General features: G+C 50.1%; 8 protein-coding genes and 4 pseudogenes across 23 annotated transcripts in view; 7 read left to right on the top strand and 5 right to left on the bottom strand.

Annotated features, from left to right (window-relative positions):
- Positions 1 to 225: 225 nt before the first annotated feature.
- LOC140845805 (ral-GDS-related protein-like) lies at positions 226 to 6738 on the bottom strand. Its single transcript, XM_073220894.1, has 12 exons — positions 6550 to 6738; positions 6336 to 6425; positions 5844 to 5998; positions 5181 to 5704; positions 4200 to 4415; positions 3780 to 3883; positions 3227 to 3296; positions 2717 to 2782; positions 2306 to 2374; positions 1308 to 1429; positions 1094 to 1200; positions 226 to 727 (listed from the first exon to the last, which is right to left on the bottom strand). Exons 4-11 carry the CDS (start codon positions 5691 to 5693, stop codon positions 1113 to 1115), a joined length of 1248 nt encoding a protein of 415 aa, XP_073076995.1. The 5' UTR covers positions 5694 to 5704; positions 5844 to 5998; positions 6336 to 6425; positions 6550 to 6738; the 3' UTR covers positions 226 to 727; positions 1094 to 1112.
- LOC140843068 (uncharacterized) lies at positions 6732 to 187529 on the bottom strand. Of its 15 annotated transcripts, none has more exons than XM_073220866.1 (6): positions 146177 to 146312; positions 134923 to 134983; positions 81591 to 81717; positions 81355 to 81415; positions 79374 to 80953; positions 77613 to 78582 (listed from the first exon to the last, which is right to left on the bottom strand). In XM_073220866.1, exons 3-6 carry the CDS (start codon positions 81709 to 81711, stop codon positions 78473 to 78475), a joined length of 1872 nt encoding a protein of 623 aa, XP_073076967.1. In that variant the 5' UTR covers positions 81712 to 81717; positions 134923 to 134983; positions 146177 to 146312; the 3' UTR covers positions 77613 to 78472. The 15 variants fall into 15 exon arrangements, with proteins under 15 accessions (XP_073076971.1, XP_073076967.1, XP_073076964.1 ...); XM_073220863.1 differs by lacking the exon at positions 134923 to 134983 and adding an exon at positions 87569 to 87690 and having other exon boundaries at positions 146177 to 146276; XM_073220862.1 differs by lacking the exons at positions 134923 to 134983; positions 146177 to 146312 and adding exons at positions 87569 to 87690; positions 109440 to 109991.
- On the bottom strand, positions 21602 to 31293 carry LOC140845641 (uncharacterized). The gene is made up of 15 exons (XM_073220300.1): positions 30073 to 31293; positions 29181 to 29371; positions 28514 to 28603; positions 28022 to 28188; positions 27669 to 27882; positions 27280 to 27434; positions 26617 to 27140; positions 25650 to 25865; positions 25236 to 25339; positions 24680 to 24749; positions 23882 to 23947; positions 23471 to 23539; positions 22487 to 22608; positions 22272 to 22378; positions 21602 to 22049 (listed from the first exon to the last, which is right to left on the bottom strand). The coding sequence occupies exons 1-14, from the start codon at positions 30208 to 30210 to the stop codon at positions 22291 to 22293; spliced, it is 2214 nt and encodes a 737-aa protein (XP_073076401.1). The 5' UTR covers positions 30211 to 31293; the 3' UTR covers positions 21602 to 22049; positions 22272 to 22290.
- LOC140845804 (deoxyhypusine synthase-like) lies at positions 44937 to 49467 on the top strand (annotated as a pseudogene).
- On the bottom strand, positions 49355 to 52845 carry LOC140845810 (WD repeat domain-containing protein 83). Its single transcript, XM_073220897.1, has 9 exons — positions 52640 to 52845; positions 52436 to 52556; positions 52249 to 52354; positions 51922 to 51970; positions 51712 to 51838; positions 50774 to 50841; positions 50579 to 50687; positions 50384 to 50498; positions 49355 to 49652 (listed from the first exon to the last, which is right to left on the bottom strand). The coding sequence occupies exons 1-9, from the start codon at positions 52740 to 52742 to the stop codon at positions 49503 to 49505; spliced, it is 948 nt and encodes a 315-aa protein (XP_073076998.1). The 5' UTR covers positions 52743 to 52845; the 3' UTR covers positions 49355 to 49502.
- LOC140845818 (PAT complex subunit Asterix) lies at positions 52979 to 54490 on the top strand. 2 transcript variants are annotated; one of them, XM_073220905.1, is made up of 4 exons: positions 52979 to 53171; positions 53292 to 53397; positions 53902 to 53999; positions 54211 to 54490. In XM_073220905.1, the coding sequence occupies exons 1-4, from the start codon at positions 53122 to 53124 to the stop codon at positions 54269 to 54271; spliced, it is 315 nt and encodes a 104-aa protein (XP_073077006.1). In that variant the 5' UTR covers positions 52979 to 53121; the 3' UTR covers positions 54272 to 54490. The 2 variants fall into 2 exon arrangements, with proteins under 2 accessions (XP_073077006.1, XP_073077005.1); XM_073220904.1 differs by having other exon boundaries at positions 54093 to 54490.
- LOC140845772 (lysosomal alpha-mannosidase-like) lies at positions 55169 to 67983 on the top strand. Its single transcript, XM_073220761.1, has 24 exons — positions 55169 to 55349; positions 56046 to 56148; positions 56307 to 56480; positions 56798 to 56999; positions 58294 to 58364; positions 58646 to 58791; positions 59239 to 59355; positions 60391 to 60476; positions 60560 to 60680; positions 60764 to 60842; positions 61012 to 61121; positions 61312 to 61419; positions 61717 to 61833; positions 62468 to 62641; positions 63810 to 63907; positions 63996 to 64113; positions 65278 to 65396; positions 65486 to 65587; positions 65769 to 65856; positions 66035 to 66115; positions 66495 to 66722; positions 67028 to 67183; positions 67277 to 67379; positions 67769 to 67983. Exons 1-24 carry the CDS (start codon positions 55197 to 55199, stop codon positions 67882 to 67884), a joined length of 2970 nt encoding a protein of 989 aa, XP_073076862.1. The 5' UTR covers positions 55169 to 55196; the 3' UTR covers positions 67885 to 67983.
- Positions 83899 to 84722, top strand: LOC108395891 (eukaryotic translation initiation factor 1 pseudogene; annotated as a pseudogene).
- Positions 137324 to 139369, top strand: LOC140845808 (tartrate-resistant acid phosphatase type 5-like; annotated as a pseudogene).
- A 4607-nt stretch (positions 187530 to 192136) lies between the features above and the next one.
- Positions 192137 to 202372, top strand: LOC140845427 (uncharacterized). The gene is made up of 13 exons (XM_073219502.1): positions 192137 to 192293; positions 193745 to 193749; positions 196547 to 196744; positions 196861 to 197051; positions 197325 to 197503; positions 198351 to 198564; positions 198799 to 198953; positions 199093 to 199616; positions 200369 to 200584; positions 200849 to 200952; positions 201437 to 201506; positions 202236 to 202301; positions 202367 to 202372. The coding sequence occupies exons 1-13, from the start codon at positions 192137 to 192139 to the stop codon at positions 202370 to 202372; spliced, it is 2085 nt and encodes a 694-aa protein (XP_073075603.1).
- A 27731-nt stretch (positions 202373 to 230103) lies between these two features.
- On the bottom strand, positions 230104 to 233811 carry LOC140845813 (olfactory receptor 1F1-like; annotated as a pseudogene).
- Positions 233812 to 240935: 7124 nt separating this feature from the next.
- LOC140845809 (uncharacterized) overlaps positions 240936 to 243793 on the top strand; it is a 3344-nt gene continuing 486 nt past the window's right edge. Inside the window, exons 1-6 of the mRNA XM_073220896.1 lie at positions 240936 to 241140; positions 241891 to 242063; positions 242628 to 242714; positions 243049 to 243203; positions 243343 to 243520; positions 243754 to 243793. The exon at positions 243754 to 243793 is cut by the window's right edge and continues 486 nt beyond it. Coding sequence (XP_073076997.1) covers positions 241003 to 241140; positions 241891 to 242063; positions 242628 to 242714; positions 243049 to 243203; positions 243343 to 243520; positions 243754 to 243793 — 771 coding nt within the window. The 5' untranslated portion in view covers positions 240936 to 241002. The remainder of the gene's footprint in view (positions 241141 to 241890; positions 242064 to 242627; positions 242715 to 243048; positions 243204 to 243342; positions 243521 to 243753) is intronic.

Here is a 243793-nt window from a genome sequence, read left to right as displayed (position 1 = left end):
CACGTCTGTGACCTGCCTTTTGCCCAGAGGCTCCCCTCTCCCGGTGTGGTGTCCCTGTTCCCGTGGGCGCTATTCTGTTACTCTGGCCTGAAGCGAGTTAGCAGCCAGCTGAGCTGCACCAGTTACATCGCCTCTGGGCAGCTGACAAGAGTGTAGTGACATGTTAAAGCATGTTTACTGTGCAGACGAACGGGAATGGCACTAGGACCCTGTGCGTGTGGCGGCTTAAACACTGGGATTTTCCCCTTCCACCTTCCATCAGCTGGTAGCTGTTGGATTTTACGGTTACTCATTAAGGCTACAAATAGAGTAATAGTATTTTTGTTTGGCCAAATGGGGTGTGACCTTTGACATGGTGCTTGGCTGTGCCTGGGGATTTGAATCCTTCAGTTTAGGTGGAATTCCCTGATTTCCTTCTCTCTGATAGGGGAATACGCACTTTGGCTCTTTCCACTAGAGGTGGAGGACGACAGGAAAAGTAAAACTGGAACACACAGAGGGTATTCATTATTTTACTGGGTGTGATTCAGTTGGCAGGCTTTTCATGGGAGTGTGAGCCTCCTGCAGTAGTTAGTGCCAGCAGAGGCTCCGGATGAGCAGCGGGAGGAGGAGGAGCAGCAAGCAGACAGGGGTCCTGGGGCGCCAGGTGCCGCCTGCCCGAAGGGGAAGAAGCTCTCCTCCACATGCAGCCAGGACACCAGCAGGGCCGAGGGCCCGATGACAGCAGCTACAGGGCCACGCGGGTGAGCAGAAGAGACTGCTTATCCCGGGTTCCCCCCATTATCCTGCTTCCACCCCGTCCCCACTGCCCTCTGGGCTCCGGGCCCTGTGCGGAGGGTCCTGTCAATCACCAGCACCTGGGAGTCCCTGTCACAGAAAGGCTTCTGAGCGTCACCTACTCACAGAGGACGAAACTGGGTCCCACAGGGGGCGGGGAACCACCCTTCAGTCTGGCACAACCGATCGGCAGTGGAGCAGGATTGCAGCCGCACCGGTCTTTAGGACGCTCCCACACCCTCCCTGCATGGCGCAAAGCTTCCTTGACACTGGGAACAGCCCACCCCCTGCTGAACACCCCAGCCCAGAAACTCACCTGGCCCTGGCCCATAAGTTTAAATCTTGCGGGACCTGAAGAACTGTAACAGTCCTTTTCTGCCTGCCCTCTGACCTGGGGGCTCCAGATGGTAGGACAGGCCGTAGCTGCAGGACAGAGGGACACCTGTGAGCCCTGGAGCCACATGGCAGGGGGCCCTTCCCCCAGAGCCTGCCGGCAGCTACAGCCCACACCCCACTGCTGGCAGCCTCACCTCTGCTCTTCACCCAGGAGCTCCACTGTGTGGAAAAAGAACAGGAAGTGCTCCTTGGGCTCCAGGTCATACTGCCTGGCCAGGAACTTGTATGTGAGGAGCTCCTCTAGGAAGTCAGTGGCCTGGGGCAGAGGAAGGACAGGATGCAGATGAGGAGGGGGTGAGGAGTGGGGCACTGGGATGGTCCCGGATCTTTGCTCATGGAAACCCGCCTTCCTTCCAATGCCATCCAGCCCAGCCTGTTCCCACTGTTGGGTCTCCAGCTCCTCCTCCAGGAAGGCGGCCTTGATGCCATCCCATCCCCCACCTGACAAAGCCTTTAGTGTCCTGAGCTCTGTGTGTCTTAACTCTCTCAACACACGTTAGACCCAGGGGATGGCCCGGACTAGGTCCTGCCCAGGGTGTCTTGACTACATCCCTCACCTTTCATGGCTGGGCACTCAACTCTCTCTATTTTATACCATCACCCTGGAAGGCAGCAAGGCGGCCAAAGTACATCGGAAACAGCCCCCTGAGCCCAGATCGAGGCCGAAACGTCCCCACCCTTTCTCAAGGTGGAGGACCGCCAGGGCCCTCCAAGGGGCAGGCCTGCCCAGAAACAGCACCCGGGCCTGGCCCGGGCTCGGGGCTACCAAGAAGCGGGGACTGCTCTGGGGAGCTGAGGCATCAGGCGGGAAGGCACTGCCAGCCCGCCCCCCCCCTCATGTGCTTCCTGCCCTGAAGGAGCAGCACCCCTCCCACTGGGCAGGGCCTGAGGGAGAGACCAGTCCTGCCCAGAATGTGTCCCCTGGAGCCCTCAGCCCCACCTGCCCTGGGGCCAGGACCGGGGCTTAGGTGGGTCCTTCTGGCAGTCCTCTCCAAGAAGCCCAGGTCCTGGGGTGGAGGGGAGACGCTCAGGAATGGGGGTGGCCCGGTGCTGAGAGGTCCGGGCTCACTGGGGGATCTCCCCTCCCTAAAGATCACCATCCTGCCCCCCTGAGCCCTGCTGGGTCACTCACGTCCTCATGATGTTCCTGTTGTTTCTCTAAGGCGTCGTACAGAATCAGTCCAAGGAATGGGACCATGCCCTGTGCCACCGGGGTGGGGAGGTGATGAGTCCCCACCTGCCTTAGGGGCACCCACAGAGCCTCCCCTGAACCCCACACCCGCAGCCCCCAGCTCCCTTGGACCACCCTGTGCGGCCTCCCCCCCTCCCTTCGCCCTGCTCTCCCCTCCTGGTCCCTCCCAGGGCTGGCTTTCGGCCATTCCCAGGACCTGTGGGCCCTGCACCTGTCCTCCTACTTCCCCCTGTACCCAGCTGCTCTCGCCCTCCTTCTGGTCACACCGGAGCTGGCAGTTCAGAGCTGGTGGGACCAGGAGCAGGTGCAGGGTCACCCCCACCGCCCTGACCCTGGCCGCGCCACTCTCACCTGCTTCTTCATATCCTGGGATGCCCCGGGGGACTGTGGCCATTTCCTCACCATGGCCCTCGCCTCCTGCAAGGTGCACGACACTCAGGTGCTCATGCTCCCCTCCCACGTGCCTCCCACAGCCAGACCGTGGTGGATGGATGCCTTGCCCGAGCCCCCTGGCACCTACGCTGTCCCCACCTCCACAGAGGGACTGTGACAGGCTCAGGGGACCCAGGGGAGAAGCCGACCTTGCTCAGCCACAGGCCCCAACCCTGCTGCAACCCCATGCCATCCCCAGCCCTGACTGGGGGTCTGTCCCCTGCGTCCTCAGTGGATGCCAGGCCCCCAGTCAAGTGGAGCCAGGGAGGGAGACAGACGAGGACCTCATGGGCCTGGGGGACCCTACTTTCCCCATCAGCTTGCCCGGCTCACCCCGCACTCCTCGAGTCTTCCCCAAATCTGTGCCACAGCGCAGCAGAGGACTTGCCCCAAGGACCCCTCCCTTCCTGACCTCCAGCCCCCATTTACCTCGAGGAGCTGCTTCCTTTTAAGCCCCTTGTCCCTCTTTTTAAGTTTTCTGTAGATCCAGGAGCTCTTCCTATGGGGAGGGGAGAGGAGGAGGGACACATGCGGCCAGCAGGCGGAGAGTCTCGGGGCCGACCCCTTTTCCCGGGGATCCTAGAAGGCCCACTAGCCCGCAGGAGGCTTCCCACCACGGCCCTGAGCCCTGGGAATCCGTGGCCTGGGGAGGGGCTGCGTGTTTCCACCTGGGGCCTCCATTCCCTGCTCTCCCGGGCGCGTATCTGCTTTGGGCCAGGTCGCTGTCCTTGGGGCAGAGACCTCCTGCTGCAGAGCACAAGCTCCAGATCTCCAATGGGCTTCACCCCACACCTGACATTGCAGGGAACTGATTCCTGCAGGGGTACCCGTGGCCTAACCCACAGGGGGCCCCAAGAGCCCGCCATCCCTGCCCCTAGACTCTGCCGCCTCCCAGGAAGTCCCAGCCCACTGAGGGACACTGCCAGACGTAGGGTGTCCCTGTCCACTCAGGTGGCCTGGTCCCGGAGACAGGACTACCCACCAGGAAACTTGTCCCCAGGTTCTCTCCAGACGACGTAGACCAGGGAACTCCAGGGCGTACATAATGGTACGGAAGGACTCGAAATTTCTGAGAGCCAGACACTCCTGGGAGGGAAGACAGAGCTGAGAGCGTGGCCTGCTTCTCTGCTCTATTCCCCCATGAACTCCTGTCCTTAAGGAGACAGACACCCAGGGAGCCTAGCACACCTGGTAACTGCTGAGCGGCCCTCCTGGGTGGAGGACTGTGGCTCAACCCAAGGAAGGGGCCCGGGATGGCTGTTCCCCCCCCCCCCCCGGGGCCTGCGAGTCCAGATCCACACGCCCCTGGCAGGAGGGCCCAGGGACCATGCAGGGTAGACCGCAGGCACCCATCCTGAGAGCTGGCGAAGGAGGGGACCCTGGGGAACGTCCCATGACACACCTTGGCCACGTGTATCCAGAACTCCACCACTCGGGCCCTGTCCTGGGCCGTCGTGCTCGGGCCCCCGAGGCAGGAGGAGATGACCAAATAAAACGTGGCAGCACACTGCTTGATGACGTTAAGGATGTTGGGGGCCAGGAGCACAATGTCTTCCATCAGTGGGTGTCTCTCTACGTAGGCCTTGCATTCTCCATGTTCAACCCTACTGTACAGCTCCTGGGGATGACAAGAGGTGTCATCCAGCTGTGCCCCTGGTGCCCCTGTTCCCAGGCAGGGTCACTGATCAGAGCTGGGTCCCAGGCAGCTGGGGACGTGCTGTGAGCCTTGTGGCCGTCTGGACTTCAGACCCCGTCCACTGAGGCGCCCAGGACCGCATGCACAGGACCCCACAGTAATGGGGCACAGAGGGGCTTTGCTCACAGGCCCCCTCACTCACGTCCTCCCTGAGGCACTAGGCAGCTCTCGCCGGCCCAGCCTGGGGCATCTGCCTCCCATGCTGCCACCCCGTGGATCCCGCTCCCCACTCAGGTGCAGTTTCCCCTTAAACAACTCCACCAGGACCTTTGATGGTGTCTATGTCTCCCACGCAGTCAGATCTATGGCAGGGGCCTCTGAAGTGCAGAGGCCATAGGAGCCTGCCAGGCCAATGGCCCGAGGACCTAAGGCCCTGGCAGCACCTCCCTGAGCACGAGCACCCCTCCCCTGCCCTGCCCCTCCCAGCCCGGCCAGGCCCTGCCCACCTTCCCTGTGCTCCATCCTCCTCATTGGTCTGCAAGGATCCCTAAGGGCCGGCCCTACTGTCCCCATGTGGACATTGAGGGCTTGGGGGTGAGGAGATTCTCTCAGGGCACATGGTGAGTCCGTGGGGAAGCTGGGATGTGGGCCCACATCACAGGAGTCCACGTCAGGGGAGGGCAGGTGTGGGGTAGCCCGTGACACAGGGAAGGCCCACCCCCAACCCCGAGAGCCCGCTCCGCTCACCGCACACATCAGGGTCAGCTGCTTGGCCACCAGGCGGGGAAGAAACGCCAGGATGGTCTGCTCCTCCTCCCTCGGCAAATCCCGGGTGCTCATGGAACAGGGGGTGGTGGGCTCCAGGGCCACCTCTGGCTCTTCCAGGCCCTGTGCCATTCCTGCAGGTGCCACGGGCCCCGCACCCGAGGACTCATGGGGCTCCAGCTCGGGGCCTGATACCAGTCCTGGGATGTCCCAGGGGCTCGCAGCACAGGGGTTTGTGGGCTCTGGACCTGGACCTGGCTCTGCCACGCCTGGTGCCATTCCAGCAAGTGCCCTGGGCCCCAGGCCCGAAGGCTCATGGGGCTCCAGCTCAGGGCCTGGCCCCTGGGCTGAGGCCACTGCTGGGACATCTTTCAGCTCTGCAGCGGCTGAAGCAGGTGACACCGGCCGTAGCTCCAGCACAGGGTTCTCAGGGAGCTCCTGGACGGGCTCTAGGCACGAAGGTGGCGCTCCGCGTGTCCCTGGAGCCAGCTGCATCTGCCGTGGGTCTGGAGCAGGACACAGAGAAAGGGTCACCCTGGGCCTGATTCCCCGCGCCTTACAATCACAGAAAAGCCCTCACTGCCTTGAAGGGAACCCCAGTCCGGGAAGCCCACCCTACTTGGTTCCCTGGCTGCAGCCCCTCACCTTCCAGCTCTGCCACCGTGGGCCCCCGTTGTTCCTCCTGGACCAAGTGGTGGAGTTCTTGGCCCACCACGGTGGGTGAAAGCTGGCTCGCGTTGATGATGCTGGGTACATGCTCGGGCTCCCAGGCAAGGCGCCTAGCCCATCCAATTCTGGGACTGGGGGAAGGCCAGAGGGTGGCAGAGTGAGAAGCCTGGTCTTACCCGCCACACTGCCCTCGCGGCCCACCCTTGTGTGGGCCTGTCCGCTGTGCACTCCCCTGCCTGTCCAGGCACCTGCCCGTCCTCCTTCCTGACCCTGCGTCTCTCTCCTGGGACCCCATCCTCTCCCATCCTCCCGAATAGGAAGTCCCCATTCGTCAGCCCGCCCGTGGGATCCCGAAGATGAGTGACCTGCTGGGCTCTGCTGTGCGCCCCCTGCCCCAAGGCCTACACGCCTCCTCCACCCACTTTGTGCACACAGGCAGTGCCCCCTCCTGGCCCAGTGAACGCTCACTTTCTCAGATTCTCCTCTGGCCCCTCTTCATGCCCCCCATTACATGAGGAGACGCTGAGGGTATCGCCCGTGATGCTTCCTGGCTGTGACCTGCGGATGACGCCTGAAGTGACTGCCCGACTCCACACGGGCCAGGGTCCCAGTAGTGTGTCCGCTTCCTTCACTGTTACGCTAAGTTTCTCCAAAGGGTCTGCACAAAGTGGGTGCTGCATACCTATTGTGGCTGAAGGAAGTCCTACCCGAACCTTCCCAGGTACCGCTCCTCTGCTGTCCCCAGATGTCCCCCCATGTGGCCACGGTGGGGACAAGGTCCCGGCACAGCCACAGGGAATTGCGAGCCTCCGTTCCAAAGGCTGCTTCCCATGTGCTTTTCCAAATGAACCAGGCTCCAGGCCACTGACAGGTGAGGCCAAAGGCTTTTCATCGGGTACAGAGAAGTGAGCCCCAAAGTGGCCCATTGGCTGGCAGTCCTTTCTCCACTGCGGGGCGCCAGGGGAGTCCCTCTAAGGCCTCTTCCGTGTTTCCCATGGGCACTCAACAGGCTGATCGCCAGTCACCCTGCCTGTCAGAGGAGCACACTGAGGCTCAGACACATGTGGGGACACTCAGGATACACCACGGGCTGTGGGCAGAGGCCCGTCTGGGCCGAGGAGGGGCTGGATGCTCACCGGGGGAGCCGCTGGCCCGTGGCTGGCTGGTCAGCATCCTTTGCAGAGAGTAGGGGCCAAGAAGCATTCCGGCTGAGGGTTGCCCCTGAAGATGACCTTGCCGTGAACAGTCCCTGCTTCTCTTTCACACGTGTGGGCTGGTCAGCGTCCTGGGGAGGGAGTTTGGCCTCAGGATTGCTCCGGCTGGTGTTCGGAGCTGGTTCCACTCGTCCTGTGCGCTTTCTCCCCTTCCTCCTCACGCCTGTCCAGGGAGCCCTGCGCCTGGGGACCTCAGTCCCATGGACAGATGGCTCAGGTTCACGCTGAGGGGGGCAGCAGGGAGATAGTCAGTGGGAAACCCAGGAACCACCAGGACAAGGGAGGTTTGCAGCTCACCCGAGAGCCCCCAGCCCTCTGGGATGCAAGCAAGGAGCGGCACGGGGTGCCCCCGGGAGCGAGGTTCCAGGCCCTCTGGAGTGGGTCTGTTGACCAATCTCGTGGGGCAGCCCTGGGAGGGCCCTGGCAGGTTACCAGGCTTGGAATGGGGTCCTGGGGTGTAGGCAGCCTGCCCCAGGTCCAGGGAGATGGAGTAGGTAAATCCACCCATCAGCTCCTCCATGCTCCCCAGAGTGGAGCTCTGCAAAGCCAGAGCCTGGTAGCAGGTGAGGAGGCACCCGGGGCTGCGTGGACCTCCCCGCAGGGGGTAATGTGGAACCCAACCCCTGTCCCCGAGATCAGGCACACAGGGCCATCTGCCTAGATATCCAGTCCTGGGGGAAGGAGAGGACACCCCCCGGGCTCAGGATTAACATGTGGGTGGAAGTACCTGGTCCCAACACTCACCTCCACTACTGAGTGATGAGACCAGAGCTGTGACACTGACTGCCCCCCTGCTCCCCGGCCTTCAGTCCCCGCATGCCCCACGCCCACTGCACACACACAAGGAGCCGGGGGAAAGGTCAGCCCGGGATGGGTCACACAGTGGCCTGGTCCTGGAGGGGCCCGCTCTGGGCTGCCCTGTGTTACCTCGGGGCTCCTCGGGAGACACGGACAGAGGCGTTGGAAGTGTTCTCTCAGCCAGCGCCCACAGCGAGCAGGAAGACTCTCCGTCTCGGCTTCCCTGACTCCCACGCCTTCAGAAGGCTCCACACAACAAGACCGCATGTTGCTCTGTCGAGCGCCTCGGCTCAAGTGAGCAGGACTGGGGTCTGCGACCAGGAGCTGGGTTCCGTCCGGGTCACAATTCAGGTTCTACTGGGCGTGTCTTCAGTGACATCACTTCTTCAAGGGTCCATTTCCTGGGCCGCTCTGTGAACTCAGACACGCCCACATGCCCGTCTGGGCTCCTGACTGCCCACCCTCCTGGCCCTTGCCATGCATGAGTACACAGATCTCCACCAGATCCCTCCCCTCGCTCTTTGGCAATGACACTAGGGTCCCAGCTCCGAGGAGACAAGAGCTGAGCTCAGGCCACTTTTTGTCACCAGTTCCCTGTCCTGCTGAAGCCATAGCACCTCCCCGGAGCTGCCCAATGTCCCAGCCTGCACAGGGAGGGTCATGCCAGACATTCCTCCCTAGGGACATCCCCAGGGATACATGAATGACCCCTCCAGCTTCTGGGGGCTGGTGTCACGTGTGTGCGACGAACAGACTCAGAGATGGAGGAATGCCGACCAGGCTTGGCACGGAGCGTGGAACAGCACGCAAGTCAGGCTGGGGACTGGGCCTTGTGATCTTGGCAGGCCAGTCCCCCGCTAGGCCATGTTCAGGTGTGCACCTGGAAGGGGCAGCAAGGAGAGGGGATCCAGGTGTTGTCATCTACTGGCATCCACCTTCCAAAGGTCCAGGCTGCTCTCAAACTAGGTGCTTTTCAGACCAATCAGTAAATGGGTCAGAGTAGCACACTGGAAATGAGGTCTATGCTCTGAAATGCGAGGTGGTCTACCAGGCTGCTGTGCCCTTTGTGTGTGGGGGGTGGAGGAGGGTCCAGGTACAGCACCTCGTTCATCACCTTAGGAGAGCTTGGCATGCCCACACGATAGAATTCTCGAATCTTCTCAAAGACGAAAGGCCCCTGAATTTTTGTTGGATTTATTTCCCACCTTCTGACCCGTGACTGCTCTATCAATGTGCTTAGACAGGTTGTACTTCCTGATCACTGTGCCCAATCGGCGTAGTGCCATCAATGGGATGGGCCAGTGTGACGGCTTCTGGAAGGAAAAGGAGATGAAGGTTCCTTCTGACTAAGTGACAGCCTAAGTCAGGAGGTCTGATATGCCTCTGAGATAGTTTTGTCTCCTTGCCGGCTGAAAGCTGACTGCCCTGCTGGTCTTTACTCACAGGAAGAGAACAAAGAGCATTTTCGTGACCAATAATTACACACTGGGTGCTTGGGGACCAAGTGATGAAGCCCCATGTGCAGCAATAACTGCAATCTGAGACACTCCGATCACGGTGACCATCATGCACTGTCATCTCCAAGAATTGTCCGTTTTCTGAGTAGGCCACGTGGGTGACTTCAATAAGGGTCTGTGGAAATCACCACCCCGACATCTTCCAAGTCCTTGGTGGTCACTCCAGTCTGTAACCTCTCCTGGAAGGCAGTACTGCTTTCAATATGTACTTTGGAGGGAGTTCTAGAGGCTTGTGCTTGACCCGCCACACAGCAGGCACTCCTGGCCGGCACAGTCCCCTGTGGCTAGCAAGGAGGAAGCCGGGAGCTCTGCGTCCCTGACAGCTCGGCCCTGTGGCCTCTGACACTGAGGGAGCGGCCCTGCGGGCACTTGGTCGGGGTGAGGGGGTGCTGCTCCTGATGCCAAGACCCGGTCCTCGTCCCTGAGGTGAAATCACAAAACACAGTGACAAGCTTTTGAGGAAAGGAAAGAATAGTTTGTTGACTTGCTAGTAAATGAGGGAGTGGCAGGCTCCTGCCTTAGAGAACCACCGTCCTCCTGACACGCGAGCGGTCAGGGCTTTTCGAGGGGAAATCGTGGTAGAGAGGCTGGGGTGCAGACACATGAAGTAGCAGCCTGCAAGGGTCCAAGCAGATATTCCTGTGCTGATTCACTAGCGTTTTGTTTTTCTTTTCTGCTCCGCCTCAGTCCCCTGGGACAGAATGGTCTTTGAGTCCCTTTCTTAGTGAACTTTACTGGCCTTAATTCTCTCTCATCCCGCTCATATCTATTTTTCTGCCTAACACTCTCCCAAGGACTCACCAGCCTCTCTGTAAACATCCCATACACGTGCTAACAGGCCCTTCAGGTCTACAGTGTGTGACACCCAGGCAGGAATCCTGGCTATAATTTCCAGTTTCTTCACACGATCTTGCTCCTTTCAACAAAAAGATGGAGGTCCTGGGTCAGCCCTTCGTAAACATAGCTACTTGACCCGGTGGTGGCAGGAAGAATTTCTTCCATCCCTGAGGTTCCCCTAGCTGGAGTAAGAAACAGATTGACATGAAACAGATTAACAGGAGAAAAAGTAACAAAATTTAATTAAGTACATACAGGGGAAGCCATAGACATCTGTTCCACAGACAGGGTGTGTGGTAAAATTGCAATATTTGCAGAATCTCTTGGCCTGGCTTTAGTGCATGTCGGTTATCAACAGGGGTTTCCCAAGGGGTGGAGAGAAGTAGTCTGTCTCCATCAGTGGGTGATTACGTGGGCGAGCGAGGGCTTATCTGGACCAGAGAGCTTGGTGGGAGTATTGGCTCTCTTCTACTGCAACCAGGAGAGAGAGAGGAGAGAGAGAGAGAGAGAGAGAGAGACAGAGAGAGAGAGAGAGAGAGAGAGACACACACACACACACAGGGCGACTCCTTGTATGCAATAAACGGCCTTTGAACATCATTTCTCCCTTTGCCTGATTTCACTTTCAAAGGTGTTTTGCCCTGGGATCTCCCCTCCCTGGAGTTACGCAGGGAGAATGAGGTCTGTGTGTCATCTTGAACCAAGGAGAAGGGGTGAGGGTCTGCGACTTCAAGGGAAAGGGAAGTAATTCACAGGAATATAAAACAGGAAACGTCTGATAAAATACTTGATGGGACACAGAAACAATGCGGGGGCAGAATGGGGAATTTTAACAGACCAAAATGATACCGGGGTTCTTGTTCCCATAGTCAAAGAATGAACTTCGCAACATGATCAAGGTAGGAAAGAAAGCCAGGGAGGCTTTTATTTAGAGAGAAAGTAGGAGAAAAGAGCTCCTGGGGCATGCGGGGGGTGGGGGGACAAGAGAGTTCGCGGCCGCCTGCCCCTCCCGCCCGCTCACCGCGGGTGCCCCCCCTCGCCCAGCCCCTTCCCTGCCCCACCGTGACCACCTGCGGATGCCGGGCCTCGTCCCCCACCCCCCCACACGCGGTCCGGGGGCTGGGGGTGGCGGTGGGCACACCCGCCTTCAGCCTGGCATCCCCGCCCAGAGGCAGGGCCAACCCGCGGGCAGGCCGGCGGGTCCCACACCCCGCAGGCAGGCCTTGGGCTCCCTGCGCAGCGCGGAAGCCCCTAAGCCCTGCGCTCCGATCGCCTCCACTCGCCCTCACCCGCCGGCCAGCGCCGGCCTTAGACCCCCCGTCCCCGGGCCCGGGCTGCGCTCCCGGAGGCAGCGCTTTTCCCCTCCTGGCCACGGTAGGGAGGTAGGGCAGGCCCGGCCCCACAGGAGGGGACCACCGTCCGTGGGCCCGTGGTCGCGCCCGTCTTTCGAGGGTGGTGTCCGTGGCCTCGAGCCCCGCCCCCCACCCGGGCACGGAGCGGGCCGAACGCCCCAGGCCACCGGCGGCCCTGGGCACCCTGCTGCCGCGCGTCCCGCGCTGCTCTCCCGCAACAGCAGGTGCGCTCTGCATGTGCCGGGGCGCCCGCGCGGAAGACACGCAGAGGCAGAGGAACCGGGCCGCGCGCTCACACCCTTCTCCATGCATAATGATGAAAGTATAAAGTCACCAAGAAGATATATTAAAGCACCTACTAAAAGCACCCCAAAATGCTAACAGAAAGAAAAGAAAAACTAATATAACTAAAGGGAAAGCACAGACAAGTCCATCAATCTACTTGGATATGTCAACACTTTTTTTCTCAGTAACTGACAGAACGAGTAGATAATAAACTCAGCAAAGATGCAGAAAAACTGAATGGTATCCACCAACTAGATCTAGTTAACACTAATAGAACATTCCACTCCACAACAACAGAATTTTCAGGAGCATTAACATACTGATCACATAGATCACAAAACTGAACTAAATTTCAAAGAATTAAAATCATACAAAATATGTTTGTTCTCTGACCGTAGTGCATTAAATTACAAATCAGTAATACAAAGATATGTAGAAAATCCCCAATCCCTTGAAAATTAAATAACTTAATAACAGGTGAGTTATTTACAATAGCCAAGAAATGGAAGCAACCTAAGTGTCCCTCAGTAGATGAATGGATAAAGAAGATGTGGTGCATATACACAATGGAATATTATTCAGCCATAGGAAAAAAACGAATCCTACCATTTGCAACAACATGGACGGAGCTAGAGGGTATTACGCTCAGTGAAATAAGCCAGGCGGAGAAAGACAAGCACCGAATGATTTCACTCGTGTGGAGCATAAGAACAAAGCAAAAACTGAAGGAACAGAACAGCCGCAGACGCACAGAACCCAAGAATGGACTGACAGTTACCAAAGGGAAAGGGACTCGGGAGGGTGGATGGGGAGGGAGGGAGGGACAAGGGGAATGAGGGGCATCAGGGTCAGCACACATAAGGCAGGGAGGGCGCGGGGAGGGCGGTACAACACGGAGACAAGTAGTGACTCTACAGCGTCTCACTACGCGGATCGTCAGTGACTGTAATGGGGTGTGGGGGGGTATTGCATAATGGGAGGAGTCTAGTAACCACATTGTTGCTCATGTGATTGTGGATTAAGGACACCTAAATAAATTAATTGATTAATTTTTTAAAAAACTAACGCGTCGGTCATCTCGTGAAAAATCAGTATATCGAAGAAAGTGACAGCCCGCGCCTGACGGCCCTCGCGGCCAATGAGCGCGCAGGTCGCCCGCAGGCCCGCCTCCGACTGACGGCACTCGTGGCCAGTAAGCAAGGCGGCGCCGCGGAGCAGGCAGCCATTGGGCGAGCGCGCGGAACCAGTGAGCCCGGCGGCTGCTGAGTAGCTGCAGGCGCCGCCGCCGCCACATTCAAGAGTCGGTGGCCTCGCGAGCGCCGTAGGCAGAGGCAGCTCCCGCGGCTCCGTCCATGCTCCGGGCCGCCGTCCCGTCCGCGCAGCGGGCCCCGCGGAGACCGCGTGAGGGTGGTGGACCCGCGCTGTGCTCGGCTGCGCCTTCCTCCCGGCGGACCTGCGGCCGAGCGTCCCGGGCGGGCCCCGCTTCAGGGGTGAAGGCGACAGCGACGGCTCTGCGGGCCGGAAGGTAGGTGGCCGCGGGGCGCGGCGGGGCCCGGACGGGGCGCGGGGACCTGTGCCTCGGCCTGCGGGCGCGGGGGAGCCGGTGAGGGTGCGGCCGTGCGAGGGCTCGGCGGGCGGCGCGGGTGGTGGGTCCTCGCTGGGCCCGGCCGGGGGCCGCGCCGCCGCCCTGCCGCCGCCGCCCGGGACGGGGGTCCGGGGGCCGCGCAGGCGGGAGGCCGGAGGGCGTCCTGCCGCGTGTGGAGGTTCTCGGCGGCGGCCTCGAGGGCGAGGGCCGGGCGAGCTGAGGCGCCCGGCGGGACCCGCGGCGGGGCGGCGGGGGTCGGGCGGCCGGGGGCCGCGCCTTCGGAATTAGAAGTGTTTCCCGAGGTGCCTGTCGTCCTTGCTTTGCCGTCGGGGATTCCCGGGTCAGTGTCCCTGCCGGTCCCTGGTGTGTTCAGGTTTTGTTTCTTCCTGGCTCAGCCGTGGGAGGTTGCGTTTTTCTCGAAAGTTGACCATTTCTCGAAAGTTATCCAGTTTCTTTCCATACAATTTTTCAGAGTATTCTCTCATAATTCTTCATATTTCTGTGGTGTCTGTCAGTTCTGATTTTTCCTTTCTCATTTCTGATTCTGTTCATGTGCGTTGACTCTCTTTTTTTCTTGGTAAGTCTGGCTAGGGGTTTACTATTTTGTTTATTTTCTCGAAGAACCAGCTCCTGCTTTCATTGATTCTAAATAGTTTTATTCTTCTCTATTTTATTTATTTCTGCTCTACTCTTTATTATGTCCCTCCCTCTACTGACTTTGGGCCTCAAGTTTTCTTCTTTGTCTAGTTTGGTTAATTGTGAGTTTAGAGTGTTCATATGGGATTGTCCTTCTTTCCTGAGGTAGGCCTGTGGTGCAGTATACTTCCCTCTCAGCGGTGTCTTTGCTGCATCCCACAGATTTTGCGTTGTTGAATTATTGTTGTCATTTCTCGCCATCTATTGCTTGATCTCTGTTTTTATTTGGTCATTGAGCCAGTGGTTATTTAGGAGCATGTTGTTAAGCCTCTACGTGATTGTAGGCTTTTCCGTCGTCTGTGTGTAATTTAATTCTAGTTTCATACCCTTGTGGTCTGAGAAGCTGGTTCATACATTTTCAGTCCTTTTGAATTTACTGAGGCTCTTTTTGTGGCCTCGTATATGATCTGTTCTTGAAAATGTGCCATGTGCCCTTGAGAAGAATGTGTATCCTTCTGCTTTTGAGTGGAGAGTTCTGTAGATGTCTGTCGGGTCCATCTGTTCCAATGTGTTGTTCAGTGCCTCTGTCTCCTTACTTATTTTCTGTCTGGTTGATCTGTTCTTTGGAGTGAGTGGAGTGTTGAAGTCTGCTAAAATGAATGCATTGATTCTGTTTTCCCTTTTAATTCTGTTTGTATTTGTTTCACATATGTAGGTGCTCCTGTGTTGGGTGCATAGATATTTATAATGCTTATATCCTCTTGTTGGATTGACCCCTTTATCATTATGTGGTGTCTGTCTTTGTCTCTTGTGACTTTCTTTGTTTTAAAGTCTATTTTGTCTAATACAAGTAGTGCAACACCTGCTTTTTCCTCCCTATTAGTTGCATGAAATATCTTTTTCCATCCCTTGACTTTTAGTCTTTGTACGTCCTTGGGTTTGAAGTGAGTCGTCTCTTGTAGGCAGCATATAGATGGGTCTTGTTTTTTCATCCATTCAGTGCCTCTGTGTCTTTTGATTGGTGCATTCAGACCATTTACACTTAGGGTGATGATCAATAGGTATGTCTTTATTGCCACTGCAGGCTTTAGGTTCGTGGTGACCAAAGGTTCAAGGGTGCCTTATCTTCCTTACTATCTAAGAATCTAACTTAACTCAGTTAAGTATGCTATTACAAACAATCTAAAGGAGGCTGTTTTTTTAATTTTCCCTCCTCATTCTTTATATATTAGGTGTCATATTCTGTACTCTTTGTCTATCCCCTTTTGTTACTTCTGGTGACAGCTATTTAATGTTAGGAACACTTCCATCTGTAGCAGTCCCTCGAAAATACACTGTAGAGATGGTTGGTGGGAGCTAAATTCTCTCAGCTTTTGCTTATCTAGAAATTGTTTAATCCCTCCTTCAAATTTAAATGATAATCTTTTTTTCCCAATTTTTTATTAAGTTGTTATTATGATTATTTTTTGGTATCAAGCTTCAGTTACATGAGCAACATTATGTTTACTAGACTCCCCCCATCACCAAGTCCCCCCCACATACCCAATTACAGTCAGTGTCCATCAGCGTAGTAAGATGCTATAGAATCCCTACTTGTCTTCTCTGTGTTGTACAGTACAGCCCTCCCTGTGGCCCCCCTATGTTATGTCTGCTAATAGTAATGCCCCTTTTCTTCCACTGATCCCTCCCTTCCCACCCATCCTCCCCAGTCCCTTTCCCTTTGGTAACTGTTAGTCCATTCTTGGGTTCTGCGAGTCTGCTGCTGTTTTGTTCCTTCATTTTTTTGCTTTGTGCTTATGCTCCACACGAGTGAAATCATTTGGTACTTGTCTTTCTCTGCCTGGCTTATTTCACTGAGCATAATACCCTCTAGCTCCGTGTATGTTGTTGCAAATGGTAGGATTTTCTTCTTCTTCTGGCTGTATAATATTCCATTGCGTATATGTACCACATCTTCTTTATCCATTCATCTACTGAGGGACACTTAGGTTGCTTCCATTCCTTGGCTATTGTAAATTGTGCTGCGATAAACAAGGGTGCATATGTCTTGTTCAAAGTGGGCTGCTGCATTCTTAGGGTAAATTCCTAGGAGTGGAATTCCGGGGTCAATGGTATTTCTATTTGGAGATTTTTGAGGAACCTCCATACTGCTTTCCACAGTGGTTGAACTAATTTACATTCCCACCAGCAGTGTAAGACGGTTTCCCTTTCTGCACATCCTCGCCAACATTTGTTGTTTGTCTTTTGGATGGTGGTCATCCTTACTGGTATGAGGTGATGTATCATTGTGGTTTTAATTTGCATTTCTCTGATGATTAGCGATGCGGAGCATCTTTTCATGTGCCTGTAGGCCGTCTGAATTTCTTCTTTGGAGAAGTGTCTGTTCTAATCCTGTGCCCATTTTCTAAATGGATTACTTGCTTTTTGTCTGTTGAGGTTCGTGTGGTCTTTATATATTTTGGATGTCAACCCTTTATCGGATATGTCATGTATGAACATATTGTCCCATACAGTTGGATGTCTTTTTGTTCTGTTGATGGTGTCCTTTGCTGTACAGAAGCTTTTCAGCTTGATATAGTCCCACTTGTTCATTTTTGCTTTTGTTTCCCTTGCCTGGGGAGATATGTTCATGAAGAAGTTGCTCCTGTTTCTGTCCAGGAGATTTTTTCCTATGTTTCTTTCTAAGAGTTTTATGGTTTCATGACCTACATTCAGGTCTTTGACCCATTTTGACTTTCCTTTTGTGTGTGGTATTAGACAGTGATCCAGTTTCCTTCTCTTACATGTAGCTGTCCAGTTTTGCCAACACCAGCTGTTGAAGAGGCTGTCATTTCCCCATTATAAATCCATGGCTCCTTTATCGTCTATTAGTTGACCGTATATGTTTGGGTTAATATCTGGAATCTCTATTGTGTTCCACTGGTCTGTGGGTCTGTTCTTGTGCCAGTACCAAATTGTCTTGATTGCTGTGTCTTTGTAGTAGATCTTGACTTTTTATGCAGATCTAGTAAGATTTGAAATTTTGGAAGTGACATGCCCCCGGCTTTATTCTTCCTTCTCAGGACTGCTTTGGCTATTCGGGGTCTTTTGTGGTTCCCTATAAAGTTTAGAACGATTGGTTCTGGTTCGTTGAAGAATGCTGTTGGTATTTTGATAGGGTTTGCATTTGAATCTGTAGATTGCCTTAGGTAGGATTACCATTTTGACAATATTAATTCTTCCTAGGTTACTCACAAGTATCCCAAACCTAAAGTCTTCCAAACTTAGTCCATTATCTTCCTCTGCCCACAGCTTTCTTACCGGTATCGGTACCTGTCCTCCAGCCATCCCAGGAAGAAACCCGGGAGACGGCTTCGCCTTCCATCCTGCGCATAGCGAGTCAGGCCTGGTTCCGCAGACTTTGCTCTTTCTCACGTCTGTGTCTCCTCTCAGTTCTCACCACCGCACTGGATTTCCAAGCCCTCACCGTCTCTCCCCTAAGCTGTGCAGTGGCCTCCTACTTGACCCCCAATCCTTCAGTGCCTCCCACTTAAATTCTTTCCCCTCACTACTGCTAGATGACCTACCTATAAGAAAGTGATCATATTTCGCTGCTCAAAATCCTTCTCTGACCCTGTATTGCCTACGAAATAGAGTCTGCACTTCTTAATAAGGTGCACGGGGCTCTTTGGCACCTTCTGCTTGTCCCTTCCCTAGGGTAAAAATAGCAAACTAAGAATATAGGCATTCTTCAGTGAGATCAGTTAAAGTTGCAGAAGCCAGGAGTAACTGGCCTGGAATGCTTGGGTATTCCCCAGACAAAGGAAGGTCTCTCGGCATACCCTTGTCTTTATTGTGTTTAGTAAATCGTGTCCTGGTAAGACTCACTTAGCCTGCTTAAAGGCCCAGCTTATTTTTTTACCTTTACCTATATGCTGTTTCTCCTCCTCCTCCATCCCCACATCAAGTAATTTGTGGACTGGACAGTTCACTTAGCAAGCTAGCTCAGCCATCACAGCACAGTAAGACAGGAAAGATTCGATCTTAAAGCTAAGATTGCATTTCAAAACCCAGGAAGTGAAGAAGTAAGATTTTTAATGTCCTGCCAATGGGTTTCAACCCTGGGCAAGTTCGCTATGGATTCAATGTGACCAAAGAAATGACAGTAAAACATTATGGGGGTGAAAGGGCTATACCCAACTTTATTTCCACAGTGGCAGGTCAATCCCTAACATCCCGTCCAATCAGAGCGAGTCTGCATGCAGCAGGCAGGTCTCTGCCTCTGGGCCTCCCTGCCTACACAGCCATCCCACACAGCCATCCTCTGGGCCTCTGACCTCAGCACTGCCACCACTCCAGCCTCTGCTCTGCTCTCCTGCAGCATCACTGCCGTGACACTGTGTCACCCAGAGCACTGGGTGGGAGCTCTTTCTATAGAGTCAATAGCAACCTATTGCCCACATGAGTGGTGAGCTAGCCGACTAGGCCCAGGTGAAAATCCTGGCCACAGAAAGTTTCATTTTATCCACTCTTAACACAGTCTTTAGCGAACATACAGTAACTCAGCCCACCATGGAGGCAGGGAGGGCAGTCTTAACTGATATGCTGCCCAGCCAGGAAGCTGCTCTGCTGGAGGGAATCCGAGCAGGGGGAGGACTGATAAGAAACTTCATGTCTCATCTTGAGACCACTTCACAGGTCCACACCCCTAGCCCTTTGTCACATTCCTGAGAAATCCTTCCAAGGGGGAGCTCCCACCCTTTCAGTGCGCCTCCCTCTCTGAGGTAGCCCACACTCCCCTCTCTCTGAGTGTGCACTTTCTCTCCGTAAATAAAACCTTTACTCTACTTGACTGCTGCGTCTCTGCCTCTCAGTTCTTTGCTGCGGCAGGGACAAGAACCGAGGAGAATGCACAACGCCCTCCTAACAGGAGTCCCAGCCCAGGGGAGGGGTGGGGGAAGGAGAAGGCTGGGAGGGCGGGGGGAGAGGGGTGCGAGCATGGGAGCAGAGAGCTTGGGGAGTGTGGAAGGGAAGCCTGGAGGAGGAACTAGGAGGGAATGGCAGCTGGGGAGGAAAGCCGCGGAGCCTCGGTGCTGGTGAGGCAGGGACCGTGGGCGCAGACAGAGCAGGGTGAGGGCCTCCGGAATAAAACCCCTACTGAAACTCCATATTAAACAAGGAAGCAAAGTCAGTCACATTCATTCTCTAAAGTAATATAAGCATTCTTGTGTGAGATTAATTAAAACCAAACATCCAGGAGTAACTTGGCCTGAAATGTTTGAATATCCCCCACATAAGAAAAGACCGCAGCATAGCCCATGTCTTCACTGTGTCAATTAAATGAGGTTATTGTAAAATGTACCGTAGCCTGATAAAAGGCCCGACTTATTTTCTTTATCTTTACCCAGATGCTGCTTTTCTTCCTCTAGCCCTAATCAAATGATATGCAATGTAGGCAAGTAATAATGGCAAGTATGCAAAATAATCCGGAAGACTGATAAGAAACTTAGTGTCTCTTCAAAGATAAGCATTTGGGGACCATTTAGCAGGTCTGCATCCCTGGCCCTTTGTCTCTCACCTGCCTATAAATTCCCTAGACTGTGCATCACCCCAGGGCTATCTTGTCCCCTCCGGGCAGGGGCAAGCCAGGAGCTGTGTCCTCTGCTTTATCTCTAAATGAAAGCCTCGCACATGCTCTCCTACCTTGAGTGTTTGCAAAGTTCATTCTCTGAGCCTGTGAACAAGAACTCCATCATCAGCTTCTCTGAAGAGCCCGAAGACAGGGAGCCCCCAGAGCCCGTGCCTGGGTGCGGAGTAGCGCACCAGGGGCCAGAGGGCCCTGCCACCTCCCCAGCACATGCCGGGTGGGGAAGGTGCGCTGCAGCCCACAGCCGTGTGAGCCTGGTGTCCCAGCACCAGCAGCCCAGGCCGTGTTGCGCTTGGGGCCCCTGCACACACCATTTGAGGACGGACCGCTGGCCCAGTGACCACCCAGCAGGCCCAGGGCTGCTGCTTTGTTTTGGGGCCCAGAAGCTCTTCTGTGTCAGGTTGAGGCTGGTGGGCCATGCGGATGACAGGTCTGACCTGTGCCACAGCCCTGCCAGGGGCCCGCCTGCCCTCCTCCTGCCCAAACCTACCTCCCTTTGTGGCCGGGGAGCCTGAGGTCATACCTGGGACCACCGTGTAGGCAGATGGCTCTGAGCGTGCTGTGGGAAAGTCCAGGGGAAGGAGGGTGGCCTGGGTGTCCCGATTTTACCTCCTGTCTCCTGGTCACCTGAGGCTGTCAGGAGGGCCCACGTCTGCTTCCCCAGTCCCAATCTGGGGCTCCACCTGCAGCATAAGGCCTGGAGACTCTCTCCATCCTGGAACCCCCCAAGGGGGTGTTTGTGCTGATCCTGGAGCTCCCCTCCAGGCCAGGCCTCCCCTCCTGGGAGGGTGAACACATCCTGAGAGTCCTGGGGGAGCGTGTGGGGAGAATCAGAGCCAAGTGCCTCCGCTTAGCCTCCCCAGCCTTTTGTCGCAGACATCAGGCCGCTCAGCCAGGACCCAGGAGCGGGACACCAGGGGACTCACACCAGCCTGGCCTGGGGATGGGCGGCTGAGGGGCCCCATGGGGGAGGACTGGGAACCCGGGAGCTTTGGGGGGTGCTCTGAGGTGTGAAGCGTGGAGAAAGTGGGCTCAGACAAAGCCCCCCAGTGGAAGGCGTGCACCCCTTGGAGGTGCTTTGAGAGACCAAGAAGTTTTTCGCAAAGGTATTTTCTGGAATGTGTGGAGCAGCTCTGTCTCATTAAGTGGGACAGTGCTAGACTGGCACCCTGCAGCCCTGGGATCTACTCGAGTACACAAGTTTCCGTGTCTGATCATAATCTATAGGTGACAGGAAGTAAGGTTCAGTTTCTGTTTGAGCAGCCCTCCCCAGTGTTGCCGAGGTGTCCCACCCTGGGGCTTGGAGCACCATGCTCCTCCTCAGCACCTTACGGGGGGAGGACAGAGGATGGAGGACAACCTGGCAGAGGTCAGGGCCCCCCTGCATCAGAGAGTTTGAGGCTGGGGTGGGGTGGGCTGGGGCACACGATGTCCGCAGGAGGGGCAGAGCTTTGAGAAGAAAGAGCAGTGTGGTGGCAATCCGTTCAGCATTTATTACATTCTGCACAGGGATGACCCCAACCCCCAGGAACCATAAACCTCAGAGACAACACCCAGAGCACACTGCGCCTGGGGGGGCTATTTCTCAGGGATGAGGGGAGGAAGTTGTACAGGGGGCTCCCCTGTAAGCAAGTCCCGGTACCCTGTGACAGTCGGCCACCCCTGCATCCTCCGATGCCTCCGCTGGGTACCAGGAGGCTGTGGTCCCTCGCAGCACTGCGCCATGTCTATGTCCATCCCGGGAAAGGCCGGGCCTGGTGAGGACAGCCCCCACCTATTCCTGGAACCCTGTGGCTACGACTCGGTGGCTGACGGCGCCCAGGCAGGAGTTGGTGTCACGGTGGGAGGCCACCTGCACGAAGGGGAACATCCTCCACACGGTGGGGCGGCTCGCCTCTGTCCAACGGGCCACAAGCAGAGGGGACGACACAGCACGAAGGTGGCCAGGTGCACCGCAGCTACATACGGGTCCTTGAGGATACAGTGGCAGCCTGGGGAGCTGCCCGAGTCGGCCGAAGGAGGAGGTGCCAGAGCAGCTGCCCCGGCAGAGGCTCCGGATGAGCAGCGGGAGGAGGAGGAGCAGCAGGCAGACTGGGGCCCTGGGGCGCCGGGTGCCGCCTGCCCGAAGGGGAAGAAGGTCTCCTCCACATGCAGCCAGGACACCAGCAGGGCCGAGCGCCCGATGACAGTAGCTACAGGGCCACGCGGGTGAGCAGAAGAGACTGCTTATCCCGGGTTCCCCCCATTATCCTGCTTCCACCCCGTCCCCACTGCCCTCGGGGCTCCGGGCCCTGTGCGGAGGGTCCTGTCAATCACGAGCACCTGGGAGTCCCTGTCAAAGAAAGGCTTCTGAGCGTCACCTACTCACAGAGGAGGAAACTGAGTCCCACAGGGGGCGGGGAACCACCCTTCAGTCTGGCACAACCGATCGGCAGTGGAGCGGGATTGCAGCCGCACCAGTCTTTAGGACGCCCCACACCCTGCATGGCGCAAAGTTTCCTTGACGCTGGGGAACAGCCCACCCCCTGCTGAACACCCCAGCCCAGAAACTCACCTGGCCCTGGCCCATAAGTTTAAATCTTGCGGGACCTGAAGAACTGTAACAGTCCTTTTCTGCCTGCCCTCTGACCTGGGGGCTCCAGATGGTAGGACAGGCCGTAGCTGCAGGACAGAGGGACACCTGTGAGCCCCTGGAGCCACATGGCAGGGGACCCTTCTCCCAGAGCCTGCCGGCAGCTACAGCCCACACTCCACTTCTGGCAGCCTCACCACTGGTCCTCTCGCAGGATCTTCACTCTCCGGAAAAAGGACAAAAAGTGCTCCTTGGGCTCCAGGTCATACTGCCTGGCCAGGAACTTGTATGTGAGGAGCTCCACTATGAAGTCAGTGGCCTGGGGCAGAGGAAGGACAGGATGCAGACAAGGAGGGGGTGAGGAGTGGGGCACTGGGATGATCCCGGATCTCTGCTCACGGAAACCCTCCTTCCTTCCAATGCCATCTAGCCCAGCCTGTTCCCACTGTTGGGTCTCCAGCTCCTCCTCCAGGAAGGTGACCTTGATGCCACCTCATCCCCCACCTTACAAAGCCTTTAGTGTCCTGAGCTCTGTGTGTCTTAACTCTCAACACACGTTAGACCCAGGGGATGGCCAGGACAAGGTCCTGCCCAGGGGGTCTTGACTACATCCCTCACCTTTCATGGCTGGGCAATCAACTTTCTGTTTTATACCATCACCCTGGAAGGCAGCAAGGCGGCCAAACTACATCGGAAACAGCCCCTTAAGCCCAGAACGAGGCCAGAACGTTCCCACCCTTTCTCAAGGTGCAGGACCGCTAGTGCCCTCCAAGGGGCAGGCCTGCCCACAAAGAGCACCCGGCCCTGTCCCGGGCTCGGGGCTACCGAGAAGCAGGGACTTCACTGGGGAACTGAGGCCTCAGGTGGGAAGGCACTGCCAGCCCCCCGATGTGCTTCCTGCACTGAAGGAGCAGCATCCCTCCCCTAGGGCAGGGCCTGACGGGGAGACCAGTCCTGCCCAGATGCTGCCCCCTGGAGCCCTCAGCCCCGCCTGCCCTGGGGCCAGGATCGGGCTTTAGGTGGGCCCTTCTGGCAGTCCTCTCCAAGAAGCCCAGGTCCTGGGGTGGGGGTGGGGGCCTCACGAGAGGGGTGGCTGGTGCTGAGAGGTCCGGGCTCACTGGGGACTCTCTCCTCGCTAAACCCCACCATTCTGCCCTCCTGAGCCCTACTGGGTCACTCACGTCCACATGATGTTCCTGTTGTTTCTGTAAGGCGTCGTACAGGATCAGTGCGAGCGGCGGGACCATGCCCTGTGCCACCGGGGTGGGGAGGTGATGAGTCCCCGCCTGCCTCAGGGGCGCCCACTGAGCCTCTCCTGAACCCCATACCCGCCACCCCCAGCTCCCTTGGATCACCCTGTGCGGCCTCCCCCCTTCCCTTCGCCCTGCTCTCCCCTCCTGGTCCCTCCCAGGGCTGGCTTTTGGCCATTCCCAGGCCCTGTGGGCCCTGCACCTGTCCTCCAACTTCCCCCTGTACCCAGCTGCTCTCGCCCTCCTTCTGGTCACACCAGAACTGGCAGTTCAGAGCTGGTGGGACCAGGAGCAGGTGCAGGGTCACCCCCACCGCCCTGACCCTGGCCACGCCACTCTCACCTGCTTGTTCATATGCTGTAATGCCCTGGGGGACTGCTGCCATTTCCTCACCATGGCCCTCGCCTCCTGCAAGGTGCACGACACTCAGGTGCTCCTGCTCCCCTCCCACGTGCCTCCCACAGCCAGACCGTGGTGGATGGATGCCCTGCCCGAGCCCCCTGGCACCTACGCTGTCCCCACCTCCAGCAGGCTCTCAGCCCAGAGCGACCCCGGCTCCAGCACACACTCATACTCATGTGGGTCCTTGGGCCATGGCCACCGCCCTGAGAGGGTCAGGGGAGGTCCCTCTGCCTTCCAGGGTGCCCTGAGCACTCACTGTCACCCGGCTATCAGCACGGCTCCCCTCACATGACCAGGTGGGGTAGGCACAAAGCTGAAGCCCATCTTGTGCTCCCTGGACCCTGCTCACCTGGGAGGCCTGCCCCCCAGGCTGATGGCAACCCTCCATGTGCACATGAGGAGCCTGAGGGTACAGAGGGGCCGTGACAGGCTCAGGGGACCCAGGGGAGAAGCCGACCTTGCTCAGACACACGCCCCAACCCTGCTGCAAATGCCACACCAGCCCCAGCCCTGACCGGGGGTCTGTCCCCTGGGTCCTCACTGGATGCCAGGCCCGCAGTGAAGTAGAGCCAGGGAGGGAGACAGACGAGGCCCTTATGGGCCTGGGGGACCCTACTTTCCCCGTCACCTTCCCCTGCTCACCCTACACTCCTCGAGTCTTTCCCAAAGCTGTGCCACAGCGCGGCAGAGGACTTGCCCAAAGGACCCCTCCCTTCCAGACTTCCAGCCCCCATTTACCTTGATGAGCTGTTTCCTTTTAAGCCTGTTGTTCCTCTTTCTAAGTTTTTTGTAGATCCAGGAGCTCTTCCTATGGGGAGGTGAGAGGAGGAGGGATACATGCGGCCAGCAGGCGGAGAGTCTCGGGGCCGACCCCTTTTCCCGGGGATCCTAGAAGGCCCACTAGCCCACAGGAGGCTTTCCACCATGGCCCTGAGCCCTGGGAATCCGTGGCCTGGGGAGGGGGCTGCGTGTTTCCACCCAGGGCCTCCATTCCCTTCTCTCCCAGGGGCGAATCTGCTTTGGGCAAGGTCGCTGTCCTTGGGGCAGAGACCTCCTGCTGCAGAGCACAAGCTCCAGATCTCCAATGGGCTTCACCCCACAGCTGACATTGGAGGAAACTGATTCCTGCAGGGGTACCCATGGCCTAACCCACAGGGGGCCCCAAGAGCCCACCATCCCCGCCCTTATGGCTCTTCTGCCTCCCAGGAAGTCCCAGCCCACTGAGGGACACTGCAAGATGTAGGGGTATCCCTGTCTACTCAGGTGCCCTGGTCCCAGGGACAGGACTACCCACCAGGACACATGTCCCCAGGTGCTCTCCAGGCGACGTACAGGAGGGTGCTGCAGGGCAAAGTTGATGGCACGGAAGGACTCAAAGTTTCTGAGAGCCAGACACTTCTGGGAGGGAAGACAGAGCTGAGAGCTTGTCCTGCTTCTCTGCTCTATCCCCCCATGAACTCCTGTCCTTAAGGAGACAGACACCCGGGGAGCCCAGCACACCTGGTACCTGCTGAGCAGCCCTCCTGGGTGGAGGACTGTGCCTCAACCCAAGGAAGGGTCCAGGGATGGCTGTCCCACCCCCGGGGCCTGCGAGTCCAGGTCCGCACGCCCCTGGCAGGAGGGCCCAGGGACCATGCAGGGTAGACCGCAGGCACCCATCCTGAGAGCTGGCCAAGGAGGGGACCCCGGGGGCCGTCCCATGACAGACCTTGGCCACCTGTATCCAGAACTCCACCACTCGGGCCCTGTCCTGGGCCCTCGTGCTCGGGCCCCCGAGGCAGGAGGAGATGACCAAATGAAATGTTGTACCAAAGTGCTTGAGGACGTTAACAATGTTGGGGGCCAGGAGCACAATGGCTTCCCTCCGTGGTTGTCTCTCTACGTAGACCTTGCATTCTTCATATTCAACCCTACTGTACAGCTCCTGGGGATGACAAGAGGTGTCATCCAGCTGTGCCCCTGGTGCCCCTGTTCCCAGGCAGGGTCACTGGTCAGAGCTGGGTCCCAGGCAGCTGGGGACGTGCTGTGAGCCTTGTGGCCGTCTGGACTTCAGACCCCGTCCACTGAGGCGCCCAGGACCGCATGCACAGGACCCCACAGTAATGGGGCACAGAGGGGTTTGCTCACAGGCCCCCTCACTCACATCCTCCCTGAGGCACAAGGCAGCTCACGCCTGCCCGGCCTGGGGCATCTGCCTCCCATTCTGCCATCCCCTGGATCCCGCTGCCCACTCAGGTGCAGTTTCCCCTTAAACAACTCCACCAGGACCTTTGTTGGTGTCTGTGTCTCCCACGCAGTCAGATCCATGGCAGGGGCCTCTGAAGTGCGGTAGCCATAGGAGCCTGCCAGGCCAATGGCCCGAGGACCTAAGGCCCTGGCAGCACCTCCCTGAGCACCCCTCCCCTGCCCTGCCCCTCCCAGCCCGGCCAGGCCCTGCCCACCTTCCCTCTGCTCCTCATTGGTCTGCAGGGATCCCTAAGGGCCGGCCCTACTGTCCCCATGTGGACATTGAGGGCTTGGGGGTGAGGAGAGTCTCTCAGGGAACATGGTGAGTCCGTGGGGAAGCTGGGATGTGGGCCCACATCACAGGAGTCCACGTCATGGGAGGGCAGGTGTGGGGTAGCCCGTGACACAGGGAAGGCCCACCCCCGACCCCGAGAGCCCGCTCCGCTCACCGCACACATCAGGGTCAGCTGCTCGGCCACCAGGCGTGGGGCAAACGCCAGGATGGTCAGCTCCCCCTCCCTCGGCAAATCCCGGGTGCTCATGGTACAGGGGCTGGTGGGCTCCAGGACCACCTGTGGCTCTGCCCGGCCCTGTGCCATTCCTGCAGGTGCCATGGGCCCCGTGCCCAAGGACTCATGGGGCTCCAGTTCGGGGTCTGAGACCACTCCTGTAATGTCCCAGGGGCTCGCAGCACTGGGGCTGGTGGGCTCTGGATCTGGACCTGGCTCTGCCACGCCTGGTGCCATTCTAGCGAGTGCCCTGGGCCCCAGGCCCGAAGGCTCATGGGGCTCCCGTTCAGGGCCTGGCCCCTGGGCTGAGGCCTCTGCTGGGACATCCTCAAGCTCTGCAGGGGCTGAAGTAGGTGACACTGGCCGTCGTTCCAGCACAGGGGTCTCAGGGAGCTCCTGGACGGGCTCTAGCCATGAAGTCGGCCCTCCCCGTGTCTCTGGAGCCAGGTGCATCTGATGTAGGTCTGGAGCAGGACACAGAGAAATGGTCACCCTGGGCCTGATTTTCCGCGCCTTATAATCACAGAAGAACCCACACTGCCTTGAAGGGAACCCCAGTCCGGGAAGCCCACCCTACATGGTCCTCTGGCTGCAGCCCCTCACCTTCCAACTCTGCCACCATGGGCCCCACGTGCTCCTCCTGGACCAAGTGGTGGAGGACTTGACCCACCAGGGTGGATGAAAGCTGGCTTGCATCGATGGCGCAGGGCACATGCTCGGGCTCCCAGGCAAGGCGCCTAGCCCATCCAATCCTGGGGCTGGGGTAAGGCCGGGGGGTGGCAGAGTGAGAAGCCTGCTCCTTCCATCCACACTGCCCTCCGGGTCCACCCTTGTGTGGGCCTGGCAACTGTGCCCTCCCCTGCCTGTCCAGGCACCTGCCCGTCCTCCTTCCTGACCCTGCACGTCTGTCCTGGGACCCCATCCTCTCCCATCCTCCCGAATAGGAAGTCCCCAGTTGTCAGGCCGCCCATGGGATTCCAAAGATGACTGACCTGCTAGGCTCTGCTGTGGGCTCCTGGGGCTCCAGCTCAGGTCCTGCCATGGGGGCTGAGGCCACTGCTGGGACATCCTCTGGCTCTGCAGGGGCTGATGCAGGTGACACCATCCGTCGCTCCAGCACAGGGGTCTCAGGGAGCTCCTGGACGGGCTCTAGCCACCATGCCGGCCCTCCCTGTGTCTGTGGAGCCAGCTGCATCTGCTGTGGGTCTGAAGTAGGACACAGAGAGAGGGTCACCCTGGGCCTGATTCCCCGTGCCTTACAGTGACAGAAGATCCCACACTGCCTTGAAGGGAACCCCAGTCCGGAAAGCCCACCCTACATGGTCCTCTGGCTGCAGCCCCTCACCTTTCAGCTCTGCCACCGTGGGCCCCAGGTGTTCCTCCTGGACCAAGTGGTGGAGGAGTTGGCCCTCCAGGGTGGATGAAAGCTGGCTGGCATCTATGATGCTGGGCACACGCTCGGGCTCCCAGGCAAGGCGCCTAGCCTGTCCCATCCTGCAGCTGGGGTAAGGCCTGGGGGTGGCAGAGTGAGAAGCCTGGTCCTTCCAGCCACACTGCCCTCCGGGTCCGCCCTTGTGTGGGCCTGGCCGCTGTGCACTCCCCTGCCTGTCCAGGCACCTGCCCCTCCCCCTTCCTGACCCTGCGCGTCTGTCCTGGGACCCCATCCTCTCCCATCCTCCCAAATAGGAAGTCTCCAGTCGTCAGCCCGCCCATGGGATCCCGAAGATGAGTGACCTGCTGGGCTCTGCTGTGCGCCCCCTGCCCCAAGGCCTACACGCCTCCTCCACCCATTTTGTGCACACAGGCAGTGCCCCCTCCTGGCCCAGTGAACGCTCACTTTCTCAGATCCTCCTCTGGCCCCTCGTCATGCCCCCCATTACATGAGGAGGCGGTGAGGGTATCGCCCGTGATGCTTCCTGGCTGTGACCTGCGGATGACGCCTGAAGTGACTGCCTGACTCCACACGGGACGGGGTCCCAGTACTGTGTCTGTTTCCTTCACTCAGTTATGCTAAGTGTCCCCAAAGGGTCTGCACAAAGTGGGTGCTGCATACCTATTGTGGCTGAAGGAAGTCCTACCCGAACCTTCCCAGGTACCCCTCTGCTGTCCCCAGAGGTCCCTCTTGTGGCCATGATGAGGACAAGGACCGGGCACAGCCACAGGGAATCGTGAGCCTCCATTCCAAAAGGCTGCTTCCCATGTGCTTTTCCACATGAGCCAGGCTCCAGGCCACTGATGGGTGAGGCCTTAGGCTTTTCATCCGGTAAAGAGAAGTAAGCTCCGAAGTGGCCTGGCTTGGTCGGCTGTCCTTTCTGCACTGCCAGACACCAGGGGAGCCCCTCTAAGCTCCTCCCGTGTTCCCTATGGGCACCCTAACAGGCTGATCGCCAACCACCCTGCCTGTCAGAGGAGCATGCTGAGGCTCAGACACGTGGGGACACTCAAGACACACCGCGGGCTGTGGTCAGAGGCCCGACGGTGCCGAAGAGCGGGTAGGTGCTCACCACGGGAGCCGTTGGCCCGTGGGTGGCTTGTCAGCGTCCTCAGGAGGGAGGGTGGCCTCAGGAGCGCTCCGGCTGGTGTTTGGAGCTGGTTCCACTCGTCCCGTGAGCTTTCTCCCCTTCCTCCTCATTCCTGTCCAGGGAGCCCTGCGCTTGGGGACCTCAGTCCCATGGACAGATGGCTCAGGTTCACGCTGAGGGGAGCAGCAGAGAGATAGTCAGTGGGAAACCCAGGAACCACCAGGACAATGGAGGTTTGCAGCTCACCCGGGAGCCCCCAGCCCCATGGGATGCAAGCAAGGAGAGGCATGGGGTGTCCCCGGGAGCGAGGTTCCAGGCTCTCTGGAGTGGGTCTGTTGACCAATCTCATGGGGCAGCCCTGTGAGGGCCCTGGCAGATTACCAGGCTTGTAATGGGGTCCTGGGGTGTAGGCAGCCTGCCCCAGGTCCAGGGAGATGGAGTAGGTAAATCCACCCATCAGCTCCTCCATGCTCCCCAGGGTGGAGCTCTGCATAGCCAGAGCCTGGTAGCGGGTGAGGAGGCACCCGGGGCTGCGTGGACCTCCCTGCAGGGGGCAGTGTGGAACCCAAACCCTGCCCCCGAGATCAGGCACACAGGGCCATCTGCTTAGACATCCAGTCCCTGAGGGAAGAATAGGACACCACCCGGTCTCAGGATTAACATGTGGGTGGAAGTACCTGGTCCCAGCACTCACCTCCAGTACTGAGTGATGAGACCAGAGCTGTGACACTGACTGACCCTCCTCCCCAGCCTGCAGTCCCCCCATGCCCCACACCCACCGCACACACACAAGGAGCCGGGGAAAGGTCAGCCCGGGATGGGTCACACAGTGGCCTGGTCCTGGAGGGGCCCGCTCTGGGCTGCCCTGTGTTACCTCGGGGCTCCTCGGGAGACACAGACAGAGGCGTTGGAAGTGTTCTCTCAGCCAACGCCCACAGCGAGCAGGAAGACTCTCCGTCTCGGCTTCCCTGACTCCCACGCCTTCAGAAGGCTCCACACAACAAGACCGCATGTTGCTCTGTCGAGCGCCTCCGGTCAAGTGAGCAGGACTGGGGTCTGCGACCAGGAGCTGGGTTCTGTCCGGGTCACAATTCAGGTTCTACTGGGCGTGTCTTCAGTGACATCACTTCTTCAAGGGTGCATTTCCTGGGCTGCTCCCTGAATTCAGACTCGCCCACATGCCCGTCTGGGCTTCTGACTGCCCACCCTCCTGGCCCTTGCCATGCATGAGTACACAGATCTACACCAGAGCCCTCCGTTTGCTGTTTGACAATGACACCAAGGTCCCAGCTCTGAGGAGACAAGAGCTGAGCTCAGGCCGCTTTTTTCACCAGTTCCCTGTCCTGCTGAAGCCACAGCACCTCCCAGGAGCTGCCCAATGTCCCAACCTGCACAGGGAGGGTCATGCCAGATATTCCTCCCTAGGGACATCCCCAGGGATACATGGATGACACCTCCAGCTCCTGGGGGCTGCTATCATGTGTGTCTGATGCACAGACTCAGAGATGGAGGAATGCCAGCGAGGCTTGGCATGGAGTGTGGAACAGCACACAAGTCAGGCCGGGTCCGGGCCTTGTGATCTTGGGAAGTCAGTCTCATGCTAGGTCGTTTTCAGGTTTGCACCTTGAAGGGGCAGCAATGAGAGGAGATCCAGGTGTTGCCATCTACTGGCATCCACCTTCCACAGTTCCAGGCTGCTCATAAACTAGGTGCTTTTCACACCAATCAGTAAATGGGTCAGAGTAGCACACTGGAAATGAAGTCTATGCTGCCTGTGAAATCTGAGGTTGTCCACCAGGCTGCTGTGCACTTTGTGTGTGTGGAGGGGAGGAGGGCTCAGATACAGCACCTTATTCATCACCTTAGGAGAGCTTGGCATGCCCACACGATAGACTTCTAGAAACTTCTCTAAGATGAAAGGTCCCTGAATTTTTGTTGGATTTATTTCCCACCTTCTGACACGTGACTGTGCTGTCAATATGCCTAGATGAGCTGTACTTCCCGATCACTGGGTCCAGTCAGCAGAGTGCCATCAATGGGATGGGCCAGTGTGACATCTTCTGGAAGGAAAAGGAGATGAAGGTTCCTTCTGACTAAATGACAACCTAAGTCTGGAGGTCTGATATACCTCTGAGATAGTTTTCTCTCCTTGACGGCTGAAAGCTAACTGCCCTGCTGGTCTTTACTCACAGGAAGAGAACGGAGAGCATTTTCCTGACCAATACTTACACAATGGGTGCCTGGGGATCAAGTGATGAAGCCCCATGTGCAGCAGTAGCTGCAATTTGAGACACTCCGATTATGGTGACAATCATGCACTGTCATCTCCAAGAATTGTCCGTTTTCTGAGTAGGCCACGTGGGTGACTTCAATAAGGGTCTGTGGAAATCACCACCCCGACATCTTCCAAGTCCTTGGTGGTCACTCCAGTCTGTAAGCTCTCCTGGAAGGCAGTACTGCTTTCAATGTATACTTTACAGGGAGTTCTAGAGGCTTGTGCTTGACCCGCCACACAGCAGGCACTCCTGGCCGGCACAGTCCCCTGTGGCTAGCAAGGAGGAAGCCGGGAGCTCTGCGTCCCTGGCAGCTCGGCCCTGTGGCCTCTGACACTGAAGGAGCCGCACTGCGGGCACTTGGTCGGGGGGTCGGGGGTGCTGCTCCTGATGCCAAGACCCGCTCCTCGTCCCTGAGGTCAAATCACAAAACACAGTGACAAGGTTTTGAGGAAAGAAAAGAATAGTTTATTTACTTGCTAGCAAACGAGGGAGTGGCAGGCTCCTGCCTTAGAGAACCGCCGTCCTCCTGACACACAAGCGGTCAGGGCTTTTCCAGGGGAAATTGTGGGAGAGAGGCTGGGGTGCAGACACATGAAGTAGCTGCTTGCAGGGGTCCACGCAGACATTCCTTCACCGATTCACTAGCTTTTTGTTTTTATTTTCTGCTTCTCCTCAGTCCCCAGGGACTGGACGCTTGGGGTTGAACAAAATCAGCTTTCAGCTTTAACTCTGACCCTCAGATGCAGAAAATCTGGAGAATAAGAAAAAACTGCCACCCCACCACACCCCCACCCATTAGTGGACAAAGTTTCTGGGGCTGTTTGAGTTCACTTCCCAGTAAATGTTAGTGTTCAGTTTTGAACAAAGATTTGATTCCCCTTTTCTTCTATTACAAATTCATTTCTACTGCATTCCCTTAAGAGCAGTCCCACACAGATCATGAAATGCCTTGAGAGAGAGTTTCTGACTTTATTCCCCGAAGATAGCCACAAGTTGAAAAGCACAGCTCTAAGCGTTTCTTGGAATATCAGTGCTGGCTGACAAGACAGGAACTGCCACCTGCCGTGCAGATTTCCAGGGGCACTTGGCTTATGTGTTCAAATACTGCAACTGTTGCTGTTAGAATCAGCAAGGGAGTGTCTCCTTGCACCTGCCTGGAGCTGGCAGCCTTGCATTTAATACTCGCATGCAGAATTTTCTCAAGAGCCCCTCCCCGACTTCTAGCACGTGAACAAGTTGGGGAAATGAGAAGATGGGACCCACAGAGGCCTTTATGTCCAGACCTACTGCCCCACTCTGTCCACAGAGGCCTCAGGAGCTGAGGGGACAGTGCTTGCAAGCCCAGGGCCTCCACCTTGCCTTCCAAGGCTGCTCCCCCTGCTGCAGCTGCTGCTGCTGGGGCTGCTACATTTGTTACCACTTTCAGAAATCTACAAGAAAAACACAAAGGCAACTTGGGCTTCACTGAAGTTTCGGTTTAGTAAACAGGTGAGGCCTTGGATGCTAGGAGTCCGCCTTTACTGGCCGTGGCCCTGACAGTCCTTCAGTGCATTCTGTAGTTTGAATATCAGAGCTCACCCTTCCTGCTGGGAACCTGTTAGTGGATGCTGTTGCCAAGTGCCTATTGCCTTGTGCAGCCAGCCTGTATGCAGCTGGCTGTGTATGGATCCCACCATGCTGCCCCCTCTCCACACAATACCCTGAGACTCTGATACCTCCTTCATGTCTTTTCTCATTCAGGTTTTTAATTCTAGCCATTCTATGCTTTTTTTCCTATCGATTACCATGTCACTCTGTGAATAGACCACAGGGATCTGCCTAATGCAGACGCACAGGGACTCATGCAAAACTTAAAAGAGGATGAAGTAGGAAGGAGAGGGATTATAGCCACTGCTGGGTTTACCTGAGGCTCTGGTTGTGAGCTTCTTTCTAATGGCTGTGTGTCCCACCCATCACAGACCCATAGGCATGAACTTCCCTGAGGCAGAGAGCTCTTCTATCCACTCTTCCAAGTGGTATTTCTTCTATATTATTCTCAGTCACTGGCCAGCTTTTATTATTGCTAAGTGTTTAAGTAAATGATCCGAGCTACAGAAAAAGCAATAGTACCAAACATCAAAAACAGTATGAGTTTTTATTAATTTTTTTTCTATTAAAAATGTATTTCAAGATATCCCTTTTGGACCTATATAAATTCAGTCTGGAGTTTTATCAGATTATTTTAAACTACCTTTTACTGGTTTGGAATTACTATTCACTTATCCAAGATATCAGACATCATTCATTGGAAGCTGCAAGTTAGGAGATCTGAATTTGAATATCAGCTGTGCCAGCAACTTGCCATAAGTCTTTGTGTAAGTTACTCCCATCTTCCCAGGCTTTTCTCTTCTCGGGGGACAATTGAAAGGATTAGACTAGAATGAACATGAAGGTTCTATTCTGACATTTTATACTAAGTTTCTGACCTTTGACATGTTTTAACTCTTATTAATAACATTCATACACTTGCATACTGCTTTATAGTTCACAAAGTACTTTCACATATATGCTCCCTTTTAAGTCTCTGCAGTGTCTGCGAGTTAAGCACATTTCAGAGAAGTGTGAAGAAGCTCAGAGAAGTCATAATTTATCCCAGATCACAGAATTTCTTATAGCAGAGCTGGATGGACTAATCTTTCTACAAGTAAAGTGATACCGTGTAAGTCACAAAGTCATGCAGTATCATTATTTAAAACCCCTCTGGATTTAAAGTCAGAGAACTAGGTTTCACTGACAGTTCTGACGCTATGACTTGGGGAAGTCACTTGACCTCCCTGTGCCTCAGTTTCCTCACCTGTAAAAAAAAGGGTTTGGACTAGCTGACTTTTGGATGGACTTCTTAAAATTCTATTTTTTTTCTTAATGGCTTTGACTGTTTCTAGGTTGATATTTTGATAGATTAATTGGAAAATGAAACTTTCCTTTAGACTGGAAGATGTTTAAAAAAGTGCACTAAGAGATCCCTCCTATTGGCTATTATTTATTATTCGTGCTTTTGGGCCACAGGCACATCAAAAGCCTTGGACTAATATTAGTGAACACCACTTCCCAACAAAACTAGTTAACTTCAGATTTCACAGAGAGGTAAATTATTTTGGTTGAGTTATGTAAAAATGTATATAGTTGCATTTTCTTAGAGGTTTTGACTTGGCAGACAACCTTACTTGGGAACCAGTGAGAGAAAACCTAATTGACCTGGAGAGGATGTTTTTGGCTCTCTCTGCAGCATGCTGAATGGTGTCTCTGCCTCTCTGATCTAGTATCTTTTTGTCCTGCATATTCCTTGCCCCGAAGTTTATAACTAGTAGGCATTTAGTTTTAAGATAAGGAAAAACCACTTGAAAATAGTGGAGGATATGATGGCGAGTGTTGGAGCAGTTAGAGGCCAAGAACAGTTTTGAATCTGTTGGTCCTTTGCCTGCCTCCCCCTCTGAGGAGAACATTGTAACTTTTGAAGCTAACAAAGCTTCAAAACATAACCAGCTTGCTGAGCTGGTGACTTAATGCACAATCGTGCTTTGTTGGGACTTTATTTGTAATAGTGCTGTTACAGCATGGGATACTGTTCAGCTCCAAACCACATTCCATTTAATAACTAGGAGTTAGTTCGCCCACTGAGTCAGCGCCACCACTAACTGATAAGCATCGCCCTTTTCCTTGGACTCTTTGGCTCTTCTGCCCCGCAAAGCATGGCACTGGCATGCTTCTTGAGAAGATTGGAGGAAGGGCAGATGGAACGATGATGACCGTCTATCTAGTTGCAGAAATGGAACTTCACCCCTAGTCTTTGTCTTTTGCTTTCCTTAAACACAAACTTACATACTTCCCAAGAGCACTGTAAGTACCATTGAAAACAAAATATTAAAAAGAAAACACATTCCCCCACCAACTACTACATCTCTTAGACACCAAGGTGATGAAAATCTATGGAGAGGTGTACAAAAGATGAGGATAAGAATGTTCACAGCAGCATTGTTTGTAATAATCAAAACTACTGAAGACAGCTCAATGTCCATTAGGAGCAGGGTAGCTTATGGTATATGCATACAATAGAAATTCAAGAAACTCCTGCTACACTGGACAACACGAAAGTCTCACAAACAGTGCTGAAAGAAGCCAGACGCAAGAGTGTGTAATGTACAAATTCACCTAACATAAACGCAAAAACTTAGAAAAATTAATCTCTAGTATTAGAAGTCAGGATAATGGTTACCTTTGGGGAGGAGTAAGGGTAAGAGATTTAGGAGAGCAAGTGGGGGACTTCTGAGGACTTTATTATTTACAGTGAGCTTTATCAAAAAATTATTTTCTTGACCTCAGTGAATAAATGGGTGTGTTCACTTTTTATAAAATTCATTCACATTTTATGTCCTCTGAATAAATTTTATACTTTGATGAAAAGTTTATTTAGAAATCATGTTAGAAATGAGAAACGGCTGTAGTTAGACTAGGTCTGAGCCCCCTAAAGGCATCTATCAATATAGTCTCACCAGCAGCCATCAAGGGCCAGTTTTATTTACCCATTAATACACGACATTGTTATTTTTTTTTTATTTTGGTATCATTAATACACGATTACATGAGCAACATTGTGGTTACTGAATTCCCCCCATTATCAAGTTCCCACCACATACCCCATTACAGTCACAGTCTATCAGAGTACACTACAGTATTTATAATCCACTTTTGATTTTAGAATAGACTGAGATTTACTGAAAAATTGCAGTGATGGTATAGAGGGTTTCCTGGATACCACTCACCCATTTTCCCCTTTTTAACACCTTATAATACAGTCATGCAGTTGTTACAATTAGGAAACCAACATTGCTACATTACGATGAACTATATTTCCACTCTTCATTCCTATTTCACTACTTTTCCCAGAAATAACCCTCTCATGTTCCAGGATCCCATTCAAAATACCATATTACACTTAGTAGTCTTGTCTCCTAAGTTCCTGTCTGGTCTGTGACAATTGTTCAATTTTTCCTTTTTTTTTTTTTTTTTAAATTAACTTGACAGTTTGTTCAGGTATTTTCTAGAATACCCGGGTTTTCTAAGTTGTCTCAAGGTTAGCCTGGATTCACGGGTTTTTCAGGAAGAATATCAGAAATGAAGGGCCCTTCCCCTGACATCAGGGTGCGCGCTATAAACAAGGTTGATCACGGGCGGTATTAACATTCATCAGGCTCAGGCAGGCAGTATTCACCCCGCGGGCCGGGGGCCGACGGGTCGCGGGAACGAACAGCCCAGCCCGCGCACCCACCGGCCCACGCTCTCTGAGGGGCCGCGGGTGGAGCCGAAAGGGGGCGACCCAGTGGAACCCCGCGCCGTCCCGGCCGCGCACAGAGGTCGGGCCAGGCGGAGCGGCGGTCTCCCCCGCTCCCCGAGCGCTCCGCCCCGCGCCTCAGTAGTAGGCAAAGTGCCGCCGCCGCCTTCACTCGAGTCCTCGGCCGGCAGTCACAGTGCCGCGCGGTCGAGAGGCTCAGAGCCCGGAGAGCAGGAGCGGTTCCGAGGCGCCGAACCGGAGTGTGAAGGAAAAAAACACGGCCCCGCGCGGCCGCTGTCCCCACCCAGCCTCGCTCCCATTGGCTGACTGCTCAGTCAGGGGCGGGCCGGAGCCGCGGCGAAGGCAACCATTGGGCGCTCGCGCAGAGCACGGAAGTCCGGCGGCATATTCAAGAGTTAGTAGTGTCACGGACGTCGGCGCGAGAGGGAGCTCCTGCGGCACCTTCTGCGCTCCGGTCGGCCGGCCCTGTCCGCAGGAGCGGCCAGAGGAGCCGCCCCTTCTGCGCAGCGAACCGGCGGAGACCAGATGTTGATGGGCCCGCCGAGTTCTGGGCCCTCGCTGTGCTTGGCTGCGCCTTCCTCCAGGTGCGCCGGCGGCACCGACCGCGCCCCCTCAGCCTCGGATCGCCGCGCTCTCCCCTTCTCGGCTCTCCTGCGGCGGGCGGCGGCCACCATGGCCGAAGCCCTCCAGGTGGTGGAGATCCACCCGGACTTCAAGCCGCTCTCCCGGCCTGACTTCAGCCAGTCGAGGTCTGCCACCTGCAAGCCGGCGCCGTCGGGCGACGCTACCGGGAACCCCGACGTCCCCGCGGGCCTGCCTGCGGCCTCGGCGGCGGCTGAGGAGCAGCCTCGCAGCGCGTGGGGCAAGCTGTACCCCGCCGACCGCGTCGCCAAGACCATCGATGTCGAGAGCTCGGCCGAGGAGCGGCTCACGCTGCCGCAGATCTGCGGTGGATGGTCAAGAGCGGGCCTTGCTTGAAGGATGAAGGCGACAGCGACAGCTCTGCGGGGTAGATGGTCTCGGGGCGCGGCCGGACCCCGGGCGGGACGCGGGCACCCCTGGCTCCGCCTGAGGTCGCGTTGGAGCCGGTGAGGGCGCGACCGTGCAAGTTGCTCGGCGGGCAATGGGTCGCCCGTGTGGCCGGGAAGCGGCCGACGCGGGTGGTGGGCTCGTGGGCCCGGCCGGGGGTCGGGAGTCGGCGCGCCCCGCCGGAGGGGCTGCCCGGGGAGGAGGGAGGTGGAGCAAGTGCGCCGAGAGCGGCCGCCCGCGCCGCCGGCGAAGTTCGCCGGGGCAGGGGGCGCGGGGCTCACTGGATTCGCAGCTCCTCCGACCGGGACCGGGCGGTGAGGGCGGCTGCTCTTCGCCAGGCCTGGGGCCGCGCCGCCGTCCTGCCACCGCCGCTTGGGTCGCGGCCGCAGGCGGAGGGGCCGGGCCGGGCCGCGCAGACGGGGAGGCCGGTGGGCGTCTTGCTGTGTGTGGATTCTTTCGGCGGGGCGGCGGGGGAGACGCCGCCCGGAGGCAGCGCCTTTAGAATTAAAACTTTTTTCATGAGTTACCTCTCGTATTTTTTATTTGGGAATGAAGTTTCTTTACTTTGGTCTGGGAATAGCCAGTGCGTTTTCTTGTATTTAAAAAGCCCTATATTTCCGTCATAGAGGTTTGTAGCCTGCAGCTGAGTAATTTGTAACTAGCCGCAGAGATTCTGAGACAGGGACGGTGGGTGTAGTCAGCGTAGCGTGAGGGCCTCTGGGAAAAGACGCCGGCCAAAACTCCGTATTCCACACTTGAGCGCAGTCAGAGTCACGTTACTTCTCTCAATACCAAACTACTAGGAGTATAAGCGTTGTTCAGTGAGGATGAGTTAAAACTGAAAAGCCAGGAGTAACTCGGCCTGGAATGTGTGAACATCCCCCAGATAAGAAAATACCTCAGCATGGCCCATGTCTTCATTGTGTCAACTAAATGAGGCTGTTGTAAAGTTTACTTTACCCGCTAAAAGGCCCGGCTTATCTTTAACTTTGCCCGGATGCTGCTTTTCCTCCTGGAGCCCCTAATCAAGTAATGTATAACCCGGGCAATTAATACGGCAAGTAAGCCCAGTCACATAGTAAAAGGCAGGAAGGATCCCATCTTAAAGATAAGATTGCATTTTAACACCCAGGAAGTTAGTAAGATTCTTTTTTCTATTGGTATTAAGGTATTACTGATATACACCCCAATGAAGGTTTCACATGAAAAACCAATGTGGTTACTACATTCACCCATATTATCGAGTCGTCCCCCCCATACCCCATTCCAGCTGCTGTCCATCACTGTAGTAATATGCCACAGATTTACTTTTTGCCAAGAAGTAAGAGTTTTTTCTTTCATTTATTTATTTTATTAAGGTATTATTGATACATACTCATGAAGGTTTCACATGAAAAAACAATGTGGTTACTACATTCACCCTGTTATCGTGTCCTCCCCATATCCCATTTCAGTCACTGACCATCAGTGTGTAAGATGCCACAGAGTCAACTGTTTGTCTTCTCTGTGCTACACTGTCTTCCCCCTGATCCCCTCCCCCACCCCTCCCCTTTGGTAACCGCTAGTCCCTTCTTGGAGTCTGTGAGTCTGCTGCTGGTTTGTTCCTTCAGTTTTGCTAAGTTGTTATCCTCCACAAATGAGGGAAATCATTTGGCACTTGTCTTTCTCCGCCTGGCTTATTTCACTGAGCATAATACCCTCCAGCTCCATCCATGTGGTTGCAAATGGTAGGATTTGTTTTCTTCTTATGGCTGAGTAGTATTCCATTGTGTATATGTACCACCTCTTCTTTATCCACTCATCTACCGATGGACACTTAGATTGCTTCCATATCTTAGCTATCTTAAGTAGTGCTGCAATAAACATATGGGTGCATATGTGTTTTTGAATCTGAGAAATTATATTCTTTTAGTAAATTCCTACAAGTGGGATTTCCAGGTCAAATGGTATTTTTATTTTTAGTTTTTTGAGGAACCTCCATATAGCTTTCCACAATGGTTGAAGTAGCTTACATTCCCACCAGCAGTGTAGGAGGGTTCCCCTTTCTCCACATCCTTGCCAGCATTTGTTGCTTAGTCTTTTTTATATTGGCCATCCTATCTGGTGTGAGGTGATATCTCATTGTGGTTTTTCTTTGCATTTCCCTGATAATCAGTGATGTGGAGCATCTTTTCATGTGCCTGTTGGTCATCTGAATTTCTTCTTTGGAGAATTTTATGTCATATCCTCCACCCATTTTTTAATTGGGTTATTCGCTTTTTGGGTGTTGAGGCATGTGAGTTCTTTGTACATTTTGGATGTTAACCTCTTGTCGGATATGTCATTTACAATATATTCTCCCACAATGTAGGATGCCTTTTTGTTCTGCTGATGGTGTCCTTTGCTGTACAGAAGCTTTTAAGTTTGATGTAGTCCCATGTGTTCATTTTTGCTTTTGTTTCCCTTGCTCGAGGAGATGCATTCAGAAACAAGTTGCTCATGTTTATATTCAGGAGATTTTTGCCTATGTTTTCTTCTAAGAGTTTTATAGTGTCATGACTTACATTCAGGTCTTTGATCCATTTTGAGTTTACTTTTGTGTATGGGGATAGACAATAATCCAGTTTCATTCTCTTGCATGGAGCTGTCCAGTTTTGCCAACACCAGTTGTTGAAGAGGCTGTCATTTCCCCCATTGTATGTCCATGGCTCCTTTATCGTATATTAATTGACCCTATATACTTGGTTTTATATCTGGGCTCTCTAGTCTGTTCCATTGGTCTATGGGTCTGTTCTTGGGCCAGTACTAAATTGTCTTGATTACTGTGGCTTTGTAGTAGAGCTTAAAGTTGGGAAGCAAGGTCCCCCCTGCTTTATTCTTACTTCTAAGAATTGCTTTGGCTATTTGGGGTCTTTTGTGGTTCCATATGAATTTTAGAACTATTTTCTCTAGGTCGTTGAAGAATGCTCTTGGTATTTTGATAGGGATTGCATTGAATCTGTAGATTACTTTAGGCAGGATGGCCATTTTGACAATATTAATTCTTCCCATCCATGAGCACAGAAGGTGATTCCATTTATTTAATTTCTCTCATAAGTGTCTTGTAGTTTTCAGGGTATAGGTATTTCACTTCCTTGGTTAGGCTTATTCCTAGGTATTTTATTCTTTTTGATGCAATTGTGAATGAAATTGTTTTCCTGATTTCCCTTTCTGTTAGTTCATCATTAGTGTATAGGAGTGCAGCAGATTTCTGTGTATTAATTTTGTATCCTGCAACATTGCTGGATTCAGATATTAGACCTAGTAGTTCTGGAGTGGAGTCTTTAGTGTTTTTTATGTACAATATCATGTCATATGCAAACAGTGACAGTTTGACTTCTTCTTTACCAATCTGGATGCTTTTTATTTCTTTGTGTTGTCTGATTGCCGTGGTGAGGACCTCCAGAACTATGTGGAATAAAAGTGGAGAGAGTGGGCATCCCTGTCTTGGTCCCAATCTTAAAGGAAAGGCTTTCAGCTTCTCGCTGTTTAAGTATGATGTTGGCTGTGGATTTGTCGTATGTGGCCTTTATTATGTTGAGGTACTTGCCCTCTATACCCATTTTGTTGGGAGTTCTTATCATGAATGGATGTTGAATTTTGTCGAATGCTTTTTCGGCATCTATGGAGATGATCGTGTGGTTTTTGTCCTTTTTATTGAAGTGGTGGATGATGTTGATGGATTTTCGAATGTTGTACCATCCTTGAATCCCTGGAATAAATCCTAATTGATCATGGTAGATGATCTTTTTGATACGTTCATCCATTGTGTCCATGGTGTGACATATTTAGGGAGCAAATTTCATGGTTAAGATTATAGAATAGGGAGTTACCAGCTGACTTTCAACTTCCAGGTTTAACCACTTAGTAGGAATGTGACCATGGGTGAGTCACCTAGCTTTTCAGTAAGCACGTCCATTTCTCCCCCTGTCAATTGGCCATCATCACAGGATCTCAATTACATAAGGTCACAGACTGTGGAAGGAGTTATCCTGGGAAGAAGGCTTGGAATACCTGGCACATCACAAGTGCTTCGTGTAGTTGGTATAAATCTATTGTATACATTCCTCTAACCTGTCTGTAAGCTCCAGAGGGCACAGAGGTAAGGGCTCATTGGCAGAATTTCCAGTACCTCCCATGTAGCCTTAGTCATTTACAAATCAATGATTATAATCAATGCAGAGCCTTGCAGCCTCTTGGACAAGGGGTGGAGAGAAAATGGCCATTCTCTCCTCCGCTTCATTCCTGGTATGTAATTGGTCTGGCATCTGCCAGGCGTCAAGGACCTACCCTTGGAGTTCCTTCTAGAAGGGGTGGGTAGAGGAAGCAGAGCACCAGCCATGGCTGGAGGAGACAGATGGTGCAGAGCCTGGCTAGCAACTAAGAAATAAAAGCCTTTCTTCCTCCCTATCCTTTGCCTTGACTGTTTTTGGTTTTGCAGTCTCATAAGGGGACTCGCCCTGGCCTGGAACATTGTTCCCCCTGGGGCTACATCTGGTGTAGTTGGCAAGATCCGGTGAACCTGAAATCGGTCCTCATGGGTGCAGTGTTTTGGGTGGGCTGCTCCTATAGATAGATGATGGGGAGATACTCTTAGACCCCTAGAGGTGCTGAGGACTCACCTGGGGATTCCCCTGTAGATGGCAAGGATTCATCCGAAGATCCCCCCGTGAGGATGGTATCTGGAGCAAAGTGCCTTCTAGAGGAATGGGCCCCTCCCCAGAATTCGGAAAAAATGGGGATGCTGGAGGTAGTAGAGTTTGCCCTTTGTAAAATTGGGGACTCAGGAACTGATTGGCCATGAGGTGGCAGTAAAAGTGGGCTGGTTGTTTCTTGCAGCTTTGGAAAGTGTTACTAATGACAGAAATGCCCTCCAGTGACAGATGTCCAGGAAGATAAGCTGTGGGATGGTCTGAAAGGGAACAAAAGCTATTGAAAACTGAGGTCACACTGCTGAGAGATATGCTAGTGGCACAGGAGGGGGCAGCAGAAAAATGGGAGATGCAAGAAGCTGTGCACAATGTAGGTTTGTGTTCCAAAGTAGATCTCCAGGGCTGGGTGTTCAGTTCTATTTTGGAATAAACTCACCCTCCTTACTACAGCCCAAAGGGCCCTGCCTTGTCTGCCCCTTCTGCCTGCTCTGACTTCATTTCTTATCAACCTCTCCTTTCTTCACCCCTCACTGATCATGCTGACACCCATATGTGCCCGGCACTTTTCAGAGTAGGACGAACAGCAGACACCCAGCAAAATCCTGCCCTCATGCAGCTGCCGGTTGTAGTCAGGGAGGGATGGACAAACAAAGTGTATTAAGTGATGTGAATGACATCAAAAGGAAGGTAAGGGTGAGGTGGGTGGTCAGGTGGGCTTCTTGGAGGAGGCAACGTTTGATCTGAGGCTCAGAAGAGAAGGAGGAGATGGGGAAGTGGCTGTTCAGGCAGAGCGCAGCAGATGCATCGTCCCTTGGTCAGAAAAGAGCTAAATGGGCTCTAGAACAGCAAAGAGGGCAAGTTCTAGAATGAGTTGCAGGCAAGTGGTGGGAGATGAGGGAAAAAAAGTCAGCAGGGGCCCTTGCAGGCCATGGGGAAAAGCCTGGTTTTACTCCTTGGAAGGAGCCACTGTGAGAGGGTTTAACAAGGAATGATGAATCTGGGTCTGTTTAACGGGCTCTCTGTGCACAGCTGGGAGATGGACAGAAAGGGAGGCAGCCCAGTGTGGAAGCCATGGGCATGAAGACAAGCCCCTGGATACAAACACTGAGTCGTTCTGTACACCTGAAATTCATATAATGTGTCAGTTATATCTAAAAAAAATCAAAGCAAGACAAGAAAGCACCTGGATTTGGGACCTGTTTTGTAGGCAGGACTTGGCAGTTATGCTGATGGATGGATGGTGGGGTATGACAGAAGCGGAGCCATTAAGTTCAGTTTTGAGCCTAGCAGACAAGCCAAGGCGTGGTGCTTTTGCTGAGATGTGGAAACTTTGAGGAAAATCAGGGTTAGGAGGGGTGTGGTGGTGAGTTTGAGATCCAAGCAAGGGCTGTCAAGAATGTCATGGAGAAAAGAAAAACAAAAAGAAAAAGAAGAATTAAAAAGAAAAGAATGTCATGGAGGGTGTTTTTGTTTCTCCAGTTAAGTAGGCTCCTCTTTGGCAGCAAGACCTATGCACTGGCTGTTCTCTCTTGCTGTGGCGGCTGGAGGACGGTAGGGAAATGTCCTCCCCCAGATCTTCACATACGGGGCCCTTTGTAGCCTTCTGGTCTTGACTCAAATGTCATCTTTGTAGTGTTCTTCCCCAACTACCTGTCCCTCCAAATAAGGCCACCAATCCCTCCCTCCACTCCACTCCAAATAGTCCCCCATCATCCCGTTTAATTCCTGAATAGCGTTTATCAGAGTTGTTACCTTTCTAGCTCCCCGAACGGTGGGCTCCAGGAGGGCAGGGGCTGTGTCTTGTTCACTGATAAATCTGCAGCGCCCAGCACAGAGCCCATCGTAGACTAGACTCCACAGTGAGTGATTAAAGGAGGCCCTTTTGGACCAGACTTTGCGCACGGCTAGGAGGACCCATGAGATACAGACATCCCCCCCTCCTCGAGGGCCTCAGTCTTGCTGGAGGCAAAGAGATGTCAGCCCTGGATCCCAGAGGGAGGTCCCTTGCCCAGGGAAGGTGACGGAAGGCTTCCCGGAGGAGGTGATAGCTGCAGCTACCGAAGGAAGGAAGACAGGTTTATGTACCATGTGGAGGAGGCTTTGGGGACTGGCGAGGCACGAACAGGGATCACTCTCCCGGTTGACTGGAGACGCTCAGAGGCAGAAACTGTCTGACACTTCCTGATGACTCGCATCTTGTCCAAGGGAGACGTCTAAGAAGCCATCCTCCTTCCGCAAGGGGACAGAAATGAACGGGCAAGCGCCACGCAGCAGTCTCCACGCGCGGTAGTCCAAGCTGCGGTCTCCAGTAGGCGGCAGTAAAAGGAATCTTCATTCATCTGAGTTTGCGAAGACGCGAATCAGGGACTACAGGGTCCTTGCGGCTTCCGTACGACAACACATGCGCAGATAGCTGCCCCCAACTACCGGCGTTAAGCGGGGTCATGTGACTAACGTCCGGTTCTTCCCCGTCGTTTTTTCCGAGTATAACTTCCTGCATTCTACAGAGACGCGTACCGGGGCTTAGCGCGTTTCGAGGTCGCTGGAGGCCTGGCTTGCGGCGGCTCTGATCTGACAGTGCGACTGGAAGAGCATGGAGGGGCCCCGGGAAAGGGAGGCGCCCGCGGCGGCGCTGGCCGCTGTGCTAAAGCACAGCTTGGCGCTGCCATCCGAGAGCACCCAGGTCCGGGGCTATGACTTCAACCGCGGCGTGGACTACCGCGCGCTGCTGGAGGCCTTCGGCACCACTGGTTTCCAGGCCACCAACTTCGGGCGCGCTGTGCAGCAAGTCAACGCGATGGTGAGGCCTGGGGCGGGACTTCCAGTACCAATGCCGGACGCGGAGGGGCGGGAATTCCTCAGGCAAGGATGCGGGTCCCTCGTTGCGGGGTCTAATTGTTGGCGGGAGGTGCGGTCCACCGGGGTGGGAGACTATGTGCTGGGAAGGGAATGTTGCCCTGCAGCCGCGATATCCTTGCACAGGATGGGGCTGGGGCTGGTTTTTAGGTGGGGGGCGGGTTGTAGGTGTCAGCTGAAATCAACACGACTCTTAACGTCTTCAGAAAGAGTTTATTCGTAGTCCTGAGGACCATGGCCCAAGAGCAGCCCATCAGTGTTCTGATAAACTGCTCTAAAGCCCTTTCCTTTGGAGACATCTTACTAAATACCTTCTCTACAGCAGACCATACCTGTAGGAAGGGTACATTATTAATACATCTAGGGGTGTGGTATGGATGTTTTCAAAAATACCATTCCATAGATATTCCGATGCTGTGTGTGAGGGGAGGTAAGGATAAGGGCTGTTAAACATTTTCCTAAGAATTCTCCCAAGGACAAGAGAACCAGACCAGTTTATCTTCCCTGGGTATTAGTAGTCGTTCGTTCTTTCTTGTCGTGGTTGTGACAGTCTCATGACATAGCCGAGAAATGCTGCAGGGCATCTTTACAGCACAATATGGCTGCCCTGGGACCTGTATACAACTGGCACAGCTTTGTTTGTAGGGCCACCATGGAGAACTTCGTTATATTTCCGCATACGCAGTGTGTGAAAGTGTCCTGGAATGGGCAGAGCCTGGGACAAGACCCTGTGGTTGAGGGAGGAATTGGAGCCTAAATCGGGGCGGGGCTTTGAGCTTGCACTTGCTCTTCCCAGTGGAAGGGGAACCGGGCCTACCAAGGCAGTGCTCTCCGATTTCTGAGCTTGTGCCCTGAGATGCAGGCTGTGAACGGGGCGGAGCCTGGACCGGGGTGCGGGTTGGGGCGGAGGGGGGCGAGAGGTGGGAGTCGCGGGGGTTTTCGTTCCCTGGTTCCAGGGAGAAGTTGCCCCTTGTCTCCGAGTGGGCAGAGCTTGGGGGTGGAGTCTGCCTCAGAAAGTCTTCTGGAGCCCGTGGCCGCACGCAGACTGGGGCGGTAGGTTCACCCTATCCTGCTGTTGCGCCTAGATAGAGAAGAAGCTGGAGCCGCTGTCACCAGATGAAGACCAGCATGCAGACCTGACCCAGAGCCGCCGCCCACTCACCGGCTGCACCATTTTTCTGGGATACACATCCAACCTCATTAGTTCAGGCATCCGTGAGACCGTCCGTTACCTTGTGCAGCACAACATGGTGGGGACCTGGTGGGGTTGTGGCCTTGGCCTTTCAGGGTCCTAATGGGCAATAAGATCACTGATCGTTTAAAAAACATAGGGAGATATGGGTTGGTGTTTTAAATTGAGGTATTCACAAATCTTAGTGTACAGCTTGATGAATTTGGCATGCATATGTTGTGTAACATGTAACAGCTCATGTAACCATCACCCAGGGCAAGATATAAGTCTAATTTTTTCCCCCATTTTTCCTATTTCACCTATCCCCCCACCCATTAGAGGTCATTTTTAAGCAGAGGAACAGCAGCAGAGCTTCCCCAAGGGTCACTGAATTGAGGTGGGGAGTTAGAGGAGTCCTGCTCTTTTTTCCTAGAGGGTAGAGCTCTTTTTCCTAGGCCAACCTCAGTGACCCCTGACTGCAGGTGGATGTCTTGGTGACCACAGCTGGAGGCGTGGAAGAGGATCTCATCAAGTGCCTGGCGCCCACATATCTGGGCGAGTTCAGCCTCCGGGGAAAGGAGCTGCGGGAGAACGGGATCAACAGGTGGTGGGCCTGAGTGGAGATGGGCAGGGGAGCTGGGCAGAGGGCTCCGAGGTCTCATACCTACATGCCTTCTGTCCCCAGGATTGGAAACCTGCTGGTGCCCAACGACAATTACTGCAAGTTTGAGGACTGGCTAATGCCCATTCTGGACCAGATGGTGCTAGAGCAGAACACGGAGGTGGGGCTGGTGCATCCTGAGGGGCCACTGTGGTGGGAGCTGGGGAGTCACTGCTGGCTGAAGTACATGCTCTCTCCTAGGGCGTGAAGTGGACTCCTTCCAAGATGATCGCTGGGCAAGGAGATCAACAACCCAGAGTCGGTGTATTACTGGGCCCAGAAGGTGAGGGGCCGGGTGGGAGCAAAGACAGCAGGCTGTGGCAGGTGTTACCTTGTCTGAGCAGCCACTGGGGAAACAGTATTATACTCATCCCCACTAGGCAATCTGAGGTCACGCACCCATTGAGTGTGTGGTCCTGTGATTCTGGGTCTACTCTTGGAACACCTGGCGCGTTGGGCAGTGCTTAGCAACCCCCCGGGACGTAGCAGAGTCCCACACTCTTCAGAGACTGAGGTCCAGCAGTTGGAAAAATAACAAGAGCTGTCATTCTTAACACACTTGGTCTTAAGTGTTTTTTGTGAGTTTTCCCATATATACTATGTGCTATTACTGTTCCCATTTTACAGTCAAGGAAACTGAGGCCCAAAGAACTTAAGTACCCTGCTCAGAATCAGGCAGAGGGGAGGCGATTCCACTGGGAGGACTGGGCTTCCCTCCCTGGGCTCTGAGCTCCAGCCATTCTCCTGTCCTGTCCTCCCCCAGCACCACATCCCTGTGCTGAGCCCAGCGCTCACAGATGGCTCACTGGGGGACATGATCTTCTTCCATTCCTATAAGAACCCGGGCCTGGTCCTGGACATTGTTGAGGGTGAGGCGCTGGGGCCACAGAGGAGCAGGGGAGGAGGGCTGGCTGGGCCCACAGTCTGACCGCAGCCTTCCTCCCCAGACCTGAGGCTCATCAATACACAGGCTATCTTCGCCAAGCGCTCTGGCATGATCATCCTGGGCGGGGGTGTGGTTAAGCACCACATTGCCAATGCCAATCTCATGGTGAGTGGGGACAGCATGCCTGGTCCACAGCGGGGTGGCACTCGGGCCTGCCGTGGAGACATGCGTGTACTAGGCCTGTGCTAGAGGCCGGGGAGACCGCTGCACACTAAACAGGCCAGGACCCCTGCTCTCCAGTTGGGAAGACAGACAGCAAACAAGTGACAAGCGTATCAGGTGACAGTACCTACTATGGGCAAAACAGGAATGACAAGATGGCAAGAGACAGAGGTCGTTTCCAGAAAGGGGAAGTTCTGGGAAATGTGACCTGTAAGCAGAGGTTTTGGGGAAGTACATTGTGGTTGCCTCGAGAAGAGTTCCCAGCAGAGGGAAGAGCTGGCGCAAAGGCTCTGAGGGGCCTGAAGTAATGAAGAGCGGAGGGCCAGTGAGGCAGGACAGGAGGGGGGAAGAGGCAGGGAGGAGGCAGGCAGTCAGCAGGGCCTTGAGGGCTGTGACTCGGGTGCTCACAGATGCCCTCTGGTTGCTTTTGGGGGAACAAAAGGCAGGGTTCCCTAGAGCTACGATGGGGCCAGGACCACGGTGGCGGCCATGGGGGTTGGCGGGGAGGCGGTTTGTGGTCAGTGGCAGTTCCTGCTGAGCAGATGCACAGGGCCGATCCTACCTAGGTGCGTCTGGTGCAGTTCTGCCCAGCAAGCCCTGGACCCCTCAGCGCAGGCAGTGACGTGGGGCTAGTGCAACAGGGCTTCCTTCATCGGGGACACGCTCCTCGGCCTCTCTGGCTACAGGGTCCAGCCTGTGTGTCTGTCTACTGCAACTGGCTGACTAGCCCGCCCTGTCCCTGCCCACAGCGGAATGGGGCCGACTATGCTGTCTACATCAACACGGCCCAGGAGTTTGATGGCTCCGACTCGGGTGCCCGGCCAGATGAAGCTGTCTCCTGGGGCAAGATCCGCGTGGACGCACAGCCTGTCAAGGTGAGGGCTGGCCACCCGATGGGCGCAGGGCCCCCAGGCTGGTCCACGGCTCCTGTGGCTCACCTGGGTCCCCTCTGCAGGTCTATGCTGATGCCTCCCTGGTCTTTCCCCTGCTTGTGGCTGAAACCTTTGCCCAGAAGGCAGATGCTTTCATGCCTGAGAAGAATGAAGACTGAATGGCTGTGGCCCCAAGGAGGCCTCCCGACCCCTCTATTTATTAGCTTGCAGCCCAGCCCCTGCCCCTCCTTGATCAGCATGTCCAGAATAAATGGTCTCAGGGGACCTCTGAGTCTGTGTCCGTGTCCCGAGTGATGGTGGGTCCCCTGGCTTCAGCCTGCGCCGCCTTCAGCCTCGTAAGCCTCTTGTCGCCAGCACTGCACACTGCCCCCCATGGCGGTCAACAGGCAGGGCTCCGTGGGGTGGTAGGCCAGCGACTGCACCACACTGGGACCCACAGCCAGGGCCAGCGCCAGGGCACCCTGTGGAGCGAAGGGGTGGGGGCAGCTACCAGCGCTTCTTCAGCATCTGCCCCTAACTGCTTCCCTCACACTGCAAACCGAATCGGCTCCAGACTGAACCCCTCAGCTGCACCGTCCTTCACGTGCCCTCCCCTTCTGGGTGACTTCCAGGCTACCGTGTCCTCACGAGGTGGGCAGATCATTTCTTAGTTGCCAGAGTGAGAGCTGGCTCCCGGGCCTCAAGGCCCCTCCTCCCCATCCTCTTAGGGGACTTATGTCCCCTGCCAAGCCCCAGCTCTGACCCCACTCAGTCAGAACAATCCCTCAGCCTGACCGCCCCCACCAGGCTGAGACATGTCAGGACAGGGCTCAGAGACTGGGCCTAGAAGCCCCGGGGCTGCTCAGAGGTAGCTCAGGTTTCCTCAACTATAGTCCTGTCTCACCTGGGATCAGATGCTACCACTGGCTCCTCTGCCTCAGTGGCTCAGGTTGGCGTTGGCAGCCCTGCCTGACCCAGATCCTGCTGCAACCACTGCCGTCACAAAATGCTGTTTCCTGACTGTGCCGTACCTCTAAGCCTTAGCACATGCTGTTCCCTTTGCCAGGAATACCCTTCCTGCCTGGTCCTCTCACTCTGCCTTCTAGCCCCCAGCTCTAATAGCTCCCTCTTTCCGGCGTGGGAGTAACTGAGGTAAGGGCTGGGCGATGGCAGGGCAGGCAGCCCTGTGCGGAGCGGAGGTGGGGAGGCTCACCTCCACCAGGTCCCAGAAGAACACCTTCCCGTTCTCAGAGCAGCTGACCACATGGGTATCACGCTCAGTCAGGCAACAGTCCAGCTTGTATTCCTGGTTCTTATGGCCTGTGTACCTGGGGTTGGGAAGAGTGGGATCAGGGGTGTTGGGCCTCACCAGGGGTGGGAAACAGGCCCCAGGACTTCGAGGACTCACTCGCCCAGCAGCTCTCCCGTGTCCTTGTCAAGAAGCCGCAGTGTGGAGTCCAGGCTGGACACCAGGGTGCACTGCCCATCCCGGCTGAAGCAGATGCAGGTGATGGGGCCTGGGGGTGGGGCAGGTGGGTGAGGTTGGGGCTACTTTTGCTGCCCCCACCTTCCCGGCCTGCCCCACAGCCCTAGCCACACTCACTGCCTACGTAGTCTGAGAAGAGCTGCCCCATCCTCAGGTCATAGCGCCTCACCCTGCCGTCCACAGAGCTGCAAGAGGGGGTGGGTCCAGCAGAGTGCCCACTGGGGCCAATGGGTCCACAGGTCCAGGCAACCTCCATGTCCCTGAGTCCTACCACCCAGCCAGGGCCTGAGAGCAAGGCGGGGCCTGCCCTTCTTGTCACCTTCAGCCTCCTCCGGACTGGCCATGGAAAACACGCAGTGAAATGAATTCCAAAGTGGAATTCCAACGTACTGCCCTTGAGGCTCAGACCCAGGGTCAACTAGGAGCCACTCCATCTGCTTCTGATATGTACCAACTGTCCTCCCTTGGCCAGACCCTGGGGCGCGGGACAGCTGTGACCAAGCCAGGAGCACTTTCTACCAACAAGGAGCCTCATGGACTGAAGGCAGTCTAGGAGGGCCTCCCCAAGGAGGTGACATCCAACCTGGGACTGGAAATGTGAGCAGGAGCCAACCCACAGGCTGGGTCCCAAACTCCACCCATGGCGGGAATGGCACGCCCTTGCATCGTGGCCAACTAGGGCAGTCGTGCGTGGGAACTTTTTAAGTTGTCCCCTCCAAGTAGAATATCTATCCTATGTGGGCAAGACTTTTCCCTATTTTGCACATTGCTATATGCTCAGTAACTAAAAAAGTGGCACACAGAAAGTGCTCAGATACACTCTGAACAAGCAGAAGGGCACTGTGAGCAGAGGAAGAAGCACTGCAAAGGTCCTGGGCAAGAAGCATGCTTGGCAGATTTCAACGAAATGAGGCTGGGAATGAATAAATCTGGGAGGTCAGCAGGCACCAGACTTCCGGGCCTTGTGAGCTGAGGAGGGCAGATTTAATCTAAGCACAGAGGGCAGCTAAGGTCCCCCGTGGCACCTGGGAGGAGTGAGTTCCTGTCCCACTCACCCCGCCAGGACTTCATGGTCTGACACCTTCACGCTGGATACACCATCCCTGGCTTCGTCCAGTATCTGCACTGGCTCAGGCTTCCGAGAGCGGCAGTCCCAGCACCGGATGCTGGAATCAATAGAGCCTGTGAGGCCAGCATAAGGGTGAGCTCAGGTCGTGGAGTCAGAGGCAGTATCCTGGGTCCCCATGCCTAGGCCCCAGACTCACCAGACAGGATGACCGTGGCCTCTTCATTAAACTGCACCGTGTTCACCTTCTGAGAAACAGGAACTGCCACTCAGAGGAGGCTGGACTTTGGTGGTTTGGGATAAAGGCAGGGTTCCCAGTGCAGGTTAAAACATGGGCAAAGGCTAGGGATAGGGGAGCTGAAAAGTTCCGGGAGAACTGCAAGGACGTGACTTGGTGAACACCGGGCCTTGGGGGAGGGATCCTTGCACTGTAATGGGTGAGGGGGTTGTCCCTGTCACCATCTACCCGCTAATGCGGGTCCCCTCCTTTATCCACGCTCTAAGGAGGCTTGTTGTTTGCACTCACCCCCGCGTGGCCCCGGAACTTCCGCACGACCTGCCCCGATGCCACATCCCACAGCACCACGGCCTTGTCTCCACCGCCGGAGCAGAGGCTGCTGTTGTCAAAGGAGCTAGAGGGCAAAGGAGGGAAATTCAGCGCCGACCTCTGAGTCCGGCCTCGGCGTCCGGCTCCCGGCGTGGCCCCGGCTCACCCGGCCGCGTCCAGCACCTCGTAGCCGTGGCCACTGTACGTCCGCAGCAGCGTCCCCCGCAGCGGGTTCCACAGCTTCAGGGTCTTGTCGCTGCCGCACGTCAGGCAGTAATTGCCATCCACTGGGGAACAGCACGGAGGGATTACTGGGGAGGGGATCTCGGGAGGCGGGAGGAGGACGCCTTATGAAGGCCAAGGTGCTCACCGTTAAACCGCACGGCTCGCACCGCTCCCTGCCCGCAGTCCAGCGTCTTCACCCGTTTCTGTGGCAGGTCCGGGCCGCGCGGCTTGGGCTCAGGGAAAGCCATTGCTGCGGGGCCCCTTCCTGGCCTCCTTTTATCCTTCCGTACACAGGCTCAGCACCCACGGAACCTACGCGTGGGTGTAACCTTATCGTTGTCCCCCACAGTCTACTTCCTCTTTCTCAGTTCCGGTTCAACATCACGGCTTGTCGGAGGTAGCCGTGGAAATACTGAAACCTGCTTCTGCATCGTGGTTACTTTTCTGTTTTCAAGGATCATTTTTTGGCTTTTTCTAGTTCTCTGTCCACTCGCTGGAGGGAGTCCTGGTCGCTCCCGCTAGGAACAGAAGCGCGAGGGCTGCGGGTGTTACTCTAAAAGCCACCCTCGCGTTCCATGTCGGAAGCTGCAACTCCAGTAGTGGAAGAGGCACCACGTCCCACTCGCTATGTCCGCCAACAGTATGTCGGACCCACGGCGGCCGAACAAAGTGTTCAGGTGATGACCCCAGCATCATGGGAACAGGGCTTGGGTGTTGGGCAAGGGACCAGGGAAGCGCTTGTCCATCCCAGGGGCGGAGCGGAACTTGAGCACCTCTGACTCTCGAGTCGGCCGCAGGTACAAGCCCCCGCCGAGCGAGTGTAACCCGGCCCTGGACGACCCGACGCCGGACTACATGAACCTGCTGGGCATGATCTTCAGCATGTGCGGCCTCATGCTCAAGGTGGGCGGGGCCGAGTTTCCTTTGTCGTAGTTCCGCCTGTCAACGAGGCTTGGGAGCGGATTCGGAATGTCACTGAGCCAGCGCCCAGGGGGCTGGGCCTGAGCTTGCGCGGAGGAGGGGTTGGGGAAACGGTAGGCGTAGAAAGCCACAGCCTTGGGGAAGTCGAGGGTCTGGGTCAGGCGGGATATCAGTCTGAGGGTGGGGCCAGGCTATAAAGCAACTTGGAGGGGCTTCGTGGAGGAAGGGTGAGGTCCTTAAGTATGATGGTGGATGTCAAAGGCCAGTTTTCTTAACCTTGAGGGTCCCTGGTGGGGTCAGAGACGCAGGACAGGCAGTAGAACCAGAAACTGGGTACCTGGACTAGACTATGGGGATGGAACTCAGGGATTCCTTGGGTGCAAGGTCCAAGCTGCACCAGGAATCAGGTGCCTGGGAATGTTCTTGTAGGAGCTCATTGGTGTGCCTCTCACTGACCTAACCCACCATCCCTGTGTCTTTCGCCAGCTGAAGTGGTGCGCTTGGGTCGCCGTTTATTGCTCCTTCATCAGCTTCGCCAACTCCCGGAGCTCTGAGGACACTAAACAGATGATGAGTAGTTTCATGTGAGCCTGGGCGTGGAGAAGGCGGGACTCCTGAATGAGCGCAGGGGGACCCATGCCTGCCCATCCGGGACTGCCACCACTCTTCTGTTCCAGGCTGTCCATCTCTGCAGTGGTGATGTCATATCTGCAGAACCCTCAGCCCATGACGCCCCCCTGGTGATGTCAGCCTAGAGGAGTTACATCTTAAACCCCTCTGTCCACCGTCCTCCAGGCCTGGGCCTTGGCTGTTCAGCATATTGCACTCAGCTCCTGTCCTGGGCTTCCCTGGGTGAAGGAGTCTCAGGACCTCATTTCGTGGATGAAGGGAACCTGGTCCTTTCCCTGGGATCCCACTCCTGCTGGGCCGGAGAGGGGCATATCCAGGCCTACCCCTCCTGCCTTCCCTCCCCACCCTGCCTGCTGCTGGGGGAGATGCCGTCCATGTTTCTAGGTGTATCCACTCGTTTTCTTGTTGAAATCAGTTCTTAATAAAGTTTCGCCTTTTGGCTGTACCCTGGGACCTCTTCTGTGCATTGCACATGCTCTTTCTGGTCGGGAAAGGGTTCCAGTTCCTCCTTTCAGTAAGGCCTCGGGTAGGGCCCCCAGTCCGGAGCCTTCTGGTGGGTCACTGGCTTGTCTACAAGCCTCGTGCCCTAAGTCAGCTGTCAGAGACAGGACAGTTATCCCTGGCGTCAGGCAACCCAGCAGATGGCCCTGCTGATTTATCAAGAGAAGTGGGGTAAAGGCAGGAAAGACTGAGTCATCCCCCGCCTGCTCACTCCTCACTGAGGACGCCTGTATCTCCAAGCTAGAGGCCTCCCATTCTTAGCATTCCAAGGGCATTTCCTTTATCCAAAGTCTTTGTCCCCGTAGCACAGAACAGGACCCCCATCAGCCACCGCTCCTAGCCAAGCGAACACTCCAGCTCGTAGGCTGACCCAGCGCTTGTAGGAAAATCTGAGACCTCTGCGCGCAAGGGAACAAAGGGGCACTAGGAAGTCACACGGTGAGGCTAAAGGCATCTCTGACCCAACCGCGCCCCCAAGGTTAAGCCTCCCTGCACACCTGTGCCTCCGCTACTTCCCCTGAGCTACGGCCGCTGTCCCGTGACGCCCCCGGCTGCGCCCTAGCCACGCCCGTGTCAGCGCCCATTGGCCAGGCCGAGTTATGGGGCGGAGCGTTCTGCCAGGCGGAAGCTCCTGGGTGTGTGAAGGAGCAATGAGGGCCCAAGCGCGGCCTGGTGGCGTCCGCCGCGGGGGCGCGGCGGGGCTCAGGATGATCTTCTGCGCGCTGCGGCCACCGCTCCCTCCTCTCTTTTTCCTTATTTTGTTGTTGCTGGCGGCGCCCGGCGCACGGGCCGCGGGATACAAGGTGAGCATGGCCGGTAAGCGGAAGCGGGAATGTACACGAGCCAGAGCGAATCCCCGAGTAGTGTCCGGAGGGTCTGTTCTGCGGGTGCCTAGTGAATTGTTGCTAATATGACAGTGTGGTCTGAATGTGTGCTTTATGTCGTTGAGAGGTCTGACTGTGTGCGTCCGAGAATGGTAACGTCGGGACCTGCCTCAGCTTCTGGGGGTCAGCCTACCTGGACTTTGCGTGCATTTAACTGTGTAATGGGGCGTGTGTGTGTGTGGGGGGAGCAGTTGTGTGTGTGTTGGGAGACTGGTTGGGAGCTAAGACTCGAGTCGGCCCGCCTCGAGTTGCAGTCTGGCTGGGTGACCTTGGGTACGTCACTGTGCCTCTCTGATCCTCACTGCTCTCCTCTGAAGATTGGAGATAAGTTTGCCCACCCTCCCCAGGTGGCTGTTTGGTATTTACAGATGCTTAATAAACATCAGGTACTATTATCTCTCTGGAATGCGAATGAGAGCTGCCCTGAGGGGTTGTGCCAAGTGGGAGTTGCATCTGTGAGCACAACTGTCTGAGTGTCCTCCGTGGGATGGCCTGGCCCCATCCCTGAGTCACTCACCCCTAGATCAAGATTTATCTTGTGCCCCCACCCCAGCCTGCCTTTTAACTTTGGGACAAGTAACAGGGTGTGTGAATGTGTGTTTGGGGTCCTTGCAGACATGCCCCACCGTGCAGCCGGATATGCTCAACGTGCACCTGGTAGCTCACACACATGATGATGTGGGCTGGCTCAAGACTGTGGACCAGTACTTTTATGGCAGTGAGTAAAGGATGCAGACTGCTGTGGCCCCTCTGAGTCCTGCAAATCCTTTCCGGGTTCTGGACATTAGGGTGGGGGCAATGCCCAGCTGTGGCCCATGCCTAGGAATGTTCCCCTTGGCTCGTTACTTCCTGATTGCTTGACCCCTGTGCCCGCAGTCCATAATGACGTCCAGCACGCCGGTGTGCAGTACATCTTAGACTCAATCATCTCTGCCCTTCTGGAGGAGCCCACCCGCCGTTTCATCTACGTGGAGATTGCCTTCTTCTCCCGTTGGTGGCAGCGGCAGACAAACGCAACACAGGAAGCTGTGAGAGATCTGGTGCGCCAGGGTGAGCCTGCCTGGAAGAAGTGAAAGAGGAAGCCCAGGTCAGCTGCATGTGCAGACGGTTTGTGCATGTGGCTCCGCCTGCCTGGAATTTCCCTTAATTTGGGGAACTCCTAGGCATCCTTCAAGGTCCCACATCCTGTAGATCCTCAGGGGAGCCTGCCATGCAAGGGGCCCTGTGTACCATACCTGGCTACATTGGCCTGGGAGTGAGGCCTCTTTCCTAGGTGTGCAGGCAGGTCTTCTCATTGTCTGCATTGCCAACCCCGCCCCCACTCCTGGCTCTGACAACTGACCCGGCCTTTGCCCCTCCCGGCACAGGGCGCCTGGAGTTTGCAAATGGAGGCTGGGTGATGAATGATGAGGCAGCCACCCACTACGGAGCCATCATAGACCAGATGACACTTGGGCTGAACTTCCTGGAAAATACATTTGGCAATGACGGGAGCCCCCGCACGGCCTGGCACATTGACCCCTTTGGACACTCTCGCGAGCAGGCCTCGCTGTTCGCACAGGTGCTTTTCTGACACCTCTGGGACCCTCCATTTGCTCCAGCTCCTACCCCAGCCACTCAAGCCCCGCCCTCCCCTGCAAGCTCACGTAGATCGGGCCGGGTGCCCCGGCCTGCTGGCCCCCTGAGATACTATCCGTTGAGTGCGCTGTGAATCTCACTCCTTTTCTCCTCTGGCCTTGGCCCTGCTTTGAGCTGACTGACCGCGCTGCAGCTGGCTTCTCCCACTTCCCTGGCCCCATCCCTTTTGCTATGATCTGGGCTCCTCCCCAGGCTTGGTGGCAAGTGGCAAGCCTGCCCTGCTTTTCAGCTGGCTTCATGACTTGTGCCAAGCCCGTCACCTTTCCATGCTCTGAACCCCTTCCACCCTCAGGCTGCAGAAGAGGGAAGGCCTCCTTGAATCAGGCCCCCTTTCTGTGCAGGGGAAGGTGGAGGTGGGTAGTAGCGTGGGTTTCCCCCGTCCCCCACGCTGGGAAATGGGCTGCGGCCTCACATGTTTTAGAACTGTCTCTTCTACCTGTGCTCTCCCGTCTGTTTTTCCGGCAAGGTGAATCTGATGAGATAGGGTTGATTTTCAGGTGCCAGGAATATCAACCCTCTGATTCCTTTCGGTTTCTGTTTGAAAATCTGAGAAAAAACAAAAAGCGGCCGCTGTGTGTCTAATCTGTGTGTGTCTCTGTTTTTTGTGTCTTTCATGTGCCTAATAATTGTTATACTGACAAGGGGACAGACTCAGACAACCCCCTAAGTGTGTAAATGAATATATCTTTCTACCTCCGGATGGTATTAATGAAATTGATTTAAAGACAAGCGCTTGTGAAAATTGAGTGTTCTAAAACTTCCAGAAAACCTGGTAAAAAAGTGTTAAGCATTAATGCTAATTTGAGTTTGCCTGAGGCGGGCATGTCCTGGTAGTTGTCCGCTGCCTGAGTTTACCTAGAGTCATTTGAGTCATGTTATCTGCTAAATCTTTTAAGAATAGAATGCTTAGAAGCTTGGCTTTGTCTAGTGTTCAGTGGGGGTCTTGTGAGTAGGCTAGCATAGTTGTTGCAGGTAGGTGAACTGGATAAGTGTGGCAAGTGAACACCTTTTAAATTGTGTGTTGCAGTGTGTATGCCTACCTGCAGCCTGAGAATCTTTGTAGTAACTTAAAGCCTTAGAGTTTTGTTAAGTTGAGAAGATGTGCTCTGTGTTTGCTGGGAGATTGTGCTGTGAAGCTCATGGTTGCAGAAATTGTAGAATGTGTTCGTGAGTTTGTTGGTCTAGAAAATGTTAGTTTGACAGTTTGCAGTGTCCTGCTTCTCAGTGTTCTGGAGATGGAGCAGGTGTGGCGGGCCAGCGCCAGCCTGAAGCCCCCTGCCGCAGACCTCTTTACCAGTAAGGGGGTGGGGTAGGGGCAGGGCGGGTCCCAAGGGCACGTGACCTGTGCAGCCACACAGGGCCCCAGGCTCAGGAGGGGCCTGGGCTTCCTACCATACTCTGCCCGCTTTGTCTTGAAATTTTTAGTAACTTGTAAACAAGGGTCTAGCATTTGCATGTTGCACTGGGGCCCCCGGAGTTCTGAAGTCCTTCCCGAGGGAGGGGCATGGCTGACTTTGACCCCAGGCACGGGTCTGGGGCCCTAGGCCACTCCCTGAGCCTGCTGCGGCCCCCCGCAGGTGTGCTTCCCAACGTTTACAACCCACCTGATAACCTGTGCTGGGACACCCTGTGCTCTGACAAGCCCTTCGTGGACGACCCGCACAGCCCTGAGTATAACGCCAAGGATCTGGTTGCTTACTTCCTGCCGTTGGCCGCTGCCCAGGTAACCCTGCTGTCCAGAATCTGCCAGACTGGTGTACATAATGCAGCGGCGGCGTGGGGGGGGGGGCTTCCCATGGCTCGGACATTCCCTAACACCTCCTCATAACCCTCAGAGGAAGGCAGTGTTCCATTCACTGTCACCACGCCCCCTGGGTTTGGGTGCATTCCTAATTAGAGAATGTAGGCCCCTGGGCTGCTGCACACCCTCGCCACGGTCATGAGAAAGTATGGCGCAGTGGTTGCACCAGACCCCACAGGGCATACTTTCAGCTGCCCAAGAGAAGTGGTTGGCCCAAGAGAATTACTCAACAGCTTGTGGGGTCCCTTGTGACACCCCCTCATGCCTCTACATCCATGCACACTCTTGGCCATATATGAACCGAGATACAGCTGTACGCGAGGTGGCCCAGGGCACTCTGACCGGAGGAATCATCCGTCCTGCCTGCAGGGCCAGCATTACCGCACTAACCACACTGTGATGACCATGGGCTCGGACTTCCAATACGAGAATGCCAACATGTGGTTCAAGAACCTCGACAAGCTCATCCAGCTGGTCAATGCCGAGGTTAAGTGTGCTCACCCCATGTGCATGTGTGTGTGTGTGTGTGTGTGTGTGTGTTCCTAGGCCTTTGGTCATGTGCATAGCTCTGGGTACTGTCTTGAGTTTTTGACTGCCACTGTAACAAATTACCATAAACCTAGTGGCTTAAAATGACAGAAATAATATTATCTTACAGTTGAGGTCAGAAGTCCATCACAGATCTCACTGGGCTGAAATCAAGGTGTCAGCGGGGCTGCCTTCTGGAAACTCTCAGGGAAAGCTTCGTTGCCTTGTTCAGCTTCTGGAGGCAGCCCACATCCCTTGGCTCATAGCTCCGTTCTGCCATCTTTAAAGCTGGCAATGTAGCATGTCTCTGACTCTGCTTCCGCAGGAAGGAAGACTGCCACATCTTTTACTCTCGCGCTTCTTCCACCTTTAAAGACCCTTGCGATCACATTGGGCCTGCCAGATAATCCCAGATAATCTGTTTTAGGATCAGCTGATTAGCAACTTGAATTCCCTCTGCAATTTTGATTTCTGTTTGCCATGTAACATAATGTCACAGGTTCCAGGAATCAGGACAGGGACGTCTGTGGATAGCCATTATTCTGCCTGGCGTGAATGTGTTGGTAGGGCTGCTTAGAGGGACTTCACCTGTGGCTGTGTAGGCAGGCAATCACTCTCACATCAGCACAGAACCTTGTATCTCCTCTCCCATCTAAGAGACCCCTTCCCATAAAGTCCATCCTCAGAGTCATCTCTGGGCAAAATCTCTACGTCCTCACCTTCCACTTGCTTCCAACACTGCTGTTTCACTAGAAACAGCTCTCAGCTTATTCTTGCATCCCTCAAATTGTTTCCAGGCTGGTAATACTTAGTTTTGGCCGACATTGATTTCACACCTTGGCCATTGGTTTGTACTCAAAATATGTATTAAGAGAATCTGAACCAACCGGATGCATGAATATGTGCACGTGTGTGAGTATGTGTGTGCTCACCTGTGGGCCGTCCAGGAAGGTGCTGACTCCCATGGGCTCACAGGTGCACACTTCCCCACAGCAGCAGGCCAACGGGAGCCGCGTAAACGTTCTCTACTCCACACCTGCCTGTTACCTCTGGGAGCTGTACAAGGCCAACCTCACCTGGTATTTGGGGGTGCTGGGGAGCTTTGGGCTATTGGCATGCCCTGTGAGTCACGACCCTGCCCTTAGTGTCTCTGCTGCTGCAGGCCCGTGAAAGACGATGATTTCTTCCCCTATGCCGACGGCCCCCACCAGTTCTGGACGGGCTACTTTTCCAGCCGGCCAGCCCTCAAACGCTATGAGCGTCTCAGTTATAACTTCCTGCAGGTAGTTTGACGCCGGGCTCCAGTGGGAGGAGACTCAAGAGATCCTGGTAGGCCTGGTGCCCCAACATACACCCTGTTCCCTAGGTGTGCAATCAACTGGAGGCGCTAGTGGGCCCAGCGGCCAACTTGGGACCGTATGGTTCGGGAGACAGTGAACCCCTCAGTAGGTATCAGTCCAGTGAGGGTTGGAGCTGGACACCTGACCTTCGCTGCCCCCTCGAGTACCTTCCTAAAGCCTCAAAGAACCCTGCCCGCCCGCACATGACCTTTCGCATCTCTTTGGGGTCGGGCCAAGAATCCTGAGGAGACCCCACTCGGCTCACTGCTTGCAGATGAGGCGATGGCCGTACTCCAGCACCACGACGCGGTCACCGGCACCTCCCGGCAGCACGTGGCCAACGACTACGCGCGCCAGCTTGCGGCTGGCTGGGGACCCTGCGAGGTGCGCGGGGCGGACCTGGGAGGGGCGGGGCCTGTAAGGGGCGTGGCAGAAGGCGGTGGGATGGAGTCTAGAAGGGCTGGTGGGAAGAGGGGCAGAGTCAGGGGCGGGGACAAGAAAGGGGCGGGGCCATGGATGGGAAGAGAACAGCGTGGGTGTCCGCGCGAGCGCCTCTCTCTGTGCTCCTGCCCAGGTTCTCGTGAGCAACGCGCTGGCGCGGCTCAGCGGCTCTAAGGAGGACTTCGCGTTTTGCCGCGAGCTCAACATCAGTGTCTGTCCGCTCAGCCAGACTGCGAAGAGCGTGAGCCGGCCCGCGGCGGCGGCGGCGGGGGCGGGGCCCGGAGCGCCGGAGCCCGCGGGCCTGGGGGCGGAGCTCGGAGTGACAGAGCGCGTGGGGGTGGCGCCGCCTGCGGAACTGAGTTTGGAGCGTCGCTCCCGGGCAAGGTCCCCGCGACAAGATCCCCGCGACACAGCGAAGCTGGAGCTGGGCCCGGGCACCACGTGGGGGTTTGGATCGCCAAGGGGCGTGCCGTGCGTGGTGGGTGCATTTGGAGAAGGCCTGCTGTGACCAGTGCCCTGTCTGACTCGCCCTCCCCAGTTCCAGGTGGCCATTTATAACCCGCTGGGTCGACAAGTGAAGTGGATGGTGAGGCTGCCGGTCAGCAACCATGTTTTCGTCGTGAGAGACCCCAGTGGCACAATTGTGCCCAGCAATGTGAGCCGAACTGACGCATATTCTTCCCATGAATCACCCACTCCCCCCACCCCCCAAAACTCTCCACAGTGACTTACCCCCGCCCTTGGAAGGGTTTCTGCCTTCTCCCCCATGGCCTGGCCGCCTTCCTCCCTTAGGTAACCCACCGGCACACATACCTCCCCACGCCGTGAACGCTTCCTTACAGGGACTTTCTCTTTCCCCTCTGAATGTTCCCCCTCTGTGCCCCTTATCACACCCTCTTGGCAAACCTATCCCCCCACCCCGTACTTTCCCATGACATTTTTTCCTATTTATGAATATTCTCTTAATCCTGAAAGGTCTCTTCCCATGAACCTCTTGCTTTCCTAAGAATCTACCTTTCCCACACTCCCCTGCCTCAAGGGTCTCTTCCCCCACTTAACCCCTCTCGTCTCCCCCGTCCCACAGTCCCTCCACTGACCCAGTGGGTTATTTCCTCCTTTCTCTGTCTTTAACAGAATTTCTGACACCCCCCACCCCTGCCCAACACCTAAATTTCTTCTCCCTATACCTGGACTCCTTCCCTTCCTGGAGTTCGGCTGCTTCCTGGCTGGCTGGCTCTGTATGTGTACTCACAGCCTACTGACTCGGTTTCCCTCCTGCCTTCCCTGAGGTGGTGATAATTCCCAGCTCAGACGGTCGGGAGCTGCTTTTCTCAGCCTCCGTGCCTGCCCTGGGCTTCAGCATCTACTCAGTAACCCAGGTGCCCGGCCAGAGGCCTCAGGCTCACAAGCTCCAGCCCAGAGCCCAGAAGCCCAAGCTCCGTGTCTTGGTCATCCAAAATGAGGTGAGACTCCATTCAGATCCCCTTCCTGCTCCCATAATAAATTTGAGGTGTCACGGTGTGCTGCATGGACTCTGGGGTCAGCGGGTCTCGGGCCCATGGTCTGGCATTACCAGGCCCCCATTCTGTGTCCTCACAAAGGACCACCTGCCTGTGAGCCTCAGTGTCCTTTCCTGAGGCTGTTCTGAGGGCCCAGTGTGATCATGGGTGACATTGCACAGATATGCCAGATATTTAAGGAAGAGACCGGTTTGCAGATGAAGTGAGGTATTTCAGAGACTTGAGGGAGGGAGGTGCATAGCCATGTGGTGGCAGAAGGGCCCTGGCGGGAAGGGAACAGCAGGCATAAAAGCCCTTGGGCTGGGAGGTGTTGGGTGTTCTAGGAACGCAGTGTGGCTGAAGCGGGAGGGGGAGGGGGTGCGGGTGCGGGCAGGTGACGGGTGGGGCCATGTCGGCCTTAAGGGTTGAGGGGAGGACTTTGGCTTCTACTGTGATGGAGCCCCAGGGCTGCATTAAGACTGTCGTGGGCCCTAGCACTTCTGCCTTTGTGGGGCTGTTCTTCCATAAAAAAAAGTGTGAAAAGTTACACTGCATGAGGGTGTGGTTGTAAAGAGGAATATTAACCAGACAGGCTTTATTATAATATATTAGGATGACATTCAAATTTTCTTCTGATTCTGAAATTATTTTAAAGAATAAAATATAATATTAATTTTTATTAAAAATATACATTTAAAAATTTATTGATAAAACTATCAGTTATTCATTGTTATTTCCGTGGGCCCCTCAAGGTCTGGGTCGTGGCACCCTCGAGTTCCTCTACACAGGGCAGCCCAATTTGTATCTGAGCCCCTAGGACCAGACTTAGGGTGTCACAGGCGTCCTCTGGTGGCTGCGAGGGGAACAGACCGGGGGTGAGCACAGAAGCCAGAGACTAGGAAGGGGGTCGCCGCACTAGTCCCAGTAGGCGACAGAGGTGGGAAGGAGTCAGACTGAGAAGAAGGTAGAATGTAGAGCTGATGGGATTTGCTAATAGGGCCAAGTGTGAAGAGTGTGACCGGGAGAGAAGCAAAGGGCGGACTTCAGGGTGTTCTCCTAAGAGCCAGGAAGGATGAAGCTACCACCGGCTGAATGGATGGTCATTAATGTATGTCTACCCTTTTCTGCCCAGTACATCCGGGCTAAGTTTGACCCTGACACGGGGTTCTTGATGGAGATGGAGAACCTGGAGCAGAATCTCCTTCTGCCTGTTCGCCAAGCCTTCTACTGGTGAGGGGGGACCTCCAGGCCTGGGGGGGCGGGGGAGTGGAAACAGAAATGGGGTCCCCTACCTGACTCTCACCTGCTCTGGCCCCAGGTACAACGCCAGTACAGGCAACAACCTAAGCAGCCAGGTCTCAGGTGCCTACATCTTCAGACCCAGCCAACAGGAGCCACTGCCTGTGAGCCACTGGGCTCAGACCCACCTGGTCAAGGTCCGAGGCCAGGAATGATGAATGGGCTCTTGGGGACGGGTCGTGGGTGTGTGTGTACTGGGTGAGCGTGGGGGAGGACGTACACCTCCATCAGATAAGAGGGTTAAGACCTAATTGAGGATTCCCCCACAGGGCTGATATTTATGGCTGGTTGTGACAGTCATGCTGTGGAAGCACATGCAAAGGCACTCACTGTGGTTGTTGGCGGCATGATCATACTTAGCTTTTGAAACTGCAGGTGGGGTGACCCCACTTGGCCCACGATTAGGGAGAGCCAAGTGAAGTGGAAGAGCTCACCAAATACCTGGGGTGGATATCTGAGGGTTCACACTTGGACAGGGCCTGGGTGGTTCTCGTTTAGGATGTATATCTGAGGGTGCATCTGGCTGGGAACAAAGGCTCGTGCTTGTGGGGTTTCCTGGGGTCTCTCATTGACATCTTCTCACGGTGGAAGTGGGGCAGGTAATGGCAAAACTCATATTTGACGCTATTCCCTTGAGGTGAACTTCTGCCTACTTGAGTGACTGTATTAGGACATAGTTTTGCCTGTAGTAACAGTTACCAAAACTAAGTGTGTTTAAAACAAATTAGAAGGATCTTTCCATCTAACAAAGCCTGCTGGGCCATCCAGGGCAGGTGGGGTGGCTCCACAGTCACCCAGTCCCCTTCTGTCTCATTGCTCTGCCTTACTCTACCCTCAGCTTCTACCCCATGGCTCAAGGTGGTTTCTGAAACTCCAGCCATCATAGTTGCATTTTGAGCCAGTGGGACAGGGGAAGGGGCAAGGAGTGTAGTTCACACCACTTTGATCACTTTCCACCGGGCAGCCCACGGTCACATAGCTACCAATAACCTCAGGAAAGACTGGACTACAATAGTCTTTATTCTAGGTAGTCACGTACCAAGTTAGAATCCTGCTCTAAGAAGGGGAAATGGGGTAATGGTGGGCAGTAAACATATGCCACACCTAAGAATTATGTGGCAACAACTGAGGTGGGAAGTGTGGGCATCACACCTCTGTAGGTGGGGGAGGTTCCCAATCTATTAGTGGGGTTGACTTGGATGCAGGCCTTTGTTTTGTTCACAGCAGGGGTGGGTGTTTGCAGGGCTCCCTTCTGCTCAGGTGCAGGTTCACACCTGCCTTCCACCCCCATGTGCCTGCAGACAGCCTTGGTGCAGGAGGTGCACCAGAACTTCTCGGCCTGGTGTTCCCAGGTGGTTCGCCTGTACCCAGGACAGCGGTACCTGGAGCTGGAGTGGACAGTGGGGCCAATACCTGTGGGGTGAGTGGCAGAGGCTGGGATGTGGGGGGCGGGCAAGGGGAGAGTGGAGATAGGCAAGACTCACAATCTTGCAATCCTATTGGCTGTAGTGACAACTGGGGCAAGGAGATCATCAGTCGCTTTGACACTGGAATGGACACAAAAGGGCTCTTCTACACAGACAGCAACGGCAGGGAGGTCCTGGAGAGGAGGTGGGGGTGCCTGGGGGCACTGGGCGCGGTCTGTGGTGTGTTGGGGCTTGTGCTGTGCAGGGGAAGGGGGCATTGGCTGATCCTATGAGTGGGGAAGGGAGAGGGGGAAGGGGAGTGAGGAAACGCTGAGCCAGGGAAGGGGAGCTGAACCCTGGCCTGACTGAACCCCAACCCTCCTCAGGCGGGATTATCGGCTCACGTGGGAGCTGAAACAGACTGAGCCCGTGGCAGGAAACTATTATCCAGTCAACAGCCGCATTTACATCACGGTAGCCCTTCCCGCAGCCTGCTCCCCGCCTCTTCCCGGCACCCCTCCATAGAGTTGGGGTCACCCCTCATTCTGGGCGTCTCCCACCTGTCCCTCGGCATCTCTGCCATCCCCCGCAGGGCCTGCCTGGGGCCAGGGCAGGCGGGCCTTGTCGCCGCTCACTGCCCCTCATCCCTCAGGATGGGAACGTGCAGCTGACTGTGCTCACCGACCGCTCCCAGGGGGGCAGCAGCCTGAGGGATGGCGCCCTGGAGCTCATGGTGCGTGCCGGGGCCGTCCAGCCCAGGCCCCTCCCACTGGACCCCGCCCTGGCCCCCCGCGGACCCTGGGGCAGGTTTCTCCCTAGGCGCCCCACCCCCACCACCCATTTGTGGTCCCCACTAAGCTGAGACCTCCATTTCTGTGTGAGATGTTCGCGCCACGTTTTTCCCCAGCCAGTGCCCAGTGGCCCCTCCAGGCCCCGGCTTGCCCTGGCGATGGCCCGTTTGATCCTTGCCCCCCTGGCCCTCGTCCCTTGCCTGGTCGAGAACCCACATCTGCTGGGGACCCCTTCCCCCACTCCTAACTTCCCTTGAGACCCCCACCCTAGCCCTTACCCAGTTCCTGGCCCACCCCGTCCCTTGGCCGCGCTCTCCGCAGGTGCACCGAAGGCTGCTGAAGGACGACGGACGTGGCGTCGGGGAGCCGCTGCGCGAGGACAGCTCGGGGCTGTGGGTGCGAGGGCGCCACCTCGTGCTGCTCGACAGCGCCCGGACCGCGGCCGCCGGGCACCGGCTGCAGGCGGAGAGGGCGGTGCTGGCCCCGCAGGTGGTGCTGGCCCCGGGCGGCGGCGCCCCCTACCGGCTCGAGGCGGCCCCGCGGAAGCAGGTGAGGGGCTGGGCCCGGCGGAAGGAGAAGACCCCGTTGAGGCCCGCGGCCGGCGGTATCCTAAGCTGGGCGGGGACCCGCCTCCGTCGCCCCGAAGTCCTGGGGAGGCCGCGAACGGCACCCAGCGCCGGGGCGCTCCTGCATCCCGCCGCGACGGTCCTGGCGCAGCCTCACCTCTCACCCCGCCCCTCCGCGCTTCATTCCTCGCCCCCCGAGCCTGGCACCACCCTGCGCCCGGCTAAGCCCCGCCCCTCACCGTGCGAGCCCCGCCTCCCGGCCGCCGCTAAGCCCCGTGTCCATCGCAGTTCTCCGGGCTGCGCCGCGAGCTGCCGCCATCGGTGCGCCTGCTCACGCTGGCCCGCTGGGGCCCGGAAACGCTGTTGCTGCGCCTGGAGCACCAGTTCGCGATGGGAGAGGACCCGGTCGGCAACCTGAGCTCCCCGGTGGCCTTGGACTTGAGGGTGAGGAGGCGCAGGAGACAAGAGGGAGGCTAGAGAAGGGAGAGGGAAAGTTCGCTCCGTCCCCACTCAGCCCGGCCCCTCCACTCCCCGCAGGACCTGTTCTCCGCCTTCACCATCACCTCCCTGCAGGAGACCACGTTGGCGGCCAACCGGCTCCGGGCCAGCGCCTCCAGGCTCCAGTGGACACCGAGCAGGGGTGGGGGGCCTGGGTGGGAATGTGGGCCAGGACCCACTGTAGGGCTCAAGGGTTTGGGGATCTGATAGTCAGATCCAGGTTAGGGGTTTAAGGGTCTGAAGTGGGTCCAGCAAACCAGCGGTGGGTCTTGAGGGCTTGATGATGGAGTTCAGGGCTGCAAACAAGACTTCAGCCTCATCAAATTCTATTTCGGGGGTGGAGGGGGGTGACCTGGGGTTGGCTTGAGGGTGTGAAGGAAGTGGTCAATCAGTGAAGAGCGCTTTGGGAATCTGGGCCTGGTGTCTGGTCCTGGGGACAGATTGGGGGTGGGTGGCTCAGGGGAGCAAGCACAAGGAGGGGCTGAGGCAGGGGAAGTGTGTGCCCCTCACTCCTCCCTTCTGTCTCCCCAGGCCCCGTTCCCACACACCGCCCCTCTCCCCACCGGCTGGACCTTGCCACCATCACGCTGCAGCCCATGGAGATCCGCACCTTCCTGGCCTCGGTCCAGTGGAACGAGGATGGCTAGACCCTCTGCAGGCAGGGCGCTCTCTTCCGAGCCCCTCCTCTCGCTGCTGCTGCCACTAACAATTAAAATGCCACTACTGGGACTCAGGTCAAAATGTGACTGAGTGTGGTTTCTGTTTTTGTTTTCTGAGGTGGATGGAATTTGACAAAGGCCAGCCAACCCTAGCTGACCCTTGACACAAGGCTTTGCAGGAAAGTCACTTGCTGGCCTGAATCCCCATACCAGACTACACTGCTCATAGCGTGCTGTCCTCCGTTCCTGTTTAGCTGCTCCATCCACTCAGGCTGTGGCACAACTATCTCAAGAAGACACTGAGGGCAGGCCTGTGGCAGACCTGGGTGCAGAGAACCAGATACAAGCCAGGGCCTCCCAGACCGCCTTTGGGGAGCTGCGCCCTGAGGGCAAGGAATCTGGAAGGTCCTGGTGGAGGAGGTGGAACCAGAGGCTGGTCCCCAAACGAGGACTTGAACAGGAGGGCTGGAGCTGCGGGCCTCCTAGGAGGCAGGCAGAGAGCCTGGCATGCCCTGGTGTGCTCTGGGGTCCATTACAGAGGAAGGAGACTTGGGGATAAAGGAAGTGGAAATTACTTACCCTCCAACCGTTACCTTCTTGTGCAGGTTCCTGAAGTTGCATGGATGTTGGGGAAGACATCCCAGGCCCGTGTGGACACCAGTGCTGAGGTGCATGCGCCCCTGACTGTTGGATGCACCTCCAGAGAGTATTTCTGCTTCCCTCAGTGGAGAAGGCATGAGCTTGGGCCACCTAGGAACCCCTGGGGAGGGCACCATAGACCTACATGCCAGACGTGCCTCTTGAAAATTTTTCTGTCTCCCCTAAGAAGATGTACCAGAGAGGCCCAAGGAGGGTACCCCAGTCTAATTGCCACCATGCATGGGGTCCATTTGCTGGATGCATGTTCAAAACTTCCAAAGGCAGGCATCGTCCTGGACTGGCCAAGGAGAGTGACTGGTGGGGGTTGCCCTGTGACCTCCCTCAGTCCTGCATGGGCCTGATGGCTGGTTGTACCCCTGTAAACCTCTCTAGCCATCCTTTGGTGATGGGGACTGGGCGCAGGCTAGAAGGAGACTCGGGGTGGCACCCAGGCCAGGCTGTGGTTCTGCATGGGGGGCCTGATATTGGATCCTCCTGGTGGCGCCTCCTGCAGATATCTGTGTTCCCATCCGAATGGGAGGCCCTGGCCCTGGCTGGACAAGTAAATCAATGGAGGGTGCCTTGGGCTCAGCTGCTATCACTTTTGGGTCCCAGTCATGGGAGCACCTTCTGAAAAGCTTCTATGACCTTTTGAGGAGGCTAGGACTGAACTCCAGTTGCTGGATGCACTCCCCACTCCACTCCCCATCTTTTTCTGTTTCCCTCTGGAGGCAGCAACCAGCTGCAGGCATCCAGGGAGGCCGAGGGAGTGTGTTCTGGGCCCAGCCGCAGTCATATGTGGGACCTATTCATTATACATGCCTTTGAAAGCCTTTTCAACTCCCTGTCTAGAGGGAGGCAACAGCCACGTGGGCTGGGGGCCAACGTGGAAGGTGTCCTGGGCCTGAGCACAGTTCCATGTAGAGCTGGGTTGCCAAACGTGCTCCTGAAAACCATTCTTACGCCCTCATGGGAGGGAGAGACTGGGATGGCCAGGGAGGCCCCGGAAGGGTGCCCCTGGCTTGGCTACAGTCCCACACGTCACTGGGGTTGCCTACTGCAAAACGTCTAAGTTGTACTTTGGAGTGTGACTCTGAGATCAGCTCCAGGACATTCAGGGAGTTCCGTCGATGGTGCCTGGGACCAGCAGCAGGCTACCTCTAGCTGCTGTGGGGCCCGTCCTGGGCCAAACAGAGGGGTCCAGGGCTGGGCACGGTGGACCTGGTCGTGGTCCCGTCAGCACTGGGTCATCTGAAGCACCTCCTGGAGATGTAGGTTCCAATTCTTCCTAGGGTGAGCGTGGGGGCGTTGGCCCTGGCCAGTCAGAGAGCTCTGACCAGAGAGGGCCTTCCAGAGGTTTCTGTCTCCCTTAGGAGGCTCGATCCTCAGGGGGCTGCAAATAAGGCCTGAGCAGTCTGGCAGGCAAGCATATGTCCTCGGTGAGATCCAGTCCTCGCCTGAACCTCCTAAAAATACTTCCTGAGGGAGGAAGGCCCCACGTCCGCTCCCTCGCTCCCTACACCAGAAGGGTTGCTGTCCCATGTGGGACCTGTTCGCTGGGTGTGCCTCCTGAAAAATTTTCTAAGTCTCTGTAGCAACAAGCCAGCCAGAGGCCTCCCAACTGCTGTGGGAGGGTCCCCTGGCCCTGCCACAGCCTGGATTGGGCCTCGTAGTTGAAAACACCCCCCAAAGACATTTCCAAGTCCCTCTATACAGGCTACGACTAACCCAGGGTCTGGCTGGCCCTGAGACTGGTGAGAATGATCCTACTGCAGTTGTGATATGTGGTTCTGGTTGTTATAGTCATCCCTTGAAAATGTTTCCAGGTTCCCCTCAAGAAGGGCTTAGTAGTGTGGGCTTGTGAGGGCCACCTCCGGCTGTCGTCACAGGTGCAGCCTATTGGATGAATGCACCTCGCCAGTATCCTTCCGGGGGTGTAGGGACCAGCCAGTCAGAAATAGACTGAAGAAAGGCACCCCAACCAAAATGTGGGTGTGCTTTCCGGAAGTTTTGCCAAGTGTTCCTCTGGAAGGGGGAGCCCCGAGTCCCCCAGCCTTCATGGTCACAGAGAACCAGCTTGTCGGGTACCAGTGATGACGGGGAGGCACACGGGTTTGGCCATCGTGTTCCAGTGGGTTACATAGGTGTTCCAATGGTAGCACATGCACCTCCCAGACATGTTTCCAAACCTCCCTCCAGGGAGGGAGGCACTGCCCTGGGCCAATTGGGGACACATTGTGAGGGCACCCCAGACATGGCTGTGATTAAGGGCTTATTGGAGGTGCCCCTCAAATGTCTGCAAATCCCCATCAGTGGGGATGTTGGTCTGTGTTGGCCCTAGTCACCTGATTCAGCTCATAAAGACATTTCCAATTCCTGGTCAGTCTGCTAGGCTTGCAGAGGGCACCCTGGGCCAGGCCTCAGTCCACCATGGGTCAGGAGGGTCACAGAGAGTGCCTCCCAAAAGTATTCTGAGTCCCTCTTTTGGAGGCTGTAACTGTCCCGGGTTGGACAGGGAAGCCCACGATGTGGACCCCAACCCATGTGCGGTCCCACGTGGGGCCCACTTTTAGGATGTTTCAAATTTTTCTAAGTCCCCTTCAGCAGCCTGGGCCTGCTGGGGATACCCTGGGAGAACTCACTGGGCCAAGCTGCTATCCTGCATGAAGCTTGGTCATCTGAGGAGCTTCCTGAAAACTTTTCTAAATTGCCTTTGTGGCTGGGGCACAGGCCAAGTCTGGCCAGGAAGGCCTGGGAGGATGCCCTAGATGGGGTCTTCGTCCCACATGAGTTAACATTCGTTTGAAGCATCTTGCAAAATATTTTCTAAATACCCTGTGGAGGGCATCTGGAGCCAGGACGCAGTCCTGTGAGTTCTCTATTAGTTTGCTCGGGCCGCTGTGACAGAATACTCCAAGCTGGGCCACCCAAACAGAAATCTGTCTTATGGTTCTGGAGTTTAGAAGTCCGAGCTCATGGGGTGAGCAGGGTTTGTTTTTTTTTCTGGGTCTTTCAGGGAGAATCTGTCCCATGTCTCTCTTCTGAGGCTTCTGGTGGCTTGCTGGCAATCTTGGGTGTGTCCTGACTTATAGAAACATCACCCTGACTTTTGCCTTCTTTATATGGCATTCTCCTTGTGTTGAGTCTGTGCCCAAATTTCCCCATTTTACACCACCATCAATCATGATGGATGAGGGCTGACTCCAATGACTTCATTAACTAATTACATCTGCCGTGCCCCTATTTCCAAATAAGATCATGTTCTCAGATACTGACCGTTAGAACTTCAGTATGTAAATTTTAGGGGTGATACAACTCAACCCAAAACAGGTTCCAAGCAATGGAAGTGCCACCTGTAAATTTTCATCTGCCAGAAGTTGAGACTGGCTTGGGCCAGACAGGGAGGCTTGTTAACCCTCTCCAACCCTACATCTTGATGGCTCCACATTTAGGATGTGCCTTCCCCAAAGGAGTTTCTCCCCTAAGGGGTGGACTACTCCAGGCCGAGTGGGAGGCCCAAGGAGGGCACCCCAGACCGGATGTGGTACTGACTGGGGCTCAGCTGTAGAAGGCACCCCCCTTCACCCCCTGCCACATGTTTCTAACTCTCCTGGTGTTTCTAACTGCCAGGCCCTACATGAGACTATGGCTGAGGTCACAGCACCCTCCCCCAAACTCTCTGGCCACTGGGTGTGCCTGCAGATTTATCTCAGCCCCTTCCTCTACATGTCTGTCTGAATGCCAACACCACACTGTTTTGATTACTGGAGTTTTGAGTAAGTTTTGACATCAAGAAGTGTGAGACCTCCAACCTTTTCTGTTTAAACACTGTTTTGGCTATTTGAGGTACCTGGAAATTCCATGTGAATTTCAGAATGTGTTTTGCCTATTTCTGCATTAAAAACATTGTTGGACCACACTGAATCTGTAGATTTGGGTAGTACTGACATCTTGTCTCCCAATTCACAAACGTAGGATGTCTTTCCATTTAATGGTTCAACTTCTTCCATTTCTTTCAGTAACATTTGTAACTGCAGTGTACAATCTCTTGCCAACTTGCTTCGTTTTATTTCTAAGTATTTTACCTTTCTTGTGCCATCATAAATGAAATAGTTTCAACTTCCCTTTTGAATTGTTCATTGTTGATCTATGGAAACACAACTGATTTCTGTATGTTGATTCTGTATTCTGCACATCTCCTGAATTTTTAAGTTCTAACTTGTGTATGTGTGGACTAGTTTTTGAAATATGAGATTTATAGTTTTAAATAGTTTTAGATATAAGGTTTATAGTTTTAAATTTATCGTTTTAAATACAAAGGAAAAATGATCTAAAACCAATAATCTAAGTTTCAACTTCAAAAAACTAGAAAGAGAAAAGTGTATCCAAATCAAACATTAAAAAAAAATTGGAAGCAGAAATCAATGAAATAAAAAATGAGAAAACCAAAGAGAAAATAAACAGAAACAAATGCTGGTTCTTTGACAAGATCAAGAAAGTTGATAAAACCAAAGTAGGACTAAGAAAAAATGAAGACAGAAATTAACAAGAGAAAAAAACAAACCAACCAAAAACCCAAACAGACCCTTCCCCCAAAAGGACTACAAACATACCTGAGATTTGAAAAGCTACAAGGGAATCGTATCAACTACTTATGCCAACAGATTAAATAACTTATCTGAAACGGAAAACTCCTAGCAATACACACCTGCCAAGCTAGACTCAAGAAGAAACAAAGAGAAAATCTGAATAGGCCTCTATCAAGTAAAGAAATTGAAGCAGTAAAAATACTCCCATAAGAAGAGTCATCGGCTCAGACAGCTTCACTGCTGGAATTGTAACATATACTTAAAGAAGCAGTGACACCAATGAGAGGAGGAACTACATTACAAATAACTTCACCAAGGTTAGACAAAGACATCATGAAAAAATATGGTGTGAAAACGTTCACATTGTATACTTGTGTCAAGATGCAGTGATGTACACTTTAACTATCTTACACTTCAAAAAAACTGTAAAGAAAAAACCCTGGAGAAGCAGGTTTGGGTGGACTATGAGGGAAAAAACAAGCAAACCAACAACCAACAAATGAATGACCCTCACAGACATAAAATCTTAAAAAACATTGATCGGTGATACAGCAATGCATAAGAAGTGTAGTCTGTACACTACAAGGACCTGGAACTTGTCCAAGGAGGCAGGAGAGGATGTAACATTTGAAAATCAATGTTAAGACATATTAAAAGGCTAAAGGACCACAGAATGATCACCAGATAGAAAACAAAATGTGAGGGAAATCCAACATGCGTTCTTGGTATTTCTCATTAAATTAAATCGAGAAGGAAACAATTTCAAAGCCTATAGGTAATATCCAACTTTGCGGTATAAGAAGACTGAATGCATTCTCCTGAGGAAGGGAAATAAGGGCGTGCCCTTCCAGTACTGCTATGCCAAACTGTCCTGGAATACCTAACAGGTGCAAAGCCAGAAATAAAGTTAAAGGAACAAAGATTACAGAGAAAGAGGATACCTGTATTTATGTATACTATGGTCTTGTTTGTAGAAATTCTTAAAAAGTGTTAAGGGAAAAAAACTACTAGAACTAATAGCAAGATCAGAAGATACAAGATCAATATATAAGAACTAGCTATATTGTTATATACTAGCAATGAAAAACCTGAAACTGAAATTAAGAAAACTATTCACCCCAGCATCAAAAGAAAAACACCATTTTGGAATTAAACCTCTGTGGACCCTCTCGCAGAATAATGAAAAAAATAAAAAATTTTAAATCTAATTATTTAAAGGCTCTGGAAAGCCCTTAGGACATATAGCAAATGAAGAGCCATTCAATAATATCTACTCAATAAGAACAGTTGAGTCTCTGGCATTTGAACCACAATTCGCTTTGGCCCTCCAGATGAGTGTGATAGAAACGCCACCCAGGAAGGGGCAGCCAAGAACCTAAGAATTCCTCCACCCCGTGGTTCTGTCAAGGCTGTTTTCTAGAAAAAGCAGACACTAGCATTTCTTATCCCCTCCCAGCTACCTTATTACAGAAGCTCACTCCAGGTGATCAAAGCGAGGAATTCAGGGACTCATTTTCTCCAGTGGCTTGTCATCAACAGGGTGGAGACCCCACCTCAGGCATGGCACAGCAGGAATACCAGAGCCCCAGGTACCCTTGCCGAAGCTCACTGATAGGGTGTTAAGTTCTACACCATGAGAGTCAAGCCAACAAGACCAGAGGCTTCCACCCACACCTGGTGTCCTTTCAAAGCAGGGGTTACGAAGAAGCAGGCCAATGTCTCCACCCACAGCCAAAGAGCTGTGGCTCAAATATTTTGCTTAGAGGCAAAAGCAATCGCAGTCTCTAAGAACAGACCGCTCCAAAACTTTCTACAAAGGAGCTGACTTTGTTTGAAACAAATGTGTGGAAATTCAAGACTAAGGGAACTCTCAGAAACAATGGAGGTTTTGGTTAAGCTATGAAGAGAAGGCTCGCGGCTGCATGAGAGCAAACAAAACAAGTAGGCCAGCCGGTCTACCAACCAGGGAGAGAGAAGGAAAGCCATGCTGGGATCAGAACAAACCTCAAACCCTGTGCTCGAAAACTATGTCTACAAAGGAGCAGGAATTCAACTGGGTCAGACTCTGGAGCAATTTATGTCCTAGAGCACTGTCAAAATCAACAGTGCAGGGCTTTCTTGTCCCCTCCTGGTGTGAGTCAGGAGCTCTTTCCTCTCACCTTATTACTAAATAAAAGCCTGTTCCTTGCTCTCCTAAAAAAAAACAACCAAAAACAGCAGTGCAATACAGTGGAGTATTATTCAGCCATAAGAAGGAAAAAAATCCCACCATTTGGAACAACATGGATGGAGCTACAGGGTATTATGCTCAGTGAAATAAGCCAGGTGGAGAAAGACAAGTATCACATGATTTCACTCATCTGTGGAGCATAAGAACAAAGCAAAACTGAAGGAACAAAACAGCAGCAGAATCACAGAACCCAAGAATGGACTGACAGTTGCCAAAGGGAAAGGGACTGGTGGAGGGGGGGAGGGGGGGGAAGAGGGGGAGAAGGGGAAAAAGGGGCATTATGAATAGCACGTATAATGTAGCGGGGGGTGCACAGAGAAGACAAGTAGTGACTCTATAGCATTTTACTACGCTGATGGACAGTGGCTGTAACGGGGTATGTGGTGGGGACTTGACAGTGGGGGGAATCTAGTAACCATAATGTTGCTCATGTAATTGTACATTAATGATACAAAAAAAAAAAAAAGAACATCGACACTACCTCAAACCATAGAAAAAAATACTTTGATACAGATTATAGACTAAATATGAGAAACTGTTAGGAACCTAGGAGAAAATCTTTGTGATGGTGGGTTAAGCAATGATTTCTTAAACAAGAGAACAAAGGCATAAGTGATGAAAAAAAAAAGATGTCTTAATAAAAAAAAACAAAACCAAACAACAGTGCAATCAGCCTGCAGTAACAGTCTGACCAGCTGATGACAGACTGTCAGAAACGGCCATCCAGTGTGACGGGAAGCACACCCACGGCTGCGCCCTGGAAGATCAGAGGTCCGCACGTGGGTAAAACAGACATCACTGTCAGTCACCGAACGAACCAGCAGCTCTGGAAAGTAGATGATCTAGAGTGTCAAACTTTCAACTGAAACTTTATGACACATGCAAAGACACAGAAAGGAGTGACCTAAAAACAAAAAAAAGCAAACAGAAACTGCCTGTGAGAGCATCTAGACAATGGATTTGACAAAGATTTCAAAGCAGCCATTATCAAAATGCTCAAAGAACTAAGGGAAACCATGTTTAAAGAAGCATGATGGTAATGTCATGCCAAGAATATCAACAAAGAGAAGATACAGATGAGTAGAGATTATGCAATCGGAAAACAGGCAAAGCAATGAAGGAAAATGAAAGGAGCCTTTGGAAAATGTGGAACACTAAGTACGTTAACAAATGTCTAATCAGAGTACCAGCAGGAACAGACAAAAGAACAGAAAAAAACCTATTATTTCTTCAAATAAATTCTCTGCTCCTTTCCCTATTCTCCTTCTGGGACTCGCAAAATGTGCATATTGTTTGGCTTAACGGTTGTCCCCTAAATTCCTTGATCTGTTCACTTTCCTTTATTTTTTCTGCTCTTCAGACTTATTTCAAATGACCTGTTTTCAAGTCCACTGATTTTTTTTTCCTGCCTGTTCAAGTCTACTATTGATCCCTCCAGTGAATTTCTCAATTCAGTTCTTGTATGTCTCAGCTCCAGAATCTGGTTATTTTAAAAATAATTTCCTTCATAATTCCTTGTTCATATGTTGTTTTCCTGGCTTACTTTAGTTCTGTTTTACTCTTCAGCTCTTTAAGACTACTGTTTAAGTCTTTAAAATAAGTCTTGAGGAGCTCCCTAAAGAAATGGCTTTCAGAATTAATAGACAAAGTCCACTTTTAAGCTTGTTTCTTTAGAGATGTTTTCTGGAGATTTAGAATTTATTTTATTCCTTTAAGTGGACCATTTTGTTTCCTTAAGTTTCCCATTTTCTTTGTATGCTTTGTGATCTGTTGCTGAAAACTGGGCATTTGAAAAAACAGGCATATCCCCTACTCTTTGCAGATGGCTCCATGCATGGGAAGACCTACACTATGAGCCTGGCGGGAAGCCTTAAGGTTTCCTTAGGCTTCTTCAGGGTGTGGGTCTTCTCTGGGTCTGTGGGTGTGCTTGTTTCCAATTTCCCTGTATACATGGCTGTTTTAAAATGTATAAAAGAGAATAAACGTCTATTACTCTTACAAGTCCAAATTCTGAAAAGGAAGACCTTCTGAACAGACTGGTACACTGTCATTTATGGTTTGGGGTCATCCTCATTACTACAGTTCATCACATCCCTCTACTACAGACGTCAACCTGGCAGTCTCTGGCAAAAAGACACTGACAAAACCATGATATAAGTTTTTGGTAATGGTAAAAAGTTACTTTGGTGACAAACACTGTATTAACAGAATAAAAGATTAAAGTTTGTGGAAAAAAAATTTGAACTTGTATGCACAGGTGATTATTAACTCAGAATTTATATTGACTGATGTGATAAAATCATAAGTTGATCTGAAAATCCACAATTACAATGTGATATTTTAATATACCTTATCAGGAAATGCAAAAATTAACATTTGTTAGTATACAGTATCTGGAACAGCTAATAAAACATATCTAGCAACATCTACATAAGCATTTGACAAAAATATGAACTTTTTAATCACATAGAACATAATTGAAAGTGTACTGAGGAATTTTTAGCTTTGATGAAATCATAAATACCCACAATCTGCTTGATATGAAGAAGGTGCTTATTCTCACATGGAAGCCTGGGTCACAGACGTCACAGCAAAGAAGAGGAACAAGCTACACCATGGTTCCTTTTGACTGCAGCATTGTAGCTATGCTGGTGGGGTCAGGAACACACTCACTAGCAATATTAACAGAACAAGGTATTTACTACACAAATTACATCTTATATGAATACAACCTAGAGATGTGGGGTTCACCGCTTCAGAGAACATTAGCAGTCATATGTGTTGCCTGATGGACACATGATGGCCTGCAGGAAAATCCAAACTGTGTTGCATCTTTGCTGTGGGACTTGAGGAGGTATCTGTGGAAACTTACAACTCTTGAGAAAGTGGAAGTCAAGTAGTTGGTAGTGGTACTGATGATATTCTTGACTGGCAGGGCAAAGAATCAGGAAAATGGGCTGGAAGAAGGATATATGTGAAACTCCTGTGCATTTATCTCTGTACCATGCTTCCAAAAATTAAGGCCTTCTTTGCTTTTGCCTGCCAAACTCATGCAGGTGAGGCTCCTGGTGAGTTTGAAAATGGAACTATAAAGAGAATAGGCTCTAGAAAATGTTGGTCACATTACCCATACTGACGTAACGCATTCCAGGACAGCCATCTCCAATTTTTCTTTTCTTTTTTTTTTTTTTGTCTGATTACAGGTCTCTTCTGTTAAAGTCTTATTATCTAAATCACAGTCAGAGGGAATGACAAAGAGTGAAGGGAAAAGATGTAAATAACAATTCAAATGAGATTATATTCTGTGATAAACATTTTGTAGTTACAAATTTATGAGAACTATTTATTAGCAAGGAAAGTGGAATAAAATTCTTCTGATAAAAGAAAAACTTTTTCTTACAAGAAAGGAAGAATATATATAAATGGGTAAGGAATATCCAGTACCTGCCACATGAGGCCAATAGGAAAATCCCAACAAATACCAAATTGTCAATATTCTATGGCCCATTAACTTACAGGACAATTAAAAAGCTGTATAAAAATCAATCCTACTTGCATATTAGAAATAGACTTCAATTTACCCACAGATCTTAACAGACAATTTTGTAAGCTGATTTAAGGAAAAATGCTATCTACTAAGGTTAAATACAGCTGCCTAAAGAGTACTTACAGAATTGTCTCAACTCAATGTTCATTTGAAAAGTAGCAAGCAGAACCCACGGTCCAGTGATTAAGTTTCAGAACCAACCACCGACTAAGACAGTATGTTTTTAACTTTTTAATACATTTATTTCATGAGAATTTTCTGGAATACTACATGTGAATTGGTTTGCATCAGATTTTCCTGTATTACTTACATTTATAGCACTTCTCTCTAGTTGTGTTTTCACATGACTATATTTGCTAAGACTGACAATTTCCCTGTATTTCTGAGTTATAATTTGTCTATCGAGGGTGCATTCTCATCACATGTTTATGTAAGGATGTGGGCCAATTGAAGGCTTTTCCACAATGCTTACATTCAAGAAGTTTCTCTCCAGTGTGAATTCTTTCATGGCTTCTAAATGAACTGGGTCGACTAAAGGCTTTCCCACAATCTTTACATTTATAGGGCTTCTCTCCAGTGTGCATTCTCATGTGTCCTCGAAAGGTTGTGCGATAAATGAAGGCTTTCCCACACTCCTTACATTCATAGGGTTTCTCCCCAGTATGAGTTCTTTCATGTACTTGAACATAACTGGAACAACTGAAGGCTTTACCACATATTTTACATTCATAGGGTTTCTCCCCTGTATGAGTTCTTTCATGTATTCGAAATGCACTGGGACAATTAAATGCTTTCCCACATTCCTTACATTTATAAGGTCCATATCCAGTGTGTGTCATCATGTGTCTTCGGAAACTGGTGAGAGAAACGAATGCTTTCCCACATTCCTCACATTTGTAGGGTTTCTCTCCAGTATGAGTTCTTCCATGTATTTGCAAACCTAGGGGAGAACTGAAGGTTTTCCCACACTGTTTACATTCATAGGGTTTCTCAGCAGTGTGAGTTCTTTCATGTCTTCGAAAAGAAGTGGGACAACTGAGGGCTTTACCACACTGCTTGCATATATAGGGTTTCTCTCCAGTGTGAGTTCGCACATGGACTTGAAAAGTAGTGAGCCAATGGAAGGCTTTTCCACATTCCTTACATTGGTAGGGTTTTTCTCCAGTGTGAGTTCTTTCATGTGTTCGAAAGGAACTGGAACAACTGAAGGCTCTACCACATTGCTTACATTCATAGGGTTTTTCTCCAGTGTGAGATCTTTCATGTATTCGATATGAACTGGGACAATTGAATGCTTTCCCACATTCCTTACATTTATAAGGTCCAACTCCAGTGTGCGTTATCATATGTCTTTGAAAACTTCCGAGAGAAATGAAGGCTTTCCCACATTCTTTACAGTCATAGGGTTTCTCTCCAGTATGAGTTCTTTCATGTTTTCGAAGAGAACTGGGGCAACTGAAGGCTTTACTGCACTTTTTACACTCGTACGGTTTTTCTCCAGTGTGAGTTCTTTCATGACTTCGAAAGGAACTGGGACAACTGAGGGCTTTACCACAGAGCTTACACTCATAGGGCTTCTCTCCTGTGTGAGTTCTTTCATGTGTTTGAAAAGTTTGATGATATCTAAAGGCTTTTCCACATTGTTTACACTGATAGGGTTTCTCTCCAGTGTGAGTCCTTTCATGTTTTCTAACAGATTGGCGATACCTAAAAGATTTCCCACATTCCTTACATTTGTAGGATTTCTCTATACTGTGATTTCTTTCATGTTTTTGAAAAGGCTGGAGATAACTGAAGGCTTTTCCACATTCCTTACATTTATAAGGCTTCTTTCCATATTCCTGATACTTGTATGGTTTGGGCAGAGTGTGAGATCTTTTGTGCCTATTAAGGGATGAATGCCGCATGAAGGCTTTTCCACACATATTGCACTCCCATGGTTTTACTACTTCAGAAGTTTTCTTGTTTAAATTATGATTTGGAATCTGGCTGAAGTTTTCTCCATGTTGACTACTTTCTTTATTTTCACAGAGTCTCTCTACTATACGACTTCTGTAAAAAATAAAATCAGCAGCACATTTTTTATTTAATAGCTTTATATTTCTTAGTAAAAACTAAAATTACATTCTTACCATAGCAGGCAAAGTATAGGTTTTTTGCCCTGAGTTGTTTGAAAATGAAGATACTGAATGTTCTGCAAGAGGGGCACAACCATAAGCTATTATCAAGGCATTGATATTTATATATTAATTTCTGAATACTATTTCTAAGTGAACTATTTGGCAAATGATGAACATGTCACATTTAAGAAAACATTTTTGATGAAGATTTTCTGGAAAAAAAAACATTTGAAGCTGAAGCTGGGATGCCTTTTGTCTTCTTGATTTAAAAATTTTTATGACATAGAAAGCTACCCTTGTAAGATACTTCTTTCTGCTGTGAGTGCAACTCACCTTAGATTTCTTCCCTGCTCTTTGTACTGATCTTCAATGTTACAGTCTTCCCATTTTTTCCCTAAAATGTAGACCCAGAAAAATCACTAAATTATAGAATTATTACGTTAAAGGTCCATGATGAGCTCTGACCATGCCTGAATTTTTCCCCAAAGAAATCCCTTTCCCCATTTCAAATTATAAATCATATCAGGCAAGAAACACAATCTAATTAAGTGAAGTAATAGCATCCTTACCTACTGAGGCCAGGTTCCTCAATGTTTCCCGCATCACATCTCTGTAAAGTTTCTTCTGAGAAGGATCCAGCAGTGCCCACTCCTCCAGGCTGAAGTTTATAGCTACATCTTCAAAACTCATTGAATCCTAAAACATCCACATATGCATACAAGAAGATGGGTGAAACAGATACTAGGAATCTATAGTCAATTCATAGTAAGTTCATGTATGGCTCTGTGATTGCAAAATATTCTATGACTTGGTTATCAGAATTCTTTCTATACATAATCACTTCCTCATAATTTTAACAGCATCATGAACACATAAAATTACTTGTACATTTTTACTATGTTCACTTCAAGTCTTACTATTCTCTGTAGGGTCCAAAAAAATGAGAGAAATGCTATACAAATGAAAGATATACTTCCATTTTAAGACTTTCCATTACCTATGAAAGAAACATTTTCATTCCCAAACAGGAGAGGCCAGGAGGCCTGTGGAAATCTGACTTGTGACTAGGAAGCTGGGCATATTGTCCTGAAGTACTCCAGACCCTCAGAAATAGTTAGACGCAGGTGGAATGAAAATGTTCTGGTGGAGAAGTATTAATTTTGACTTGTCTTTAAAAATACTTGTCAGATACTTGGTTATTCCTTTCTATCTGTCCCATTTAATGGGACATTAGAGCTCAGAAGCTAGAGCTCAGAAGAAAGACAAGTTAGACCTCCACAAAATCCTTATGCTTATGAGCCTCAGAGCTGCTTCTCACCAGTTTTTAGCACATATACACACATTTACTGAGATAAGATTCTAGAAGAGCTCTTTCTGACAGAACCATACAGTGAACCCTTGGCCTTGCTGAGCTTGAAGAACCAAACAATGTAACAATTTGCAAGGGAGTTCTTTGAAAGCCACGACAGAAGTGAATGTGTATAACACACATGAAGTGTTCAGTAGTGAATTACTCTAAAACAGCACAAAAAACTTCCTTTCTTCAATTTCAGGAGGTAGTGGAGAATCACTTCTAGAGGCTGTTCTCTCACTTCCCTCATTTCTGTGCCCTCACGTGGGTCACAGGAACATGACAGCCCAACCTCTAGGCATTGAAATCTCTTAGCCATATAATCCCCTTACACATTGGTGTCTGAAAAAGATTATTAATGTGCTATGTGCAAGAGACAGAGAAAGGGCTCCCACATCATAATTCTAGTGGTAGAATTTACACATTTGGTTAAGGAACAGAGTAGGAAATCACTTCTTGGTGGGCCCAAGGGGTAAAATGAGCTCTACTTACTCTTTCTAAAGTGGATCTGTAGTGCCTGCTCATAACAATGTCCTATCATCTACCGTGAAGAAGAACGTTAACATTAGCAGGCCTAGCTTGCTCACAATGTTTGTCCCCCGTTGGTATCTAGGAACCAGGATTTATGAGGGTGGGCGCCCTCTAACCTAACTGATAAGAGTGACTTTATGTAAAAAAGTTACATATCCCGAACTCTTGTTTTTGTTCTGAGAGTCTGAGCATGTGCTCTGTCCCCCCAAATCACTCTGGGCACTGTGTCTCCAATGAGCTTCCTGAGAAGATAAAAATTTACATGTGTTGTCACAACTTTGTGCTTAGGGAATTGAGTCCACCTGATGTAATGTACACTAGGAAAGAACATCTGGAAGCTTGCAAGACAAATTCAGATACGAAACAGGACTAATGAATGATATTTAATGATCCTAATGGAAAAAATTTAAAAGTTTAACCGAATAACACCAAAGGAGAATGAAGTTAAGTGAAAACTGGCACATGGTCTTGTTCAGTGTTCATGTTTCCTCTCCCAACATGTATCTTTGTCCTCTCCCAGGGTTTATCTTTATGAAATTCTATTAAGTCACAAAGCAGACTTTTTAGGAGTTAAGAAAAACCTTATAGTAGGAAAGAATGTCAAAAAATGGTCAAAGTCTTCCAAAGAAGTGGAGGATTGCCTCTGTATGTCAAGGATTTTCAAACTATAGTATTTCAGAAAATATAGTCTTAATGGAAAAACAAACAGACCAAGGCAAAAATGTCTTCCACGGACCAACATTTAATACGGAAAGTTAGTCACAGGTAGACCAGGCATTATAGAGCAGCGGCGGGTATCATGAACACTAATACATGGGCAGGGACAAACTGTTATCTGGGAAATGCTTTGTATCCCCTCTATTCCATCCATAACAGCCAATTCATTGCTAAAGATAAAACTAGGACACTTTCAGGACTCACAGGTAAATGCTTCATGAACCAAAAATAGGGAGAATTTTCTCATATAAGAAAAACAATAAGCCCTAAATCAAAGCATGGAGAGTAACTGAAGAATCAAGACCGAGGACACATACGGTGCATAAGGGAGATGAGTTGGGTGGGAAGATCAGAAGAATCTACCTACCACTCAAGATCCATTTACAAAGCTTGATTACAAAGATGTTTGCATTATTATTATTATTAAATTTCCAGCAAAACCTGTTGTACATTGTTCCCTGAATGTATTTACTTGATAAACATTTAATTAGTTAAGTGCAGAGAAGGCAATTTTACTGTTTGTCCCACAATGTGGCAATCTTTTGAGTTTTAATTCACAGACTTTGGCTGCAAAAACTGCTAAGAAGTTTCTATTTTAAAAGAATTGTCCACAGGCCCCAGTGGCTGAGCCACTGTCGAGGACTCAGCAGCCTTTCCCTTTAGCCCCCTCACTTCCCGATGCTCCTCCCTTCTCCTGCCACGGCCTTCCAAGACCGTTCCCACTGAGGAAAAGGAATTGCACTGTGTGTCTGCTGTCCAGAAGCTCCACTCTTTCCACCTCTTTGCTGATGGAAGTAAATGTGATGATCTGCTTCTTGCTGGCACTAAGCATTATATCTACGTAAGAATTCAAAAGAGAAATGTCAGGGAGACTCTTACTACTGTCCAGAGGATCGCTGATGGTTACAATAAAAAGAAACTAGTGAAGGCATTTAAGAAACTTGCCTGCGACGGTACTGTAATTGAGCAGCCAGAATATGGAGAAGTAATTCAGCTACCAGGTGACCAGTGCAAGAACATATGCCAGTTTCTGGTGGATACTGGACTGGCTAAGGACCACCAGCTCAAACTTCATGGGTTTTCAGTGCTTTGGGCTCCCTGAAACTTTAGTGAGGATTTCCTTGCGATGGAAATATCCCTTGCCGCAAGTTTAAAAACATTACAGCTTGCATAATGTAACCATTGGGGGTCTGCTTTTAACTTGGACTAATGTAACTCCTTCATACAGTAAACTGAAAAGAGCTAAAACAAAACAAAACTGGCTGCATAATCTTACCATATTTACTTTTAAAAAATGGGTGACATGTCCTCATGTGGAAAGATGTGGAAGATCATCAATAGAATAATTAAGCAATTATAATAACACACCGTGCTACCTTTCTATAACTCCTATAGTCACCTGCAGAGGGGGACCCCACCTGAAATATGGTTCAAAAAGTCTAAGCTGGTGACACTACATCCATGCCCACAGGGCATCAAAGGGTCTGACTTCCATAACAGAAGTGCTGGGGAAGGCAAGGCAGCCTCTTGAGCCCTGGAAATGCTTGGCAAAGTCAAGGAAAGGAGCCTGCCTAGGTTTTTCCTGAGGTTGGGGGTGGGCTTGGGTGAGAGTCTGTGCACACGGGTGGGGGACTCTGCGGAAGGAATCTCTTCCAGAGCCAAAGGAGTGAGCAACAAGGCCTTATCACCACCAGGCACAAGGGGGAATGAGAAGGGATGAAAGTTTAAATGAGCATCTTGTTTTGTTACAGGAGTAGGCTCCTAACCCCACCCAAGGGCAGGGGCTGTTTGCCAAGACAAACATCAAACATCAAAAAACAGAGCTTGTCTGGCAGGTAGGGACCCTAAGTGTCAGCACAAAGAAAAATTCCTGTCCTCACAAGGAAAAAACCTGACTCAAAATCAAGAACCCTTCTTAGATCCATCACAGAACTGAGGTCACAGGGAAACTGCTGTCCCCAAAATCAGACAAAAAGTAGCCATTTAAAAATACATGCTGAATATTCTGTTCTTAACAAGGCCTGTCCTCAAAATTATCGATTTTACAAGAGCACAAGTGACTTGGATTTTCCTGGAGCCTAAGTGACCTGAGCGGGTAGAAATCCCCAAGTTGAGTCTCATCTAGCCTCCCGGCTCACCAAAGGCAGGGGAGGGGTGGAGCAGCACTTGTGACATTGGTAGTTTTTTTTTTCCCTCCTGACATCAAATACGTGGCTTTCCTCTAACACCACTGCCTCAACTCCATGTCACCAATTATGTGTCTTAATAATTCAGTTCAATACAGTATTACCTGGGCTTAGAATCAGAGTCACAGATTAAGCACTCACTCCAGCAAGACTGCCCCCACTTCAGATGCCAGCTATAAATGGGGTGCCTTGGCTACCAACATTTCCACCCAGCCATCTACAAATCCATGGATTCCCTTGACACCTCCCTGTTTTGGCAATTTGCTAGAACAATTCTGAGAACTCAGGAAAGCATTTGACTATTAATATATTTCACATACATATTTGGTCTTCTCCCATAGTTTCTAGCTCACAAGCTCCCCAAATCCTTGGAATTTCGTAAGTGTTGGGAGTGATAAAAGTGTCACTAGTTGTGTTACTGAGGTGACTTCTGGAAGGCACCTGAGGGTGGGGGCTTGCAGTCCACCCACTGACCTTAAGGGGAGGGGAGAGGGGCTGGAGGCTGAGTCAGTCACCAATGGCCAAGGATTTAATCAGTCATGCCTGTGTAATGAAGTCTCTATAAAGAACCAAAAGGGCAGGGTTCAGAGAGCTTCCGGGTCAGTGCACAGGGAGAGGTGGGAATTGGCCTGCCTGGAGAGGACATATCTTGTCGTATCACATTTCTTTCATCAGCCTGTTACTGAATTATATTCTTTCATAGTAAACAGATAATCTAGACCTTAAAAGTATATTATGGAAAGATGATGTGAGATGTGAGACAGAGGCCTCCTCTGAAAACCACATATAATACAAAAATATAGTTAATACAACTAATTGTGAAAGAGCAATAGGAAGGAAGGCTGCACCAGACTGCACACACCCAGAGGAAAGAACAGACCTCAGGAACAGGGCAACATACCAAAGCCATGATCTGACAGAACCCAAGTCCATCCCCGACCCCAGCTCACCAGCAGGAGGAAGATAAACACAGCGGGGAGGGGATGGAGGTCCAGGACTGCAGAACACCCAGCCCTGGAGATCTGATCTGGGAGCACAAACCTCCATTGCGTGGTGCACTGGAGATTAGTGGGGTTGGAAAGCTAAGACAAGCAGAATACTTGGAGAAACTGAGATTCCAGCCCCTTGTGGAAAACAAGAGATCCACATCCGGGTGCTCTGGGACAAAAGAAAGGCAGGCAGTCTGAGAGACTTCCTAACAGCGAGAGGGCTGCTAAAGGGGCAGATACAGCACAGAGCTTGCTGCTCAGGAGAGAGGGACAGGTGGACAGAATTGTCTAGGCACACTGTGCCCAGCATGTTGGGAGCTTTCAGGAGCTTCAGGTGCTCCATCCCCCTGGATGGCTGTGCAGCTCCAAGGACCCCACTGTGATATGCAGCCTGCTGTGTCTTCCTCCTGGCTAGCCTGTACCTGGCTCACAAACCCGCAGCCACTGCTCTGGCATTAGGCCAGCCAGAGGGAAGCCCTGCATAAGCTACAAATGCAAAGCATAGAGGCATACACCTGCGTGCTCAGCCCACTGGTTCTGGCAGTGGAGACAGGCACAGCAGCCAGGAAGCAGGAAACAGCTCTTTCCTACCCCCAGGCACAAGCGCCGCTCCTCTGTGACCCCAGACATTGCTCCAGGGGCTGAGCAGCTCCAGAGAGTAGAGCTTCTGGGCACTACAGGGCACCACATACAAGTATGAAACATCAAAGGAACCTGGTTCAAACCAAAATCCCACAAACACCAGAAAAATGGACAAGTGAAACTGAACTCACCAATCTTCCTGAAAGAGATTTCAAAATAAAATTCATAAATATGCTCCTGGAGGTTCATAAAAATATTCAAGAACTCAGGGACGAATTCAGGACTGAGATTCAATCATTAAGGAATTCAGTATCTGAAATGAAACATACAATGGAGGGATTTAAAAGCAGATTAGATGTAGTAGAGGAGACAGTAAATGGAACAGAAATTAGAGAAGCTGAGGCACAGAGAGAAAAAATGATCTCTAAGAATTAAAGAATAGTAAGAGACCTGTGTGACCAATCCAAATGGAACAATATTGACATTATAGGAGTACCAGAAGAAGAGAGACAAAGGGATAGAAAGTGTCTTGGAGGAGGTAATTGGTGAAAACGTCCCCAATCTGGGGAAAGAGATAGTCTCTCAGGCCATGGAAGTGCACAGATCTCCCAACACAAGGGACTGAAGGAAGGCAACACCAAGACATATAATCATTAAAATGCCAAAGATCAAGGATAAAGACAGACTATTAAAAGCAGCCAGAGAGAGAAAAAAGATCGCATACAAAGGAAAACCCATCAGGCTATCATCAGACTTCTCAACAGAAACATTACAGAACAGAAGGGAATGGCATGATATATTTAATGCAATGAAGCAGAAGGGCCTGAAACAAGAATATTTTATCTGGCAAGATTATCATGTAAATTTGAAGGAGGGATTAAACAATTTCCAGATTAGCTAAAGCTGAGAGAATTTACCTCACACAAACTGTCTCTATACTGTATTTTGGAGGGACTGCTCTAGATGGAAGTGTTCCTAAGGCTAAATAACTGTCACCAGAGGAAATAAAACCATAGTAAAGAAAGTAGAATAATTAATTACTAAGCAGATGCAAAATCAAATCAACTAGCCCCAAAGTCAGTCAAGGGACAGACAAAGAATACAGAATACGATACCTAATATATAAATAATGGAGGAGGAGAAAAAATCAAGAACCTTTAGATTGTGTTTGCAATAGCATACTAAGTGAGTTAAATTCGACTATTAGATAGTAAGGACGTTACCCTTGAACCTTTGGTAACCAGGAATCTAAAAGCCTGCAATAGCAATAAGTACATACCTACCGATAATCACCCTAAATGTAATGGTCTCAATACCAATCAAAAGACATAGAGTCACCTGAATAAAAAAACAAGACCCATCTATATGCTGCCTACAAGAGACTCACTTCAAACCCAAAGACATATACACAAGACTAAAAGTGAAGGGCTGGAAAAAGATATTTCATGCAATTAATAGGGAGAAAAAAGCAGGTGTTGCAGTACTTGTATTGAGCAAAATAGACTTCAAAACAAAGAAAGTCATAAGAGACAAGGATGGGCATTACATAATGATAAAGGGCTCAGTCCAACAAGAGGATATAACCATTATAAATATGTATGCACTCAACACAGGAGCACTTACATATGTGAGACAAATACTAACAGAATTAAAAAGGGAAATAGAATGCAATGCATTCATTCTAGGAGACTTCAACACTCCACTCACTCCAAAGGACAGATCAACCAGACAGAAAATAAAGAGACAGAGGCATTGAACAACACATTAGAACAGATGGACCTAATGGACATCTACAGAACTCTCTACCCAAAAGCAGCAGGATACACATTCTTCTCAAGTGCACATGGAACATTTTAAAGAATAGATCATATACTAGGCCACAAAAAGAGCCTCAGTAAATTCAAAAAGATTGAAATTCTACCAACCAGCTTCTCAGACCACAAGGGTATGAAACTAGAAGTAAATTATGAAAAGAAAATGGAAAAGCCTACAAACACATGGAGACTTAACAACATGCTCCTAAATAACCAATGGATCAATGACCAAATAAAAACAGAGATCAAGCAATATATGGAGACAAATGACAACAATAATTCAACACCACAAAAATCTGTGGGACGCAGCGAAGGCCGTGCTAAGAGGAAAGTATACTGCAATATAGGCCTACCTCAGGAAAGAAGAACAATCCCATATGAACAGTCTAAACTCACAATTAATAAAACTAGAAAAAGAACAAATGAAGCCCAAAGTCAGTAAAATGAGGGACATAATAAAGATCAGAGCATAAATAAATAAAATCGAGAAGAACAAAACAATACAAAGAATCAATGAAAGCAGAAGCTGGTTCTTTGAGAAAATAAACAAACAAGATAACCACCCAGCCAGACTTATCAAGAAAAAAAGATAATCTACACACATAAACAGAATAAAGAATCAGAAATGAGAATGGAAAAATCACTATGGACACAACAGAAATACAAAGAATTATTAGAGAATACTATGAAAAATTATATGCTAACAAACTAGAGAACCTAGAAGAAATGGACAACTTTCTAGAAAAATGCAACCTTCCAAGGCCGACCCAGAAAGAAACAGAAAATCTGAACAGACCAATTACCAGCACGAAATTGAACTGGTAATCAAAAACTACCTAAGAACAAAACTTCTGGACCACATGGCTTCACCAATGAATTTTATCAAACATTTAGTGAAGACCTAATACCCATTCTCTTTGAAGTTTTCCAAAAAGTAGAATAGAAGGAAATACTTCCAAAGTTATTCTATGAGGCCAGCATCACTCTAATACCAAAACCAGGCAAAGACACCACAAAAAAAGAAAATTACAGACCAATATCCCTGATGAACATAGATCCAAAAATACTCAACAAAGTATTAGCAAACTGAATTCAAAAATACATCAAAAGATCATCCATCATGACCAAGTGGGATTCATCCCAGGGATGCAAGGATGGTACAACATTCAAACATCCATCATCATCATCCAGCACATCAACAAAAAGAACAAAAACCACACGATCATCTCCATAAATGCTGAAAAAGCATTTGACGAAATTCAACATCGATTCATGATAAAAACTCTCAACAAAATGGGTATAGAGGGCAAGTACGTCAACATAATCAAGGCCATACATGACAAACCCACAGCCAACAACATACATAACAGTGAGAAGCTGAAAGCTTTTCCTTTAAGATCGGGAACAAGACAAGGACGCCCTCTCTTCCCACTTTTATTCAACATAGTTCTGGAGGTCCTAGGAATGGCAATCAGATAACACAAAGAAATAAAAGGCATCCAGATTGGTAAGGAAGAAGTTAAACTGTCACTGTTTGCAGATGACATGATATTGTACATAAAAAAACCTAAAGAATCCACTCCAAAACTACAAGATCTAATATCTGAATTCAGCAAAGTTGCAGGATACAAAAGTAATACACAGAAATCTGTTGCATTCCTATCCTATATACTAACAATGAACTAGCAGAAAGAGAAATCAGGAAAACAATTCCATTCAAAATTGCATCAAAAAGAATAAAATACCTAGGAATAAACCTAATGAAGGAAGTGAAAGATCTATACTCTGAAAACTATAAGACACTCATGAGAGAAATTAAAGATACCAATAAATGGAAATAAGCCTGTGCTCAGGGATAGGAGAATTAATATTGTCAAAATGGCCATCCTGCCCAAAGCAATCTACAGATTCAATGCAATCCCTATCAAAATACCAATAGCATTCTTCAATGGACTAGAGAAAACAGTTCTAAAATTCATATGGAACCACAAAAGACCCTGAATAGCCAAAGCAATACTGAGAAGGAGAATAAAGCTGGGGGGATTACTCTCCCAAACTTCAAGCTCTACCTCAAAGCTACAGTATTCAAAACAATTTGGTACTGGCACAAGAACAGACCCATACACCAATGGAACAGACTAGAGAGCCCAGATATAAACCCAAGCATATATGGTCAATTAGTATACAATAAAGGAGCCACGGGCTTACAATGGAGAAATGACAGCCTCTTCAACAGCTGGTGTTGGCAAAACTGGACAGCTACATGTAGGAGAATGAAACTGGATTACTGTCTAACCCCATACACAAAAGTAAACTCAAAATGGATCAAAGACCTGAATGTAAGTCATGAAAGCATAAAGGTCTTAGAAGAAAACATAGGCAAAAATCTCTTGAATATAAACATGAGCAACTTCTTGCAGAATGCATCTCCTCGGGCAAGAGAAACAAAAGCATAAATGAACAAATGGGACTACATCAAACTAAAAAGCTTCTGTACAGCAAAGGACACCATCAGCAGAACAAAAAGGCATCCTACAATATGGGAGAATATATTTGTAAATGACATATCAACAAGGGATAAACATCCAAAATATATAAAGAACTCACACACCTAAACACCCAAAAAACAAATAACCTTATTAAAAAATGGGCGGAGGATATAAACAGGCAATTCTCCAAAGAAGAAATTCAGATGACCAACAGACACATGAAAAGATGCTCCACATCATTAACTATCAGTGAAATGCAAATTAAAACCACAATGAGATATCATCTCACATCGGTTAGAATGGCCAACATTGCAAAGGCTAGAAACAACAAACGCTGGCAAGGCTGCGGAGAAAGGGGCACCCTCCTACACTGATGGTGGGAATGTAAACTAGTTCAACCATCGTGGAAAGCAATATGGAGGTTCCTCAAAAAACTAAAAATAGAAATACCATTTGACCTGGGAATTCCACTCCTAGAATTTACCCAATGAAAACAAGTTATCAGATTCAAAAAGACATACGCACTCCTATCTTTACTGAAGCACTATTTACAATAGCCAAGATCTGGAAGCAACCTAAGTGTCTATCAGTAGATAAATGAATAAAGATATGGTACATATACACAATGGAATACTATTCAGCCATAAGAAAGAAACAAATCCTACCATTTGCAACAACATGGATGGAGCTAGGGGGTGTTATGCTCAGTGAAATAAGTTAGGCAGAGAAAGACAAATACCAAATGATTTCCCTCATTTGTGGAGTATAACAATGAAGCAAAACTGAATGAACAAACCAACAGGAGACTCACAAATTCCAAGAAGGGATTATCGGTTATCAAAGGGAGGGGTGGGGAAGGGCAGGTGGGGAGGAGGGAGGGAGGGAGAAGGGGATTGAGGGGTATTATGATTAGTACACATGATGTGGGGGTATCATGGGGAAGACAATGTAGTACAGAGAAGGCAAACAGTGAATATGTGGCATCTTACTACACTGATGGCCAGTGACTACAATGGGGTATGGGGGGGTACTCGATAATATAGGTGAATGTAGTAACCACATTATTTTTCATGTGAAACCTTCATAAGAGTGTATGTCAATGCTAACTTAATAAAAGATAGATAGATAGATAGATAGATAGATAGATAGATAGATAGATAGATGGATAATCTACAAGTTTTTCTCTGAGTTCTGTGATCCCTTTAGCAAATCACGGTTGACTCACACAACACAGGTTTGAACTGCACAGGTCCACTTGTACAGAGATTTTTTTTTAAGACATATATAGGAAAATACTTTGGAGATTTGTGACAACTTGAGAAAACCTTTCAGTACCTTACTTTATTATAAGAATACAGAATACATCTAACATACAAAATATTTGTTGAGTTTACATTATCAGTAAGGCTTCCGGTCAAACAGCTGGCTATTAACTAAGCTGTTAGGGAGTCGAAGTTATATGACAATTTTTGACTGCACACTGTCAGCACCTGTGATGTGATGATTTATATGGAATATATATTTGGTCATTCACTTACCAAAATATACTCTTCAGATATATTTGGTGTGTCTTCAGAGCCATAAAAGAGAAATGGGTGTCTTGTTTTGTAAATGGCTGTTTTTTTGGCAAGGGCTGGTTGTCAGGAGGGCCAACCTTGTGATTAGAGGGTGGAAACTGTCAGCTCCCATCTCCAACCTCGAGGGAGGGGAGAAGGCAGAGGAGCTGGAGGTTGAGTCAGCCAACGGCCAATGACTAAATCAATCATGACTATGCAACGGAGCCCTGACAAAAACCCAAGGGTATTTACCCCTTTTTAATCCTGTCTCTCTGTCCTGGGAGCATGCACACTTGGGGAACGAGGATGCTAACATGCCACCGAACGAGGCCCCCAAGCTCCATGAGGACAGAAGTTCCTTTATTCAGGACCTTGCCCTATGTCTCTCTTCATCTGGCTATTGACTTCTATCCTTTATTAAGCTGGTAAAGTAAGTGCTTCCCTGAGTTCTGTGAGCCACTCTAGCAAATTAAACTTCAGGAGGTCATTGCAATCTCCAACCTGTAGCCACTCAGTCAGAAACACCAGGGCTTGAGACTGGTGTCTGGAGTGGGAGGGGTGGAGGGCAGTGCTGTGGGACTGAGCCCTTAATCTGTGGGATCAGATGCTGGGCAGACAGTGTCAGGATTGAGTTGAATTCTCAAACATCCTGGTGGTATCTGAAAATTGCTTTGTGTTGTTGCATGAGGGACCCCTCCAAAACACACAATTTGAATTGGGTCCAGGACCCTAAGCAGTGTCCTAACCCCTGAGTTGTTATTAAACCCACTCTCTCTGATTTATCACCAGTAGGTAAGAAGTACAGCCTGATGACCCTCTGGGCTTGTGACTGGAGTCCGATGTGGGGGAGGGGTCAGTCTTGTAAGACAGACAGTGTCAGAGGATACCCAGCTGGTATCTGAGAATTGTTGGAGGTTTGTGGATCCCCCCACACACATTGAGATAGGGTCCAGGAATGTAACTTAAAGCTAGAACACATTCTGGGACATAAAACACACTTTAACAAATTTGAAGGAATAGAAATCACAGAAAATATACTCTCAGAGCACAGAGCATTAATGTAGAAATTAGTAACAGAAACATATTGGAAAAACTGTGAGATACTTGGAGATTAAACAGCACACTTCTAAATAACTCATGGATCAAAGAAGTCTCAAGATAATTAAAAATTACTTTTAAGTAAATGAAAATGAAAATACAAGTTACTGAAATCTGTGGGATCCTGCAAAAACAGTTTCCAGAGGGAAATTTACAGCACTGAAGGCAAACACTTGAAAAACTTGATCAGTAATCAGCGAACTAAGCCCCTATCTTACAAAACCAGAAGAGTAAATTAAACCCAAAGTAGGCACAAGAAGAGAAATAATAATAATTAGGGAAGAAATAAACAAAATTATGGGAAATCAATTGGAAAAAAAACAAATCAAAAGATGGTTCTTTGGGAAAAAAATAGAGTTGAGAAACTTTACAAGGTAAGAAAAAAGAAAAGGCAGAAATTAGTTATATCAGGAATTAAAAAGGAAAAAATGAAAATGTAAAAGCCTTTGACAAAATCCATTGATGATAGCAAACTAGGAATACAGAACTCCTTTTTCTAGAGAAAGAACCATCTACTAGAAACCTGCAACTAACATCAACTTAATGTTGAGAAACCAGATGCATTCCCAGTAAGATTAAAAAGAAAGCAACGATAAGCCTGCTAACCAGTCTTAGTCAACACAGAACTGGCAGTCAAGGCTAATACAATAAGAGAAGAAAAGGAAATAAAAGGTATACAGAATGGGAAGTAAAATATAAAACTGCTTTTGTTGCCTATGACATGATTATCAATGAAGCAAATCTCAAGGAATCCACAGTAACAAAGAAAACTCCTTGAATTAATATGAGTAAAGTAAGGTTAAAGGATAAATGGTTAATATACAAAAGATAATGCTTCCCTATAGATTCAGATACTGTCAATTCACCTTTGACAAAAGACCAGAAGCAATTCAATGGAGAAAACATAAGTTTTTTCAACAAACAGTGACAAGAAAAGTAGACATCCACGTTGGAAAAAAAGAATCTAAACACATCTTACACCTTTCACAGAAATTAACACAAAACGGATCATAGATTGTACGTAAAATGCAAAACTACAAAACTCTTAGAGGGTAACATATGAGCAAATCTAGATTACCTTGGGGTTTGGTGATTATTTTTTTTTAGATATATCAGCAAAATCAAGATCCATAAAAGAAAAATATGTTTGATGCCATTAAAACAAAAACTTGCTCTGTGAAAGACAATGTTGAGAATGAAAACACAAACCACAGACTGGGAGAAAATCTTTGCAAAACACTAATCTGATAAAGAACTGGTATTCTAAATGTCCAAAGAACTCTTAAAACTCAACAATAAAAAGACAGCAACACAATTAAAAATTAGAAGATCTGAACACGCCTCACCAATGAAGTTGTACTGATGGTAAATAAACATATGAAAAGATGCTCAACATCATGTGCTACTAGAAATCGCAAATAAAAGGACCTATGACTAGACACTTAATACAATGAATGATTAAAATTCAAAACACTGAGAACACCAAATGGTGGCAAAGATGTGTAGTAACAGGAACCCTCATTCACAGCTGGTGGGAACGGAAAATTCCACCGTGTGCCTACTTTGGAAGATGGCAGTTTCTTAAAACACTAAAGCTATTCTTATCATACTACCCAGCAATCACAACCCTTCAGATTTCCCCAACTGAGTTGAAAACTTACCTCCACAAAAAAAAAAACCCTGCATTTGAGCCTTACTCATGATTGCCAAGACTTACAGGTAACCAAGATATCCAGATAGGTGAATAGAAAAATAATTATAGTATCCATATGATGAAATATTGTCCAGTGGTAAAAAGAAAAGAGGAGTCAAGCCAGAAAGAGAACTCTTAAAATCATATTGCTAAGTGAAAACACCCAATATGACTAGGCTGCACATGGTATGATTCCAAGCAGAGTTCTGGGAAGCCAAGGTCTGGAAATGACAAAACTATGAGATAGCAAAAAATATTTGGTGCCAGGGGTTTGCGGGTGGGAAGGAGCAATGAATGAACAGGTGGAGCACACGATATGTTTAGAGCAGTGAAAGTGTTCTTCACATTACAGAAATGACAGAAGTCGTTTTTCATAACCAAAGCCCAGGGTCTGCACAACCCATAGTGTCAACACTAATGTCATCTGTGGACTTAAATGCGTATATACTGGTTCGTCAAATGTCATAAATGCACCAGAGTAATACAAAATAGGGCCAATGATGTGGAGACAAAGAGGTTAGTGGGAACTAAAGTTTTCTGTGACCCTAAAACTGCTGTAAAGAAAAATCCACAGGAACAAAAAAAGACAGTAAAGACAGACACATTAATAGTCACACCCGGTGACTGACTGATGATAGACACAGAGCATCTTCCATTTCAGTAAACTGAACTTAGTTCAATAAGCTGTGAGGGTGCTCTATATTGCCTACGCCAACTCTGGGGAGAGAGGACAATCTTCCACTGAATGCTTGTGAAGATCCCAGCACTGTCTATTCTGAGAGGTGAAATGGGTGTCTAGGTTCCTATCAGCAGAGAGTGGAACTCCATGTGGATAAGGTGTTTTCTGCCGAGCTCTCACATTGCAGGCTTACTCTCTGTAGTAACAGGCGTTAACATGATCTCTACTGTGGGTCACTGGGGCACAGGAGTCACAGAATTGTTTTACCACAAAGGGTAAATCCTCCAAGTAGCACAACTGATGGGGCCACTGCTGGTCAGCACTGAGATGACGGCCTGATGTCTGCTTGGATGTGTGGACCTTGGAGTCCCATCCCATACCAGGATGTCCCGGGTAAGGGATGAAAAGCAGCAACTCTGCCTGAGCGCCGGGATGCCGGGATGTGCACGATGTCGTCCCTCCCGTCCACAAACTCCCACTGCTTTTCACTCAGGTAATACCAGAAGCTCCCCACGGAGCTGGGGTCTGGGAAAGCGGGGCCTCTTCCAGCACTATGGCTCCTGGCAATGGACTAAGAGGGGAGGCCACCCGTCCTGCACAGAGGATATGCCAGAGAGCCACGGTTTACCTGTGTCTTGCCTCAAGGGGTCTCCACAGCTGCACTGAGCTCTTGGGGCACCGTTTCCAGGTACCACAGCATAATGGCTGCTGGATATAGAGCCGCCTGCTGAGGACTGTCTATTGTTAGGACAGCTGTGTGAGCGGAGCCCACTGCAGCTCTCACAGCTAACACTTTGGGGTCTAGGGCAGATTCTTGCATCAGAAGCACCTAGACAATGTAAGGCCATCATGGTAACTCCAGGGGACATGAGAGGAGGTCACTGCAGCCTCTACTATGAAGCAGTGCCTGAGGCCAGAACAGGAAGGCCGGTTGGACAGCGATTTGACCAAGTCCAGAGCCTGTATGTTTTGCTGTCAGGGATCCTTCTCAAGGTGGGCCAGGTGGCAAGTAACAGCACAGGTGGGCTCAAGTGAACTTGTAAACAAGGAGTATGTTGCCTCCAGAAGAGCATTAGTCTAGCAAAGGTTGTGGGTCCTGAGAGGGACAATAGTTATTTTCTCACTGTGTCAAGAGGGAGCAGGACCCAGATTCCCAAAGCATTTTTAGGGATTGAAACAATGTGCCAGAACTAACTTGGGGAGGGCCCCAATTCCACACTCCTCCTGAACAAGGGCTTAACATGTAGACTTGAGGCTTCATAGGGTCACCAGCATGACACAGGGCAGCACAGGTCATAGCACAAGCCCCCCAGCACCCAGGAGCCCACAGTCCATGCCACCATCAGGCAGCACAGCAGGTGAGCCAGTCAGAGCAGGTCAGAGCACCCCACAGGTGGCGGTCACGACAGCACATGCTGCTCACGGTGTCACCTGCTATGGTCACCTGCAGAGGTGTGGCTCCCCGCCGAGACTGGTAACAATGTGGTGTGTGTGTCCACACAAAGATACACACATAGATCCCAACACAGAAGGTAGGAAATGGTTTAGGACTCACACAGCGGATCTCAGGAGAGGGAAGGCCAGCTTCCCCCGCAGCTTTGACCTGGGTTCGGAGAGCAGGGACAGAGCTGGGCTGGCTGCTCATTGTGGCAGGGGGCTGAGCTGAGGTGAGAATTCTTGCCCAAGGGCAGGGGCTTTTGTGATTTGATCTGCTATCTCCAGAAGAGAAAACATTCAGACTTCCTCACCAGCTAGGCTAGGTTTGGGGCACAAGGAGGAGGGGAAGTTCAAGCAGTGAGCTAGCAGACATCAAAAACTGTGGGGTCTCACTGCTCATTATAAGGATAAACAGGGTAAGAAAAATGTGCATCCCTAACTGCTTGATTTTATATAAAGAAACGCTAACACAAGGCTCAGGAAATGATCAACACTAGGTTTTTGGGGGTGCCTGAAGCAAGAGCACTGGAGGGAACCAAAATCTTCTGGCAGTGCACTGCTTTAGACCTTATCTTACACATATTTTAGTTATATAAACCACATTTTTATTTTTAATATCCTTTATTTTCCTCTTTCAAATTTAATTTTTACTTTTTTATATGAAACCATTCTAAGATTCAACCTTTTGAACACTAATGCTTATAAAAGTTTAAGCCATACAATATGAAAAATTACAACTTTCTAAAATAACAAGAGGTATCATAAAGTCTCCTTATATCTCCTTGCTGGGGGAAGCTGGCCTTCCCTCTCCTGAGATCCGCTGTGTGAGTCCTAAACCATTTCCTACCTTCTGTGTTGGGATCTATGTGTGTATTTTTGTGTGTACACACACACCACACTGTTACCAGTCTTGGTGGGGAGCCACACCTCTGCAGGTGACCACAGGTGACACCGTGAGCAGCATGTGCAGTCGTGACTGCCACCTGTGGGGTGCTCTGACTTGCTGGAGGGTTATTACAGGAATAAGTAACATATTGCAATGCATTAGGGTTTGGGTCTAACCCATTCACTGTATTAAGGATTTTCAAAGATTTATATATATTTTGAATAGTTTTCCCACTAACAATTAAAATAGGAATTCATTTGCCTTATGCCTTACCAATACTATACCATTTAAATTTTGAAAATGCTCTTAAGAACATGCACATACAAAAACTGACCTGAAACGTAAAATCTACCTGGAAGCGCAAATAACCCATCTCATATCTGGAGGCTCTCTTGCCTAAAAGGAAAAAATACTCTGGTTGGTTCCGGAATTTCTTGCCTTACTCCCACTTTATCTTTCAATCAACTTACATTTTCAAAACCCAAAAACTAAAACTCTCATATGCTCAAACAGGAAATAACACCAAAGTCTAAGGGAAACTACATAGAGCAAATAACTCCAACATGCAGTGTGTAAACACACGAGGAAAGAAATGCAAACACTGGAGCCGGCAAACACTGGAGCCGGGTGAATCAGCAGCCTGCTTCCCCGCAGTTCAGAAGGAAAACCCACTTGCCCAAGCTTGCGGTAGACTCCCCCTGATGGGATACAATCCTTGGAGTCAGTCCCTTGGTGGGTGGGGGGACAGCTGAGCAGCCACAGGAAAGGACTCTGGGAGCTCCACAGACCCTGCTCTCAGGATATAATGTAAACACTGCTTCCTTCAGCCTTCCATCCTCATCCAAAGTCAATGTAAGGTTCTGACCCAAAAGAACTCCGAAATTCAAAAATCCTTTTGTCCACAAAACAGAACACCTGATCTTCCAGACTTCCATAACATGCAGATTGCTCCGAGTGCATCAATACGGTGGATGCAAGGCTGAAAGCTCTGTCTAGGAACAGGGCCAAAGAAACCAGTTACAAACCTCCGAAAGGACAAAACCGCCTCATCTTCCCCCGCTCCACGTTCACAGGCCTCTGCCCCTTTCCAGGGCTCTGCAGCTTCTTTCAGTAGAAAAGCTCCTTCCCTGGTGGGTGGGAGTAGCTAAGACACCCAGGGGGAGGCTCCCCAGGGAAAAATCAACTGGGCCTTTAAGTACTTCCCTTAGAAGGCTCAAGGGGCCCTAGGGTTAGAGCCATTGTCCTCAGACTTCTATTCCCCACCCAGGTCCTCTGAACCACCACTGGTATTTTAAAAGTGATAAACCCAGTGTTTGAACATCCAGCAAAATCACTCAAATCCAGAGTTTATGTGTAAAGGATGGAAGAAAACCATAAGGCATTTTTTTCTAGTTCAACAAGAAAACACAAAATACCTATTCCTTTCAGAAAACAAGTATGGCCAGTTTATTATTTCTGTGGTAAAAAATCGTTTGGGAAACAATCACAATTGAACACACCTCTAGGTCTTACAAGTCTTAAGTTCTGAGACTGCATTTGAAAACATCCAAATAGAAAGGATGGCTACAGAAATGTTACTACACCCACTCCTGGGAAGAAAAAAAGGAAACAAATATTTTACTACATGGAATGAAATAATAGAATATTTACTTTTTCTGAAGTTCACTTTTTTTTAATGTTTTGTTTTTTATTAAGGTATTATTGATATATACTCTTATAAAGGTTTCACATGAAAAAAAACAATGTGGTTACTACCATTTACCCATATTATCAAGTTCCCACCGATAACCCAATGCAGTCCCTGTCCATCAGTGCAGCAAGATGCCACAGATTCACTGTGTGCCTTCTCTGTACTACACTGTTTTCCCGTGACCCCCCACACCTTGTATACTAAACATAATACCCCTGAATCCCCTTCTCCCTCCCTCCCCACCTGCCCCCCCATACCCCACCTCTTTGGTAACCACTAGTTCATTCTTGGAATCTCTGAGTCTGCTGCTATTTTGTTCCTTCAGTTTTGCTTCGTTGTTATACTCCACAAATGAGGGAAATCATTTGGCACAAAATTCACTTTTTTTTAACCTCTCTTTCAAGATCTATTGATTAAATACATTTTACATTTGTTGAAAAGTGGAGACTTAAAGAAAGTGAATAAAGTCACAATCTCAGGGGCAGTGCTAACAGAATAGGTCACCCAGAAAAGTCTCCAAAGAGGAACCTCCACCCACAGGACTTTCCATAGGATGCCTGTGCTGGGGACACTTCCTGGAGGGAGAGGCACAGGGATTTCATGCAGTGTAATTCCGAGTGGTTTTTCTCTGCTTCTCTCTCGGTAAAATAACCACAGACAAAAATTAATCTCTAAAAAGAATTCTGTGGAGAAATTATAAAAAAAAATTAAAATACCGCACAGTTTGAAATGCACCATGGAGGACAAAGAGTTAATAATGATGCTGGAAATTGGAGAAGGGAAAATGGCGTTTCAGAATGCAGGGAATGATCTGGAAATCTGGGATTTACTGCCAGTCCTAGGAAGACCTAGGCTGGGGGGCAGGGTCGTGGATTTGAGAACCTGTTCCCCAAACATTTGGAAAACTTCAGAGAATACGACTTTCCCTGGGAGAGAGAAGGGGTTGGGGACCCCACAAATCACAACTCGTCCCATGCACGAACCCCTGAGGCCGAGTCAGGACTGTCTCCTGAGGACACTCTCCGTGGTCACTGCAAAACGTGGGGATGACCCAGCCCCATACAGTGATGGGACTGGACACCCGGGTCCCTACTGCTGCCTGAGACCATGCCGCGTGCCAGAGGGTACCTAGGTCTGAGCGGTGCTGCAGGCGGACTCAGGTCCACCGGTTTCAGAGCTGCCCACGGGGCGCCCGGTCCCGCCACGATCGAGTCTAGCTGCTCCCCGCGGCCCCATTCCCGACACATGGCCCTGCACACTCACCATTTTTTGGGTTCTGTGGCACCGGGTTTGTTCACCCGACGACTGCCGCGCTAATGCCAGTCACTGTGACACAGGCCTTGGTGTGGCTACCTGAAGCTTTTCTGGACACTGAGAGACGATCTGGGCCAGAAAGAACCAGGAGCGACAACCCTGCAGCCCACAGCCCACGCCGCCCACGGCGTCACAGGGCAGCAGCACCACACGCACGGGAGCGGCGACTCCCATGATTGGACAGGCTGCAAGGCCCCGCCCCCTTGTGCCTGAGTGGCAGCAGGCCGGAGGTCGCGACTTTGAGCCGACCTTGCCTGGGCAGCGCGGGAACCTGCTCCCGATCAGGGACGCCACACGGAACCGTAACGCCGCCAGGCCACGGGACTGTGAACCTCCGGCACAAACGCAGACACCTGTCATCTCACCGCACGTAATGGGTCTGGCTCCACTTGATCTTTGACCAGTTGTGGCGAGAGTGATGACTACCCTGTCCGCCCCGCCCCCGCCCCCTCGGGGCTTTACAGAATCCTGTAGCACCCCTGAACGCTTGGCTCTGATGGTGGATCGGAACCCCACACCTTGGAGCAGGCCTGATGCCTCGGATCCTCACGTGTATGAAACACATTGAAGCAAAGAAGCCATCAGAAAACCTTTTCAGCGCAATTCCATGAACACTCATCTGTTTAAAGCTCAGAGAAGGAAAAACTGCTTAGTTTTCAGAACACTGCTTAGTGAAAAATAGATGGCAAAGGTATTAAGACTAATGAGGGTCTGGGCAGCAGTCTCCTTAAGGGGCAGGAGTCATGGAGGGGAACGTCAGGGCACTGCCACCACTGCCCACAGATGGATGAATCTCGATGACGGTTCCAAGGATGTTTATGTTCTAACTAAATCTTAGCATAGAGAACGTTTTGTACATTCTTTTCTAAATATATTTGATGATAAAAATTTTATGAAGTAATTAAGATTGGAAACGAACACAATTTGTATGCGTTTGTCCTGTGGCAATCTGAGTTTCATTCTCGGTTTTGGCAGCAAAAATTGGTAACAAGTGACCTATCTATTTAGAGAGAACGGATTACATAAACTCATCATCATATGTACTTTTTAAAATAAAAGTACTGACGTGAAAAGATCTGTAGGATTTACCAGTGGACCAAATAAGCTCCTTGTATTGCAATATACATACTGTGTTACTTGCTTCATGACCTATAGAAATGACCTGAGGTGGTTCCAACCCCAACACAAGGTTTGGTTGAGTAGTGTAACGAAAACATATCTGCCAGGAACCTATGAAAGGGATTATGACTTTAATTATGAAGCATCCAGGGAGGGCAGGGCAGGTGGGAGATGCCTTGAGAGAGAAGGAATGGAGTCTGGCCCGGTTACTTTACTGAGGTTAGGGGCTGGGCTTGGATGAGAGTTTGTGATCAAGGGCAGCAGCTCTGGAACTGAATCTCTTGCCAGCGCCAAAGCAGTGAGCAGCCAGGCTTTCTTATCACCTTGTACAGATGAGGGACAAAGGGGAAAGATGGAGGTATAAGACTTTAAAAAGTTGTCAGCTATCAGATACTAGAAAATATATATATTGACCTCTGCCCCAGTTGCTGGTACCAAGTTCCAAAACCTTGTAAATTCCTGAGGGATAAGAACACTAGGAGCAAGTCTTGTTCTAGTATATGATCTTTGACCCTGTCCCTGACACAAGGGTCCTGAAACCATGTAAATTCCTGAGTGACAAAATCTCTAGGAGCTTCTTTGGTTCTAAGAGGTGACGCTGGGTAGGCTCCTGGATCTTTCCTGGAATGGAGCTGGTCACTAGAAAGCCCAAGCCATGACTAGGAGCTTGGAATCAGCTCAACTACCTATCCTCGAGGGGCTGGAGACGGAGTTCATACCTGATCGTGCCTACATGAGGACACCACCACAAAACCCCATTAATATGAAGACTTTTCCAGGTTGGTGAACACATCCACATTCCAGGAGGGACATGTACCCCAACTCCATGGGACCCTCCCAGATTCACCTTTGTCCGGCAAATGGTAAGCATAAGCGTGTTTCCCTGAGTTCTGTAAGCTGCTCTAGCGAAGCTGAGTCCTAACCCAAGGGAAAGGCTGTGGGACTCTCTGATTGGTAGCAAGTCAGACAGAATTTGTGGGTCACCTGGGGACCTACTCCTTGAGACTGGCATCATAAGTGAGGGGGGTACAGTCTTGTGCGACTGAGTCCTTAACCCATGGGATTTGACACTTAACTCCATGTAGACTGAGTTAAATTGTAGGACACCTGGCTGGAAAATTGCTTGTTGTGTGGACAAACGTATTTGAGAACCAGAAGTATCAGAAGTGAAGTGTTCTGGGTAAAGGAGACACATCAGAGGGAAAAATTTGATTTGCTCTACTCAGGAAGAAATCTGGGCTTTGCCAACACATCAGTAAACATTTAAAAGTGGAGTCAGAGACTTCTGCTTTCTGGTCTGGCATGTGAGGAGCTTAAAAAGTAATATTCCCATTTTCACCAGAAAAAAGCAAACTTAAAACCAATCACTCTAAGGAAAAACTGAAGGAGCAAAACACCAGAAGACTCACAGAACCCAAGAATGGACTAACGGTTACCAAAGGGAAAGGGACTGGGGTGGATGGGTGGGAAGGGAGGGATAAGGGTGGGGGAAGAAAGGGGGCATTATGATTAGCATGTATAATGTGGGGGGGGGCACAGGGAGGGCTGTACAACACAGAGAAGACAAGTAGTGATTCTACAACATCTTACTATGCTGATGGACAGTGACTGCAATGGGGAATGTGGGGGGAACTTGGTGATGGGGGGAGTCTAGTAAACATAATGTTCCTCCTGTAAATGTAGAGTAATGATACCAAAAAAAAAAAAAATCACTCTTCCTACATCTATCAAAGAATTGAGGTTCCAGGGCAAGCTACTATCTCCAAAATTGGAAAGAGAGACGGAACAGCTATTTGGAAATAGACCCACAATGTACTGTTCCTAACAAGGCCTGTTCTCAAAAGACTGTTTCATCAGAGCCTAATTGACTAGTTGGGAGGGAAATAGCTAATTTGAGTCCCTCGGACCTAAGTTGAGGGTGGGTGGTGGGTGGAGAATTAGAAACAACTTTTCCCCAAAGCAAACGTGTGGTATGTTTTCCAAAACCACTTCCCCAACTCTCTGACACTAACTGGGTGGCCAACAATTCAGTTCCAACCCTAACCAACCAGAGTTAAAGGCCCACAAGATTCTCCCATGTCATGTGACAGCCACAAAATGCAGGCCCAGGCCACATACATTTCTGCATGGTTTTGCATGGCTGGCTGCAAATTTAGAGGTTCCCTGGACAACCCCTCAGGTTTTCTAATTTTTTAGAATGATTATTAGAATTGAAAGCTTGACTTATCATCAGTTTATTGTAAAGGATATAATTCAAGAACACCCAAATGGAGAGGACGCAGAGGACAAAGAGGGAGGTGGGAGCAGAAAGCTTCCATGCTCTCTCCAGACACGACATTCTCCCAATACACCAATGTGTTCATCATCTTGAAATTTCTATGGATACTGTGGGTTTTGATGAAGTTTTCTTCATGGTTGACTAAATCATTGGTGATTGATGATCACCTCAATCTCCAGCTCCTTCCCCTCCCCACAGGTTGGGGACTAGGCTGAAAGTTATAAACCTTAAATCATAGTCTCCCCGGTGACCAATCCCTATCTTGAAGCCATCTAGGTGCCAGCAAACAGTGGCCTGCTTAGAACATAAGATGTTTAAAAACCACCTTATCACTTAGAAAAGTCCAAGGGCTTTATGAGGCCCTTGCTGGGAACCATGGACAAAGACCAAACATTTTTCTTACACCAAAGAAGGTCAGAGCCCAGGGACATGGCTCATTAAATCTGAGACCAAATCCTAGGAGTATAGAACATGTCCTCTCCACCCACACCACACCATTATATCAGGGAGACTGCTCCTTAGTAACAGTGCAATATACTCAAAGAAATGCACGTTTCAGAGCTTATTGAGACGCCTCTGTGAGAACCCTAGAGACAAGTGGGTGACAAAAGCAAGGACCCCTGAGGATCTGTAGCCTCTGACAGCTGCCGCGAATAGTAAACACAGCACAACCCTGGGCAGATAAACACAGAGCCTCAGATACTAATGGCCCACTTCCCTCAGTTCGCTTTTCACAATACATCATGCCCAGCATTCAGCAGAAGACCAAAAGGCTGCTAAAAGGCTTAAAACCACAGTCTGAAGAGACAGGACAAGCAAAAGAACCTGATTCAGATGTGGCAGACAGGCTGCAATCATCAGACCAGAAATGTAAAGTCACCATGATTAATAATACTAAGGGCTCTGATGCAAATAGTGGATAACATGCAAAATCAGGTGCATAACGTAAGCAGATGTAGAAATTGATACAAAAGAAAAAATACAAGAAATAACAAAGCAAGAAGGGAAACAAAGAATTCCTTTGTGGGGGGGTCATTGGTACAGTGGAAATGTGTGAGGAGAATCAGTGAGCTTTAGAAAATGTTAATAAAATGTCAGTAAAACCTCCCAAAACTGAAATGTAAAGAGAACAAAAAAGCAGAAATTAAGAACTTTGGGACAATAAAAAAGGTGTAATATATACAGATGGAAATACAAGAAGAAAATGACAAAGTAACAGAAGAAACAAATGAAACAATGGAGACTGAGATATTCCAAAATTAATGGTAGACACCAAACTACAGGTCCAAGAAGCCCAGAGATCACCAAACAAGATAACCTAAAAATGCACACTTAGAAATACCATATTTAAATTTGAGAAAAGAGAAAGAAAAATCTTGAAACAAGCTACGGGGAGAGAACCTTAGCTATAGAGATACAAAGATAAGAATTAAATCAGACTTCTTTTCAGAAACTATGCAAACCGGAACAGAGTTTTGTGAAATCAACCATGTGTTGAAAGGGAAAACACCCTAACTACAATCCTGTGCCAACGAAATTATCCTTCAAAAGTGAGAGAGAAATGAAGACTTTCTGGGAGAAAAATTGAGAGAATCTGTCACCAGTAAAACTTGCTTCATAAGAACTGTTAAAAGAAATTCATCAGGAAGGAAAGAGGTAATAATGAAGTGCCAGGGAAGGAATAAATGAAGGTAAGATATATATATTTTTTGTCATTATTATTTCATCTCACAGATAACACTTTGTTCAAAACCATAAGAGCAACAGCTTTTATAGCTTACAGATGATGAAAGGAATGACAGAAATGTGCAAGGGACAGGGAGGGAGGAATTGAGATTTCTCTGTTATAACCGAAATCAGGCAAAGGGAGAAATAAAGTTTAAAACCCATTTATTGCTTACAAACTGCAGTCCAGCGCTGTCTCTCTGCCTCTTGAAGCAGCAAGCCAGCCCCTCCCGCTAACCTCTCAGGTTCAGACACGCCCTCGGTTGCCCAAGTAATTACCCCTTGATATGGAGATGAACTTCTCTCCACCCCTGAGGATATGCAAATGCACCAAAGCCTGGCGAGATATTCTGGAAATATTACAATTTTACCCACAACATACCTCTGTTATGAGGTACCTGCACATAGTATTGTTTCACTATGGTGTAGTAGTATCGTGATTGGACAGTGAATGGTATAGTGTTACTTCAGAGAAGGCTTAGATGAATTGTAAATGTACAGTGCACACTCAGCCCAACTACCAAAAAAAAATGTTTAATTATATGGTAAGAGAACAGATGGAATCAGGTAAAATGCTCAATAAAAGACAGAGAAGGCAGAAAGAAGGTAGAATAGAGAAGACGCACAAAGAACTAGAAAACAGAAAAAGATATTGCAGATACTAATCCAACTCTATCAATAATGACTTTAAACATCAGTGTTCTAAATACAAAAAGGGGAAGACAAAAGCTGGCGCAGCAGATAAGACGGCAGTTGTATGTTGTGAAGAATCACAAATAGACACAGATTAAAAGTTAAGAACAGAGAAAAATACCATGGCATGCCAACACTAAACAAAGCTGGCACAGCTATGTTAGTTTGAATCACGCCGACTTCAGGGCAAGAGCAACACAACTGCGCCATCAAGGACTTTCCTTTGCAGGCTCAAGTGAGGAGGCAGAAGCTTAGCTTGGGGTAGCCGCCCACAGGTTTCTGCTCCCAGTCACACTGTTAGGATCACACTGATAGTTTAAGTGGCACAACGCCAGTGTTTGAAGAATCACGCAAAACTACACAAACCCCAATGTTTATGTGTAAAGAGGGGAAGACAATTGGAAGGCATTATTCTAGTTGGAAAATCCACAACTATTGATCATTTTCAGAATATTTCCACAGCAGTAATTATTCTATAAACAATAGTACTTGAACACTTCTGGTGTGAAATTCCATTAGAAGTCACCCCTTCCAGACCCAAAAAGAACCAGACCTCAGAATATTATACATCTGCTCAGGGGAGGAAAAATAAGAAAAAAGAAATTTTAACAATGTAAACCTAATACTGGATTTTTCTGAGATTCACTTCTCTCTTGCCTCTTGGGAAATGCTTTATACTATTTCCAGATCTATTAATAAAATATATTTTACATTTGTTGAAAAAGAGACATAAATAAGTGAATAAATCTTTTCAAGGCGACAAATCCAGGTAAGGACTGTGCTAACAGGATTGATCACCCAGGAAAGGTTCCAAAGAGGAACCTCCACCCACAGGACTTCTCATAGGATGTCTGTGCACAGGACACATCTGGCGGAAAAGGCCCAAAGATTTCAAGCAACATAGTTCCAGGTGGTTATTCTCTGCTTCCCTCTTACGTAAAACATACATACACACAGAAAGCATTTTAAAAGCAGCCATCCCTTGACTGTGGGAAACTAATTAAAATACTGCATCTGTTTCAAATGCACCCCGGAGCACAAATAGCTGGTAACTTTGCTGCGAATCGGAGACGAGAGGCTGGCATTTCAGAAGGCTGGAGGGATGTGGGTTTGGGATTTACTACCAGTCCTGTAAGAGGATGGGGGGCGGGTGGGGCCGGGTCGTGGATTTGAGACCCTGCTCCCCAAACATTCAGGAAACTCAGGAGAAAACGGTTCCCCCAGTGGAGAAAAAATGGACGGGGACCCCACAGAGCGCATCTCCTCCCACGCATGAGGCCCGGAGGCCGAGTCAAGACTGTCCCTGAGGCCCTTCCCTTCGTCACCACACAACCTGGGGAGACGCCGGGCTGCGGACGCAGAGCCGCCCAGAGAGGTTCCGGGGCCGCGCGCTGTAACCGGACAGGAAGCCCAGGCCCGGCTGCCTGCCCAGCCCCCATGCCGAGGACCGCAGGGGCCCGAAGTCCGAGCGGCGCCCCCGGAGGACTCGGGTCCGAACCCCAGAGAAGGCCGCGGGAAGGCCGGGTCCAGCCACGGCCGGATCCTATTGGCCTCTCCGCCCGGTCCCGGGACACCGGGCCCGCACACCCACCGCTGGCCGGCTGCTGGGTCCCCCGGCGTCGTCCCTGCGGCTCCCGGAAGGTGCAGCTCACAGAGCGGCTGACGCAGCAACTGAGGTACCTGCACCGTTCAGCGCGGGTGAGACGCGACCGCGCTCGTGGAAGAGTCCGCGCGGCGGAGAGCGTCGCCCCGCCCACCCGCCAGGCTGCGCCCCTGATTGGACAGCTCTCAAGGACCCCTCCCCTTTTCCCTGACTGACAGCGGGGCAGGAGGTCACTTGGCGCAGCTGAGCCCGTTTTCCCCGGCGCTGGGCGGGGCCCTGTCGCCTCCAGGGAGGTTTGCCTTTACAGGAAACCTCCCATCCGGAGCAGCAGTGGTGTCTTCCTGCAGCTCCTTCTGAACGCGGGGACGCAGGTGCGCGCCGGGAATGCTAGAATCAGCTCCCCGGTGGAGCGACGCCCTTGTTCTGAGCAAATGGGGCGCCCGGGCCAGGCCAGGTTAGACAAGAGGTTGTCAGATCCTCTGCGGGTCAGGGGCTGATACCAGGCTGCGAGGCCACACACGGTGCTGTGACCCTTGATACACTTGAAATGACGTCAGTAATGTCATAATCTGCCTTTTTAGATCTTTGACAGTTTGAGGCTTCCACCCACCCCTTCTCCACCTCCATACACGTGGTGCTTCAGCTAAAGAATTCCAAGGCCTCCCAAGCACTTGGTTCCAATGGGAAGTTTGAACCCAGCAGCCCGATCCCCAGCGCACGGACCCTTCTGCCCCACCATAAGAATGCTGGTCAATAAAAACTCTCAGGAGTACATTTTACAACAATTTTTTTGTGTGTTCTTATAGATTTTGAAACGTTAAAGGTCATGATATTCCTAAGGCAACTTAATTCCTATTTTCACCAATATAAGAAAAAACAATAAAAGGTAGTGTAAATACATGTTGTACTTGAAAACTCAATATAGTTACTATGGCTCAAGACTCTTAATGCATTTATTTGAATAGTTTTACTGAGAAATAATACATCTACCATCCAATGCATCCCTTTAATGTTTACAATTCAGTGGTTTTCAGTATATTCACAGATACATGCAAATATCACCACAATTTCTGAACATTTCCTGTGGCCTCAGAAAGAAACCACGGTACCCTTTAGCTATCACTTCCCCATCTTTCCAGCTTCCTCCTCCAAACCACAGTCCTAGGCGACCTCTGATCTATATTTCCCTATTTTGGATTTGCATATAAACGGATTCATAGAATATGCTGTCTTTGTAACTGACTTCAGTCACTTAGCTTAAGTTTTTCAAGGAACGTCCATGTTCTAGCATGTATGGATACTTCATTCATTTTTATGGCTGAACTATATTCCATTGTATGGATAAAACCTATTTTGTAATATCTGTTCATCTGTTAATAGACATTTGGTTTGTTTCCACTTTTGGACTATTAAGAATCACATTGCAATAAACATTCCATAAATATTTTGAGTGGACATTTTCATTTCCCTTGGGCATATACCTAGGAATGAACTGGGTCTTATGATAATTCTAGGCTTATTTTTTGAGGAACAATCAGACTGTTTTCCCAAGTGGATGGACCATTTCATATCTCTCCAGCAGTGGATGAGGGTTCCAATTTCTCCATATCCCTGACAAAACTTTTCATTCTAGCCATTCTAGTGGCTGTGAAGTTGTATCACATTGGGGTTTTGATCTGCATTTCCTTGATGACTAATGATGTTCAGCATCTTTTCAAGTGCTCTTGCCCATTTGTACATCTTCTTTGGAAAAAACGTCGATTTACATTCATTGACATTTTAAAACTGGGTTATTTGACTTTTCATTATTGACTTGTTAGAGTTCTTTATATTTATTTTGATATAACTCCATTCTCAGATATGTGATTTACAAAATTTTGTTAAAATTTCCTGTGGATGATATTTCTGTGGGTTGTGGTTTCAGTCTCTTGCTTTAAAATTGTTACTTTTAATTGTGGTAATATACACATAATATAAAATTTACATCTGAAAATATATAATTCAGTTGCAAGAAGTACATTGACATCGGGACACCCATATAAGAACTGTTTTCATCTTCCAAAACTGAAAATCATACACATTAATAGTATCTCCCTCCTTCCCCTACCCCCAGGCTCTGGCAACCACCGTTCTATTTCTGTGTCTATGAATTTCATTATACTAGGTACCTCATACAAGTGTCTTCATACAGTGTCTGTCCTTTTGTGTCTGGCTTATTTCACTTAACATAACATCCTCAACGTTTATCTACGTTGTAGCAGGGTCAGAATTTCCTTCCTAGAATTCTAAATCTGAATATTTTCTTGTATGTCTATACTAAATTTTGTTGATCCATTACATCAGTTGCTTCCATCTTTTGGGCTCATAGGTAATACGCCTATGAAATAGGTGTAGAAATATCTATTTGAGTCCCTGCATTCAGTTCTTTTGGGTATATATCCAGGAGTAGTATTCCTGGATCACATGGTAATTCTGTATTCAGTTTTTCCTTCAGTTATGAAAAATAATTTTGTTGCCTTTAAAGCACTAAATATAGTTACAGGAACTGGTTAGTCCCCTTGATAGAATATCAGAAAGCCAAAATCCAGGCACAGATGGACAAGAGTGGATTCAAATCACATCATCATTCAAATGTGGTCACTACAGACCTTGAATTTCTCATTCAAGGGAAACAGATCTCTACCATGGGCTCATAATACTCCAGAGACAGATGGACATCAGTCACCATGTGTGCCAGGGAGTTGTCTTCATAGAAAATATATCAAACATCAGCTGTCTGCAACATGTATTTTGAGTGTTTGGGACATTTCCTGGTTGACATTAATGATGCGTTTGTTAGATAACATCACATGTGACATTGATGGTGTGTTTGTTGAGTGACATCATGTGCGTCTAGGTCAGCAGCAGTGCTCCAAAACGATTAGCATGTGAGAGAAACTGGTGAGAAAATGTGTTGGAGGGGCTGGAGGGGTTTTGAATGGCATCCAAAATGAAATACTGACACACACAGACTATAGGTGATGTTAGGAAGGAGACCCAGGATGGGGGGATCAGAGTGGTGCCACGGTCATTATCCCAACAAAGCAAAGGCCCAAAGAAGTGACCATTGCAACAGAAAGGTCTAGTGTAGAAAGGCTGTACCCTAAGGTGCCAGTAAGTCTGATGAGAACAGAGTAACAGAACCTAAGACTGGGGATTGAAGCTATGCCTCCAAGAGCGCAGAGACCTAGTAAAAACAAAGCAAGGTGTGGCCTCTTAAACTATTAGGCCACCCTGTGCCGATGGTAGCCTGAAAATGTGAGAGGATACCAGGACTATTTAATACTTTTTTCAGTAGTCTAGTGTTTTGTATTTTGAGAAATGAGTTAAAATGATTACCAGGAGGTTGATTGTGGAATGGCTCAGATCTTGTCTTTTTGAAAAAAGAATAGCAAGTTAAAGCCTCAGGAGGCTTTTATTTAGCACACCTGAATGGTGGGAGTAGCAATTCCAAGTCAGGCACTGAATATGCTGCAGGTTGAGTTTGTTCTTGGGTCTTGTCCCCGCTAAACAAAGAATTCAAAGGCAGATACACAACAACAGAGCAGAGCTAAAGTTTTATTTTAATATATTCCAAGGGAGGAGAGGGCCAGAGTTAAGGTAGACAAAGGCCCCAGACTTTTAGGGGAGAGTCTCATTATCATGTCCTAGCTGGAAGGTGCCTCTTTGATTGACAGGGAGGTCATTTGATTGACAGTGCTAATTACACACCCACTCCTCTTGGTGTGCATATCTCTCCCCAGAATGCACACAGAAAAATCTATGGGGGAGGGGGCAAAACCATAATTTTATTTTAATGAGATTATGATGAGGGTGGTTTGAGCAGTTCTCAGTTTTGACTGTGCCTGTGTTGGGACCTGGTTGGGACTGGTTTGGGAGGGAGTAATCTCCCTGCAAAGGCTGTGTTGTCTTTAAGTGGGACGCTCTAACTGGGTGGTTTTTTTTCCTTGAACTTCATCTTCCCCCTCCCTGGCTGCTGATGTCTATCATTTTACCTAAAAAAACCACTCATTTCCAGAGAGTTGGTGTATCATTGCATTTTGGCTTCACAACGCTGAGTAGTAATTTGTATGGAGCACAAGGGACATTTACAGCAGCGAAGTATCCATGATACAGAAATGACAGACCCAAGTGATTTTACATTTTCGATGCCCAAGGACTGCATAACCCAAAAGTCAACACAAACAGAAAGTGTGGACTTTAATGCATCAATATTTCTTGATGAAGTGTAAGACATGAGCCAAGTAATACATAATGTAATCAATAGAACAAACTCTGGAGGCACAGGGAATATGTGAACCCCTGTACTTTGTGATTAATTTTTCTTTAGACCTAAAACTGCTGTAAAAAGTAGTCTATTAAGAAAAAGATGAGGTAACACAGCAGCATTTATATTCATTCCTGACGATTGATAACTGTAGCACACCATCATTCATTTTGTTAAACTGAATTTATTGCAATAAGCCATTATGGCACCTATGAGGCCTTCTCCTTCGAAAAGAGAAGTTCCCACTGAATGCCTCCTCGAACTCAGCACTGCATGTTCATAGAAGCGAACCGACTGTCTTGGTTTCTATCAGTAGTGACTGGAAAATGAGCATCTTGGCGAGGCCTGGATCTGTGGCCTTACTCTATGTAGCGACAAGTGTTAGTTAATTTCTACTGTGGATGCCTGCAAGGCAAGAGAGTCCTAGAAATACTTTGCCACTATAATATAATGAATTATAAGAAATATATATTTGGTCATCCAGCTCTCCGATATAACTGGTCTTCATCTGTGGTTCCTGAAAATGCTTCAGAGCCTTAATGGGGAAACGGGTGCCTTGTTATATTAATGGAGAGGATTTTGGACCCCACCCAAGGTTAAGGGCTGGCTCCCAGGGGAACCAACGCTGTGACTAGAGGATGGGAACTCTCTGTCGCCAGCCACCAAACCAGGGGAGGAGAGAGGGCAGAGGAGCTAGAGGTTGAATCAGCCAATGGCCAGTGATTGAGTTAATCATGACTGTACAATGAAGCCCTCACAAAAACCTCTGAGAAGGGCATTTATCTATTTTATCCTGTTTCTTTGTCCTGAGAGTGCTTGGGAAACCAGAAAGCTTCCACTTGCCACTAGCCACATCCAAGCTCCCGAGGACAGAAGCACCTTTATTTGGTAACCTCACCCTGTGTATCTCTTCATTTGGCTGTTAACTTACATCCTTTATTAAACTGGTAAATGATAACTGTTTTCCTGAGTTCTGAGCCACTCTAGCAAATTAATGGAACCTAAGAGGGAGGTCGTAGGAACTTCCAATCTGTACCCAGTTGGTCAGAAGCAGAAGGAACAGCCTGGGACTCATGATGGCCTCTGGAGTGGGGAGTGGAGGGCAGCCTTGTGGGACAGAACTCTTCACCTTGGGAAATCTGGTGCTGTTTCCAGGCAGATAAAACTCAGAATTGAGTTGGGTTTTCAGACATGAAATTTGAGGACTGCTTGGTGTCGTGTGTGGGGAGAACCCTTCCCACATACACACACACACACACTGGAATCAGGTCCGGGAACCTGAAAGGAGTAGATGTGGAACACAGCCACAAAGAGGGCAACTGTAAGACAACCATTTAAGTGTCTGTAGCACAGCTGATGGGGCCATTGAGGGTCAGCACTAAGATGATGGCCTGATATCTGGTCAGCTGTGTGGACCTTGCAGTCCCAGCCCATATCAGGATGTCCCGGTTAAGGGATGAAAAGCAGCAGCTCTGCCCTAGTGCCGTGACATAGGGATGTTATGATGTCATCCCTCCAGTCTGTGAAGGTCTCCTTGTATTCCATTTGGGTGATACTAGTGTTACTAAGGCAGGAGGTAGTTGGTGAGGTAGGTAGACCTGGACATGTTGCCTCGGTAGAGATTGGCTAGGTGGGACACTGACACCAGGCATTGTGGTTAACCGGCCAAGCGGGACATGTAAGAAGCCACTCCCTAGAATGGGCAGCCTGAGAAACAAGGGGGTTTTCTGATCCCCCAGCCTGGCCCTAGCAACAGGTCCTAGGCACCCATGTGGACCTCCCAGCCCGGCCCTAGCAACAGGTCCTAGGCAACCATGTGGACTTCCCAGCCCGGCCCTAGCAACAGGTCCTAGGCAACCATGTGGACTTCCCAGCCCGGCCCTAGCAACAGGTCCTAGGCAACCATGTGGACTTCCCAGCCCGGCCCTAGCAACAGGTCCTAGGCAACCATGTGGACTTCCCAGCCTGGCCCTAGCAACAGGTCCTAGGCAACAAGGAGGACTTCCTCCCTGATGGGCTCATAAACCCTAGCCACTGCAGCCCTGACTGCATTCTCTCTTGGAGCCCCTCCTGATTAGCAGGATCCCTTTTCTTCTCACTCCTTATTAGAAGCTTTGCTAGTTGCTCTGTACTCTTGCCTGTTGGCTTCATTCTTCATTGCCTCCCAGACACAATCCTGGGAAAAACAGCATCTTGGCCAGTAACATCTTTTGGGGGCTCCTCCAGGATTTGACTTCAAAGGAGGAGTACTGGTTATAAATAGCACCTTTCTTTTACTTTCCTTTTAAGAAACCATGCCAACTGCTGTGCACAGGCTCAGGCACCCATCAGCCATCCAAGAGGGATTAGCCTGGCTGCCAATCTTAAGACTCAGGTGAGAGGGTCCTGTGATTTCTCCTCAGTTGATCCCTGTCTCCCTCAGGATTCGGGGATGTCAGCTGCATGAGGGTCAGAATTCTTTTTTGAGGCTCTCCTTGGATGTGAGGGACTGAGGAAAACAGACAGACAACTGCGAGGTCCCAGCTGTGGCCAGTCCCTGGTGGGCTCTCTAAGGCCTCCTTTTGAAACTCAGACCCCGATTGCCCAATTGGGTATCCATAGGAGTTGCCTCCCCTTTTCGGTCTTGCTCTCCTCGGAGGTGTGGGGGAAGTTGCAAGGAGGCCTCCCTAGGTATCCTCTCTTCAGAGAGTGACTGGGGCGACCCCCTCCGGCCCCCTGTGAAAAGCTGCCCCTGTGTGGATTGAGCATTTCTGGGGTCTCTATCTTCTCATCCCCGTGAAAGCCCCTTATGTGGATTGAGCGATTCTTTCTTTACCCTCTATTGCAAAATGGACTTCTCTAGCCCCTCTTTATTCCAGGCTCTCCTTGCTCAGGATTTAGGAGAATCAGGCACCTATCAATTTAGTTGAGTTTTTGCACAATGATTCTTCCTACTTGTCCTTGGTGTCCTTCAAAAGATATAGGAAAAGGTGTTGATTTTCCTTGGATGGCCCCTCTCAAGAAAAAGCAAATTATTCCCTGGATCCCAGTCCTGGCCATAAGGCACCAAGTGGGTAGACAGGTTCATCCTCTAGGCTATGGGAAAGGAATGACTTTCTTATGTCACCACCAACTGAGGTGTTAGTGGGGTGCAGGAGCGGAAGACTGGGTTGTGTTTGAGTACAATCCGATCATCATGACCTCCTGGCTGTGACTTCTGAGGAAGCCAGAGAGGTTACAGCAGATCCCTCTGCCTGTTCAAGCTGAAAGACTTTCTCCATCCCACCTGCAGGGTTAAATGGGGTCTCCGCACCTGGTAGGTCAGGTGTCCCTCCCTAGTAGAAGACACCTTGATTCACCTCCTATAGGGGTGGTTTCATTTGGCATGGGAGGTTCACTGGACTCTATATTTTAGGCTGAGATTTGAAACAATGCAGATCATACTGAGAGGGCCCAGATTCTGTCCCCAGGCAGCTCGCTGTAGACACCCCAGCAATTAACTCTGCTGTAGTTTAGTTTCTGCTTAAAGCTTGATTTATAACCAAGACTAATCTAAGAGAAAAGTACAATATGTGTACTGCCTAAGTTTGATTCATAGCCGAAACCAATCTAATGGAAAGAACAAAGTGTTAATTCCTGGAGTCTGGTGTGAGTCATGAACAGTGCGCAACAGGAGCTGCCAACGGTTCCTATGATCCTTCTGCAGCAAACCCGGACAAGGAACGTGCTGTGAAACTCACGAACCAGATGACTTGACACAATAGGAATACAAAAAACATATCTAGTTCGCAGTTGGTTGATTCATTGAGAAAGCACATTCAATAATTATTAAATAATGATTGTTTTACTGCTTGCTGTAACCTATTAAAGACACAGGGACACTCAAGCTCACTGCGTAGTCTCCAAGGAAGTCTAAGCCCTCTGGACTATACCTCATTCTGACTTGGTTTCTCATTTTCACAGTCCCCGACTGCAACAGCTCACCAGCACCACAGTGCAACTATGCCAGCAGGTGCAGGAACTGACCCTCTCCTGCTGCTGTCATGAGTGTGGGAGGGGGCATAGTCTTACAGGCTTCCATACAAAAGGGAAGGAGCAGGCCAAGGGATGCCAGAAATAGAAAAGGGGATGCCCTTCTCTTCCCTTTCAGATGGGCAACTGGGAATCTAAGACCACCCTGGTTACTACCCCTTTGGGACGCATCCTTAAAAATTGGAATACCTTTGACCCCCAAACCCTGAGGAAGAAGCATATGATCTTTTTTTGCACCCACGCCTGGCCCAACTATCAGCTGGGAGGTAAGGAAAAATGGCCACCTGAGGGAAGTATTAATTACGATACTATTTACAACTGACCTCTTCTGTAGGAGGGAAGGGAAGTGATCAGAAATCCCCTGTGCAAGTCTTCTTTGCCCTGAGGAATAAGCTGGAATTGTGTCAAAAATGTCAAATAGACCCAAGAGTCCTAGTCATGATTATCACCAAGCCTGATTCCCCCACTGAGAACAAGTCAACTTTGAGGCCATTCCTGAACAGAGACGAGTCCCTCCAGGAGGAGGGGAAGACTCCCCATTGTCCCCCTGAACAGCCACTACCCAGTCTTATACCGACTACCCCACCATCTCTGGCCCTGCTGCCTTCCCCCAAAACTTCCCCCTACCCCATTCCCCTCTTCCCCGGGTGCCACCCCCACTGATGGGCCCCTTGCAAGACATGCCAGGAGGATAATTTGGCCCTACTAAGGTGCAGGTCCCCTTTTCATTACAACATCTCAGGCAGATTAAAGTGGACTAAGAAGGATCTCAGATGACCCAGAAGAACTCTTTCAAAATCTGACCCATGTCTTTGATGTGTCTTGGAAGGATCTAATGTTGATTCTGAACCAGACATTGACAGGTAATGAAGTTAGAGCTTCCCTAGAGTGAGCTGAAAAATTCAGAGATGAAATGTTCCCTTCCTATCAAAATTCCAATGCAGGCCCAAGAGAGGGAGACATATGCCCCACGGGCCACCAAGCAGTCCCTTGGGACGACCAGAGTGGGACCCAAGCGACCTGTGGGTGACCTGGTGGTGTAGGCGTTTCCAGGTATGTCTCTTAGCAGGGCTTTGGAGGAGCAGAGTCAAGCCTCTAAATTACTCTAAGATTTCCTCGATCATTCAGGGGGCAGAGGAGAATCCCTCGGCCTTCCTGGGGAGGTTGAGGGGAGCCCTGGCCAAGCACACTTATCTGTCCCCAGATTCAGCAGAAGGGAATCTGATTCTCAAGGATAAATTTATAACTCAGCCTGCCTCAGATATTAGAAGAAAGCTACAGAAGCTAGCCTTGGGGCCCGAGAGCACTCTAGACCACCTCCTAAAGGTGGCTACAGTGGTCTTTTACAATCAGGACCAGGAGGAGGCTAAGGAAAGGAACTGGGGAGAAAGAAGGCAGCCCTGTAGGTGGCTGCAGCCTGAACCAACCCCTGGAAGACTCCTTTATGGCTCCATCGGGCCGATGCTACAGTTGTGGGTGTGCAGGACACTTCAAGAGGGAGTGTCCCAATAAGGCCAGAGGGCCTCCTCCTGGGCCCTGTCCTATTTGCCAAGAAGGACATTGGACGGTGGACTGTGTGTTCCCAGGAGTGAATGTCCTGGGGGGCAGGATGACCTACGTTTATGGTCCAGCAGGATTGAAGGGGCCTGGGGTCTCCCCACGTGGCTCATGTCACATGAGCCATCACCCTCCAGGAGTCCCGGGTGATCCTCATGGTGGACGGAAAGGAGACTGATTGTCTCCTAGATACAGGGGCCTCCCTTTCGGTCCTCCGGTTCAGTCCTGGCCTTCTGTCTCCCGTGAGTACAACCGTAACGAGTCGCTGGGAAAGACCTGACTCGACATTTCTCAAGCCTTTAAGTTGTAGCTGGGGGATCTATTGTTTTCTGACACCTTTCTGAGAGGCCCTGAAAGCTCTACCCCATTTGTAGGTCAAGACATCCTATCCAAACTGAGAACCACTGTACTAGTAGCTCCTGGGCAGGCCCTCCTCCTACCCTTTGTGAAAACGGAGACAGACCCCAGTGTGTGGGCCACCAGGGGCAGACAGGCTGAGCTCCAACTGCTCAGCTAGTAGAAATTAGATTGAAAGACTCAGCTACCTTCCCCAACCAAAAGCTTGAGGCTTGTAAGGGTTTGGGGGACATTATCACTAACCTGAAGTCCTAGGGTCTCCTGGTCTCCTAGGCAACACTGGATTCCACAAATTGTGCATTCCTGGATTTGGAGACATAGCTTATATTATCCCTTATATCAGCTGGTCAAGGACACAAAGGCCAGTAATACACAAGTTTTAACATGGGATCCAGAGGCCGGATAAGCATCTGAGAAGCTGAAGAAGGCTCTATTCCAGGCCCCTGCCTCCCAACAGGAAAGAGTTTCAACCTGTATGTGACAGAATGGAAGGGGACAGCCCTGGGGCTCCTGCCTCAGACTCAAGGCCCGGCCCGACAACCTGCTGTGTACTTAAGGAACTGGACGTGCTGGCTAACAGGTGGCCAGCTTGTTTGTGGGCCACTGCCGTGGTAGCCCTCTTAATCCCCAAGGCCCTGAAGCTGACTTTGGGGAATGACCGTGCTCTCTCCTCATAATGTGACAGGACGACTGTCATCCAAGGGAAGCCTTTGGCTATCCAACAGCTGCCTCCTAAAATACCAGGCTATGTTTTTTTTTTTCAGGCTATATTATTAGAGGGATGCCTCCCCTCAATCCAGCTGCTTTCCTCGCCCGTGAACAAGGGGAAGTAGAACATGATGGTGAATAGGTAATTCTTCACACTTATGCAGCACGGGAGGATCTGAGGGAGACTCTTCTAGAAAACCCAAATCTGATTCTTTTTACACATGGAAGTTCATTTGTGGAATTGGGAACCCGGAGGGCAGGCTATGCAGTGGTATCTCTCACTGAGACTGTTGGGAGTTCTCCCCTTCCTCCAGGAACCAGTGTCCAGTTGGCAGAATTCACAGCTCTAACTAGGGCTCTGGAAGTGAGTAAAGGGACGGAGGGTTAACCTATACACTGACTCGAAATATGCCTTCCTAGTCCCCATGCTCATGCCGTTCTGGAAAGAAAGAAAATGACCTCACTGAAAATGGATCCCTATTAAATATCATCATGAAAGTGACTGGCTACCCTGCACTGTCTTCCTCCCCAAGGATGTGGCTGCTATGCATTGCCAAGGGCATGAGAAAGGAGCAGACACGGTATCAGAAGGGAATCCATGGGCCGACTGTGCAGCCCAGGAGGCAGCCTGAGCAAGTCAGTCTACCATCACGATAGCCCCCCTGTTTGGGGAGCCTTCCCTAAATCAAATCAAGCCCCAGTATTCCGAAAAAGAGGCGGATATGGTCCTCCAAGAGGGGTTAATCTTGCAGCCCTTGGGGGTGGTTTCAAAATGAAGAAAGGAAGCTTCTTTTACCATCAGCCAACAGGTGCAAGCTGTTAAAGACTCTCCATCAGTCCTTGCATCTAGGGAGGGATGGGGCCACCCAGCTGGTCAATAGATTTTTCCTGGGGACAGGATTTCAGGATACTAGAAGACAAATAACCAGCACCTGTGAAGTACATCAGAACAATCTTCTCAGCCGTCGAGTAGCCTGGACAGGTGTCCAAAGGACTGGAACATTCCCAGGGGAGGATGGGCAAATTGATTTCACCCATACATCCAAGGTTAAGGGAGTTCAGTATCTACTTGTACGGGTGGACACATCCCGCGGGTGGATAGAGGCCTTCCCCTGCAGGGCTGCAAAAGCAACAAAGGTTGCCGGGACCACGGTAAATGAGACCATTTCCTGGTTTGGGTTGCCCAGGAGCCTGCAGAGTGATAATGGGCCAGCCTTTGAAGCTACAGTGACCCAGGGAGTCTCCTCAGCTCTGGGAGTACAGTATGACTTTCAATGTTCTTGGAGGCCCCAATCCTCAGGTAAAGTAGAAAGAGCAAATGGAATCACAAAATGACACCTAAAGAAACTGACTCAGGAAATGGGGCTCTCTTGGGTTGCCCTTCTTCCCACTGTGCGCCTATGGGTCAGAAATACCCCATAGCGAGCAGGCCTTAGGCTCCTTGAGTGGCTGTGTGATGGGCCTTTCTTGACCAATGACTTCCTCCTTGACACAGAGACAGCTGCACAAGAGAAGCAGGTCCCCTCTATCTTGCCAATGGGTTTCAGACCTGGGCAAGTTCGCTATGGATTCAGACTGTCCAAAGAAAATGACCTTTGGGGTGAAAGGTTTATTAGCCAGCTTGTTTTCTCAAGCACTAGCGTCTCTGCCTCCACCCACAGCACTGGGCCGAGCTCTCTATACGGCGGCGCAATAAATAGCTTATTGCCTAAAGGTGTGGAAACGGTAGCCTAGCAACAGGCCAGTTACATCATCAGGTGGTTTAAGTTCAGTGAGGATCCTGGTCATAGGAACCCCAACTTCCCCACACCGTCCCTGGCCCAATTCCAATGAACCCTTTAGAAACTGGAAGAAGCTCAACAGAGAAGGGAAAGAAAGCCTCTATTTGACCCAGGAATATTGGTCCTGATCAGGACAGTGTCTCCTACTTCCCCTTCCCTATCACCTATTTGGGAGGGACCACACACTGTAATTCTTTCCACTCCCACCACGGCAAAGGTCAAGAGCCTTGGGATCCATCACGCTCCACCCACTGCAGCACTGGATGTCTGAAAAAGCAAGCCCCGCTCTGGACAAGGAGGACCCTCTGCCTCACTATTCCTGTGAACCCGTAGACGACCTGAAGTATCTTTTTAACAACAGACACCTAAGATAAGTACTCCATGCCTCCAGAGATCTAGGTCTTTCTGGGCAGTGTTGGAGTGGGCCTTGCCATTCTCCTTACTGTCCTGGGTTATTGTGATCCCCCGCCCATTGGCCAACAGTATTTCTGCCCCTACTGGGTTTAAAGTACAAGCAGTGGCCTTAAACCTGCCATTATTACTATTATTGACCCCCACCTTACTGGCTTCCCTCTTGGAAGCAGTACACCCCTTGTGGCTCTTAGGTTGGTTAGGAGCTGCAGGCTCAGTATCATACACTAGACACCTGTTAAAGATCATTGAGCTATCCTACCAAGTTCTCAATAAAACTCATCCAGACCTGGCCAGCAATTGCTGGCTATGTTCAAACCTGAACCCAAACCAGTATCCGGCCATTCTGGCTCTGGAGTCACGGTAAACCACTGAAGAGTTGTTCCCCTATCCCCAAGCCAACAGCAGTCCCCCTGGCCCTTTTGCCAATGCACACCTTCAAGCTGCCTGGCAGGAACATATCACTAATCTTACTAAAGTAGACAATTAGACAGGACATACCCCAGTATGGGGACAATTATCCATAATCACCTTGGTACATCAAGCCCCCCTCTGCATCCATAGAGAAATGCAGACTTACGGCCAGCCCATAGGATCCCTCCCCAGGAATAAGTGTAACTATACAATTGGGCTCTCTGCCCCCAGTGACTTCCGGAGCAGGGACCACCAAGAGTTCAGATCACAGGTTCAGACTAACTACAGGCCCCTTATTAATTCCACAGGCTCCGTTAATAAAAACTCAGGGTCTTGTCAAGACAGGCTCTGCTCCTGTAACAGACCTTTCCCGTGGGGCAGGTAGAACAAGACATGCTGACTTGGTAGGTATCGGCCAAGTGGGATGCTGACACGAGGCACTGTGGTCAGCCAGCCAAGCGGGACGCATAAGAAACCACTCCCAAGAATGGTCAGCCTGAGAAACGAGGGGGTTTTCTGATTCCCCAGTCGGGCCCTAGCAACAAGTCCAGGCAACTTCCCAGCCTGGCCCTAGGAACAGGTCCTAGGTAACCAGGGGGCCTTCTCCTCAATGTGCTTGTAAACCCTAGCCACTGCAGCCCTAACAGTATCCTCCCTTGGAGGCCCTGCTGATTAGCAGGATCCCTTTTCTTTTTACTCCTCATTAAAAGTTTTGCTGGTTGCTCCATACTTGTCTGTTGGCTTCATTCTTCATCGCCTCCAAGACACGGTCCCGGGAAAAACAGCATCTCAGCCAGTAACGTTATCAGGCTGAGTCTGTTCCCCTCAGTTCTTGTCCCCACCGCCATAACAAAGAATTGAAAGGCAAAGACACAACAGCAAGGCAAAGCAAAACTTTTATTTGAATACACTGCAAGGGAGGAATGGGCCACAGTTAAAGTAGACAAATCCATTGGCAGAAGGCCTATTATTGCACTCTGGCTTGGAGATGCCTCTTTGACAAGGTGGGGTTATCTATATAGCCCACCCTCTCGGTGCGCATGTCCTTTCCCAAGATGAAGTGTAGTTTGGGCAGTTCTTAGTTTTGTTTGATGGTGTCCACACTGGGATCTGGTTGGGAATGGTTTGGCCTGGTCCCAACAGGCAGGAAATTATCTCCCCGCAAAGCCTTTGTTGTCTTCACTTGGGATCTCCTCCCTGGGCAGAGTTTGGGCAGTTTTCTATTTGAACCTTATCTTCCCCTTCCCCAGCTGCTCATGTCTAACAGTCCCAACCCAAGGAGAAAGGGGGACCTCCCTCAGTATTACGGTACCTGACAAGGGACTGAGAAGAGGGGGAGGCCTGCACAGGGGATATGCTAGAGGATGAAGATTTATGTCTTTTATCAAGGGTCCTTAGTAACTGCACTGGGCTCTTCAGGGTCATTTGTAGGCACCACAGCATAATGGCTCCTGGATATGGAGCCACCCACCTGGGACTGTCTATTGTTAGGATAGCTCTGTAAGGTGAGGGCACTGTAGCTCACGAGTCTGGGGCGTAGAGCAGGTTCTTGCCCCAGAAACGTATGCACAATGTTAAGGCCACCATGTTAACTCCAGGGGGCGTGAGTCGTCCCCGCAGCCTCTACAATGAAGCAGTGCCTGAGGCCTGACCAGGAGGGGTTGCCCTATGGCAGTTTAACCAAAGCCCAGAGCTTATGTTTTATTGTTAGGGTGCCTGTTCAGGGTGGGCCAATTTGCAAGTAACAGTACAAATGAGCTCAAGCAAAGCTTGTAGACAAGGAAGATGTTGACTAATAAGAGTCTAGACAATGCTACATGTGCTGAGAGGGGCACTAGTTTGTAGTCATAAATATGTGCCTGCCGTTGACCTGTAGCTGGACCTGGGCAATCCAAAGCTCCTCATCCCTTCCCCAGTGCTTGGAATATGGGTTCTGCCTGCTGCCCACCTTCCATGAGGCAGCCTCAAGGACACAGCCTTGGGATTGTAATGTGGTTCTAGGGCCATTTGCACTGTTTAAGTGACTGGACCCAGTGAAAGATTCTATTAAATATTTTAAGATTTGAAGGGCAGGTGCAGATAGCCTTGTCTGGGGATGACCCTCTGCTGATTTAACTGTCCACCTGCTGGTCTGGAGTGGCCTCCCTCTTCTTTGGTCTCTGCCTGTCCTCTCGAGTAGCATCGCAGGTTTCAGAATACACCTAGAAAGCTTTGGAGGGGCTTGCAGACTTGACATGATTATTTCTTCATCAAGTCATAGAGGGCGCATGGTACAGGAATTTAAGCAACGTGCAAGGGATTCATGTTCACATCATGACAATGGCCTGGCCCATTTTCATGGGCTCTTTTTATCAGTATTTTCAGGTTTTCAATGTCCTCAGCGGAGGATGTGATTGGTGTGATGCGTGACTGCTCTTGAGCAGGCCCTGCCTGCAGAGACCGCCCTGGCAATGGGTGTGCAGTTCCCTGAGGGCGACCAGGTAAGGGTGCAGCCCTGAGAAACAGGGAACACCCCCAGTCTTCCAAACAGCAGGCAGGTGCCTACTCTCCTATGGAAGGATGGCGTCAGTACCCACTGCAGTAGAGAATCAAAATCCCATGTCATCCCTCTGGAATGTGCCACTGTGGACGTCATAGTGAAACCAGGAAAAGTCAGTGTAGTACACAACAGTGTGAGTGTGCAAACTGCACATTACAAAGATATCATCTAGGGAACAGGGGAATCAGAGAACACTCCCAAGCACAAAAGTCTGAATTGGTATCTTGGGGAACCTAAGAGGCCTTGAACAGAATGCAAACTCCACTTTTTCTTTGATGTGGATCCAGTGAGGATGTCAGCAGAGACTTACATCTCAAGAAAATGGAAATCAACCAGTGGGCGTTGGTTTTAAGGATACTCTTGATGAGGAGGGGCAGAGTCTAGAAAGTGTCCTTGAAACTTCTACATTTCCTTCTTCTTTTCTCGTTGTTCCAAAAATAAGAATAAGGCCTTCCCTTCAGCCTTCAAAATGTCATTCAAATGAGGCTTTGGTAGATCTCTAACATGGAGCCAGGAGGATGGATTCTGAAAGATCTAGTTCCTAACATCACCTATGGATGGATTCCTTCAACTCGATGCTACTTGTCCTATCACAGGGCTCTTTTCCTAAGTCAAATTCTATTCATTAAATACCAGAGAGCAAAGACATAAATGTGAAAGTAGTAATTCACATGAAACTGTAGCTTCTAGTAAACTCGTAATGTATAAAATTTTATTCTGCTTATTACTGGTGTCTAAAATGTTAAGGCTCTTCTACCATCACCCCAAAACAGTGGCCTGTTAGTAAGGAACACGCAGTTCACCTGCAAAGTACGTAGGAGTTAGAGGCACTGATTCCTGCACAGTCAAAAATCCATGTACACCTCTGACTGCCTAAAATTTAAGAATTAAAAGACTATTTTGCAGTAGGCTTGGCTTGAAGTTTTACTGACAGTTGAGTAAAACATACTTTTTTTTGATACATTTTATACTGTATTCTTACAATAAGCCTATGAACATTTTTCAAATTGTTTCAAATTTCAAAAAAAAATTTAATATACTTATTGAAAAAACTCTGCATAGAAGTGGATCCCACACAATTTAAACTGGAGTTATTCAAGCACCAACTATATCTAATGGCCCAAGGATATCCAGCAACCAGGACAGGTTAGAAGAAAAATACCAGCACATACCAACCTGTGATTATTTTTAAATTGAAGAACAGTTGATATACAGTATTACATTGGCCTAATGTATACAAAACAGTGATTTGACAGTAATATACACTATTAAGTACTCTCCCCAACTAGTGTGGTTACTGTCAATATAGAAAGATGTTATAGAATTATTGGCTATATTACTTATGTTGTACTTTCACCCCCATGACTAATTTTCATTATGATTAATATTTTGTGCCTCTTTATCCTCTTCACCTATTACATGCACCCACCCCAACCCCTCCCCCACGGTAACCACCAGTCACTTCTCATTGTTTATAACTCTACTGCTGTTTTGCAATCTGTGATATTTCAGTGGTCTTTTCACAGTAAAATGAAACAGTATAAAAAATTAAACCTAAAAGTATATTAGGAATGCACTTCAGTTTACCCATGGATACAACAAATTTCAAAACAGAAAAAGAAGATATTTTAATTAAAGGAAAGCCACTATGTATTAATCTTCTGTATTATTCCTCAAAGGCAACTTGCAGAATTATTTCAACTCAATATTCATTTCTGAAAACAATTAGTGCAATTCCACATTTCAATGATGTACATTCAGAAAGAGGCTTGATAAACATACTTAAAACTATAATAAAACTCATGCTGGTGCAAGAGAATGAAACTGGATCACTGTTTAACCACATACACAAAAGTAAACTCAAAATGGATCAAAGACCTGAATGTAAGTCATGAAACTCTTAGAAGACAACATAGGCAAACATCTCCTGAATATAAGCATGAGCAGCTTCTTCCTGAACGCATCTCCTCGGGCAAGGGAAACAAAAGCAAAAATGAACTCTTGGGACTACATCAAACTAAAAAGTTTCTGTACGGCAAAGGACACCATCAACAGAACAAAAAGGCATCCTACAGTATGGGGGAATATATTTCTAAATGACATAACTGACAAGGGGTTAACATCCAAAATATATAAAGAACTTCCACGCCTCAATACTCAAAAAGCAAATAACCTGATTAACAAATGGGCAGAGGATATGAAGAGACAGTTCTTCAAAGAAGAAATTCAGATGGACAACAGACACATGAAAAGATGCTCCACATCGCTAATCATCAGGGAAATGCAAATTAAAACCACAAGGGGACATCACCTCACACCAGTAAGGATGGCCAGCATCGAAAAGACTAAGAACAGCAAATGCTGGCAAGGATGCAGAGAAAGGGCAACCCTCCTACACTGCTGGTGGGAATGTAAGCTAGTTCAACCATTGTGGAAAGCAATATGGAGGTTCCTCAAGAAACTAAAAATAGAAATACCATTTAACCTGGGAATCCCACTCCTTGGAATTTACCCAAAGAATACAACTTCTCAGATTCAAAAAGACATATGCACCCTTATGTTTATCGCAGCACTTTTTACAATAGCCAAGATATGGAAGCAACCAAAGTGTCCATCGGTAGATGAATGGATAAAGAAGAGGTGGTACATATACACAGTGGAATTCTATTCAGCCATAAGAAAGAAACAAATCCTACCATTTGCAACAACATGGATGGAGTTGGAGGACATTATGCTCAGTGAAATAAGCCAGGTGGAGAAAGACAAGTGCCAAATGATTTCCCTCATTTGTGGAGTATAACAGCAAAGCAAAACTGAAGGAACAAAATAACAGCAGACTCAGAGACTCCAAGAAGGAAGTAGTGGTTACCACAGGGGAGGGGTGAGGGAGGGAGGGAGAAGGGGATTGTGGGGTATTATGTTTAGTTACATGGTGTGGAGGGGGTCAGGGAGAGAACAGAGAAGGCACATAGTGGATCTGTGGCATCTTACTACACTGATAGACAGTGACTGCATTGGGGTCTGGGTGGGGACTTGATAATATGAGTAAATGTAGTAACCACATTGTTTTTTTTCATGTGAAAGCTTCATAAGAGTGTATATCAATAATACCTTAATAAAAATATTTTACTGCAATCTTATCTTCAAGATGGAATCCTTCCTGTTTTTACTAGCTGTTTTGGGCTTGCTTGCTACACTGCCCAGGGTTCAGCGGGACCCCAGCAGGCCAAGGCAAATCCTCCAAGGGATTCTCTTGCTTTGTTTTTCCCCGGAGGCCCTCACCCTACTCTGTCTAAGCCCGCGGTCCCTGTCCCAAGGGGATCAGAATGGGAAGGAGGCCTCTCCCTGTAATCTATTTGCGATTTTTTAATTGAAATTACAAAGCGGAGATGGCTGCAACTTTATCCCTTCATTCATAAAAAAGAACATGTATATTTGTTTTCTTTCATTCATAAAAAAGAACATGTATATCTGAGGCAGTTGCAGCTAAATGTTAACATTTGCTTCTTCCTGTGGTGGTACACAGGTGACAGGTGTTTCAGGGATTCTTTCCCATGCTTTTTAGCAAAATACATAGAACATGAAAGTTACCATGTTAACCGTTTTCAAGGTCCAGTTCAGTGGCATTAAGCACATTCATATTGTTGTGCAGCCGTCTCCACCATCCATCTCCAGAATGCTTGTCATCTTGCAAAACTGAACCTGTGTCCCCACTAAACATGAAGTCCCCATTCCCACCTCCCCCAACCCCCGGCCCTCACCATTCTCTCTCTCTATGAATTTGGTGACTCTAGGGACCTCCCAGAAATGGAAGCATGTGGACCTTTGGGTCTGGCTTATTTCACTCGGCCTAATGTCCCTGAGGTCCATCCATGCTGTAGCATGGGTCAATATCTTGTGCTTTTCCAGTTAAGTGTAAGTTTAAAATACAGAAGCATGTGCACATGATCAAAATAAATAAGACCCTCTGCGGGGCATGTAACCAATGGCAAGCGCCTGTGGAGCCTTAGCTTCCCTGTCTGGTCTCAGGGCTCTGAATGCTTTGTTTGCGATGCGCCCCCAGGCGAATGGAGCCCTCATCTGGGGGGGGACTGGGGGGATCAGGATTTCGGCCCCTCTCCCTCCCCCCACCTGCCCCCACAGCGGCATGGATCTCACACTTAACTTCCTCTGTTGCTTGTCTGAAAAATTTTCAGCAACACATTTATCCACGATTTCTCCCTCCACCAACCATGATTCTCATGACTCTCCCTACTGGGTAATATTAACAGTGAGTGTTCTGACGGTTCTCCCTCGGTGCCAGGCACTTCCCGGTGCTCACCACCGCGGCCCTCAGGTAGGTGCCCGTGCTATTACCATTTTAGAGATGAGAAGCTGAGGCCCAGAGCGGGTAGGACAGTCGCTCCCAGTCCCGGAGCTTTGCCGGTGGCAGAGCCTGAGTCGCACCCCCCACCCCCACCCCCACCTCCGTCACTTTGACTTTTTGTCTTGAATTTCCCAGGGGGCCGGGGGTGGGGTGGGGGGGTGAGTCATTTATTTCTTCAGTGGCCATAGTGGGGGGTTATCAGAAATCAGCCAGTGTACACTTAAGAGCTGTGTGCATCATTGCAGGTAAATTTTACATCATACACAAGAACTGTAAACACATGTAGATGGCAGTTACTGGCCTGGGCACCAAAGTTACTGGGAAGGACAGGGGCAGGTGTCTGTGACATTAAAATGGGTAAAAAGAAAGAAGGGGGAAAGGATAGAGATTAAAGCAAATATAGTCCAGTATTAACTGCAGTATCTAGAAGTGAGTATGCGGGTGTTCACTGTACAATTTTTTCAGTTTTGCCGTATGTTTGAAATATTCTAGAATAAAATGTGGGGACCTCTGTCCTGAGCTCCCTGCAGGAAAACCTGTCTTCTCTGGACAGGCAGGAGGCCCCTCAGACTCACTGTATCTGCACTAGGGTCTGTGTACATCCCCAAGAATGGTTCCTCTCCCCACGTCTCTTCATTGGGGGGTGAGAGGATTCTCATTCACCAGGCCTGGAAGCTGGGAGTTGCCAGAGATTCTCCTGCTCATCATTGAGTCCAAGATTGATTTAAGGTGACCAGCTGTCCTCCTGGTTCACCTGAGGCTGACAGTCTTCCTGGGAAATCGGACCTTTATGTTAAAATCAGGAAAGTCCTGGGCAAATTGCGATGAGTTGCCTCCCCCAGCCTAGCATTTCTGCTTCTGAAGCATGTCCGGCTTCTCCAGATCGCCACTACCTTAGTCTATCGCGATACCTGCCTTAGAGTGATGGTGATGATGATGAACGGGGGGGCGGCTTATAGTGAGTGCTTGCCATGTGCAAAGTACTGTCCCGAATGTTCCATCTGTGGCAGGTCTTTTGATTGACACGACCCTTGTATTGAACAACTGTAACACCACCCCAACATCATCCATGTTCAAGATGAAGAAATAAGGCACAGAGAGGTAGAGTCCCTAGCCCACAGTCACACAGCTAAATAAAAGCGGAAGAGCTGGAATCAGAACCCAGGCAGAGGGCTGTAGAGCCCCCCCAGCTGGATCACCTTTGAACAGCCATCCTGGAGTGCTGACTGGACCCCACCACGTCCCTGGGGGGCCCCTCCCCATAGGCCCACCCTCAATCAACTATCATCTAGGCTTTCATCAGAATGATTACTACCTAAGTATTGTTTCCTGATTACAAAAATATTACTTGCTTATAATTTTTACAGATGAATTCCATAAAGAAATCAATAAAGTCGAGAGCATTAAGAAGAAAAACGCAGACCCAAAATGGGGTCACCTCTCCTAGCCGGGTCACCAAACTGGCACATAATGCCTAACCAGACTGCGGGTTCAGCTTCTCTCAGGAGCGGGAGACCCCGCTCCTCCTGAGGGAGGGTGACCTTCCTTGAAACGGTCCTTGGTCTCCTTTCCCTGATCACTTTTGCCCCACCCTCCAGTCTACACGAACCGACTCCGAGTCCAAGCACTGCTCGGCTGCTAGAAGGGATGCTGCCCCAATCATGAATCGCTTCATGAAACCAATCAGATCTTCAAATGCATTTGATTAATCTTGTTTTTTAACAAGAGTAATAGCTGCCCTTAACAACCCTCCCCCAGATATTCTTATCTTGGTTCCTGTTGGCACCAGGATTTCTTCTTGTCATGTAGGAACTGAGCACTTATAGTTTTGTATCAAGATACTGTGTGATTGGTTGGCGGATAAAGAGAAAGATAAGCAGATATATAGTCAGAGAGAGAGACACATAAACCTATAGATATAGAGATGGCTCTAGGTAGATATAAAAGGATAGATATACAGATAAATATAAATAGATATAGATGATACAGATCTCTGTCTTTGACTTGCTTTTTTCCAGACTGATCCTGTAAAATCACAGCTTGGACTCCATCCTCCAAACCTGTCACCCTCCAGCTGGAGTCCACCCTCAGTAGCTGCAGGCCATTGTTGCCGTGGGCCCATGAGCCCCTGATCCCTACCTCCCGTCACCTGCCTCCCACCTGGGCTCTCCTCACACCAACCAGTCAGGTGCATTCCTGCCTTCATGGACCTGTCCTTGTCAGAAGTGACGTTGACCCTCTGCCCCCACACACCCCCACTGAGTGGCCACTGGTTGTCCACTCATACCAGATTTCCTGGGAACTCCTGTCGGAGACAGTACACAGCAGTAGAGACTGGGGAGTGGGGGACAGCTGACTTCAGTCAGGCAGTCAGGAGAGTCTGAAGAGGTGGCACGTAAGCCACGTACTCAATGACAAGGAGATGGGGGAAAGTGCCCCGGATGTGAGAGAGGGGCAGGACCTACTCAGGTGTCATGGAAATATCTCTAAGAGTTGCATTCTGGGCAGATTACCAACGACTACACACACGATGTCAGAACTGCAGCCAGCTGTAAAGGAGTTGGTGGAATCCACTCAAGGGAAGACGCCAGGAAGGAGATGGGGGGGTAGGGAGGCTGCACATTCAGACTGGAAGAAAGAATGTATCCTGGAGGGGCACCCCATCATTCCAGCATTCCCCAAATAATCCCTGAGCAACCACCCTTTTGTACCTCAGATTCTCAAAGATACAGCAGCAGACAAGATGGAGAAAGTTCTTTACCCCCTGGAGCTCATTCTGGCCGGGAGAGAGACTGAAAATGAGATAAAGAGCCATGCGGTTTGTCAGGCAGTGATAAGGGTTGTAGAGAAAACTGCAGCATGATGAGAGGGCGTCAGGATGGCCCGGGTGGGGATGGGGGTGGGTGCACTTTAGATAAGTTAAAGGAACTTGAATACAATGAGAAGGGACCCACAGGGGCATCTGGAGAAGGAAGAGCCTTCTAGGAGGCCAACAGCAAGTGCCAGGGTCCTGCAGTCAGAGTGGGTAGCTATTCCTGGAAGGACAGGAAGGCTGGAGTGGCGGGAGGGAGGAGGAGGTGGGGTAGGGCTCTCGCAATGCCAGGGGAGGAACTCAACCATGGGATTGACGTTGGTGTTGGGAAGCAAGACCGGAGGGAAGAGGATGGGAGGCTCTGAGCCAAACCCTGACCCACCTCCACAGAAAGGCAGCAGAACAGGGCGAATGGGAGGAGAAGGGCTGATTCAGCATCCCAGAGGTGACCAGGGAGATGCAGCCAAGAATCCACAAGTTTCATTAAATGCGCTGCTCAAAGCCTGATTAATCATGTGCGCCTGCTTTCATACTCTTTGGCTTAAAAAATATAGAAAATGTTAACACTTGAAAAAGTTATAAAATGGCATCACTAGTATCCTATTTCTCTGATGACAAATATATAGGCATAGAGAAATTAAGGGAAAAAAAGAATGGACAGGGACTCTCCTGGCAGGGGTATTAAGAGTGTAATCGGTTTCTTTGTGCTTTTCAGCATTTTCCAAATTTCCTACAAGACCATGTATTAAAATAAGATACTGAATATTAGAGTTTTGTGTGAGCATCAAAAAAATGCAGAAAGACAATCCCTAAAACACCCCTGTACCTGCCACAGGAAGAAGCAGATGTTAACAGTTGGTCCTAAATTGCTTCCGATAATTTTGTCGTGTGTGTGTGTGTGTGTGTGTGTGTGTGTGTGTGTGTGTGTGTGTGTGTGAAAGAAAACAGTAGGGATAAAGCTGATAATTTTGTCGTGTGTGTGTGTGTGTGTGTGTGTGTGTGTGTGTGTGTGTGTGTGTGTGTAGCTGAAGCCCCTTTCCTGATCCCCTCTTGTTTCCAAGCCCAGAAAACAACCAATGCCCTGAATTTGGGGTGAGGTGTCTGTTTCCTGTGTTTACATTTGACTACAGAGACATTAGAAGGACGTTTGCATTTTTTCTGCTAGCAAAATAAGGAACAGGGCTTTTGCCTAAGGTATCAAAGGGGAAGGGAAGGCCTCCGCCCACCCCCGAAGAAAGGAAAGTAACCAATGGCTGGAGTATACACACATTTCTGTAGCCTGTCAGCCCAGCCAGTTCCCCCTGTCTTTTTCTGTTGTGTCAACCTGTACTGGGCATACAGTGGGTGCTCAACACATGTTGAAAGCATTTTTAAGTTTCTCGGCTCATGCCTATTTTCAAAGTAAACTTTTTCTTTTATTTGGGAATAAATTTAGAGTTACAGAAAAGTCGCAAAGAACTTGTCCAAGGCACTCTGGTACACTCCTCACTCCGCGCCCCCTATTGCTAACGTCTGTGACCGTGACACTGAGACAGGGACCGTAGGCTTAGACAGAGCAGGGTGAGGGCCTCCGGAAAATGACCCCTGCCGGAACTCCATGTGAAACAATTAAGCAAAGCCAAAGTCACACTGATTCTCTAAAGTAAAAATATCAAACTAGGAACATAAGCATTCTTCAGGGAGGTTAGTTAAGACTAATAGGCCAGGAGTAGGTTGACCTAGAAGTGCGAATACTCCCCAAATAAAGAAAACTATCTCGCCATAGCCTGTATTTTCACTGTACCAGTTAGAACGTACCATTGTAAGATTTACTTTAGCACCTTCTCAAAGGCCCAGCTTACTCAGGAAAAATTCTATCTTAAAGCTAAAATTACATTTTAATCAAATGGACAGTGGCTCAGCCCACATTGAAGGCAGGGCAGACAGTCTTGATTAATATGTTTCCAGACAGAAGCTAATATCCTGGAAGAGAATCAAACCAGTAAATTTCTTGTGTTAAGCTAACTTTGAAGAATAACCCACTGATAAGAAACTTAGTATCTCTTCAAAAATAAACATTTTGGGACCATCTGGCAGGTGTGCATCCCTAGCCCTTTGTCTCTCAACCGCCTATAAATCCCCTAGACAACGCAGCACCCCTGGCTCTCTTGCCAGGAGCTCTGTCTTCTCACTTTATCTCTAAATAAAAGCCTCTCCCTGGCTCTCCTACCTTCAGTGTTTGCGAAGTTCATTCTTCAACTTCACAAACAAGAACCCCGGCATCAACACGCCTGTAATTACAAAGAAATTATGTTTCTTAGTTGTGTTACTGTTCATAAAACTCCAGGCTTTATTTGGATGTCCTTAATTTTTCCACAAATAACCATTTTGTGGCCCAAGGTCCCACACTTCATTTGGTGCCTGCATCTCCCCCCGTCTCAGCTGCATCGTGACTGGGACATTTCTGCAGAGTACTGGTTAGGTATTGTGCAGAATATTCACTCAGTTTGCTGTTTTTCTCATCATTAGCCTGTGGTTAATTGTTGGGAAGAAACTCACCGTGGTGAGGTGCCCCTTCTCATGACATCACATCAGAGCCACCTGGTATCAGATTTATCACTGTGACGTTAGCCTGGGTTGCTGGGTGAAGGTGGCATCTGCCTGTGTCTCCCTGTCAGGTTCCTAAGCTTCGCTTTTCCATATTTTATTCTTTGGGTGAGAGCCATTAATGCCTTTGACTCCACTTCACACTCAAAAGGAAGCAGGAAGGGCTGAGTTCCAGCTACTGGGGGTCTGGGGGGGAGGGGGCTGGTTTCAACTTAGACTATTTGGCATTCTTTCTAAGGAAGATTAGCCTCTGCTCCCAGGCTCATGTTAGAGACCCACAGAGAGGCCCCGTCGAGAAGGGCCTCCGGGGCTGAGGGCGCCCAGGTGTGAAGGCAGGTGGCCAGTTGGGGGTCAGGGGGAGGAAATCGGGTCCCCAGCCCCCTGCCCCACTAAGCTGCAGCCCAATCGGCAGGTCGGGGCGGCACTCTGGGGTGCGCTCCCATTTTACAGAAGTGGTACCCGCACTGGAGGCGTGGTGACGCGGGTGGCCGAGCAGGATTCTGGGGCACGGCCGGCCGGGGGACTGGGAGGCTGGGCCGCTGCCTCCTTAAAGCTGGGCGCCTGCGACGGTGAGCGACCAGCGCTTTGGCAGCTCCTGGGGCCGTGGCCCACCGGCAGGTGAGATGCCCACAGGGAGGGCTCTCTGCCTGCCCTGGTGACCCACTTCCCTGTTTGTTTGGGCCGCGAGGGTGGGAGGCACACGGGCCATCCGTCCTCGCTGATCCTGTGATCTGAGAGTTGAAGTAGGGGCCGGCGCCCCCATCCACCCTGGCAAGGGACTGCAGGGACCTGCGGTGGGTGGGCAGTGAAGTTGAGGGGCAGGTCAGACAGGCCACAAGGGCAGGGTCCCCACTCCCCAAGCTCCTGCCTGCCTGTCCTCAGGGGCTGTGGTCACTCGGAGGGCCTGCCTACAGCTGCTGAGGAAGTGAGGGTCCAAACTCAGTGGTCACGTTGGTGGGTCACCAGCTGCCTCCTGTCTGGGTTCCTCCTGCAGGGATGGGGGTTAGCGAGGAGGGGAAGGTGTGGGCTGGACTTCCTGGAAAAGGGGGACCCTGACACATGAGGGAGGGGGACACACATCCAGAGCTTGTCAAACACACAATCCACAGCAGACACAACTCACGTGAGAGACACAACAGACACAGTGCAACTCACACACAAAACAGACACACACAGACCATCATCATCCACCACAGTTGCGCTTGAGAACTCAGGCACACGTCACAGACACACCGCCCAGGCCTTGCAGGCGCAGCGCACACATCCACATCTGCAGGCACAAAGGACTCCCTGGCACGCAGCAGACCTGTAACCCAGGCAGGCACACTTCGCTACACACAGGCAACAGACATCTCCACACAGGCAGCCAAACAGGACCTGGGAGAGCACGACACAAGATGATGTGGCTGGAGCACACCGGTTCAGAAGTATGCATGACACACTCACAGAGAGCGGGGCACCTCAGGCCCATGGCACAAACAAGCTCAAGTGGACAGTCACAGAGGCTGGGAGGGGAGGCCTGGCTGTACTGGCTGCCAGACCCCCACCCTGGATCCCGTGTCCAGTGCTGGGGAACTCCACGGCTCACATGACCCAAGGGGAGGGCTTCTGGAACAGCCCACGGAGAAACTGCATCATCCTCACTAATGACCCATTTCCGCCCCAGGAAATAAAGTCTCAGGGACTGTTGGTTTGACCCAGGAGCTCACCTGCTTCCCTGAGCCTCCGGCTGACCGGCTTGTGCTTCCCCCAGGGTGAGTGCAGGGCCTGGGAGGAGGGAGGGCAGGACGGCCCTGCAGGACCACTCTTCCTGGGCCCTGGCTGGAGCCCGTCAGCTCACTGTCCCTCCCAGCCAGGTCTTGTCCTGAAGTCCTGGGAACTAGGGCACCACCGAGGGGCTCATGCCGGGTCAGCCCTGCAGGGAGCTGTCCCCCCCAACTCAGGGCAGGGCAAGTTGAGCTTCCAGGGGCCTGATGCCCATGCCTCAGCCCTGGGCCCCCAGATGCCTCTCTCTCCCCTCCCAGATGGACGTGTAGATCGTGCTGCTCAGCCTGCAAATCTCGCTGGCGCTTCCCTTGGCTGATGGCGGCGCAAACCCCGTTCTGCGCTTTGTGGCTGTGGGGGACTGGGGAGGGGTCCCCAATGCGCCATTCTACACAGCCCGGGAAATGGCCAATGCCAAGGAGATTGCCAGGACCGTGCAGATCCTAGGCGCAGACTTCATTTTGTCTCTGGGGGACAACTTCTACTTCCCTGGTGTGCAGGATGCTAATGACAAGAGGTTCCAGGTGTGTGACCCTGGAGTGGATGGGAGTTGGGGCAGAACATGTGGAGAAGCCACTTGAACCTCTGACTCGCGAGGCGGAGGGACGCTGACGTGTGTGCACACCTAGAGCGCTCCTTGTCCCTGGTCCCTGACTTGGTGGGAGTATCAGGGAGTTGTGGGGAGCTGCCTGACCCCAGGTCCGCGGGGCACCCTTTATGTCTGCTGCAGGAGACCTTTGAGAATGTATTCTCTGCCCTGGCCCTCCGCAATGTGCCCTGGTACGTGCTGGCTGGCAACCATGACCATCTGGGGAACGCCTCAGCACAGATCGCCTACTCCAGCATCTCCAAGCGATGGTGAGTCACGCTAAGGTGGACAAAGAGGCCCACTGCCTGGAGCTGGACCCAGGGCTTCTCTGCTCAAGACATGCATCCACCACCTCTGTGCCCTCCACAGGAACTTCCCTAGACCTTTCTACTACCTGCGCTTCCAGATCCCCCAGTCCAACGTGTCCGTGGCCATCTTCATACTGGACACAGTGACACTGTGTGGCAACTCGGATGACTTCCTCAGCCAGCAGCCCGAGAAGCCGCAAGACCTGGAGCTGGCCCGCATGCAGCTGTCCTGGCTCAAGAAGCAGCTGGCGGCAGCCAAGGAGGACTACGTGCTGGTGGCTGGGCACTACCCAGTGTGGTCCATTGCTGAGCACGGGCCCACCCACTAAATGGTCAAGCAACTGGTCCCGCTGCTGTCCAAGAATGGGTCACTGCCTACCTGTGCAGCCATGACCACAACCTGCAGGTGAGGGGGTCTGCAGGGGGGAGGGGACCAGGCAAGGGGGGGCGCCTGTCTGGCCAATGTGCCACATAGCACATTGGAATCCTCCTGCTGTTTGGGGATCCCTCAAATGTCACTCACCCTCAGGCTCCAAGCTCTCTAGCCAGCAAAACCACTCCAAATTCCCTAGAAGCCATCATCCTGGCTGCCAATTGCTAATTGCTTAATCAGTTGTCTAGCTGTAAATAGAAGCTATGCGCTACTACAGGTGGGGAAACTGAGGCCCAGGAGGGTTTTTGTGCCTCGCCCAAGGGGACTCTGTGGTCAGGGACAGACCTGACCCTGGACTCAAACAGGGGGGCACAGAGCCTGGGGTCGACCTCCTTGAGGAGCTGGGGGCTCCACTGACCGGCACCCTCTGTGCACAGTACCTGCAGGACAAGAACGGCGTGGGCTATGTGCTGAGCGGGGCTGGGAACTTCATGGAGCCCTCGAGGAAGCACTTACGCAAGGTCCCCAAAGGCTACCTGCGCTTCCACTACGGGGCTGAGGACTCGCTGGGTGGCTTCGCTTATGTGGAGATCAGACCCAAAGAGATGAGTGTCACTTACATCGAGGCCTCCGGCAAGTCCCTCTTCAAGACCAGGCTGCCAAGGCGAGCCAGGCCTAAGCACACAAAAGGACTTCAGTCTGAGGCCTGAGGCAGAGGGGCCTCCCTGCCAGCGGGCGGGAGGGGCCCTCCTGGGACCCCCACCCACGGGCAGGTGTTCTCACCCATAGCAGAGCAAGAAGGAGAACCGCAGATGAGGAAATGTGCCATGTGGCCCTAGTGACAGGGATGCCCACGCATGTAAAAGCAGCGTGCACATGGGCACCGGCCGCAGTACCACGCCCCACGGCCAGGCTCCCCAGCCTGCGTGGGGGCAGTGAGGCGGTAGGGAGGGAAAGCTTTCTCCTGAATCAAGCATTCGTCTGTCACTTACAAATATTCAATAAAATAATAGTTGCAAAAATTGAATGTGTGCTGTGAACACCCCTTCCTCACCGCACAGGTGAGTTACCTCCCCCAGGTATAAGAGTCGGGGCTCCCCACTTGCTGCTCTCAACCTCATCCATAACCAAGTGGCCTCACACGTGGATGCAATCTCAACAAAGACCAAACAGAAAGGAGGGTACAACACGGGGCAAGCCTCGCTCCCCCCTGCCCACCTCCCTAGAGGCAGCCACCATCGTCTTTCCTGCCACAGCTAATGCCACTATAATCAAAATATCGCCCCCTTTTCACACAGAGAGACACGATACACAGCTCTGCACGTGTTCTTGCTGCTCAACCACAACGCGACTGTTCAAAACTGAACACTCATGTTTGTCCCTTTCAATGTGGAGTTGGTGATAGTCATTTGGCTCAAAAACCTAGTTTACAGAAAGAGGAAACAGCTCCCTCCCTCCCTGTCCCTCCACCCACTTTTCCTAAAAGGAAGTCCCTTTTTTATACATGCTTTGCGGTTCCTTCAGGGGGTCTCTATGCAAATGAGAGCAATTGTGAATGATTTTTTCTTCTCCTTTCCCACTGATTTGTTCCTTGCTTCCCCCCTCAATCCTAACCGACTTTACGGGGTGTAACTGATGCATCTGAAGCACGCGGTTCAGTACATTTTGGCAAAGGCACAACCAATAAACCCACCACCACAATCAAGATATAAGCATTTCCCACACCCCCAAAGGCTATCTATGCACTTTGCTGTTTCTGGCTGTTAGGCCGGGAGATCTGCGCATCGGCTCCCAGGGAACTTCTGGCTGTCTCTGCAGCTGCAGGGGCCCCAATGTGTGCCTGACCCACTGTCTGTCTAACCAGCCATCTAATGAGGGCTGCCTGGATTGCTTCCAGTCATTTTGCTAACCTCAAACCGTGCAGCAATACATGACCCTAAACATTCACTTCCTACTTATCTGTACAGGTACAGTCACGTCTGTAGGGTAAACAGCATATATTCCCAAAAGCAGGACCGCCGTTCTCTTTGACAGCCACGGAGCTGCCCCCTTATGTCACTGGCTCTTTGCTGGGGCCTGTTGAAATCCTTCCCAATCTGTCCCTCTTATCAACACAATCGCAGTGGACGCCTCTGCACCCATGTGTGGAGGAATAATTCCAGCAGCAGAATTATTTCCGGGCCTATTTCTTATGCTGGAAGCTGAAAGCTGCAGAGAAGCCCAGGGCCCCTCTGAGGGGGAGCTGAGTAACCCGGCCCAGGGACAGCCTGAGCCATCCGGTGCAAGGCAAGTAGTGACAAGTGTTCCCGGGGCCCCCGCTCATCTGCCACTTCAGCTGCTACGGAGCAGGGACCCCACTGCTCGGCTCCAGCTGCCACTCAGGGAATGCAATGAAGCCGCAACCTGGACACCACGTGACTGAGCTCCCTTATGGACAGGAAGCTGGTAGAAACGGCGTCTGCCATTTGCCACTCTGCAGGACTGATACCGTTTGTTACAAGGTGCATGGGCTACTGTTAAAATCAAGCAGAGCCAGCTTACCGAAAAGGCCCGCCCAGAGGTCCGTCCAGCTGTCATCTACCTGGCTGGCACTGCTAACAGCCACGCTCTACGCCAAAAACCACCATTGCTTCTAACCCTGACCCGATGAAGCAGGGGCCAGAATCAGGCGCGCTTCTCAGGGGACATCACAGAAAGTTGGCAGACCAAGTGTTGTGCCCAAGGTCATGCTCAGGAAGTGCAGACCCTCAACCTTCACCGTGACAGACAAGGCAGCTGGCAGCTACCCTGCCTCTTCCCACTGACTCAGAGGCTCCAGGCAGACAGGGAACCGAATCAGAGGCCAGCCCAATATCCCTGTTCGCAGGGTCCAGAGCGTGGAACCAGCCCAATACCCCTGTTCACAGGGGCCAGAGCGTGGAAAGGAGAAGTGACACATCTAAGCTGACATGGGGAGTGGGTGGCAGGGAGGGGGACTGTCCCCAGCCCTCTCTTCCACACCACCCAAGTGGTGTGGAAGCCCCAAGCCCTGCGCCAGGCACCCAGGGTCCCAAAAAGCATGGAAAGGAATAAGGCAAGGTGGACATATGCCCTCAGAGGGCTTCCGTCCAACTAGCTGGGACAGTGCCGACTAGCACCCAGCCATTGTTAGAGAGATGCCTTCAAGCTTCCAGGAAGAGATGGCAGGGTTCCTCAAGGCTAATAGCAGCCTCCTCTCACCCTCCCTCCGCAACTGTGTCAGCTTCAACCGCAGGGATATTACCGTCTCCCACTCCAGTCCTCATGCGGGCGGCACGGGGACAGGCGCCAGCATTCTTCTGCAGCCAGCAGGGTGTCACTGAGAGTCAGCCCACACCCACCTCAACAGCTTCCAAGGCCAAGAATCATGAAGAAGAAGGTGAGACACCTGCCTTATGACTCAGCAAAAGGCACTGTCCTGCAGACAGTACGCCAGTGGCTTGGGGAGCACGGCCAGTGGGAATCCAGAAACGAATTCAAGAACACAGGAGAACATGACGGAGCCCGAAGGGGGCACTGCAGTTTCACCGGAAGGTGTTACTTCCCTTGTTGAAGTGCCCAGAAGACAAAGCCTGAACCCTACTTCAGACCACACACAAAAATGAGTTCCACAGGGATCCCAAATTTTGGTGGAGAAATAAAACACAGTAGAGGATGAAAACGAACATCCTCATAAAGATCTGAATGAGATGGTTCCTAGTAGCCCTATTGCAAGCCACCCCAAACAGGAAACAACCCAAATGCCCACCAATAAATGGAAGGCAACACAAAATGTGGTCCTTCCATATAATGGAACACACCTCAGAGACAAACGGGAACAATATGGATGAGTTGCCAGTGTAGGAAGCTGAGTAAAAGAAGCCAGTGTAGCAAAGACTATACATATTGCTGATTCTGTGTATATGACTCTCTGAAACATACAGAGCTACTGGAACTAAAATCACATCAGTTGTTGCCAGGGGCTGAGGGCAGGGCAAAGCATTGCCTACAAACAGACATGAGGAAACTCTCTGAGGAAACTCACTATCTCGATTGTGGTGACAGTTTCATGGGTGTACACATTATGCCATGATGGGAGATTTCACAGCTTATGTGAAATTTATGGTCTGTCAATTTTATCTCAACGAAGTGGGAAGGAGAAAAATAAAGAGGAGGAAACCTAGAAATCACAAGTAAATATAGGATTGTTCACATGTACTACGACAGAGTTTCCCTGTGAATTGTGTAGCTACTCAGAACAAAAGTGCCCTGTATGTGTACTGACCATTAAATGGAAATAGCCAAGTTGCAAGGTAAGGTGTACAAATTTGTACCAGCACCGAGGGGACACAAGAGGCCATACCAAGAGTAACACTTCCCCCTGTCGGACATCTTAAAGATAGGCCTATTTGAAATAATCTTACTACATTTTCCTGAACCCTAATGAAACAGCTCACCAAGGTCACCAGTGGTCAAACACTTGCCAAAGTCAACAGTCAATTCTCTTCCCACATCTTTTTCAAACTCACCCCATCTCAGAATGCCTTCCTCTTGAGGCTTCCAGGAGAGGACACCCACCTCTTCCTTTTCCCATATCACTGGTTTGACCTGTCTCTTGTTGGTCCTGGTCGGCTTTGTCCCTCATTTCTGAAACCAGGTGACCTTCTCTGGCCCCAAAGCTTCAAGAAACTTCCATATGCAAATGACTCTCAAAATAGCATCCTGATTTTTCTCCTGAGCTCCAGATTCCACTTCCAATGGCCTGTTCCATACCTCCCCTTGCTTGTCTCTAACTTACCGTGGCCAACACACAACCCTTGACTTCCCAAAATCATCTCCCCTGAGCCTTCCCCATCTGAGGAAGAGGCAGCACCCCCGGATGGGGCTCCACCCAGTAGGAATCACCTTGACTTTCTCTGCACTGCATCATCACTTCTACAGGTACCACTTCTGTCTGTGTAACTCCTACTAAAGCTTCAGACTGCAACTTGACTGTCAGCCTCCCAGTGAAGATTCCCTAACCTCTCAGACTAGTTTGGCAAACGCCTCCACCACCACATGCTCAAAGATCCACACACTGTCCTCTGCTGCACTGAAGAGTGTAGGAATTGACCCTTTATGTTTACATCCAGCCTCTTCACTAAACTGTGGAACCTTATTCCCCCTCCCCCAGCTCGAAACCAGGGCTCAGCTTCATATCTAGACTTCGAGATACATAAACTTCTGTCAACACACCCTAGCCCAGGCCACCACTATCTATCATCCAACTATTGCTATGGTTTTCGGACGGGTTTCTCATCTTGCCTCTACCATCCTTCCCCACCCAGCAGCTAGAGTCGGCTTCGTAAAACTCAAATCCAACATCCCTTCTAGCCTCAAAATCCACTGTAGGCCCTTCACACGGCCCACCAGACCCCCGTGATCTGGACCTGCCTACCTATCCAGCCTCTATTGCAACCTCACCATGACCAGTGTGGTCTGCAGACCAGCAGCATGGACATCACCAGGGAGCTACTATTAGCAGCATAATGTAGGGGGGGGCACGAGGAGGGCTTCTGTACGACACAGAGAGGACAAGCAGTGATTCTACAGCATCGTACTACACTGATGGACACTGACTGCAAAGAGTATGTGGGGGGGACTTGATGATGCGGGGAGTCTAGTTAACATAATGTTGCTCATGTAATTGTAGATTAATCATACAAAAAATTATAACAACTGAATAAAAAATAAAAATAAAATTTATCATTTAAATTTGAAGGAGGGATTAAACAATTTCCAGATAAGCAAAAGCTGAGAGAATTTAGCTCCCACCAACCATCTCTACAGGGTATTTTCGCGGGACTGCTATAGATGGAAGTGTTCCTAAGGTTAAATAGCTGTCACCAGAAGTAATAAAAAGGGACAGACAAAGAGTACAGAATACCATACCTAATATACAAGGAATGAGGAGGGGGAAAAAAAAACAACCTTTAGATTGTGTTTGTAATAGCATACTTAAGTGAGGTAAGTTAGATTCTTAGGTAGTAAGGAAGGTACCCCCTTTACCTTTTGGTAACCACAAACCTAAAGCCTGCAATGGCAGTAAGTACATACCTATCGATAATCACCCTAAATGTAAATGGTCTGAATGCAACAATCAAAACACACAGAGTCACTGAATGCATAAAAAAACAAGACCCATGTATATACTGTCTACAAGAGACTCGCTTCAAACCCAAAGACATACACAGACTAAGACTGAAGGGATGGAAAAAGATATTTCATGCAACCAATAGGGGGAAAAAAGCAGGTGTTGCAGTACTTGTATTGAACAAAATAGACTTTAAAACAAAGAATGTCACAAGAGAGAAGGACGGACATTACGTAATGATAAAGGGGTCAATCCAACAAGAGGATATAACCATTATAAATATGTAGGCACCCAACACAGGAGCACCTACATATGTGAAACAAATACTAACAGAATTGAAAGGGAAAACAGAATGCAATGCATTCGTTTTAGGAGACTTCAACACTCCACTCACTCCAAAGAACAGATCAACCAGACAGAAAATAAGTAAGGAGACAGAGGCACTGAACAACACATTAGAACAGATGAACCTTACACATGTACAGAACTCTCCACTCAAAAGCAGCAGGATACACATTCTTCTCAAGTGCACACGGAACATTTTCAAGAATAGATCATATACTAGGCCACAAAAAGAGCCTTTTGTACCAACCAGCTTCTCAGACCACAAGGGTATAAAACTAGAAATTAATTACACAAAGACGATGAAATGGCCTACAATCACATGGAGGCTTAACAACATGCTCCTAAATAACCAGTGGCTCAATGACCAAATAAAAACAGAGATCAAGCAATAGACGGAAACAAATAACAACAATAATTCAACAAGGCAAAATCTGTGGGACTCAGCGAAGGCGGTGGTAAGAAGGAAGCATATTGCACCACAGGCCTACCTCAGGGAAGGACAATCCCATATGAACACTCTAAACTCACAATTAACCAAACTAGACAAAGAAGAAAAAGTGAGGCCCAAAGTCAGGAGGAGGGACATAATGATGATTAGAGCAGAAATAAGTAAAATAGAGAAGAATAAAACAATAGAGAGAATCAATGAAAGCAGGAGCTGGTTCTTCGAGAAAATAAACAAAATAGTAAACCCCTAGCCAGACTTACCAAGAAAAAAAGAGAGTCTACACACATGAACAGTATCAGAAATGAGAAAGGAAAAATCACTGCGGACACCACAGAAATATGAAGAATTATGAGAGAATTCTATGAAAAATTATATGGTAACGAAGTGGAGAACCTAGAAGATGGTCAGCTTTCTAGGAAAATGCAACCGTCCACGGCTGACCCAGGAAGAAACAAAACCTGAACAGACCAATGACCGGCAAGGAAACTGAATCGGGAATCCCCAACGGCAAGGACGACAGGCACCTCGGGAAAACACTTTTAATTCTGAAGGCGCGGCCTCCGGAGGCCTCTCCCCCGCCGCCCCGCCGCGGGTCCCGCCTGACCCTCTGCTCGCTCGGCCCTCGCCCTCGAGGCCGCCGCCGAGAACCTCCACACGCGGTAAGACGCCCGCGGGCCTCCCCGCCTGCGCGGCCCCGGCCCCTCCGCCTGTGGCCCCGTCCCGGCCGGCGGCGGGAGGTCGGCGGAGCGGCCCCGGTACGGGGCCAGCGAGGACCCAGCACCCGCGTCGGCCGCCCCACGACCCCGCAGGCTCCGAGCCGCCAACCGAGCACTCGCACGATAGCCCCCTCACCGGCACCACCGAGACCCCAGGCGGAGGCAGGGGTCCACGCGCCCCGTCTGGACCCCGCCGCCACGTACCTTGCGGCCCACAGAGCCGTCGCTGTCGCCTTCACCCCTGAAGCGGGGCCCGCTCTGGACGCTCCGCAGCAGGTCCGACGGTGCACGGCTGGAGGCGGCAGAGCTGGACGAGCGCAGGTCCGGACGGGGTGGCGGCTCCAAGTCCGAGCCGATCGCCGGTGCCGCCGGGGCCTGCGCGCCGGGAGGAAGGCGCAGCCGAGCACAGCGCCGGTCCACCATCAAGGCTCCGCCGGGCTCGCTGCGCGGGCGGGACGCAGGCCGGAGGCACCCGGATACGGACGGCGGACCAGAGCACGGACTGAGCTGCGGGAGCCGCTCCTCCTCGCGGCGCTCGCGAACCTACTGACTCTTCAATGTGACGGCTGCGGCGCCTACAGCTACTACGCCGCCGCCGGAGATATGTTTCCTACGAGCGCGCCCAATGGGTACCTGCTCGGCGGAACCGCTCCCTCACTGGCCTCGGGTGCGGTCAGTCGGGGGAGGGCCTGAGCCTGACGCCCCAAGCTCATTGGTGGCGACGGCCTTCATTCGGGGGCGGGCCTTCGAGGGACGCTGCACGCTCATTGGCCGCGAGAGCTGTCAGACGGGGACTTTTATTTTGTTCAATGTACATTCTAATATTTCGAGATGACCCACGTGTTTTTATTTATTTATTTATTTATTTTATTGTGGTGTCATTAATACAGTCACATGAGCAACGATGTGGTTACTAGATTCCCCCTATTATCAAGTCTCCCCACACACCCCATTACAGTCACTGTCCATCAGCGTAGGGAGACGCTGTAGAGTCACTACAGGTCGTCTCCGTGTTGTACCGCCCTCCCCGCGCACCCCCTGCATTACGTGTGCTGATCCCGATGCCCCTCATTCCCCTTCTCCCTCCCACCCACACTTCCCAGTCCCTTTCCCTTTGGTAACTGTCAGTCCATTCTTGGGTTGAGTCCGTTGTTGTTTTGTTCCTTCAGTTTTTGCTTTGATCTTAAAGCTCCACAGGTGAGTGAAATCATTTTTTGGTACTTGTCTTTTTTCTCCTGGCTTATTTCCCTGAGCATAATACCCTCTAGCTCCGTCCATGTTGTTGCAAATGGTAGGATTCGTTTTATTCCTATGGCTGAATAATATTCCATTGTGTATGTGCACCATCTCTTCTTTATCTATTTATCAACTGATGGACACTTAGGTTGCTTCCATTTCTTAGCTATTGTAAATAACTCACGTGTTATTAAGTTACTTAATTTTCAAGTGACCGTAGATTTTCTAGATATCTTTCTAAAGGAACAAAAGCATCTCGTCGGCCTGGGGTGAGAGGTGGGGTCCCAGAGTGAGGGAGGATGGGCTCTGGGGTGAGGAGTGGGGCCCTAGGGGTGAGGCGTGGGGGCCTGGGGGTGAGGGATGATGGGTGCTGGGGTGAGGGGTGGGGCCCTGGGGGTGAGGCGGGGAGACATGGGGGTGAGGGGTGATGGGCCCTGAGGTGAGGGGTGGGGCCCTGGGGGGTGAGGGATGATGGGCCCTGGGGTGACGGGTGGGGGCCTGAGGGTGAGGGGTGATGGGCCCTGTGATGAGGGATGGGGGCCCTGGGGTGAGGGGCAGGGACCCACGGGGTGAGGGGTTCTCCCTGTGTAAATCCAGGGAGGGCAGATCCCAGGGCAAAATACCTTTGAAAGCGAAATCAGGCAAAGGGACAAATAATGTTTAAAAGCCATTTATTGCCTAGAAGCAGTCGCCCTGCGTCTCTCTCCTGATGCAGTAGAAGAGACCAAATACTCCCACCAAACTCTCTGGGGCAGATAAGCCCTCGTTCGCCTACGTGATTACCCACTGACGTGAAGACGGACAACTTCTCTCCACCCCTTGGAAACACCTGTTGATACGGAGATGCACTATAGCCAGGCCAAGAGATTCTGGAAATACTACAATTTTACCCACACCCTGTCTGTGGAACACGTGTCTATGGCCTCCCTGTATGTACTCAATTAAATTTTGTTACTTTTTCTCCTGTTAATCTGATTCATGTCAATTTGTTTCTTAGACCAGGTAAGGGAACCTCGAGGGACAGAAGAAATTCTTCCTCCCACCACCAGTCAAGTAGCTATGTTTACTAAGGGCTGAACCAGGACCTCTCTCTTTTTGTTAAAAGAACCAGAATGGTGTGGAGAAAATGGAAATTACAGCCAGGATCCTTGCCTGGGTGTCACCCATTGTAGACCTGAAGTGCGTGTTTGCATGTCTATGAGATGTTTACCGAGAGGCTGGTCAGTCTTGGGAGTGTTAGGCAGAAAAATAGATAGGAGCAGGATGAGAGGGAATTAAGGTCAGTAAAGTTCACTAAAAAAGGGACTCGAAAAGCATCCTGTCCCAGGGGACTGAGGAGGAGCAGAAAAGAAAAAGTAAAAGCTAGTGAAGTGGTGCAGGAATGTGTGCTTGGACCCCTGCAAGCTGCTACTTCATGTGTCTGCACCCCAGCCTCTCTCCTACCATTTCCCCTTGAAAAGCCGTGACCGCTTGTGTGTCAGGAGGACGGTGGTTCTCTAAGGCAGGAGCCTGCCACTCCCTCGTTTGCTAGCAAGTCAATAAACTATTCTTTCCTTTCCTCAAAACCGTGTCACTGTCTTTTGTGATTTGGCTTAAGGGACGAGGACCGGTTTTCCGTATCAGGAGCGGCCCCCCGACCAAGTGCCCACAGTGCCGCTCCCTCGGTGTCAGAGCCCAAGGCCGAGCTGTCCTGGAGGAACGCAGAGCTCCTGCCTTCCTCCTCGCTAGCCACAGGGGACTGTGCCGGCAAGGAATTCGTGCTGTGCGGTAGCTCGAGCAGAAGCCTCTAGGATTCCCTCTAAAGTACACATTGAAAGCAGTAACGCCTTCCAGGAGAGAGTACAGAAACCGGTGTCACCACCAAGGATTTGGAAGATGTCGGAGTGGTGATTCCACATACCCTTGTTGAAGTCACTCACTTGGCCTACTCCGAAAAGAGATGAATCTTGTAGATGCCAGTGCATGATTGTCAACGTAATCAGACTGTCTCAGATTGCAGTTACTGCTGCACATGGGGCTTCATCACTTGGTCCCCAAGCACCCAGTGTGTAAGTATTGGTCAGGAAAATGCTCTTTGTTCTCTTCCTGTGAGTAAAGACCAGCAGGGCAGTTAGCTTTCAGCCGACAAGGAGAGAAAACTATCTCAGAGGCATATCAGACCTCCAGTCTTAGGTTGTCATTTAGTCAGAAGGAATCTTCATTCTCCTTTTCCTTCCAGAAGACGTCACACTGGCCCATCCCATTGATGGTACTATACCGATTGGACCCAGTGATCGGGAAGTACAACTAGTCTAAGCATATTGAAAGATCAGTCACATGTCGAAAGGTGGGAAATAAATCCAACAAAAATTCAGGGGTCTTTCACCTTAGAGAAGTTTCTAGAAGTCTATCGTGTGAGCATGCCAAGCACTCCCTTCTGAGGTGATGAATAAGCTGCTGTATCTGACCCCTCTTCACTCCAAAAGTAAAAAAGCATAGCATTCTGGTGGACCACCTCGGATTTCAGAGGCAGCATAGACCTCATTTCCAGTGTGCTACTCTGACCCATTTACTGATTGGTCTGAAAAGCACCTAGTCTGAGAGCAGCCTGGACCTTTGGAAGGTGGAAGGCAGGAGATGGCAACACCTGGAACCCCTCTCATTGCTACCCCTTCCAGGTGCACACCTGAAAATGGCCTAGCGGGGAACGGACCTGCCAAGATCACAAGGCCCGGACCCCAGCCTGACTTGCGTGCTGTTCCACGCTCCGTGCCAAGCCTGGTTGGGATTCCTCCATCTCTGAGTCTGTGAGTCACACACACGTGACACCAGCCCCCAAGAGCTGGAGGGGTCATCCATGTATCCCTGGGGATGTCCCTAGGGAGGAATGTCTGGCATGACCCTCCCAGTGCAGGCTGGGACATTGGGCAGCTCCTGGGAGGTACTATGGCTTCAGCAGGACAGGGAACTGGTGACAAAGAGCGGCCTGAGCTCAGCTCTTGTCTCCTCAGAGCTGGGACCCTGGTGTCATTGCCAAAGAGCAAGGGGAGGGATCTGGTGGAGATCTGTGTACTCAAGCATGGCAAGGGCCAGGAGGGTGGGCAGTCAGCAGCCCAGAGGGGCGTGTGGGTGAGTCTGAATTCAGGGAGGGGCCCAGGAAATGGACCCTTGAAGTGATGTCACTGAGGACACGCCCAGTAGAACCTGAATTGTGACCCGGACGGAACCCAGCTCCTGGTCGCAGACCCCAGTCCTGCTCACTTGACCGGAGGCGCTCGACAGAGCAACATGCGGTCTTGTTGTGTGGAGCCTTCTGAAGGCATGGGAGTCACGGAAGCTGAGAGGGAGAGTCTTCCTGCTCGCTGTCGGCATTGGCTGAGAGAACACTTCCAACGCCTCTGTCCGTGTCTCCCGAGGAGCCCCGAGGTAACACAGGGCAGCCTAGAGCGGGCCACTCCAGGACCAGGCCACTGTGTGACCCATCCCGGGCTGACCTTTCCCCCGGCTCCTTGTGTGTGTGCAGTGGGCGTGGGGCATGCGGGGACTGAAGGCTGGGGAGCAGGGGGGCAGTCAGTGTCACAGCTCTGGTCTCATCACTCAGTAGTGGAGGTGAGTGTTGGGACCAGGTACTTCCACTCACATGTTAATCCTGAGCCCGGGGGGTGACCTCTTCTTCCCCCAGGGACTGGATGTCTAGGCAGATGGCCCTGTGTGCCTGGTCTCAGGGGCAGGGTTTGGGTTCCACATTGCCCCATGCGGGGAGGTCCACGCAGCCCCGGTTGCCTCCTACCTCGTTACCAGGCTCTGGCTTTGCAGAGCTCCACCCTGGGGAGCGAGGAGGACCTGACTGATGGATTTACCTACTCCATTTCCCTGGACCTGGGGCAGGCTGCCTACACTCCAGGACCCCACTACAAGCCTGGTAACCGGCCAGGGCCCTCCCAGGGCTGCCCCACGAGATTGGTCAACAGACCCACTCCAGAGAGCCTGGAACCTCGATCCCGGGGGCACCCCGTGCCGCTCCTTGCTCGCACCCCAGGGGGCTGGGGGCTCTCGGGTGAGGTGCAAACCTCCTTTGTCCTAGTGGTTCCTGGGTTTCCCACTGACTATCTCCCTGTTGCCCCCCTCAGCGTGAACCTGAGCCATCTGTCCATGGGACTGATGTCCCCAAGCGCAGGGTGCCCCGGACAGGAATGAGGAGGAAGGGGAGAAAGCTCACGGGACGAGTGGAACTAGCTCCAAACACCAGCTGGAGCGCACCCAAGGCCACACTCCCTCCCGAGGACGCTGACCAGCTGACCACGGGCCAGCGGCTCCCCTGGTGAGCACCCACCCCCTCCTCCTCACAGTCGGGCCTCTGCCCACAGCCCGCGGTGTGTCTTGAGTGTCCCCACATGTGTCTGAGCCTCAGCGTGCTCCTCTGACAGGCAGGGTGGTTGGCGATCAGCCTGTTACGGTGCCCATGGGTAACACGAGAGGAGCTTAGAGGGGCTCCCTGGTGCCTGGCAGTGCAGAAAGAACTGCCGGCGAAGCCGGGCCACTTTGGGGCTTACTTCTCTTTACCCGATGAGAAGCCTTTGGCCTCACCCATCAGTGGCTTGGAGCCTGGCTCATTTGGAAAAGCACAAGGGAAGCAGCCTTTTGGAATGGAGAATCACGATTCCCTGTGGCTGTGCCTGGTCCTTGTCCTCATCATGGCCACACGAGGGACCTCTGGGGACAGCAGAGGGGTACCTCGGAAGGTTCGGGTAGGACTTCCTTCAGCCACAATAGGTATGAAGCACCCACTTTGTGCAGACCCTTTGGGGACACTTAGCATAACTGAGTGAAGGAAGCAGACACAGTACTGGGACCCCGTCCCGTGTGGAGTCAGGCAGTCACTTCAGGCGTCATCCGCAGGTCACAGCCGGGAAGCATCACGGGCGATACCCTCACCGCCTCCTCATGTAATGGGGGGCATGACAAGGGGCCAGAGGAGGATCTGAGAAAGTGAGCGTTCACTGGGCCAGGAGGGGGCACTGCCTGTGTGCACAAAGTGGGTGGAGGAGGCATTTAGGCCTTTGGGCAGGGGGCGCACAGCGGAGCCCAGCAGGTCACTCATCTTCGGGATCCCATGGGCGGGCTGACGACTGGGGACTTCCTATTCGGGAGGATGGGAGAGGATGGGGTCCCAGGACAGACGCGCAGGGTCAGGAAGGGGGAGGGGCAGGTGCCTGGACAGGCAGGGGAGTGCACAGCGGCCAGGCCCACGCAAGGGCGGACCCGGAGGGCAGTGTGGCTGGAAGGACCAGGCTTCTCACTCTGCCACCCCCCGGCCTTACCCCAGCCCCAGGATTGGATGGGCTAGGCGCCTTGCCTGGGAGCCCGAGCATGTGCCCTGCGCCATCGATGCCAGCCAGCTTTCATCCACCCTGGTGGGCCGAGTCCTCCACCACTTGGTCCAGGAGGAGCACCTGGGACCCACGGTGGCAGAGCTGGAAGGTGAGGGGCTGCGGCCAGAGGACCATGTAGGGTGGGCTTCCCGGACTGGGGTTCCCTTCAAGGCAGTGTGGGCTCTTCTGTGATTATAAGGCGCGGGGAATCAGCCCCGGGGTGACCCTTTCTCTGTGTCCTCGTCCAGACCTACGGCAGATGCACCTGGCTCCAGAGACACGGGGAGGGCCGACTTCATGGCTAGAGCCCGTCCAGGAGCTCCCTGAGACCCCTGTGCTGGAGCGACGGCCAGTGTCACCTGCTTCAGCCCCTGCAGAGCCGGAGGATGTCCCAGCAGAGGCCTCAGCCCAGGGGCCAGGCCCTGAACTGGAGCCCCATGAGCCTTCGGGCCTGGGGCCCAGGGCACTCGCTAGAATGGCACCAGGCGTGGCAGAGCCAGTTCCAGATCCAGAGCCCACCAGCCCCAGTGCTGCGAGCCCCTGGGATATTACAGGAGTGGTCTCAGGCCCCGAACTGGAGCCCCATGAGTCCTCGGGCACGGGGCCCATGGCACCTGCAGGAATGGCACAGGGCCGGGCAGAGCCACAGGTGGTCCTGGAGCCCACCAGCCCCTGTACCATGAGCACCCGGGATTTGCCGAAGGAGGAGGAGCAGACCATCCTGGCATTTGCCCCACGCCTGGTGGCCGAGCAGCTGACCCTGATGTGTGCGGTGAGCGGAGCAGGATCTCAGGGTCGGGGGTGGGCTTTCCCTGTGTCACGGGCTGCCCCAGACCTGCCATTCCGACGTGGACTCCTGTGATCTGGGCACATGTCCCAGCTTCCCCACGGATTCAGCATGTGCCCTGGGAGACTCTCCTCACCCCTATGCCCTTACTGACCACATGGGGACAGTATGGCTGGCCCTTAGGGATCCTTACAGACCAATGAGAAGGAGCGGAGGGAAGGTGTGCAGAGCCTGGCTGGGCTGGGAGGGGCAGGGCAGGGGAGGGGTGCTCAGGGAGGTGCTGCCAGGGCCTTAGGTCCTCGGGCCATTGGCCTGGCAGGCTCCTATGGCCTCCGCACTTCAGAGGCCCCTGCCATGGACCTGACTGCGTGGGAGACACAGACACCAACAAAGGCCCTGGGTGGAGTTGTTTCAGGGGAAACTGCACCTGAGTGGGGATCGGGATCCACGGGGTGGCAGCATGAGAGGCAGATGCCCCAGGATGGCAGGGTGAGCTGCCTTGTGCCTCAGGGAAGACGTGAGTGAGGGTGCCTGTGAGCAAAGCCCCTCTGTGTCCCATCACTCTGGGGTCCTGTGCATCTGGTCCTGGGCACCTCAGTGGACGGGGTCTGAAGTCTGGATGGCCACAAGGCTCACAGCACATCCCCAGCTGCCTGTGCCCCAGCTCTGACCAGTGACCCAGCCTGGGAACAGGGGCACCAGGGGCACAGCTGGATGACACCTCTTGTCATCCCCAGGAGCTGTACAGTAGGGTTGAACATGGTGAATGCAAGGTCTATGTAGAGAGACATCCACTGAGGGAATCCATTGTACTCCTGAACCACAACATCCTTAACGTCATCAAGCACTTCGGTACCACGTTTCATTTTGTCATCTCCTCCTGCCTCGGGGGCCCGAGCACGACAGCCCAGGACAGGGCCCGAGTGGTGGAGTTCTGGATCCAGGTGGCCAAGGTCTGTCATGGGACGGCCCCCGCGGTCCCCTCCTTTGCCAGCTCTCAGGATGGGTGCCTGTGGACCTGGACTAGCAGGCCCCGGGGGTGGGACGGCCATCCCTGGACCCTTCCTTGGGTTGAGCCACAGTCCTCCACCCAGGAGGGCTGCTCAGCAGGTACCAGGTGTGCTGGGCTCCCTGGGTGTCTATCTTCCTAAGGACAGGAGTTCATAGGGGGATAGAGCAGAGAAGCAGGCCACGCTCTCAGCTCTGTCTTCCCTCCCAGGAGTGTCTGGCTCTCAGAAATTTCGGGTCCTTCCGTGCCATCATCGTCGCCCTGCAGCACCCTCATGTACGTCGCCTGGAGAACACCTGGGGACATGTTTCCTGGTGGGTAGTCCTGTCCCTGGGACCGGGGCACCTGAGTGGACAGGGACACCCCTACATCTTGCGGTGTCCCTCAGTGTGCTGAGACTTCCTGGGAGGTGGCAGAGCATAGGGGCGGGGATGGCGGGCTCTTCTGGCTCCCTGTGGGTTAGGCCAGGGGTACCCGTGCAGGAATCAGTTTCCTCCAATGTCAGGTGTGGGGTGAAGCCCATTGGAGATCTGGAGCTTGTGCTCTGCAGCAGGAGGTCTCTGCCCCAAGACAGCGACCTGGCCCAAAGCAGATTCGCCCCCGGGAGAACAGGGAATGGAGGCCCTGGGTGGAAACATGAAGCCCCCTCTGCAGGCCACAGATTTCCAGGGCTCAGGGCCGTGGTGGGAAGCCTCCTGTGGGCTAGTGGGCCTTCTAGGATCCCTGGGAAAAGGGGTCGGCCCCGAGACTCTCCGCCTGCTGGCCGCATGTGTCCCTCCTCCTCTCCCCTCCCCGTAGGAAGAGCTCCTGGATCTACAGAAAACTTAAAAAGAGGAACAAGGGGCTTAAAGGGAAGCAGCTCCTCGAGGTAAATGGGGGCTGGATGTCTGGAAGGGAGGGGTTCTTGGGGCAAATCCTCTGCTGCGCTGCGGCACAGCTTTGGGAAAGACTCGAGGAGTGCGGGGTGTGCAGGGGAAGTTGATAGGGAAAGTAGGGTCCCCCAGGCCCATGAGGGCCTCGTCTGTCTCCCTCCCTTGTTCTACTTGACTGCGGGCCTGACATCCACTGAGGACCCAGGGGACAGTCCCCCGGTCAGGGCTGGGGCTGGTGTGGCGTCGGCAGCAGGGTTGGGGCCTGTGGCTGAGCAAGGTCGGCTTCTCCCCTGGGTCCCCTGAGCCTGTCATGACCCCTCTGTGGCCTCAGGCTCCCCATGTGCACATGGAGGGTTGCCGTCAGCCTGGCGGGCGGGCCTCCCAGGTGAGCAAGGGTTCAGAGACCACAAGAAGTGCTTCAGCTTTGTGCACCCCCCTGGTCATGTGAGGGGAGCCGTGCTGATTGCCGGGTGACAGTGAGTGCTCAGGGCACCCTGGGAGGCAGAGGGGCCTCCCCTGACCCTCTCATGGCGGTGTCCATGGCCCAAGGACCCGCAGGAGTATGAGTGTGTGCCGGAGGTGGGGTTGCTCTGGGCTGAGAGCCTGCTGTAGGTGGGGATAGCGTAGGTGCCAGGGGGCACGGGCAAGGCATCCATCCACCACGGTCTGGCTGTGGGAGGCACGTGGGAGGGGAGCATGAGCACCTGAGTGTCGTGCACCTTGCAGGACGCGAGGGCCATAGTGAGGAAATGGCACCAGTCCCCCAGGGCATCCCAGGATATGAAGAAGCAGGTGAGAGTGGGGTGGCCAGGGTCAGGGTGGTGGGGTGACCTTGTACCTGCTCCTGGTCCCACCAGCTCTGAACTGCCAGCTCTGGTGTGACCAGAAGGGGGGCGAGAGCAGCTGGGTACAGGGGGAAGTTGGAGGACAGGTGCCAGGCCCACAGGTCCTGGGAATGGCCAAAAGCCAGCCCTGGGAGGGCCCGGGAGGGGAGAGCAGGGCGAAGGGAAGGGGGGAGGCCGCACAGGGTGGTCCAAGGGAGCTGGGGGCTGCGGGTGTGGGGTTCAGGGGAGGCTCTGTGGGCGCCCCTGAGGCAGGTGGGGACTCATCACCTCCCCACCCCGGTCACACAGGGCATGATCCCGCCGCTCGCACTGATCCTGTACGACGCCTTAGAGAAACAACAGGAATATCATGTGGACGTGAGTGACCCAGCAGGGCTCAGGGGGGCAGGATGGTGGGGTTTAGCGAGGAGAGATCCCCCAGTGAGCCTGGACCTCTCAGCACCGGACCACCCCCATTCCTGAGCGTCTCCCCTCTACCCCAGGACCTGGGCTTCTTGGAGAGGACTGCCAGAAGGGCCCACCTAAGCCCCGGTCCTGGCCCCAGGGCAGGCGGGGCTGAGAGCTCCAGGGGGAAGCCTGTGGGCAGGACTGGTCTCCCCGTCAGGCCCTGCCCAGGGGGAGGGATGCTGCTCCTTCAGAGCAGGAAGCACATCGGGGGCTGGCAGTGCCTTCCCGCCTGATGCCTCAGCTCCCCAATGCAGTTCCCGCTTCTTGGTTGCCCCGAGCCCGGGCCAGACCCGGGTGCTGTTTCTGGGCAGGCCTGCCCCTTGGAGGGCCCTGGCGGTCCTCCACCTTGAGAAAGGGTGGGGACGTACCGGCCTCATTCTGGGCTCAGGGGGCTGTTTCAATGTACTTTTGCCACCTTGCTGCCTTCCAGGGTGATGGTATAAAATAGAGAGTTGAGTGCCCAGCCATGAAAGGTGAGGGATGTAGTCAAGACCCCCTGGACAGGACCTTGTCTGGGCCATCCCCTGGGTCTAACGTGTGTTGAGAGTTAAGACACGGAGAGCTCAGGAGACTAAAGGCTTTGTAAGGTGGGGGATTGGGAGGCATCAAGGCCACCTTCCTGGAGGAGGAGCTGGAGACCCAACAGTGGGAACAGGCAAGGCTGGATGGCATTGGAAGGAAGGCAGGTTTCTGTGAGCATAGATTTGGGATCATCCCAGTGCCCCACTCCTCACCCCCCTCCTCGTCTGCATCCTGTCCTTCCTCTGCCCCAGGTCACTGACTTTGTAGTGGAGCTCCTCACATACAAGTTCCTGGCCAGGCAGTATGACCTGGAGCCCAAGGAGCACTTCCTGTCCTTTTTCCGGAGAGTGAAGCTCCTGCATGAGGACCAGAGGTGAGGCTGCCAGGAGTGGGGTGTGGGCTGTATCTGCCGGCAAGCTATGGGAGAAGGGTCCCCTGCCATGGGGCTCCAGGGGCTCACAGGTGTCCCTCTGTCCTGCAGCTACGGCCTGTCCTGCCAGCTGGAGCCCCCAGGTCAGAGGGCAGGCAGAAAAGGACTGTTTAAGTGCTTCAGGTCCCTCAAGATTTAAACTTATGGGCCAGGGCCAGGTGAGTTTCTGGGCTGGGGTGATCAGCAGGGGGTGGGCTGTTCCCCAGCCTCAGGGAAGCTTTGGGCCATGCACGGCGTGGGGCGTCCTAAAGACCGGTGCGGCTGCAATCCCGCTCCACTGCCGATCGGTTGTGCCAGACTGAAGGGTGGTTCCCGGCCCCCTCTGGGACCCAGTTTCCTCCTCTGTGAGTAGGTGACGCTCAGAAGCCTTCCCGTAACAGGGACTCCCTGGGTGCTGGTGATTGACAGGACCCTCTGCACAGGGCCTGGAGCCCAGAGGGCAGTGGGGATGGGGTGGAAGCAGGATAATGGGGGGAACCCGGGATAACCTGTCTCTTCTGATCACCCGCGTGGCCCTGTAGCTGCTGTCATCGGGCCCTCGGCCCTGCTGGTGTCCTGGCTGCATGTGGAGGAGAGCTTCTTCCCCTTCGGGCAGGCGGCACCCGGCGCCCCAGGACCCCAGTCTGCCTGCTGCTCCTCCTCCTCCCGCTGCTCATCCCGAGCCTCTGCCGGGGCAGCTGCTCTGGCACCTCCTCCGTCGGCCGACTCGGGCAGCTCCCCAGGCTGCCGCTGCATCCTCAAGGACCCGTATGGAGCTGCGGCGCACCTGGCCACCTTCGTGCTGTGTCGTCCCCTCTGCTTCTGGCCCGTTGGACAGAGGTGAGCCGCCCCACCGTGTGGAGGATGTTCCCCTTTGTACAGGTGGCCTCCCGCCATGACACCAACTTGTCCCTGGGCGCCGTCAGCCACTGAGTCATAGCCACAGGGTTCCAGGAACAGGTGGGTGTTGTTCTCACGAGGCCCGGCCTTTCCCAGGATGGAAATAGACTCAGCGCAGAGCTGCGTGGGACCATGGCCTCCTGATGCCCAGCGGAGGCATCCGAGGATGCAGGGGTGGCCGACTGTCACAGGGTACCGGGACTTGCTTACAGGGGAGCTCCCTGTACAACTTCCTCCCCTCATCCCTGAGAAATAGCCTCCCCAGGTGCAGTGTGCTCTGGGTGTTGTCTCTGAGGTTTATGGTTCCTGGGGGTTGGGGTCATCCCTGTGCAGAATATAATAAATGCTGAACGGATTGCCACCACACTGCTCTTTCTTCTGAAAGCTCTGCCCCTCCTGCGGACATCCTGTGCCCCAGCCCACCCCACCCCAGCCTCAAACTCTCTGACGCATGGGGGCCCTGACCTCTGCCAGGTTGTCCTCCATGCTCTGTCCTCCCCCCATAAGGTGCTGAGGAAGAACAGGGCGCTCCAAGCCCCAGGCTGGCACAACTCAGCAACACGGGGGAGGGCTGTTCAAACAGAAACTGAACCTTATTTCCTGTCACCTGTAGATTATGATCAGACACCAAATCTTGTTCATTAGAAACCCCAGGGTGTCTCTTCACATCTTGAACACCACTGCAGATGTACCCAAGTAGATCCCAGGGCTGCAGTGCGCCAGTCTAGCACTGTCCCATTTAATGAGGCACAGCTGCTCCACACATTCCAGAAAATTCCTTTGCGAAAAACTTTGAACTTGGTCTCTCAAAGCACCTCCAAGAGGTGCATGCCTTCCACTGGGGGGGCTTTGTCTGAGCCCACTTTCTCCATGCTTTACACCTCAGAGCACCCCCCAAAGCTCCCGGGTTCCCAGTCCTCCCCCATAGTGCCCCTCAGCCTCCCATCCCCAAACCAGGCTGGTCTGAGTCCCCTGGTGTCCTCCTCCTGGGTCCTGGCTGAGTGGCCTGATGTCTGTGACAAATGGCTGGGGAGGCTGAGCCGAGGCACTTGGCTCTGAATCTCCCCACACGCTCCCCCAGGACTCTCAGGATGTGTTCACCCTCCCAGGAGGGGAGGCCTGGCCTGGAGGAGAGCTCCAGGATCAGCACAAACACCCCCTTGGGGGGTTCCAGGAGGGAGAGACTCTCCAGGCCTTATGCTGCAGGTGGAGCCCCAGATTGGGACTGGGGAAGCAGACGTGGGCCCTCCTGACAGCCTCAGGTGACCAGGTGACAGGAGGTAAAATCTGGACACGCAGGCCACCCCTACCTCCTTCCCCTGGCCCTGCGCACAGCACCCTCAGAGCCATCTGCCTACATGGTGGTCCCAGGGATGACCTCAGGCTCCCCAGCCACATAGGGAGGTAGGTTTGGGCAGGAGAAGGGCAGGCGGGTACCTGGCAGGGCTGTGGCACAGGTCAGACCTGTCATCCTGCACGGCCCACCAGTCTCAAGCTGACACAGAAGAGCTTCTGGGCCCTAAAACAAAGCAGCAGCCCTGGGCCTGCTGGGTGGTCACTGGACCAGCGGTCCATCCTCCCCCGGTGTGTGCAGGGGCCGCAAGCGCAACACAGCCTGGGCTGCTGGTGCTGGGACACCAGGCTCACATGGCTGTGGGCTGCAGCGCACCTTCCCCACCCGGCGTGTTCTGGGGAGTTGGCAGGGCCCTCTGGCCCGTGGTGTGCTACTCTGCACCCAGGCACAGGCTCTAGGGGCTCCCAGTCTTCGGTCCCTTCAGAGGAGCCTATGATGGAGTTCTTGTTCACAGGCTCACAGAATGAACTTTGCAAACACTCAAGGTAGGAGAGCATGTGCGAGGTCTTTATTTAGAGATAAAGCAGAGGACACAGCTCCTGGCTTGCCCCTGCCCAGAGGGGACAAGATAGCCCCGGGGTGATGCACAGGGAATTTATAGGCAGGTGAGAGACAAAGGGCCAGGGATGCAGACCTGCTAAATGGTCCCCAAATGCTTATCATTGAAGAGACACTAAGTTTCTTATCAGTCTTCCAGATTATTTTCCTTACTTGCCATTATTACTTGTCTACATTGCATATCATTTGATTAGGGCTAGAGGAAGAAAACCAGCATCTGGGTAAAGTTAAAGAAAATAAGTCGGGACTTTTATCAGGCTAAGGTACATTTTACAATGACCTCATTTAATTGACACAATGAAGACATGGGCTATGCTGCGGTCTTTTCTTATGTGGGGGATATTCAAATATTTCAGGCCAAGTTACTCCTGGATTTTTAGTTTTAATTAATCTCACGCAAGAATGCTTATATTACTTTAGAGAATGAATGTGACTGACTTTGCTTACTTGTCTAATATGGAGTTTCAGTAGGGGTTTTATTCCGGAGGCCCTCACCCTGCTCTGTCTGCACCCACGGTCCCTGCCTCACCAGCACCGAGGCTCCACGGCTTCCCTCCCCAGCTGCCATTCCCTCCTAGTTCCTCCTCCAGGCTTCCCTTCCACACTCCCCAAGCTCTCTGCTCCCATGCTCGCACCCCTCTCCCCCCGCCCTCCCAGCCTTCTCCTTCCCCCACCCCTCCCCTGGGCTGGGACTCCTGTTAGGAGGGCGTTGTGCATTCTCCTCGGTTCTTGTCCCCGCCGCAGCAAAGAACTGAGGGGCAGAGACACAGCAGTCAAGTAAAGGTTTTATTTACAGAGAGAAAGTGCACACTCAGAGAGAGGGGAGTGTGGGCTACCTCAGAGAGGGAGGTGCACTGAAAGGGTGGGGGTCCCCCCTTGGAAGGATTTCTCAGGAATGTGACAAAGGGCTAGGGGTGTGGACCTGTGAAGTGGTCTCAAGATGAGACATGAAGTTTTTTATCAGTCCTCCCTCTGCTCGGATTCCCTCCAGGAGAGCAGCTTCCTGGCTGGGCAGCATATCAGTTAAGACTGCCCTCCCCGCCTCCAAGGTGGGCTGTTACTGTATGTTCGCTAAAGACTGTGTTAAGTGTGGATAAAATGAAAGTTCCTGTGGCCAGGATTCGCACCTGGGCCTAGTCGGCTAGCTCACCACTCATGTGGGCAATATGTTGCTATTGACTCTATAGAAAGAGCTCCCACCCAGTGCTCTGGGTGACACGGTGACACGGCTGCGAGGCTGTAGGAGAACAGAGCAGAGGCTGGAGTGGTGGCAGCGCTGAGGTCAGAGGCCCAGAGGATGGCTGTGTGGGATGGCTGTGTAGGCAGGGAGGCCCAGAGGCAGACACGGGCTTACTGTATGCAGACTCGCTCTGATTGGGTGGGATGTTAGTGATCGACCTGCCACTGCGGAAATAAAGTTGGGTATAACCCTTTCACCCCAAGAACGTTTTACTATCATTTCATTGGTCACATTGAATCCGTACTGAACTTGCCCAGGGTTGAAACCCTCTGGCAGGACGTTACAAATCTTACTTCTTAACTTCCTGGGTTTTAAAATGCAATCTTAGCTTTAAGATAGAATCTTTCCTGTCTTTACCATGCTGTTTATGGCTGGGCTAGCTTGCTAAGTGAACTGTCCAGTCTGCAAATTACTTGATTAGGGGATGAAGGAGGAAAAACCGCATATAGGTAAAGTTAAAAAAAAATCAGCTGGGGGGGGGGCGGAGCCAAGATGGCGGCGTGAGTAGAGCAGTGGAAATCTCCTCCCAAAAACACATAGAGCTATGAAAATATAACAAAGAAAAATCTTCCTAAAATAGAGACCACAGGACACAGGACAACATCCAGACCACATCCACACCTGCAAGAACCCAGCGCCTTGTGAAGGGGGTAAGATACAAGCCCCAGCCCGGCGGGACCCGAGCGCCCCTCCCCCCGGCTCCCGGCGGGTGGAGAGAAACCGGAGCGGTTTTTTTTTTTTTTTTTTTTTTTTGGCGAGCGCTTTTTGGAAGCCTTAGAGGGACGGGCCCCCGTTGCTGGGGAGGCAGGGTGGCGGGACCGGTGAGGAGGTGCCTGGGAATGGCGCCGGAGGACAAAGAATATCCCGCGTTTCTCCCTGCGAGACCGGCGGGCAGGTGCCTAAGACCGGTGCCTGAGGACGGAGGAGGTCGCGCGTTTTTCCCCCTTTTTTTTTTTTTTTCTCTTTTTGGCGAGCGCTTTTTGGAAGCCTTGAAGGGACGGGGACCCCAGTGCTAGGGAGGCACGGTGGCGGGACTGGTGAGCGGGTGGCTGGGACCGGCGCCTGAGGACAAAGAATATCCCCCGTTTTTCCCTGCGGGACCGGTGGGCGGGTGCCTGAGACCGGCACTTGAGAACAGAGGAAATCGCGCGTTTTTCCCCTTTTTTTTTTCTCTTTTCTGCGAGTGCTTTTTGGAAGCCTAAAAGGGACAGGGACCCCGGTGCTAGGGAGGCAGGGCGGTGGGACTGGTGAGCGGGTGCCTGGGACCGGCACCTGAGGACAAAGAATATCCCGCATTTTTCCCTGTGGGACCGGTGGATGGGTGCCTGAGACCAGCACCTGAGGACGGAAGAAATCGCGCGTTTTTCCCCCTTTTTTTCTCTCTTTTTGCCGAGTGCTTTTTGGAAGCCTTGAAGGGACAGGGACCCCGGTGCTAGGGAGGCAGGGCGGCGGGACTGGTGAGCGGGTGCGTGGGACCAGTGCCTGAGGACAAAGAATATTGAGCGTTCCTTCCCTGCGGGACCGGTGGGTGGGTGCTTTTTGGAAGCCTTGAAAGGACAGGGACCCTGGTGCTAGGGAGACAGGGCAGCAGGACCAGTGAGCGGGTGCCTGGGACCGGCACCTGAGGACAAAAAAAAAAAAAAAAAAATCGCTTGTTTTTTTCCCTTTTTTTCCTTTTTTTTTTCTCTTTCTTTCTGTTCCCTCTCTCATTGTTGCTGCTGTTGTTTTGGTTTGGAGAGTGCTTTTTGGAAATCTTAAAGGGGCAGGACAGGTCACTTAGACCAGAAGCAGGGAATCTGGGGATCTCTGGGCACTCTAACCCCCTGGGCAGCAGGGAGCACAGAGGCCCCTTACGGAGATAAATAGTCTCCTGGCTGCTCCCCCTCCAACGGGGCTCCACCATTTTGGAGGAACAGCCCCAGCCAGGCCAAGCCCACAGCAACAGCGGAGATAAACCCCAAAGCAACTGGGCAGGAAGCAGAAGCCCTGTCTGCGCGCAGCTGCCCAGCACAAGCCACTAGAGGTCGCTATTCTCCCAGGAAAAGGCTACAAACCAACAAGAAGGGAAGCTCTTCCAGCGGTCACTTGTACCAGCTCTGCAAACTATCTCTATCACCATGAAAAGGCAAAACTACAGGCAGACAAAGATCACAGAGACAACACCTGAGAAGGAGACAGACCTAACTAGTCTTCCTGAAAAAGAATTCAAAATAAAAATCATGAACATGCTGACAGAGATGCAGAGAAAAATGCAAGAGCAATGGGATGAGATGCAGAGAAAAATGCAAGAGCAGTGGGATGAGATGCAGAGAAAAATGCAAGAGCAGTGGGATGAAGTCCGGAAGGAGATCACAGATGTCAGGAAAGAGATGACAGAAGTGAAACAATCCCTGGAAGGATTTATAAGCAGAATGGATAAGATGCAAGAGGCCATTGAAGGAATAGAAGCCAGAGAACAGGAACGTATAGAAGCTGACATAGAGAGAGATAAAAGGATCTCCAGGAATGAAACAACACTAAGAGAAATATGTGACCAATACAAAAGGAAAAACATTCGTATTATAGGGATACCTGAAGAGGAAGAAAGAGGAAAAGGGATAGAAAGTGTCTTTGAAGAAATAATTGCTGAAAACTTCCCCAAACTGGGGGAGGAAATAATCGAACAGACCATGGAATTATACAGAACCCCCAACAGAAAGGATCCAAGGAGGACAACACCAAGACACATAATAATTAAAATGGCGAGGATCAAGGACAAGGAAAGAGTTTTAAAGGCAGCTAGAGAGAAAAAGGTCACCTATAAAGGAAAACCAATCAGGCTAACATCAGACTTCTCAACAGAAACCCTACAGGCCAGAAGAGAATGGCATGATATACTTAATGCAATGAAACAGAAGGGCCTTGAACCAAGGATACTGTATCCAGCACGACTATCATTTAAATATGATGGTGGGATCAAACAATTCCCAGACAAGCAAAAGCTGAGGGAATTTGCTTCCCACAAACCACCTCTACAGGGCATCCTACAGGGACTGCTCTAGATGGGAGCACCCCTAAAAAGAGCACAGAACAAAACACACAACATATGAAGAATGGAGGAGGAGGAATAAGAAGGGAGAGAAGAAAAGACTCTCCAGACAGTGTATATAACAGCTCAATAAGCGAGCTAAGTTAAGCAGTAAGATACTAAAGAAGCTAACCTTGAACCTTTGGTAACCATGAATCTAAAGCCTGCAATGGCAATAAGTACATATCTTTCAATAGTCACCCTAAATGTAAATGGACTTAATGCACCAATCAAAAGACATAGAGTAATAGAATGGATAAAAAAGCAAGACCCATCTATATGCTGCTTACAAGAAACTCACCTTAAATCCAAAGATAAGCATAGACTAAAAGTCAAGGGATGGAAAAACATATTTCAGGCAAACAACAGTGAGAAGAAAGCAGGGGTTGCAGTACTAATATCAGACAAAATAGACTTCAAAACAAAGAAAGTAACAAGAGATAAAGAAGGCCACTACATAATGATAAAGGGCTTAGTCCAACAAGAGGATATAACCATTCTAAATATATATGCACCCAATACAGGAGCACCAGCATATGTGAAGCAAATACTAACAGAACTAAAGAGGGAAATAGACTGCAATGCATTCATTGTAGGAGACTTCAACACACCACTCACCCCAAAGGATAGATCCACCGGGCAGAAAATAAGTAAAGACACACAGGCACTGAACAACACACTAGAACAGATGGACCTAATAGACATCTATAGAACTTTACATCCAAAAGCAACAGGATATACATTCTTCTCAAGTGCACATGGAACATTCTCCAGAATAGACCACATACTAGCTCACAAAAAGAGCCTCAGTAAATTCCACAATATTGAAATTCTACCAACCAATTTTTCAGACCACAAAGGTATGAAAGTAGAAATAAATTCTACAAAGAAAACAAAAAGGCTCACAAACACATGGAGGCTTAACAACATGCTACTAAATAATCAATGGATCAATGAACAAATCAAAATAGAGATCAAGGAATATATAGAAACAAATGACAACAACAACACTAAGCCCCAACTTCTGTGGGATGCAGCGAAAGCAGTCTTAAGAGGAAAGTATATAGCAATCCAGGCACACTTGAAGAAGGAAGAACAATCCCAAATGAATAGTCTAACATCACAATTATTAAAACTGGAAAAAGAAGAACAAATGAGGCCTAAAGTCAGCAGAAGGAGGGACATAATAAAGATCAGAGAAGAAATAAACAAAATTGAGAAGAATAAAACAATAGCAAAAATCAACGAAACCAAGAGCTGGTTCTTTGAGAAAATAAACAAAATAGATAAGCCTCTAGCCCAACTTATTAAGAGAAAAAGAGAGTCAACACAAATCAACATAATCAGAAATGAGAATGGAAAAATCACGACAGACTCCACAGAAATACAAAGAATTATTAAAGACTACTATGAAAACCTATATGCCAACAAGCTGGAAAACCTAGAAGAAATGGACAACTTCCTAGAAAAATACAACCTCCCAAGACTGACCAAGGAAGAAACACAAAAGTTAAACAAACCAATTACAAGCAAAGAAATTGAAACAGTAATCAAAAAACTACCCAAGAACAAAACCCCGGGGCCGGACGGATTTACCTCGGAATTTTATCAGACACACAGAGAAGACATAATACCCATTCTCCTTAAAGTGTTCCACAAAATAGAAGAAGAGGGAATACTCCCAAACTCATTCTATGAAGCCAACATCACCCTAATACCAAAACCAGGAAAAGACCCCACCAAAAAAGAAAATTACAGACCAATATCCCTGATGAATGTAGATGCAAAAATACTCAATAAAATATTAGCAAACAGAATTCAACAGTATATCAAAAGGATCATACACCATGACCAAGTGGGGTTCATCCCAGGGATGCAAGGATGGTACAACATTCGAAAATCCATCAACATCATCCACCACATCAACAAAAAGAAAGACAAAAACCACATGATCATCTCCATAGATGCTGAAAAAGCATTTGACAAAATTCAACATCCATTCATGATAAAAACTCTCAGCAAAATGGGAATAGAGGGCAAGTACCTCAACATAATAAAGGCCATATATGATAAACCCACAGCCAGCATTATACTGAACAGCGAGAAGCTGAAAGCATTTCCACTGAGATCGGGAACCAGACAGGGATGCCCACTCTCCCCACTGTTATTTAACATAGTACTGGAGGTCCTAGCCACGGCAATCAGACAAAACAAAGAAATACAAGGAATCCAGATTGGTAAAGAAGAAGTTAAACTGTCACTATTTGCAGATGATATGATACTGTACATAAAAAACCCTAAAGACTCCACTCCAAAACTACTAGAACTGATATCAGAATACAGCAAAGTTGCAGGATACAAAATCAACACACAGAAATCTGTAGCTTTCCTATACACTAACAACGAATCAATAGAAAGAGAAATCAGGAAAACAATTCCATTCACCATTGCATCAAAAAGAATAAAATACCTAGGAATAAACCTAACCAAGGAAGTGAAAGACTTATACTCTGAAAACTACAAGTCACTCTTAAGAGAAATTAAAGGGGACACTAATAAATGGAAACTCATCCCATGCTCATGGCTAGGAAGAATTAATATCGTCAAAATGGCCATCCTGCCGAAAGCAATATACAAATTTGATGCAATCCCTCTCAAATTACCAGCAACATTCTTCAATGAATTGGAACAAATAATTCAAAAATTCATATGGAAACACCAAAGACCCCGAATAGCCAAAGCAATCCTGAAAAAGAAGAATAAAGTAGGGGGGATCTCACTCCCCAACTTCAAGCTCTACTACAAAGCCATAGTAATCAAGACAATTTGGTACTGGCACAAGAACAGAGCCACAGACCAGTGGAACAGATTAGAGACCCCAGAAATTAACCCAAACATATATGGTCAATTAATATTTGATAAAGGAGCCATGGACATACAATGGCAAAATGACAGTCTCTTCAACAGATGGTGCTGGCAAAACTGGACAGCTACATGTAGGAGAATGAAACTGGACCATTGTCTAACCCCATATACAAAGGTAAACTCAAAATGGATCAAAGACCTGAATGTAAGTCACGAAACCATTAAACTCTTGGAAAAAAACATAGGCAAAAACCTCTTAGACATAAACATGAGTGATCTCTTCTTGAACATATCTCCCCGGGCAAGGAAAACAACAGCAAAAATGAGCAAGTGGGACTACATTAAGCTGAAAAGCTTCTGTACAGCAAAAGACACCATCAATAGAACAAAAAGGAACCCTACAGTATGGGAGAATATATTTGAAAATGACAGATCTGATAAAGGCTTGACGTCCAGAATATATAAAGAGCTCACACGCCTTAACAAACAAAAAACAAATAACCCAATTAAAAAATGGGCAGAGGAACTGAACAGACAGTTCTCCAAAAAAGAAATACAGATGGCCAAGAGACACATGAAAAGATGCTCCACATCGCTAATTATCAGAGAAATGCAAATTAAAACTACAATGAGGTATCACCTCACACCAGTAAGGATAGCTGCCATCCAAAAGACAAACAACAACAAATGTTGGCGAGGCTGTGGAGAAAGGGGAACCCTCCTACACTGCTGGTGGGAATGTAAATTAGTTCAACCATTGTGGAAAGCAGTATGGAGGTGCATCAAAATGCTCAAAACAGACCTACCATTTGACCCAGGAATTCCACTCCTAGGAATTTACCCTAAGAACGCATCAATCAAGTTTGAGAAAGACAGATGCACTCCTATGTTTATCGCAGCACTATTTACAATAGCCAAGAATTGGAAGCAACCTAAATGTCCATCTGTAGATGAATGGATAAAGAAGATGTGGTACATATACACAATGGAATACTACTCAGCCATAAGAAGTGGAAAAATCCAACCATTTGCAGCAACATGGATGGAGCTGGAGAGTATTATGCTCAGTGAAATAAGCCAAGCAGAGAAAGAGAAATACCAAATGATTTCACTCATCTGAGGAGTATAGGAACAAAGGAAAAACTGAAGGAACAAAACAGCAGCAGAATTACAGAACCCAAAAATGGACTAACAGGTACCAAAGGGAAAGGAACTGGGGAGGATGGGTGGGCAGGGAGGGATAAGGGGGGGGAAGAAGAAGGGGAGTATTAAGATTAGCATGCATGGGGGGGAGGGAGAAAGGGGAGGGTGGGCTGCACAAAACAGAGAGGACAAGTAGTGACTCTACCACATTTTGCTAAGCTGATGGACAGTAACCGTAATGTGGTTGTTAGGGGGGACCTGATATAGGGGAGAGCATAGTAAACATAGTATTCTTCAGATAAGTGTAGATTAAAAATTTAAAAAAAAAAAAAGAAAGAAAGAAAGAAAAGGGGGATTACTCCTTAACAGGATAAAACTATTGGTAAATCAAAGATCAACGCATGCTTTAAATATCCTTAATGTTGATCACTTAAAGGGTGTCAGATGATCAGCTATGGAGGTACTCTTTTCTGATAATATTCCTTTCTCTTAATTAAAAAAAAAAAAAAAAAGCAGTTACTGTGTGCTGACCTCCAATGAGTTCTGCACAGTGGTATAGAGGGCATGTCAAAGTGTGGGCAAACGGTCTGTTTGTTTCCATGCAGAAGATCAAGGCCTAGCTTGGATACCCAGAAAATGAACTAAGATACGATATGAGGAGGAGCTTCCGGCATCAGCACTCTCTGGAGGACTCGTGCCGGGGGATGATCATCAAAAAGCCTCCACAGGGATCCGGACGATGCTGCGGTTGTGGCTGCATCCAGCCCACCGTCTCCTGGACTTGCCATAAGAAGGAGGAGGGAGATGTCTAGGCTGGCATGTGCATACAGTGAGACAACGAATTTGACTGGATCTGTACTGTTGGAACTCAACCAGGAGTTGGGAGGGGTGCAAGTTGTAGCACCCCAAAATCTCATGACTATAGACTATCTATGGTTAAAAGAACATATGGGATGTGAACAGATCCCAGAAATGGGCTGCTTTAATTTGTCTGATGGTTCAAGTACAGTTGGAAAATATCCATCATATCATAGATAAATTTTCACAAATGCGTAGGGTGCCTAAATGGTTTTCTTGGCTTCACTGGAGATGGCTGGTAATTATAGATTTGCTTTGTTTATGTCACCGTATTCCTATTATGTTAATATGTGTGTGCAAATTAGTTAGTAGTTTAAAACCTATACATACTTAAGGTACTATACAAGAAGATATGTCAAAGAAATAATCAATCCTCCCAAGTTTCCTTCATATGCTACATCTATAGCTTTTCTTCTTCCTTCCTAATTACAAACCTTAAATAGAATTCGTGCCTCATATCGAATTTACCGAGTATCATAATTCCTCCAGGTGGTAAAGATACCTCGAGACAAGTGCTGGGCATAGAAGCCACAGGGCATAAATCTGCAAAGAAGTAAAAAGCTAACCTTTGCAAACAATATGGCTTCTCTCTCACTTACCAACTTTACATTTCCCTGTATGGCCCCGGAAGATGACTGGTTAGCCAGAGACGGGTAAGATTCCTCAAGGGAGGAACAACATAAGACAGGCACAGTCGCAGGGGGACCATCAGGTGAGAATTTGGGGATCAACAGAGGTGAGGCTCAGAACCTCACCCCCCCTGCTTTGAGAGAAATCTTCTGCATCCGTGGATGTCTTGCTGCCCTTGTCTAGCCTGGATTAATACTTAGTCCATAGGCACACACCTGATCATCTGATCATCTACATTTGCCTTCTTACAGCACTAAACTATGTTTTCTACCTTTATCTTGCATCTACCTACCACTTCAGCATTTTATTAAAAATAAAAATAATAATAATAATAGGAGAAATGTGGGATCAACATATAAATCAAGTACAAAAATCAAATGAATATTCATATTTGACCTGATGGTTTATAGGTCATATTGCATGATCAAAACCGAAAGTTTCTGTGATGAATGCCCTTGTACTGTTCACCATGTAAGAATTTATTCACTCTGTAAGAATTCGTTCACCATGTAAGAACTTGTTCGTTATGCTTCAGAAGATTGGAGACTGACGAGAATTAGGCTTGAGATGGATTAATGATTGTACATTGAGCATTGACCCCCCTATACTGAATTTTATTGTTGTTAACAACCATTTGATCAATAAATATGAGAGATGCCCTCTCAAAAAAAAAAAAAAATCAGCTGGGCCTTTTAGGAGGCTCAAGTAAATCTTACACATGATTACAAACAATTAGCACAATAAAAACACGGACTACTTTCCTTCACCTGGGGAATATTACTGATCTCACTGTGTATAATGCTTAATACAGAGTTCTGATAGGGGCTTTCCTTGCACGTAGTCACACTGCTCTGACTGTAATTACCCTGCCTTGCTTTTTCCAGATGCCCCCACCCTATTGTGTCTAAGCCCAGGGTCCCTGTCTCAAGCTGAGCCTGGGCAGCGATGCAGCCATGGGAGGAGGAGACTTTGCTCGGAGATGGTGAAGATTCAGGCCTCTGCAGAGTCGGGGGTGGGTGAGGATCTGCACCTCACCTCTGTTGGCCCCCAAGTTCTCTCCTGATGGCCCCTCTGCGACTGTGCCTGTCGTAGGTTGTTCCTCCCTTGAGGAATCTTACCCGTCTCTGGCTAGCCAGCCATCCTCCGGGGCCAATCAGGGTGAAGTGAGGCATGTGGGTGAGAGAGAGGCGGCGTCGGTTTTCTGTCTCCTTGGCTGCTTATGCCTCCGCGGCCTCCGTTCCCAGTACCTGCTTTAGGGATCCCTTGCCAGCCGGCACGGTCCCAGCTCAGGTAATATATTTTGAGGAACTCAGGCCATTTTTTTATAACGTAAGATATTTCTTCTGAAACAACACTGTAGAGAAGTTTCAGAAAAAATTTGGTTTGAGAAGGAGGGAGAAAGATCACAGAACCAGCAAACAGGAAGAAAGGTGGTAAGATTGGAAAATCCTCAGGGCAAAACACTGGGCATAGCTGGGAGCTGCACCCTTCTCTCTTTAACTGAAGTTGTAGGTGATGTTGGGTGCTGAGGGAGGCAGACTTCTGAAGGGGGGTTTTCACCCTCATTTTGGGAGCTGACCGCTGTATGATGACGTCTGACCAGCTGTGTGGGGAGCCAGCGAGGACCTGTAACAGACACGACCTCGCCCCCAGATAAGCACCGCTGCTGGCATCTAGTTCTTTGCCAGTTCAGGAGTAATAAACTATAAATAACAAAAGACTTGCCATTTACAATGGTTAAAGAGCTGAGAAGTGGATCTACAATAAGACAGTGGATATAAGGATATTTGGAAATATCTGTAATATAAAATACTCAATAAAGTTTAGCATTATTCCTTTGACAGTGCTTTCCAGGTAATTACAGCTGAGATAAATGTAACCCAAATTAGCCAAATTTTCCCTAATGAGGAGAAAAAATTCCTCTGGCATGTTCCAGGGGGCCTCTGGAAAATAACAAGAGTTACTTAGAGGTAAGAGCACCATTCTGAATTTGGTGTTGGTGAGACAAGGGACCATGGGTTTAGGCAGAGTAGGGTGAGGGCCTCCAGAGAAAAAGCAGAGCAAGATCATTACAGTCAGAACAACGTAACAATGTGCGAAGGAGTCCCTAGCAAAACTCTGTGATAAGCATTACGCAGTCAGTCACACTAACTCTCCAGGGTGAAGATACCAGAGTAGAATATAGACATTCTTCCGTGAAATCAGTTCAAGCTCAAAAGGCCAGGAGCGACTTGGCCTGGAACGTCTGAGTGTTCTGCAGATGAAGAAGAGTCTCTCAGCATAACCTGGGACTTCTCTGTATCAGTTAGATCATGACACTAAAATTTACCTTAGCTTGCAAAAAGGCCCAGCTTATTTGTAACTGTACCTATATGCTGTGTTTCCTTCTCTGATCCTAACCAAGTAATCCACAACCTGAGCAAAGATTCATTTAGTAAACAAGCCAGGCTATAAACATCTCAAAAAGTTTAAGAAGTAAGATTCTTAACACACTTTAGCAAACAGGCAACCACCCAGCCCACCTTGGGGGCAGGCCAGGCGGTCTTAATTGACATGCTCCCAGAGGGACACTGCTATCCTGAGAAAGAATCACAGCAGCAAATTTCTTCTGTTACTCATCAAAAATGAGCATTCTGGGACCACTTAACAAGTCTGCACCTGTAGCCCTTTACCCCCATTCCTGAAAATCCTCAACTGCGCGTACATCCCCTAGACAACGAGCCAACCACGACTCTCAGGTCCCCTGCTGGCGTGAGCTAGGAGCTCTGTCCTCTCACCTTGATTCTAAATTAAAGCCTTTAACCTTGTTCTCCTACCTTGAGTGTTTGCGAAGTTCATTCTTTGGCTCGATGAACAAGAACCCTGGCACCAAAGGCACCACGAAAAGGCAGGGACTCGTCCTCCCAGACTGGTCAAAAATTAGATACAGAGCAAAGAAAACTGAGTGTGATTACAGCGCTTTCTCAGTATGCAGAACTAACGGCCGCAGGAGGCTCACACTCCCACGAAAAGCCCGCCAACTGAATCACACCCAGTAAAATAATGAATACCCTCTGTGTGTTCCAGTTGTACTCTTCCTGTCTTCCTCCACCTCTAGTGGAAAGAGCCAAAGTGCGTATTCCCCTATCAGAGGAAGCAAAGCAGGGAATTTCACCTAAACTGAAGGAATCAAATCCCCAGGCACAGCCAAGCACCATGTCAAAGGTCACACCCCACATCTGGCCAAACAAAAATACTATTACTCTATTTGTAGCCCGAATGCATAACTGTAAAATCCAACAGCTACCAGCTGATGGAAGGTGGAAGGGGCATAAAATTCCAGTGTTTAAGCCAACACAGGCACACGGTCCTAGTGCCATTCCAGTTCGTATGCACAATAAACATGCTCCAACACGTCACTATGCTCCTGTCAGCGGCTAGGCGATGTAACTGGTGCAGCTCAGCTGGCTGCTAACTCGCTTCAGGCCAGAGTAACAGAATACCAGCCCGCGGGAACAGGGACACCACACCGGGAGAGGGGAGCCTCTGGGCAAAAGGCAGGTCACAGACGTGAAAGTATGCTTCATAAAATTCAATGTCATTTTTTAAAGTGAGTCCCTGAAAGTCCCAGGAAGCCACCCAGAAACAAGCTTAGTTAGGGCCCGTGACCCAGGGGTGTGGGCGGGGGTGTGGTGGTGTCCCCATTTCCAATCCCAGGGTGCATTCACACAGTTAAGGGGCACAAAGAACTCAGGGCAGGAACCTGCGGGTGCATTTCCTTAGATTCTGAAATACTGTCACACTTCATTTTCTCTCTCAGATTTCATTACTCCTCCTCCCAGACCTCTGCGAATGCTTATTTGAAACACAAATGGGGGCGGGCAGTGTTAACGAGGCCTAACTGGGGGCTCTGAGTGGCCAATTGCACAAGAATCCATCTCAGCTCCTGGTTTCTGAGGCTGTGTGTTTTCCTTTTTCTCTTCTGCTTTTACATACACACAGGCGCAAGTCATGGCTGGCCTAAGAACCAAAGCCAGCAGGGGCTTGTCTTTGCGTAAAGTATCTCCATAATTTTATCACAAGAAGTCAGTAGGATTTTTGGATGAATACAGTCAGCATCTGACAGAACCCAAGAACATGTCCACTATTCAGGGGAATCACACGGCACAATAACCATACGTCTCAGATCTTTTCCTTAAAACTGCAACTTAGAAAGCATGCAAGCTAAAGTTAAGGAATTCTGAAGCTGACTGACTGCCAACAGGCACCCTCCCGCGGTGTAAGGGGAAAAAAGCATTCAGCGTTAAGGCGGCATCATCCCTATCGATGTAACATTTTCTCCATTTTACTTTCTATCTATTTTGTCCCCATGGAAGGTAGTAACTTACCCATTTCCCCCACCTCCCAGCAGGGTGTCTTATAACTAAAATTTTATAGCTATAAACATACTAGTCAAACAGCTTTTTACATTTCTTCAACACTTGTTATTTCTGAAAGGACTAACTGTGAATACATCAATGACTGTGCCTTTTGATACCCCACAATAGCTCTACCTGCCTTAGCCCTTCAGGACACCACGAGCTCCTCGTCAGAAACACTCCCAGTATTTTGAAAACATTCAGTGATGTCTGTCTGCTTGGTATCAACTTCGGGTTTAATCTGTACAAATCCAACGTCCTCTGCGTCTGCTGAAACATCCCCTTATAATCTTCATTCCCATACCGGGCTTAGTCCGTAAAGATGTATTACAATGTAGAAAGCTATCAAGCGTATCGAGTATTTAGCTATGCAACCTTAGACCCGACACGGAAATTTTAAACCGTCTTTTAGAGCCAACATAACTTTCCATCAAAACTGCCCTGAATATATTTTAAGGTTGCTAACTTCAACTTCAGAATTCCTCATTTTCCAAAAACAGGAGAATTATGATCAATAACAATCTTTGTTTAAATCACTCTATTCCTAGGATGCTGGTCATGAAAGTTAAGTTTTAAACAGGCCAAGCAAAAAGCTAAATATTTTGTAAATGCCTACTATTCATATCAATTCATATTCATGCCAATTATGTAGCCTGTTCCATATATTACCAAATTCTGTATGTTAGTTTGTAATCCATTTCTTTTATCACAAACACAAAGATACAATTTCACTGAAAAATTCGGTCTCTAATACACTATTATTTCCCTAATATGTGTAAAGTCCAAGTTCACTGTGACAATAACATCCCCACCTATGCTTCGACTCTGTATTTCCTACATCTATCATTCAGTATTTCATACATACTTCCCTACCTGTACTTTGACTTACACATCACTCTGAGAAACTGATGCTTGCCCTATTTTCACACCTTTATGAATGCCAGCCCATCATTCCAAATTTTAAAAATAACACAGACTGAGAGATAGAAAGATGGATGTGCCGATGGACAGATGATCAATCAGGTATAATAACAATATGAAGTAGCAGAAACTAGGTGGTAGGCGTTGGAGTGTTCCATGTGGAATCCTGCCGATTTCACTGAGCATTTGAAAATGTTATGATGAAACCTTGGGAGAACAACCGCCCATTTGCAAGGCCCACCTTACCAGCCACCACAGGACCCCATTTTTCTCCAAGTCATTTAACCCTTCCTACGACCTATCGGTTGTTTATGTGTGCACAACTCATCTCCCGGCAGGATTCACGTTTGAATCATTTTTCTCTCATTCAATTCCATCTATTACATCATCTTGTACACAACGACCATTCAACACATGACAAAAAAAATACTTATGGAAAAAAAAATAGTCACTGTTTATTTTACTAATAAAATTGTTCTCACATAATACGGACAGCTATCATCTGCAATACATAGGAAACTGAAACATAAAAGACCTGTCTGTATTCCGAGAAAAAAATGGGCCATCCAAGTATTTGCAATCTAAGATGTTACAATGATTCACAGCTCTTGAATTAAGAGATGACCAGACCTTCCCTCAGGAAAGGCAAACATGACTTTGGGCGCGAGCTGACACCGGAAGTTGGTGACCTGGACCTTTCAAGACTAGGCTAAGTTTGTGCGATTTCCAGGAGAGGTGCAGGTGCTCCAAGTCCTGGGGACATGTGGGACTGGGGAGAGGCTGGGGAGTGAGCATCTCATGGTCTCAAGTGACTCGGCAAAGAAGAGTTAGCAGACTTGGGGAGGCTAAACCAGGTTTGTTGACTAGGGAGCGGAGTGAATTAACCATCACCCAAGTCAGGGAGGAAAAATGGGGAGCTTCCCGGAGAGCAGGACTAGGTCTAAACACGGTGACCTTGAGGTGAAAGTGGGACCTTTATGGCCTTGAGATAAACGGAGACATAGGCCAATAGAGTCAGTTACCTAGGAAAGGGCCAGAGAAAAAGACCAACCAGTCCTGAGGTATCCTTACCACGGAGAAGGAGCTCAAATTACCTTAAACCAAAAGGGAGTGGAAGCCAGAACAGGGTCATCAGGATAGTGCCACGTAACAGAGTCCGAGCTGAGAAAGGATTTCTGCCAAAGGAGAGGACAATGGAAAATGGAGAAAGCGGATTCTTCAGACACCCCCTTGCCAGTGTCCGTGACTCAGTGACCACAAAGAGTGCCACTTCAGCAGCCATCAAACACCAGAAGTGGGGCTGTACCAGGCAGGCCCCATCTCATTTTATTTTTTTTCGATAAAGAATACCGTAGCCTGAAAGAAGGGCACCTGATGGATTTATGTCCTTATTTAAGTAATGCATTAAGGTTAAACTTCACTAAATAACAAACAGGGAAGTGGTTACATATACAGCTTTCTAATTTTATTGGCATTAATATCAAAAACTAGTTTGCTTTTTTTAAGCTTATATCAACAAAGCTTTATAAAAATAAATTGTTTCAAAAAAGAAAGAAACAAGGTGGCGGCCCAAATGTCCTCCAAGTGGCCCGAATGACTCCACCCCAGACCCAGTATGGGCAGCGCTCAGCGCACAGGTCAATGAAAAGGTAGACGGAGTGAAGTTACATGGGATGCCAGTGGGAGAAAGGTCGAATCATACGAAATCACAGACGTACAAAAGTCATTTTCATGTTTCACCTGTTCCTTAGACGATCACAAATAGCAAGCAGTCATTTTCTGCAAGACTTTCTGTGCCGCTCACTGACTTGAGCTCTGTTGGTCCACATCAGGAATCAGCAAACGGGGAGAATTCTCCCACATTCAGTACATATGCAATAGGCACACCCTCGGGGGTACAAGGCTTTGCCCCTTAAGACACCAAAACAAACACTTTTTAAAGTTCGTCTGGTCTACTGTTTCCCAGCCCAGGAACAACCACAGCAACTTTGGAATTTTTGTAGGAACCAAGAAAAACGTGGTTATCTGTCCCAAGGGAGGTCCCGGGGGGGTTGGGCAAGTCTCTGCAAGCCGTTACCATAAAGGCCAAGGTACTCTTCAGCTGCAGAGAGCTGAAACCTCTTCTGTGTTCACTCCGTGGTCCCCAGGACAACTACAAAATCCTGGCCTCTCTCCAATCACCCGAGGTTCATACTGCCTTTCCAAGAGGATTCCACAAAGCCCCCAAATTACCACACACATAGGCAAAAAAAACTGGCCGAGTAAATTCCCATCATGCCAGGGCACTCGGTAGTTTTCAAGGGCAGACTGTTCCCAGAAAAATGCAAATAATTCAGGCTCCCCAAAGAAATTCCAACCAAATATGACATTTGTTCTGTCAGAAAGCAATGCTGAATTGCACTTGAAGAACTTGGATGAAGACGTTAGAGCACAAAGACAGGAAGACGGCTTCTGGCCTATTAGGGATTCTAACTTACCACTCTGTGTTTTACCCCTCATCCCTACTGAAAGATGCCCCATAGAGTGCATGATAGCTAGCGATATTTGTGTCTACTGCCAACGAGATAGCCTTTCAGTAATTGAACTTTAATCTTTGTCAATACAAACATTTTAAAGGTCTCCTTTCCAGTGTTCAATTGTTTAGTTCTTTAAATGTCAGCTGCAAAAAAAATAAGTATCATCCAAAAAACAGCATCCACCTGTCCTGCTACAGCTGACAAAGCATTGGCCACAAAACCATACGTAAAATAATGTTATGAGTTCCAATTAAGGCATCTATGTTGTAATTTCCAAACAAAACTTCTCCTAAGACAGGGTCACATCAGTCCCACACGCCTTTCAGCCTTTAGCAAGTAAGATACTACCCTTGGCTGCATAACCCCCTCACCCATCTTAAATCATTCCCTTTTCTCATGCTACCACCCACAAACACAGACACTGAAATTTTTACTCAACTATGAAAAAGGTTTCAAGGTAACTTGAGTAACTAACCAGAAGTCAGGCTGACATTCTTTAAATCAAAAAGGACTGTGCAACAAGAGAGCAGACACCATCCCTACCCTCCCGTGGAACTGATGGCGGGGTTCTTGTTGGCAGAGTCGAACAATGAACTTAGCAAACACCGAAGGTAGGAAAGCCAGGGAGAGGCTTTCACTGAGAGATACAGTGAGAGGACAGAGCTGCTGGCTCACGCCGGGAGGGGACAAGGGAGCCCAGAGTTGTGCATTGTCTAGGGGTTTTATAGGCAATTGAGGGTTTTTTGGGAACCGGATACACGCTTCGGGGTGTGGACTTAAGTGGTCCCTGAATATTTGAAATTAACTTCACAAAAGAAACTTACTGCTCTGATTTCTCCCTGATACACTGGCATCTTGGTCTGGGAGCATAACAAACAAGGCCGCCTGCCCAGAACCCAAGGTGGGCTGAGTTATTGTCTGTTGGCTAAAGGGTAAGTTAAGAATCTTACTTCTTAACTTCCTGGGGGTTAAAACGCAATCTTATCTATAATATGGGATCCTTCCTGCCTTTTACTGTGTTCTCTGTGACTGGGATTACTTGCCATGTTCGTTGCCCAGGTTATACATTACTTGATTACAGGATGAAGGAGGAAAAGCAGCATCTGGGCAAAGTTAAAGATAAGCCGGGCCTTGTAGCAGGCTAAAGTAAACTTTACAACAGCCGCATTTAATTGACACAATGAAGACACGGGCTATGTGGAGGTATTTTCTTATCTGGGGGATATTCAAACATTCCAAGCCAAGTTACTCCTTGCTTTTTAGTTTTAACTAATCTTCACTGAAGAATGCTTATATTCCTAGTTTGATATTTTAGAGAATTAATGTGACTCTGACGTTGCTTAATTGTTTAATACAGAGCTCTGGTACGGGGCTTTTTCCAGAGGCCCTCACTCTACTCTGACTACACCCGTGGACCCTGTCTCATTCCCCACCTCTACAGATACAGACCCTACTGCTGCGAGGGATGGGGGGCGATGACCGCTCTGCTGCTTCGTGCTGAGAAGGGGGTGCAGTAAAGGGTGCAGGTAGGTCTCCATCAGTGGTCAGTGAGAGGGCCTCAGAAGATGGGCACTTCTATTCCTGGGTGACAGTGGTCAATCACCTCCTCTGCCAGGCATACTGGATTTCACCACTCCTTACCACCACGGCCTGCACCTTGCCTTGATTTCCCTCTTGCCTTCCCACTAAGCAAGAGTCGCCTCAGAGCTCTGGATTCAGCGGTACCTTACCAGTGTGCCTCTACTTTATGCCTTTTGGGAGTTTCATCTAGATCCTAGTTGTCTCTGCACAAGCTTTAGCAATAGTACACTCGGGATCATTCCTTGAGAATATCGGACCTTCCTGTCCGATAGGTGTGGGGAGTGTGTGCCCTCTTGCTGCCAGAGCCTCGGTCAGAGTCACAAGCCTGTTTCTCTTCCCTGGGGCTACAGATAGGGAAATGACACAGCCCCGGGATGGCTGCCTCTAAGGAAGGGAGGTCAATACCATAGAACCATTTACATGTTGGACTCAGCTTTCAGCCTGACTACTGCACAGGACAAAACACCTGAACCAGACGAATTCACCGCTGACTTTAATCAAACATTTAGTGAAGATCTAATACTCATCCTCCTTAAACTTTTCCAAAAAGTAGAAGAGGAAGGAAAACTTCCAAACTCATTCTACGGGGCCAGCATCACCTCAATACCAATACGAGGCAAAGACACCACAAAAAAAGAAAATTACAGACCAATATCGCTGACTGACATACATGCAAAAATACTCAACGAAATATTAGCACACGAAATTCAAAAATACATCAAAAAGATCATCCATCATGATCAAGTAGGATTTATTCCAGGGATGCAAGGATGGTACAGTATTAGAAAATCCATGAATATCATTCACCAACTCAGCAAAAAGGAGGAAAAAAACCACAAGATCACGCCCACAGATGCTGAAAAAACATTTGACAAAATTCAACATCCATACATGATAAAAACTCTCAACAAAAAGGGTATACAGGGCAAGTACCTCCACATAATAAAGGCCATATATGACAAGCCCACAGAAAACATACTTAACGGCGAGAAGCTGAAAGCATTCCTCTGACATCGGGAACAAGACAGGGATGCCCACTGTCCCCACTGTAATTCAACATAGTACTGGAGGTCCTAGCCACGGGCAATCACACAAAACAAAGAAACACAAGGCATCCAGATTGGTAAAGAACAAGTCAAACCGTCAGTATTTGCAGATGACATAATATTGTGCATAAAAAAACCCTAAAGACTCCACTCCAAAACTACTGGAACTGATATCTGAATTCAGAGGAGTTGCAGGATACACAATTAATACACAGAAACCTGTTGCTTTCCTATACACTAATGATGAACTAGCAGAAACAGAAATCAGGAAAACAATTCCATTCACAACTGCATCAACAAGAATAAAATACCTAGGAATAAACCTAACCAAGGAACTGAAAGACCTACCATACCCTGAAAACTGCAAGACACTCTTAACAGAAGTTAAGGAGGACTCTAGCAAATGGAAACTCATCCCATGCTCCAGGCTAGGAGGAATTAATATTATCAAAATGGCCATCCTGCCTAAACCAATCTATAGATTCAATGCAATCCCCATCAAAATACCACCAGCATTGTTCAACAAACAGGACACCCGTTTATGAGATAAGAAAGTGCAGCATTTCGTCAGGAATAAGAGTGAAGCATGGATCTCCTACCTTGCGGTGCTGAGCATCGGGGTCCGTGGCACTGACGAAGTTAGAGGCACACATCGAGCGAGTAAAGGAAGTAAACAGCACCCTTGCCTCACCCAGAGGCTGGGGCGGCCCGGAGAAGCAGGCTGGAAGTCAGGCAGACAGAAAGAGAGACACTCCTCGTGGATACCCAGTCGGGCTGTCGGGGGCTGATTCCAGACACGCGGGCCTTTGAGAAGCCGCTGAAGCGCATCCTCAGCCTAGACTCTCGCAGGTGCCCATGGCCTTCCTCAGTCCCTCGCATCCAGGGAGATGCCTCTGAAGGGGAATCCTGGCCTCCACTCAGGTGACTTTTCCGGCTCCCAAGGGAGACGGGGGATCCACTGAGGGAGACGCAGGGGAACCTCGCGCTCGAGACTTTGAGAGCGGCAGCCGGGCTAGTCCCACTTAAGTGGCTGACGAGCGCCCGATGTTGTGGTCCATAGACGGCTTCCTTCTATAAGGACAGTGAAAGAAAAGGCAGGCTCGGATGCCTATACTCACCTCCGAAGTTATCCCGGACGAGCCCCCAAAAACGATGCAGCTTCTCACACCACAAGGGTATGAAACTAGAAATAAATCACGCAAATAAAATGAAAAAGCCCACCACCGCATGGCAGATTCACAACATGCTCCTAAACAACCAACGGATTAATGACCGAATAAAAACAGAGATCAAGCAATATATGGAGACAAATGACAACAATAAAAACTGAACTACGCAAAATTGGTGGGACACAGACAAGGCGGTGCTAAGAGGGAAGTATATTGCAATACAGGTCTCCCTCAGGAGAGAAGAACAATCCCATATGAACAGTCTAAACTGAAAACTATCACAACAAGAAAAAGAAGAACAAATGGGGCCCATAGTCAGCAGGTGGAGGAACACAATAAAGATTGGAGCAGAAATAAATAAAACTGAGGAGAATGGAACAATACAAAGAATCGATGAAAGCAGAAGCTGATTCTTCGAGAAAATATACAAAATTGATAAACCCCTAGCCAGACTAATCAAGAAAAAAAGAGAGCCTGCACACACAAACAGAATCAGAAATGAGAAAGGAAAAATCACTACAGAAACACAAAGAATTAGGAGAGAATACCATGAAAAATTATATGCCAACACACTGGATAACCTACAAGAAATGGACAACTTTCTAGAAAAATGCAACCCTCCAAGGCTAACCCAGAAAGAACAGAAAATATGAACAGACCAATGACTAGGAACAAAATTGAACTGGTAATCAAAAAACTATCTAAGAAGAAAACACCTGAACCAGATGACTGTACTGCTGACTTTAATCAAACATGTACTGACGATCTAATAGTCATCGTCCTTAAACTTTTCCAAAAAGTAGAAGAACCAGCAATACTTCCAAACTCATTCTATGAGGCCAGCATCACCTTAATACCAAAACCAGGCAAAGACACCACAAAAAAAGAAAGTGACAGAACAATATCGCTGACAAACATACATGCATAAATACTCAACAATCCACCTCTAGGAATTTACCCTAAGAATGCAGCAGCCCAGTTTGAAAAAGACAGATGCACCCCTATGTTTATCGCAGCACTATTTACAATAGCTAAGAAATGGAAGCAACCGAAGTGTCCATCAGTAGATGAACGGCTAAAGAACATGCGGTACATATACACAATGGAATATTATCCAGCCATAAGAAGAAAACAAATCCTGCCATTTACAACAACATGGATGGAGCTAGAGGGTATTATGCTCAGTGAAATAAGCCAGTCAGAGAGAGACAAGCACCAAATGATTTCACTCATATGTGGAGTATAAGAACAAAAGAAAAACTGAAGGAACAAAACAGCAGCAGAATCACAGAGACCAAGAATGGACTGACAGTTACCAAAGGGAAAGGGACTGGGGAGGATGGTTGTGGGAAGGGAGGGTTAAGCAGGAAAAAAGGGGCATTGCGTTTAGGAGACATAATGTGGGGGGGTGCATTAGGTGGGCTGTACAACACAGACAAGACAAGTAGTGATTCTATAGCATGTTACTACACTGATGGACACTGATTATAAACGGTATGTGGGGGTCACTTGACGATCGAGGTAGTCTAGTAAACATAATGTTGCTCATGTAATTGTAGATTAATCATACAAAAAATTATAACAACTGAATAAAAAATAAAAATAGAAACTATTATCATTTAAATTTTAAGGAGGGATTAAACAATTTCGAGACAAGCAAAAGCTGAGAAAATTTAGGTTGCACCACCCATCTCTACAGTGTATTTTGAAGGGACTGCTATAGATGGAAGTGTTCCTAACGTTAATAGCTGTCACCAGAGGTAATAAAGAGGGACATACAAAGAGTACAGAATACCATACCTAGTATACAAAGAATGAGGAGGGGAAAAAAAAAACAACCTTTAGATTGTCTTTGTAATAGCATACTTAAGTGAGTTAAGCTAGATTCTTAGGTAGTAAGGAAGGTACCCTTTACCTTTTGGTAACCACGAACTAAAGCCTGCAATGGCAGTAAGTATATACCTATCGATAATCAGCCTAAATGTAAATGGTCTGAATACACCAATCAAAACACACAGTCACTGAATGGATAAAAAATAAGACCCATGTATATACTGTCTACAAGAGACTCACTTCAAACCCAAAGACATACACAGACTAAGAGTGAAGGGATAGAAAAAGATATTTCATGCAACTAATAGGGAGAAAAAAGCAGGTGTTGCAGTACTTGTATTGAGCAAAATAGACTTTAGAACAAAGAAAGTCACAAGAGACAAGGACGGATATTATGTAATGATAAAAGGGGGTCAATCCAACAAGAGGATATAACCATTATAAATATCTAGGCACCCAACACAGGAGCACCTACATATGTGAAACAAATACTAACAGAATTGAAAGGGGAAATAGAATGCAATGCATTCATTTTAGGAGAGTTCAACACTCCACTCACTCCAAAGAACAGATTAACCAGACAGAAAATAAGGAGACAGAGGCAGTAAACAACACATTACAACAGATGGACGTTACACATCTACAGAACTCTTCACTCAAAAGCAGCAGGATACACATTCTTCTCAAGTGCACATGGAAGATTTTCAAGAATAGATCATATGCTAGGCCACAAAGAGAGCCTAAGAAAATTCGAAAAGATTGAAATTGTACCAACCAGCTTCTCAGACCACAAGGGTATGAAACTAGAAATGAAATACACAAAGATGACGAAATGGCCTACAATCACATGGAGGCTTAACAACATGCTCCTAAATGACCAGTAGATCAATGACCAAATAAAAACAGAGATCAAGCAATACATGGAAAGAAATAATCACAATAATTCACACAACGCAAAATCTGTGGGACTCAGCGAAAGCGGTGGTAAGAAGGAAGTAGGCGTACCTCAAGAAAGAACAACAATCCCATATGAACAGTATAAACTCACAATTAACTCAACTAGAAAAAGATGAACAAAGGAGAAGGAGGGACATAATAATGATTTGAGCAAAAATAAATAAAATTGAGAAGAATAAAACAACAGAATGAATGAAAGCAGGAGCTGGTTCTTCGAGAAAATAAACAAAATAGATAAACTACTAGCCAGACTTATCAACAAAAAAAAGAGACTACGCACATGAACAGAATCGGAAATGAGAAAGGAAAAATCACTAGTGACACCACTGAAATATGAAGATTAGAGAATACTATGAAAAATTATATAGTAACAACCAGGACAACCTAGAAGAAATGGTCAACTTTCTAGGAAAATGGAACCTTCCAAGGGTGACCTAGGAAGAAACAGAAAATCTGAACAGACCAATGACCAGCAAGGAAACGGCACCGGTAATCCCAAATGACAGGGACGACAGGAGCCTCAGGAAACAGTTGTTACTCCTGGAGGCGCTGCGTCCGGCGGCCTCTCCCCCGCCGCCCGTCCGCGGGTCCCACCGACCCTCGGCTCGCCCGGCCCTCGCCCCCGAGGCCGCCGACTGAAAACGGCGCACAGGGCAAGACGCCCGCCGGCCTCCCCGTCTGCGCGGCACGGCCCGCCCCCTCCGCCTGCGAACCCGGCCCGCGCGGCAGTGTCACGTCGGCGGCGGGGCCCCACGCCGGGCCCCGCGAGTCCACCACCCGCGTCGGCCGGCCCCAGGCCCCGCGAGGCCTGCGGGCCCGCCGATCCCCTCGCACGGCCGCCCCCTCACCGGTCCGCCGCTCCCGCAGGCGGAGGCTGGGGTCCACGCGCCCCCTCCGGGCCCCGCGGCGGCGTACCTTCCGACTCGCAGAGCCATCGCTGTCGCCTTCATCCCTGAAGCGGGGCCCGCTCTGGACGCTCCGCAGCAGGTACGACGGTGCAAGGCTGGAGGAGGCAGAGCTGGACGAGCGCAGGTCCGGCCGGGGCGGCGGCTCGAAGTCCGGGCCGATCGCCGGTGCCGCCTGGGCTTGCGCGCCGGGAGGAAGGCGCATCGAATACAGCGGCGGTCCACCATCTGGGCTCCGCCGGACTCGCTGCGCGGACGGGACGGCGGACCGGAGCACGGACTGAACAGCGTGGGCAGCTCCGCCAGGCGGAGCTCGCAAACCTACTGACTCTTCAAACGGCCGCTTCGGCGCCTGCAGCTACTACGCAGCCGCCGGAGACGTTTCCTGCGCGCGCGCCCAGTGGCTACCTGCCCCGCCGAACCGCTCCCTCATTGGCTTCCAGTGCTGTCAGTCGGGGGAGGGCCTGAGCCATGTTCCCGGCGCTCACTGGCCGCGGCGGCCTTTCGAGATGTTACTTTTACAAAGGCAATGTGCTATAAACAATGTTTTCCCTTCTATTTATTTTTCCAGTCAGCTCACACAATACACTTCTTGTTACTGAGAGCACCAGTAGGGAAGCTCACTGTAATTAAAAGATTGATCTTCTGGAAACAATGCTTAATAACAGGCACAAAAAACTGTGAGTAATTCTGCATTTTAAAACACTGTCCTCAAGTTAATTTAACCTGAGCTGATTGTGCACCACATGGAGAGTCTAGAATCAGTATCTACAGGCTGAAATCAATGGACCACAGAGAAGAGGAGACAAACTCCAATTGGCCACTTCATTGAGATCAGGGGAGCCTTGTGATAAAAAAATCAGGTGAACACACATTTGATATGCTCCAGATGATAACAGTTCAGAGTTGCAATGGGAATTTTTTGTATTTTCTGTGTTCTCTAAAGGAAAAGTCTATCTTTATGCACATATGCACATATATTAATGTGTGTGCAGCAGGTATAGTGGGAAAAACACTTGGTATCTTGAAAAGACAAAAATAAAAGTGGTTCTCGGCAAAAAAAAAAAAAACAAAAAAACTCAACAAACTATTAGCACACCAAATTCAAAAATACATCAACAGGATCATATACCATGACCACGTGGGATTCATCTCAGTGATGCAAGGATGGTAAAACATTCGATAATCGATCAACATCATCCAGCACATGAACAAAAAGGAGGACAAAAACCACATGATCACGTCCACAGATGCTGAAAAAACATTAGACAAAATTCAACATCCATTCATGATAAAAACTCTCAACAACATGGGTATACAGGGCAAGTACCTCAACATAATAATAAAGGCCATATATGACAAGCACACAGCCAACACCATACTTAACAGCAAGCAGCTGAAAGCTTTTCCTCTGAGATAGGAAACAAGACAGGGATGCACACTCTCCCCACTGTGATTCAACACAGTACTGGAGGTCCTAGCCACGGCAATCAGACAAAACAAAGAAATATGAGGCACCCAGATTGATAAAGAACAAGTCAAACCGTCACTATTTGCAGATGACATGATATTGTATATAAAAAAACCCTAAAGACTCCACTCCAAAACTACTAGAACTGATATCTGAATTCAGCAGAGTTGCAGGATACACAATTAATACACAGAAACCTGTTGCTTTCCTAGACACTAACGATGAAGTAGCAGAGAAATCAGGAAAACAATTCCATTCACAATTGCATCAACAAGAATAAAAATACATAGGAATAAACCTAACCAAGTAACTGAAAGACCTACCATACGCTGAGAACTACAAGACACTCTTAACAGAAATGAAAGAGGACACTAACAAATAGAAACTCATCCTGTGCTCCTGGCTAGGAGGAATTAATGTTATCAAAATGCCCATCCTGCCTAAAGCAATCTACAGATTCAATGCAATCCCCATCAAAATACCAACAGCATTCTTCAACGAACAGGACACATTTTTATGAGATAAAAGGCACAGCATTTCATCAGGAAAAAGCGTGAAGCGTAATCTCCTACCTTGCGGTGCTGAGCATCGGGGTCCATGGCACTGACGACGTTGGACGCACACATCGAGCGAGTAAAGGAAGTAAAGAGCACCCTTGCCTCACCCAGAGGCTGGGGCGGCCTGGAGAAGCAGGCTGGAAGTCAGGCAGACAGAAAGAGAGACACTCCTCGTGGATACTCAGTCGGGCTGTCGGGGTCTGATTCCAGACACGCAGGCCTTTGAGAAGCCGCTGAAGCGTAGCCTCAGCCGAGACTCTCGGAGGTGTCCACGGCCTTCCTCAGTCCCTCGCATCCAGGGAGATGCCTCTGAAGGGGAATCCTGGCCTCCACTCAGGTGACTTTCCCGGCTCCCAAGGGAGACGGGGGATCCACTGAGGGAGATGCAGGGGAACCTGGCGCTCGAGACTTTGAGATCGGCAGCCGGGCTAGTCCCATTTAAGTGGCTGACGAGCGCCCGATGTTGTGCGCCATAGACGGCTTCCTCCTATAAGGACAGAACAGAAGGAAAAGGCAGGCTCGGATGCCTATACTCACCACCGAAGTTATCCCGGACTAGCCCCCAAAAATGATTCAGCTTCTCACACCACGAGGGTATGAAACTAGAAATAAATTATGCAAATAAAATGAAAAAGCCTTCCACCGCATGGAAGCTTAACAACATACTCCTAAATAAACAACGGATCAATGACCAAATAAAAAGAGAGATCAAGCAATATATGGAGACAAATGACAGCAATAGCTGAACAACGCAAAATCCGTGGGACACAGACAAGGCGGTGCTAAGAGGCAAGTACACTGCAATACAGGCCTCCCTCAGGAGAGAAGGACAATCCCATATGAACAGTCTAAACTCACAACTACCACAACTAGAAAAAGAAGAATAAATGAGGCCCAAAGTCAGCAGGAGGAGGAACATAAAAAAGATTGGAGCAGAAATAAATAAAACCGAGAAGAATGAAACAACACAAAGAATCGATGAAAGCAGGAGACGATTCTTCGAGAAAATAAAGAAAATGGATAAACCCCTGGCCAGACTAACCAAGAAAAAAAGAGAGCTGCACACATAAACAGAATCAGATATGAGAAAGGAAAAATCACTTCAGAAACCACAGAAATACAAAGAATATGAGAGAATACTATGAAAAATTATATGCTAACACACTGGATAACCTACAGGAAATGGACAACTTTCTAGAAAAATGCAACCCTCCAAGGCTAACCCAGAAAGAACAGAAAATCTGAACAGACCAATTACTGGCAACAAAATTAAACTGGTCATCAAAAAACTACCTACGAACACAACACCTGAACCAGATGGCTGCACTGCTGACTTTAATCAAACATGTAGTGAAGATCTAATAGTCATCCTCTTTAAACTTTTCCAAAAAGAAGAAGAAGGAATACTTCCCAACTCATTCTACGCGGCTAGCATCACCTTAATACGAAAACCAGGCAAAGACACCACAAAAAAAGAAAATTACAGACCAATATCGCTGACAAACATACATGCAAAAATACTCAACAATCCACTTCTAGGAATTTACCCTAAGAATGCAGCAGCCCAGTTTGAAAAAGACAGATGCACCCCTATGTCTATCGCAGCACTATTTACAATAGCCAAGAAATGGAAGCAACCTCAGTGTCCATCAGTAGATGAATGGATAAAGAACATGTGGTACATATACACAATGGATATTATTCAGCCACAAGAAGAAAACAAATCCTACCATTTGTAACAACATGGATGGAGCTAGAGGGTATTATGCTCAGTGAAATAAGCCAGGCAGAGAAATACAAGTACCAAATGATTTCACTCACATATGCAGTATAAGAACAAAGAAATACTGAAGGAACAAGAAAGCAGCAGAATCACAGAACCCAAAAATGGACTAATAGTTACCAAAGGAAAATGGACTGGGGAGGATGGGTGGGAAGGGAGGGATAAGGGGGAAAAAGAAAGGGGGCATTACGATTAGCATGTATAATGGGGGGGGGGCTTGGGGAGGGTTGTGCAACACAGAGAAGACAACTAGTGATTCTATAGCATCTTACTATGCTGATGGACACTGACTGTAAAGGGTATGTGGGGGAGACTTGATGATGGGGGAGGTGTAGTAAACATAATGTCACTCATGTAATTGTAGATTAATCATACAAAAAATTATAACAACTGAATAATAAATAAAAATAAAAAAGATCATCTTTTAAATTTGAAGGAGGGATTAAACAATTTCCAGATAAGCAAAAGCTGAGAGAATTTAGCTTGCACCACCCGTCTCTACAGTGTATTTTGGAGGTAGTTCTATAGATGGAAGTGTTCCTAAGGTTAAATAGCTGTCATTAGAGGTAATAAAAAGGGACAGGCAAAGAGTATAGAATACCATACCTAATATATGAAGAATGAGGAGGGGAAAAAAAAAACCTTTAGATTGTGTTTGTAATAGCATACTTAAGTGAGTTAACTTAGATTCTTAGGTACTAAGGAAGGTACCCTTTACCTTTTGGTAACCACGATCCTAAAGCCTGCAATGGCGGTAAGTACATACCTATCAATAATCACCCTAAATGTAAATGGTCTGAATGCACCAATCAAAATACACAGAGTCACTGAATGTATAAAAAAACAAGACCAATGTATATACTGTTTACAGGAGATACGCTTGAAACCCAAAGACATACACAGACTAAGAGGGAAGGGACGGAAAAAGATACTTCATGCAACTAATAGGGAGAAAAAAAGTAGGTGTTGCAGTACTTGTATTGAACAAAATAGACTTTAAAACAAAGAATGTCACAAGAGACAAGGACGGACATTACGTAATGATAAAGGGGTCAATCCAACAAGAGGATATAACCATTATAAATATATAGGCACCCAACACAGGAGCACCTACATATGTGAAACAAATACTAACAGAATTGAAAGGGAAAATAGAATGCAATGCATTCGTTTTAGGAGACTTCAACACTCCACTCACTCCAAAGAACAGATCAACCAGACAGAAAATAAGTAAGGAGACAGAGGCACTGAACAACACATTAGAACAGATGAACCTTACACATGTACAGAACTCTCCACTCAAAAGCAGCAGGATACACATTCTTCTCAAGTGCACACGGAACAGTTTCAAGAACAGATCATATACTAGGCCACAAAAAGAGCCTTTTGTACCAACCAGCTTCTCAGACCACAAGGGTATGAAACTAGAAATTAATTACACAAAGACGATGAAATGGCCTACAATCACATGGAGGCTTAACAACATGCTCCTAAATAACCAGTGGCTCAATGACCAAATAAAAACAGAGATCAAGCAATAGACGGAAACAAATAACAACAATAATTCAACAAGGCAAAATCTGTGGGACTCAGCGAAGGCGGTGGCAAGAAGGAAGCATATTACACCACAGGCCTACCTCAGGGAAGGACAATCCCATATGAACAGTCTAATCTCACAATTAACCAAACTAGACAAAGAAGAAAAAGTGAGGCCCAAAGTCAGGAGGAGGGACATAATGATGATTAGAGCAGAAATAAGTAAAATAGAGAAGAATAAAACAATAGAGAGAATCAATGAAAGCAGGAGCTGGTTCTTCGAGAAAATAAACAAAATAGTAAACCCCTAGCCAGACTTACCAAGAAAAAAAGAGAGTCAACGCACATGAACAGTATCAGAAATGAGAAAGGAAAAATCACTGCGGACACCACAGAAATATGAAGAATTATGAGAGAATTCTATGAAAAATTATATGGTAACGAAGTGGAGAACCTAGAAGATGGTCAGCTTTCTAGGAAAATGCAACCTTCCACGGCTGACCCAGGAAGAAACAAAACCTGAACAGACCAATGACCGGCAAGGAAACTGAATCGGGAATCCCCAACGACAAGGACCACAGGCACCTCGGGAAAACACTTTTAATTCTGAAGGCGCGGCCTCCGGAGGCCTCTCCCCCGCCGCCCCGCCGCGGGTCCCGCCTGACCTTCTGCTCGCCCGGCCCTCGCCCTCGAGGCCGCCGCCGAGAACCTCCACACGCGGTAAGACGCCCGCGGGCCTCCCCGCCTGCGCGGCCCCGGCCCCTCCGCCTGCGGCCCCGTCCCGGCCGGCGGCGGGAGGTCGGCGGAGCGGCCCCGGTACGGGGCCAGCGAGGACCCAGCACCCGCGTCGGCCGCCCCACGACCCCGCAGGCTCCGAGCCGCCAACCGAGCACTCGCACGATCGCCCCCTCACCGGCACCACCGAGACCCCAGGCGGAGGCAGGGGTCCACGCGCCCCGTCTGGGCCCCGCCGCCACGTACCTTGCGGCCCACAGAGCCGTCGCTGTCGCCTTCACCCCTGAAGCGGGGCCCGCTCTGGACGCTCCGCAGCAGGTCCGACGGTGCACGGCTGGAGGCGGCAGAGCTGGACGAGCGCAGGTCCGGACGGGGTGGCGGCTCCAAGTCCGAGCCGATCGCCGGTGCCGCCGGGGCCTGCGCGCCGGGAGGAAGGCGCAGCCGAGCACAGCGCCGGTCCACCATCAAGGCTCCGCCGGGCTCGCTGCGCGGGCGGGACGCAGGCCGGAGGCACCCGGATACGGACGGCGGACCAGAGCACGGACTGAGCTGCGGGAGCCGCTCCTCCTCGCGGCGCTCGCGAACCTGACTCTTCAATGTGACGGCTGCGGCGCCTACAGCTACTACGCCGCCGCCGGAGATATGTTTCCTGCGAGCGCGCCCAATGGGTACCTGCTCGGCGGAACCGCTCCCTCACTGGCCTCGGGTGCGGTCAGTCGGGGGAGGGCCTGAGCCTGACTCCCCAAGCTCATTGGTGGCTACGGCCTTCATTCGGGGGCGGGCCTTCGAGGGACGCTGCACGCTCATTGGCCGCGAGAGCTGTCAGACGGGGACTTTTATTTTGTTCAATGTACTTTCTAATATTTCGAGATGACCCACGTGTTTTTATTTATTTATTTATTTTATTGTGGTGTCATTAATACAGTCACATGAGCAACGATGTGGTTACTAGATTCCCCCCATTATCAAGTCTCCCCACACACCCCATTACAGTCACTGTCCATCAGCGTAGGGAGACGCTGTAGAGTCACTACAGGTCGTCTCCGTGTTGTACCGCCCTCCCCGCGCACCCCCTGCATTACATGTGCTGATCCCGATGCCCCTCATTCCCCTTCTCCCTCCCACCCACACTTCCCAGTCCCTTTCCCTTTGGTAACTGTCAGTCCATTCTTGGGTTGAGTCCGTTGTTGTTTTGTTCCTTCAGTTTTTGCTTTGATCTTAAAGCTCCACAGGTGAGTGAAATCATTTTTTGGTACTTGTCTTTTTTCTCCTGGCTTATTTCCCTGAGCATAATACCCTCTAGCTCCGTCCATGTTGTTGCAAATGGTAGGATTCGTTTTATTCCTATGGCTGAATAATATTCCATTGTGTATGTGCACCATCTCTTCTTTATCCATTTATCAACTGATGGACACTTACTTAGGTTGATTCCATTTCTTGGCTATTGTAAATAACTCACGTGTTATTAAGTTACTTAATTTTCAAGTGACCGTAGATTTTCTAGATATCTTTCTAAAGGAACAAAAGCATCTCGTCGGCCTGGGGTGAGAGGTGGGGTCCCGGAGTGAGGGAGGATGGGCTCTGGGGTGAGGAGTGGGGCCCTAGGGGTGAGGCGTGGGGGCCTGGGGGTGAGGGATGATGGGCGCTGGGGTGAGGGGTGGGGCCCTGGGGGTGAGGCGGGGAGACATGGGGGTGAGGGGTGATGGGCCCTGAGGTGAGGGGTGGGGCCCTGGGGGGTGAGGGATGATGGGCCCTGGGGTGACGGTTGGGGGCCTGAGGGTGAGGGGTGATGGGCCCTGTGATGAGGGATGGGGGCCCTGGGGTGAGGGGCAGGGACCCACGGGGTGAGGGGTTCTCCCTGTGTAAATCCAGGGAGGGCAGATCCCAGGGCAAAATACCTTTCAAAGCGAAATCAGGCAAAGGGACAAATAATGTTTAAAAGCCATTTATTGCCTACAAGCAGTCGCCCTGCGTCTCTCTCCTGATGCAGTAGAAGAGAGCAAATACTCCCACCAAACTCTCTGGGGCAGATAAGCCCTCGTTCGCCTACGTGATTACCCACTGACGTGAAGACGGACTACTTCTCTCCACCCCTTGGAAACACCTGTTGATACGGAGATGCACTATAGCCAGGCCAAGAGATTGTGGAAATACTACAATTTTACCCACACCCTGTCTGTGGAACACGTGTCTATGGCCTCCCTGTATGTACTTAATTAAATTTTGTTACTTTTTCTCCTGTTAATCTGTCTCATGTCAATTTGTTTCTTAGACCAGGTAAGGGAACCTTGAGGGACAGAAGAAATTCTTCCTCCCACCACCAGTCAAGTAGCTATGTTTACTAAGGGCTGAACCAGGACCTCTCTCTTTTTGTTAAAAGGACCAGAATGGTGTGGAGAAAATGGAAATTACAGCCAGGATCCTTGCCTGGGTGTCACCCATTGTAGACCTGAAGTGCGTGTTTGCATGTCTATGAGATGTTTACCGAGAGGCTGGTCAGTCTTGGGAGTGTTAGGCAGAAAAATAGATAGTAGCGGGATGAGAGGGAATTAAGGTCAGTAAAGTTCACTAAAAAAGGGACTCGAAGAGCATCCTGTCCCAGGGGACTGAGGAGGAGCAGAAAAGAAAAAGTAAAAGCTAGTGAATTGGTGCAGGAATGTGTGCTTGGACCCCTGCAAGCTGCTACTTCATGTGTCTGCACCCCAGCCTCTCTCCTACCATTTCCCCTTGAAAAGCCCTGACCGCTTGTGTGTCAGGAGGACGGTGGTTCTCTAAGGCAGGAGCCTACCACTCCCTCGTTTGCTAGCAAGTCAATAAACTATTCTTTCCTTTCCTCAAAACCTTGTCACTGTCTTTCGTGATTTGGCTTAAGGGACGAGGACCGGTTTTCCGTATCAGGAGCGGCCCCCCGACCAAGTGCCCACAGTGCCGCTCCCTCGGTGTCAGAGCCCAAGGCCGAGCTGTCCTGGAGGAACGCAGAGCTCCGGCCTTCCTCCTCGCTAGCCACAGGGGACTGTGCCGGCAAGGAATTCGTGCTGTGCGGTAGCTCGAGCACAAGCCTCTAGGATTCCCTCTAAAGTACACATTGAAAGCAGTAACGCCTTCCAGGAGAGAGTACAGAAACCGGTGTCACCACCAAGGATTTGGAAGATGTCGGAGTGGTGATTCCACATACCCTTGTTGAAGTCACTCACTTGGCCTACTCCGAAAAGAGATGAATCTTGTAGATGCCAGTGCATGATTGTCAACGTAATCAGAGTGTCTCAGATTGCAGTTACTGCTGCACATGGGGCTTCATCACTTGGTCCCCAAGCACCCAGTGTGTAAGTATTGGTCAGGAAAATGCTCTTTGTTCTCTTCCTGTGAGTAAAGACCAGCAGGGCAGTTAGCTTTCAGTCGACAAGGAGAGAAAACTATCTCAGAGGCATATCAGACCTCCAGACTTAGGTTGTCATTTGGTCAGAAGGAATCTTCATTCTCCTTTTCCTTCCAGAAGACGTCACACTGGCCCATCCCATTGATGGTACTATACCGATTGGACCCAGTGATCGGGAAGTACAACTAGTCTAATCATATTGGAAGATCAGTCACGTGTCGAAAGGTGGGAAATAAATCCAACAAAAATTCAGGGGTCTTTCACCTTAGAGAAGTTTCTAGAAGTCTATCGTGTGAGCATGCCAAGCACTCCCTTCTAAGGTGATGAATAAGCTGCTGTATCTGACCCCTCTTCACTCCAAAAATAAAAAAGCATAGCATTCTGGTGGACCACCTCGGATTTCGGAGGCAACATAGACCTCATTTCCAGTGTGCTACTCTGACCCATTTACTGATTGGTCTGAAAAGCACCTAGTCTGAGAGCAGCCTGGACCTTTGGAAGGTGGATGCCAGTAGATGGCAACACCTGGAACCCCTCTCATTGCTACCCCTTCCAGGTGCACACCTGAAAATGGCCTAGCGGGGAACGGACCTGCCAAGATCACAAGGCCCGGACCCCAGCCTGACTTGCGTGCTGTTCCACGCTCCGTGCCAAGCCTGGTTGGCATTCCTCCATCTCTGAGTCTGTGAGTCACACACACGTGACACCAGCCCCCAGGAGCTGGAGGGGTCATCCATGTATCCCTGGGGATGTCCCTAGGGAGGAATGTCTGGCATGACCCTCCCTGTGCAGGCTGGGACATTGGGCAGCTCCTGGGAGGTACTATGGCTTCAGCAGGACAGGGAACTGGTGACAAAGAGCGGCCTGAGCTCAGCTCTTGTCTCCTCAGAGCTGGGACCCTGGTGTCATTGCCAAAGAGCAAGGGGAGGGATCTGGTGGAGATCTGTGTACTCATGCATGGCAAGGGCCATGAGGGTGGGCAGTCAGCAGCCCAGAGGGGCATGTGGGCATGTCTGAATGCAGGTAGGGGCCCTGGAAGTGGACCCTTGAAGAGGTGATGTCACTCAAGACACGCCCAGTAGAACCTGAATTGTGACCCGGACGGAACCCAGCTCCTGGTCGCAGACCCCAGTCCTGCTCACTTGACCGGAGGCGCTCGACAGAGCAACATGCGGTCTTGTTGTGTGGAGCCTTCTGAAGGCGTGGGAGTCAGGGAAGCCGAGACGGAGAGTCTTCCTGCTCGCTGTGGGCGTTGGCTGAGAGAACACTTCCAACGCCTCTGTCCGTGTCTCCCGAGGAGCCCCGAGGTAACACAGGGCAGCCCAGAGCGGGCCCCTCCAGGACCAGGCCACTGTGTGACCCATCCCGGGCTGACCTTTCCCCCAGCTTCTTCTGTGTGTGTGGTGGGTGTGCAGCATGGGGGGACTGAAGGCTGGGGAGGAGGGGGGCAGTCAGTGTCACAGCGCTGGTCTCATCATTCAGGACATGGAGGTGAGTGTTGGGACCAGGTACTTCCACCCACATGTTAATCCTGAGCCCGGGGGGTGACCTCTTCTTCCCCCAGGGACTGGATGTCTACGCAGATGGCCCTCTGTGCCTGGTCTCCGGGGCAGGGTTTGGGTTCCACACTGCTCCCTGCGGGGAGGTCCACGCAGCCCCGGTTGCCTCCTACCTCGTTACCAGGCTCTGGCTTTGCAGAGCTCCACCCTGGGGAGCGAGGAGGAGCTGACTGATGGATTTACCTACTCCATTTCCCTGCACCTGGGGCAGGCTGCCTACACTCCAGGACCCCACTACAAGCCTGGTAACCTGCCAGGGCCCTCCCAGGGCTGCCCCACGAGATTGGTCAACAGACCCACTCCAGAGAGCGTGGAACCTCGCTCCCGGGGGCACCCCGTGCCGCTCCTTGCTTGCATCTCACGGGGCTGGGGGCTCTCGGGTGAGGTGCAAACCTCCCTTGTCCTGGTGGTTCCTCGGTTTCCCACTGACTATCTCCCTGTTGCCCCCCTCAGCGTGAACCTGAGCCATCTGTCCATGAGACTGATGTCCCCAAGCGCAGGGTGCCCCGGACAGGAATGAGGAGGAAGGGGAGAAAGCTCACGGGACGAGTGGAACTAGCTCCAAACACCAGCTGGAGCGCACCCAAGGTCACACTCCCTCCCGAGGACGCTGACCAGCTGACCACGGGCCAGCGGCTCCCCCGGTGAGCACCCACCCCCTCCTCCTCACAGTCGGGCCTCTGCCCACAGCCCGCGGTGTGTCTTGAGTGTCCCCACATGTGTCTGAGGCTCAGCGTGCTCCTCTGACAGGCAGGGTGGTTGGCGATCAGTCTGTTACGGTGCCCATGGGTAACACGAGAGGAGCTTAGAGGGGCTCCCTGGTGCCTGGCAGTGCAGAAAGAACTGCCGGCGAAGCCGGGCCACTTTGGGGCATACTTCTCTTTACCCAATGAGAAGCCTTTGGCCTCACCCATCAGTGGCTTGGAGCCTGGCTCATTTGGAAAAGCACAAGGGAAGCAGCCTTTTGGAATGGAGGCTCACGATTCCCTGTGGCTGTACCCGGTCCTTGTCCTCATCATGGCCACACGAGGGACCTCTGGGGACAGCAGAGGGGTACCTCGGAAGGTTCGGGTAGGACTTCCTTCAGCCACAATAGGTATGAAGCACCCACTTTGTGCAGACCCTTTGGGGACACTTAGCATAACTGAGTGAAAGAAGCAGACACAGTACTGGGACCCCGTCCCGTGTGGAGTCAGGCAGTCACTTCAGGCGTCATCCGCAGGTCACAGCCGGGAAGCATCACGGGCGATACCCTCACCGCCTCCTCATGTAATGGGGGGCATGACAAGGGGCCAGAGGAGGATCTGAGAAAGTGAGCGTTCACTGGGCCAGGAGGGGGCACTGCCTGTGTGCACAAGATGGGTGGAGGAGGCATTTAGGCCTTGGGGCAGGGGGCGCACAGCAGAGCCCAGCAGGTCACTCATCTTCGGGATCCCATGGGCGGGCTGACGACTGGAGACTTCCTATTTGGGAGGATGGGAGGGGATGGGGTCCCAGGACAGACGCGCAGGGTCAGGAAGGGGGAGGGGCAGGTGCCTGGACAGGCAGGGGAGTGCACAGCGGCCAGGCCCACACAAGGGCGGACCCGGAGGGCAGTGTGGCTGGAAGGACCAGGCTTCTCACTCTGCCACCCCCAGGCCTTACCCCAGCTGCAGGATGGGACAGGCTAGGAGCCTTGCCTGGGAGCCCGAGCGTGTGCCCAGCATCATAGATGCCAGCCAGCTTTCATCCACCCTGGAGGGCCAACTCCTCCACCACTTGGTCCAGGAGGAACACCTGGGGCCCACGGTGGCAGAGCTGAAAGGTGAGGGGCTGCAGCCAGAGGACCATGTAGGGTGGGCTTTCCGGACTGGGGTTCCCTTCAAGGCAGTGAGGGATCTTCTGTCATTGTAAGGCGCGAGGAATCAGGCCCAGGGTGACCCTTTCTCTGTGTCCTGCTTCAGACCCACGGCAGATGCAGCTGGCTCCACAGACACGGGGAGGGCCGGCATGGTGGCTAGAGCCCGTCCCGGAGCTCCCTGAGACCCCTGTGCTGGAGCGACAGCCGGTGTCACCTGCATCAGCCCCTGCAGAGCCAGAGGATGTCCCAGCAGTGGCCTTAGCCCCCCTGGCAGGCCCTGAGCTGGAGCCCCAGGAGCCCACAGCAGAGCCTAGCAGGTCAGTCATCTTTGGAATCCCATGGGCGGCCTGACAACTGGGGACTTCCTATTCGGGAGGATGGGAGAGGATGGGGTCCCAGGACAGACGCGCAGGGTCAGGAAGGAGGACGGGCAGGTGCCTGGACAGGCAGGTGAGTGCACAGTTGCCAGGCCCACACAAGGGTGGACCCGGAGGGCAGTGTGGCTGGAAGGACCAGGCTTCTCACTCTGCCACCCCCCGGCCTTACCCCAGCCCCAGGATTGGATGGGCTAGGCGCCTTGCCTGGGAGCCCGAGCATGTGCCCTGCGCCATCGATGCCAGCCAGCTTTCATCCACCCTGGTGGGCCGAGTCCTCCACCACTTGGTCCAGGAGGAGCACCTGGGACCCACGGTGGCAGAGCTGGAAGGTGAGGGGCTGCGGCCAGAGGACCATGTAGGGTGGGCTTCCCGGACTGGGGTTCCCTTCAAGGCAGTGTGGGCTCTTCTGTGATTATAAGGCGCGGGGAATCAGCCCCGGGGTGACCCTTTCTCTGTGTCCTCGTCCAGACCTACGGCAGATGCACCTGGCTCCAGAGACACGGGGAGGGCCGACTTCATGGCTAGAGCCCGTCCAGGAGCTCCCTGAGACCCCTGTGCTGGAGCGACGGCCAGTGTCACCTGCTTCAGCCCCTGCAGAGCCGGAGGATGTCCCAGCAGAGGCCTCAGCCCAGGGGCCAGGCCCTGAACTGGAGCCCCATGAGCCTTCGGGCCTGGGGCCCAGGGCACTCGCTAGAATGGCACCAGGCGTGGCAGAGCCAGTTCCAGATCCAGAGCCCACCAGCCCCAGTGCTGCGAGCCCCTGGGATATTACAGGAGTGGTCTCAGGCCCCGAACTGGAGCCCCATGAGTCCTCGGGCACGGGGCCCATGGCACCTGCAGGAATGGCACAGGGCCGGGCAGAGCCACAGGTGGTCCTGGAGCCCACCAGCCCCTGTACCGTGAGCACCCGGGATTTGCCGAAGGAGGAGGAGCAGACCATCCTGGCATTTGCCCCACGCCTGGTGGCCGAGCAGCTGACCCTGATGTGTGCGGTGAGCGGAGCAGGATCTCAGGGTCGGGGGTGGGCTTTCCCTGTGTCACGGGCTGCCCCAGACCTGCCATTCCGACGTGGACTCCTGTGATCTGGGCACATGTCCCAGCTTCCCCACGGATTCAGCACGTGCCCTGGGAGACTCTCCTCACCCCTATGCCCTTACTGACCACATGGGGACAGTATGGCTGGCCCTTAGGGATCCTTACAGACCAATGAGAAGGAGCGGAGGGAAGGTGTGCAGAGCCTGGCTGGGCTGGGAGGGGCAGGGCAGGGGAGGGGTGCTCAGGGAGGTGCTGCCAGGGCCTTAGGTCCTCGGGCCATTGGCCTGGCAGGCTCCTATGGCCTCCGCACTTCAGAGGCCCCTGCCATGGACCTGACTGCGTGGGAGACACAGACACCAACAAAGGCCCTGGGTGGAGTTGTTTCAGGGGAAACTGCACCTGAGTGGGGATCGGGATCCACGGGGTGGCAGCATGAGAGGCAGATGCCCCAGGATGGCAGGGTGAGCCGCCTTGTGCCTCAGGGAAGACGTGAGTGAGGGTGCCTGTGAGCAAAGCCCCTCTGTGTCCCATCACTCTGGGGTCCTGTGCATCTGGTCCTGGGCGCCTCAGTGGACGGGGTCTGAAGTCTGGATGGCCACAAGGCTCACAGCACATCCCCAGCTGCCTGTGCCCCAGCTCTGACCAGTGACCCAGCCTGGGAACAGGGGCACCAGGGGCACAGCTGGATGACACCTCTTGTCATCCCCAGGAGCTGTACAGTAGGGTTGAACGTGGTCAATGCAAGGTCTATGTAGAGAGACATCCACTGAGGGAATCCATTGTACTCCTGAACCCCAACATCCTTAACGTCATCAAGCACTTTGGTACCACGTTTCATTTTGTCATCTCCTCCTGCCTCGGCGGCCCGAGCACGACAGCCCAGGACAGGGCCCGAGTGGTGGAGTTCTGGATCCAGGTGGCCAAGGTCTGTCATGGGACAGCCCCCGGGGTCCCCTCCTTTGCCAGCTCTCAGGATGGGTGCCTGTGGACCTGGACTAGCAGGCCCCGGGGGTGGGACAGCCATCCCTGGACCCTTCCTTGGGTTGAGCCACAGTCCTCCACCCAGGAGGGCTGCTCAGCAAGTACCAGGTGTGCTGGGCTCCCTGGGTGTGTGTCTCCTTAAGGACAGGAGTTCATGGGGATAGAGCAGAGAAGCAGGCCACGCTCTCAGCTCTGTCTTCCCTCCCAGGAGTGTCTGGCTCTCAGAAATTTCGGGTCCTTCCGTGCCATCATCGTCGCCCTGCAGCACCCTCATGTACGTCGCCTGGAGAACACCTGGGGACATGTTTCCTGGTGGGTAGTCCTGTCCCTGGGACCGGGGCACCTGAGTGGACAGGGACACCCCTACATCTTGCGGTGTCCCTCAGTGTGCTGAGACTTCCTGGGGGGTGGCAGAGCCTAGGGGCGAGGATGGCGGGCTCTTCTGGCTCCCTGTGGGTTAGGCCGGGGTACCCGTGCAGGAATCAGTTTCCTCCAATGTCAGGTGTGGGGTGAAGCCCAATGGAGATCTGGAGCTTGTGCTCTGCAGCAGGAGGTCTCTGCCCCAAGGACAGCGACCTGGCCCAAAGCAGATTCGCCCCCGGGAGAACAGGGAATGGAGGCCCTGGGTGGAAACATGAAGCCCCCTCTGCAGGCCACAGATTTCCAGGGCTCAGGGCCGTGGTGGGAAGCCTCCTGTGGGCTAGTGGGCCTTCTAGGATCCCTGGGAAAAGGGGTCGGCCCCGAGACTCTCCGCCTGCAGGCCGCATGTGTCCCTCCTCCTCTCCCCTCCCCGTAGGAAGAGCTCCTGGATCTACAGAAAACTTAAAAAGAGGAACAAGGGGCTTAAAGGGAAGCAGCTCCTCGAGGTAAATGGGGGCTGGATGTCTGGAAGGGAGGGGTTCCTGGGGCAAATCCTCTGCTGCACTGTGGCACAGCTTTGCGAAAGACTCGAAGAGTGCGGGGTGTGCAGGGGAAGCTGATAGGGAAAGTAGGGACCCCAGGCCCATGAGGGCCTCGTCTGTCTCCCTCCCTTGCTCTACTTGACTGCGGGCCTGACATCCACTGAGGACCCAGGGGACAGTCCCCCGGTCAGGGCTGGGGCTGGTGTGGCGTCGGCAGCAGGGTTGGGGCCTGTGGCTGAGCAAGGTCGGCTTCTCCCCTGGGTCCCCTGAGCCTGTCATGACCCCTCTGTGGCCTCGGGCTCCCCATGTGTACATGGAGGGTTGCCGTCAGCCTGGTGGGCGGGCCTCCCAGGTGAGCAAGGGTTCAGAGACCACAAGAAGTGCTTCAGCTTTGTGCACCCCCCTGGTCATGTGAGGGGAGCCGTGCTGATAGCCGGGTGACAGTGAGTGCTCACGGCACCCTGGGAGGCAGAGGGGCCTCCCCTGACCCTCTCATGGCGGTGTCCATGGCCCAAGGACCCGCATGAGTATGAGTGTGTGCCAGAGGTGGGGTTGCTCTGGGCTGAGAGCCTGCTGGAGGTGGGGATAGCGTAGGTGCCAGGGGGCTCGGGAAAGGCATCCATCCACCACGGTCTGGCTGTGGGAGGCACGTGGGAGGGGAGCATGAGCACCTGAGTGTCGTGCACCTTGCAGGACGCGAGGGCCATAGTGAGGAAATGGCACCAGTCACCCAGGGCATCCCAGGATATGAAGAAGCAGGTGAGAGTGGGGTGGCCAGGGTCAGGGTGGTGGAGTGATCTTGCAACTGCTCCTGGTCCCACCAGCTCTGAACTGCCAGCTCTGGTGTGACCAGAAGGAGGGCGAGAGCAGCTGGGTACAGGGGGAAGTTGGAGGACAGGTGCCGGGCCCACAGTTCCTGGGAATGGCCAAAAGCCAGCCCTGGGAGGGCCCGGGAGGGGAGAGCAGGGCAAAGGGAAGGGGGGAGGCCGCACAGGGTGGTCCAAGAGAGCTGGGGGCTGCTAGTGTGGGGTTCCGGGGAGGCACTGTGGGCTCCCCTGAGGCAGGTGGGGACTCATCATCTCCTCACCCCGGTCGCACAGGGCATGATCCCGCCACTCGCACTGATCCTGTACGATGCCTTAGAGAAACAACAGGAACATCATGTGGATGTGAGTGACCCAGCAGGGCTCAGGGGGGCAGGATGGTGGGGTATAGCGAGGAGAGAGCCCCCAGTGAGCCCGAACCTCTCCGCACCAGTCACCCCCTCCTGAGTCCCCCCTCTACCCCAGGACCTGGGCTTCTTGGAGAGGACTGCCAGAAGGGCCCACCTAAGCCCCAGTCCTGGCCCCAGGGCAGGCGGGGCTGAGGGCTCCAGGGGGAAGCGTGTGGGCAGGACTGGTCTCCCCGTCAGGCCCTGCCCAGGGGGAGGGATGCTGCTCCTTCAGAGCAGGAAGCACATCGGGGGTGGCAGTGCCTTCCCGCCTGAGGCCTCAGCTCCCCAATGCAGTTCCCGCTTCTCGGTAGTCCCGAGCCCAGGCCAGGCCCGGGTGCTGTTTCTGGGCAGGCCTGCCCCTTGGAGAGCCCTGGCGGTCCTCCACCTTGAGAAAGGGTGAGGACGTACCGGCCTCATTCTGGGCTCAGGGGGCTGTTTCAATGTACTTTTGCCACCTTGCTGCCTTCCAGGGTGATGGTATAAAATAGAGAGTTGAGTGCCCAGCCATGAAAGGTGAGGGATGTAGTCAAGACCCCCTGGACAGGACCTTGTCCGGGCCATCCCCTGGGTCTAACGTGTGTTGAGAGTTAAGACACGGAGAGCTCAGGAGACTAAAGGCTTTGTAAAGTGGGGGATTGGGAGGCATCAAAGCCACCTTTCTGGAGGAGGAGGTGGAGACCCAACAGTGGGAACAGGCAAGGCTGGATGGCTTTGGAAGGAAGGCAGGTTTCTGTGAGCATAGATTTGGGATCATCCCAGTGCCCCACTCCTCACCCCCCTCCTCGTCTGCATCCTGTCCTTCCTCTGCCCCAGGTCACTGACTTTGTAGTGGAGCTCCTCACATACAAGTTCCTGGTCAGGCAGTATGACCTGGAGCCCAAGGAGCACTTCCTGTCCTTTTTCCGGAGAGTGAAGCTCCTGCGTGAGGACCAGAGGTGAGGCTGCCAGGAGTGGGGTGTGGGCTGTATCTGCCGGCAGGCTCTGGGAGAAGGGTCCCCTGCCATGGGGCTCCAGGGGCTCACAGGTGTCCCTCTGTCCTGCAGCTACGGCCTGTCCTGCCAGCTGGAGCCCCCAGGTCAGAGGGCAGGCAGAAAAGGACTGTTTAAGTGCTTCAGGTCCCGCAAGATTTAAACTTATGGGCCAGGGCCAGGTGAGTTTCTGGGCTGGGGCGATCAGCAGGGGGTGGGCTGTTCCCCAGCCTCAGGGAAGCTTTGGGCCATGCACGGCGTGGGGCGTCCTAAAGACCGGTGCGGCTGCAATCCCGCTCCACTGCCGATCGGTTGTGCCAGACTGAAGGGTGGTTCCCCGCCCCCTGTGGGACCCAGTTTCCTCCTCTGTGAGTAGGTGACGCTCAGAAGCCTTTCTGTGACAGGGACTCCCAGGTGCTGGTGATTGACAGGACCCTCCGCACAGGGCCCGGAGCCCAGAGGGCAGTGGGGACGGGGTGGAAGCAGGATAATGGGGGGAACCCGGGATAACCTGCCTCTTCTGCTCACCCGCGTGGCCCTGTAGCTGCTGTCATCGGGCCCTCGGCCCTGCTGGTGTCCTGGCTGCATGTGGAGGAGACCTTCTTCCCCTTCGGGCAGGCGGCACCCGGCGCCCCAGGACCCCAGCCTGCCTGCTGCTCCTCCTCCTCCGGCTGCTCATCCCGAGCCTCTGCCGGGGCAGCTGCTCTGGCACCTCCTCCGTCGGCAGACTCGGGCAGCTCCCCAGGCTGCCGCTGCATCCTCAAGGACCCGTGTGTAGCTGCGGCGCACCTGGCCACCTTCGTGCTGTGTCGTCCCCTCTGCTTCTGGCCCGTTGGACAGAGGTGAGCCGCCCCACCGTGTGGAGGATGTTCCCCTTCGTACAGGTGGCCTCCCGCCATGACACCAACTTGTCCCTGGGCGCCGTCAGCCACTGAGTCATAGCCACAGGGTTCCAGGAACAGGTGGGTGTTGTTCTCACGAGGCCCGGCCTTTCCCAGGATGGAAATAGACTCAGCGCAGTGCTGCGAGGGACCATGGCCTCCTGATGCCCAGCGGAGGCATCCGAGGATGCAGGGGTGGCCGACTGTCACAGGGTACCGGGACTTGCTTACAGGGGAGCTCCCTGTACAACTTCCTCCCCTCATCCCTGAGAAATAGCCTCCCCAGGTGCAGTGTGCTCTGGGTGTTGTCTCTGAGGTTTATGGTTCCTGGGGGTTGGGGTCATCCCTGTGCAGAATATAATAAATGCTGAACGGATTGCCACCACACTGCTCTTTCTTCTGAAAGCTCTGCCCCTCCTGCGGACATCCTGTGCCCCAGCCCACCCCACCCCAGCCTCAAACTCTCTGACGCATGGGGGCCCTGACCTCTGCCAGGTTGTCCTCCATGCTCTGTCCTCCCCCCATAAGGTGCTGAGGAAGAACAGGGCGCTCCAAGCCCCAGGCTGGCACAACTCAGCAACACGGGGGAGGGCTGTTCAAACAGAAACTGAACCTTATTTCCTGTCACCTGTAGATTATGATCAGACACCAAATCTTGTTCATTAGAAACCCCAGGGTGTCTCTTCACATCTTGAACACCACTGCAGATGTACCCAAGTAGATCCCAGGGCTGCAGTGCGCCAGTCTAGCACTGTCCCATTTAATGAGTCACAGCTGCTCCACACATTCCAGAAAATTACTTTACAAAAAACTTTGAACTTGGTCTCTCAAAGCACCTCCAAGAGGTGCATGCCTTCCACTGGGGGGGCTTTGTCTGAGCCCACTTTCTCCATGCTTTACACCTCAGAGCACCCCCCAAAGCTCCCGGGTTCCCAGTCCTCCCCCATAGTGCCCCTCAGCCTCCCATCCCCAAACCAGGCTGGTCTGAGTCCCCTGGTGTCCTCCTCCTGGGTCCTGGCTGAGTGGCCTGATGTCTGTGACAAATGGCTGGGGAGGCTGAGCCGAGGCACTTGGCTCTGAATCTCCCCACACGCTCCCCCAGGACTCTCAGGATGTGTTCACCCTCCCAGGAGGGGAGGCCTGGCCTGGAGGGGAGCTCCAGGATCAGCACAAACACCCCCTTCGGGGGTTCCAGGATGGAGAGACTCTCCAGGCCTTATGCTGCAGGTGGAGCCCCAGATTGGGACTGGGGAGGCAGACGTGGGCCGTCCTGACAGCCTCAGGTGACCAGGTGACAGGAGGTAAAATCTGGACACGCAGGCCACCCCTACCTCCTTCCCCTGGCCCTGCGCACAGCACCCTCAGAGCCATCTGCCTACATGGTGGTCCCAGGGATGACCTCAGGCTCCCCAGCCACATAGGGAGGTAGGTTTGGGCAGGAGAAGGGCAGGCGGGTACCTGGCACGGCTGTGGCACAGGTCAGACCTGTCATCCTGCACGGCCCACCAGTCTCAACCTGACACAGAAGAGCTTCTGGGCCCTAAAACAAAGCAGCAGCCCTGGGCCTGCTGGGTGGTCACTGGACCAGCGGTCCATCCTTTCACCCCAAGAACGTTTTACTATCATTTCATTGGTCACATTGAATCCGTACTGAACTTGCCCAGGGCTGAAACCCTCTGGCAGGACATTAAAAATCTTACTTCTTAACTTCCTGGGTTTCAAAATGCAATCTTAGCTTTAAGATAGAATCTTTCTTGTCTTTACCATGCTGTTTATGGCTGGGCTAGCTTGCTAAGTGAACTGTCCAGTCTGCAAATTACTTGATTAGGGGATGAAGGAGGAAAAACCGCATATAGGTAAAGTTAAAAAAAATCAGCTGGGCCTTTTAGGAGGCTCAAGTGAATCTTACACATGATTACAAACAATTAGCACAATAAAAACACAGACTACTTTCCTTCACCTGGGGAATATTACTGATCTCACTGTGTATAATGCTTAATACAGAGTTGTGATAGGGGCTTTCCTTGCACATAGTCACACTGCTCTGACTGTAATTACCCTGCCTTGCTTTTTCCAGAGGCCCCCACCCTCACCCTATTGTGTCTATGCCCAGGGTCCCTGTCTCAAGCTGAGCCTGGGCAGCGATGCAGCCATGGGAGGAGGAGACTTTGCTCGGAGATGGTGAAGATTCAGGCCTCTGCAGAGTCGGGGGGGGGGGTGAGGATCTGCACCTCACCTCTGTTGGCCCCCAAGTTCTCTCCTGATGGCCCCTCTGCGACTGTGCCTGTCTTAGGTTGTTCCTCCCTTGAGGAATCTTACCCGTCTCTGGCTAGCCAGCCATCCTCCGGGGCCAATCAGGGCAAAGTGAGGCATGTCGGTGAGAGGCGACATCGGTTTTCTGTCTCCTTGGCTGCTTATGCCTCCGCGGCCTCCGTGCCCAGTACCTGCTTTAGGGATCCCTTGCCAGCCGGCACGGTCCCAGCTCAGGTAATATATTTTGAGGAACTCAGGCCATTTTTTATAACGTAACATATTTCTTCCGAAACAACACTGTAGAGAAGTTTCAGAAAAAATTTGGTTTGAGAAGGAAGGAGAAAGATCACAGAACCACCAAACAGGAAGAAAGGTGGTAAGATTGGAAAATCCTCAGGGCAAAACACTGGGCATAGCTGGGAGCTGCACCCTTCTCTCTTTAACTGAAGTTGTAGGTGATGTTGGGTGCTGAGGGAGGCAGACTTCTGAAGGGGGGTTTTCACCCTCATTTTGGGAGCTGACCGCTGTATGATGACGTCTGACCAGCTGTGTGGGGAGCCAGCGAGGACCTGTAACAGACACGACCTCGCCCCCAGATAAGCACCGCTGCTGGCATCTAGTTCTTTGCCAGTTCAGGAGTAATAAACTATAAATAACAAAAGACTTGCCATTTACAATGGTTAAAGAGCTGAGGAGAAGTGGATCTACAATAAGACAGTGGATATAAGGATATTTGGAAATATCTGTAATATAAAATACTCAATAAAGTTTAGCATTATTCCTTTGACAGTGCTTTCCAGGTAATTACAGCTGAGATAAATGTAACTCAAATTAGCCAAATTTTCCCTAATGAGGAGAAAAAATTCCTCTGGCATGTTCCAGGGGGCCTCTGGAAAATAACAAGAGTTACTTAGAGGTAAGAGCTCCGTTCTGAATTTGGTGTTGGTGAGACAAGGGACCGTGGGTTTAGGCAGAGTAGGGTGAGGGCCTCCAGAGAAAAAGCAGAGCAAGATCATTACAGTCAGAACAACGTAACAATGTGCGAAGGAGTCCCTAGCAAAACTCTGGATAAGCATTACGCAGTCAGTCACACTAACTCTCCAGGGTGAAGATACCAGAGTAGAATATAGACATTCTTCCGTGAAATCAGTTCAAGCTCAAAAGGCCAGGAGCGACTCGGCCTGGAATGTCTGCGTGTTCTGCAGATGAAGAGTCTCTAAGCACAACCTGGGACTTCTCTGTATCAGTTAGATCATGACACTGTAAAATTTACCTTAGCTTGCAAAAAGGCCCAGCTTATTTGTAACTGTACCTATATGCTGTGTTTCCTTCTCTGATCCTAACCAAGTAATCCGCAACCTGAGCAAATGATTCATTTAGTAAACAAGCGCTATAAACATCTCAAAAAGTTAAGAAGTAAGATTCTTAACACACTTCAGCAAACAGGCAACCACCCAGCCCACCTTGGGGGCAGGCCAGGCGGTCTTAATTGACACGCTCCCAGAGGGACACTGCTATCCTGAGAAAGAATCACAGCAGCAAATTTCTTCTGTTACTCATCAAAAATGAGCATTCTGGGACCACTTAACAAGTCTGCACCTGTAGCCCTTTACCCCCATTCCTGAAAATCCTCAACTGCGCGTACATCCCCTAGACAACGAGCCAACCACGGACTCTCAGGTCCCCTGCTGGCGTGAGCTAGGAGCTCTGTCCTCTCACCTTGATTCTAAATTAAAGCCTTTAACCTTGTTCTCCTACCTTGAGTGTCTGCGAAGTTCATTCTTTGGCTCGATGAACAAGAACCCCGGCACCAAAGGCACCACGAAAAGGCAGGGACTCGTCCTCCCAGACTGGTCAAAAATTAGATACAGAGCAAAGAAAACTGAGTGTGATTACAGCGCTTTCTCAGTATGCAGAACTAACGGCCGCAGGAGGCTCACACTCCCACGAAAAGCCCGCCAACTGAATCACACCCAGTAAAATAATGAATACCCTCTGTGTGTTCCAGTTGTACTCTTCCTGTCTTCCTCCACCTCTAGTGGAAAGAGCCAAAGTGCGTATTCCCCTATCAGAGGAAGCAAAGCAGGGAATTTCACCTAAACTGAAGGAATCAAATCCCCAGGCACAGCCAAGCACCATGTCAAAGGTCACACCCCACATCTGGCCAAACAAAAATACTATTACTCTATTTGTAGCCCGAATGCATAACTGTAAAATCCAACAGCTACCAGCTGATGGAAGGCGGAAGGGGCATAAAATTCCAGTGTTTAAGCCAACACAGGCACACGGTCCTAGTGCCATTCCAGTTCGTATGCACAATAAACATGCTCCAACACGTCACTATGCTCCTGTCAGCGGCCAGGCGATGTAACTGGTGCAGCTCAGCTGGCTGCTAACTCGCTTCAGGCCAGAGTAACAGAATACCAGCCCGCGGGAACAGGGACACCACACCGGGAGAGGGGAGCCTCTGGGCAAAAGGCAGGTCACAGACGTGAAAGTATGCTTCATAAAATTCAATGTCATTTTTCAAAGTGAGTCCCTGAAAGTCCCAGGAAGCCACCCAGAAACAAGCTTAGTTAGGGCCCGTGACCCAGGGGTGTGGGCGGGGGTGTGGTGGTGTCCCCATTTCCAATCCCAGGGTGCATTCACACAGTTAAGGGGCACAAAGAACTCAGGGCAGGAACCTGCGGGTGCATTTCCTTAGATTCTGAAATACTGTCACACTTCATTTTCTCTCTCAGATTTCATTACTCCTCCTCCCAGACCTCTGCGAATGCTTATTTGAAACACAAATGGGGGCGGGCAGTGTTAACGAGGCCTAACTGGGGGCTCTGAGTGGCCAATTGCACAAGAATCCATCTCAGCTCCTGGTTTCTGAGGCTGTGTGTTTTCCTTTTTCTCTTCTGCTTTTACATACACACAGGCGCAAGTCATGGCTGGCCTAAGAACCAAAGCCAGCAGGGGCTTGTCTTTGCGTAAAGTATCTCCATAATTTTATCACAAGAAGTCAGTAGGATTTTTGGATGAATACAGTCAGCATCTGACAGAACCCAAGAACATGTCCACTATTCAGGGGAATCACACGGCACAATAACCATACGTCTCAGATCTTTTCCTTAAAACTGCAACTTAGAAAGCATGCAAGCTAAAGTTAAGGAATTCTGAAGCTGACTGACTGCCAACAGGCACCCTCCCGCGGTGTAAGGGGAAAAAAGCATTCAGCGTTAAGGCGGCATCATCCCTATCGATGTAACATTTTCTCCATTTTACTTTCTATCTATTTTGTCCCCATGGAAGGTAGTAACTTACCCATTTCCCCCACCTCCCAGCAGGGTGTCTTATAACTAAAATTTTATAGCTATAAACATACTAGTCAAACAGCTTTTTACATTTCTTCAACACTTGTTATTTCTGAAAGGACTAACTGTGAATACATCAATGACTGTGCCTTTTGATACCCCACAATAGCTCTACCTGCCTTAGCCCTTCAGGACACCACGAGCTCCTCGTCAGAAACACTCCCAGTATTTTGAAAACATTCAGTGATGTCTGTCTGCTTGGTATCAACTTCGGGTTTAATCTGTACAAATCCAACGTCCTCTGCGTCTGCTGAAACATCCCCTTATAATCTTCATTCCCATACCGGGCTTAGTCCGTAAAGATGTATTACAATGTAGAAAGCTATCAAGCGTATCGAGTATTTAGCTATGCAACCTTAGACCCGACACGGAAATTATAAACCGTCTTTTAGAGCCAACATAACTTTCCATCAAAACTGCCCTGAATATATTTTAAGGTTGCTAACTTCAACTTCAGAATTCCTCATTTTCCAAAAACAGGAGAATTATGATCAATAACAATCTTTGTTTAAATCACTCTATTCCTAGGATGCTGGTCATGAAAGTTAAGTTTTAAACAGGCCAAGCAAAAAGCTAAATATTTTGTAAATGCCTACTATTCATATCAATTCATATTCATGCCAATTATGTAGCCTGTTCCATATATTACCAAATTCTGTATGTTAGTTTGTAATCCATTTCTTTTTTCACAAACACAAAGATACAATTTCACTGAAAAATTCGGTCTCTAATACACTATTATTTCCCTAATATGTGTAAAGTCCAAGTTCACTGTGACAATAACGTCCCCACCTATGCTTCGACTCTGTGTGTATTTCCTACATCTATCATTCAGTATTTCATACATACTTCCCTACCTGTACTTTGACTTACACATCACTCTGAGAAACTGATGCTTGCCCTATTTTCACACCTTTATGAATGCCAGCCCATCATTCCAAATTTTAAAAATAACACAGACTGAGAGATAGAAAGATGGATGTGCCGATGGACAGATGATCAATCAGGTATAATAACAATATGAAGTAGCAGAAACTAGGTGGTAGGCGTTGGAGTGTTCCATGTGGAATCCTGCCGATTTCACTGAGCATTTGAAAATGTTATGATGAAACCTTGGGAGAACAACCGCCCATTTGCAAGGCCCACCTTACCAGCCACCACAGGACCCCATTTTTCTCCAAGGCATTTAACCCTTCCTACGACCTATCGGTTGTTTATGTGTGCACAACTCATCTCCCGGCAGGATTCACGTTTGAATCATTTTTCTCTCATTCAATTCCATCTATTACATCATCTTGTACACAACGACCATTCAACACATGACAAAAAAAATACTTATGGAAAAAAAAATAGTCACTGTTTATTTTACTAATAAAATTGTTCTCACATAATACGGACAGCTATCATCTGCAATACATAGGAAACTGAAACAGAAAAGACCTGTCTGTATTCCGAGAAAAAAATGGGCCAACCAAGTATTTGCAATCTAAGATGTTACAATGATTCACAGCTCTTGAATTAAGAGATGACCAGACCTTCCCTCAGGAAAGGCAAACATGACTTTGGGCGCGAGCTGAGACTGGAAGTTGGTGACCTGGACCTTTCAAGACTAGGCTAAGTTTGTGCGATTTCCAGGAGAGGTGCAGGTGCTCCAAGTCCTGGGGACATGTGGGACTGGGGAGAGGCTGGGGAGTGAGCATCTCATGGTCTCAAGGGACTCGGCAAAGAAGAGTTAGCAGACTTGGGGAGGCTAAACCAGGTTTGTCGGCTAGGGAGCGGAGCGAATTAACCATCACCCAAGTCAGGGAGGAAAAATGGGGAGCTTCCCGGAGAGCAGGACTGGGTCTAAACACGGTGACCTTGAGGTGAAAGTGGGACCTTTATGGCCTTGAGATAAACGGAGACATAGGCCAATAGAGTCAGTTACCTAGGAAAGGGCCAGAGAAAAAGACCAACCAGTCCTGAGGTATCCTTACCACGGAGAAGGAGCTCAAATTACCTTAAACCAAAAGGGAGTGGAAGCCAGAACAGGGTCATCAGGATAGTGCCACGTAACAGAGTCCGAGCTGAGAAAGGATTTCTGCCAAAGGAGAGGACAATGGAAAATGGAGAAAGCAGATTCTTCAGACACCCCCTTGCCAGTGTCCGTGACTCAGTGACCACAAAGAGTGCCACTTCAGCAGCCATCAAACACCAGAAGTGGGGCTGTACCAGGCAGGCCCCATCTCATTTTATTTTTTTTCGGTAAAGAATACCGTAGCCTGAAAGAAGGGCACCTGGTGGATTTATGTCCTTATTTAAGTAATGCATTAAGGTTAAACTTCACTAAATAACAAACAGGGAAGTGGTTACATATACAGCTTTCTAATTTTATTGGCATTAATATCAAAACTACTTTGCTTTTTTTAAGCTTATATCAACAAAGCTTTATAAAAATAAATTGTTTCAAAAAAGAAAGAAACAAGGTGGCGGCCCAAATGTCCTCCAAGTGGCCCGAATGACTCCACCCCAGACCCAGTATGGGCAGCGCTCAGCCCACAGGTCAATGAAAAGGTAGACGGAGTGAAGTTACATGGGATGCCAGTGGGAGAAAGGTTGAATCATACGAAATCACGGAGGTACAAGAAGTCATTTTCATGTTTCACCTGTTCCTTAGACGATCACAAATGGCAAGCAGTCATTTTCTGCAAGACTTTCTGTGCCGCTCACTGACTTGAGCTCTGTTGGTCCACATCAGGAATCAGCAAACGGGGAGAATTCTCCCACATTCAGTACATATGCAATAGGCACACCCTCGGGGGTACAAGCCTTTGCCCCTTAAGACACCAAAACAAACACTTTTTAAAGTTCGTCTGGTCTACTGTTTCCCAGCCCAGGAACAACCACAGCAACTTCGGAATTTTTGTAGGAACCAAGAAAAACGTGGTTATCTGTCCCAAGGGAGGTCCCGGGGGGGTTGGGCAAGTCTCTGCAAGCCGTTACCATAAAGGCCAAGGTACTCTTCAGCTGCAGAGAGCTGAAACCTCTTCTGTGTTCACTCCGTGCTCCTCAGGACAACTACAAACTCCTGGCCTCTCTCCAATCACCCGAGGTTCATACTGCCTTTCCAAGAGGATTCCACAAAGCCCCCAAATTACCACACACATAGGCAAAAAAAACTGGCCGAGTAAATTCCCATCATGCCAGGGCACTCGGTAGTTTTCAAGGGCAGACAGTTCCCAGAAAAATGCAAATAATTCAGGCTCCCCAAAGAAATTCCAAGCAAATATGACATTTGTTCTGTCAGAAAGCAATGCTGAATTGCACTTGAAGAACTTGGATGAAGACGTTAGAGCACAAAGACAGGAAGACGGCTTCTGGCCTATTAGGGATTCTAACTTACCACTCTGTGTTTTACCCCTCATCCCTACTGAAAGATGCCCCATAGAGTGCATGATAGCTAGTGATATTTGTGTCTACTGCCAACGAGATAGCCTTTCAGTAATTGAACTTTAATCTTTGTCAATACAAACATTTTAAAGGTCTCCTTTCCAGTGTTCAATTGTTTAGTTCTTTAAATGTCAGCTGCAAAAAAAATAAGTATCATCCAAAAAACAGCATCCACCTGTCCTGCTACAGCTGACAAAGCATTGGCCACAAAACCATACGTAAAATAATGTTATGAGTTCCAATTAAGGCATCTATGTTGTAATTTCCAAACAAAACTTCTCCTAAGACAGGGTCACATCAGTCCCACACGCCTTTCAGCCTTTAGCAAGTAAGATACTACCCTTGGCTGCATAACCCCCTCACCCATCTTAAATCATTCCCTTTTCTCATGCTACCGCCCACAAACACAGACACTGAAATTTTTACTCAACTATGAAAAAGGTTTCAAGGTAACTTCAGTAACTAACCAGAAGTCAGGCTGACATTCTTTAAATCAGAAAGGACTGTGCAACAAGAGAGCAGACACCATCCCTACCCTCCCGTGGAACTGATGGCGGGGTTCTTGTTGGCAGAGTCGAACAATGAACTTAGCAAACACCGAACGTAGGAAAGCCAGGGAGAGGCTTTCACTGAGAGATACAGTGAGAGGACAGAGCTGCTGGCTCACGCCGGGAGGGGACAAGGGAGCCCAGAGTTGTGCATTGTCTAGGGGTTTTATAGGCAATTGAGGGTTTTTTGGGAACCGGATACATGCTTCGGGGTGTGGACTTAAGTGGTCCCTGAATATTTGAAATTAACTTCACAAAAGAAACTTACTGCTCTGATTTCTCCCTGATACACTGGCATCTTGGTCTGGGAGCATAACAAACAAGGCCGCCTGCCCAGAACCCAAGGTGGGCTGAGCTATTGTCTGTTGGCTAAAGGGTAAGTTAAGAATCTTACTTCTTAACTTCCTGGGGGTTAAAACGCAATCTTATCTATAATATGGGATCCTTCCTGCCTTTTACTATGTTCTCTGTGACTGGGATTACTTGCCATGTTCGTTGCCCAGGTTATACATTACTTGATTACAGGATGAAGGAGGAAAAGCAGCATCTGGGCAAAGTTAAAGATAAGCCGGGCCTTGTAGCAGGCTAAAGTAAACTTTACAACAGCCGCATTTAATTAACACAATGAAGACACGGGCTATGTGGAGGTATTTTCTTATCTGGGGGATATTCAAACATTCCAGGCCAAGTTACTCCTTGCTTTTTAGTTTTAACTAATCTTCACTGAAGAATGCTTATATTCCTAGTTTGATATTTTAGAGAATTAATGTGACTCTGACGTTGCTTAATTGTTTAATACAGAGCTCTGGTACGGGGCTTTTTCCAGAGGCCCTCACTCTACTCTGACTACACCCGTGGACCCTGTCTCATTCCCCACCTCTACAGATACAGACCCTACTGCTGCGAGGGATGGGGGGCGATGACCGCTCTGGCTGCTTCGTGCTGAGAAGGGGGTGCAGTAAAGGGTGCAGGTAGGTCTCCATCAGTGGTCAGTGAGAGGGCCTCAGAAGATGGGCACTTCTATTCCTGGGTGACAGTGGTCAATCACCTCCTCTGCCAGGCATACTGGATTTCACCACTCCTTACCACCACGGCCTGCACCTTGCCTTGATTTCCCTCTTGCCTTCCCACTAAGCAAGAGTTGCCTCAGAGCTCTGGATTCAGTGGTACCTTACCAGTGTGCCTCTACTTTATGCCTTTTGGGAGTTTCATCTAGATCCTAGTTGTCTCTGCACAAGCTTTAGCAATAGTACACTCGGGATCATTCCTTGAGAATATCGGACCTTCCTGTCCGATAGGTGTGGGGAGTGTGTGCCCTCTTGCTGCTAGAGCCTCGGTCAGAGTCACAAGCCTGTTTCGCTTCCCTGGGGCTACAGGTAGGGAAATGACACAGCCCCGGGATGGCTGCCTCTAAGGAAGGGAGGTCAATACCATAGAACCATTTACATGTTGGACTCAGCTTTCAGCCTGACTACTGCACAGGACAAAACACCTGAACCAGACGAATTCACCGCTGACTTTAATCAAACATTTAGTGAAGATCTAATACTCATCCTCCTTAAACTTTTCCAAAAAGTAGAAGAGGAAGGAAAACTTCCAAACTCATTCTACGGGGCCAGCATCACCTCAATACCAATACGAGGCAAAGACACCACAAAAAAAGAAAATTACAGACCAATATCGCTGACTGACATACATGCAAAAATACTCAACGAAATATTAGCACACGAAATTCAAAAATACATCAAAAAGATCATCCATCATGATCAAGTAGGATTTATTCCAGGGATGCAAGGATGGTACAGTATTAGAAAATCCATGAATATCATTCACCAACTCAGCAAAAAGGAGGAAAAAAACCACAAGATCACGCCCACAGATGCTGAAAAAACATTTGACAAAATTCAACATCCATTCATGATAAAAACTCTCAACAAAAAGGGTATACAGGGCAAGTACCTCCACATAATAAAGGCCATATATGACAAGCCCACAGAAAACATACTTAACGGCGAGAAGCTGAAAGCATTCCTCTGACATCGGGAACAAGACAGGGATGCCCACTGTCCCCATTGTTATTCAACATAGTACTGGAGGTCCTAGCCACGGGCAATCACACAAAACAAAGAAATCCAAGGCATCCAGATTGGTAAAGAACAAGTCAAACCGTCACTATTTGCAGATGACATAATATTGTGCATAAAAAAACCCTAAAGACTCCACTCCAAAACTACTGGAACTGATATCTGAATTCAGAGGAGTTGCAGGATACACAATTAATACACAGAAACCTGTTGCTTTCCTATACACTAATGGTGAACTAGCAGAAACAGAAATCAGGAAAACAATTCCATTCACAACTGCATCAACAAGAATAAAATACCTAGGAATAAACCTAACCAAGGAACTGAAAGACCTACCATACCCTGAAAACTGCAAGACACTCTTAACAGAAGTTAAGGAGGACTCTAGCAAATGGAAACTCATCCCATGCTCCAGGCTAGGAGGAATTAATATTATCAAAATGGCCATCCTGCCTAAACCAGTGTATAGATTCAATGCAATACCCATCAAAATACCACCAGCATTGTTCAACAAACAGGACACCCGTTTATGAGATAAGAAAGTGCAGCATTTCGTCAGGAATAAGAGTGAAGCATGGATCTCCTACCTTGCGGTGCTGAGCATCGGGGTCCGTGGCACTGACGAAATTAGAGGCACACATCGAGCGAGTAAAGGAAGTAAACAGCACCCTTGCCTCACCCAGAGGCTGGGGCGGCCCGGAGAAGCAGGCTGGAAGTCAGGCAGACAGAAAGAGAGACACTCCTCGTGGATACCCAGTCAAGCTGTCGGGGTCTGATTCCAGACACGTGGGCCTTTGAGAAGCCGCTGAAGCGCATCCTCAGCCTAGACTCTCGCAGGTGCCCATGGCCTTCCTCAGTCCCTCGCATCCAGGGAGATGCCTCTGAAGGGGAATCCTGGCCTCCACTCAGGTGACTTTTCCGGCTCCCAAGGGAGACGGGGGATCCACTGAGGGAGACGCAGGGGAACCTGGCGCTCGAGACTTTGAGATCGGCAGCCGGGCTAGTCCCACTTAAGTGGCTGACGAGCGCCCGATGTTGTGGTCCATAGACGGCTTCCTTCTATAAGGACAGTGAAAGAAAAGGCAGGCTCGGATGCCTATACTCACCTCCGAAGTTATCCCGGACGAGCCCCCAAAAACGATGCAGCTTCTCACACCACAAGGGTATGAAACTAGAAATAAATCACGCAAATAAAATGAAAAAGCCTACCACCGCATGGCGGATTCACAACATGCTCCTAAACAACCAAAGGATCAATGACCGAAGAAAAACAGAGATCAAGCAATATATGGAGACAAATGACAACAATAAAAACTGAACTACGCAAAATTGGTGGGACACAGACAAGGCGGTGCTAAGAGGGAAGTATATTGCAATACAGGTCTCCCTCAGGAGAGAATAACAATCCCATATGAACAGTCTAAACTGAAAAGTATCACAACAAGAAAAAGAAGAACCAATGGGGCCCATAGTCAGCAGGTGGAGGAACACAATAAAGATTGGACCAGAAATAAATAAAACTGAGGAGAATGGAACAATACAAAGAATCGATGAAAGCAGAAGCTGATTCTTCGAGAAAATATACAAAATGGATAAACCCCTAGCCAGACTAATCAAGAAAAAAAGAGAGCCTGCACACACAAACAGAATCAGAAATGAGAAAGGAAAAATCACTACAGAAACACAAAGAATTAGGAGAGAATACCATGAAAAATTATATGCCAACACACTGGATAACCTACAAGAAATGGACAACTTTCTAGAAAAATGCAACCCTCCAAGGCTAACCCAGAAAGAACAGAAAATCTGAACAGACCAATGACTAGGAACAAAATTGAACTGGTAATCAAAAAACTACCTAAGAAGAAAACACCTGAACCAGATGACTGCACTGCTGACTTTAATCAAACATGTACTGAAGATCTAATAGTCATCGTCCTTAAACTTTTCCAAAAAGTAGAAGAACCAGCAATACTTCCAAACTCATTCTATGAGGCCAGCATCACCTTAATACCAAAACCAGGCAAAGACACCACAAAAAAAGAAAGTGACAGAACAATATCGCTGACAAACATACATGCATAAATACTCAACAATCCACCTCTAGGAATTTACCCTAAGAATGCAGCAGCCCAGTTTGAAAAAGACAGATGCACCCCTATGTCTATCGCAGCACTATTTACACTAGCCAAGAAATGGAAGCAACCGAAGTGTCCATCAGTAGATGAACGGCTAAAGAACATGCGGTACATGTACACAATGGAATATTATCCAGCCATAAGAAGAAAACAAATCCTGCCATTTACAACAACATGGATGGAGCTAGAGGGTATTATGCTCAGTGAAATAAGCCAGTCAGAGAGAGACAAGCACCAAATGATTTCACTCATATGTGGACTATAAGAACAAAAGAAAAACTGAAGGAACAAAACAGCAGCAGAATCACAGAGACCAAGAATGGACTGACAGTTACCAAAGGGAAAGGGACTGGGGAGGATGGTTGTGGGAAGGGAGGGTTAAGCAGGAAAAAAGGGGCATTGCGTTTAGGAGACATAATGTGGGGGGGTGCATTAGGTGGGCTGTACAACACAGACAAGACAAGTAGTGATTCTATAGCATGTTACTACACTGATGGACACTGATTATAAACGGTATGTGGGGGTCACTTGACGATCGAGGGAGTCTAGTAAACATAATGTTGCTCATGTAATTGTAGATTAATCATACAAAAAATTATAACAACTGAATAAAAAATAAAAATAGAAACTATTATCATTTAAATTTTAAGGAGGGATTAAACAATTTCCAGACAAGCAAAAGCTGAGAAAATTTAGCTCGCACCACCCATCTCTACAGTGTATTTTGCAGGGACTGCTATAGATGGAAGTGTTCCTAAGGTTAAATAGCTGTCACCAGAGGTAATAAAGAGGGACATACAAAGAGTACAGAATACCATACCTAGTATACAAAGAATGAGGAGGGGAAAAAAAAAACAACCTTTAGATTGTCTTTGTAATAGCATACTTAAGTGAGTTAAGCTAGATTCTTAGGTAGTAAGGAAGGTACCCTTTACCTTTTGGTAACCACGAACTAAAGCCTGCAATGGCAGTAAGTATATACCTATCGATAATCAGCCTAAATGTAAATGGTCTGAATACACCAATCAAAACACACAGTCACTGAATGGATAAAAAATAAGACCCATGTATATACTGTCTACAAGAGACTCACTTCAAACCCAAAGACATACACAGACTAAGAGTGAAGGGATGGAAAAAGATATTTCATGCAACTAATAGGGAGAAAAAAGCAGGTGTTGCAGTACTTGTATTGAGCAAAATAGACTTTAGAACAAAGAAAGTCACAAGAGACAAGGACGGATATTATGTAATGATAAAAGGGGGTCAATCCAACAAGAGGATATAACCATTATAAACATCTATGCACCCAACAGAGGAGCACCTACATATGTGAAACAAATACTAACAGAATTGAAAGGGGAAATAGAATGCAATGCATTCATTTTAGGGGACTTCAACACTCCACTCACTCCAAAGAACAGATCAACCAGACAGAAAATAAGGACACAGAGGCAGTGAACAACACATTACAACAGATGGACCTTACACATCTACAGAACTCTCCACTCAAAAGCAGCAGGATACACATTCTTCTCAAGTGCACATGGAAGATTTTCAAGAATAGATCATATACTAGGCCACAAAAAGAGCCTAAGAAAATTCGAAAAGATTGAAATTGTACCAACCAGCTTCTCAGACCACAAGGGTATGAAACTAGAAATGAAATACACAAAGATGACGAAATGGCCTTTAATCACATGGAGGCTTAACAACATGCTCCTAAATAACCAGTAGATCAATGACCAAATAAAAACAGAGATCAAGCAATATATGGAATCAAATAACAGCAATAATTCAAAAACGCAAAATCTGTGGGACTCAATGAAGGCGGTGGTAAGAAGGAAGCGTATTACACCACAGGCCTACCTCAGGGAAGAACAACAATCCCATATGAACAGTCTAAACTCACATTTAACTAAATTAGAAAAAGAAGAACAAATTAGGCCCAAAGTCAGGAGAAGGAGGGACATAATAATGATTAGAGCAAAAATAAATAAAATTGAGAAGAAAAAAACAACAGAATCAATGAAAGCAGGAGCTGGTTCTTCGAGAAAATAAACAAAATAGATAAACTCCTAGCCATATTTATCAAGAAAAAAAGAGTCTACGGACATGAACAGAATCAGAAATGAGAAAAGAAAAATCACTACGGACACCACGGAAATATGAAGATTAGAGAATACTATGAAAAATTATTTGGTAACAAAAAGGACAACCTAGAAGAAATGCTGAACTTTCTAGGAAAATGCAACCTTCCCAGGGTGACCCAGGAAGAACCAGAAAACCTGAACAGACCAATGACCAGCAAGGAAACGGCACCGGTAATCCCAAATGACAGGGACGACAGGAGCCTCAGGAAACAGCTGTTACTCCTGGAGGCGCTGCGTCCGGCGGCCTCTCCCCCGCCGCCCCGCCGCGGGTCCCACCCACCCTCGGCTCGCCCGGCCCTCGCCCCCGAGGCCGCCGACGGAAAACGGCGCACAGGGCAAGACGCCCGCCGGCCTCCCCGTCTGCGCGGCCCGGCCCGGCACCTCCGCCTGCCGACCTGGACCGGGAGGCAGTGGCAGGTCGGCGTCGCGGCTCCAGGCTGGGCCCCGCGAGACCCCCACCCGCGTCGGCCGCCCCCGGCCCCGCGCGACCCGCCGAGCCCCTCGCACGGCCGCCCCCTCACCGGTCCGCCGCGCCGCAGGCGGAGGCAGGGGTCCACGCGCCCCGTCTGGGCCCCGCCGCCACGTACCTTGCGGCCCACAGAGCCGTCGCTGTCGCCTTCACCCCTGAAGCGGGGCCCGCTCTGGACGCTCCGCAGCAGGTCCGACGGTGCAAGGCTGGAGGAGGCAGCGCTGGACGAGCACAGGTGCGGCCGGGCGGCGTCTCAAACTCCGAGCCGATCGCCGGTGCCGCCGGTGCCTGCGCGCCGGGAGGAAGGCGCAGCCGAGCACAGCGGCGGTCCACCATCAGGGCTCCGCCGGGCTCGCTGCGCGGACGGGACGCGGCACGGAGGCGCCCGGACATGGACAGCGGACCGGAGCACGGACTGAGCCGTGGGAGCCGCTCCTCCTGGCGGCGCTCGCGAACCTAATGACTCTTCAAAACGGCGGCTGCGTCGCCTGCAGCTGTTCCCCAGCCGCCGAAGATACAGGTTTCTGCGCGCGCGCCCAATGGGTACCTGCCCCGCGGAACCGCTCCCTCATTGGCCTGCAGTGCCGTCAGTCGGGGCCGGGACTATCATTTTGTTCCATGTACTTTCTAATTTTTCATGACATGTCCCACGTGTTATTTTAATTAATTAATTAATTTATTTATTGTGGTGTCGTTAAAACACAGTCACATGAGCAACAATGTGGTTACTAGATTCCCCCCATTATCAAGTCTCCCCACACACCCCATTACAGTCACTGTCCATCAGCGTAGTAAGATGCTAGAGTCATTACTTGTCTTCTCTGTATTTACTGCCTTTCTCGTGTCCCCCCGCTACCTTATGTGTGCTAATCGTAATGCCCCTTTTCCCCCTTATCCCTCCCTTCCCACCCACCTCCCCAGTCTCTCTCTCCGTTTGGTAACTGTCAGTCCATGCTTGGGTTATTTGAGTCTGCTGCTGTTTTATTCCTTTAGAAAGATATCTAGGAAATCTCCAGTCACTTGAAAATTAAGTAACTTAATAACACGTGAGTTATTTAAAATAGCCAAGAAATGGAAGCTACCTAAGTGTCCAACAGTAGATGAATGGATACGGAAGGAACAAAACACAACGGATTCACAGAACCCAAGAATGGACTGACAGTTACCAAAGGGAAAGGGATGGGGCAGTGTGGGTGGGGAGAGAGAAGGGGAATGAGCGGCATCGGGATCAGCACACATAATGAAGGGGGTGGGGGGGCGCGGGGAGGGCGACACAACACGGAGACGACCTGGAGTGACTCTACAAGTACCAAATGATTTCACTCATATATGGAGTATAAGAACAAAGAAAAACTGAAGGAACAAGAAAGCAGCAGAATCACAGAACCCAAAAATGGACTAACAGTTACCAAAGGAAAATGGACTGGGGAGGATGGGTGGGAAGGGAGGGAAAAGGGGGAAAAAGAAGGGGGCATAATCATTAGCATGTATAGTGGGGGGGGTTTGGGGAGGGCTGTGCAGCACAGAGAAGACAAGTAGTGATTCTACAACATCTTACAACGCTGATGGACAGTGACTGTAATGGGGTTTGTCGGCGGGGGGGGACTTGGTGAAGGGGGAGCCTAGTAAATATAATGTTCTTCATGTAATTGTAGAGGGAGGGAGGGAGGAAGGAAAGGAAGGAAGAAGGGCATCAGAGTTAATACCATTACCTTTGTGGTAAGATACAGCTAAATTGAACATAGTGCTCCACTTACTGTTATAAGGCCACAGATTAACTGTTGAATAGCCTTAGTTTCTTCACTTCTAAAATAGGGAAGGATAACAGAGCCCACCTCATAGTATATAATTTAACATTACTAACAAAATTCCCATTGCACAGGAAATACACAATAAGTATTAGCATGTATCTATTATAAGTGCTTCCTATAAAGCATGAACTCATGAAGGTAAGTTTTCCATGGAGATTATAGGACCAACCTTAGATAGGCTGGTGAAGACCAGACGCTATTCAATACCCTGGAGATGTTACTTTTACAAAGGCAATGTGCTATAAACAATGTTTTCCCTTCTATTTATTTTTCCAGTCTGCTCACACAATACACTTCCTGTTACTGAGAGCACCAGTAGGGAAGCTCACTGTAATTAAAAGATTGATCTTCTGGAAACAATGCTTAATAACAGGCATAAAAATGTGAGTAATTCTGCATTTTAAAACACTGTCCTCAAGTTAATTTAACCTGAGCTGTTGTTGCACCGCGTGGAAAATCTAGAATCAGTACGTACAGGCTGAAATCAATGGACCACAGAGAAGAGGAGATGAACTCCAATTGGCCACTTCCTTGAGATCAGGGGAGCCTTGTGAAAAAAAAAGCAGGGGAACAAACACACATTTTATATGCAAGAAATGATAACAGATCAGACTTGCAATGGCAACTTTTTTGTATTTTGCATGTTCTCTAAAGGAAAAATCTATCTTTATGCATATATGTACATATATTAATGTGTGTGCAGCAGGTATAGTGGGAAAAACAATTGGTACATTGAAAAGACAAAAATGAATATGGTTGGGAGCAAAAAAAAAAAATACTCAACAAACTATTAGCACACCAAATTCAAAAATACATCAAGAGGATCATACACCATGACCACGTGGGATTCATCTCAGTGATGCAAGGATGGTAAAACATTCGATAATCCATCAACATCATCCAGTACATGAACAAAAAGGAGGACAAAAACCACATGATCATGTCCACAGATGCTGAAAAAACATTTGACAAAATTCAACATCCATTCATGGATAAAAACTCTCAACAAAATGGGTATAGAGGGCAAGTACCTCAACATAATAAAGGCCATATATGACAAGCCCACAGCCAACATCATACTTAACAGCAAGAAGCTGAAAGCTTTTCCTCTGAGATCGGGAACAAGACAGGGATGCCCACTCTCCCCACTGTGATTCAACATAGTACTGGAGGTCCTAGCCACGGCAATCAGACAAAACAAAGAAATACAAGGCATCCAGATAGGTAAAAAACAAATCAAACTGTCACTATTTGCAGATGACATGAGATTTTACATAAAAAACCCTGAAGACCCCACACCAAATCCACTACAACTAATATCTGAATTCAGCATAGTTGCAGTATACAAAATTAATACACAGAAATCTGTTGTTTTCCTAGACACTAATGATGAACTAGCAGAAAGAGAAATCAGGAAAATAATTCCATCACAATTGTGTCAACAAGAATAAAATACCTAGGAATAAACCTAACTAAGGAAGTGAAAGACCTACTATACCCTGAAAACTACAAGACACTCTTAAGAGAAATTAAAGAGGGCACTGACAAATGGAAACTCACCATATGCTCTTGTCTAGGAAGAATTAATATTGTCAAAATGGCCATCCTGCCTGAAGCAATCTATAGATTCAATGCAATCCCTATCAAAATACCAACAGCATTCTTCGGCGAACTGGAACAAATAGTTTAAAATTCATATGGAACCACAAGAGACCCCGAATAGCCAAAGCAATCCTGAGAAGGAAGAATAAAGCAGGAAGGATCTGGCTTCCCAACTTCAAGATCTACTACAAAGCCACCGTAATCAAGACAATTTGGTACTGGCAGAAAAACAGACCCACAGAGCAGTGGAACCCAATAGGTCCAGATATTAACCCAAACATACGTGGTCAACTAATATACCATAAAGGAGCTATGGACACACAACGGGGAAATGACAGCCTCTTCAACAGCTGGTGTTGGCAAAACTGTACAGCTACATGTAAGAGAATGAAATTGGATCATTGTCTAAACCCATACACAAAAGTAAATTTGAAATGGATAAAAGACCTGAATGTAAGCCATTAAACCATACAACTCTTAGAAAAAAACACTGGCAAAAAATTGGACATAAACATGAGTGACTTCTTCATGAACATATCTCCCTGGGCAAGGGAAACAAAAGCAAAAATGAACAAGTGGGACTACATCAAACTGGAAAGCTTCTGTACAGCAAAGGACACCACCAATAGAACAAAAAGGCATCCTACAGTATGGGAGAATATACTCATAAATGACAGATCTGATAAAGGGTTGACATCCAAAATATATAAAGAACTCATGCACCTCACCAAAAAGCAAATAATCCAATCAAAAAATGGTCACAGGAACTGAACAGACAGTTCTCCAAAGAAGAAATTCAGATGGCTAACAGACACATGAAAAGATGCTCCACATTGCTAGTCATCAGAGAAATGCAAATTAAAACCACAATGAGATATCACCTCACACCAGTTAGGATGGCCACCATCCAAAAGACAAACAACAACAAATGTTGATGAGGGTGTGGAGAAAGGGGAACCCTCCTACACTGTTGGTGGATAGGTAAATTAGTTCAACCATTGTGGAAAGCAGTATGGAGATTCCTCAAAAAACTGAAAATAGAAATACCTTTTGATCCAGGAATTCCACTCCTAGGAATTTACCCTAAGAATGCAGCAGCCCAGTTTGGAAAAGACATATGCACCCCTACGTTTATCGCAGCACTACTTATAATAGCCAAGAAATGGGAGCAACCTAAGTGTCCATAAGTAGATGAATGGATAAAGAAGATGTGGAACATATACACAATGGAATATTGTTCAGCCATAAGAAGAAAACAAATCCTACCATTTGCAACAACATGGATGGAGCTAGAGGGTATTATGCTCAGTGAAATAAGCCAGGTGGAGAAAGACAAGTATCAAATGATTTCACTCATCTGTGCAGCATAAGAACAAAGAAATAACTGAAGGAGCAAAACAGCAGCAGACTCACAGAACCCAAGAATGGACTGACAGTTACCAAAGGGAAAGGGACTGGGGAAGATGGGTGGGAAGGGAAGGATAAGGAGAGGGGAAAAGAAAGGGGGCATTACGATTAGCATGCATCATGTGTGTGGGGGGGCACAGGGAGGGCTGTGCAACACAGAGAAGACAAGTAGTGATTCTACAGCATCTTACTATGCTGATAGACAGTGACTGCAATGGGGTATGTGTGAGGGGAACTTGGTGATGGCGGGAGTCTCGTAACCATAATGCTCCTCATGTAATTGTAGATTAATGATACCAAAAGAAAAAGTCTCAGGTGGGTAACGGTGGTCTTCGTAAGTTTCCACCATGGCGGACCGTGGCCACAGTCAAGAAGTGCAGAAGGTGATGGAGGAGCCCATCATCCTCAGATATTTGCAGAAGAGGCCTGTTTCAGACATGGCTTTTTGAGCAAGCGTATATGCAGATGGAGCGTTGTTTCATTGGCTTTGCTGAGCACAGGAACCTCAGATTAGATGGTGTTGAAGAGGTTTGTTTTCAACAAAGTTTTAAGACAGCACCTGGCTTGGATCACGCCCAAAGAAATGTTACTACCCTGCTCCAAAGCGTCTCCAGGCAGAAATGATCAATGACATGAGAAACTGATGGAAGGCAACCCATTTGCTTTTTAAAAGGTGTACTTTGTTGGGAGTATAGTCCTAAAACATTTGTTCATACTGTTTTGATTACCCTTGTGTTATGATCAGATGGCATTATGTGTTGTGGGATTATTTTTATTAAAAAAATCTCAGATAGCTTCTTGGGCCTCATCCTAACACAGGCTTGAGGTACTAGCTGTGTTTTCTTTTGACACACATTTATGTAAGATATGTATATTCACTTAACATCTGAAGGCATCTTGCTTGCTAGTCATGCATGCGCCACATTATCTCACTTAACCCTTCTAACGTCCCTTTGCTCTTACTACCATTATTTTACATATGAGAAAATGGAAGCTCAGGGGTGAAATGATTTGTCCAAGTCTACATGGGAAGACAAAGCTTGCTTTGGAGAATGCTCTTCTGCAGCAGACAGAATTGTGACCTTGAAGCTATGCTATGTTTTCTAACTTCCTTTACAGTTCAGCCCTGTTGGTAGGTAAATTCTCACCGATGGGATGTGAATGCAAGTTATATGTGTGTCCCCTCTGGGCTGAAGCCTCTAAGACAGAAGACCCATCTCCCTCGTGCTCATTTTCCCCTCTCTGTTTGCAAGCTGGAATTTGGATGTGCCTGTGACCCAGTGTGCAAACAGCCCGAATGTCTGAGGGATTGATGGAAACCAGACCTAAAATGTCTGCACTGGAGCAGAGCTGCCTGCTGACCTGGAACCAGAGAGATAAGTAAATGTCTATCTTGTTTGAAATATTGCATTTTGGGATTCTCTCTTTTTTATTGGCACTTCAGACCTCTGTCCTAACAAATACAGTAATTGCTTCTAGAGGCGAGGTGCTACGCTAATGACAAGGTGGCATTAGCTTCGCGGCTGGGTGGTGAGGACACAGGTAGTTCAAGCTGGAAAGCTGGGTATCCTCCTTAGGTGAAGGCCAAGGTCAAACTATAATCATTGAGAACTTGAAAGATAGTCCAAGTGGCTTTTGAGCTTGCATGAAGTGATTCAAAGGAGCAAGAGTATCACTTATGGACTGGCTGCTTCTTGCACTATTTTTGCAAAGTATTAGAAGAAAAATATGGAGGCGGGGAACAAGAACTGGCCAGTAGAGAGAGAAATGTCTACAGCAGAGAGTCCTCAGAGCTGGAGAAGCCATATGATCCTGAGCTGTAAAACAGTGGTCAGTAAGGCCATTGCTTTCTGTAGCATAAGTGGCTGATTAGCTTTTGATTGCTGAGGCACCCGTTTCAAAACAGGGCCATTTTTTTTTCTGAATCCCAATAAAACTTTATTTACAAAATCAAGTGGTGGGCCAGATTTGGCCCACAGGCTGTTTGCTGACTCCTGGCCTAAATGATAGCTCAGATTGTTCTTCTCATTTTTTTTTTCTTAGAGTCAGGTGTAAAACATAACGATTCGATATCGGTCTGTATTGCCATATGACATAATAAGTCTAGTTAACATCCATCACCAGACAGTGTCACAGTTTTTCTCCTCTGAGGAGACCTTTTAAGATCTATTCTCTTAGCAACATTCAACAATACAGTATTGTTAACTATAGTCACTGTGCTGTATACATGATATCCCAGGACTTTTGTTTCATAACTGGAAGTTTGAACCTTTTGACCAGCTTCACCCATTTTCCCCACAACATGCCCTCTAACCTCTGGTAACCATCAATCTGTTTTCTGTATCTATGAGTAATAATTCATCCATCTTGAGTACACATATCGCCAGCTATGTGACACAGCTACAAGCAATACAACCAGATAAGGAATTAGGCCACCCCCACCCGTGAAGTTCCACTTTTAGAAAGCCCTGGGGAACCACGATAACTGACCACATGAATGACCCCACTTTTCCCTTCCCGAAACATAATTCCCACTCTTATGCTTTAGATTCATCAATAAAGAGTGAACCACCGAAACCCAAACCTCACCCACAGACCCTACTAAAGGCAGAACCCGAGTTCTGTGCTGTCTCTCTCCTTCCCCTGCTGCGGGAACCGCGGGAACTATGGACAAGGAGTCGGGACACCGAGATGTTTGGGGAAAAGCGGCGTTTATCAGTGCCAGCACTGGCTTGGCGGATTCCTATCCACAGGGTGAACCCCCAGTGCAGCAGGGCCGTGCCTTTTATACACTCACTGCAAGGTTAGGGGGGAGTCAGCACCCAGAAACTGCTGCAGTGGGAGCTATGGGGTCACTATAGGTGTATTCAGGATGCTAGTTATATTTTAATCTATTTCAGTAAAGGTTACTTGGATACCCTATTATAAACTAATGGGATTCCATGACTATGATCAACAAGCTGTTCAGTCCCACTGAGTCCCACTGAGAGTGCGGGAATACACTGTTCCGTTGTTTCCGTCCCAGGCACCCAGCCAACCTGTGATTCCTCCACATTCCCGAAGCCTCAACAGAAGCTGTCTCCTTGGCTTCCTAACACACCCTCTCTCCCTCCTTCTCTCCCCCACCCTGCAACCTTGTCCTGTGGTCCCCGGGTGTGCCACGTACTCTCCAGGACTCCTGAGTAATAAACCTTCATTCGCAAAGTCTCCTGATGGTGGCTGCTGAGGTGCGTCCTGAAGTCATAGTAAGAACCAAAGGGCCGGTCCAGCCCCAGCATTGGCTGTGGTTGGGGAAATGTCTGCGGGGCTCCCACAGGTGGTACAGGCCCAGATGAGCACCCCAGGTGTCCCTAGGCAGAGCATCACTATGGATAGGCCAAGACCAAAACACCTTCCCACCCAAGACCTTTGTGTCAAATGACCTCAGGTACCCACTGTGAGATGAGAGAGACCTGAATACAAGAAAGTGAAAAGTCTAGGAAAGAACTTCCGGTGTGGTTACTGACTCAAAGCAAATAGTGTTCTAGAGAATTATCTGGAAACAAAGAGCTGAGCCTGTGCCTGCTTGAGCCCTGAATACCCAGGCTCCCTCTCGATGCCAGCGACTCCATCAGTGATGGCTGCAGAGTTCCCAGAAGGGTGTCTTTCTCCATGTTCACTTCAAATGTAGCCACAGAGGATACACAGGCCGGAAGAACATCTCAGATGGCAAAACCAGAGACCACACAGACGAGCGAGTCTCCCACAGAACACCAAGGAACTTATTCCACTTCATGAGCAGGGAATGCTTAAATAAATCCTGCCCGTGAGATGGATCGTTATTGTGGAGTTGTGGCTGGCCTTGTATTGGACATTGGGTGAGGGGAGGGCCAGATCAATGGGCTTTTAATTTACAAACTACTGGACCAAGGGAGAAGCGTTCCACCCTGATGAAGAAGATTGTGTATCAGCCAGAGATTCAGGAATCTGAGCTTAATGGGACTCGATGGGACTTTGGGTTGGGGCAGGAAACAAGTGGATTCTATGGGCAGAAAGAAACATACATTCATGTCTTTGGTGGCCAGAGGAAGGAATGTGGACTGCTGGCTCTCCACAAAAATTTATCCTCTCTTGTGTGATAACAGAATCACAGCCTATCAACGTGGCAGACCACTACCACATTTCACTGCCTCTCTTGCAACTACATGTAACCAAATGTGTAATGTGAAAAGCACATGGTACTTTAAGATTTTGGGCTTGCTTCCCCTGTGTTCTCTGATCATTTATTTGTAATCTCGAGTTCACAGCTTCACTCTTATAGACAATAATAATGTCCTGGGCAAGAAATAAACCATACTGTACCTGAATCTCTGAATGTTTTAAAGCATCAGAGTCAGCCACCGACCTAGAACTCTGTTATATGAAGGAGATACAAACTTTTGTCTTATTTGAACCATATTCCTCTAGAGTCTTATTTTCTAAGCAAACGTTATGGGTCGAATTGTGTGCTCTCCCAAAATTCATATCTTGACGTCCTAACCCCCAGTATTTTGGCACATGAGCTTATTTGAGAATAGGATTGTTGCAGATGTAATAGTTAAAATAAGGTCATGCTGGAGTAGGGTGGGGCCATAATCCCAGATAACTGGTGTCTTTATAAAAGGGGAGATTTTGGAGATATACATTTAGGAACAGAAATGTATATAGTGTGTACACAGGGAGGATGCCATGTAAAGATAGGTCAGCAGCATACAAGGGACACTAACGATGGCGAGCAAACAAACAGAAGCTAGGGGAGAGGCATGGCACAGGTTCTCCCGCAGAACCTCCAGAAGGGACCCACCTGCCAACACCTGATTTTGGACTTCTGGTCTCCAGACTGAAAAATACTAAATTTCTATTATTTAAGCCACCTAGTTCGTGGTAATTTGTTGCAGAATCCCCAGAAAGCTAATACAGCAAGTAAGCTATTCTTCCTAATATGGAAATTAGTATTAGAAGTGGGGTGCTACTATCATAAAAACGAAAAGTTGGTCGCATTAGCTTAGTGGGCTGGCGGTAAGGGCACAAACATTGCAGGCTGGAAAGCTGGTCACCCTCGCCATGCCAAAGAATAACATTCAGTAATATCATCACCTGTGATAACCCAAAAGGGATATCGCATGTCCACTGAGCCTGTGTTTCTAGAAGTAACTGGAAGCATTAGCCTGTCCCTGCGGGTCAGCGGCCTCTGGCTGCAATAGCAAGGAATTGCAAGAAAGAGATGATCTTAGACAAGAACTGGCCATTTTTCAGTCAGAGATGTCACAAGATTGGAGCTAACAGCTTCCTGTCCCCAAAACTGTATAGATAGGGGTCTTGCCTCCTGCCCAAGTCAATTGTTTCAGAAGACCCGTAACAGAGAGTAACAAAGATGTAGGCAGTTCAAGGAAGCCAATACCTCAAATTAAATAGACACAAGAACTCTGGCTAGAAAAGAACAATGGGCGTGACACGTTCCTAGCAGTGGAACAAACTAGAAGTAAGTAGACTAGATGTTTCAAAGGAACTATGTTGTTACAGTCTCCAAAATCTTATGGAACTGTGCAGGGAAGTTCAGTTCAGATGGGCACTGTATTGGGTCCCTCAGGCATCCCATGCGGTGGTTGCAGAATAAAAACTGGCTTCCTGCTGATGAGGGCCCCCAGGGCACCCTTCATGTCCTTGTTGCTTAGGCTGTAGATGAAAGGGTTCAGCATTGGCGGGGGGCTGACATAAACCCCAATGAGACACCACAGAGATGAGAGCCACAGGTGGAGAAGGCCTTCCTCTGGCCTCTCGTGGATGGGATCCTCAGCACAGCAACAAAGATGTGCGCGTAGGAGACCAAGGCGGCCACAGAGCGGTGATGATGGGCAGGGCGCCCACAGCGTACACCATCATGTTGTTGAGAAAGGTGTCGGAGCAGGCCAGCTGCAAGAGGGGGCTGAGGTCACAGAAGAAATGGGGGACCTGGTTGTGGGCGCAGAATGACAGGCAGGTCTGTAACATGGTGTGTGGGTCGGGGCATTTCTGAAGGCTGTGGTCCAGGATGCCAGCACCACGAGGCCACAGAACTCTGGAGTAGACATGGCAGAATGCAGACGTTGACAGATGGCCACGGACTGGTCGTAGGCCACGGTGGTTAGCAGGAAGCTGTCGAGGCCTGCGAACCAGATAAAGAAGAGCATCTGGGTCAGCCATCCATCACAAGGGGTCCCTGTCCTGACACGTGGTGGGCCAACATCTTGGGGATGGTGGTAGAGGTGAAGCAAATGCCCACAGAGGCCAGGTTGGCCAAGAAGAAGCACATGGGCTTACGGAGCCGGGCATCAGTGGCGACGGCCAGGTTGAGAAGGTTCCCCAAGTCCTGTGACCGAGTACATACTCAGCAAGAGTATGGACAGCAGGTGCTGTTGTTCAGGCTCCTCTGAGAGGCCCAGGAGCAGGAGCTCAGAGACCCCAGTGCAATCTGCCCCCTCCACAGTCATCCCGGATCAATCAGAGGGGAAAACAGGGTTGCTGCCAGGGGCCCTGGCTAAACCATTGGCTGCCTCACTTCCATCAGTGAGCACACCACCGCCTCCCTACAGCCCACCTGCGGGGTGTCACCTGCAGCTTGGTGGACAGCTCCCAAGGGGACTACTTCTTACCTCCATCCCCCATATCTCTATGCCCCCAGGGCTTCCTCTGGCTGTAGGGGCAGGCTCGGCCTGCACCCTGGGTAACAGGGACTTGCTGGGAATTGTCACCCCCAGGATGACTTGTGGCCAGCGAGAGGCAGGGCTAGTTGGGTGAATCTCCCGGCCTCACGGCTCCTGAGTTGAGGCAGTTCTGGAGTGTGTTGTCTCAGGGATCCCTTGAAGGACCAAGCTCCCTCCTCAGCTGCCCAGAGCAGGAACCCGCTTATCCACACGCCCCTTCCCCAAACGCTCACTGGGACTCTTTGGAAGCTCCCACATAAACTACGTGCATTCAAGTCCTTGACCCAGAACCTGCTTTGGGGAGAATCCAGAATAAGACTCAAGGATTTCAAAATTTCTTCCATCTTGGAAAGAATCCCTTCTTCATCCCAAATAATCCTGTCCCCCTTCTCTGCTCCTTGAACCTCAAACCTCCTCAGAAACGTTGCCTGTCCTTGCATGTTAAGAGCAACCAGCACCTTCTATTGTTAAATCAAGGCCATAATACAGCCAGTATGCACCAGCGGAGTTGTCTCATTGCTGAAATCTGGGAACATCTGGCACAGACTGGAAAATATCCTCACAGTACCTCCAAGGGGTAGGAAAATCAACTAACAATACAAATTATAATGTCAACTCAACATTCGAAGTTAACTGTTGTTGAATGTCGCCACGAGCTGCGTGATAGATACATGGGCGACATCTGAGAAACACCTGCAAACGTTTTTGCCAGTTCCGCCTTTGCCACTGTGAGCAGCGTGGCTGTGTGCTTATGAAATGCTGTGTGTTACCGGAGAGGTGGCGACTTGTCATAGCCCTCAAGTTTTGAGGTTGGTTCCGTTTTTGAGTAGGTAAGATTTACTTTGGCTTTTGACTTTGTACGGTACTTTTTGCGTACGTTGTACGTGTGCAATACTTTGATAATTACAACACCAAGTTTATAATAAAACATTAAGAGAAAGTATCCAGGAGGAAAAGAGAGCAAAGCTTGGGTAAGATTTTCAGTGTTTCGAATAATTATCGCAAACACCTCCCTGCTGTATTTGTGGGAGAACAGGGCAGAAAGGGCGTTCAAAGTGAATGGTGGCCCTACCACAGTTGATAGTATTTGTAGAACTCAGAGTAGCCTGTATAAGATTTACCATAAGATATAACAACCAATTTATATTTTTGGAATTGAAAAGCATTAAAAAAAATTAAACCACGGGTAGTTTATGGTGACAGGTGATAGAAATACTGGGAACAAATGCAGCTCAAAAGCTGTTTGCTGAAACCGGAAGTGCTAATACTTACCTATTTCATCTGAATGGCAGTCATGTTTTGTTCATTTTTTGGCTTCAGTCAAGAAAATGTGTACCCATCAATGCGGAAAAATTAAAAGAACATTATTATTCAGTGTCACACTAAGAAGCATTTGAATAATAGAAAGTTTCAAAGAAAAAAAATTGTTTTATGTTGAAGAATGATGGTAAAGCAGACAGAAAGCATTTAGAAAGTAATATAAGACTTTTAAAACACTCTAATGTATGGTTGAAAGTAACTGAGACTTTTCAAATATGAAGTTAGTAAGATTTCAAAAAACATCATAATATTGAGTGGTCGTGATACTGCCATTTGAACTCATGGATCTGCAAAACCCATTTACTGAGAAGAGAAAATTGCTTTGCAGAAAATGACAAGTCAATAAAATTTCAACCATCATCCATGAAACGTCAATGGTGTCACTAGAACTGTTTCTTTAAATTGTTTAAAAAGTGAAATTCGAGGCTCTGAAGGTAGTTTAAGGTTGGTCACATGAGGTTGTGTGATATACTTCAGAATGGCATTTGAAATAAAGTCTGAAAGAAGTAAAAAGTAGAGTTAAATGTATCGATCGGCATTCAGATTGTAAAACATGGTCCGATGATGTTTGAGATCCATTGGTGGTGTTTTAGAAATGTCATCTCAATGAAAAATATTTATGTGAAGACCCTTGTGGATTTTGCACAAATACAACATTGGTCTGGAGTTTCTGGCAAAATTATTCAAGTTTATTTCTTTGGTTATCTGGATGACTCAGAAAAGGTGTAACTCAAAACAAAACACTCTAAACATTTTTTATTGAGACCTTACATATGCCATCATCCATCCAATAAACATGGAGAGAATAAATCGTGTACCTAAAGAGCTGGGGATGAAATTGCTTTTATTAAAGGCATTCTGTCAGCTCAGCGTGAGAAAGATGGTGGGGCTAGTGAGTCAGAAAAAATGCTGGTGCTGGGCTCAAGGGAAGCTTGAAGAAGTCAAAAGACGGACACGAGTTTGCTGTATTCCAAGGCTCTGGGCAGCCAGAGAAGCCGGAACGAGGCCCTCAATCTGCGTGCTTTTTCTTCTCCCAGTGTACCTCTCCTCATCTAGAACCTTTCTTTCTCTTTGCCCTCCCTTCAGGGCAGCTCTGCGCCAGGGGGTGGAACAGAGTCTCTGGGTCTGGGTCTGTGAGTTCACTCTGACCTCTCTTTCGGACATCCCATTCAAGTCATACCTGTTGTTACAGAGCTGTAGCTGAAACATCACCGTACAAGAACACGAGTGCCACTATTCTTGAGTCTAGGTAGCCCCACAGACTAAAAATGGTATGGTCACCAGAGAGGATCCAGATGTAAATACTTTTTAAAACCAGAGTTTTGGAGATGTGATCAGAATGCAAATATCAAAAAGAGATAGGCTAATTAACCCAGAAAAAGAGAATAAACATTATGACTTGAAGTCATCAAAAAGAACAGGAAGACATTTAAAAGCAATTCAAAACTTTTTTCTACTCAGCCAAAACTTTTAACTTTTAACACTGAGACAAGGTACTAAGTGGTGTCAAACATCTCAATCCTTAGAAATTAGACATAAATATATATTTTTGATGGTTGAAGTACAGATTTGGAGGAATACACCAAATAGGTATGCAAAGTTCCTTTGAGCTCTAATTAAAATCTTGGACGCTTTCAAGGCTGTGCCTGATGAAACTTTACGATCAGTCAATTGTTTTTTCTGAAACATTTCTAATCTGAAGTTTATTTCCTACAGTCACCTGCAGACCAACTTCAAGTTCACCGTATAAAGTAGGGCAGTATTAGGACAGGAGAGCGGTTTACTCTGCATACGGCAAAAAAGTCTGCAAGAATATTCCAAACTTTTAAATAGCTCATTCCAGAAGCTCTGGATTAATGTCAAGCCAAACCTTTACCTCAAGTGCCTTTCTTTGCCAGCCTGATCCCTGGGGTAGGTAATGTCGGCTCAGAGATGCGTACGGTACGTACTTACTGAGCTTGCAGACGCAAACCACCTGGTGCACAAGCTCCTCTCTGGCAAGAGGACTAGCGACCTGACTGTACTGCACCGTATCGGGGTCGGGTACTAACAGGGGCTTCCACATTCGGCTCAAAACCCCTTGCCCAGAACTTTTCAGACCTTTTCACTTAATATGCACGATTTCATACAGGTGCTTTCTCCAGGCTGCACCCGCCAAACCTGAGGCCGAGAGACTCCCCAGAGCGCAGAGAGGTCCCTCTCGGGTGGCCGCGCTAGGGGCGTGTGCGCCAAGGGCAGAGCAGCGGCCGCCGAGCAGAGAGCGGGAGCGCACGGGGGTCCGGGGCGCACGGCGGGCGGGGGGCCGGGGAGCACTGGTTTGAATGCGCCCCCAGACACATGCCAGCCCGCCCGCCCAAATTTCTCGGGCCTCTCTCCGCCTCCCTAGCCCATCCCGATTTAATGTAGAGATTTTATTTTTCTCTTCCCTTGCTGTCTCTGCGATTGTCCCTGCCGCAAGCTGTGACTGCCACGGCCAACACCGACTCACACTCCTCACCCTGCAAGCCTTCCCTTCCTGCAGGGTCTGCCTAGGCCGCTCCTCGCGATTCTGTTCACTCCTTGGAGATAAAACTCCTAATAGCATTTAAAAAGGAGAAGGCAGAGGACGGCCGTACCTGAAAACAAGACGACTGTTTTCAAGTCTCTTCAAACAGGAAACTCGTCATTTTTTAAAAATGTGAATACAGAATCCAAAACAAGAATTCCCTAACGTTGGGCCTGGCAAGCCTTGTTACAGAGAGCGATCCCCGCCCATGCCTAGACAAGGTGGTGGCTCGGAGGAGAGCTGGAAGCTACAGGGAGACTCAGAATAAACTGCCAATGCAGCAGTTGTTTAAAGTGCTGCTTCTGTCCCTGGCAGGTTTGCAGGGATACAAGGAATGAGACCTCCTTGTCTTTTGTATGTTGACTCTATATTCTGAAAAGTCCCAAACATACACAGAAGTCTGGAGAGCACGAGGGTACCCCCCTCACGTGCTCACGGCCCTGCTTCAGCAGCCATCTGTGTACTGCTGTCACATCACCACCTCCTTTTTACGTCAGAGTATTTTCTAAAGTGGATCCCAGAGACTGCTACCTCATTTCCCGCTGCTCAAATACCTGGGTTTATGAAAGGAGGAGAAATTTCCTTACAAACCCTCAATGCCGTCATCACAGCTAACCAAACGAGCAGTACTGATAAGCAGTCCATACTGGCTCTGACATGCCTGAGACTCTGACAATGGCTCTGATATTTTAGCCCAAGGCCACACTGTTAATGAATGACAAGGACAAACCCGGGCAGTGCAACCTGCAAAGCCTACCCTCTTAACCAAGGCACCAAGAGAGGCAGTGAGGATGCCAGGCGGGTCAGAGATGTCTGGAAACCAGCCTTCTCTAAAAGTCCAGATGAGCTAGAACTTGAACTTCTGTCCTTCATTCTAAGTTCCTTCTGCAATTGTTTCCAGACCTTTAGGGAAGAGGTGAACCGGAGTGTGTACAGCCTGCTGAAGGGGTTAGGTGACAAAGGTGAACACAGGCCCCTATTGCCTCCTCTCCTCCCAAGGGTCAGTAGGGAGCAGCCAAGACCTGACTGTGGGCTGGCTGCCACCTGGAGCTGTAGGCTGTGGCAGTGGCACAGCACACCAGGCGCAGCAGGAAAGATCCCAGACGCTAGTGGAGCACCCCGGAGGGGACAGAGGCAAGATGGAGGGTAAGCTTAAACATGCCTAGAGGACCTTGTCCAGGTTCCCACTCAGAGCCGATACCCGGGCTCCTGGGCTGCGGAGGGAGCCCAAGGCCTGCCTGCAGGGTGGGGGACCTGCCGGCCTGCCCGCGGGTTGGCCCTGCCTCTGGGCGGGGCTGCCAGGCTGAAGGCGGGTGTGCCCAATCCCACCCCCAGCCCCAGCCCCTGGACGCGTGTCGGGGTGGGGGACGAGGCCCCGGCAGCCACAGGTGGTCTCGGTGGGGCCGGGAAGGGGCTGGGCGAGGGGGGGGCACCCGCGGTGAGCGGGCGGGGCAGGGGGCAGCGGACTCTCTTGTCCCTCCCCTCCTGCAAGCCCCAGGAGCTCTTTCCTACCACTTTCTCTCTAAATAAAAGCTTCCCTGGCTTTCTTTCCTACTTGGAGTGTTTGCGAAGTTCATTCTTTGACTCCGGGGAACAAGGACCCTGGTATCATTTTAGTCTGTCAAAATTCCCCATTCTGCCCCCTCATGGTTTCTGTGTGTCCCATCAAGTATTTTGTTTATCAGACGTTTTCTGTTTTATATTCCTGTGAATTACTTCCCTTTTCCTTTGAGGTCGCAGACCCTCACCCCTTCTCCTTGGTTCAGGATGACACACAGACCTCATTCTCCCTGCGTAACTCCAGGGAGGGGAGATCCCAGGGCAAAACACCTTTGAAAGCGAAATCAGGCAAAGGGAGAAATAATGTTTAAAAGTCATTTATTGCCTACAAGGAGTCGCCCTGCGTCTCTCTCTCCTGCTGCAGTCGAAGAGAGCGAATACTCCCAGCAAGCTCCCTGGTCCAGATAAGCCCTCGCTCGCCCACGTAATGACCCACTGACGTGGAGACGGACTACTTCTCTCCAGCCCTTGGAAACACCTGTTGATAGGGAGAAGCACTCAAGTCAGGCCAAGAGATTCTGGAAATTCTGGAAATATTGCAATTTTACCCACACCCTGTCTGTGGAACACATGTCTATGGCTTCCCTGTATGTACTTAATTAAATTTTGTTCCTTTTTCTCCTGTTAATCTGTCTCATGTCAATTTGTTTCTTAGACCAGCTAAGGGAACCTCGAGGGACGGAAGAAATTCTTCCTCCCACCACCAGTCAAGTAGCTATGTTTACTAAGGGCTGACCCAGGACCTCTCTCTTTTGGTTAAAAGGACCAGGATGGGGTGTGGAGAAAATGGAAGTTATAGCCAGGATCCTTGCCTGGGTGTCACCCATTGTAGACCTGAAGTGCCTGTTTGCATGTCTATGGGATGTTTACCGAGAGGCTGGTCAGTCTTGGGAGTGTTAGGCAGAAAAATAGATAGGAGCGGGATGAGAGAGAATTAAGGCCAGTAAAGTTCACTAAAATGGGGACTCAAAAAGCATCCTGTCCCAGGGGACTGAGGAGGAGCAGAAAAGAAAAACTAAAAGCTAGTGAATCAGCACAGGAATGTCTGCTTGGATCCTTGCAAGCTGCCGCTTCATGGGTCTGCACCCCAGCCCCTCTCCCACGATTTCCCCTCGAAAAGCCCTGACCGCTTGTGTGTCAGGAGGACGGTGGTTCTCTAAGGCAGGAGCCTGCCACTCCCTCATTTGCTATGAAATCAATAAACTATTCTTTCCTTTCCTCAAAACCTTGTCACTGTGTTTTGTGCTTTGACCTCAGGGACAAGGACTGGGTTCTGGTACCAGGAGCGGCCCCCCCGACCAAGTGCCCGCAGTGCCGCTCCCTCGGTGTCAGGGCGCAAGGCCGAGCTGTCCTGGAGGAAGGCAGAGCTCCTGCCTTCCTCCTCGCTAGCCACAGGGGACTGTGCCGGCAAGGAATTCGTGCTGTGCGGTAGCTCCAGCACAAGCCTCTAGGATTCCCTCTAAAGTACACATTGAAAGCAGTAACGCCTTCCAGGAGAGAGTACAGAAACCGGTGTCACCACCAAGGATTTGCAAGATGTCGGGGTGGTGATTTCCACATACCCTTGTGGAAGTCACTCACTTGGCCTACTCCGAAAACAGATGAATCTTGGAGATGCCAGTGCATGATTGTCAACGTAATCACAGTGGCTCAGGTTGCCGTTACTGCTGCACATGGGGCTTCATCACTTGATCCCCAAGCTGCCAGTGTGTAAGTATTGGTCAGGAAAATGCTCTTTGTTCTCCTCCTGTGAGTAGAGACCAGCAGGGCAGTTAGCTTTCAGCCGGCAAGGAGAGAAAACTATCTCAGAGGTATATCAGACCTCCAGACTTAGGTTGTCATTTAGTCAGAAGGAACCTTCGTCTCCTTTTCCTTCCAGAAGACATCACGCTGGCCCATCACATTGATGGTACTATGCTGATTGGACGCAGTGATCAGGAAGTACAACTCCCGTGTCACCCGAGGACCCCCGAGGTAACACAGGGCAGCCCAGAGCGGGCCACTCCAGGGCCAGGCCACAAGTGTGATCCACCTGCACTGACCTATCAAGCATATTGATAAAACAGTCATGTGTCAGAAGGTGGGAAATAAATCCAACAAAAATTCAGGGGCCTTTCTTTTGTCTTAGAGAAGTTTCTACAAGTCTATCATGTGGGCATGCTAAGCTCTCCCTTGTAAGGTGATGAATAAGGTGCTGTATCTGGCCCCTCTTCCCGCCCACATACACATAATGCACAGCAGCCTGGTGGACCACCTCGGATTTCAGAGGCAGCATAGACCTCATTTCCAGTGGGCTACTCTGACCCATTTACTGATTGGTCTGAAAAGCACCTAGTTTGAGAGCAGCCTGGACCTTTGGAAGGTGGAAGGCAGTAGATGACAACACCCGGATCCCCTCTCATTGCCGCCCCTTCCAGGTGCACACCTGGAAACGGCCTAGCGTGAGACGGACTTGCCCAAGATCACAAGGCCCAGACCCCAGGCCTCACTTGCATGGTGGTCCACGCTCCATGCCAAGCCTGCTTGGCATTCTTCCATCTCTGAGTCTGTGCATCAGACACAGGTGACACCAGCCCCCAGGAGCTGGAGGTGTCATCCATGTATCCCTGGGGATGTCCCTAGGGAGGAATGTCTGGCATGACCCTCCCTGTGCAGGTTGGGATGTTGGGCAGGTCCTGGGAGGTGCCGTGGCCTCAGCAGGACAGGGAACTGGTGAGAAAAAGAGGCCTGAGCTCAGCTCTTGTCTCCTCAAAGCTGGGACCCCGGTGACATTGCCAGAGAGCGTGGGGAGGACTCTGGTGGAGATGTGTGTACTCAGGCATGGCAAGGGCCAGGAGGGTGGGCAGTCAGCAGCCCAGAGGGGCATGTGGGCGTGTCTGAATGCAGGGAGGGGCCCTTGAAGAAGTGATGTCTCTGATGACACGCCCAGTAGAACCTCAATTGTGACCCGGACGGAACCCAGCTCCTGGTCGCAGACCCCAGTCCTGCTCACTTGACCGGAGGCGCTCGACAGAGCAACATGCGGTCTTGTTGTGCGGAGCCTTCTGAAGGCGTGGGAGTCAGGGAAGCCGAGAGGGAGAGTCCTCCTGCTCGCTGTGGGCGTTGGCTCAGTGACCTCCTCCACCGCCTCTGTCCGTGTCTCCTGGGGGAGTCCGAGGTAACACAGGGCAGCCCAGAGCGGGCCCCTCCAGGGCCAGGCCACTGTGTGACCCATCCCCTGCTGCCCTTCCCCCTCGCCCCTAATGTGTCTGCGGTGGGCGTGGGGCAGGGGTGGGACTGCAGGCTGGGGAGGAGGGGGGATGTTCTAGGGTGGGAGCTTGTTGTGAGGTGGTGGCCCCCTGGTGGGGCAGTCAGTGTCACAGCTCTGGTCTCATCATTCAGGACACGGAGGTGAGTGTTGGGACCAGGTACTTCCACCCACATGTTAGTCCTGAGCCCAGGGGTGTCCTCTTCTTCCCTGAGGGACTGGATGTCTATGCAGATGGCCCTGTGCGCCTGATCTCCGTCAAGTTTGGGGCCCACGTTGCCCCCTGCGGGGAGGTCCAGGCATCCCCGGGTGCCTCCTCCCCAGCTACCAGGTGCCGGCTTTGCAGAGCTCCACCCTGGGGAGCGTGGAGGAGCTGGTGGATGGATTCACCTACTCCATCTCCCCGGACGTGGGGCAGGCTGTGTACACCCCAGGACCCCGTTCCACACCCGGCAACCGGCCAAGGCCCTCCCAGGGCCCTCCCTCGAGAGTGGCCAACAGGACCACTCCAGAGGGCCTGGAACCTTGTTCCCGGGGGCACCCCGTGCCTCTCCTTGCTCGCACCCCAGGGGGCTGGGGGACCTCAGGTGAGCCACAAACCTCCCTCGTCCTGGTGGTTCCTGGATTTCCCACTGACTATATCCCTGCTGCCCCTCTCAGCGAGATGGTGAGCTAACTCTCTATCGGAGTGAGCTCAACATGAGCAGGGTTCCCCAGACGGGCGTGAGGAGGAGGCAGACAAGGCGCACAGCATGGGAGGAACGAGCTCCAAACACCAGCCGGAGCACTCCCGAGGACGCTGACCAGCCGACCACGGACCAGCGGCTCCCCCGGTGAGCACCCACCCCATCCTCGGCACAGTCGGGCCTCTGCCCACAGCCCGCGGTGTGTCTTGCGTGTCCCCACATGTGTCTGAGCCGCAGTGTGCTCCTCTGATGGGCAGGGTGGCTGGCGATCAGCCTGTTAGGGTGCCCATGGTAACACGGGAGGAGCCTTAGAGGGGCTCCCCTGGCGCCTGGCACTGTAAAGGACTGCCGGCCAAGCTGGGCCACTTCGGGGCTTACTTCTCTGTACCTGATGAAAAGCCTTAGGCCTCACCCATCAGTGGCCTGGAGCCTGGCTCATTTGGAAAAGCACATGGAAAGCAGCCTTTGGAACTGAGGCTCGCGATTCCCTGTGGCTGGGCCCGGTCCTTGTCCTCACCGTGGCCACATGAGGGACCTCTGGGGGCAGCAGAGGGGTACCTGGGAAGGTTCGGGAAGAACTTCCTTCAGCAACAATAGGTATTTGTGCACACCCTTTGGGGACACTTTGCATAATTGAGTGAAGGAAGCAGACACAATACTGGAACCCTGTCCTGGGCCGAGTCGGGTAGTCACTTCAGGCGTCATCCGCAGGTCACGGCCGGGGAGAGTCACGGGCAATGTCCTCAGGGCCTCCTTGAGTTACAAGGGGCCTTACAAGTGGCCAGAGGAACTGCAAATGTGAGCATTCACTGGGTCCAGTGGGGGCGCTGCCCGTCTCACAGAATGGGGGGAGGAGGAGTTTGGGGCTTGGGGCAGGAGGAGCCCAGCAGAGCCCAGCGGTCACCCATCGTCAGATTCCCATGGGCGGACTGATGACTAGGGACTTCCTATTCGGGAGGATGGGAGAGGATGGGGTCCCAGGACAGACACGCAGGGTCAGGAGGGGGAGGGGCAGGTGCCTGGATAGGCAGGGGAGTGCACAGCGGCCAGGCCCACACAAGGGTGGACCCGGAGGGCAGTGTGGCTGGAAAGACCAGGCTTCTCACTCTGCCACCCACCGGCCTTCCCGCAGCCCCAGGATGGGACGGGCTAGGCGCGTTGCCTGGGAGCCCGAGAGTGCGCCCAGGGTCCACCATGACAGCCAGCCTTCATCCACCCTGGAGGGCCAAGTCCTCCACCACTTGGTCCAGGAGGAGCACCTGGGACCCACGGTGGCAGAGCTGGAAGGTGAGGGGCTGCGGCCAGGGGACCGTCTAGGGTGGGCTTCCCAGACTGGGGTTCCCTTCAAGGCAGTGAGGGCTCTTCTCTCATTGTAAGTCAAGGGGAATCAGGCCCGGGGTGACCCTTTCTCTGTGTCCTGCTCCAGACCCATGGCAGAGGCAGCTGGCCCCAGTCCAGGAGCTCCCTGAGACCCCTGTGCTGGAGCGACGGGACGTGTCACCTGCCTCAGCCCCTGCAGAGCTGGAGGATGTCCCAGCAGTGGCCTCAGCCTCAGAGCCAGCCCCCGAGCTGGAGCCCCATGAGCCCACAGCAGGGCCCAGCAGGTCACTCATCTTCAGATTCCCATTGGCAGGATAATGACTGGGGACTTCCTATTCGGGAGGATGGGAGAGGATGGGGTCCCAGGACAGATACGCAGGGTCAGGAGGGGGAGGGGCAGGTGACTGGACAGGCAGGGGAGTGCACAGCGGCCAGGCCCACACAAGGGTGGACCCGGAGGGCAGTGTGGCTGGAAAGACCAGGCTTCTCACTCTGCCACCCCCCGGCCTTCCCCCAGGCCCAGGATGGGACGGGATAGGCGCCCTGCCTGGGAGCCC

The sequence above is a fragment of the Manis javanica genome, chromosome 13, assembly GCF_040802235.1.
Source record: "Manis javanica isolate MJ-LG chromosome 13, MJ_LKY, whole genome shotgun sequence".
Classification (NCBI taxonomy): domain Eukaryota; kingdom Metazoa; phylum Chordata; class Mammalia; order Pholidota; family Manidae; genus Manis; species Manis javanica.
This window is presented reverse-complemented; position numbering and strand designations above follow the sequence as displayed.

Excerpts from the sequence above, each read along its gene's own strand:
- LOC140843068 (XM_073220857.1), bottom strand. The coding sequence starts at position 185,595 with ATGCGCCTTCCTCCCGGCGCGCAAGCCCAGGCGGCACCGGCGATCGGC. Across the intron at positions 81,718-185,400 it reads ATGGCTCTGCGAGTCGGAAG|GATTCAATGAGTTTTGAAGA; the intron begins GTACGCCGCCGC and ends TGGATGTTTTAG. Across the intron at positions 80,954-81,354 it reads GAGCAGGGAAGAAATCTAAG|AAGTCGTATAGTAGAGAGAC; the intron begins GTGAGTTGCACT and ends TATTTTTTACAG.
- LOC140845641 (XM_073220300.1), bottom strand. The coding sequence starts at position 30,210 with ATGCGGTCTTGTTGTGTGGAGCCTTCTGAAGGCGTGGGAGTCAGGGAA. Across the intron at positions 23,540-23,881 it reads TACAGCATATGAACAAGCAG|GGCATGGTCCCGCCGCTCGC; the intron begins GTGAGAGTGGCG and ends CCGGTGGCACAG. Across the intron at positions 22,379-22,486 it reads ATCCTGCGAGAGGACCAGTG|CTACGGCCTGTCCTACCATC; the intron begins GTGAGGCTGCCA and ends TCTGTCCTGCAG.
- LOC140845805 (XM_073220894.1), bottom strand. The coding sequence starts at position 5,693 with ATGCAGCTGGCTCCAGGGACACGCGGAGCGCCACCTTCGTGCCTAGAG. Across the intron at positions 2,783-3,226 it reads AAAGGAAGCAGCTCCTCGAG|GAGGCGAGGGCCATGGTGAG; the intron begins GTAAATGGGGGC and ends TGCACCTTGCAG. Across the intron at positions 1,201-1,307 it reads CTCCTGGGTGAAGAGCAGAG|CTACGGCCTGTCCTACCATC; the intron begins GTGAGGCTGCCA and ends TCTGTCCTGCAG.
- LOC140845427 (XM_073219502.1), top strand. The coding sequence starts at position 192,137 with ATGGGTACCTGCTCGGCGGAACCGCTCCCTCACTGGCCTCGGGTGCGG. Across the intron at positions 196,745-196,860 it reads CTCGCTCCCGGGGGCACCCC|CGTGAACCTGAGCCATCTGT; the intron begins GTGCCGCTCCTT and ends TGCCCCCCTCAG. Across the intron at positions 198,565-198,798 it reads CCCACAGCAGAGCCTAGCAG|CCCCAGGATTGGATGGGCTA; the intron begins GTCAGTCATCTT and ends GCCTTACCCCAG.
- LOC140845818 (XM_073220904.1), top strand. The coding sequence starts at position 53,122 with ATGTCCGCCAACAGTATGTCGGACCCACGGCGGCCGAACAAAGTGTTC. Across the intron at positions 53,398-53,901 it reads TGTGCGGCCTCATGCTCAAG|CTGAAGTGGTGCGCTTGGGT; the intron begins GTGGGCGGGGCC and ends GTCTTTCGCCAG. Across the intron at positions 54,000-54,092 it reads CAGATGATGAGTAGTTTCAT|GCTGTCCATCTCTGCAGTGG; the intron begins GTGAGCCTGGGC and ends CTTCTGTTCCAG.
- LOC140845772 (XM_073220761.1), top strand. The coding sequence starts at position 55,197 with ATGAGGGCCCAAGCGCGGCCTGGTGGCGTCCGCCGCGGGGGCGCGGCG. Across the intron at positions 56,149-56,306 it reads GGACCAGTACTTTTATGGCA|TCCATAATGACGTCCAGCAC; the intron begins GTGAGTAAAGGA and ends CTGTGCCCGCAG. Across the intron at positions 58,792-59,238 it reads TGCCGTTGGCCGCTGCCCAG|GGCCAGCATTACCGCACTAA; the intron begins GTAACCCTGCTG and ends TCCTGCCTGCAG.
- LOC140845810 (XM_073220897.1), bottom strand. The coding sequence starts at position 52,742 with ATGGCTTTCCCTGAGCCCAAGCCGCGCGGCCCGGACCTGCCACAGAAA. Across the intron at positions 51,971-52,248 it reads AGTTCCGGGGCCACGCGGGG|AAGGTGAACACGGTGCAGTT; the intron begins GTGAGTGCAAAC and ends CCTGTTTCTCAG. Across the intron at positions 49,653-50,383 it reads TCTTCTGGGACCTGGTGGAG|GGTGCCCTGGCGCTGGCCCT; the intron begins GTGAGCCTCCCC and ends TTCGCTCCACAG.